Source organism: Manihot esculenta, chromosome 2 (assembly GCF_001659605.2).
Source record: "Manihot esculenta cultivar AM560-2 chromosome 2, M.esculenta_v8, whole genome shotgun sequence".
Lineage (NCBI taxonomy): Eukaryota > Viridiplantae > Streptophyta > Magnoliopsida > Malpighiales > Euphorbiaceae > Manihot > Manihot esculenta.
The window spans coordinates 7,309,762-7,573,700 of NC_035162.2; the positions used below are offsets into that span (position 1 = coordinate 7,309,762).

General features: G+C 34.5%; 31 protein-coding genes and 4 long non-coding RNA genes across 80 annotated transcripts; 21 read left to right on the forward strand and 14 right to left on the reverse strand.

The window, feature by feature from the left end:
- Positions 1-4,608: 4,608 nt before the first annotated feature.
- On the forward strand, positions 4,609-7,132 carry LOC110609357 (SCARECROW-LIKE protein 7). Its single transcript, XM_021748883.2, has 2 exons — positions 4,609-4,767; positions 4,877-7,132. Exon 2 carries the CDS (start codon positions 4,905-4,907, stop codon positions 6,720-6,722), a length of 1,818 nt encoding a protein of 605 aa, XP_021604575.1. The 5' UTR covers positions 4,609-4,767; positions 4,877-4,904; the 3' UTR covers positions 6,723-7,132.
- A 10,097-nt stretch (positions 7,133-17,229) lies between these two features.
- Positions 17,230-19,690, forward strand: LOC110609461. The gene is made up of 2 exons (XR_002487046.2): positions 17,230-17,597; positions 17,841-19,690. It is a non-coding gene; the product is annotated as an uncharacterized LOC110609461 (long non-coding RNA).
- Positions 19,691-22,991: 3,301 nt separating this feature from the next.
- LOC110609938 (protein AE7-like 1) lies at positions 22,992-25,730 on the reverse strand. Its single transcript, XM_021749780.2, has 5 exons — positions 25,459-25,730; positions 25,197-25,302; positions 24,902-25,001; positions 23,586-23,631; positions 22,992-23,248 (listed from the first exon to the last, which is right to left on the reverse strand). The coding sequence occupies exons 1-5, from the start codon at positions 25,568-25,570 to the stop codon at positions 23,148-23,150; spliced, it is 465 nt and encodes a 154-aa protein (XP_021605472.1). The 5' UTR covers positions 25,571-25,730; the 3' UTR covers positions 22,992-23,147.
- Positions 25,731-27,147: 1,417 nt separating this feature from the next.
- Positions 27,148-35,870, forward strand: LOC110609023 (vacuolar sorting protein 39). Of its 2 annotated transcripts, none has more exons than XM_021748330.2 (12): positions 27,148-27,830; positions 28,129-28,340; positions 29,396-29,527; positions 29,626-29,769; positions 30,088-30,200; positions 30,774-31,209; positions 31,824-32,153; positions 32,314-32,535; positions 32,700-32,942; positions 33,235-33,687; positions 34,156-34,254; positions 34,349-35,378. In XM_021748330.2, exons 1-12 carry the CDS (start codon positions 27,392-27,394, stop codon positions 34,355-34,357), a joined length of 2,832 nt encoding a protein of 943 aa, XP_021604022.1. In that variant the 5' UTR covers positions 27,148-27,391; the 3' UTR covers positions 34,358-35,378. The 2 variants fall into 2 exon arrangements, with proteins under 2 accessions (XP_021604022.1, XP_021604021.1); XM_021748329.2 differs by having other exon boundaries at positions 27,149-27,830; positions 35,305-35,870.
- Positions 35,871-36,904: 1,034 nt separating this feature from the next.
- LOC110602657 lies at positions 36,905-38,761 on the forward strand. The gene is made up of 2 exons (XR_002486001.2): positions 36,905-37,402; positions 37,984-38,761. It is a non-coding gene; the product is annotated as an uncharacterized LOC110602657 (long non-coding RNA).
- A 1,610-nt stretch (positions 38,762-40,371) lies between these two features.
- LOC110605295 (zinc-finger homeodomain protein 6) lies at positions 40,372-42,916 on the reverse strand. Of its 3 annotated transcripts, none has more exons than XM_021743754.2 (2): positions 42,655-42,916; positions 40,372-42,528 (listed from the first exon to the last, which is right to left on the reverse strand). In XM_021743754.2, the coding sequence occupies exon 2, from the start codon at positions 41,541-41,543 to the stop codon at positions 40,524-40,526; it is 1,020 nt and encodes a 339-aa protein (XP_021599446.1). In that variant the 5' UTR covers positions 41,544-42,528; positions 42,655-42,916; the 3' UTR covers positions 40,372-40,523. The 3 variants fall into 3 exon arrangements, with proteins under 3 accessions (XP_021599446.1, XP_021599456.1, XP_021599438.1); XM_021743764.2 differs by having other exon boundaries at positions 40,372-41,796; positions 42,046-42,916; XM_021743746.2 differs by having other exon boundaries at positions 40,372-41,927; positions 42,046-42,916.
- A 5,415-nt stretch (positions 42,917-48,331) lies between these two features.
- LOC110609469 (alkylbase DNA glycosidase-like protein mag2) lies at positions 48,332-55,380 on the reverse strand. Of its 4 annotated transcripts, none has more exons than XR_006349985.1 (3): positions 54,369-55,380; positions 53,416-53,484; positions 48,332-48,594 (listed from the first exon to the last, which is right to left on the reverse strand). XR_006349985.1 is itself a non-coding variant. In XM_021749054.2 (2 exons), exon 1 carries the CDS (start codon positions 55,255-55,257, stop codon positions 54,400-54,402), a length of 858 nt encoding a protein of 285 aa, XP_021604746.1. In that variant the 5' UTR covers positions 55,258-55,378; the 3' UTR covers positions 53,578-53,998; positions 54,369-54,399. The 4 variants fall into 4 exon arrangements, 1 of the variants encoding a protein (XP_021604746.1); XR_002487047.2 differs by lacking the exon at positions 48,332-48,594 and adding an exon at positions 53,876-53,998 and having other exon boundaries at positions 53,410-53,484; positions 54,369-55,378; XR_002487048.2 differs by lacking the exons at positions 48,332-48,594; positions 53,416-53,484 and adding exons at positions 53,578-53,767; positions 53,876-53,998 and having other exon boundaries at positions 54,369-55,378.
- A 333-nt stretch (positions 55,381-55,713) lies between these two features.
- On the forward strand, positions 55,714-60,741 carry LOC110609467 (sugar transporter ERD6-like 6). Its single transcript, XM_021749050.2, has 18 exons — positions 55,714-56,225; positions 56,337-56,399; positions 56,490-56,579; positions 56,782-56,841; positions 56,928-56,993; positions 57,080-57,145; positions 57,227-57,302; positions 57,577-57,641; positions 57,742-57,834; positions 58,034-58,114; positions 58,207-58,291; positions 59,024-59,070; positions 59,249-59,311; positions 59,446-59,505; positions 59,639-59,704; positions 59,789-59,848; positions 60,196-60,310; positions 60,451-60,741. The coding sequence occupies exons 1-18, from the start codon at positions 56,037-56,039 to the stop codon at positions 60,561-60,563; spliced, it is 1,458 nt and encodes a 485-aa protein (XP_021604742.1). The 5' UTR covers positions 55,714-56,036; the 3' UTR covers positions 60,564-60,741.
- LOC110609468 (putative aminoacrylate hydrolase RutD) lies at positions 60,703-63,358 on the reverse strand. 2 transcript variants are annotated; one of them, XM_021749051.2, is made up of 4 exons: positions 62,637-63,358; positions 61,832-61,921; positions 61,681-61,748; positions 60,703-60,990 (listed from the first exon to the last, which is right to left on the reverse strand). In XM_021749051.2, the coding sequence occupies exons 1-4, from the start codon at positions 63,309-63,311 to the stop codon at positions 60,855-60,857; spliced, it is 969 nt and encodes a 322-aa protein (XP_021604743.1). In that variant the 5' UTR covers positions 63,312-63,358; the 3' UTR covers positions 60,703-60,854. The 2 variants fall into 2 exon arrangements, with proteins under 2 accessions (XP_021604743.1, XP_021604745.1); XM_021749053.2 differs by having other exon boundaries at positions 60,903-61,038.
- A 2,765-nt stretch (positions 63,359-66,123) lies between these two features.
- Positions 66,124-68,039, reverse strand: LOC110608738 (GATA transcription factor 18-like). The gene is given in 3 exon segments (XM_043953758.1): positions 66,124-66,684; positions 66,687-66,767; positions 66,989-68,039. Coding segments are annotated over 3 exon segments (750 nt in total). The 5' UTR covers positions 67,445-68,039; the 3' UTR covers positions 66,124-66,471.
- Positions 68,040-73,491: 5,452 nt separating this feature from the next.
- LOC110609591 (nucleolar protein 6) lies at positions 73,492-84,157 on the forward strand. 4 transcript variants are annotated; one of them, XM_021749278.2, is made up of 26 exons: positions 73,492-73,775; positions 73,949-74,110; positions 75,440-75,605; positions 75,748-75,864; positions 75,958-76,094; positions 76,217-76,367; positions 76,888-76,955; positions 77,355-77,453; positions 77,575-77,690; positions 78,200-78,374; positions 78,957-79,067; positions 79,143-79,221; positions 79,305-79,448; positions 79,548-79,661; positions 80,048-80,169; positions 80,248-80,330; positions 80,411-80,535; positions 80,617-80,737; positions 80,822-80,959; positions 82,061-82,157; positions 82,266-82,391; positions 82,872-82,964; positions 83,069-83,174; positions 83,276-83,427; positions 83,515-83,589; positions 83,701-84,157. In XM_021749278.2, exons 1-26 carry the CDS (start codon positions 73,620-73,622, stop codon positions 83,824-83,826), a joined length of 3,159 nt encoding a protein of 1,052 aa, XP_021604970.1. In that variant the 5' UTR covers positions 73,492-73,619; the 3' UTR covers positions 83,827-84,157. The 4 variants fall into 4 exon arrangements, with proteins under 4 accessions (XP_021604970.1, XP_021604972.1, XP_021604971.1 ...); XM_021749280.2 differs by having other exon boundaries at positions 83,285-83,427; XM_021749279.2 differs by having other exon boundaries at positions 75,961-76,094.
- A 488-nt stretch (positions 84,158-84,645) lies between these two features.
- On the forward strand, positions 84,646-88,201 carry LOC110607298. Of its 3 annotated transcripts, none has more exons than XR_002486702.2 (2): positions 84,646-85,963; positions 86,965-88,201. It is a non-coding gene; the product is annotated as an uncharacterized LOC110607298 (long non-coding RNA). The 3 variants fall into 3 exon arrangements; XR_002486706.2 differs by having other exon boundaries at positions 87,703-88,201; XR_002486704.2 differs by lacking the exon at positions 86,965-88,201 and adding an exon at positions 86,055-86,382.
- An 826-nt stretch (positions 88,202-89,027) lies between these two features.
- LOC110609690 (pyridine nucleotide-disulfide oxidoreductase domain-containing protein 2) lies at positions 89,028-96,976 on the forward strand. Of its 3 annotated transcripts, XR_002487075.2 has the most exons (17): positions 89,028-89,487; positions 89,593-89,754; positions 90,314-90,493; positions 90,665-90,722; positions 92,489-92,539; positions 92,783-92,865; positions 93,475-93,562; positions 93,812-93,853; positions 93,933-94,007; positions 94,133-94,201; positions 94,304-94,419; positions 94,949-95,061; positions 95,358-95,437; positions 95,563-95,638; positions 95,764-95,884; positions 96,597-96,663; positions 96,754-96,892. XR_002487075.2 is itself a non-coding variant. In XM_021749457.2 (16 exons), exons 1-16 carry the CDS (start codon positions 89,234-89,236, stop codon positions 96,881-96,883), a joined length of 1,689 nt encoding a protein of 562 aa, XP_021605149.1. In that variant the 5' UTR covers positions 89,029-89,233; the 3' UTR covers positions 96,884-96,976. The 3 variants fall into 3 exon arrangements, 2 of the variants coding, with proteins under 2 accessions (XP_021605150.1, XP_021605149.1); XM_021749457.2 differs by lacking the exon at positions 95,563-95,638 and having other exon boundaries at positions 89,029-89,487; positions 96,754-96,976; XM_021749458.2 differs by lacking the exons at positions 95,563-95,638; positions 96,597-96,663; positions 96,754-96,892 and having other exon boundaries at positions 95,639-95,780.
- Positions 96,977-98,314: 1,338 nt separating this feature from the next.
- LOC110609166 (ATPase family AAA domain-containing protein 3C) lies at positions 98,315-104,156 on the reverse strand. Its single transcript, XM_021748550.2, has 8 exons — positions 103,711-104,156; positions 103,354-103,449; positions 102,967-103,077; positions 102,287-102,596; positions 101,709-101,799; positions 99,632-99,974; positions 99,298-99,446; positions 98,315-98,967 (listed from the first exon to the last, which is right to left on the reverse strand). The coding sequence occupies exons 1-8, from the start codon at positions 104,008-104,010 to the stop codon at positions 98,457-98,459; spliced, it is 1,911 nt and encodes a 636-aa protein (XP_021604242.1). The 5' UTR covers positions 104,011-104,156; the 3' UTR covers positions 98,315-98,456.
- Positions 104,157-104,980: 824 nt separating this feature from the next.
- On the reverse strand, positions 104,981-105,623 carry LOC110609167 (protein RADIALIS-like 3). The gene has a single exon (XM_021748551.2). It carries the CDS (start codon positions 105,575-105,577, stop codon positions 105,155-105,157), a length of 423 nt encoding a protein of 140 aa, XP_021604243.1. The 5' UTR covers positions 105,578-105,623; the 3' UTR covers positions 104,981-105,154.
- A 4,080-nt stretch (positions 105,624-109,703) lies between these two features.
- LOC122722278 lies at positions 109,704-113,715 on the reverse strand. 2 transcript variants are annotated; one of them, XR_006349228.1, is made up of 5 exons: positions 113,038-113,715; positions 111,335-111,566; positions 111,136-111,202; positions 110,575-110,626; positions 109,704-110,026 (listed from the first exon to the last, which is right to left on the reverse strand). It is a non-coding gene; the product is annotated as an uncharacterized LOC122722278 (long non-coding RNA). The 2 variants fall into 2 exon arrangements; XR_006349226.1 differs by having other exon boundaries at positions 111,412-111,566; positions 113,038-113,708.
- Positions 113,716-119,982: 6,267 nt separating this feature from the next.
- On the forward strand, positions 119,983-126,393 carry LOC110609826 (U-box domain-containing protein 5). 4 transcript variants are annotated; one of them, XM_043954077.1, is made up of 6 exons: positions 119,983-121,351; positions 121,518-121,574; positions 122,182-122,303; positions 122,615-122,722; positions 123,359-124,530; positions 125,255-126,393. In XM_043954077.1, the coding sequence occupies exons 4-6, from the start codon at positions 122,696-122,698 to the stop codon at positions 125,871-125,873; spliced, it is 1,818 nt and encodes a 605-aa protein (XP_043810012.1). In that variant the 5' UTR covers positions 119,983-121,351; positions 121,518-121,574; positions 122,182-122,303; positions 122,615-122,695; the 3' UTR covers positions 125,874-126,393. The 4 variants fall into 4 exon arrangements, with proteins under 4 accessions (XP_043810012.1, XP_021605335.1, XP_021605338.1 ...); XM_021749643.2 differs by having other exon boundaries at positions 119,983-120,556; positions 122,118-122,303; XM_021749646.2 differs by having other exon boundaries at positions 119,983-120,556.
- LOC110609820 (transcription factor HBI1) lies at positions 126,075-130,651 on the forward strand. 3 transcript variants are annotated; one of them, XM_021749641.2, is made up of 8 exons: positions 126,091-126,210; positions 128,361-128,572; positions 128,689-129,145; positions 129,302-129,490; positions 129,617-129,751; positions 129,839-129,910; positions 130,005-130,184; positions 130,315-130,651. In XM_021749641.2, the coding sequence occupies exons 3-8, from the start codon at positions 128,732-128,734 to the stop codon at positions 130,378-130,380; spliced, it is 1,056 nt and encodes a 351-aa protein (XP_021605333.1). In that variant the 5' UTR covers positions 126,091-126,210; positions 128,361-128,572; positions 128,689-128,731; the 3' UTR covers positions 130,381-130,651. The 3 variants fall into 3 exon arrangements, with proteins under 3 accessions (XP_043810014.1, XP_021605333.1, XP_043810013.1); XM_043954078.1 differs by having other exon boundaries at positions 130,005-130,651; XM_043954079.1 differs by lacking the exon at positions 128,361-128,572 and having other exon boundaries at positions 126,075-126,210; positions 130,005-130,651.
- Positions 130,652-131,118: 467 nt separating this feature from the next.
- LOC110607452 (anaphase-promoting complex subunit 10) lies at positions 131,119-134,719 on the forward strand. 13 transcript variants are annotated; one of them, XM_021746613.1, is made up of 8 exons: positions 131,119-131,512; positions 131,617-131,723; positions 132,349-132,651; positions 132,766-132,826; positions 132,962-133,054; positions 133,171-133,241; positions 134,172-134,276; positions 134,374-134,719. In XM_021746613.1, exons 3-8 carry the CDS (start codon positions 132,473-132,475, stop codon positions 134,441-134,443), a joined length of 579 nt encoding a protein of 192 aa, XP_021602305.1. In that variant the 5' UTR covers positions 131,119-131,512; positions 131,617-131,723; positions 132,349-132,472; the 3' UTR covers positions 134,444-134,719. The 13 variants fall into 13 exon arrangements, with proteins under 13 accessions (XP_021602305.1, XP_021602264.1, XP_021602277.1 ...); XM_021746572.2 differs by having other exon boundaries at positions 131,192-131,521; XM_021746585.2 differs by having other exon boundaries at positions 131,192-131,521; positions 132,460-132,651.
- Positions 134,720-136,258: 1,539 nt separating this feature from the next.
- Positions 136,259-139,374, reverse strand: LOC110609662 (tubby-like F-box protein 5). Its single transcript, XM_021749415.2, has 5 exons — positions 139,061-139,374; positions 138,098-138,481; positions 137,913-138,000; positions 137,330-137,459; positions 136,259-137,243 (listed from the first exon to the last, which is right to left on the reverse strand). The coding sequence occupies exons 2-5, from the start codon at positions 138,449-138,451 to the stop codon at positions 136,571-136,573; spliced, it is 1,245 nt and encodes a 414-aa protein (XP_021605107.1). The 5' UTR covers positions 138,452-138,481; positions 139,061-139,374; the 3' UTR covers positions 136,259-136,570.
- Positions 139,375-145,260: 5,886 nt separating this feature from the next.
- On the forward strand, positions 145,261-147,791 carry LOC110608672 (laccase-11). Its single transcript, XM_021747952.2, has 6 exons — positions 145,261-145,395; positions 145,489-145,640; positions 145,781-146,025; positions 146,139-146,267; positions 146,447-147,376; positions 147,460-147,791. The coding sequence occupies exons 1-6, from the start codon at positions 145,282-145,284 to the stop codon at positions 147,588-147,590; spliced, it is 1,701 nt and encodes a 566-aa protein (XP_021603644.1). The 5' UTR covers positions 145,261-145,281; the 3' UTR covers positions 147,591-147,791.
- A 349-nt stretch (positions 147,792-148,140) lies between these two features.
- On the forward strand, positions 148,141-151,417 carry LOC110606241 (putative glucose-6-phosphate 1-epimerase). Its single transcript, XM_021744996.2, has 10 exons — positions 148,141-148,397; positions 148,616-148,729; positions 148,808-148,921; positions 149,031-149,082; positions 149,380-149,517; positions 149,726-149,824; positions 150,028-150,125; positions 150,552-150,659; positions 150,761-150,842; positions 151,149-151,417. Exons 1-10 carry the CDS (start codon positions 148,336-148,338, stop codon positions 151,212-151,214), a joined length of 933 nt encoding a protein of 310 aa, XP_021600688.1. The 5' UTR covers positions 148,141-148,335; the 3' UTR covers positions 151,215-151,417.
- Positions 151,418-151,688: 271 nt separating this feature from the next.
- On the reverse strand, positions 151,689-154,344 carry LOC110606260 (phosphopantetheine adenylyltransferase). Of its 4 annotated transcripts, none has more exons than XM_021745021.2 (7): positions 154,196-154,344; positions 153,885-153,991; positions 153,693-153,764; positions 153,443-153,502; positions 152,936-153,030; positions 152,167-152,236; positions 151,689-152,069 (listed from the first exon to the last, which is right to left on the reverse strand). In XM_021745021.2, exons 2-7 carry the CDS (start codon positions 153,981-153,983, stop codon positions 151,956-151,958), a joined length of 510 nt encoding a protein of 169 aa, XP_021600713.1. In that variant the 5' UTR covers positions 153,984-153,991; positions 154,196-154,344; the 3' UTR covers positions 151,689-151,955. The 4 variants fall into 4 exon arrangements, with proteins under 4 accessions (XP_021600713.1, XP_021600711.1, XP_021600708.1 ...); XM_021745019.2 differs by having other exon boundaries at positions 153,885-154,021; XM_021745016.2 differs by having other exon boundaries at positions 153,885-154,063.
- Positions 154,345-156,855: 2,511 nt separating this feature from the next.
- On the forward strand, positions 156,856-160,710 carry LOC110606235 (pheophytinase, chloroplastic). Its single transcript, XM_021744990.2, has 7 exons — positions 156,856-157,107; positions 157,229-157,330; positions 157,505-157,643; positions 157,986-158,156; positions 159,072-159,312; positions 159,725-159,816; positions 160,051-160,710. Exons 1-7 carry the CDS (start codon positions 157,011-157,013, stop codon positions 160,322-160,324), a joined length of 1,116 nt encoding a protein of 371 aa, XP_021600682.1. The 5' UTR covers positions 156,856-157,010; the 3' UTR covers positions 160,325-160,710.
- Positions 160,711-161,313: 603 nt separating this feature from the next.
- Positions 161,314-163,130, reverse strand: LOC110606248 (protein RER1B). 3 transcript variants are annotated; one of them, XM_021745008.2, is made up of 4 exons: positions 162,976-163,130; positions 162,393-162,737; positions 161,938-162,118; positions 161,314-161,787 (listed from the first exon to the last, which is right to left on the reverse strand). In XM_021745008.2, exons 2-4 carry the CDS (start codon positions 162,731-162,733, stop codon positions 161,737-161,739), a joined length of 573 nt encoding a protein of 190 aa, XP_021600700.1. In that variant the 5' UTR covers positions 162,734-162,737; positions 162,976-163,130; the 3' UTR covers positions 161,314-161,736. The 3 variants fall into 3 exon arrangements, with proteins under 3 accessions (XP_021600700.1, XP_021600698.1, XP_021600693.1); XM_021745006.2 differs by having other exon boundaries at positions 162,393-162,748; positions 162,976-163,114; XM_021745001.2 differs by having other exon boundaries at positions 162,393-162,785; positions 162,976-163,111.
- A 1,565-nt stretch (positions 163,131-164,695) lies between these two features.
- LOC110602778 (soluble inorganic pyrophosphatase) lies at positions 164,696-169,082 on the forward strand. Of its 3 annotated transcripts, none has more exons than XM_021740360.2 (9): positions 164,696-164,852; positions 165,472-165,619; positions 165,746-165,774; positions 166,302-166,367; positions 167,673-167,780; positions 167,878-167,943; positions 168,358-168,478; positions 168,659-168,740; positions 168,824-169,082. In XM_021740360.2, the coding sequence occupies exons 2-9, from the start codon at positions 165,490-165,492 to the stop codon at positions 168,864-168,866; spliced, it is 645 nt and encodes a 214-aa protein (XP_021596052.1). In that variant the 5' UTR covers positions 164,696-164,852; positions 165,472-165,489; the 3' UTR covers positions 168,867-169,082. The 3 variants fall into 3 exon arrangements, with proteins under 3 accessions (XP_021596052.1, XP_021596053.1, XP_021596054.1); XM_021740361.2 differs by having other exon boundaries at positions 164,711-164,852; positions 165,478-165,619; XM_021740362.2 differs by lacking the exons at positions 164,696-164,852; positions 165,472-165,619; positions 165,746-165,774 and adding an exon at positions 165,794-166,079.
- A 14,341-nt stretch (positions 169,083-183,423) lies between these two features.
- LOC110609305 (trichohyalin) lies at positions 183,424-188,709 on the forward strand. The gene is made up of 4 exons (XM_021748786.2): positions 183,424-183,979; positions 184,691-188,321; positions 188,397-188,472; positions 188,621-188,709. Exons 1-4 carry the CDS (start codon positions 183,600-183,602, stop codon positions 188,707-188,709), a joined length of 4,176 nt encoding a protein of 1,391 aa, XP_021604478.2. The 5' UTR covers positions 183,424-183,599.
- Positions 188,710-189,528: 819 nt separating this feature from the next.
- On the forward strand, positions 189,529-191,458 carry LOC110609306. 2 transcript variants are annotated; one of them, XM_043954081.1, is made up of 4 exons: positions 189,529-189,705; positions 190,135-190,195; positions 190,439-190,532; positions 191,011-191,458. In XM_043954081.1, the coding sequence occupies exons 2-4, from the start codon at positions 190,176-190,178 to the stop codon at positions 191,401-191,403; spliced, it is 507 nt and encodes a 168-aa protein (XP_043810016.1). In that variant the 5' UTR covers positions 189,529-189,705; positions 190,135-190,175; the 3' UTR covers positions 191,404-191,458. The 2 variants fall into 2 exon arrangements, with proteins under 2 accessions (XP_043810016.1, XP_043810017.1); XM_043954082.1 differs by having other exon boundaries at positions 189,632-189,705; positions 190,434-190,532.
- A 3,874-nt stretch (positions 191,459-195,332) lies between these two features.
- On the forward strand, positions 195,333-200,494 carry LOC110609414. Of its 2 annotated transcripts, none has more exons than XM_021748972.2 (4): positions 195,333-195,476; positions 197,777-198,591; positions 198,990-199,427; positions 199,833-200,494. In XM_021748972.2, exons 2-4 carry the CDS (start codon positions 197,781-197,783, stop codon positions 200,009-200,011), a joined length of 1,428 nt encoding a protein of 475 aa, XP_021604664.1. In that variant the 5' UTR covers positions 195,333-195,476; positions 197,777-197,780; the 3' UTR covers positions 200,012-200,494. The 2 variants fall into 2 exon arrangements, with proteins under 2 accessions (XP_021604664.1, XP_021604663.1); XM_021748971.2 differs by having other exon boundaries at positions 195,367-195,703.
- A 1,323-nt stretch (positions 200,495-201,817) lies between these two features.
- LOC110609298 lies at positions 201,818-203,571 on the reverse strand. The gene has a single exon (XM_021748774.2). The coding sequence runs from the start codon at positions 203,286-203,288 to the stop codon at positions 202,125-202,127; it is 1,164 nt and encodes a 387-aa protein (XP_021604466.1). The 5' UTR covers positions 203,289-203,571; the 3' UTR covers positions 201,818-202,124.
- A 169-nt stretch (positions 203,572-203,740) lies between these two features.
- Positions 203,741-209,376, forward strand: LOC110609296 (GTPase ERA-like, chloroplastic). The gene is made up of 10 exons (XM_043954083.1): positions 203,741-204,173; positions 204,248-204,393; positions 205,006-205,146; positions 205,217-205,330; positions 205,956-206,081; positions 208,076-208,174; positions 208,274-208,375; positions 208,589-208,669; positions 208,816-208,903; positions 208,998-209,376. Exons 1-9 carry the CDS (start codon positions 203,816-203,818, stop codon positions 208,900-208,902), a joined length of 1,254 nt encoding a protein of 417 aa, XP_043810018.1. The 5' UTR covers positions 203,741-203,815; the 3' UTR covers position 208,903; positions 208,998-209,376.
- A 2,431-nt stretch (positions 209,377-211,807) lies between these two features.
- On the reverse strand, positions 211,808-215,670 carry LOC110609666 (lipid phosphate phosphatase epsilon 2, chloroplastic). Of its 5 annotated transcripts, XR_002487071.2 has the most exons (5): positions 215,235-215,664; positions 214,696-214,921; positions 213,601-213,674; positions 212,610-212,921; positions 212,484-212,560 (listed from the first exon to the last, which is right to left on the reverse strand). XR_002487071.2 is itself a non-coding variant. In XM_021749418.2 (4 exons), the coding sequence occupies exons 1-4, from the start codon at positions 215,547-215,549 to the stop codon at positions 212,694-212,696; spliced, it is 843 nt and encodes a 280-aa protein (XP_021605110.1). In that variant the 5' UTR covers positions 215,550-215,665; the 3' UTR covers positions 212,484-212,693. The 5 variants fall into 5 exon arrangements, 3 of the variants coding, with proteins under 3 accessions (XP_043810284.1, XP_021605110.1, XP_021605112.1); XR_002487072.2 differs by lacking the exon at positions 213,601-213,674 and having other exon boundaries at positions 215,235-215,666; XM_021749418.2 differs by having other exon boundaries at positions 212,484-212,921; positions 215,235-215,665.
- Positions 215,671-219,111: 3,441 nt separating this feature from the next.
- LOC110605088 lies at positions 219,112-219,945 on the forward strand. Its single transcript, XM_021743397.1, has one exon. The coding sequence runs from the start codon at positions 219,112-219,114 to the stop codon at positions 219,943-219,945; it is 834 nt and encodes a 277-aa protein (XP_021599089.1).
- A 5,416-nt stretch (positions 219,946-225,361) lies between these two features.
- Positions 225,362-226,726, forward strand: LOC110605094 (spermidine hydroxycinnamoyl transferase). The gene has a single exon (XM_021743408.1). It carries the CDS (start codon positions 225,362-225,364, stop codon positions 226,724-226,726), a length of 1,365 nt encoding a protein of 454 aa, XP_021599100.1.
- A 16,868-nt stretch (positions 226,727-243,594) lies between these two features.
- Positions 243,595-245,401, reverse strand: LOC110607126 (S-adenosyl-L-methionine:benzoic acid/salicylic acid carboxyl methyltransferase 2). Its single transcript, XM_021746200.2, has 4 exons — positions 245,241-245,401; positions 244,513-244,917; positions 244,169-244,423; positions 243,595-244,031 (listed from the first exon to the last, which is right to left on the reverse strand). The coding sequence occupies exons 1-4, from the start codon at positions 245,313-245,315 to the stop codon at positions 243,666-243,668; spliced, it is 1,101 nt and encodes a 366-aa protein (XP_021601892.1). The 5' UTR covers positions 245,316-245,401; the 3' UTR covers positions 243,595-243,665.
- Positions 245,402-263,939: the final 18,538 nt, after the last annotated feature.

Sequence of the window (263,939 nt, forward strand, 5' to 3'; positions counted from 1 at the left end):
TGGTGCCCTTCTGCATGGCTTTCAAGGCTCTTGCTTCATTAAGCTCGGGTATTTGCAAAGCTTTTGAGTTCAACCTGCCCACATACTCCCTTAAAGACTCATTCCTCCTCTGCCAAACCGTCTCCAAGTATCTTATTTTTCTTTCAGCTAGGACTCCAACAATGAAACTACTGATGAACACACTGGCCAGGTTTATGAAGCTCTTAATACTCCTCGCCTCTAAGCTATTGAACCATGCCCCGACTGATCCAGTTAAGGTGGTGAAAAAAACCTTGCACATCAAGGCATCTGAATAGGTTTGTAGCTCTATGAACGTCTTATAGTTCAAGATGTGCTCCTGGGGGTTTTTCGTCCCATCATAGGTGGTCATTGTCCGCATCATGAACTTCTTAGAGATGGTCTTCTACTGTACCCATCTCACAAATGGGAATGAGGTTGGTAGCAGGGGACTGCTGTTGTCTCATACCCCTAATCTGCCAATAGTTACTCTTTCAGTCTTTCTAGCTTTTTATCTACATTTGTCTCCTCTCTCCTGGGCCTCTTCTCTAGCTGATAGTTTCTTTCTAGCTCCGCATTCTCTGACCTCTCTGCTGGTTTGGAAAAATAGCTTTCAGCCTTGTCATTCTTAATAAGCTCCCTTACTACCCAATCTCTTTCTTTGGCCAGGGGCTCGTTCCTTCTGTTGGCTTCTTCAACTCCATCACCCGTCCTCCTGCTGCTCTGTTGAGGGGTTTGATGGTTTAAGGTGGGTTGGGGTTCATTGACGTTGAACTCTTTGGTTACGGATAGTACATCCAATGGAGTGCTGAGTCCCCTCAGCTACAACATCTAGCCTAGCCGGTGAGCAGTATTTTGCAGCTGAAAAGTCATGTTCTGTTAGTTTATTTGCCCTATGCCATTATCTTAGAACTTTTTGTATGTCATTTTGGTTATTAATTAAAAGAGGTTTTATTATTATTATTATTATTTGTTTGCATGTTATATAATAATGATTAATATCCCTGATTACTTATTATTATATTGATAATAATAAAATATAATTAGTATGATTATTGATTGATAATCATGAGATGATTATGTATATGTTGATATAATTCAATAATCATAGATAATTGTTAGAGAATAAAATATTGGATGGACCTGCATTGAGATCACTACATGGGTTATCGTCATAAGTGAAAATCAAAGTAGTTATGTCTTAATCCTTTGACTTGAGATTGTCATAGTTTTCAACATAAGGACTGTTATGTTTTGACATAATCAAACATTGTCTTTAATCGGACAATCATAAAGGTTATGATTGGGCATGATAAAAATTATGTAGAGGATATTAAACAATCAAGATAGAATTTGTCCCTCTTTGAGAGAGATATCTTCTGGACCCCTCGATAAGGGAGACTGAAAAATGCATGGCCGTGCTCAAATGAATTGATAGTGTGATCAATGTCATTTGATTTTATCAGTCTACTTAGAGATCGGGAAATCACAAGTTTGAACATTATAAGTTTGACATTGACCATGACTTATGTTCAAACTAGATATCGTGTGACAAAGGGATTAATACATGTTCTATTTATTAGGTTTTATCGGACTATCGATTCTCATATTAGTTAGATAGTCATAATATATTGCTAGAAGCCGCTTATGATTTATAAGTTTTGTGGGACTGGGCCTATTGCCAATTAATATGAGCCTATTGGGTCACACACAAAAGAACGTTGTTGATGTGTTATGTCATATTAATGGGCTAAAAGCCCATTAGTATAATTAATAATAATAAAAATGTTACTATTATTAATATTAATTATTGTTATAAGACAATAATATTTAAAAGATCTGCAGTTTATCTGCAACTATTACAAATAAAAGATTGTTCGGTTTCCTTATCAAAACAAACTATCACGTAAGATATTTGAGTATCTGCGATATTGTGATAGTTGGTTATGAACACAACTCTTTTGTGAAAAGAGGTGTGGAAAAACAAAAAGACTTAAAATGTATAAAACTCCTTCTGCGATTGTGGGAGTAACATTTTTAGAAAAATCATTTAGAGTTGCAGATCGGGAGTACATATCTTATCCATATTTGAGAGAGTTAGCACTCTAGAAGGATAAAAGACGTTCGTGTGGATACCATTAAGGGTGTTCGTTTCAAAAGCAGCACCATCAGTCTGGAACCATATCTTATCGTCGAGTCTAATAGGTTAGTCTCGTATCCTTTTTTTGAAATAAACGAAACACTTGGATCCTGTGAAGGAAATTAGAGATTTTTATTTTTTGCTGCGCATTTTGGGTTGCAGTAATCTCTGGATTTCCTAACATGTTCTGTAGCTCCTGGTCAAATAGGGTTGTTCGGAGTATGGTCCTTGCCGAGTTCAGTGAAGGGTTAAGCAACACGGATGGTTGATTCAATGTGGCGTTAGGGTTAGAAAATGAGAACTGTAGTCCCTCTTAAGATGAGCTCAGGTCAATTGGGGTGTTTCTGATATGTTTATTGCCGTAATTGGCCATGTGGATCTCAGTAGGTGTGATGAGGATGATAAATCTAGTGACGAAAACATCTTATCTGTTCCCACAGGCTGCGCCAATTGATGTCCTGAAATCCAATAGAGGGTAGACTCAAGGTGTATTTTGGTAAGTTTGGTCTGGTTGGTTCATGCCTTCCTTCTTTTATTCTTTTTCTTCTTGTCCTCTAATGACGTGTAACCGTCGTCTTATACCTGTACATCCTATCATTGTCACGCGGGATCGTTCGTATAAACGTGCTGTATCCTTTCCATCGTCAGACAGCCATTTAATTCCCTCCAGCGCCATGTGAACACGATTTTAAATATCTAGGGGCCTGTTGCCCTGCGAATCCATCAAGTCGATTGGGTTGGACTTTCTTCACTTGAACCTGAGACTTGCCCGTCCAGTCTATCTAAACAAAGTCTGGACTGCGTATTGGAGGATAGACCTGTGTATTAAATTTTAATAGAGTTACAGTATGACTTTCCAACGTCTGCTTAATCATAATTTTGGTATCCAAGACCATTAGTCATCACAAATTAATTATATAACTTTACAATACAAGATAAATACTCAATTTATTTTACAAAGGAAATTTTAATTTTATTATCCATTCATGCTAAATTAATACTTCTTTTACTACTGAATTTTTATTGATTTATTTATATATTCTTAATATATATCATAAATTTATTTATTTTTAAATGTAAATATGTAATTTGATAATTTAAATTATTTATTTTTAATTGCGCGTTATAATATAAAAATATAAAGTAAACTTTATTATTTTAATTATGTTAATTATATTTTTTTAATTTATGTTAAAAAAATAAAATTTCATTTCATGAAAAAACATAAAAGCATTTGTTGTGCTTTGGCGGTGCTGGTGTGCTTGATCTTGGCAGTGTATGGCTGCTTCATTGGTTTGATTTGACTTTTCAAGTGCCTGGTTTGATTCTGTGAATTTGGTCGGTTTGTTCTCAAATGGTTTGGATTTTGGTTTTAATAGTCTTGCCCATGTTTTATGTGGGCTATAAAATGCATCTCTTGGCATGTAAATATAAACATATATATTTATCAAGAAAAAAAAAAAAAAAAGAAAACGAGCGATCACGGGAAGAAAGAAAGGTTGTAAAAGGAGATTAAAGGAAAAGTTTTGAAATTTGTGGTTTTATAATTTTGTTGATGCTTTTCTCTGCTGGACATGGGAAGGGAGTTTTGAATATATAGTTTTGATCGTTTTCTCGAGGATGTCTTTTTTTATTATTTCTCGTTGTCGATTTCAGTGCATTTATTTTTTTATTTAATTTTATTTTTAAATTGCTGTTTGTGAAAGAGAGGATTTCTTTTTCGATCTAGCAATGATGGATTTAATGGAGTTATTAGAATCATCTTTCTATTTTGTTGGGGACTCTACATATTGTTGACGATAAAATTTTAGAGAGTTGCCGCCACTTTTGATAATTCAACTCTCCTAGACCGGTGTTGGTTGCATGCTCTTCTCATTTTCTCTTGGTGATATTTTTTCTATGCTTTGCTCGACTTTGATATATGGACATCAATGGATGTTTGGTGATTTATAGCTTCCAAGAGGCTTTTGTCTAATCCGACGGTTAGTGCACAATTTCAGTAGAGCTCCAATCGGTTAATTGTGCTGGGTTAGTTAGATGGGTTGTAATTTAATTTCTTTCACTGATTTAACCTATTTTGACTTGGATTGATTTAAATCTTATTTTAGTTAGATTTTACGGTGGTTCTCTTTTACCGCTGTGATAATCTGTTAACTGGACATTGATAAGTGCAATAAACTCCGTATTGTTTAGAAAAAACAAGACATTGTATTATTTACTTAACAATTAATGAAATGTAGATAAATGATATTTTTTAACAATAAATGAAAATCATTTGGGAATAAAAATCATTTATTAAAATCTATAATTTTTTAAGCTTAAAAAATAACTGCTGTATGACACAAGTTCCCATCATTTGTTGTTTTCGCTAATTTCTCTCTCTCTTCTTCTTATTATTTATATTTTTAATTTGGTAAATGACGAAGCAGGTGGGGCCCACTATTCATTTAGATGTATTTCAATCGAGCATTCGTTCTCGCATGGTCTCGACCTTTGTTCTTTAAAGATCTATACTTGCTCACTCTCTCTCTCCCCTACCTACTGCTACTTGCCGCCTGCTACTTCAGGCTCAAAGCTAAGCTAACCAAAATCGTGACCCGTGATCCCGTTGTTTCTGGGTCTACAGCAGTGTATGTACTCTCCTTCATCTCTTTAAATTCCTGTACCATTTCAGTACTTCAATTCCTCACTCTGTTAGTCACCAATGTTGTTTTTCTTTTGGCCCTGATGTGACTGCAGCTAATTTCCGGCGAGATTTGGCTGGAGGATGGCATATATGTGCGCTGACAGTGGAAATCTAATGGCAATTGCCCAACAAGTTATCAAGCAAAAACAGCAGCAAGAGCAACAGCACCAGGATCACCACCAACAGCAACAGCAACTAGGCCTTAATTCGTTCCCTCTAAATCCCTGGCCTCCTACAATGTCTGCTAATCCTAATATCGGTTATTCTGGGATGGCCGCTTCCGGTTTCACTGACCCCTTTCAGGTTCCCTCCGGCGGAGATACCGGAGAACCCGGTTTTCAGTTCCCCCAGATGGAGCACCCCTCTACTGGATTTCGGTTTTCGGATTTCAGCGCTGGAGCAGCTGCTGAGTTCGACTCGGACGAGTGGATGGATAGTTTGATGGGTGGTGGAGACTCAACGGATAGTTCCAATCTACCCTCTAGTTGCGACGCCTGGCAAAACAATGCCGATTTTGGTCTATACGGTCCTGATCCATTTGCCACCTGCCCAACTCGTCTCAGCGTGGCTTGCCCTTCGCCGTCCGATCTTAACAGAGTCATCTTCACGGAAACCCAGAAAAGCCCTAATGCACTTCAAGTCCCAGCCTGGGGTCCCTCTCCACCACCACCTCCTCCGCAAGCGGTGGTGAAAGACGCTAAACCAGCCAATCCTCCTCCACCATCGACACTCAAAAACGAAGTAGTCGGCACCTCTTCCAGTTCACCAGATATCGAATCAGCACCAGCGCTCTTGAAAGCACTACTCGAGTGTGCTCGACTCGCTGAATCAGAACCAGATAAAGCAGTGAAATCGCTGGTTAAGGTGAGGGAATCGGTGTCTGAACAAGGAGATCCCACTGAAAGAGTGGCCTTCTACTTCACCGAAGCTTTATATTCCAGAGTTTCTCAACAAACAGAGAGAAGCTTGACTATGTATGAGACTACCAGCGAGGACTTCACTCTCTCTTACAAAGCGTTAAACGATGCTTGTCCTTATTCCAAGTTCGCTCATTTAACAGCCAACCAGGCAATACTCGAGGCCACGGAGAGAGCGACCAAGATTCACATAGTCGATTTCGGGATCGTTCAAGGGGTTCAGTGGGCTGCTCTTTTACAAGCTCTGGCTACTCGCTCCGCTGGAAAACCTGCAAGAATTCGGATCTCGGGTATACCTGCTACAGTTTTGGGGAAATCTCCGGCGGCTTCTCTGTTTGCTACTGGTAATAGGCTTCGTGATTTTTCAAAGCTTCTTGATTTGAACTTCGAATTCGAGCCGATTCTGACTCCAATTAACGAGTTGAACGAATCCTGTTTCCGGATTGATCCTGATGAGGTTTTAGCTGTAAATTTCATGCTTCAGCTGTATAATCTACTGGACGAGACTCCAGTTGCTGTAGAGACTGCTCTAAGGATGGCCAAATCGTTGAACGCAACGATTGTTACTTTGGGCGAGTATGAAGCGAGTTTGAATCGGATTGGATTCGTAAACCGATTCAAAAACGCTCTGAGATACTACTCGGCTGTGTTTGAATCTCTTGAGCCGAACTTGAGCAGAGACTCTCCACAGAGACTTCAAGTTGAGAAATTCTTACTGGGTCGCAGAATTGCTGGTATTATTGGGCCAGAGGAAGCGGGAACTAGAAGAGAATGTATCGAAGATAAAGAGCAGTGGAGGATTTTGATGGAAAGTTGTGGTTTTGAATCAGTTGCACTTAGCAATTATGCCATGAGTCAGGCTAAGATACTTTTATGGAACTACAATTACAGTTCTTTGTATTCTTTGATAGAATCTCAACCTGGGTTTTTGTCTCTAGCCTGGAAAGAGGTGCCACTGCTCACTGTTTCTTCATGGCGTTGATGGATCATGGATTTGCTTTGCTTTGGTATTAGTTTGCACCTGGTATTTTTTCTCAGGTGCGGAACAAATTAGTGTCTATACGCCATTGATGGTTGCTTCATTACCAGATTTGAAACCAGTCTTGCTTAGTTACAGTTTGTCACTTTGTTTATTTTTAATTGCGATTATGCATTTAGAAACTCTTTCAAGCTTTCTGGGACAAATTAATCACTTGGTTTTTGAGTTTGTTCTTTAGATATAAGGTGTTCTTTGCTTTTATTGGGTTATTTTTTTGAAACATGGGAGTCAACAAATTGTAAAAATAGAAAAAGGGAAATGAGAATTGAAGGAGACAAGAAAGATTTCCTCTCCCTTAAATGTTTGTAACTCTGTACATATTTTAATCTCTGATACGATCTTTTAGTTTTCCATGCTCTGTCCACACTACACAGTATTAGACTGCAATAGAAAGAGACAACTGATTCATGGTTCAGCAACTGTACTAATGACATAAGATTTTTCTTTCTTTTCTTTTCTATTTGTGGTCTTTCTGTGACTTGCCTGGAGAAATGGTGAAACAAGAACAGTGGCAGCAGTAAAGGGTGTCATAAGGTACCAGAATCCGCCAGGTTCTGTAATTGGTGTTTTATAATAGAGACCTATCTCTATAAGCTATAGTCTATAGAAGTCTGTGGTTACTGTAAATCAGTATTTGATGAAGACCAAATACAGTTTCTGATGCAGACCTCTACACAAAAGCTGACTCTATGAGTAAATGCTCCAGTAGATGGGTCCTTTTATCTATTTGTCCAACTTCCTCTTTATCTCTGGTAGCTGCTAATTGCTTTCCTCAGAGATAGTTGTGAATAAATTTGAAAGAGACTGGAATTCTTACATGTCACCCTTCTGCTGGCCTCTCTGCCAATTGCATGATCTGAGACAGGTCTTCTAATGCTTGTCCCTTTCATCCACCAATTAGACTCTCACTCACTCTTCTTTTTACACTACCAGTAGTAGAGATTAATATGTTATCTGGTGACATAATTGGAGGAAACAAAGGAGGGAAAATCAGACTCTTTCCAGCTTTCCTTCAATCAATGCATGGGCCAGACAAGACAAAGATGGGCATGATTATCACAGTATTTGGTTTAAAGTCAAAAAATTAATGGAATCGAGATAATTTAGCACTTTAATTTAATTTTTTAAAATTTTAATTTAATTTAATTTTTATAACTTTTAATTATATTGATTCGATTTAATTTTAAAAAATAAATATCGGTGAAATGTAACGGTTCAAAGAACTTATTAATAGGTTTTTTACTTGGTTTAGTGGTAACCACATTGAACATAGAATATTAGGTTCTCGGTTTGAGCTTTCCGGACTTTTTATAAAATTAGGGGTTAAAGATTTTTTATTTGTGGATTTGAAAATTAGGGGTTAGAGATTTTTTATTTGTAAATTTGAGGTTGAGATAAAATTATTTGTGAATTTAAAATTTAACTGTAAAGTGGCAGTCGGACCTCGCGCCACTTAAAGTGGCGCCAGACATTGCTCTTTTTTTAAAAAAATAAAATAAATTGTGGTCTTGCGCTATTTAAGTGGCGCCAAGCCATGATTTTTTTTTATTTTTTAATTATTAATATATTATAATAAAATATTTATATTATATTAATTTAATATATTATTATAATATATTTTTATAATAATAAATATATTTTATAATTTTAATATGATAATATTTAATAAATTTTATTAATAATAACAATTAAGTGATTGTGAATAATATTTAATTGTGGGATAATTTTATTTTACAATTTTAAATATTTATATATTTATATATTAATATTTATTAATAATAAAATATATTAATATTTAATATATTTTGTTATTAATATTTAAATTAAAAATATTACTCACTCTATATAATTTCAGTGTTATAAAATTAATATTATTTTACGATTATATACGATGATACAATAATAATTTAATAAAATTAATAAAATAAATTATAAAAAAATTATTATTAAAAAATATAATATAAATAAAATTATTAAATTAATATAATATAAAATTAATATATTAATTAATTTATATTATTATAACATTTTAATAATTAAAAAATAAAAAAAGTAAATTATAGGCTGACGCTAGTGAATAATGCCATGTTATTCTTAAAAAAACAATAATAATTTCATGCCATTCTAATATAGTAATTTTACAATTAAATAGTACCAATAATTTTGTACACGTTAATATTATTTCATCACTCTACAAAGTACTAAAATCAATTATTATAAATAATTATTATATTTTATAAAAATATTTTTAATATATAAGATATATTATAAAAATTAATAGTAAAAGGGCCGCATACAAAAATACTATTAGATATTATATGAAAACACTGAGTTATTTATAATTTATTAAAAAAAATAAATTAATTAATTAATTAAATTTAGTCTTTAATAAATTATAAACAATAAGGTGATCGCATATAATATTTAATTACAACATAATTTTATTATGTAATAAATAGCAATTCAATAAAATATAAATTTAATTTTTATAATTTTAAATATTTATATTAATTAATTAATTAATTTATTTATTATTAATTATTTAAATTACAGCACAATAAAAAATAAATTTAATTTTTATAATTTTAAATATTCATATTAATTAATTAATTATTAATTAAAATTAATAAAATATATTATAATAATATATTAAATTATTATAATATAAATATTTTATTATAATATATTAATAATTAAAAAATAAAAAAATTCATCGCTTGGTGCCACGTAAATAGTGCCAGACCTCAATTTTTTTATTTTTTTTCAAGGATAATAATGTGGAGCCAGAACCTAGCCCTTTTCAAATAGGCGTCAAGTCATCTTTTTAACTTCCACCTAACAGTTAAATCCTAAATTTACAAATAATTCTATTCTAACTTCAAATTCACCGAGCTTTCCACATCTCATTTTACCTTTTCTCTCCTTTTTTTTTTGTTTTTTAATATTAACCATCCATCTATAATAAATCTCAATCGTTAATTTCTAAACTATATATTCATTCTTTCTAATTACAAACCTAGCCACACCTTTACTTCGCCGCCTCTCTTCTTCCCTCCTCCTCTCTTTATCGCGCCTAACACAGCAAGGCAAACATGGTGCCGTTGTACTCATTTCATTCAGCCGCCTCTCTTCTTTCCTCCTCTTCTTTCATCGCGCCTAACACAGCAGCAAGGCAAATATGGTGCCGTTGCACAACACCACCATCACGCCGTTACACAGCACCACCATCGCGCAGCACCCTCACGTTGTCGCACAACAGCATCGTCGCGCCGTCGCACAACCGCATTGTCGCACCGTTGAACAACAGCATCCTCGCGCCATCACGTAGCAGCTCTGTCTCGCAGCACCATATCTCAACGATTCCTTCCCGTAGCGTTTTATTTTGTTATTTGAATTTGAAACATTGTTTTTTTTTTTCAATTTGTAATATAAATTTTTATTGTTGAGATTTGATATTGAATTGGTGTTAATGTGTTTGATCAGTGTGGCGAATATAGGAGGAGGTGGAAGAAAGAAAGGGAAAGGACTTTGTTTCCCTTTCATAAAAATCTGCGATCCAAATGAGTTTTGTAGTGTTGCATATGTCATAAGTAAACAAGTTGTTAAAGGGCTTTGCACTCCTAAGTCCTTGGACATCAACCATGTAATGTGAGATGATGAGGGAGAAGTGGACCAGTAGGCCTTGGTTCTTTTTATTTTTTTTTTTTCAAACAATTGATTTTGACAGGTTCGAAATTGAAATTGAAATTGAAATCACTTTTAAAATAACTTCTGGTATCTATGAATTAAAGTCTATTGGTCTTGTCTTTTATTACACATGTTTTTTATTTGGGTTATTTTGTATTTATGTTTAGAAATAAAAATAAAAATCAAAGTCATGGATTATGAGATTTTATATTTGATGTGTTTGTATATCGGCCTCTTTTTTCTCCCTGAAAATTATTATTAATCATTTATTTTTATAAAATTACTGCTTTAATCAAATTTTCAAAGAGATAGTTAAAAAAAAAAAAAGAAATTCTACACAACATAAAAATTGAATACGGTTATTTTAAGCAGGTTTGACGAGTCTTATGATGATAATTTATTTATTTAATTAATATAAAATTATGAAAGTGACTTGATGGGTATGGTTTTTTTTTTTTTTTTTTGCTGATATAAAAAAATACACAAACATTTTAATCCAGAAATTGACTCAATTTTGATTATTAAAAATATATAAATTTATTCTTTTTATTTTGAGAATAAATTTATTCTTATTTTAATGTTTGATTATTAATTTTAAGTATGAAAATAAATTTAAAGCTTAAAAACTACAATATGATTTAATTTTAAATATAGTAAAAATTCATAATTTAATATACACTATAATAAAATTATTGGGTAAAAATATTGGAAGTGTTTGGTATGCACGTTAAAATATAATTGAGTATTTAGCATGTAAATGTGCAGTTTCATTGAAATAATATTATATATATTTTATTTTTGACAATTCAAACATAAATTGTATTTTTCATAAGTGGATTTATTTCTCAACCTACTAATATATTTTATAATTTTGATATAGTAATTTAATTAATTTTGAACTTTTTAAATGAGTGTAGAAAATTATATTTAGGTTTCAACAATATTTTATCTACTGATAGTTATTTATTATTATAAAATAAGAATTATTAAACTGAAGAATTATCACTCGGTGAGAATGAGGAAAAAAAAAAGACTTTTTTTTAAAAAAAATACTACGATAACTGCAAGGATGGGTTGGGCCCAACCAACCATGTGACGTCGTATGGACAGCAGTACACAAACGAGTAGAGCTGGGCTTCTTGGGCTCAATTTGCAACTCACAAATCACAGCAAGTATTTATTGATTTGCTTACAGAAGTTTTAATACTGTTTTTTTTTAACTAATCTATTCCGTAGCTCAGAGTCTTATTCTGAGCTTTTGAACTTTTAATATATATATTCAATATTATTTTTTTATCCTATAAATAAATATATACTGATAATAAATAATAATGATAATAATAATAATAAAATTTATGTAGCACCGAAAATATCAGAAATATAATTTTGTACTCATATAAACATCATATTAATGGATTTACTTCTCATTTCAAAAAAGAAAAATTCTCAAATTGCAAAGCAATCTAGGGAAGATAAAATAACTAAACAATACATTAATGAAAATGTATGCTGTTTGAAAATAATAAAATAATTTATTATGCCTTCTTGCATCCAAGGACTACTTTAAAATTAATTCAGTAAATATTTATAGTAATTATTTAAGTATATATATATATATAAAGGAGAGATAAATATCTAATGTTATTAATTTTAAATTTAACATATTTTAATTATTTATTATTATAATAATAATTTATTGAATATATACACATATATAATATTATAAAAATGAGATAAATATTTAATGTTATTAATTTTAAAATTAAAAGATTTTAATTATTTGTTATTATAATAATAATTTATTAAATTTATAAATTTTAACGTTTGAAAAGTTTATTTATGAAAAAATTCTTTACTAATCTTTTTGTAACTCAATACTCTGACTTTTTCCTCTTTTTTAAATTTAATTTTTTTTTCCTTCTCTATGTAAACGATTTACGTCAATTAATTATCGATGAACAAAAAGATGTTATTGTCCCTATTAAGAGTTCCAAAGATATTCCGATAGTCACTTATGATTTCTGTATAATGGGGATATTTTTCACATAAAATTCAATAAATTTTCAGAATATATAGATCTCTTTGACAGATTTACGGCAGCAATCCTCGGACAGTTAATATATTGAAGGATTTAGTTTCTAATTACAAGCCCGACATTTTATTTTTGATAGAAATAAAAGCTCTTAATTCTAGTATGAAATTTTTTCGTAATTTTTTACATTTTGATAGTTGTTTATCAATCAATAGACAAGTATTGGGAGAAGGTCTTTCGTTAATGGGGAAGAGTTATGGGTCTATTTCTGTGGTTGGTTTTTTTTTAAATTTTATTGATTTAGTTGTTTCGAAATTTAATGTTCAATAACTTGGGTTTCTGGAAGATTAACGACGACGTTAATTTTGAAACCTTATTCGAGTTTTATCTCGTATAAACTCTCTTCCGTAGATTTGTTCGGATGATTTTAATGTTTTATGCTCGAAATATGAAAAAAAAAAGGAGTATATTTGTCAAATTATCTTATGCAGGGGTTTAGACAAGCACTTGAAGAGTATTTTTGCCAAATTATCTTATGTAGGGATTTAATTTTGAATGAGTATAAATTTTTGTTAGAATTTAAAACTGATATTTTTATTAGATGGGTTCATCATAATACTATTTTAACTGCTTATACTTTGACTAGAGAATTTATTAAATATGATAGTCTTTATTTAGGATAATATCTTTTTTTATTTAATAAATTTTATTAATACAATCAATAGTTTTGCTTTAAAAATAAAATTTAATTATAGATTCATAATCTATATATATATAATAATAGAATTTTCTAATATATTTTTACATCATTTAGGAGAATATAGAGATTATTTAATATATTTTTTATTTTAAATTTTAAAATAGATGATAATTTTATTATTTAAATTAATTTAAAATAAAAATTATTTAAATTTTGATATATATATATATATACTAAAAAATAATTTTTTAACATGATGGTAATAAAATAATATATTTAAATATTAAAAAAATAATTTTGATAATATAAATTACGAGATAATAAGAATTATATTTTAAATTAAATATTTAAGAAATATTATAAAAATATTATAAAACTATTAGATAATATATTATATATATAATTTTTATAATTATATAACTATTTATCTAGAATTTAAAGTTAGTAGATAAATATTTGTATTTTCATTTATATAAATAGTAAAGAATTAAAATTTTAGATAATTTATTAAAATAAATTTTAATTTTAATAATATTAAATTATTAAATAATAATTTTTATTTAAAAAAATAAAATAAACTTTGTGTAGAAAAAAATAAATTTTATTATATTTGATCACGTGATTTATTGTATTTTTAATTAATTTTAAAAATTTTAAATAAAATTTAAAAGGATGATTATATTTATTAAAGATAATTAAGAATATCATTAAATTCATTAAAAGATGTTTATAAAATATTAAATAATTTTAATAATAAATTTAATTTATTTAATTTATACAAAAGACATTAAATATTAAAATATTATATATATAGATTTTTATTTTATTATATTAATAATTTATAACGTTAAAAGGCACGTTTGAAAAAAATTAGTAAACTATAAAATCAAATATTCAGATATAATATAAATATTTATCACTTTCTAAAAAAATTGTGATTTATTAAAAAAAAACATGAATTGTTAGGTCACAAAAAATCCATTAATTCGAATACGTAGGCAGCAAGTGTCGAATACTAGGGCTTTATACAGTTATTCCTCATTACGTTTCTCTGATAAATGCTATGTGCCGTAACATGAAATAAGTGATTTGTGGTTATGGTCAGGCCACTAGACTGTGTTCGGTTCTCCTGAATCAGACAAATTTGCTGACTATCAAACTCTTCCCAAAGCCCTTGCCTAGGTGCTTCCCGGTTTGGACAACCTTTATATTCATATAAGAACCTATCCCCCAGGAAAATGCCAAAAATTCAAAAATATGAATCCTTCGATCAGATCAATAAGAAGTTATCATTATCCGCCTGCCATTTTCATTTATCCTAATTCAAACCAACTAGGTTGTAGGACTGCCGCCTCAATGATCAGTTCGAGGCAAGCCACTACTGTTGAGACGAGCGCACCAGAGAATCCACACAATATGGACAAGACTAAGAGTCAAAACGAGAAAATTGGATTAGATTCTTATAATAATGAATTGAATGTCTTAATTTGTAGTTGTATTTTATGCATATAAATTGATTTTAATTTGGACGTGGAGTCCAAATATTATAATAATACTATTTGTAATTGATCTGATTGAGTTGTGTTTTTGTTTTCGGCCATGTGGGATTGCACGAAGCTTATGACAAGAAGCAGGGAAGTGAAGTGGAGGAGGAGAAAGCCAGGCGCCAGGCACCAGACCAGTGCACACTCTTAACTCACTGCTGTTTCTTTTCTTTTTCTTTTTTTTTTCCCGTAATTTAGGTCGAGAAATCTAACCTATATGGGTGCAGACTCTAATTTTTAGTTTTTCAAAAAAAAAAAATTAAGGGTTAAATTAATTGATAATATAGTTCTAATTTAAAATTAATTTTTTTTAATTAGTAAATTGTTTTAACATATGAATAATGAATGGAACTAATATGCCTTCACAAAAAAAAAAGACTAATATGCTTTAGGCTTTTTAAATAACCAGGACTTTTTGTGAGAACGTAATACTCTAATATAAATTACAAAAATAATTCTGTATTTATCTAATTGAAAATAAGAGATATTGGGTATATATATACATATATAATAATAATAATTTTAATCTATAAAACTAATTATTTGCAAATTTTAAATGTAAGCAATAATTTTTTTCTCATTTGAAATGTAATATAATAGACCCAAAAAGAGAGTATAGGAATGAAATATAATTGTTTATCTTAATTGTAAAAGAGAGAGAATATAATTTATTTTTTTTAATAACGTTCGCTTTATTTATTTTATGAATCGTTGTATTTATTTGGATGATATAAAGAAGTAATAGAAAGAAAATATTTACATTTAAATTTGGAAGTTAATAATAATTTTATATATTTTATTTTCTCTATTTTTTATCATGCAAGTAATAATCAATCCTGTATTATTTAAATTAATTAAATAAAAAAGTAATTTAATTTATTAAATAACTCAATTCAAAATTAAATTAATATATTAAATTCACAAGACTTTTTATTACTTTATTTAATTTAATTAAATAATAAAATTCGATTCGAAATTAAATTAATTGAATTTATATATAAAATTCACGAGACTTTTTATTACTCTTATTAGTGGGCATCCTTAAAATCTGACCAAGGCTCGAATTCTGTGGTCTTCTGCTTTTTTTTTTTTTTTTTCTTGTAATATAGCATTAACTTTTTATCTGAGCCATTCATTTATACTGTAAGATCTCAACCATCAAAATCTATAATATATATTCATCTTTAATTTCTAACCATAGTTGCCTTCATTTTTTTCTCTTCAAACTTTAGAAGATTGAGTTGGTTGCCATTCCTCCACAAATCACCTCCCTCGCTGTCGTCGCTCTTCTGACTTGACATCTATTTATTTGTGTGTTTAATTTGAATTAGATTTAGTGTTTTAATTTTGCAGTTTCTGTTGTAATTTATATATAGTTTTGAGAATCTGTTAAATATTAATTGAAATATTTGTAGTAAGTTTGAAAATTTTAAATGAATTTAAGTATATTGAATTTGTGTTATAGGTTTTTTGTTCAATTTGTTTGTGAACTGATAGATTATAAATGAAATAATTTATTTTAATTTGATTCGACTGGATTGATTTTATATTTTGATTTGATTTAATTTTTAAAATAATTTAAATTTAATTTTTTAAATTTTATTCAATTTTAATTTAAACTGACAAACGACTCTAACAGCCAGCCATCATGCATATGAAGACAAAAAAACTGCATAACACGCATAATGATACACCGCTAAAAGCCAAATAAAAGCACTCCAAGGCTTAACCTGGTGAAAAGTACATCCTGTAGCCTTGAAAGGTCTAAGGTTCGACTCACCCAACCCCCTATTTCAAAGAAAAAAAAAACCAAATAAAAAGAGCTGCACTCTCCAAAGGCTAGAAAGGCAGAACATGAGAAAGAAAAGGAAGAAAAAATACTTAATCTGTATCCGCCTCAACAAAAATAACTTCACCGAAAGGTATTAAAAAAATTGTCATGATAATTTCAGTATTGGATAGAAGTGGAACAGTTTAAAGGAGACATCTTACATTTCAACGCCAAATAATCCATTAAAAGAGATATGCAATAAATCTCAATATTGATAATTACAAACCAAAACAAATGAATCAAAATAAACCACTATAAAATCATAACAATAATAATCACAAATAAACAAAAAAAAAAAAAAACCGCAAACAAACCACTATAAAACTATCAAACAGATTCGCAAAGACACAACCTCTCAAAACAATAAAGATAAAAAAACTATACAATTAAAAAATCAGTCACAGAAGTAAACCACATCCTCCACCAAAAAAATGCTTCTCTCCATTCTCTCCCTCTACTTTCTTTCTATTCAATGAGAAAAACATGATACTATCTTATTATATTTAATTTTTCCTCTTATTCTAAATAAATAAAAAATTAAGGGAGACATTTTAATTATTCTACATGGTTAATGTACCGAAAACAATATTATAAATTTTCTTATTTATAATATTTTCTCTACTTGACAAGGTCAACAGATATCCAATACGGGCGAAAGCAGCGAAAAGGATAGTGATCTGTTTCTGCCAGCTCATGCTATCCCGTTCATTTCGTTGTAATTACCTAATTCTTAAGCACGGCACCAGCTTAACCACGTATAGCACTTCTTGGCCATCGATCTTTCCGCCTAGTTAATCGTGTGCGTCCATTCTACACTAACCCCCCTATATAAGAACAGTTGGCGCCTTCTGTGTTTCTTGTTCCGTATTCTGCTCATTTCTTCGATCCAGATCTCTCTTCATGGCTTCTCTTCGAGGTTCATGGCTTCTTCTGCCCCTCAGATCGCTTTTTGACCTACGTGCTGATGGTAATTTCACGAGGCGATTCGAATTCCATCGTGCTCCTATGGATTGACAAGTAGCAGGTTTGTTGTATTCCGTTTCCATCTCTTTTTATCTAATTCCTTGGCCTCGTTTTACCTACAGTTTGAGTTATTTATCATATATGTACACTATTTTTATATATCTGTCATGGATCTGTTGCTTCCGTCCTTAGTTTTTCTCTGCAAGGATCCTTCACTTCAAGGTAATATTTTCTTGCTTTGATTCTTTATCAAAAAGCTTGACACTAATTTACTCCTATCATTTATCTTTGGTGCTTGCTGTAGGTTGTGTGGTGTTTGTCGAAGAACACTGTTGACCGTGGGATCCTTTCTGCCAGCAGTATATCTTCTCATAGCGGGTGTCGATTTCTTTGTTTGGGATTAATTTCGACCCCTGTGGATGATTTTTGCCGGGTGTAGCATGCGGTATGGTGCGATTTTACGACTCTAAGAGAATGTAATCGGCTGATTGATGTGGAAGGATGGAGATGGGTTGTGTGATATGTGGGATGTATAAGATATATCAGGACGGAAGCCCCAATGTTGTTTATTTTATGGGGCTGCAAGTCCTTGGTTGATATCTTTGTCATCCGACCTTTGCCATGACAGGTGCGCTTGCATGGCAGGTCCCCGAAATTCTTAATAAAATTATTGTTTTTGTGTTCTGAGGGGAGATCGCACGGGGATTGCCCGGGTTCTCCCCTCTCTCGTGTGTTGCTTCTCCTGCTTTCTTATTTTTACTCGCCTTCAATAATCCAATCCGTAACTGATACCAGAGCTTTCTCGAGGCGCATCAACAACTCTTTCAAGGTAATCTCCAACTGATTGACGTTCTAATTTATCTCAATTAGTTTAATACAAGGCCTTCCTGGATTGAATCTCTCAAATTTACATTTGCATGTGCATGCTAGCTAGCCATATGGGGCAATGGTTGTCCTTGCTTAGCTTCATTATTGAGATTAGAACTAAAGCTATGTTGGATGTTTGAAATTGGCAGTTTTCACGTAGGAGTTCATGGAAATCGAGTTACCAATTTGCAAGGTAAAAGAAATTGCATATAATTCAAGAATAATTCCTGATTCCGCAAATTAACAAATACAAATGATTCTTGAATTCTTCTGATTGTGCAAATGAATAAATAGAAATTATATATTGATCCTGGAAGTTAATGATGTGTGCTGTTGTTATTATCTTTTAACTTTCCTGCGGGGCAATGCAAACTATCCAAGTGTCCTCAGCTTGCAATTCTTTGAACTATATCTTTGATGTCTTGAGTATAAAATTATTTTTAGCCGGCAATAATCAAGATTTATCCTTCGATGGTCTTGCTGATTCAGGTAGTGATATGTTCCTTTAAATTGGATTTATATCTGTTGGAGGGATTTTTTATTTTATACATTTGGCATGATTTATTTCTGATGAAAAAATTCTAATGAAATCCTACATAGTTTTATTTTATTTAAAAATAAAAATTTTGTAAAATAAAAAAATGATTTTTTTATTTTAAATAAAAAATTATAAAAAAATAAATTGAATATGATTTTTTTTATTTTAAATAAAAAAATTATATAAAAAAAATAAATTTAATTAAATTTTTGTGGAAATTATTATTGTACCATTGCAGCAGCAGTGCTATTTAGAGTAGAACATGGAATGAAGGTGCTGTGCGTTGTACCGTTTCTCTTTATTGTATTTTACGTTATCGATGGTGTTGGGAACTAGTTTTACGATTGGAAATTATTCTGTTAATAACATATTTAGCAAATGTATTGATACTTTGTAATGAGAAAAGGAACATCGTTATGTATTGCAAACGTGGTGGGTCTCTGGTTTTTGGCATTTGGAGTGCTGCTTCAGAGGCGGTTTGCTTGATCCCGAGGAAGTTGCTGGTTGGCTTCACAATGATTTGCTTCGAGGATCAGTGGAGGACTCCAGCTCAACCACAAGCCTTTGAGGTGATGAATCAAAGTTAATATGTATAATCTGATGTTTGTCTTTTGATGTGGTCGAACCCTCGCGGCATTTTAAAATCTTGATTTCCCTTGGATGGTTAATTATCATGCTAAAATGCCTCATCTGTAGCTTTTATACTTGCCATAAAAGGGTTGAGTTGAATATGATGATATTTAATATAACGTTCATGACGCAAAATATAAAATGATTGTGAATGGATAGAAGTGGGATTGGCTTGGCAGGGCTTCCGATTCCTAATTTGAACATGGTTCGTGAAAATATCTAGGCTGTGTTTTCTAGGTAGGTGTATTTTCAAAGTTTTTGAGTCCCACTAACATGTGTAAATATGTATTTTTATTAAACTTAGAAGAAATAATTTTTGGGAGAATTATTATATTTATTGAGATTTAAAAAAAAAAGATTTCTTCGTTTTTATTTTAGAATTAAAATTAAAATATTTAATTTTATTATTAAAAAATCTGTTAATTTATTTTATTATCTAATAGATTAAATAATCTTTATATTTAAATTATAAAAATTAAATAATATATATAATTAAATTACACGAGTGAACATTTGGATTTTTTAATAAATTTGATTAAGATTTTGTTAATTTAGTTTTATAAAATATAATGATTTTGATATATAAATAAATTATAGTAATTTTTTTTACTTTTTGTTAGTAACGTAAAAAAGAAAGTAGTAAAATTTTTTTATTGCAATTGTATAAGAAAAATAAAAATTCTTAATCATTATAAATAGTTTCTAATGTAGATAATTATGTAGGAATAAAAGCTGATACACATGAAATTAACTTCAATCTTGTATGAATGTACACCACCATATCAAAAGAGAATTCTCCATAACATCGAATATTAATTTAGAGAATAAGAAAATGATTATTGACCTATTGCTCTTCATCATCGTCCACCGAAGTAAAGATTAAAGTTTAATGCCTTTGGGCAAAATATATATCCTTTGATCTTCCTGCATTTGAATCTTATAATAAATTTAAAAAAGTATTGAGGTTTAATGGAGGAAATGAAATAGATGTTCAATGGAGGGAAAAAAAAAGTTTAATGGAGAAAATGAAAGGTTTATGGCAAAAAAATTTAAGGTTATTGCTTTAGATTCATTTTCTTAAACTAACGGGAAGATCTGTGAGCTCAAAATGGTTGAGCGCTCGATTCCCTTGTCGGGGTTTTGAGAAGTTGGTGGTTCGACTCCACTCAGATCTAATTGATTATTAGTCTTATTGTTTGATTGCTCTGCAATGCATTTCCCAATGCAAAAGGTCTTTTAACTTATGAAACTGTGGCAAGTAAGTGAAAGTGAAGAGAGAGATTTTCCCACTACTCTCTTGGTTTTTTTTTTGCTCTAGAAGGTTGGCCTTTTCTTTGTTGTCGTACATTGATCAGGATAACTTCCTCCCTTGTTCGAGAAGTGGATTTTTCCTTTATTCATTTTTCGAGTTGTACATCTGGTGTTTGTAATTATGGTCTAGAAAGCTGAGGAGACTTGGTAGAGAGGCTGGGTTATTGATCTGCTGATTTTGTTTGGGATTGCATTTGAGTTGCATGCAGGAAGGCCGTTGTTCTTGTAGTGCTTCAACGGCTCTAGCGTTTTGAATTCCTACAGTTTGGGTGCTTCTCTAGTGCCCAGATGGTTCTATTCAGCTGTCCAACATAGAGTTTGGGCTATCTTGAGAAAAATTTAACGAGGACTGTTTTTGAGTTGCTTTGGTCCTCAAAGGCTAATGTGAAAATAAAAGCTTTGTCAAACACTGCATCTCTTCAGTGTGACCGTGATTTACTTGTGCTTTATTTTTGAGGCTTGTTAATAGTTTCTTTGGCATGCATGGTCTGGTTTTTTAACGGGAGAAACTGTCTTCCTTGTGCTTCATGTGTTCTTTGTCCTCTATTTGAGTTTCCAGCTTTGGTGGCTCTCTGGCGATAGAGGATTTTTCTCTCCTTTGTTCTGTTGGAGATCAGGATCAATGCCAGATAGGCTATGGTATGGTTGTTTGGGCTTTAGAGCTCTTCTCTAAGTGAGCTTGTACCGTTAATGCCTGCATAATTTTTTGTTCTCAGTGTGATATCACCCTCTAGCAATAGGCTATATCCTGCAATTTGCTATTTATCTGTAGCCTTTACCTGTCCTTCCAGAAAGAGGGAGGCTGAGAAATCTTACCTCTCCACCATTGGAAATGGTGCAGGTAGTTTTTTTCCATTGTTGTCTTTTGGTAACAGATTTGACCTTTGCTTGGAGAGAGTATCGCTAATGGAAGATCTATTTCTATTTGTTTCTTAAACATGTTCCTCCTTGTCGTCTAGATGTGCTTCATCAATTTTCTGATTTTTAAGAGATTCATCTTGAGTTTAAAACCCTGATTATCTCTCGGGTCTTTAAGTCGATATACATGCTTGAATGACCAATCTCTCAAGAGGCGAGTCTTCGCTTGGATTTTCTTCTCGTAGCTTTGATGATGATGGTTCGGTTATTACTCTGTTCTTTGACTTCTGTCGCACATTTAGCAACTTGGAAATGACGATTCAGTAATGGATCTATGTCTTCTTTGGAATGCTTTTAGCCATTCTTGGCACTAATAGGTAAAAGGATCCATTCTTCTTCCGGTCATGGCTTTTTGGTTTGTGCGTGTGAAGTTTGCATTTGGTCTTTGTTTTAGGGTAGATCCACTCGTTACTATGGCTCTCTTTCTAATGAACTCAAGCGGCGGGAGGCGGAAATTTTCTGGTTCAAGTTCATTTTTCCATCTTCTTGATCCAGGTTTCCTTGTTTCAGGTCATGAACCTTGGATAAAATTGTACATGGTCTTTAATAGCTTTCTTTTTTTAAAATTTATATATATATGTTTTATTTACAGGTTTGCAGTGTTCTTTGTAAAGGGAATCGAACCCAAACTTTTATGTTTAATAAAATCCAGTTTCTAACTTGGCAGAAAGATGTATACATATAAAGAGAAGAGCTGCCAGAGATAATTTCTTAGTTTTTATTCTTTATTGGCCACTCAAATAAAACGCGTATAACATCAAAATCGAATTGCATGATCTTACAAGTACTGGCTACCACATCTTCATTATAATTTTCACATCCAAAACTGTTCTGTTCTTGGAATCTCACACATTTACAATAAATACAAACAACATATTTCACAATCAAGGACATAATCCAAGTACGTGAAACACAGTTGTAGGAGAAAGTCTCACGCAGTAAGCCTGTGCCTGTGGTGTCAAATCCTTATTTTTACTGGAAAACGGCCTCTGAAGGAAAAACAGTTTCTTAAGAGTGAAAAATGGCAGATTAATATTGAATATCTGATACGTAGGCTTAATCTATTGCATGAGAGTCCAAGTTCTAATGAGTTGATACAAGCCACATATTACTCAAAAGTCCACAGCTCTAAAACTATATGATGAATCACTCGTATCCCACATTGCAATTAACTCTAAGCTTCCAAAAGCATTTGTGAGAATAAGCAAATACTCATACCAACAAAGGAGAAATTACATCAGCAAATCAATTTTATGTAGCACCTGTCATTTTTTAGCATACAATAACAACAAAAAAAACAGAAAAAGAAAATCCATGTACAGCTCTGCTGAAGGTAGAGCAACTTGATCAAAGTTCATTGGAGTAAAGGCACTCATCTACAAGCTGGCGTAGATTCGGATTCTCTAGGGCAGCAGCAACTCTTTCTTTATCATTTAACTGCTTATTCACTGCAAAAGGACAAATGGCAGAAACAGTATTAGCCAGGAGGTCCTCGAGAGAAAAGCAGAGGTCAACTAGATACATAGGAAATTGACAATTAGATTTTGCATAATAAAGCTCAAAGAACACAGATGAAAAGACCACAAGGAACACTCTTTTCATACTTCTCACATGTATATCAACGTTCAGCAAATGGGTATGAGCGCGTATGGCTCAAGAGAGATAACTGGACTAGTCAAGTTGAACAAATTAACACGTTACATGTGTGCCTTCTATCATGAATGCTACATAAATGGACAAGGTAGTAAAGCAAAAATCACCAAAATTAATGGCCAGTTCAACTACCTGATTCTTCATCAGCATGAGATCCAGGAGAAACTTTAATATCAACCTGTGAAAAAGTCCATCAAACTTATGTATCAGAAAACATGTTATAATTATGAATTATTTGGGATAGGACAAATACTATTTTCTTATCAGAATACACAATTATTACCAAGTTTTCCGCCAAATATGCGGAATGCATATGGTTAACAAGCAGAAAACAAATTCGTGGGGCCAAAAATGAACCCAAAAAATTTGAGAAAAAGATCGAATAATTGCCTAGACGAAAAATAAGCATCAGCTCAAATTATCCTCTGTGTTCCGGTGTCATTGGCCATAAATGGCACATAACTAACCACACTGTAAGCAAGTGGAAAAGTTGCAATAACTGGATCGATTTTGACATTGAAACACATGAACATTCTGCCTAATCTCAGATCAATTATTGACCACATGGGCTTATTATTTCCTTGGCATGCAATCTTTTAACTTTTTCTCCTGTGCCAAGCTGTTTGGGCCTATTGGATGACGCCACTTGTTTGCTGCAACTATCCCGCAATACCCTGTGAAAAAAAACAAAGGTCCCTACCTCTACTTGTAAAGTACACATCTATCTTGATCCAATTTATTGGTTGCCATAAATTTTGAAAGCAAGTGCATCTAAATGATCTATGAAGTGAATGGAGAAATCATTCAGCAACTTAAAAAGAAATATGTCAGCAGGTGAAGTACTCACAGCTGAAGTTGACAGAGGCAATGTCATTTATCATCAATGTAAAAGATGGCCAACTCAACCTCATTCTAAGATTCACTTCAGAAAACCGAAAGAATATTATAATACTGCAGACCATAATTTTTGTCCACTTTACTTTTTTTTTTTTTTTCAAATGATAGTTATTACAGTTAAATGACAAATGTTTTCTACTAACTTTCCATATTAAGCTTTATTGAAACAATAAAATTATTATTAATAATATATGATTTGAATTAAATGCTAAGTGACGGTTTGAATTCTCATTTGAAAAAATAAACAATTAATGAGAGATTATGTTGAAAATAAGATAAAATTAAATAGGGTTATAAAAGTGGACAATATTTTGGGGTTAAAAATGGAAAGATAGACAAAAATTATGGATCTAAGGAGTATCTCTTGAATAAGAAAGGGAAAAAGCTATAAACTTAAGTTAGTCATTTTAAAGATTTAGTACCAATTTATCATAATAAAAATTGGAGCACAGATGATAGCCAGTTTAGTTAAGCTGCGAAGTACAAACATATATATACACACAGAAAGATCGATAGATAAATGAAATTTAATAATCAACACCTAACCTGACCTTATAATGGGGAGGGAAACATTCTTGTAATTTTACTCTAAGGCAAAGACCAATAACTGTTGCCATGCTGCAATGTTGGATTGTTGGAGTAAAAGTAATCCTAAAACATACATAAACCAACAACAAAATTAGTGGGTTTCAGCCTACCGCACCCTGAATTCCCTTTATTATTATTATTATTTAGAAAAAAAGAGCTTCTGATTCAAATTTTCAGAAATGGAACTGATAAACTTCATTTGAGATGTACTGTGTATCAATACTAAAAGACAATAAAAAAAATACAATAACTACTCACAGAATACGGCCGAGCTTGTCATCAACGGTGATCGATTCCTCTGAGAGAACACTGAGCTGTTCCAGTGAATATGGATGCTCTGGATCTCTTATATCCCTCACAAAATTTGCAGTTACAGTCAAAGATCACTTTTTCCCCCCTTTAGATTCAGAATAAAAAAAAAACCAACAAAAATAAAAATCGGAAAAAATATTGATCACTGAACTGGGTCGACTATAATTAAAATCCACAAAAGAAAAACAGTAGCGTAGATAAAGGATATCATAGATTTCGAGGGGATCTACAGCATCATCGCAGTGAAGATCTTCGGTGCGGGCGATCCTTTCCTTCTTAGCGTGAACCACAGGGTTGGCATTGATGAGACCCAGAGTCATATCTCTCGCTTCAGTAGTTTTTCTCGGTTTCCCTGTCTTCCTCTGTTATTTTCTTTCCTTTTCTTTTCTTTTCTTTCCTTTTCTTTTCCTGCCACGAGTCACGGGCACAAAGGAAAGAAGAATAGCTTTTCTTTTTTCCTTTGTGGAAATAGAAGGCCATGGGAGTAATTAGGAGACTTGGGCTGAAACCCGCAGTCGCAGCTGATTCTTCTTTTCTACGTGTCGCACTGCAGGGACCTCTAGCACATGCACGTTGCCAAGTGTCATCCAATCATTTGTAATTTGGGTAAATTTGTTACACAGATTACTTTGTCCGTGTTTCTAAGTGCTGGATTAAAACCTCCCTCAATCTTAACTTTATAAAATTGCAATGGTAAGGAAAATTAATCATATGACAGGATAACTTTTAATTAGTATTTCGCTCGACTTTAAAATTAAAAAAAAAAAAGAAGAAAAAGACTTTGTTAGGGGTGATTTCTCTATGGTTTTCAGAGGGAGAATCTTTGATTTTTAGTTTTGCGTCTGTTTGGGAGCAAATTTTGTCACATCATTGGTTTTTTTCATGCCTCGTTCATTCTTTTATGTTCACATGATGGATTTTCTTTATATCTTCGAGTGGTATTTTGCATTTTGATTTTTCATTTCTTTGTTTTTTATTGTGTTTTTATTGGTAAAATCGTGGAAATGACAGAAGGTTTGTTTTCTATTTTCTATTGGAAGAGCTCTTTGAGTGAGAGGATTTTACGGGCTTATCTCTTATGTATTTTCTTTCTTGCGAATTTTGAGGTTTGGTAAAATATAATTTTTTTAATAATATAATTTTTAAAAAACAATATTAAAAAAAATATAGCATCATTAATTGAGTCGTTTTGCTTGATTTGATGTTGTTTCGGTGTTTTCTTTTCTTTTTTTTTTTTTTTTGTGTGGTTGCTTGAGCTTCATTAGTTTTCTTTTAGCTTTTGAGTGACCTCTTGGCTTCTCATCCAATGGCATGTGGCACTAGTGTCGACTTTCCAAATATAGTGTTTGGACGTAAGTTGTATTTTATTTTATTTAGCTTATATGTTGCTGGCTCTGAAGTCTTTTTCTACATGGATATAATACTAAACGCTAGAAATGAATGAAATTACATATAACCAGGATCTACAAATAGATTCATGAGCTTAGGAAGCCCTTAGCTAGGAAATAAAATAGGCCTAGGTCCGCAACAAAGCTAACAATCCAGCAGAAAAACGGATAAAGAAAACTGGTCACTCAACCCACAAGTCGAAGAGGACTATGCTGGTTTCATCTCTAGGGACACCACCACCAAAGAACCAGAGCCCACCACCAGTAGAGAATCAGAGCCCACCACCAAATTTCGAACAAAATGCTGTGGTGAATTCGGTAAACATGCAGCTCTTAGAAAACAATTTAGGTAATCTACGTGAAATTTTTTAGTATTGTTTGATCAAAACTCAAAACGGCAAAGTTTTGCTTTTACCCTATGGCATTAGATGGATGTTTGAGTTTGACGACAGGTCGTTTCAGTAAATACAGGATGATGATTTTTTTCCTTTTTATAAAGAAGAAAGTGGGTTTTATGAATGATTGAGAATTTGATCCTACAATTCTTCCATCTTAGATTTATTTACAGTTGAATGATTTTTCTCAAATAACATATTGTATCGTCTATTGGAATTTGAGAGAAAATTCCAAGGACAACAAGGATCGCCCATTTGGAAATGAGGATTAGATTCAGAATCAGCATCCAAGCAGTTGCCATTTGAGCCTCTTTCCGAGTTTGTTTTTGCTTCCAAGCTCGAAATCGAAACAACGACAATGGTGCACAGTGCCTATGATTCCTTTGAGCTCCTCAGAGGCTGCCCCATGAAAATTGATGCCATCGAATCCTGCGGCTCAAAGCTCCTTGTTGGCTGCTCCGATGGGGCCCTTCGAATATACGTACCGCAACCCTCCGCTGACCGATCTTCTCAGTCAGATTACCATGGCCAAGCTCACGAGCTGCGAAGGGAAACTTATGCACTGGAGAGAACTGTTACTGGGTTTTCAAAGAAGCCTCTCTTATCAATGGAGGTATTGGCATCGAGAGAGCTACTCTTGTCGCTTTCTGAATCAATTGCCTTTCATAGATTACCCAATTTGGAGACTTTAGCAGTGATCACCAAGGCAAAAGGCGCCAATGTGTATTCATGGGATGACAGAAGAGGATTTTTGTGCTTCGCTAGGCAAAAGCGAGTCAGCATCTTCAGGCACGATGGTAATAATCTTGATGAAAATTTTTGCTAATGTGGGTGTTAAATGATCGTTGAGATTGAAACTATTGTTGAATTATTACCAGTATGTGTGGAAAAGAAAATTAAAGTTAGAATAATAATGTTGTACAAAACTTGGTGGTTAATTCAATCACATTATCGTCCTTGAAGCTTTTTATTTATTTATTTATTTGCTTCCATTATGGATAAGTTTCGGTATCTATTGTATTCCTAGAAGTTTTTTTGCAAGCTTGATCTCGAGTTAGTAATTTTAACTGGAACTAAAATTTTGACTTTGTTTAGGGGGACGGGGATTTGTGGAGGTGAAGGAATTTGGTGTTCCAGATACTGTAAAGTCCATGTCTTGGTGTGGTGAAAATATTTGTTTAGGGATTAGAAAGGAATACGTGATACTGAATGCTTCTAATGGTGCATTGACTGAAGTATTTCCTTCTGGTAGAATGGCCCCTCCTCTAGTGGTCTCTCTGCCTTCTGGGGAGCTTCTTCTCGGAAAGGTATTTTTTCCCATTTTTTGGAATTTATTTTTCCATGGTTTCCTATTGAGCATTAGTTCAAGTCATTTCTGCCTTTTAGTTATGTTGTTCTAATTAAGTACTTTTGCTGATAACAAACTAGTAACTTACTCCATTGCTAAGATGTCCTTTTCTGTGTTGGTAAGGCATATTCATTTGGAATTGGTTGTTCCACTTTAAATCTGAAATGAGGCCTTTTTTTTTGTCTTTTCTTTTTTCTTGCTGTTTGGTTCCTTGTCTTACAATGCAATCAAGTTACACATCACATTATGTTTCGAATCAAAACAAGTAATCTATTTCATCTCCAAAATAATTCTTTTAAAAAATTCATTAATATACCCTTATGAATTCTACAGAATACCAATGAATTCTATAAGGAGTTCAGTTGTGAAATTTTATGATTGGTCCATACACTGGTTTCTAGAATGCAGTAATTTGTATTTTATATGGAGAGAGAGAGGGAGAGAGATTGAGAGAGAGAGAGAGATTGCACTATATAATGTCATTGATAGAAACATTCATATGTGAATTCCATCTTATAGAATTTGTTAATGATGTGTAAAAATTAAATGTTCAATTATAAATAACAAAGGAATTATTTTAGAGTTCACACACACAGTTTTTTCAGTTCAGCTGTGCAATTTTTTGATATCCCTTGTATACAGACTGTGAGGAGCTACCTAGCATCAGCAATAGCCTTTATGTATTACCTAGAAAAGGAATTACATTGTGTCTTTTTTCCTTCTTTAATTTTTTAAAATACCTTGTACACTAGTATGATAGAGTTTTCCTGCCAGTGTGAGTATTGTATCTTGCAAATGCCAATTTGAATCTTGGTGTGCATTTTAAGTTGCAGAACTTCTATGTTGCTTCCATTGCAGTGTTTCAAATGAACTGGATGCTGTTGCATAAAGCACTGTTAGTATTGTTCAGTGATAAACTATTAATGATAACCATTTGCATCTACAAATGGACAGTCCCTAATTTGTTTCTTGATATTCATGAGTAGAATGAATATTATGATTGTGCTGCCTTAGGAAAACATTGGGGTCTTTGTGGACCAAAATGGCAAGCTTCTTCAAGCAGAGAGGATTTGTTGGTCGGAGGCCCCTTCTATTGTTGTCATTCAGAAACCTTATGCAGTAGCTCTGCTTCCAAGACGTGTTGAGGTAGCTTAGTCATTTACTTTATAAAGTTGTCTGTGCATGTGTGTGTTTTCCTCGGTGAAAGGTTGTGTATTGTTCACTATCACTATTTGTTTTTGCAGATTCGGTCTCTCCGAGTTCCATATCCATTGATTCAGACCATTGTTCTTCAAAATGTCCGGCGTCTAATTCAAAGCAATAATGCAGTAATTGTTGCGTTAGACCATTCTGTATATGGGCTTTTCCCTGTTCCTCTTGGTGCACAGGTAGTGCTTATGCTATATATAAGTTGATATTTGTTCTATCTTATGCTATATATGAGTTGATATTTATTCTATCTACTGGTTGCTTGTAGTATAGGTGCAGATCTTCTACTTAAAGTGGACTAATGATTGTTCAAGTACTGTTCAATTTCAAACAAACCTCGGATTAAACTTTCTCAAACTATTCTATATTATCTTTTGTACTATGTTCTTCATTGTAAATCAGTTATACTTTTTAACTTAACCATCATATTTTGTCTTTAGAAGAGGAAAATGATAATTTACTTTAGATATAAATTAATGCTTGTTATTGCACTGCAGATTGTACAGTTAACAGCATCTGGGAATTTTGAGGAAGCCTTGGCCTTATGCAAGCTGCTTCCACCAGAAGATTCAAGCCTTCGAGCTGCAAAGGAGGGGTCAATTCATATAAGGTAAGATGTTTCATGTTTTCTTCTGAGATGATGGTTATATAACTGTTATTTATTTATTTATCTTTTGCCTTGCTAGTTTATATTATTGAGGTTTGTACATTCCATCTAAATATGAAGGATAGTCAGTTCAAGTTTATTATAAATGATCTCCATTATATCATGGATTAATTATTTTTCCTATAGAAATTAGTTGCCTAACTGGATGTGGGTTCTTAATCCCTCAGATGACAGTAGTGGATTTATGAAATTTTAAAGATATTTGAATATAGTGGTGATAGTGGAACAACATGCTGGCCTGAGGATCATGTTAGATTATTGACTATTTAAAGTGGCATGTTTTGTCTGATCATAAGTACTAACCTGATAACGTGAACACTAGAAAGATTATAGAAGTATAGCTTATGAGTTCTGGGAAAGAGGGGATATTTTTGTTGAACATCAGAGCATTTGGGGTGTTCTATTGACTATTTAACATGGCATTGCTTAATCTTTTTGGGTTTTCTTTTGGCAGTCACCTTTACATTTCTTAATAATACTCTTCTATTAAATGGATTTATGCCAATCCCATTGCAGATATGCCCATTATCTTTTTGAGAATGGAAGCTATGAGGAAGCTATGGAACACTTTTTAGCAGCCCAAGTGGATATCACCTATGTCCTTTCTATGTATCCATCTATTGTTCTTCCTAAGACATCTATGCTTCCCGAACCAGAAAAGCCGATGGACGCGTCTTCAGAGGCTCCATATCTCTCAAGAGGTTTGTCTGGAATGTCAGATGATATGGATTCCTCCCCTCTGCCGCAGTTAACTGAATTTGATGAGCATGCAGCGCTTGAATCTAAGAAAATGAGCCATAATACTCTCATGGCTCTCATTAAGTTCTTGCAGAAAAAGAGATATAGTATAATTGAAAAGGCCACTGCTGAGGGAACAGAAGAAGTTGTTTTTGATGCTGTTGGAGGGAATTTTGGAACATATGAGACTAGTAGGTTTAAGAAATCCAACAAGGTAGAAAACTCCTTTTCTTTTCCCTCTGTTTCAGGTGCTAAAAGATTTTGGATTTGGTGCTATTTTATAGATGTTGGAAGTTTGCAACTTACGGAATCATAACTTTTCCTTAATAAACTTTAGTATACAATCTGCCTTGTTCAGCAAAACACACTAATTAAGCTTCGTACAAGAAATAATGTTATTGGCATCCTTTGCCTGTGTATGTACCTTTTAGTGTATATTTGATGAGAAATAGAGAGAGAGGGGGGGGGGGGGGTGGGGAGGTAATATTACCATGTAGGAGAGAGAACCATAGCTTAAAGTTTGCTAATTAAAGTTTTAGACTGCTCAATTGTCCATATGACAAATTTTTGTGGTTTTAGGAGTTCTAAGAAGCATCCTGCAATCATATGCATGATATTTATCTTATGTGTTACATTATTGTTGTTGTACCCCGTGCCCACTGTCTAAACATTTTCTTTATCCAGATTAAAGCATGTTAAATATTTTGCAATTAACCAGCTGATGATTACTGTTTTGACCAATATGCTTATGGAGAAAAAAAAAAGAAACCTGTTCTGTGGCTATTTACTGACTTTGCTTAATTGCATTATGCTGTCTTTCGCACTTAGGCTCGTGGTACAGTTTCTATTAACTCAGGTGCCAGGGAAATGGCAGCACTACTTGACACAGCACTGCTCCAAGCTCTTCTTCTCACTGGACAATCTTCAGCAGCTTTAGAATTACTTAAAGGTCTTAACTACTGTGACATAAAGATATGTGAGGAGATCCTTCAAAAACAGAATCATTATACTGCTTTGTTGGAACTTTATAAGTGCAACTCCATGCACAGAGAAGCTCTTAACCTCTTGCATCAATTGGTTGAAGAGTCAAAATCGAGCCAAGCACAACCTGACCTTGCCTCAAAGTTCAAGCCTGAATCAATTATTGAATATCTTAAGGTAGGTTGTCAATTAATTTGGTGTCTTTTATTTGATTTCCAATTTATTATGATAATTGAGCATGCAATTTATTTTAACAAGGCTTCTTGGCTTAATGGATTTTGTCTTTACTAATGGGTTAGAATGTACAGCATCCATATTTATGGTTTTTCCTGTGCAGCCTCTCTGTGGAACAGAACCCATGCTTGTCCTGGAGTTCTCAATGCTTGTGCTTGAAAGCTGTCCAACACAAACTATTGAACTCTTCTTGTCTGGAAATATTCCTGCAGACTTGGTCAACTCTTATCTGAAGCAGCATGCTCCGAGCATGCAGGGCAGATATTTAGAACTTATGCTCGCAATGAATGAAAATGGTATCTCTGGAAACCTGCAGAATGAAATGGTAAATAACTCTTTCTTTCAGCAGTTCCATTGGCATTTTTTTTCATTATTTTAGTTAGCTTTGCAGAACAGATGGTGCTGCTAGACTGGTACTACTACTGTTGCTGCTGCTGCTGCTGCCAATTTCCGTACATGATAAGATTAATTATTTATTCCGTGTGGCAGGTACAAATTTATCTCTCTGAAGTACTTGAATGGCACACTGAACTGAGTGCACAGCAGAAATGGGATGAGAAGGTTTATTCCCCAACAAGGAAAAAATTATTGTCTGCTTTGGAGAGTATCTCAGGGTATAACCCAGACGCTTTGCTGAAACGGCTACCAGCAGATGCATTATATGAAGAACGTGCAATTTTATTGGGGAAAATGAACCAACATGAGCTTGCCTTATCTCTTTATGTTCATAAGGTACTTTCTGGTGTAAATTAATCTGTTTTAATGAAATAATTAACAAGGGATATTACTCACAAGGGAACATCATGTAAGGTTTGCCTTCAATATGGAAATTTGGGATCTCCTGTGGCCACCAAGAATGGCAAGGTGGAGATAGAAAGGCCTTAAGTTTCAGCTTAGTTTAAGTGTTTGTTCAAGTGTTTTCATCAGTAGGTTTATTCTATATTGCAATTAATCTTGTCTTCATTATCTTTGTGTTCCTTTTTAAATATCTGTGAGTTGAGAAAAGCTTGTTTGACCCTTACAGCTTCTTGTTCCTGAACTTGCGCTATCGTATTGTGATCGGGTTTATGAGTCTGCATCTCATCAACCATCTGCAAAATCTTCTGGCAATATATACCTTACTCTTCTGCAAATTTATCTGAATCCGCGAAAGACAATTAATAACTTTGAGAAACGAATTACCAATATAGTATCGTCTCAGAATACAAGTATTCCAAAGGTTGGTTCTGGTTCTTCAGTTAAAGCAAAGGGAGGTCGTGGGGCTAAGAAAATTGCAGCAATAGAGGGTGCAGAGGACATGCGTTTCAGTCTTAGTAGCACTGACAGTAGTAGAAGTGATGGTGATGCAGATGACTTTACTGAGGAAGGAGGTTCAACGATCATGCTTGATGAGGTCCTTGACCTTTTGAGCAGAAGGTGGGACAGAATCAATGGAGCTCAGGCACTTAAACTTTTACCAAAGGAAACGAAATTGCAGGTAATTAGATATTATTTTACATCTGCCATCTATTTTAATCAGATCCAATGAGGAACCTTTTGGGGCAAAGTTATATCATGGTTGTCATGCCTTTCCTTCTATACCAATCATTTTCTGATGTTTGAAGTCAAACTCTTATTACTTCTGCTTTGTATTTTTTCAAGTTGATGGTAAAAAGCTCCTATTCATGCCTCTATTTTAATCAGATCCAATGAGGAACCTTTTGGGGCAAAGTTATATCATGGTTGTCATGACTTTCCTTCTATACCAATCATTTTCTGATGTTTGAAGTCAAACTCTTATTACTTCTGCTTTGTATTTTTTCAAGTTGATGGTAAAAAGCTCCTATTCATGCCTCCCCTCCCCAGTTGTGCAATGCAGTATATGTTTTAAATAAACTTTTTTTCTGGCATCAGAATATTAGCTATATGCTCCATGCTGATGGTCTGTTTCATCTTTCCTATGTAGAATTTGCTTCCTTTCCTTGGACCGCTTATGAGAAAATCCAGCGAAGCATACCGGAATCTCTCGGTTATCAAGAGTTTGAGGCAGAGTGAGAACTTACAGGTATCCTGTTCATAATGTATTTAAATTTGATTGAAATACATTATACAAAAATGTTTACAGAGCATCCTAAGACATCATACAATGATTCATGAAGGTACCTTAATTACCAGAATAATTTGAAATGGAGACACTAGAATTGCCTGGACCAGAAAAGCATATAGATGTATAAATCAAGCTGATTGAAGATGAGCTGAATTTTGCTTTATTCGAGCTCAGCATGCTGTATTGATGTCAGCTTGAACTCTGCAAAATATTGAACAAGCTTTAGAGTCTAGCCTACCTTGTTTGAACTTGGGTTGGTTGGGTTTATTCAGATGAAGCTTGAGCTTGGCTTGATAAGGGGAAAAAACTCTTCATAGAACTTTACAAGATTAAGTAAATCAACATCAAACAACCTTAAAAGACTAGCCTGTTTATGGAGAAAATGAAGCTGTGCTCATCTATTTTTATGTTCATTAATTTACTAAATGAACTTAATATTTGTGTTTGAACATGTTTATTCTTATTAGTAAACAAATGCAGATGAGTTTTTATCAAGCCTGTTAATATCTGTTTGCTGAGCATGTTGGTTAATATGCAGCCTGGATACTAAGCATAATTTAGCCCAATTGCACTAATTCTTAGATTCTCAATCCACATTTTTCTGTCTAAGATATTTATTACTTCAACCACATCTATGATTGACATTGTTGTATAGTTGTGTGTGTGCTTCCATGCGTTCCATTACTTGCAAAGTCCCTTCTCTTAAGCTTTGCTTAATGACTGTTCAATACAAGAGCTGTATTATATTCAAATCAAAGCAAAATGTACAGGAAACAATCCAATCTCAAGTCATATGGTAGTCTTTACATTCAAAAGCTTGGTTGTGTATTCTAAACGTTTTGCATTTCCATTGTCCATGACACGTATGCATTTGCTTATTTAACAAGATTGTTGCTCGTACAAATAATTTTGTTTCATGCAAGGCTGTCACTTGTATCATGTTTCTACTATTGCATACGTGCAACATTCTATAATTTCTGCCTTCCTAAAAATGATTATGCGAAACAGGTGAAAAATGAACTCTACAACCAAAGGAAAACAGTAGTAAAGATCACTAGTGACAGTATGTGTTCCCTTTGCAACAAGAAAATTGGAACAAGTGTTTTTGCAGTCTATCCCAATGGGAAAACACTTGTGCACTTTGTATGCTTCAGGGACTCGCAGAGCATGAAAGCTGTGGCTAAAGGCACACCACTAAGGAAGCGATGAGATTGTGCATTCACATACAGTTGAGATTGGCAATTTTTCTTTTAACAGGGTATAAACTGCAAGATGCTTCTCCTGTGCACGGAAAGTGCTGCTAGTAAAAAACTGTAATGTGTGAATGCAGATCAGTGACTTCTCATTCAGAAGACCTTTCTATTAATTTGTAGATAGCTTTAAGATGTGTGGCTTGAATTCTGAAGAGGCTGGGGATTCATTTTGTGTCTAATATAATGAGGGTGTTCTAAGGTTCCATGGTCAGATGAACATGGCTTCTGTTGTAAAAACAGTTTGATTTCTAGTTGAGTGCCCATTGCATCATTGTGAAAAAAAAATTCCTTGAGAATGATGACATTCTGAAATTGCTCTTACACTAATGATTCAAATTTCAAGGGCAACGTTACTTCATTCAATAGTTAAAGACTTTCACATCACCGCATTGATGCTTCAGCTTTTCTAACTGCCCGGCCTGAAATTTTTGACCTTTGCACCCAAAACTGCATGCTATTCCAATTGGACCCCTCGCACGGACTTCCACGTGAATAATCCTCAACATCGAACCATTTCTTATTTTCTTTGCCCTCTCGAAGAACAAACAATTCCTTCTCCAACCTCCTCAAATGACCCATAACAAAACACTATCTTCTTCTTCTTATCCTCCTTGCTCATGCCCATCAGCATACGCAGCGCAGAAAGCAGAGGTTCATAAAAATCATCATAGTAAATCATGGCGCCTGCTGTGATTGCGACAAGGCCAGTGCCAAACCTGAGCTTGAAAACATTGAGCATTGGATGATAAGATAGCGGAATAATTAACCTAATAAGTACGGCGAGTCGATTGAATAGATACAATGCTGCAGCAGAAGTTGTTTGGCTGCGGCATCTGGCAGCATATTGAATCTGTATTGATAGCCGGAATGAAGCCGATAATCTGGTATAAAAATGATGGTGATGTTTCTATGTATTCTTGCTCCCAAGGAGGTGCCATGCAGAGTCAACGGCCGCGGCTTTTCGCTTGGTTAGCGATTGAAGTCCTAGCCAGCCTAAGAAATGGTTCATATATAAGTAATTATAAATACACTCAATGATTTTCAAACATATTAATTTTAAAATACATTTTTATTAAATTAACTTATATATATAATTTCTATTAGTTTTAATAGAATACATATTTATTTCTTATTTACTTATTAAAAATAAATTTTATAAAATTAATAAATTAATAGTTACAATTAATAATTTTAATATTAAATTATGAAATACTTTTTTTAGAAAAAATAATATTTATATCTAAATTTTGTAATTGTCTTATTATTTTCTTAATGAAAAATAGAGAATATAAAATTTTAATTTTAATTTATAGCAATATATTTTTAAGCACTCAATCAACTAATTTTGTTACTTAAGAGGCCTAATACAAAATAATCGCTTCTCTATACATTTTCTCGCTTGCGAGTGCGCACGTGGCGTTAAACTGGTGAGAATCATCCCCTACCATCGCCACGTACCATTCCTCTGCCATCACCTTTCTCCTTCTCTCTTTGCACTCCCTCCACATCTTCTCTTTAAAAAACCAGGCAACTCTTTCCCAATCTTCCCTCCAATCCATATCATTTCTTTCTCTTTCTGTTGCAAGATTCCAAGTTAGGATCAACAACACTTGCACGCTTATTAATTCATTAGAGATTGTGGAGATCAAATTCAAGAGGATGGCTGCAGCGGACAGGTGGTGCCGTGCTGGTGTAGTGAGGATGCGATGGAAAATGCGAAAGACAGAGTGAATGTGGCGGCAGGAAACGTGGAGGTTCGGCGTAAGAGACGAAGCAGAGCGCAGCGAGGCCATGCAGGATGCCAAGGAAAAAGCCGAATCCTGATTTGACTGAGCTTCTGGAAAGCTCTCAGAGTAATCATCCTCTCCTTCAAAATTTGCTATTTTACATTTATGTTATAGGAAAATTATTGCTTGCACCAAGGTTTATAGACACAGGTTTGGATAAGTGTATGTTAATTTTTCCTATGTTTTATTATTTATCTGATACTTACAGTTAGATCTATACTCCCAATCAATATATTATATATGAATGCCGCTCCTACAAAAGCTTGGTCTCAAACCTATTTTTCCATGAGAAAATAAGTTTGTGTGAAATCAATTTTGCCAGGTGAATTGAGTGTTCATCTTGTGCAAGCAGAAAGTTCCCTCTCATTTTGCAAAGAAAGGGATGAAGTTCAACTTTTCGGATGCTGTTGCTTGTATCATTTAGGTTGAAGTCTATGTTTTCTATTGTTTCTCTAAAAACAAGGGAAAGTGTTGTTAAACACCAATGAGAGGAAATCTGAGAAAAAAAAATCATTTAATTTCAAGACATTAAGCTGATGTTTGAGTTTGTGGTTCTATCCTTCTTTTTAGGAAAGCACCATTTTAAATGCTCTCCAAAAACAGCTTGAAAAATTGTAATGATCGACTTTGTAATGCTTGTGATTCAGCCTTACAAAAATGAGATATGGCTTCAAATTAAATATGGCTACAAAGAAGGAGGTGATGCCGAAGAGGCAATGACATGGAGGACGGAAAAGAGAAAGTTGATCATGTTCATGATGAAGCTAAGCCGCAATTTAATACGGATTCAGACATGGCCTTAAATAATTAAGACTAGCAAGGCTCAGGAAGCAATAGGGTAAGAAAGATGGGTGGATGTGTTTGATGAAGCTTTAATTTAGACAAGTTCAGTGAGGTAAAAGGACGCCAAGAAACAATTTGTTTTCTGGGAAAGCCCATGTATGAAGCTGCCAAGGAGAGGATGTCAATGGCAAATGGTGATCAAATGAGAAAGCCACTTACATCCATGACGAAGCTAAGCAGAAAATTACCTGGCTTCAGGCATAGCATGAGGCTAGTAAGGCGAAGGAGGCAATGCAAGGAGCTATGAGGTATTGTATGGAAAGAGATGGATGCCTGAAGCTGTAAATAATGCAGGTGAGGCATACAGCAGGTCAGCCATTGTGGACGCAACTTTTCAAGGGAAGTCTTAAGTGTGAAGCTGCCAGGTTGAGTATGTCAAAGGCCACTAGTGATATTGGAGCCAAGATGCGAGAATATACTGCAGATTGTTCATGCTATCTTAAACTGTGAGTCATCGGAAGAAAATATTTTAAAGTTTCCTTCTAATTTAATTCTCGTAACATTTTCTCTAAAAAAGAATCTTGTCCAATTACTTTTATCTTGTGAAAATCAGGTTCAAATTCAAGATGATTTGGTTTTATGATTTTGTTTTTATCACTATGGGGATATGAAAGTAGTTCTGTCTCGGTGTTTATTTCAGTGCACATTAGAGTTTAGGCATTGAGTACAAATATGCATGCGGTGAAGGAAACTACATTTACCACCCTTTTGGAAACTAGATTTTTATAAGAATTCAATTTAATTTATGTTTTTTTTCAAAGCTCATGTTTGGAAACCTAATAGGTTATACATTAAAAGATCAATTGTTTTTAAATTTTGTTTTAAAAAAATAGATGTCGTGCTAAAATAATATGATTGTATGATAATTAATTTGTGAATTTTCTTTTTCCAAAATAATGTTGCAAACACTGGGTAATAGAAATGGAAAAGTATTTGAATGAACTCTCAGTTAGGATAAATATTTTGTTGGTAAATAATTGATACTCTTTTCTTTTCTTTTTTTATAAAAAGGGCAGTTTCCGGATTGCTTGCATTTGCTCACAGCTTGCCCTTTTCATTTTTCTTCCACAAAGGCCCTTCTATTACTCGTTTTCTTTTGCATGCTGTATAGTGCAAATTTTTTGTCAGTATTTATAGTAGTTAACAGTGTGACATCTTCCAGCCCTCCCCTCTCACCAAACACACGAAAAATCGATGCTGATATTCTTTTTTTTTTTTCCTTTTGTAAATTAATTTCCATGGATCCTGTTTGAAGTGAAGGATAGTGAGATTCTCTCCCCTAAAAGTACCATTTCCATGAAGGCAGTAAATATGACTCAATTGAAACTTAAGACGATTCTCATTTTTATCATTCTTATGAATGCATTAGTACAGAGTTTATTGCTTCAGCTTGTTCTTGTCGTCTCTGGGGAATGCGTCTTTCTTCGATAACCATTGCATTTACTGCATGGTTGTAATCTAATAAACTCGGGAAAGGTCAAAATTCAAACAGATCAAGTGCATGCAAAGAAATGTGTCCATCTGAAATCTCTATATGCAATTTGATCAAGATCATAGTCATAGCGACAACAATCACTTTCAAACAGTGAATAGTTATGACCCAAAGTAGAAGGAAATTTTGGGTGCTCTTAATTACCTGGAACACAAATCCAGGTAATAAATTGGGCATGCATTATTAGGATTAATCAATTTTATTATTGAGTTGTAAAATATCCCGTTTGATCCGGCTTTAAATCTTTGAAGATGAGTAGATGACCAAAGTTAATGAGGTAAGGTTCAAGGTATCCAAGCTTCCATTATGGTAGAGCCTAGAGGGGGCCATCTTGGGGGATTGTGAAATTTCCACGCATGATATTTTCAATTAGAAAGGAAAAGAAAAAGGGAAAGGAGAAAAAAACAAAACACACACACATACATGGAAGTGTGAACATAACTTCCATGTTCATATGGCCTGACCAAAGCAGTTTCATTATCTAAAAGACGATCTCACTCCTTTCTTTTCAAAAAAACAAAAACACATGTATATATATATTTTTTCTCTTTACAAAGAAGAAAAATATTGGGCAGGTGATGAGAAAAGAAATTCTGAGAAATCCCATTACATATCACTCTAAAAGTTGACAGTAATTGTGATCACTGTTAGCTTTCATCTAATGAATGAAGTTTCATGTCAATAAACATTTCTTAGTATATGAAGGGGGAAAAAGATTAAGAGTGACTGGCAACCTTTGATTGATCATCACTTTTATTTGATCAGTTATGCACATTTGATCTATAATGGTAGACACAAATATATCATCTTTCAGTCACGATAATATATGTTCTACAAGGGTTTGAATTGCTCTTACATTTGCTTTTTCTTCATGGATTGTTTATTGTTGTGCATCCAAACCTTGAAAACTTTTCTCTTTACACCTACCCGCGAGCAAAATTGCTGCACTTCTTGCTCATCTTGTTTCTGGATCTTCCATCCCAATCTTTCTGCAAATTCCATCATCTTGTCCTTCTGTTCTTGGGTAAACTTTGTTCTAAATCTCTTATTCTTCAACGAAGATGGCCGCATAGATCTTGCGGCTTGTAAATTTGACTGGAAAATATTAAGATCTTCACTTGATGACTCCGCTCCAACACTGCCACCTCCGCCACCAAAGGTCATCATTATGGGTGCAGTTGGGATAGTGGGGGCGGTTATAGAAAACCCATGAGGGTATCTATGATGAAGAGAAGCTTGGGGTGGAGGAAGTGAAGTGGGGAGTTGTTGAGGAAGAGCTAATGTATTTCTTTGGTTATTGTTTTTGTAGAAACAATTGGGTGTACATTGTGGTGGTTCTCCATCAATCTCTTTCCTATGGAAATTCCTATGGCATTCGCAAGCTGCGCATTTCAAGGCTTCTGGGGTTCCCTCCTCGCCGCTTGGCATGAATTCTCCACATCCATCGACAACTAATCCTCCCATGCTTGCTGCGTGATTCCTCAGACATTCTCGATATCTAACTGATGATATTGATTCGGTAGTGATAATGGTTGATGCTGCTGCTGGTGGTGGTGGTGGTGGTGATCGGGAAATGGATGTACTGGGAGTTGGTGTTGAGCTGGTTGCACCTGTGGCAGCAATTGGAGCTGGATCTGGGATTACGTCAGATTCTCTAGTGGGCTCGAGACTTTGATGTTGTAGATTCAGTGGAAGAGGATGGTGTTCCAGGGTTTGAGGTGCAGCAGTTTGATGAAGATGATCTCTTTTTCTTTCTCCGAGGGCTGAAATTACAGAAGCAGGAGGAACTTTATGGGAGGAATCTATATGAGGTAGATTGTAACCCAGAGAGCTTGGCATCCCTGTTTCCTTATCCTGGCCTTTCAGTTCCATCGAACTGATCTGCAAGATAAAACTTCGAATCCAAGTCTTGATCTCTGGTAAACTCCACTTCTCAAATCAACATAATCATCATCATCATTATCTGCCTGAATATTTCTGTCAAAGCTATGGCGTCTTCCGGTGATCCTTTCAACCCTAGTTTAGCCCATCAAATCCCAGAACAAATTGAGCTGATCATCAAAGAAGTAATCACTAGATAACTCTGAAGATTATTCTCCTTTCTTCCTTATTCTGATTTTGAACTCTGTGAATAGAAATTCACCGACTCATTTCACTGATTTGAACCCTATTTTCTAAAGACGTAAGCAAGTGATTGAGCAGATATGGACTTATGATTAGATGCCTAGGAAGAGATTAATTTCTGCGAAACCCAATCTAAAAAGACACACAGGGAAACGGAAAAAGGAGGAGAAAATTTTATTAAAAAATAAATTAAACGGGAAAAATGAGACAATAGTGTGGCCCCTACTATCTAGAATAAAATAATACTTACCTTAATCAATTAAACTGTAGATTTGAAGTCATAAAGCTGTAATTGCACCATGAAGCTGATAGTTGTAGAAGGCGATTAAGGAACCTTAAATTATAAGAAAAAGAGAGATGAAAAATTATAGGAGAGAGATGCATAAGAGGGTTGTTTCCCAAAATCCCATCCAACCCCATAAAATCCATCCACCAAAGGAACAGCTGGGTTGGGGTTTGTGGCTTTTGTACTAAAAAACAGTGATGAGTACAAGAGACGGATGATGAAACACAGAAGAAGAGAAGTAGTCTTGCAGAACAACCGACAAGGTCATGTTAGTTCTCTCCCACAGCCTGCACACTGGTCCAGCTCCCAATTATTACCTCTCCCACCTTCTGTATTTCCTTTTGTTTTTATCTTCTTTCTGCAAGGCTGCAACCCTAAACCTGCCAAATGAACGTGTTCTGTGAGTCTGTGACCTTTGGTTTGGTTGCCTGGAATCTTCCTGCAAACCTAAATTCACAGCCTAAACCAGTCTCAGTTTTGGGTTATCAGAGTTAAAACGCAATTACAGAAGCTCTTAAGCAAGTGTTTAACCTAAAACAACGAGAGAAAGAGAGAGAGAGAGAACAAAAGGACCTTTTTTTTTTGTTTTGTTGGGTGGTGGTCTTGGGGGGGATGAATAGAAGTAAAGCGAGAAGAGTCTGGTCCACAGCCCCAGTTTTTGTCGTTTATGTGTGTCAGCCTTCTCTCTCTCTCTCTCTCTTCTCTCTCAGTGGCTGTGAGTTTGTGCGTCTTCTGCAGTTTCTGCAACTCCCACTACTCTCTCTTTCTCTATTAACCAATGACTTTGGCTCTCATCTTTTTCACATTGTTGGCATCTTCTTTCATTTTCACTATTATTTCTTGTGTGCTTTGCTTTGTATTTTGGTATATTTACAGCTTCATCTTCCTTCCAAAGTTCCTCACCCAATATCTACACGCTTTTAAACTGTATTTTTTCCCCTTTTGCCTTTCTCCTTCAACTTGTGATATTTATTCAAGCTAGGTCTAATTTCACCATCTCTCAGGCTTATAATGACCGATTTTACTGTATTTCTAAAATATAAGAGATTTTGAATTTAATATCTGTGAAAGAAATAGAAAAAGAAAATTTTCTTGCTTGACTTGACCTGAGCTTTGTGCAGGTCTCAGGTGATGTCAAGCGCAAAGCCCCTCACTTATTTATTACTTTTCAAAATGTTAGGTTTCATACATTTAAAGCGTTCAAAATCTTTATTTCTGATCAATTTACCTTATTTATTTATTATAATTTTGATATCTCAGTAGAACCGAGAAAATCTTTTTTCAACTTTCTAAATTTTCAAAGATAACAGCGATTAAGAACCGGTTGACATATTTTAATGTTACAAATGCAATTAAATTTTCTGTTAAATTTTTAACAGAAATTTTGATTACATAACTTAAAATCTTAGAAGTAATACCTTGCTTTATTTTTCGTTTTAATTAGGAATTATTATCAAAATTTTTCTTTTACATTTGTATTATGTAGTCATTTTTAAAATAAAATAAACAAATTTAATTTTTCATTATCATATTTTTAATTTGGGGGATGAAAATTTGTTTTCAAATGAGAACTCAAAAGATGAAAATCTTTAGTCAAAATAAAATTGTAAAACTAAAATAAATGACAGTTAACATAAGTCTAAAGTTTAACGAAATTTAAAAAAAAATGAACATTATTGTTTTCTAAAAGTGTGTTATTTTCACGTATATGATTTTTTTTTAAAAAAAAAATATAACGGAGTCATAATTAGCCAAGTAAATTATGTAAAGATAAATATTTTTTTTCATCATAAAAGTAAATAATTCCATGATAGATAAATGGAAAAGAAAGGAAAAGTTACAACTCACATATTAGGCGGAGGCAAAATAGATCTTTCTCTTTACTATTTATTTAACTAATTGTTGGGTTCCACTTTCATTTGTGGGATTTTTTTTATAAAACGGGATTCATGATAATATATAATTATACTCAATATTTATTTTATTAATTAAAATTTCACCTTTTAAAATTATTTTAATTATATTTTATCATTAATTATATCATTAAAAAATAACAAAATTGCTATGTCAATTATCACACCTAATTCATGTCATCAGTAAGTAAAATTTAAAATTAATTATAAAAAATTTTATTATAATTTCATTTTATACTTTTATTTTTTATCAATTAAATTCTATTCTTTTGATATCTTACCAAATGCATTACATACATAGTTGTATAATTTAAAATTTATAAAATTATAAAATTATTATTTTTCATTATTAATTATATTTAAAAATTAATATTATTATTATTTAATTATTTTAATTTTTATCAATAATTTTATAATAATAATAACTTACCTTGATCTTATTTTAAATAAAATCATTATCAATGAATTTTTTTTAAATAGATTTAATATACTTAATATTTACCATTACTTTTAAAACTATCATTAAAAAAATAATCTTATTAAATACATTAATTATATATTAAAAAAATAATTTAAAATAATATTTAACATGATTCAATTTGAAATTATTAAAAATAATAAATTAATTATTTTTTTAATTTTTAAGTATAATACTATCCACAATTTTTTAAAATTTATTTTAATATTTAAAATAAATTTAAATATTAAATTAATAAAATAAATAATTATTAAAAAAATTTTATATAACTAATAAAAGCAATCTTGTTGAGGGTTTTGGTTTTGCTGGTTGCAATCTTGCCTTGATTTAGAATAAGCAGGGACTCTTTTTATTTTTTATTTTTTATTTTTTATTCTTAAGGTGACAGAAGAAGCATGCAGTATAGTTTAATCTTATTTAAAATTATCATCTAACAAAAGAAAATATTATCTAATTCAATCTGATTGCTGTCTCTTCTGGCATTAGGTTGCTCAGTAACACAAATTAGGAAAAGCAACAATGTTTGATTTTTTTTTATATGGAATTATTGTATACAATAATATTAAAATCCTTTAAAAAATTAATAATTTAAATTATCTACTTAGCTAATTGGAATTTGGTGGGAATATATTTTGGTTTCCGATTAATTAATTAATTATTAAATTAGATGACTTATCAAACAAATAGGAAAAAAAAATGTTATTAATCTAATGGACAGTACCTGTCCAAATTGCCAGTTTAGTGATCAGTCTCTGTTTTCTTTCCTCTTTTGGTCAATTATTATTTGATTAATTTTACTAATCTCTTAAAAATTAAATATATTATAAACAAATTGAATTTGAGAAACACAATACACCTTCAGGGAAATTGATATATATTTAAATATATATTTAATCAGTTAAAAAAATATTTTTTTTCTCCTTTTTTTTTAAAAAAAAAAAAAAGAAAAAAGAGGTCACAATTTGTTCCACAATTGCATCAATCAAGATTTTTGTTTTTTGGATGCATCAACGCAGATTTTGAGTATTGCTTTTTTATTTATCACTTTAATGGTTAATTAACGATAGTATTTTATGATTATTTTATCTATAATAAAATAATTTTATGTAATGAAAATAATTAAAATATGAAATTTATGTATTTCATTGCACCTTCCTGAAAATTTCAGATTTTTTTTTTTTCAATTATAACTGAAAATTAGTGGCTCCTAATTTTAATTAAGTTAAATATAATCGATTAAAGTTGGGTAAAACTAAAATACACTTGTAAATATAAAAATAAAGAAAGAAAACAGTGAGAATTTTAACTTTGAATCTTTTTGTATTGAAGAGCTTAATCTTACATAAGTTTTATGAATAGATCTAATGACGTGATTAGTTAAAGTGCTTGGGTTTGAAGAAAACAAAAGAAGAATACGTATGCAAGCGTACGAGAGGGAGCATATAATCAAACACTACAAAAGCAAGTCTCCAATCTCCGCCCAAGAATGTGTGCGACGTCGACAATGAAATGGGTATGAGTCAGTCAACTTGCCTCTCAATTATACAAAAGGATTAAGAGCACTACCATCCATCATAGCTTTAACATTACACGAGCTGTCCATTGTTCAGTGAGGCATGAAAGCAAACAGTTGTGATGCGTCCATTCTATGTCTGGTGCGCTATTAGACAGTAATGGGAAATAGCTCAGTTTCTAATGCACTCATGAGGTTAGAACCAATCCCTATTCCCTCCAACACTTCTCATCACTTGATAGTTGGCTTCACTCAAAAAGGATGCCTTTGGTTGTACACTAGGATTCAGGACTCCTTTGGGTGAATGCATGTGTGTTTTTGTCTGTTCTTGCTATACCCTTAGAGGGATTTTTTTGGATAAATTTCAATTTGGTCTTAATAATTTAGTGAGACTTATATATTAGCCTTTATATTTTTCAAAACCCACCTATTTAATTCTTATAATTCTTAAAAAAAAAAATCAATAAATTAATTTATGCCGGGAGAAACGCAGAATTAGGATTTATTTATGTATAATATCTAAATTAATAATATAGGAATTAAATGGAATAAAGAAAACTTATATAAATAAACTCTTTAATTATATTTTTTATAACAAAAGCTGATAACATATCAAATATAAGACTCTCAACTATCAGATACGTATTCATGATCTAATTAGATTAATCTTGATAAGAACCGAGTAAGTTTAGCACAACTTGATTCGACCAAGAAATAAATACAAATTTTTAATACGATAATCGACTTGATTGATTCTTGTAAATCGGATCAATATGACGCGAATGAATAAACATGATATAGATTAATCGATTCTATGTTTATGAACAGTCCGATACATCTACTAAAAAACTTTCATATTCAATCTGATGGATGTGACGCAAGGACTAACAAGATCAGATACATATATTCTTAAACCAACCCTAATTAGACATTCTTGACTTTCCTCTAAAATTTCACACTTATTCTATTTTAGAAATTTTAACTTAAACTAAAAACTATCTATTAACTCTCCAACCACTACTCTCCAAACTATTAAACTCTTATCTAGATTTCCATATTTGACACACTCTTCGAATCACAATGTTTTTGAGTTTTATTTATTTTTAAAATTATAAAAAATTAAATTGGTGGTTTTAAAAATATAGAAAATATATAATAACTAAATTTCAATACATTTTCTTCAAAAAATTACAATTTAATTATGTAAAAATTTATTTTATCGATTTTAAAAAATATATTAAAATATTTTTAAAATTTTAAAAGAATTAAAAGTTAGTTCATGTTGATAGATTTTTAAAGTAACACCGTGATCTTTAATACTTCAAAAAGGAGAGAAAAAAAATCATTTTCAAAGATTACTCTTATTTTTTATAAGCGAATAACTAAAATAATTAAAGACATTTTAAATTTTTTTAATTTTTAATGATTAAAATTAATGAAAAAAATTAATAAATTTTTTAAATTATTTTAAACATTTTAATATTTTTTTGAAATTTAAAAAATTAATTAATAAATTTATTCATAGCACGTAAACTAAATAATTATCTTATTATTTTTTTAAAAGGATAGAAGTGTCATGTAATTTACAATAATAATAATAATAATAATAATAAAAACTATTCAACCTTTTATAGGTAGGCTAAATTTCCAGCATGGTACTTCACTGTATTGGATAAATTTAGTTTGTTAAACATCTATCAATTTCTTAACAATGATTCTAAGTAAAATAATTTCACCTTATTCCATTGGTGTCAGATATAAAAGATGATGCAGACTCCAATATGTCACACTTTAATGGTAAGACTTAAAGAGAGATGATGAAGAAAAGTGTAATAATTTTATGATTGCTTTCAAATCATATGTGCAGACGAAATACACTTCAAATCCCTCAAAGCTCATTCCATTTGCTTTTCTGAATAATCCTTTATGAATCATGCATCTTCCACTGATTTCAAACTTTTTATTATACATTTCACTAAATTTACTTTGTTTAATATTAAAATCATATATCTCAATCACTATTACTTTTTCTTTATAAAAAAAAATTCATTTTATTCGATTCTGATCCCTTTCAAGATAAAAAGTTACCAACTTAAATTATAAAGAAAAATCCAGCTACTAATAAGAATTGATGTTTGTACATATTTAATTTAATTCCACAGGGTAGCTAAGCTGTGTGTTGTCTTGTGTTAAATAAGCATCTAAGAGAATGAGGCATGTAATCTTGTTCTTAGCTTTGGAAGTATAGATAGGGTACAAATTCTGATGCTTGTTTTTCAACCATGCTATGCTCTTGAGTCATACTACTCTGTTGCCATTTTCTTTTTTCGTCTTTTAACTTGATTATGTTAAATTTGGCAATTTATTAAATATTTTCTTAAATAGACAGAAAAGATAAATCCAAAACAAGAAGACGAAGAAGGAGAAGAGGAGGCAGATAGTTGAAACTTCACCTTCAATCCCAAAGTAAAATGTCCCAAATTCTTCTAATTCATACATATCCTCTTCCTCCTAACTTGATTCAAGAAATAAGATATGCAGGCAATAAATTATAACACAAACTCGCTCTCTTCAGATAGTTACCCTTCCTTGGGCATGGCAGCAAACAATGTTAAAAGCTATTTCGTTTTATTGATTGTAGTTGTTATTTTATATTGTTTATCTAAACTGTGTCGTTTTGTTTAGATTGAGTTGTTTGTATGCACATGCTATGCGTGTGACTCAGTTTGGTATAAACAGGAAGCGATGCTTCCAGAACTGGACATAACGTCATTTTTCTGATTTTAAATAAAAGTTCTCATTTTCTTCCTCTCTCTCTTCTGTTTCTACACATGGTATCAGAGCGCGGTTCCTAACTCACGCCGGCGCGTCGCCGGTTGCATAGGAGAGATCCTTGGTTCTTTCGATAGATCTGGTCATGGCGAGCAATAGCAAGGAACAGAAAGGGACTGGAGCTCCAGAAAAATTGCAGATCGCGAATGCGGGGATGGGAGACCCACTGAGCCTTCAAACATCCGACCATCCAGGTATGAGTCTCGTTTCCGCACCTCTTGTAGGAACTAATTTCAGATCTTGGAGTAGGGCCATTAGAATAGCCTTAGGAGCCAAGATGAAATTAGGTTTTGTCGAAGGCACTACTTCGGCACCTAGCAAAGACAGTGAAGGTTATGAACAATGGAAAAGATGTGACTTCATGGTCACATCTTGGATTCTCAACTCCATATCTAAGGAGTTAGTCGATGGTTTCATATACACCGCCTCTGCCAGAGATCTCTGGCAAGAGATCTGTGAGAGATTTGGAGAGTGCAATGGTCCTATGATCTATGAGTTACACAGGAAAATGTCTCTCATCTCCCAAGAAAACCAGTCTGTATCTGTCTACTTCACTAAGCTGAAGAGGCTGTGGGATGAGCTTGGGTCAGTCGAACCTCTTCCAACCTGCACCTGTGGAGCCTCTAGGGACATAGCTGAAATAACAAACAGGAATAGGCTCATGCAATTCCTAATGGGCTTGAATGAGGCCTTTGGGTCTGTGAGAGATCAGGTATTGGGGATGGACCCTTTACCTACAGTAAACAAGGCATACTCCATGGTTGTAAAATTTGAGTCTCAAAGGGAGATTCTGGGGGCAATGAATGACAACTCAGAATCTCTTGCCTAATTAAATAAGGCTCAAGCTCAGAATTTGTCCAGACCAAGGAGGCCTGAGGTCAAGAAGGGCCACTGCACCTTCTGCAACATGGATGGTCACACTCGAGAAGGGTGTTTTAAGCTGATTGGGTACCCTGATTGGTTCAAGGGTAAGAACAAGGCAGGAACCCAATCTTTCAAAGGAAATAGAAGCACCAGAATTATGGCTGCTTTTGAGGGCAACAAGTCAGAAGAGGATAATCCTCTGGAATACCTGGACACATCAGGTAAAATACATGAATTGACATCCATGCTGAGCTCTTTAAAACAAGAAGTCTCCCAGCTTGTAAAAGGGAAAGGAACTCTTGCCCCAAGCACATCTCATGGATCTGAGGCACATTTCATGGACTTTGCAGGTAAGTCTACTGTCTATAACACTTGCAATGCACATATGCAAAATGTATCTAATTGGATCCTAGACACTGGAGCCACAAATCACATGTGTTCAGACAACAATCTGTTCACCACCTTACATCCACTACACAAGCACATATCTGGAAAGCTAAATCTCTTTGGAAAATTGATTTTAGATGATGTTCTTTACATTCCACACTTTCAATATAACTTGATTTCTGTTGGTCAATTAATGAATAGCCATGGCTACTGTATAGTAATGTGGAAAGATTATTTCCTTATACAGGACCCACTGAATAAGAAGGTGGTGGCCATAGGCAAGAAACAAAGAGGCCTCTTCAGGCTGAACCAAATGAGCTTTTCTCATTCTGATGTAAGGAATTGTTTGTTTGAAATCATGAACTCTAATGCTGATCTTCACAGCTTTGTAAATAGCACTTTCTCCCAAATGGATTTGAATAAAGAACATTCCATGCAACTTGAGCAGACACATAAGCATGTAGTGACCATGAATGACATGCATGATAGACTAGGGCATGCATCAGTAGGTAAGCTCAAACATGTTAAAGGCATGAACATCAGTAATGAGGCTATGAGATGCTGTCCTGTTTGCCCCTTAGCTAAACAAGCCAGATTACCTTTTCCCAGAAGCCACACCTTAGCCTCAAAACCTTTTGAATTGGTCCATATTGACATATGGGGCTATATAAGACTAGCTCTATCACTGGAGCTAAGTTCTTCCTCACCATTGTTGATGACTATAGTAGGGCTGTATGGACCTTCATGATGCACTTAAAAAGTCAGGCCTTTAGCTTGACTAGAAACTTTATACACATGGTAGAAAATCAGTTTAATACTACCATTAAAGTCATTAGAAGTGACAATGGAGGGGAGTTTCTAAGCCATAATTATAGTTCTCTGCTTATGAGCAAGGGAATTAAGCACCAAAGATCCTGCCCCTACACTCCACAACAGAATGGAGTTGTAGAGAGGAAACGCAGACACATACTTGACACTGCTAGAGCCTTGAAAATACAATCACAAGCCCCAATTCATTTTTGGTCAGAATGCATTTTAACTGCCACCTACCTCATTAACAGAATGCCTATGGAGCATTTTGGTTGGTCCACGCCTTATGAGAGGCTCTATGGGACCCCACCTGACTATTCTCACTTGAGAAAGTTTGGTTGCTTGTGTTTTGCTACTTCTGTGGGAATTCAGAAGGATAAATTTCAAGAAAGAGCCATTAAGGCTGTGATGATAGGGTATGGCAGCACACACAAAGCCTATAAGCTTTATAACATCAATGATAAAACCTTCTTTATTAGTAGGGATGTTATCTTTCATGAAAATATTTTTCCCTTCCAAGATAGCAATCGGATTGAAAATCATGTGCTTCCTATTCCTGTGATTGAGAATGATTGTCCTGTTGTTGAAACCTGTCCATCTGGTCACACCAGTGATGACCTACAGAAACATCCTTCAGTTAGAAGGACACAAAGGCATAGACAAGCCCCTATCTGGATGCAAGACTATGTTGATTCCCAGCAAATATCCTTTATGACCTTCCATCCTCTACATCAATTTTACATTTGCAATGTCAACAAGGCTTCTGAACCTTGTACTTACACTCAAGCATCTAAGGATGCACATTGGGTTGAAGCCATGAAGCAAGAGCTTCAGGCCCTGGAAAATAACAGCACTTGGGTGCTCACTAATTTACCTAAGGGAAAGAAAGCAATAGGCTGTAAATGGGTCTATAAAGTGAAATTTAAGTCAAATGGGGATATAGAAAGATATAAGGCCCGGCTGGTGGCCAAGGGCTACAACCAGATTGAGGGGTTGGATTATAAGGATAGATTTTCCCCCGTGGCCAAACTTACAACTGTAAGAGTTTTGATTGCTCTTGCTACCTCCAAACAGTGGCCTATTTTTCAATTGGATATAAACAATGCTTTTTTACATGGTAATCTTGATGAAGAGGTGTACATGACACCTCCCCAAGGCTATCACAAAGCTCAGCCAGGGCAAGTTTGCTTGCTTAAACGGTCCTTATATGGGCTTAAACAAGCCTCCAGACAGTGGAACATTGAATTTACCACTTTTCTGAAGGGTTTAGGCTTTGTGCAGTCCCCCCATGATCATTGTCTCTTTACACAGCACACTGATGTTTTAACTTTGATATTGCTTATATATGTTGATGATGTTATTTTGACTGGAAACTCCATTGATGCCATTACTGAATGCAAACTTGCTTTAGATTCAAAATTTACTATCAAAGATTTGGGACCCCTGAAATATTTTTTGGGACTGGAGGTTGCTAGATCCTCTCAAGCAACTTTACTCAGTCAAACTAAGTATATTTCGGACATATTGAAAGATGCAGGCATGTTTCATTGTAAACCTGCCTCTTGTCCTTTACCTCAAGGATTGCATTTATCTCCTGATTCAGGAGAGGTTTTTGATAAACCTGATTTATATAGGAGACTGATTGGGAGGCTCCTTTATGTTAATCTCACAAGGCTTGATATATGTTATGCTGTGCAACACTTGAGTCAATTTATGAGCATGCCCCGAAAGCCTCATTGGGAGGCTGCTTTACATGTGCTTCGCTATCTTAAGGGCTCTTTACATCAGGGGCTTTATTTTCCTGTAAGTACTGATTTATCTCTAAATGCCTACTGTGACTCTGATTGGGCAGCTTGCACTTATTCCAGAAAGTCACTATCTGGATATTGCATATACTTGGGCCCTTGCCTTGTCTCTTGGAAAACAAAGAAACAGCCTACTGTTTCTAAGTCCTCAGCTGAGGCTGAGTATCGTGCAATGGCTAACACTGTGTGTGAACTCCTCTGGATTAGCTATATTTTGCAGGATTTGCAGGTTCACATCCAATTGCCCATTCCACTGCACTGTGATAACAAAGCTGCCATCCACATTGCTGCCAATCCGGTTTTCCATGAGCGCACGAAGCATATCGAGATAAATTGCCACCTGGTGAGAGATCAACTTCAACGGGGATTTATATTACCTCACCATGTCACTACTGAAGAACAATTGGCTGACTTATTCACCAAGGCCCTACCAGCCTCCCGCCATAGCACATTAACCAGCAAGTTGAATCTTCTGCCTCTCCCAGCTTCAACTTGAGGAAGGGGTGTTAAAAGCTATGTCGTTTTATTGATTGTAGTTGTTATTTTATATTGTTTATCTAAACTGTGTCGTTTTGTTTAGATTGAGTTGTTTGTATGCACATGCTATGCGTGTGACTCAGTTTGGTATAAACAGGAAGCGATGCTTCCAGAACTGGACATAACGTCATTTTTCTGATTTTAAATAAAAGTTCTCATTTTCTTCCTCTCTCTCTTCTGTTTCTGCACAAACAAGGCACTGATACATCAGCATTGCCTAAACGGATCGTTATCAGTAAATATCAACTTCTTAACGTGATTCCACTGCATAAATGGAAGTGGTGAACAGTAAGCAATTCTACTTTCCAAGTAATTTATGACCTTATTACCCAACAATCATCAAAGAACATTTCACACTAGAACAACTGAATTCTTGAATACATGCTAACTTTGATAACAGAGTTTTGGCCTCAAAGAAGAAGATAAATCCACGCTGGTAAATTTACTTGCATATTCCTGTAAAACAATTAATATATCACTACTGATCCTAGCATTTCTTAAGGATTTCTCAGCTCCAAAGCTCTTACTTTCTGAGTTCCATCAATACCTACACACACCTTATATAATCCAATGACTAATGTAATATAATTCCAACAGTCTTGTACAAATGAAATTCAGATGGAAAATATGAATTCAAAACTGGACTAAAGCATACCATATAGTTGGAAAAGCAGATGCCACCAGCAGCCAATAACTGGTTTGCACACATAGATTGAACCGAAATTTTTGACACCATTAAACTCAAATTTGATCTTACATGCCATAGGAAAGACACCACCTACAAGGTTACAAACATCTTCCTTATAAGCAGTGTTTCAAAACTCACAATGTCAAGTATTATGCTTAAGGCATTGCTTCAGTGGGTACGGTTGCAACGTAGTGTGATACCCAGAAACAGAATTCATTTGTTTAGCCTAAAGACAGTTTGCACTACAAATAGCTGTAAATTTCATAATCCAAGTTGAGAACAAGTAACAATTGTAAGTAGAAGGATTTGCCATTCCATTTAAACAGACATAGAACAGTGAAGTAATTCCACATGTATCCAAGGAGAAAGTGAAGCTTGAAATATTAAATTTTACATTATACAGATGGTCATTACTAATCAGTTGCAAGAATCAGGCCTAATTTAAAGCTCGCATGAATACCTGATTTTTACAGCTTCACTTTTTTAAGGCATTAGGACTTTTTCGCCACTTTATTAGCCAATGACTTGGCTTCCATTAGCCTCCACATATACCAAGACCCAACAGACCTGTAAGGCCTCCATTTCTCACAAACTTGCTCCATTTGCAATGGCTGCGGCAACTCCTTAAGCCCATACAAATTCTGCACTCCTTTCCTCACACCAAGATCACCCACCGGCAAAACATCAGGCCTATGCAGCGAAAATATCATAAACATGTGCACAGACCAGACCCCAATTCCCTTAACCGCAGTCAGGCTAGTTAAAAGCGTATCATCATTCATTTCAAGAATTGATGAATCTGATAAAGACCCATTTCTGAAATTGTCTGCTAGGTCATGGAGGTAGCTCGCTTTTCGACCCGAAATTCCAATTTCTCGGAGCTGAAGGGCAGATAGCGATAAAACGTTCTCTGGCAGGACCCCAGTTTCGCCACCACATAGGGTGAGGAATCTAGTGTAGATTGATTTGGCGGCATTAGGGGCGAGTTGTTGATAAAGGATGCTTCTTGCTAGAGATAAAAATGGTGGACTTTGGGAGTCAAATGTGGGTGGCTTATTGGTGTCTATTAGAGTTGAGAGGAGAGGATCTGAGTTGCGCAAATGTTCAAGGGCGAGGTCGATCTCACCTTTGACCGATAATGATTTAACAGTATACAGGGGAAAGGAGCTGGCACCAGTAGTTGTGGTGGTTGAAAGCTTTCGGATTTTCCGTTGCCGGTATGGGATTTTGGAGGAAGAAGAACAGGGGATTAAAGAAACCTTTGCGGCGGCGGCGGCGGCAGCGGATTCTGGAGTGGAGGAAGGTTCTACTAGAGAACGAGAGTGGGATCGAGTTCTGGGCTTACCCATCAGAGAATGTGATGGTACTGTTGAGGTGATGGACAAATTGTAAAAGTGATCGATCGACCCTTTCAAAAACGGCTTTTCAGCTGGGTTCGTCGTTGACCGTTGTTGGACACACAGTTAGTTAAGGCATCGTTTGGTTATGTTTTTTTAAACAAATTTATTTTAATTTTGATATAAATAAAAATAAAAAAATACTACTGTATATAGCTTTATTTTCTTTTGATTCATTTTAAATTATAAATGAATAATTTATTTGTTCATATAAAATTAACTGTAGACAAATATTACCGTGAACATTGTACTTTTATTTATTTTTAATTCATTTGTCTACATAATTAAATATGGATTTTTTTTAAAAAAAAATTCACATGCATTGTGATGGAAATAACATTTTCTATAGTACTAATCTGCATATAAATCTCCACTCGGAGATTTCTTTATATATATAAAAATTAAATAATAGTAAGAGTTTAAACGGAGAGGGCTTGGAATGGCCGCCTTTTATGAAAACATGCATAAAGTGACAAAACTTTACTGTTTGTATTCGGATAATTATATGCAAAAACCCAAACAGAGCACAACTCACACGTCGACCGTCAACTGAACACAGATGTTTCTTCTACATTTGGTAAAATGCCAACTCATCATCAGCACCCACCGTTTGAAATCCAGAAGGAGACCAGTCTCCGAGAAATGCCTCTGTGTCAAAAACTTCGAAGTTGATTGCCTTGTCCTTACATCATTACTGTTTGATAATTTGCCTGAGAGAGTAAAACTGCACCATGAGTTCCAGGGAGGAGATCGATGATGGACTTAGGAAACCTTTTCTTCATACTGGTAGTTGGTATAAAATGAGCTCCAGACAGTCCAGCATGATGGGCTCCTCCACTCAGTTTATCCGCGATGGCGCTGTCTCCGTCGTCCTATGCGTCCTCATAGTGGCTTTGGGTCCTGTCCAATTCGGATTCACTGTAAAATATCCTTACTTTTTTTTTTCTTTCTATTTCACTTTTTTTTTAATCTGTATATGTAACAGTGCCAGTCAAGTACATTTGATTTGTTTGTTGCATCTCGTAATATAGTGTGGATATTCTTCGCCTACGCAAGCGGAAATCATCAGCGATCTTAAACTCTCAATTTCGGAGGTTTGACTTTCTGGGTTTTGAATCTCATTTCTTATCTTTCAGTTTTTTTCTTTTCTATTCCTAGTTTAAGTTTGACTTGATTGTGTGCAGTTCTCTGTGTTTGGATCTTTATCGAATGTTGGCGCTATGGTTGGAGCTATTGCTAGTGGTCAGATTGCAGAGTACATTGGCCGCAAAGGGGTAAAATATCATATCTGGATAGTTTCCATTTTAAGACATTATGGAAAGATTCTACTAATAGTGCTAGAAATATTAGTCCTTTTCATATTTGAAGTAATGATATAACAATTCGTTAACACAAGGAAATTCTTGCATATTTGTCAACAACGGCAGTTGTTTAACCAATGGATGATAATTGCTGCATTGTTATGTTAAATTGCAGTCGCTCATGATTGCCGCAATCCCTAATGTAATTGGATGGTTATGCATATCATTTGCAAAAGTAAGTGATCATTAGATTCTTTGAAACTTCTTGGTGATTTATCTGTTTCCCGTTTGAGCTTAGATTTTTTTTCGCTGCTTTTGCAGGATTCATCATTTTTATTCATGGGAAGGTTGTTGGAAGGATTTGGTGTTGGTATAATCTCATACACAGTAAGCCTAGATACTTTCGTCATTTTTTTCCTTTGGATCAGTATCCCACTATGGTCCACTCCACTGATAGCTCTGCCCTTGTCTAGGTGCCAGTGTATATTGCTGAGATATCACCTCAGAACTTGAGAGGAAGCCTTGGAGCTGTTAACCAGGTTGGTTGTGATTTCTGATTCATAATATCTGGGTTCTTCTTGATAATTTTGTTGATGATAATAAATTGCTTTATCTAACAGCTCTCAGTTACTCTTGGAATCATGCTGGCTTACCTATTAGGACTTTTTGTTAATTGGAGGCTGCTTGCAGTTTTAGGTGAGTCCCTAAAAAATCCCTCTTTGGGCTTGTACCAGTGCGTCAAGTCAGGAGGTATTAGGGCAACAATTGGAGACTTGGAGTACATTGTTGAAAAGGAATAATTAACAAACCATTATCATTTATAAAAGAGACAAGTTGCTTTCAATTTTTTGATGCAGTACATTTTACTAATCCAGTTTCTTTTACCTTTATTTACTTAGCTAAATGTTAGTTATGAGTTGATAATTTTATGAGTGAATGCTTTGATTTCTGCATCCCTTTTAATTTGCAGGAACTTTGCCTTGCATAATATTAATACCTGGCTTGTTTTTCATACCCGAGTCTCCTCGATGGCTGGTATGGTTCATGTAATGTTATTGCAATTTTGATATCTAGTAATTTTGTTCACTTTTCTCTTTATTTTCCTTGTTTCTTGATCTGGGAATATGGGTGCCAGGCCAAAATGGGGATGACAGAAGATTTTGAAGCCTCTTTGCAAGTCTTACGGGGATTTGATACAGATATCTCTGCTGAAGTGAGTGAAATTAAGGTATGGAACCAAACTTCTGTTACACCCACCCCCACCCCCCCATCCCCCCGGGCCCTATTTTCTTGGTTGTGTGAGCGTGCTTAGATCCACTTAGACATATAGCTCATCTTTGCAATCAAAGTCATTGAAAAAGATTTCAAATTATGAAGAAGGATGTGCTTATGTTCATCATTACTGCTTCATGGTGTATTTTGTGCAGATGTCTGTAGCATCATCAAGCAAAAGAACAACAATACATTTTTCAGATCTCAGGCGAAGAAGATATTGGTTCCCTTTGATGGTAGACTGGTTTGTTTTGGAATTCTGATTGGTTTTCTGATGTTATTTTTGGAGCTTTAAGACTCCAAAGGTTGATAGTAATTTATGCTGTAGGTAGGAATTGGATTACTCATGCTCCAACAGCTCAGCGGCATCAATGGGGTTTTATTCTATTCCAGTAATATCTTTGAAAGTGCTGGTATGACCTTTACACACACACACTCTCTCTCTCTAATCTTGCCTTTTAATTTTCTCTGTGGCTGCTTGCTAGGCTGGCTTATTAGCTGTGTATTAAAATTTTTAAGCCACCCATATTTGACTATGTAAAAGAAAAAGGTTTTTGAAATGAGTCAATAAATATGGGACTAATCTGCTGTTAGAGATTACCTAGGAAATAAGTGTAATTACACAACACAACAACTAAGTCTTAATCCCAAACTAGTTGGGGTTGGCCATATGGATCCTTTGCCTGCCATCACTATTCAACTCTGTTAGCACCATCTCTACATTAATATTCACTTGTATATCCTTTTATATTACTTCCCTCCATGTCATCTTAGGTCTAATTGTACATGATATAAATCTTTTAGTTTTAAGATTTTCTTCTTGTTGCTCTCAGTTATGATCTTTGTGTCGAAGCTGTTTCAAAATCTACATGTAGTTTAATACTTCTTTTGATATTCCATATAACCTATGATACTATGAAAAGATTGGATTGTTTATTTTAGGTTAACTACATCACACAATATTGCGACAGGGAAAGTTCCCAATATGCTTCGCTATTCAATATTCTCATCCCAAGTGAAATTATTGTTAAAATGTAAATATAAGAAAATATCCTGAACACTTTAATGAATATTGTAGTTTCTATATTTCCCTTGCGTTGTTCACAATAAATAATGATAGTTGATAAGTGGCTGTAAATTGGCAGGGGTTACCTCAAGTAATCTGGCTACAGTTGGAGTTGGGATTATTCAGGTAAGAATTCAGGTGATATACTCAATGTTATGGTTCTTTGCCAAAAGCTCAGCTTAAGAGTTGGTGTAGCCTCGTGGTCTGATAATACCAAGCAAAGAATTGTTAGATAGAGAGAGTGAAAAGGAAAAATTATGGAGCCTGCCTAAGCCATCAAATAAGATGTGATTATTTTGTCTAGGTTCTTGCCACTGGAATCACTACATGGTTGGTGGATAAAGCTGGACGCAGGATTCTTCTTATTGTAAGTACCCGTCAATTGATTTGGTGATTCAATGAAATGAAAACAGGACCTTTGGGTATGTGTGTGTGTGCGCGCACGTGCACGTGTGTGTATATATATATATGATGTTTAATTGAATCACTTAATAAGTGCAGATATCTACTTCTGGAATGACTATTAGCTTGCTTCTTGTTGCAGTTGCCTTTTATTTAGAGGTTCGTAAAGCCACAAAGGCTGTTATTTCCTAACATTATGTTTGTAAACATTTATTGATTGTCAACCATGCTGATGTATATGGAGCAACTTTGGATGCCTTCTTATCCGTTTTCTTTTTCTACATCTTAACAGGGCATTGTCTCAAAAAATTCCCATTTGTATAGCATTATGGGAATGATGTCACTTGTGGGGCTTGTGGTATGGTTTATATGCTTTGCATGCACATGCATGTGCCCGTGTTTATGCTCTTATCTATCTGATGAACTACTGCTTATTATGTAGGCCATGGTAATTTTCTTCTCCCTTGGACTTGGAGCTATTCCTTGGCTTATAATGTCCGAGGTATCAAAATTTTGCTCTTTCCCAATCATAATTTCATAACATGCAGAATACTCCTGAGGTGCATAAAATCTTTTCTTTAACACATAAGAGAGTGTTTTTTCTTTCTTGGTATCCTGTTGACTTTTTTTGTGTTAAAGAGACAACTACAAATGTCTTTAAAAACTTGTTTTGAATTGTGGTTGGTAAAATGATTAATTTATTATGGATGTAGTAGGAGGATAAATTATGCATGCAAATAATGCATACATTATCAAAATTTCATCTGATGGTGTTTGCCGACAAAATTCTACTAATATTGTGATATACTAGTTGCTAAGACCTCAAATTTTCTTAATCATGCATTTCAGATACTCCCGGTGAATATTAAGGGCCTTGCTGGCAGCGTGGCAACATTGGCAAATTGGCTGACATCCTGGGTGGTTACAATGACTGCAAACTTGCTGTTGAGTTGGAATAGTGGAGGTCTCTCTCTCTGCCTCTCTCTCTCTCTGGCCACCACAACAACCAATGCACACCAGAGCACATTTACTGTGTTTGTACATATGTTTCACATGTAAGGAGTGTTTATAATGCTAACTAACAGAACTGCTTCACTGACACAGGCACTTTTACCATATATGCGGTGGTGACTGCTTTCACTGTTGTTTTTGTGACTCTATGGGTACCTGAAACCAAAGGAAGAACCCTGGAAGAAATACAATCATCCTTCAGATAAAATGTTTGTGCAAGATTGCGTTGTCTGCTTTCAACTAAATCATTTATTGATGCAAATTAATTGGATTTATGTTTACCAACTTGCATTGTATGGTATGTTGTTCCATTCTTCAACTCTTGATTTGTAATACTCAAAAACGGAGAAACAGAAATAGAGGTATTCAATACATTTAATGGTATTGTTTCTCCCCACGGAGATGGGAAGTAATAAAAATTATGAATGAAATAGTAACATAATAAGGTGCAGACTGCAAATACAAGAAGGATAGGTTGAAAGATGAAGGCCGAGTTTTCAATTATGTACTTCAACGCCTTGCAGGGAAGCAAGGAATTGTTTAAGACGACGATTGTAGACACATGGTCGCTCTAGGTGAACCAGGTGACCTGCCTTCTTTATTCCCTGAAATGTTGCATTTTCTCCCAGTTGCCTGTAATCAATCTCATTTCAATAAAGCTGTTCGTCTACGGAGGAGATGCTATTAAATAATATCACGTAAGCCATGATAATTGTAAATATATATATATATATATATATATATATATATTTTAAATTTTTTTATAATTCTACTACATATTATAAAAATACTAATTAAAGTTTTAAATAATTATTAATTCTAATTCATCATGGAAAAACTATTATTTCATAACGAAAATAACATCAATCCTATCCCAATCAACCTTGAAACTTATTTCTTAACCGTCATTCTCTAAAATAATTTTTTAATCACTTTTAAGAGAACACCTAATATTACTTGTCAAATGAACTAAAGAGTGTAATCATGAACCCTAAAATAATTATTATATGGGATATAATTGAATTTTTTTTAAAAAAATATTAAATTCTGTTGGCAGTTATCTTGGCTTATGTGGCATTTTTACAAGGCCATAACTTGGCATCACCATTAGTAAATTAATGGTTTTGTTAATGTTAGTAATAGTTTAAAACTATATGGCTTAATAGAAAATATTTAAAATAGAAAGTGAATTGCAAAAATTTGTAAAGGATAATCTGAAAAACTCAGTGTTATATAATTTATCTCAAATGATAATCCAGTTTCAGTTAATGATCTATATTTGTGGGTGAATATAGGAAATGAGGAGTTAAAAGAGAAGCATACTCTTTCATGTTGTGTGCGAGTTGGAGCTTGAAGATTTGGTCATCCTCACCCCATAGGAGATGTATCTTCTGTAAGATTATACACCAAATGAATGATTAAAAGCCACAGAGATAGAGATGAACTGGAAGAGCAATGAAAAATTCTGCATTACTTGAGAAAATCTGGGGATGGTGGGGTCTTTGTTGCTGATTATTAATCCCTCGAGGAGTTCAGCTCTCTCTTCCCTGTTGGCGAACATCACCTGTAATTTTCCAATTACTTTATTTCTGAAGATATGACATAAAAGATTTGTGGGTTTCAATTGGATCCACAATTTAATACCACGTGCTTATTTAATGCTGTTTCCCCAGACTGAGCTCACCAGTGGGCAAATACCCAGCTTGTCAAGTGGCTCGTTGCCTGTGATCTTTATTTTAATAGAATCATTTAAAAAAAGAAAAGAAAATAAATTGTAGCTTATGGGTAATGATTTTAACACATTAAAAAAAGTGTAAATATAAAAAAATTATTAATAATTTTGATGGATATGAATAAAATTATATTTATAGAAAAAAGGGAAGTGTTGTAGCCACCTAGCATGCACAGTATTTATTTTCTTTGTGACTGTTCAACCGCCTTACGTAAGAGGAATCAGAATTTCTGTTTGGGATGCTTGACTTATTGTTCAACTACATTGGATAATTTGGAAGTATTTTTCTTATTTAGTGCTAATAATTAAATTTAATTAATTTCAATTTTGCCTTAAAAAAAAAATCCAATGTGAGAAGGAAAATCATAATAACAATTTTGTTTCGTTTTAAAATATTAAATTTTGTACTCATATTATTAACTCAATTATTAATGCTTAGATTATAAGATTATGTTAAGAAAAATTATAATAAAGCAATTAAAACGATTTAATTAATTGATTAACCTTTGGAAATAGTTTTCTTAAAAGAAAAGGAAAGAAAAGTAACCTCGAGGAAGTCCTTGTGAAGCCGATTTGGGAACCAAAGCTTCTTGTAAGTAGCAACCGAAAGAAGAGCTTTAAGACCCTTAACAGAAGTTGGCAACAAAAGCTCTGATGAAGATTTGAACCCAAGACTACTCAATGTAGCATTGCTGATTGAGTCGGTCATGGCCAAGATCGAGCCAGACACAACCATGGCTTGAACCAACTCAGGGTACAACTCAGCCATCTTAAATGCCACCATACCACCATAGCTAAACCCCACCGCTGTACACTTGTCCACTCCCAACTTCTTCAGACCCTTCACCAATGTTTCTGCTTGAAAAGTTGGTGAACGGTCGGTTTTATTGGTGATGGAGCCACCGAAGAAGAGAAGGTCAGGGATATAAACCGAGTATTTTTTGGTTAAGGCACCAACTTGGAACTGCCAAGTGACTATACCCTCTGCAGCAAAGCCATGGACTAGAACCACTACAGGTTTGGTTGGTTTATGCAAATGCAAGGAGGTTTGAGTGTTAATGGTTTTCTCACCTTTCCTGGGTTTCTGTTTCTTAACGGCCTCAACTGGAACCCAGAAGTTCATGACTGTGCCTGGCTCGATGTCCACCGCGTGAGGTTCCACTCCTGCCATTTTCATTAGCCAATTCAACATGGGCTTCTGAGCTGCTACGAGGTTCACCATCTCTTAGCACTGTGTTTGGTTCACGGGGGTATGCAGAAACTGAGAAATAATAATAAGAGACATTTGGTGTTGGGTTGTTATCTGTTGCCATTAAAGTCTGTTTTGATAATGATGGGTCCTTCCTTAATTGCTGAAATATTTAATTGATGCCAAATGAAGAGTTTAAGCAGAGTTTTCTTGCACGTAATGTTGGTATATGTTTCCATTAAACATTCATTTGTGCAAAAAGGTTGTTTGATTTTGATCAACGGCACTGCCTACCCGTCCCCTACATCTCATGTCGCCTGTTGACGTTCAATGTTTGCTGTCCTATTCAACGTCAATGGCTTTGTACTACATGTCTGACATTTCTATTATCACCATTATAAGTATTCTATTCAACATAATATTCTAAAATTTTTTAGAGTAAATTACTTTTTAATTTGTAAATGGAGCAAAGTCAAGAGCATTTTATATTAATAAAATTGAAACGTATATGATTCATTTTAAAAGCAGAAACAAATAAATATCAAGCTGGGGAAAAAATAAATGAAAGAAGAACAAATTAAGGGCATTTTTTTGTGATTTAATTTAGAAATCAAGTTTGGTAACACCTATTTGATTAATAGGTTTTGCAGAGATTGTTAGATGAAGAGTAAAGGAGAATAATTCAGGGATTAGAAAGTATTTTCTCACACTCTCTTCCATCAATCTTAAAATGCCATTGCAGCTGCAATTCAGCTTGGTGGCTGGCAAAAGTTGCGGTGCTGGTGTTTGGTTTCTTTTGGAGATGCATGGGAGCATTGGTGGTTCTTTCATGGGGAGAGGAGTGAAAGAATGGAGGACGATTGTAGTGGCGAGGTTCAGAGCGTTGATGATGGTATTTTTTAGGAATTTAATTGCTTTTCAATTTTAATTATTGATTTAATAGATTATATGAAATGGATAATGTTGAATTTGAGAGAAATAAAATATAAAGATGAAAAATGATATTTATTTTAAAAAATTCATTAAATCGTTATTAAATTTTTATTTCATTAAATTTCTTTTTTAAATAAAAATTGAAAATTGAAGAATAAAATATGATATCTCTCAAATTTATTTAAATGCACGGGTTATTAGACTACATACGTGAACGTTAAAATTTTTCGGCTTTATATAATTAATTATTAATAATTAAAAAACCTTATAAAAGATGATAGTAAAATTTAATTTATTTAAAATTTGACTAATAAAAAGCATTGCAGTATACTTTAAAAATTGATAAAATGAATAAAATATATAACAATATTTTAATAAATTTTCAAAGTATATGGATGGATTTATTAATAATAGCAACTATCCAAAAACGTTTATGTAAATGTGAAAAGAAATCAACAAGAGAAGTGTTTCCAGTTTGTGTTTTCCGCATTTTTTCCGTCGGCTTTTGGGATGACGAGGAAGTGACTAATAGCTTTATTACGATCACGCACTTAGCCTATGCTTTCTCTAGTCCTGGGCTTCAGCCTGTTATGTTGTTTCTTTTTGCGTAGGCCGAGCGTTGTTGGACTATATCACTTTTGGGCCTCACGACTTGTCAATCATTGCTTATCAATAACTTTATTTTGTTAAAATAATAACAAATCTAAATCACGCAAAGAACTTTTGTCTTCCTTTTTTTTTCAAAAAAAAAAAAAAAAGATAAAAAACGGGATGTTTATAATTTTATCACACTTAATTACTTTATTTGTTTTATATAGTTGTTATAATTATGCAAACTCCCTTTTTTTTATTTTATTGTATTAAGTAGATACTATGAATTTATAGATTTAATTTAAATAAAACTTGTCTATTTAAATTTTAGAAAGTGGAATTTAATATTTATTAATAAGAGAATATATGTATCAGAAGCATTCCATAGTTTATATTTATATAAAGCAGGTTGGATTTAATATAAGTATTTTTTGAGAATCTCCATAGTGTTTGATGTTAATCTTGACAAACAAGATTTAAATAGAATGAGGGCGGAGGGGGAGTTTTGTCTTAATAATGGTATAGTAATAGAAAAGTGGAAGCAAGCCTCGATCTAATGAGGTTTTTGGCAGTGTGAAGCACATCACATGCACGACAACAATTCATTCTCCTGCTCCTTGGTAAATGTTCAAATCTTATGTTTTTTACCATACACATTAATACTTTCACTGCTTCATCACGTGAATAATTATACTTTCACAATCATTTCAATTATTCTAATCCATACTCGCTAATTTATATTGCAAAATATATTAATTTATTCCTAAAAATTTCATTAAATTCAATTAAGAATAAATTTACGAATATTTATTTTTAATTTTATTATTATTACAAATTTATGATTTCAAATATTAAATTATAATTTTCAAAATGGGTTGACCGTTGTGTTATTGCCAATGGTGGTGGGAGAAAAAGGAGAATTCTTAAAAAAGAAAAAGACGAGCAAGAAAAACCAATGAGAAAATGCCAGGTAATGCATTAGAGGCCAAATTGACGGTCAAAAAATGAAGAGACAGCTGCAGGAGTAGCAGGACAAAACCCATTTCCGTGGTCCGAACACCACAGTAAATGATTCAGAAGGCGACACTGATCTCTCATCATCATCAACTTGGTCATTGGACGATCAGTTCAACATCTCTCAGTTGTGAAATCCATGAAAAACCTTCACATTCAGGTAAAATTTTCTGATCCTTACCATCCCATTAACCGATTCAACGGTTCAAACTGTAAGCTCAAGAAAGAAACTCAAGTAGCAGAAGAAAAGCTTTCTCCTTCAACGGAAACAGAATATATGTTTATATATTTAAATAATAATAATAAAGTTTAAGAAACCTGATTAAATAAAAAACAAACTAACAACATAGAATTATCCCGTTTTCACTCCATCCATGAACGATGGAGAAAAATAAAAGTAAGGAAACAAACCAAACAAAGAAGAAAATTTCAACAAGCAATAAAGATAAAAAGAAAATTGAATTTTACGAGACTAGACCATAAACATCAGGTCCATCACCATCAGGAACAGCTTCAACATCATCATCGTTTCAAGTTTTAGTCGTCACTACATTTTTCATGATCTTGACCGTTCTTTTCTCGTTTTTGTTCTTGCTTTTCTTTTGATTTCCTTTCACTTTTTTTTTTTTTGTTTTTTTTCCTTTCAATTCTTTTTTTATCTCGTAAAGTCATGGACAAGGCTTGGCCTGTCTGCGACGTTGAGTCTCCAAGAAACGAAAGGAATGCTCGTATCAGAATCTCGATCGCTGTCTTCTATGAACCTGAATTCATTGGCCGGAGAGTAGCATGGCATTTTCTGGGTTTGAACCCATGAATTGTTTTGATAAGCGTAGTGCTGGTCCATTGTTCCTGGTGATGATGCACTTGCATATTGTTGTTGCTGATTGCATTTGCAGCTGTGGCTCTTCTCTCTTCTTTCTTGAACCGAATTCCACATGCATTGCACAGTGACTGCAAGTGACATCAATTAATATGTGATTTGAACTTAGATTTTATTAAAAAAAGATTGCAGATCAACAAAGAAATAAAACCAGTTAATAACAGCTCTATTTTTTAGTGAAAATGCAGAAACTTGTCAATGCCAACTTCACTAATTAATATTAGAACTGGTATATATTATTCTTACAAGGTGAACCAAATGAAATTCTACAAATTGAGCTCAGTTAGCATACCTTGGGGCCTCTTGGGCCGTTTCTCCAAAGCGGAGTTGAAGTGGTGTCACAATTGGCGCAGCGGCGAGCGAGTAGAGGATCATTATTGGTGGAGTTACTGTTTGCACTAGAATTGCTTCCACGGCTACCTTTATGGGCATGGGAAGCATAAGGAGCAGTTTTATTGGTTTGCAGAATATCCCAGCAGAAGTTTGACATGCAAGAACTAGGGCGGCGTTCATGGCGGCTTCTTTTGTCATCATCTTCACTTAAACGAGTGGATGGGGTTCCTAAAGAGAGAGTACAATCAACTGAAGATGAAGAAGAGGCAAAAGGATACATGTCTGCTTCATCGAAAGAATTGTTGTGGTTTGGCATGGAAAAGAGCATGGTGAAAGAGTTGCTTTGGCTATGAAACAGACCACATGTACATTGACCCATCATATTCCCTTGAGAGCTACAGCACCTATGCATCATTTCTCAACTTCTTCTTCTTCTTCTCCTTCACTCAGTTTTCTGTTAATTGGGATTGCCTCTATAACGCCACAGATCGGATGACAAACTATATATGAAGACGAATGAGGGTAAATTTGGTTGGAGATGTAAGTGGGGACGGTGAATTTGTAGTTAAAAAGTGAGTAGCAGAGATAGATAAGAGTACGAACTCAATTAGTAAAGAAGAGATAGTTTGCAATAATATAGTTTTTGAACAAGAGATCACTGAGAAAAAGAGAGAGCTGATGAACGGTACGAGAGGGGTTGAGAAGAAGTGTTGTCTGTTAGTTTTATAGGCTAATAAAATGGCGAAATACCAGTCAGCACCTGCAGGCTGCAGTCACAACTTGTCGTGAAATACAGATGGTGAGAGATTTATATATATACACACACGTACATTGCAACTAAGAGACGACAGAGATGGACCCAGTTTGCATGTCAAGAGAGAGAAATTAAAAAAAAAAAAAAAAGCCCAAGATGAAAAATAGAAAGACAATATCGAGTCAGCCAAAGTCAGTTGAGGCGGTGATACGAGCAATGGGGTCTAGTAATAAGTACTTACTGTTTGTAACTTGTAGTGAAAAACTTAATTCTCGCAGTTCAATTTATAGCATTTTTCAAGAGAGAAGAAAATGTTGGTTTTGGTTATTGTTATGGGCGCTCCAAACAAGGATTAGAGGAAAGGGGGGGGCAGATGGGTTGGTCATTGGGTAGTCAAAAGAACCCACGTGACTAGCGGGAACAGTCTTCCATGGATCTGCCTTCTCCGATCACGAGGACACACACACCTCCCCTATTGGCATTAGAGAGAGAGAGAGAGAGAGAAAACCAATACATGAAAAACCTCTGTCCGTATCCGTATCTCTGCCCCTCTCTCTGCCCGGCCTCTGCTTCTGCCTCTGCCACTGCCAGCCTCCCAAGGAAAATGGAATAGTCCCCATTTAATTTTCTCTCATACGCGCCTTTTCACTGCTCTTCTGTCGACGCTCCTTTCACTATTACATGATCAACCTGACATGACAAAATACTTCTGATTTCACGATCCATTCTCTTCTCTCTTCCTAATCACTTTCTATATTATGGGGTTATTTCGTTTCAAACTGTGTCGTTTACAACGAGTACGCTAAAATTCAAAGGGAAAAAATGCATTTTGATAAAATCATGCGCTAGAGACAAGCAAATTTAATTTTATGATTAATTAAAAATGTTACAATTAAAATTAATTCAACCTACTGCATGGTTTTATACATAAATGTAAAAGAAATTTTGATAGATTGGTGCACATGGTACATGTGAATATCAAATCATTGGGTAGGTGCAAAAAGTAAACTTGGAGGGCATTGTTGTAATAATAAAATAGTATAGAAGACGCATCATAAATAAATCCTGCATATCCTAGTCACTTTAAACAAACATGGAATAATTTCTACATTTTTTTTAGCACTATAGGGATACTGTGGTAAATTATCAATACAATTTTTTTAAAATATAATTAATCTATATTTTGAATTTAATATATAAATATATGGATTTTTTTATATAAAAATTATATGAATTTTACACAATTTTATTGAATTTAAAATGAATCAGATTTAGGTAAATTTTTTACTCCACTTTCTAAGTCAGATTGGACCGTGAAAGGAAGTGCATGAATCTTAAGCCCGATCTGGCCTCAGCCTACAAAAATAAAGAGGTCTAATCCTCATGTCACTAGAACTCAAAGTGATCCGATAGGAGTGAGTTCTCTCATTTTTCTCTTTGTTTTTTTTGATGATGTTATTCAACAAGACAATCATAATATTCGTGGTCTACAAGGTAGTCTTCCAAGGCGTCCATTCTCATTTAGAGTCCAAAATTATGGATGTAGATATACAACCAAGCTTCGAAGACTTGAGCTATAGCTGCATGCCACCAAATGAAAATTTTCAGTAGCCCGTACCCAAGCAGTGGAATCACGTGAACACGTATATATTCATCTTCATAATTATATCACCCTCATGCAAAAGCAGCTAGCTTCCACTTCACAATCACACCAACCCAAAAAGCTAATCTTGCTTACCACTCTATACATATACATGCTTTGTTAATTACTCGTATGTTTCATTCTTCAAATTTTTTTATTATATATGAAAATAAAGCAGTGTTTTGACTGAATCTCTAAAAGAGTGTCTGCCAATATATACTAGTAGATACCAGTAGCAGTGGTAGTGGTAGTATAATAATAATAATAATAAGAAGAAGACTAGAAGAGATTTTGATGGGAGATAAAGAAGGGGTTAAAGAGAGGAGAAAAAAGGTCATTCCATTAGATACTCTGCAATGATCAAAGCAACCAACAACTCTTCTCATTGGCATAGTACAAGAAAGCAAGAGAGAGATGGACAGATCTGGAGTCAAAGATGGAAACTCAAAAAAGAAGAAGGTAAAAAAAAAAACAAAGAGAAAAATAATAATAATAATAAAAATGAGGAGAGGAAACAGTGGAAAAAAGAGAGACCCCACAAGGGTAAGTATGATGGACAAAGGCGAACAAATTCCTCATAAACATCGACCCCAAAAGATTCAAAAATTAAAACATCAAAGAAAGAGAGAGAGAATCAGATCGTCTAGAAATTGGTGACTTAGAGAAGCAAGTTTGGACAAAGAAGACGACCACCGCTTTCCAAAAGATGCTCTTCTCTCTACTCTCTATTCGCTTTGTAACCCACGAAACCACCAAAATCTGCGATTACTTCAAGGCTTTAATTTTACTCTTATTATGCCTAATCCATTTATTCTTTTATTTACTTCTTCTTCCTTTTTCCACCCAACTCGGCCTGTGCTTTCAAATCTACAATGCAAAAATTTGCAAAATCTTTTTTTTATATACATATATTTTCTTGTTTTAAGATTAAAAAAAAAAGTTTGGTGTGTGGTTGACACGAGGGGTGGAAGAGAGTGATGCTTGGTATGGCCCAATGGGTATAATTAAATTGCAGTAATTAATGAAGATCTATGCTTATACCCTTTTTAATGAAACTCTGGGATTTGCCTAATCATCCAACCCAAAGCAAATAATTAAGGATTCACACACACACACATCAAAAATTATTTACGTACACAGTGTTACATGCTGATTAATCATGATGTTTTGTGGCTCGTTGGATTTGGTGGGTCCCCCTTGCTTTTTCTTCCTTTTCCAAGGCAAGACCACTAGGTGCATTAAGCATTAAGCAAGCAGGTGATCGATCGTATCTGATTATAAACCAATAAACCATAGCAATAATAATAATTAATTATAATAAATTAATACCCATTATCAGTAATCAAGGTGCCACGTGTGATTTGCATGCATGTAATAGTAATATGGTATGTGGTTATGGAAGAGATGAACTTTGGAAGGAACAGTGCTTTTTGAGCACATAAAAATAACACAGCTATTCCTCAAAAGAAGCAAGATACAACTGGAATGTCTCTCTTTCTCTGATCTTAATTAGGGTTTTTATTTTTATTTTTTTTGTGGGTGTGGGAAAAGGGATTTAGGATTGGTCTAGTGATCTTGTTGTTGACGATATCTTGTTTGACAGGAGAAGGGTAAAGAAGTAATATTTAAGTGAGTTTCAGAAAAGAAAAAGAAAGTAACAAAACCCATTAGACCAAGGTTCAATAAAAGCAGAGTTTGAAGCTGGATGAGAAACCCTAATAACCCGTCCTAAATTTAAATTAAAAAAAAAAAAAAAAAAAAAACTTCTTGTCAGTATCATCGCATCCTGAGGGTCATTCGTAACCTCTAATTGTCTCCCCTAAGGAGGTCTAATCCACTACAGACTAAACACACTTTTAACTTTCCGCTTTTTTTTCCTCATTCAAATAAAAATTTTAAATATTATATTCGATTTTTAATTATATAATTGTGTAAATTTAAATGATTTTTTTAATAATTTAAAATGGGTTTATATTTAACTAAATATTATATTTAATTTAATTGTGTGAAACTTACCTTGTAATAGTATTGGATTCCTGAGCATCTAATTTACAATTCTTTATAAGCAACTAAGCATTACAATTCAGTCAAAAAGACAACAACTATATCTTGTAAGCTCTTAGGAACCAATCAATTAGCCGCAATCAGTTTCTTTCCAACTAAAAAGGGAAAAGAAATAAAAAGTCATTTAGTTACTTGAATTTAATTTTAGTAATTATTTTATTATTGTGAATGAGTATTTAATTTCTCAATTTGTTTGAGACCTACGGTGGATTTCAAATAATACCCTTTTTTTATAGATTGATTAACATAATTTAAATTCATTACTATAGTCAAAAAAAGAAAATATAAAATTAATTTTTTAATTTTGTTATCATATATATAAAATTACATTTTTAATAATCATTTTTTTATAAAAAACAGTGCATCATACGATTCACTCGACACTTGTTGATTAATATTAAGAATGCCTCAAATTTGGGAGAGGTATCAAATGTTTGATCAGTCATAGCCTCACCCTTTACGTAAACCATTCTCTTTTTTTTTTTTTATAAAAAAAAAATCATATATTTATTCTTTATACTTTGAATCTCTTTCATTCTGAACTTTTGCAGGAGGAGAATGTACAGTGAGTAATGGCAAAAGCTCTCTAAAATTCTTATATAATATTGATATTTTGGAATCTGAATTCTGAGCCTTACATCACGAAACCATTACTACTGATGAGGAACAGTAGAATAACAAAAGCAGTAGAGTTTGGACGAACCTTGATCAGGTGGCAGAAAGCATCGTAAATTTAAACCCAAGCACTGCCTCTGCCTTGTCGTGTAAGATTTGGCATCTCAAAATCATATGTATAGAATCATCACCCCTTTCTTAAATCTCATAATATCTCTCTCTATTTAGCTTACCTTTCGTTTCCAACTGCCAATTTTGCAGATTCGGATTGGATTTTGCCAGGATATGCCTCTCTATATAAATATAAATTTTTTAATTGAGGTTCAAACTCTACACTTGGTAAATTTTAGTACACAACTCACCAAATATTATCCATTCTCACCATAAAATCAAAATAATATTTCAAAAGAATTAAATAAAGTGAATAGATAAAAAAATTAAAATTCGAAAGATAGTAATTTTATTTTATGTGATATTCTTTTTTATATTTTCAAAATCATTTGATAAATATCATGGTTAATTATATTTTTCAAAATAAGTTGATTAGTGGATTAATTTTTCTATTATTTTTATAATAATCTAACTAAGAAGTGCACATATCAGGTGGCGATTTTGAATTATTATTTTTAAAATTTTAAATGTTAAATGTAAGAAACAATTTTTAAACATAAATTTGTAAATTTCATAAATAACGTTTTTCAAGAAAGATATTTATAAATATATGTTACATTTATAATGAATAATAGAAAATTAAAAAATCTTAGAGTAATTTAACTTTTTAATTTAACCGAAAATAATGACAAAATGTCTTAAAATTATAAATTTACAGATTTTAAATTCTTAATTCATGCATTACATATGCTTTTAAATAACTATTTTTTTTTATACGAGGTAAAATTTTAGTAAATGAAATTTGCTGATATTTAGATAAAAAATTAATATTTATTATGATAAGTAGATTTTACATGAAAAAATAAGAATAAAAAGAGGACAATATTTCAAGATTTTTATTTTTTGAATTGTAAAAAATAATTTATATTTAAAAAATATTTTCTAATTAAATAACTTACTTTTCATTATTTAATTATAATTTAAAATATAAAAAATTAATATATTTATATATAATAGTCTAAATAAGACTTTTAAAATACAGAAAATGAATTTTCTTTCAATTAACAAAATATTTTTCGTTTATAATACTTTAAAAATAGAAAAAGCTGAGGAACCCATTACAAAGACATTTTTAAGTTTAAGAGAATCAGAGTGAAAAGACGGCGCTGCCCGTTTATTTTTGACGTGGGCTTTCTATTATAGTCTTGTTTTGGGCCTTAAGAGCCAGAAAATTTATGGGCCTTGTTCATCTGAAAAACCCCGCTTCTTAATTTTTCTTTCTTCATCGGTTTCTCTCCCGCCACCTTTGTGCTGTTAAACCCTAGCAACGGATTCATTCGCCGGCTGAACCAAACCTTCCCCTTTCTGTTTCAGCATCAGCATCGTTAAAAAAGAAGCGACACGATGGACGTTGATACATTGATGGAACCAATGGACTTAAAAGTCTCAGAGCTGTTAAAGGAAGTCCAGGTCGACTACACACCTGCTTTCACTGAGCTCGTTGACGGCACCGTTTCAGCCATTAAAGAAGCCATCAACCGAATTCCTGATGGCCTTGAGGTTCTTTCCTTTTTTACTTCAATTTTTTTTTATTTGTTTCTTTTGCTCAGTCGGTTTCCAGTTTGATACTGAAGTCGTTGTATAAACAGAAGGCATGCTTAGTTATTTTATTTGTCTATGAAAATTGATAATACGACATTTGTTTTTGTATTTTGATGATGGAATTTGAGCAGGTTACAATTGAAGAAGCTCCCGGTTTTGTTAAGGATATTGGTGCAGATAAAGTGGATTTTAAGTTTAAGAGGCCAAAATCCATTGAAATTGGAGGCAGTTATTCTATAAAATGCATTGTCAAGCCTGATATCAATGTGGACCTCTTTATTCAGTTGCCGAAGGTACTTGTTGAACTTACTGTCCGTCTTTTCTTGGGTGTGAACATTTGTTAATATCCCCGAGAGTTCATATTTTTCATTTTAAAGTGCTCTTAGATATTTTTATATCAACTTATTCTTTGGAGCTCTAGTTCCGGACTTCTAGGATTGGATTGTGAAGGGAATTGGAATGTTTTGAGATGCTTAGAATGTTTGAAAAGTAGCCGAGCCTATTTTCTTTTCAAGCTATAGGGTATTGTCAACTAAGTTTTTCTGTGCCTTTTACCCGTGTATATTGATAAACATGCTATCAGTGGTTCTTCTTAATATCAACATAATTATGCTATATAAGCTTCTGGCATAAAGCACTAGGAATGAATACAAATACTAGAAATTTGAGAATAATTGGGTGCTAGGAAATATATATGAGAATTAATGGCCCTTTGTCTATCTAGATACATGATTGGTAGAGTGGTATTGATATATTATGGGTTACATATTTATCAAGTAAATGCCCGAGTGATTTATTGGGAAGGAATAATGACTCTAACAGCATAGTAAAGTGCTATTCATATTTTTATTTTAAAGTGCTCTTAGATAATTTTTGTGTCTAGTTCCAGACTTCCAGTATTGGATTGTGAGGGGAATTGGAATGCTTTGAAGATACTTAGGAAGTTTGAAGAGTAGCTGAGCCTATTTTCTTTTCAAGCTATAGGCTATTGTTAACTAAGTTTTTCTGTCCCTTATACCCATCTATATTGATAAACGTGCTATCAGTGGTTCTTCTTGACATCAACTTAATTATGCTATACAAGCTTCTGGCATAAAGCACTAGGAATGGATACAAATGCTAGAAATTTGAGAATAATTAGGTGCTTGGAACTATAAATGAGAATTCATGGCCCTCTGTCGGTCTAGATACATGATTGGTCGAGGGGTATTGATAAATTATGGGTTACATATTTATGAATTAAATGCCTGAGCGATTTATTGGGAAGGAATTATGACTTTAAAAGCAGAGTAATTGCTAATGGGAAGGAGTGTGAAGAACTTTGTAAATGTCTTTCCTTCTTTCAGATAAATTTGAATATGTTGTCTTTCCTTCTTTCAGATAAATTTGAATATGTTCTTAGTCTATAAGCAATTGATTATTCTAGGTGAATATGGTGTTTAAAAGGGCATTGTATTGTAACCACCATAATAGTTGGGTTGATCCAGGTTTTTTCATATGCTAAAAGCTGCTTGACATAGATCTAAAAGTTATGTAAACAATTGGATACTTCTTATATTATATAATTTCTGACTTTGAATTTCAAATATTCACTTTCTCTAATTATTTCATCTTTCTGTCAGGAGTGTTTCCATGAGAAGGATTATTTAAATTACCGGTATCATGCTAAAAGGTGCCTTTATCTCTGCATAATCAAGAAGTATTTGAAGTCTTCTACATCAGTTCGCAAGGTTGAATGGTCCTCCTTTCACAATGAGGCTCGAAAACCTGCATTGCTTGTTTATCCAGGTTCATTATCTCTTCTCTGAAATCGTTTTGAATGATGATTTTGTCAAATTGTATTGAATTTGTGATGTCTATTTCAATACTTAACTTTCGCATGAACATCTGAATTCTAACTCTCTATTTTGTGGTGGATTGGGGGGGATAGCCAGGAAGCTTGATGAGGTCCCTGGGTTCTTTGTGAGGGTAATTCCGACAGCAAAATTCTTATTTAATGCTGCAAAGTTGGACTTGAAGCGGAACAATATCCGTGCCTTAAACCAAGGTAGCATAAAGTCTTTAATTCAGGAGTGTCATTGTTATTGAGATATGTTGCAATGTCTTTACCGAACTGTTGTTCTCCTTTGGAATCAATTAGAAGGGAATCTTCTGCTGCCTACACCAAGATATAATAGCAGTATTTTGGAAGACATGTTTTTAGAGGATAACACAGAATTTATTAAGAAAACTTTTCTTGGCTGGAGGGAATTGAGAGAGGCTCTAATTTTGCTTAAGGTAAGTATTGCATAGTTTTGCTGCTCTAGTTATAAATGTGATGTTATGTTTATGATGGAGTAAGTGCTGTAAGTATTATGGTTGCGGATATAAGATTCTTATTTATTTTCTTATTACTGTAGGTGTGGGCTCGACAGAGAAGTTCTATATATGCCCATGATTGCTTAAATGGGTTTATAATAGCTTTCATACTGTCATACCTGGCAACGTATGGGAAGATTAATAATTCTATGAAGCCATTGCAAATATTTCGTGTTGCAATGGATTTTATAGGTATGTTCAATTCTTCTTTTTGCCATATGTGCATGTGTAGTTGTCGTCAGGATCATAGAAGAACTGAATCAATTTTTACTATTGAATTTCTGGGATTTCCGAAGTCTAAATTACTGTATTTCCCTTAAATTCTATTCTTCATGATTATGTAAATTTCATTATATTCTATTCTTTGATTACAATTGGTAATGTTCAGCAGTTGAAATGTGAGGGTACAGTACATCACATGTAGATCTAAGATCCTGTTTGCAAATTGAGATGAGGTTATCAAATGATATTGGTTTATGGGCTTAGGTTGTTAACATTATTAGCTTCCTGGTACAATGTTCAAGAGTAATCTAATGGGCTTAATGGAAGAAAATGGCATAGATAAAAGATATGAAGATATTTGAGAGAGAAATTCTTACTAGATACCATTTGAAGTGAAATTTGGCTATATGAGCTTTCAGAAACTGATAATGTTGATGTAAACAACACTTGACATAACCACATTAATGCTGCTATCTTCATTGTTTTGCAGCCAGTTCAAAATCATGGAGCCAAGGGCTTTACTTTGGTCAGCAACGCGAAGTCAAGGTCTCCAAGGAGGTCAGCTGTTTTAATTACATATTGTTTGCTTTTTTATTAAAAAAAAGGAGATAGGCTGCACATTCAGAGCAGAATAGGTGATCAAAGATCTTGTAGGTTTGCCTATGTATTTTACTTTCAACTTAAAAGTTACATTGGAAGGGCCTATGTTTTGCAGGTAAGGTAGGTAGCATGGGAACATAGATTTATAAATTTACTCCTATGATATTGTCATAAAAATAGGCTGTCGTTAGAGAGATGGTATATGAATGACTCAAAAATGTGTCAAAAACTATCATATTGTTTTATAATTTCTTGGACTCTTCTGAGTTCATCTGTTGGTCTTTTGTCTTGAGGTCTTGATTTCACTGTGAAATGTGTTGCCTCGTCTCTCATTACAACCCTATTATGGAGTTACAGGAAAGGATGCTATATAAAGAAGCATTTCCAGTAGTGATTTGTGATTCATGCGGACATGTCAATTTGGCTTTCCGGATGAACAGTAATGGTTTCTTAGAGGTACCATTTACTGGCATTTTACTGATGTTTCATGTTCAGGAGAGTTCATATCTTTTTTGCATTTTCTTAGGTACTGCAATAATCCCTGTTGAATAATTTTATTGTTTTCTCCAACTTTCAGCTCCAAGATGAAGCTGCTTTGGCGCTTAAATGCTTAGAGAAGTCTGGAGATGTTGCTTTTGAGGATATCTTTATGACCAAGATTGACTTCTCTTCTAAATTTGATTATTACATAAGGTTCAAGTTTCTAATTTATAACTTGTGGATTACTTTTTCTTATAGAGATTCAAGCTAGCATCATCTTCTTGAGACAAGCTTACAAAATCTGCTGACCATTGTTAGTTTTTGGTATTGCTGTGGGTTGAATATTGATGATAGATTTGATTTTTATTATCACTGTCTCTGAGATAATCAATTTAGCAATTTGTCTTAGAATTCGCTTTAGAAGTTTCCAATTGATTTATGGTGGTGTAAATTTGGGAGTGTAGCAGTTAGTGTCTCTGGTAGTAAGGAAGAAATAAAACAGTTGATGGAAAATATAGGAAATACAAGGGTATGATTTGAAAAGATGAAGTTTGACAAAATTTTATGGTTATTGGTTACCATGACAAGTATTTATTGTGTATTGCACCAGCTACCAGCAACCAGCCAAGTCAAGTGATTGCACCCGCTGTATTGTCTTATTGACCACTTCAAAATAGCTGTTCTTTATTTCCTTTAATGTCATATATGTTTTGGTTTTCTAGATTGAACTTGAAAGGAAATAGAGAGGTCTGTGCATCAGGGTTTTGTTTGGATGATGAATGTTGGAGATTGTATGAGCAGAAGGTACTCAGTATTCTGTCTCAAGGACTGAGTGACAGGGCGAAGTTCATTCGTGTCATTTGGAGAAACTTCCAGTCAGATTGTGACATAGAAAATGTAAGCTTTAATATACCATGTCATTTATATTCATGTTTTGGTTCATGTGGACAGCTGTTACAGATACCCCATCCGACTGGGATGATAAAAACTGAACTGTAATTCCCCATTTTTCTTGCTTCTTTTTTATAAAAAAACTTATATATATCTTACAATACCAAATATTCAAATTGATTGTGTCTGCCAACTACCAAGTGATAAAACCTAGCTCAGAGGACCACATTCAAGCCCTTCTATTTTTGTGCCCCCCCAACCCAACCCCCCCCCCCCCCCCCCTTTTTACTAGGCGTTTGCTTTGAACTTAATTGAGATTAGAGATAATAGAGAATGCAAATTATGCCTAGGATAGTTTTATATTGTGAACTTCCTATGCACAAATTAGTTGTATTTATCAAATTTCAGTAAAAGATTGCATGTCCTATGTGTTTGATGCTATATATAATTCTTGAAACAAATTTCTAGCTCAATGGTGCAGCTTTTACCTGATTTTCATGATGGTCCCATTTCCATGACTTCTGAGCCTTCTCAAGATTTAAGACTAGGCTATTAGATTGGTTCTAATTGTTCCTTTTTTTTTTTCAGGGTTTGTCAACACTGGATACGGAACCAATGCTCATTGGAATTTCAGTGAGCTCTTTAGAGAAAGCATTTAGGGTTGTTGATATTGGTCCAGATGCTGAAAATAAAGAGGAGGTATTTGTGTTATTTATTTGAAATTATGGTTCACGTGTTTCCATCATCAGTTAATTTTCTTATTTTTTGCACTAGGCTCTCAAGTTTCGGAAGTTTTGGGGAGAAAAGGCAGAGCTCCGGAGATTTAGAGATGGTAAAATTGCTGAAAGCACAGGTGAGACTCTGTTTGTCTTAGTTTTCTAAAATAAATTAGTTGTATCAAGTGGATTAACATGGCTTTGTTTCGCTAATGTCTAGTATGGGAATGTGAGCAGTGGGCAAAACATCTCATTCTGAAAAGAATAATTGAATTCGTACTTCTTCGTCATTTTTCTCTATCAAAAGCAGACATTCTTCCAGTTGTGGATCAACTTGATTTCTCCCTTCTTCATGGTGTTGAAGGTATAGCAATTAACCATTGACTGGTTTTTCCCCTGATATTTGCTCTTTTTCTTTCTTGGAAGTCTACGATCTATTGCAAAATTAATACCATTTTTTCAGATCCTATGTCATGTTCTGCAAATTTGCTTGCGGTGTTTGAAGTTCTGTCAAAGCGCTTACGTCAAATTGAAGACATTCCATTGAAGGTGTCTAGTGTGCAGCCTTTAGACCCAGGTATATATTGGATCACCAGATATCAATCTTAATTTGCCAAGAGGTGTCAAGTGATTTTTAGGCAAAGTTCGCATCCTTCATTTTCCTTTCAAATATGAACCATTAAGTTGTTTGGACCATTTTCTGCTCTGAAATGTTTTAGCATCACAAGTTTGGTGCTTAGTCTTACTTTAACATCTTTTCTCTCTATATGGGGATTGTGGCATTGCATGCTTGATTTTGTTCCTTAACAAGCAGATAAGATAATTATATGGTTCTGGATTCGAGTAGTTGTCATTTATATTTCTAGGTAAAGCAGATTTTCTTTTGCATTATTTCTAGTTTTTTTCCCTTCACCCCTCATACTTATTTGCTGAGAAAGTGCTGTCTGATTTTGGTGTTTCCAGCTTTCAGGTTCACATCCGTCTTCCCTCCAAGACCGCATCCACTAGCAACTGAAAAGGGTCACCTTCCAAAGTTACAGAAGCACATTTCTTCTTGCATCCAGCCATTGGAAGTTATGATTCAGGCATGGGGCACCATCAACTAGAAATAGTTTATATTAGATATGGAAGTAATGTCTTAATGGTGGTTTCCTTGTTTTCAGTTGGAAGGTTCTGGGAACTGGCCAATGGATGAGGTGGCAATTGAGAAAACTAAATCTGCTTTCCTGCTTAAAATTGGAGAGAGGTGAGTGAGCTGAGAAAACTCTTTGCACAAAATTTACTTATTTCCTTTTACTGTTTCATCTGATGATAGTGTTATGGCAGTCTTCAAAATAGTTGGGGGATGACTTGTACTGTTACTGAGGATGATGTGGATGTTTTTCTTTCTGGATTTGCCTTTCGTCTTATAATTTTGCATGAGAGAGGCCTAAGCTTGGTGAAAAGGGAAAGTAAGAAACTTGACATTGATTTATCATTATTTTTATGTTATTCAGACTTGTCTTCAGGTGCTAACTTAATTTAACTTGTAGTTGGAAGTGATATAGTGAAGAGGGTTCCTTCTGCAGACAAGAAACTTTTTATTCGTGGTCAACATTCCAGCATGATTAATGGTTTACAGGGAATTTACCAAATGTATGGGCCGGTTGTTAGGTGAGTGCCAGACCTCATTTGGTTCTCTACTCATTCAAGTTTACAAGGATATTACCTCAATTATCTTACTTGGCTTTTGTCTAGGCTTGCAAATCGATGGGTCACTTCCCATCTGTTTTCCGCTTGCTTGGTTGAGGAGGCAGTTGAATTATTGGTTGCACATCTCTTTGTGAAGCCTTTGCCATTTACTGCTCCTTGTTCTCGCATTACTGGATTTTTAAGGTTGAAATCTTCACTCGTTTTATGTGGCATGACAAATTTGTTAACTTTTCTTTAGCTGAGAAATACATTTTATTCATGCTTACCATGTTCAGTTTATTAATATGATAAGATTGCCATACTGAGAGAGATGCCAATATAACCATGATGGATTGTTTGATAGAAATCCTTGCAGTACTTGAATAGTCTTCTGAGTTGTTGACTTGGTCAGGAATGAATAAACAGTCATGATTTTTGCTTAAATATCAAAATTTTCTAAACTTCATGTCATAGATTTAAATTGCCTTTGTGGCTGTATTCCATTTGCTGTTTTGTGGAGTGGGAGTGGGTTGTTGCAGACATTATATGACTACAATTTTTTGTCAAGATTGTAAAATGCATCAAATGAATATATATCAAGGAGCTGCAAAAATTAATTGGCATGATACGTCAAATACTGTGTTGAATTCATGATTGGAATTCATTAGTATCAATCCATGCTTTAGCTTAGCTGTGCATTAAATTATACATTTCTGGATTGTGAATATTAGTCAAGCTCAAGTTTTGATCATTGTTAAGGTTCAGTTTCATATGTAACTGAATAGAAGTAATTAAGAACATGGGTTAAAAACTTTCAAGAAAAATTGTACTAACTGATGTGTGACATTAGTAAATCCATTATAGATATAAATTAAACCAGGCATTTCCAATAAATTTGCAAAAGCAAGAAGAAAAGCCAATACTAGCTTACCTTTGACTTATTGTCTTATAACTAAGTTCAGTCAATTTGAAAAATCGTGTAATAAGAGTTTAGAAGATTTTAAGTTGGAGAAATTGTAAAATGGTAGCTAAAGAAGTTGGGGGATTGGGGGAAACACAACCCGGAACTTGGAGTAAAAAATTCTGGCCTTCCTACATGAATAATCTTTACTGATGCCAAAAAAAGAGTGGTTTTTTAGGCAGTAAAGGTAATGGATCCTTGAAAAACCATTAAATAATGGTAATTATTTGGAAACATGGGAGATCAAACGAGCTTTTCTCATTATTATTTGCATGGGATATCATTTTTAACTGGAATATTCTTGGTTTGTCCATATTGTCTTTTGATAAAAATTTTCTTGATAGGTTCTTGAGACTACTAGCCGACTATGATTGGACCTTTTCTCCTTTGATTGTTGACATAAATAATGATTTGACGCCAAATGATAAGAAAGAGATATATGTAAGTTCTGTTGTTGATAGAAATCATTTGTTTTGTTGGGTCTCTTTATTCTATAAAATTTCATTATACCCTCTTTTTGATGGCCATCTACTGGATATGATTTTTCAGGATAACTTTACATTAAGTAGAAAAGGTCATGAAGTAAACACACAGAACATAAGCCCGTCAATGTTCCTGGCAACATCCTATGACAAGGCTTCTGAAGCTTGGACCAGATTTGCACCAAACTCGCTGGTTAGTGGTTCTTCCCAATAAATTTGGTTGGGTAAACATACTCATTTGTTCAGGATTTCAAGTTTTCCAAAGGTTTTTGCTTTTATTTTCCACTTCTCCTGAGCTGTGCTTGACTATTTTGATTATTTTTGTCTGCTTCTTAATCTCTATCCCTTCTCTGTTATCTTGTGTTATTGGATCTTTCTCTGGTATGCTAAAAAAATACGAATCTTGATAGTGTTGGGGGTCTATTGAAAAAGTCAGCATCATCACAGAGGAAATTCTTTTGTTTCAGCTGTGATAGATAAATGTCTTATGAGGATAATGAACTTATATATAAATATTGCACAGATTCACTGAAAGATACCCAAACTGTATGTGCTTACTATTCTTGCTCACGTCTCTTCAATAAGTAATAATCAGTGACGAATAAATGTTATATTACCTTCAATAGTGCCCTTGTTGATATTTTTATTTGACGTGGATTTGTGGATGAAAAAGGAGCTTAAAAGGCTGGTGGCTTATGCTCGTAGCAGTGCAAGCCTGCTGACAAGACTTGTATTGGAGGATCAGACTGATTCTTGCAGATGGGAGGTGAGTATCATGCTTATCAGTTTCAGGAGTTAGCATTTTTTATTCCTGAATCGCATATGCTTTAATTCCTGCAAATAGTAATGGCATAATTCTTGGTTTTGTAGTGCCTTTTCCGAACTCCTCTGAACAACTATGATGCTGTAATTCTTCTCCATGCAGACAGATTACCTTATCCTCAGCGTCTTCTCTTCCCATCCAATTCAAACCAAGGTGTATATCTAGAATGTTGCCAAAGATTGAATAGCTACTGTGCAATAAATGTGTTGCATTTTTCACTAAAATTTTTTTACCCAGTCTCTAATGTTAAATAGTTCGGGTAGGGACACTTGTGGTTCATGGAAACGCAAGCAAAGCTTTTCGGCCATTCATGTTGCCTGGAGATTTGAGGGGTAGTCCGGAGGATCTCAAACATAAGCTGATGGTGAACTTTGATCCTTTGAGGAGCTACATTGCAGATTTACAGGCAAGAATTGAAGAATGCTTTGATGTTGGGATTGTTCTTGGCAATCTTGCTCCTTTTTCTTCTTAATTTATCTTGTAATGTCTGCAGGGAAAGTTCAACACATTGAAGTTGTGGTATGATTCACTGGGAGGTGATGCTATTGGCCTGACTTGGGAGACAAAGGTATAATTGAATGTTATCCAAATATCTATCGTGCTAATCATTTATTGTGCAGTAGTTTATAAGTCTTTTCAAATGGAATCCCATGATTGATAATTTATCAAATTGTTCCAGAAACGAGGACGAGAAGAAGCAGGTGAAGGAGAAGATCCAGTTGATGTGTTAAGGGCTGTAGGTGAAGTTGGGAAAGGATTTGTAAGGAGTGTATATTTTCTGAAGGCTCCAAGGCTCATAAAATGAGTCTCATTCCACAAGGCCTATTATTTGGTTGATCAGAAATTCCAGATGGTTTGCTACTTTATTAGAGAAGGCAAAATCTTATCTGGCAACAACTTGTCCATTAATGTAACTCCCACCCACAGTTTTGAAGAAATATAGTCAAAATCTTAGCACATTCTGTATTTAGGTTTTGATCTATGGAGTGTAGAACAGAAGAGAGGAAGTAGGCAATTTTGATGTGCCAATTGTATAGAAGATTATGGAAGTGTATTTAACTTCTTTATTTGATAAATGAGTGAGGATTATGGAAGACTTGATAATTGAAGTTAAGTGAGATTTTGTTATGATTGTATTCATCGAGTAAAACTTGTTTCAGAATAAGCACTCAACAGATTTTTCGAAAACTATATGATTTTCCTGGTAACCAACTTTTTGTACTGCGTATGTAGCTTAGTCTTGTAATTTTAAACCTAGTCTTAACTCATTTTATCATCGGTATTTAGTAAGATAATAATCTGAATTGCCTGGAAATTAAGTGATAATATTAAATTATTTCAAATATTAATTTTAAATAAATTTGGTTAAAAATTTATTGAATAAACATCTATTTATTTTTCCAATATGTCATGCAAATTATTTAATATTATTATAAAAGTCATTTATTTTTATTATTTAATCGTCATATTAAAATTTAAATATTATGAAAATTTAATAATATTAATAAATCATATCATTTAAATTTTTAAAAAAATTAGTAATAATTTAATTTTTCTATACAAATTATTTTTTTATTACTAAAATGATTATAAATGCCTTTTATTAGAAAATATGAAAACTGTATTCATGCAAAAATGTAGGCAGCCTAAATTTGTGCCGTCGTTATTTATTTACTTATTTTTCATTCTTTGTTGCCGTTTTTCATTTCCTTTCTCTCGACTCTCCTTCCTGTCAGGCGCTTTTACTACCGTTCGCGTTGTCATCCGCCACCATCACGGCGCTTCATTCAGCTGATCATTAACGCCTCCGTCCACACTCCACCACCGGTACTCCTATCTCTCTCTCTCTCTCGGTATCTCTTTCTCTTTTCACAAACGAGAAAAAGGTTTATTTGGAGCGGAAGAAAATGGAATACCCATAAGGTTTGTTAAATGGTAGGTTGTTATTGTTGTTGCTGCTTCACTGGGCACGCTTGTGGGTTCCTTTTGCACATATTTTAAAAGGTAGATTCCTCTCTGTGGTTTAGTTTGGTTCTGCTTATTCCTCTCTCCTCTTTCTTTCTACGTTCTTATCATTTTGGTCCAAGTGAAGCAACTGCAAATCTTGGTAGAAACTAGGTGTTTAAAATCTAGTTTTGGTAGCGTGTGTTGCTTTTCCAAAAGATATTTCAGGTGCTATTTGTTGCAATGTGCATATGCTATTTTGAATAGATTACGAAATGAATTTAAGCTAAAGATTTAATATTCTTAATCATAAGCTATAGGTGTTGAGTGTTAAAAGGTTTTAAAAGAAGCCAGCCAAAAGTCCATTTGTTAATTACCTAAAGGACCAGTTAATGCTGTAGCCGAGAAATATTCTACTCATCATTTCCTTTTATTTACAAATCAAATACTTAACTTTAAACATTATCAAATGACATATTAGTTACCATGACGCATGATCGGATTAGATAGACATTGTTGTTGGTTGGAATAGATGAATAGTGCTGCTGGCTGGCTACCATGATGCATGCAAATAAGGGATTTTATGTGATAGAGGATTTGGGTATTTTATAACTCTTAAGAATGTGAAAGGGCAACAAATGAAAGAGAAAGTTCGACTCAATTATGTTATTTCCATAATTGTTTACCTCTTTGTAATGTCTCTCAGCTATTTATGTTTTCTTATTTCTTTTTATGTTATCAATCTTCTACAGTTCTGCTCTTGTAATTAACGACGGACAGATTGAATTGCGCAGATTAATTTATTTATTTATTCTACTCCAGTTTTATAGTTTGGAGATTCAACCGGTTATCTCCTGTTTGCAGTTAAAAGAAAGATGCCACACAGAACACGGCCTATGACAGCTCTCTTGTCGTTTACTGGACTTAATGTCGCCTTGGTGTCGAGTATCACTCCAGTCTATGATTTTGTGTGCTTCCATCCTTACTGGGAAAGAAGGGTATGCTCTCTTTTTTTAACCTGGTCTAGCAAGAAGAACTTTTCTCCACCACAAATCAGAAAGTTATTCATGTTAAATCAATCATTTTTAGGTCAAGTTGAAATGAAGGCATGCCAGGAAAATGCTTAATAACTATATGATTTAATTAAAAAAAAATGCTGATTATGCATCAGTACATATAATTCAATACAGCATTCATAAACAGGGGATTAATTTCCTTTCGGTCAGTCTGTGGCATCTTTTCAGAATTCAGAGTGACTGCTTTGTGCAATTCATATTTCTTGGTAGCTTGTATAGTGGAAGAAGGCATATCATATATCTTTGGTTTTGTAATCATTACGAGTATGTTTAGTTTAACTATTTATCTACTTGAAGTATTAAGTTGATGAAAATAACATTAGTTAAATGTTCTTTTCAAACATTACTTTTGTCGATGTGTATTTCTTGGAACTGCCATTGTTATTGGATAGAAATAAGTAAGATTACTCACAAGTCATGATAAGATCGATACTCCCTGAAGGTTAAAATTTTCATTTTACTGTGTAACATATCTAATCAGGGAATTTTATATGTTGAGTTGGTTTTTCCTGGAAAATAGGTTATGTGATCAAGTTGATATACATAATTGCTCTGATCAGTTGAAGGGTTTAATTATGACCTGGGTTGAAAGAGCGAGAATTGTGGAAAAGATGGATATAAGTTTCTCATAAAAGAAGCATTGCCTTTTAAACGCTGCACTGCGCTGGCAATTGCCAATATTAAAGAACATGGGTCCTCCACCCTACAAAAAGTCATAGCTCTAGTTTTGTGCTTGCATGGATTGTGCTCCATTCTAGTAATTGATTGTACATGCATCATGCAACCACTTTGATGCCATGAGATCCAGAAAAATAGGGTTTTACAATGGTCGAGTAAGCTTGTCCCTGGAGGAAGGCGTGCCTCCTCCTTTATGCCCTTTCCCCCTTATCCGCTAGTGACGTGTAACGGCCTCTCTGCTATAGGACCACTTTTTCTGTTGCACTGGTCCGTACTTACGGATACCACAGAGACTCTATCCATGTCAGGAGGTCATTTAATTTCCCTCGGCGCAAGTGGGTGGGGCTGCGAAGTGACTGGGGCTGCGAAGTGACTGGGCCTACTGTTTTTCTCTTGTCAAATCACATAGCCAAATTTCGGCTTTCCTGATTTGGGTTTTTTGACAACTCGGCCTGTTGCTTGTACTGGAATCCGGGCTGAAGTAGTTGGTCAGACCTGCCGAGGGGCGCTCCGGGCTTGAGGCCTGTTTCGAGGTCCGTTCTGTCTCTGTGGGCCTCTACCCGGCCCAGAGGGGAGCGAACCCTGACGGTTATCACACTTGATTCCGATACACGACTTCTCCTCTTGGATATTATTTTTCAATGGAATAGATGCATTTTACTTGTTATTATGCAGTAAAAGATATAGCAGGACCCATTTATTAGGCAAGTGACACGCAAAATTGATCATGAACTAGAAAGGAACTAGCTCTACATATAGACTAAGCAGACATGGATTGCATCTTGCTGAGGTTTTGAATATCGAAGGAATGTGGAGAGATATGTTCGTACGCCTTATTTAACTGAATACCTATGTGCACCAAGTAGTGTTGATATCTGTAGCTTGTTGAGGTTGATATCAGATGAACAATTGACAAATATGTCTCCATATGGTAGACTATTTAATAGATCTTCTTGTTATTCATTGTCCTGGATTTGCTTCAGAGAGAACACGAGAGGCAGGAAGGTGAAGCTGCTTTAACAAAGGCTTCTCCATGAACCCAGAAGGATCTTCGATGTTACAGATGATTGGACTTCATCAATAGAATAATGTATGATAATGTGATTCTCTTGCACTATTTTTTCTTGGGCATTTGTGGGAGAGGAAAAGAAGACCCGAGAAGTTTCATGGTGTCATTTATATATGAAGCTTCTTCATCATAGCAGATCCTTGGGCAATGCAAAACGATTTTTCCCTGAAAAATTCCCAATTTTAGAGGACCTACGGCTTGGAAAATACTGATTTTTTTTATGAAGACATGCAAATAAGGAATTCATATGTTTCATTTTATTTTTTTTGTTAGAGCGATCATTAATGAGAGTTCTTTTCTTTGATACCGCGGTAACAGACTCACTTTGATGGATGTGGTGGTCAAATCTCTTCAGACGGGTTCTGTGGAGACTGTGTAAGGAACTCATTAAATAGAATGTGCTTGTATCTTTCGCATCTTGATCTACATTTTATTAAAAATTGTAAAAGATATTTTATTAAAGTTGATCAAAATTTTGTGAAAGATATTTTATAGAAAAAAAAGGTTAAGCTATCTTTAAAAGATGGTTTTCGTCAAAATTTAATTATTTAAATTAAAAATTATAAGCCTACCGCTGCTTGGTTGTTTTCTTTTTAACCGAAGTACAAGTAGTTCTCATCCAAGAGGGAGAACAAATAAAATTACATTACACCAAAAGCTTGAAAAGTAAGGAATTATCCTGCAAATTTTTTCTAGTAAACAGTGAGCTGTAAAGTTTTCTAATCAAGGAGAAATTCTTGCTACTTAGTTCAAAAGGTGAGGAGAAATTCTTGCGCTTAGTTCTGAATCAGAAACCTCCATCCTCTTACCTAAGGAAAAGAGGGGAAAAAAAATCTAGTTTTATTATTGAGTTATGCAATTAATTTTTAAAATTTATTGATTCGTATAATTGATTCATGAAAAGTTTATTTTTATAATAGGTAAAAAATTTAATAATTAATTATATTATTAATTTTAATCATTATGTATTTTAATAATATTTAATTATTATAATATGAATTTTTTTTTTGAAGTGGGGAATGAGGGATTCGAATCTGATATCTATTAGGTTTAACCGGATGCACTTACCATCAGACTAAGCCTGAGAGTGCTATAATATGAAAATTTTATTAATTAATATTTTAATTTTATAAAATTATTTATTAATTAATTATTTTAAAATTTTTATAATATTAAAATTAACTGAAAAATTAATTACTAAACTTTTTAATACATATTTTTCAAAAACCGAGTTTCCCAAATGACAAACGACGATTTCCATAATTCACATTAAGAGCAGAGACAGACAAGTATCCGCCGTGGACTCCACTGTCGAGATTCTCCTGGTGTCTCACTCTCACCACTGCGGTTCATCTAATTTAACAATAAACGTCACCGTCTACATTATTCGCGTTTTAGAGGGCCGACACTATACACTCTGGGATACACTGTCAACTGGCAGAGAAATGTGGCGAAGGAATTTCACCACAGCAACCGCTACTCGCGCACTCAAGGAGAAGAAATGGGACGCGCTTGTTATCGGCGCCGGCCATAATGGCTTGACGGCCGCCGCCTACCTTGCTAAAGCTGGACTCTCTGTTGCTGTGCTCGAGCGCCGTCATGTCATCGGTGGCGCAGCCGTAACGGAGGAGCTTATTCCAGGCTTCAAGTTCTCTCGCTGTAGCTACCTCCAAAGTCTCCTCCGCCCCTCAGTAATCAAGTAAATGCCAAATTCTTCTCCATTCTTCCAAGAACAGCATTGGTTATTTATTTATTTATTTATTTTGATCATTATGCTCTTTCGTCTTGTTCTGGAATGGCGAAGAGAGTTGGAGTTGAAGAGACATGGACTTAAGTTGTTGAAGAGAAATCCGTCCTCATTTACACCCTGTTTAGACGGACGCTACCTTCTATTAGGACCTGATAAGAACCTTAATCATTCTGAGATTTCCAAGTTCTCCATTCGAGATGCTGATGCTTATCCCAGGTTTTCCGCTATTTCCTTATTCAGATCATAAACGATTTTGATCTTGATTGTTATGCTTGTGATCCTATTGAAGCGACAGTCTGGTTTGAGCTATTGGAGATTATTTTTGGGATTGATTAATATTTTGTAATATACGCAAGTGTGATTAGATGCAATTAGTTATACTTTTAAGATAGATATAATAGTAGCTATAATTTGAAGGACTAGTGGAATGATGCGGAGCTTAGCTTAAAAGAGTAGGGGACACGCAAATAAAAATCATGAACTATTTCTGAGGGCAAAAACTGGCCTGTATTTTATAGGCTTTATTTTTTCTGAAAATTTGAGGGTGATAGTGATATAGCAAACTTGTAATGTTTTTACTCTTGGTTCTGTCCTACTAGTTTGACATGGATGATAGTCTCTAATTTGCTGATTTCTTGATTCTTCGTAAAGTATTTCTTCTGTGGCTAGTATCCTTAGCTTTGGCCTTTATAGTAGTTGGTGTACTGTAATTATCTATATAAATTCATAACTCTTTGTATTCTGATTTATGGACTGAATAAATTCTCATATGCAGGTATGAAAATCAACTTGAGAACTTTTCGAAATTTATGGATCCACTTTTGGATTCACCTCCTCCAGAATCTTTGCAAGGTGTCTCATCTCTTAAGGATCGGTTCAAGGACAATATACAGAAATCAGCATTTTGGGCACGTTGCTTGCGGCGGGCTCTTTCCATTGGTCAGACAGATATGGTGTAAGAGCTCTTTTCATTAATATCAAGTGTACAGGTTTGTTGCTATACTAAGGAAGGAAACATGTGACAGGGTCTTTGAGTTAGCCAAACTCTTACTAATTTCTTAGCTCAAGTTAAGTAAATGTCCTAAATAAGAGTATTTTCTCATGATATGTGTTTTGATTTTGACAGGGACTTCATGAACCTTTTATTATCTCCAGCTTCAAAGGTTTTGAATAACTGGTTTGAGGTCATCATTTAACTTCTTGTCATAGTATTTTACAATTTGAAGGAATGCTTGAGGAAATTTTACTTTGTCTTTTCCAACAGATAGTTTGCTATCTTGATTCTTATATCATTGGAATTCATTGAACTTTACTGTGAAGCATTTGCTTAAAAAATCATTATATTACAATATTTGTTGAATGTCACTCTATTTTCTGTAATAACAAAAATGATTGCCCCTTATTAGATTATTGTATTCTGAGTACAACTCGGAACTGCAGTTATCTCCTAGTGATTGGCATAAAGTTCAATTTGGCCTCTGGACTTATAATTCATGTCCACTGTTGCATTAAACTTCGTGGCCAAATTAGCGCACAACTATCCGTATCAGCTCTTTTAAGCCCAAGTTCCTCTGTGTTACATGTCTCATGCACTAACAGGAAGGAAAAACCCACAAATGCAACTCCATTTCTCCCCCAGAATAATCCTTACCGCTTCTACCAACCATACCAGTCAGAGATACAAGTTCAATAGCCTCTTTACCTTCAAACTAAGATAGCCACACACTTAAGGGTTATGTAAAAAATTGGACATGCAGAAGCTGTTCTCATCATTATGAGTTGGTGGAGACTCCACGTCCATGCTACTACACGTTTCAATCGCCTCCACCCGTTGTTTTATATCGCTTCCTAACTGTGATACAAACTGCCAGTTAACCAGCATTGCTACATCCAATGGCTCTTGAATTCCCTCATTGCTACTCCCAATTTGGAGGCACATGTGTTTTTGCCTTTTTACCTCTCTTCTGGCTGTATGGCAAATATGTCATATGATTAATTGATTTTATTAGCTGCTTCAATTTTTGAAGTTTTCTTTGGTTGCTGGTGGTTGTTTGAATAGCTATTGTTGTTCTCTGATTCTTGGTGATTGTACTATGATTTTGCTTTAATTTCCTAGAATTAAAATATTAGCAAATATTTGATGGCCTTTTTTATGGAGTAATTTGACATTTGCTGAATATTTTGGTTTAACAAAAAAGATGCATCCCTAGAATTTTAAGTCTCTGCCTTATTTGCTAAAAGAATACACTCAACTTGAATATCTTTTGCTTGATGGTCATCTTGTCCCAGTTCAGTATTAAACTAGCTGGCCTCCAAAATTTCTTCTCCCTTGTAGGGCATATGATAGATTTTGAATACATCAAAATACTAGCTAGGATTGGGAGTAAAAGGAAGGTTTAAGAAAGGGAGTAGTAAAGCGATAGAGATGGAATTAATGGAAGATTGAGGCAGACAGAGAAGGGGGAAAGCTGAGGCGAGCAAACTTTTTTTTTTGGAAAAAAAAAAAACTTTTTCTTCTGTTTGTGCTTGTCACACAGTGATGTATTTACCAATATGGTTTAAATGAGCTTATTGGAATAGTTGTGTGCTAATTTGGTGAAATAGTTCAATTCGGGCAACATTGCACATAGGCTACGAGTCAAATTTAAACTTTATGGTCCTAGTGATTTGGAATGTTCTATATTCTGTAAGTGAGGGAGGAAGACAATATTCTTTAAGTTATTGTTGTATGGCAACACTATCTTAGGCTGTAGGAAGCTTATTCAGTACTTTTTCTGAAGTTTTTGTTTGCTAAATTTTCTTGGACAGTAGGAAGTTTATTCAGTACATTTTATTGAAGTTTTTGTTTGCTAAATTTTCTTAAAGGCTATAATAGTGTTTTAGAAATGCACTGACTTCAAATCTTTTAAAAATGTTACTAACGAGTGCTTCTCTGCTGCTGAATTTTCAGACAGACGTTCTGAAGGCAACCCTTGCAACAGATGCTGTAATAGGCACCACGGTAAGACTTGAAGTGGAGGTGTACTAGTTTTGGTTATTTCCTTCTGTTTGAAGCTCAGACAACAAATATACCATGGATGCCAACAAGTTGCATCATATTGTTCCGTGTGTGGTTTTTGATTGATGATGATATGAATACAGATGGTTTTACATTGAGGTTCAGAAGAATATATTGAAATTACTCTCTCTTTGCCTGTTCAAAAGCATTGATGGATCATTTGGTCTCTTCAACAATATATTTCAGGGTAGTGTCCACACACCAGGGAGTGGATATGTTCTGTTACATCATGTCATGGGAGAAACTGATGGGGATCGTGGAATTTGGTCGTATGTATTCTATTGGCTTGATGTATGATTATGCATCTGGGAAATAGTAATCTGTAAACTTTTCTAAGATTTGTTTCTTTTTCTATTGCTCAACTATGTCATGTACCAATAGTGCAGTCACCTATTATTTTGCGTGGCTGGGATCTTTTGGAAGAAGGTAGAATAGTTAGATTTGGTGATTCTATTTTTGCCAAACTGGGCTAGAATATCAATTGAAAACAAATTTCAAGGTAGAATTAGTTAACAGAATAGTCTCTTCAAACTGAGAAAGCTTCTGCTGGTCTGCTTCATTCCATCATTTTAACTAGTAACAGTACAAACTTTTCTAGTATGAGGCTGCTGGTGCCTCCAATACAGTTTCATTTTTGCCTCTGCAGCACGGAATTTGTTTTATAGATAATAAATAACTTATAGATGTTTTATAGCTTATAAGTAACTTCTAGAAGATTCTTTCTCAACTAATCAACATTTTCGTTTTCAACAAACTTCCAAATTAATTATTTTAATCTATATTCATTTGCTGTTACAACTATAGTTATTGCTCTTCAATGCAGTGGTTAACCTCTTTCATTGGCGGCCCTGATGCTTCAAAGTTTGTACAATCTGTAGGTATGTTGAAGGTGGGATGGGCTCAGTATCTTGTGCCATTGGTAATGCTGCTAGGGAAGCTGGGGCTCATATTATAACAAGTGCCGAGGTATGTTTGCTTGAAAGCTGAATTTGAGTTCTTTGTCATAATACCATTCCCAGGATGCCATAATAGCATGAATGGTGAACTTGGTATGCACTGCTGTTCAAGTTGTCTTTGGTTTGTGTCATCTTCAATAAGCTAAGTGCTGTCAAGCTTTTGTTTTTTTCTTTCATGTTTTATTGTTGACTGTCTTGTACGTTGCCTTCCATTTTTTTTCTCCTGCACGATCTTTGACAATTGCTTTGGTTTGTTTAGGTTTCAGAAGTGATAATTAATGGTTCTGGGGAAGTGAACGGGGTTAGTTTCAGTTTTAATTCCCTCAAACAAGTTGATTTATGTGCTCAAAACAAACTAACAAGGGATATCATGGTTTTAGGTATTACTGGCTGATGATACAGAGGTGCTTTCTTCAGTGGTGCTGTCAAATGCCACTCCTTACAGAACTTTCATGGTAAGGTTTTACTAAATGTCAAAGTCATTGATAATTTCCTAAGAGGCATAGATGATTAGTGTTGTGAAACATACTGTCATAAACAGATCTTAATTCTGATTATATGTTATGCGTTTCTGATACAGGAATTAGTGCCCAACAATGTTCTTCCTGAAGATTTTATTCGTGCTGTGAAATACTCTGACTATAGCTCTGTATGCTTCATTGCCTTAGAGTTGAGATATTTGCCACACTTGTGTGTTTTGATTTTTAATCAGAGTTACCTCATTACTATGTGGTTTCACTCGCTGAAACAGGCTACTACAAAGATAAACATAGCTGTTGATAAGCTGCCTCAATTTCAGTGTTGCAAGATGAGTCACCCAGATGCAGGCCCTCAGCATATGGGCACCATTCATATTGGTTCAGAGAAGTATCCTTTCATTTCAATGTTACTCGTGTCCTAAAATTATTTTCTTAAGTGGATGAACCAATCAGTTGATGACCTCTAGGCTTCTAACCACAAGCCTGAACAGAGGAATCATAATTTGTTATGGGTGAAAAATTGTTAGCTTTTTGTTCTTACTAGTCAAACACCAGCATGTTATGCAGAAAAATTACACTATAAAATTTTGTTTTTTAAAAATAAGTTAAAAATATTAATCTAGTAACTTTGATATTGTCTCATATCCTCATACTTTCCAGAATGATAAAACCAAGTTAGAATGAAATACTCACAAAATCAGTCTTAGCTATGATGTAGAAGTGGTGGTGGTATTTGTGATAGGCAGTTGTATTAAAATTTACATGGTAATCACTGGAACAGAAACTTGAATTGTAAAATGCTTCTTAAATATTATGTTCCTGCATTATGACATTTATTATATTTGGTTTTATTACCAATGAAACAATTGAGACAATCTTGTACAGCCTTACATCTCTTCTGCCTCTGTTTTAACTAGTATGGAGGAGATTCACTTGGCCTGTGAAGATGCCATCAATGGGTTACCATCAAGACGACCTGTTATCGAAATGACAATTCCTTCTGTATTGGACAAGACTATTTCTCCACCTGGTACATAAAAATTTGCGTTTTATCTATGATCGCTGTTTCATCTCTAACCTTTTTGCTGTTTGTTACTTGTTGATGTTGATCCTAAGGGAAAGGGGAACTAAAAAATTTAGTTATGATTAAAAAAAATTGGCCATAACCCATAATTGGAAGTTGATCCGAGGTTTTTTTCTTTTAAACATTTTTTCATTGAATTAGCCAATATCTTTTGTTTAGCATTATTATAAGTTGACTGACCATTGCATAGATGAGATTTAGTTTCATATAACACTTCATGGAATCTTCTTGTCTAATTGTAGGTAAGCATGTGATAAATCTGTTTGTTCAGTACACACCCTACAGTCCGTCAGATGGAAGCTGGGGAGATCCTTCCTATAGAGTAAGTTCAATTATAGGAATTTTATCTTCTATTTTAAAGCTTGGATATTTTGGTGAACGCTGAGAATTTTGACTATTGGTTCTTCCTCTGTCGTCTTTTTATGTCTTAACTGTTCTCTGCCGCAGCCAAACACCCCTCTCACTCTCCGCTCTTTGCTTCTTTGTTGATCGACAGCTATTTATCCTTTTGTCCCTTTCACAGGTCATATACAAGGACCTTGTACTTTGTAATCAATAGGGCTAACACACAGAGTTTCACTTTCACGGAATTGTGTGTGCTAATGTCATTCTATGCTCATGAACCATAGCAAATGATCCGATTTGCAGGAATCGTTTTCAAAAAGATGTTTTAATTTGATCGAGGAATATGCCCCTGGCTTCAGCTCATCAATCATTGGTTACGACATGTTGACCCCACCAGACCTTGAAAGGGAAATTGGTCTGACAGGTACTTGATAACTACAAATATCTGTTTTGGTAATTTAGGCACAAAGATTAATCGGGAATTAAAATTAACAATGAATAAGATAAGGATTCTGGATATGTAATCACAACAATTGAATAGATAGTTTCTATAGTTAATATGTCTAAAACGAAGTATTTTTACTTCGTTTTATGAAAAAAGCTTTAAAACATACAAAATTTATGTATTTAATCATGTAAATTTTATGTCATTGATACATTTTTTGGTGAAGTAATAAAAGATTTATTAGATTAACAAAAAACAGTGACTCTTCATAAAAACGTATGCATTTCTTATAAATAATTTAACAGAATATTATTTTAAATCAGTGACAATGGTATTATATTTTTTATTATTAAAAGTAAATACTTCAGTTCATAATATTACGTCTTACTATATCAATTTACAAAAAGATATTATACTTGCGAATAGTTATGAAGTAAACCTTGACTTTCTTTTTTTTTTTTGGTTATTCCAAAATATTCCCTGTAAAATTATTGTTTTATAAAAATTGGATACAACTTGTAAAATTTGAGACTTTCCACTTTTTTGATGTAGAGTAATTCTACTTCATTCAAAACAAATAACCCTAAATTTGAAAGCTTTGTTCTTGTTGCTCATGCACTTTTGCTTCTCATGTTTAAATTATTAAATTTGAACAAGTTCCTGAATCTTGAGCTTGAATGATATATCGCAGGTGGTAACATATTTCACGGTGCCATGGGATTGGATTCCCTCTTCCTTATGCGACCTGTTAAAGGATGGTAATGTGAAAAAATGCATAGCTTCCAGCTTTTTGTAAATTTCCATCGTGCATAAAACAAATTTATTTATAATTAAAAAATTGTATACAGGTCAAACTATAGAACACCCCTTCGAGGACTGTACCTGTGCGGAAGTGGAAGCCATCCGGGTGGCGGTGTGATGGGTGCGCCTGGACGTAATGCTGCACATGTAGTTCTCCAGGATGTTAAAACCCAATAAATTCAACTGCACAATCTTACAGGTCTGAATTTATTTGTACTTGCTGCATCAACATTTTATTTGTCAGATTAAGAGAAGAATTCTTCCTAGTCAGCTATTTGTTCTTATATTTAACTGTCGTCTTCCAGAGAAATATGACGTAAAATGGCTAAATTAATAAGAATATATATATATACATATATGCAATTTGCCCTTCGTATGATAGGATGAATTATTGAACATGGTTGAAACCTAAAACTTCCCATTGTCGCCTTGTGAGATTAAGTGACCCATTCTTTACAGAATTTCTTGGAAGATTAAAAGTTTCAATATCTCAATCCAATTTTTTCTTATAATTTGGACTTGTATGAAAATTTTATGGGTTAAATTAGAAAAAAAAAGGTTAAAATTTAGCTTATTTAAATCTTTTGATCAAAAGTTTAAGGAGCTATTTGAACTGCTATGATACTTTAATTGTTTAACTGCTACTCGATCGGCAAATTGCAATCATTTTAACATCTCTACATCAATGTGCCATCGGCTGCAACCAGAAACAGTTTTGTGACCAGTGTGATGGAATTTGAGGATGCTTATAGGTCATCATTATTTTAAAATTACGTTGGAAAAGTTCTTTTAATCCTTTTATTTATTAAAATATTAGTAATCAATTTATTTTAATATTTATTAAAGATAGTATAAATATTTAAAATTATAAAAATTAAATAATATATATAATTAAAATTATAAGGATTAATATTAGTTGAAAAATAAAATTATAAAGTTAAATTTTACAAATTGAGTGATTTTTAAGAAATAATTTATTCATGTTTGCGGAAGAGGGAGTCACTATGATATTTCTTCAACCGCCTTCATAACTCCAATACAACTTGTTTCAAGAACCTGACATCCAAAAACTCTCATCTAAAACTGTACACAACTGCAAAAGAATTAAGTAAAGGTTAGTATAATGGAAATATTGCATACGCGTTAAATAGTAAATATAAGAACATTTTCACGTCCAATCATCAAATGAAAATTAAAAAAGTGCAACAAAATTGACTAAGAATTAAAGGTTTTCACAGTAATTTTTAGGTTGAGTTCGTCAAAACTAATGTTTCCTCTATCCAATCTAGAGAAAAAAAAACCTATTGCAACTAAGTATTCGTTTGTAATTCCATAATAGCATTTTCATGACAAACATTTTGTCGGTACTCCAAAAATTTAAACAATAAAAAATATTTTTTTAATAAAAAGAAAATTAAACTTTTTTTTAGAAAAATAACTCCTTTTATAAAAAGATAATTATTTTCAACATTCAAAAATCTTATTAGCACCATTCACAAGCAAGATTGCGGAAAAGGACTTTTCCTGTGAGAACATTGCTCCCAGAGCATGGGAATAAAATGTTCTTGGCTACTGAGGAGTGAGAGGGTCGAAGGAAAGGTGTTGAGATAACCAGGGAACTAAGGTGGCCTCTTATCTCTTTCATGAATAGAAATAAACACGTCCAATATTCAAAAATATGGAAGAACAAAATTCCAACTTTGATTAGGAACAGATCTTGTATGTAAATCCTCAAGAACATATCCCCCAGCTAAGCAGTTTGACTTCCTTCTGCCGCCAGTTTTATTCGCTGATGGTGCTCTGCAACCTTAAAATCTACAATCTCCCTGAATAGCTGAGAATCTAATACACAGTCAGGCCGCCCATAGACAGCGGCTTGGACGCTGGCCATGAGTTTTGCTATCTCACGGCCAGAGAATCCTTCCGTCTTCCTAGCAGCCTCTCGAACCACATCTTCAGTTATATCTTTAATGGTTATCTTTTGTGGCTGCTTCTTGAAAAAAGAGCCCCAACTCGACTCATTTTCACCTTCATGAGAGAGGTACTTGCTCAAGTAAAGATTCAACAATTTGAAGCGTTCCTCCTCTCCAGGGAGTGGGAACTCAATCACTTCATCAATACGGTCGGTGACGGCACTGTCCAGGTCACCTGGTCTGTTTGTGGCAAGGACAAGAACTATGTCTCTTGATTGATCCCCAGTTCGAAAGAGCAAAGCATTTAAAGCACTTCGTTGAGCTTCACTCATATGTGTACTATTCCGCCTGCATTGAATCAACAACAGAACTGTCATCACAGTTGCCTATACTCCTAGCAATGATCCTAAGCCAAAAATTTGGGATTTTCACAGCCTACAAAAGAACACATGTTTTTCCAAACTGTTCCAGAAATGCCATATATTCCAACAGAACTTGCCATATCTTTAGGTTCGGTTCAAATAGGAAAAAAATGGACCACATTTCGAAGTCAAAATTGGGACCATGATGAACTTACAATTTCATATGTGAAAAATTATCAATTATCATAAACAGTAATATCTTTTTAATACCAAGAAGGAAGATGACTGATGACATACAAGGCTGTAATGAACTTACTCGCTCAGGAATGCATCGGCCTCATCAATAAAAAGCAGCAGGCCCTTCCGAGACTTCTTAGCCCAATCAAAAATTTCATGTATCTTTGTTACAGCCTGTGCACCTAATGGGGCAACATCACCTCCTGTCATCATAGCATAATCTAAACCCTGCAAGGGAATATCCAAGGGTTAAAGAGACAAAAGAAAGAAAAAAAAAAAAAGAAAAAAACTCTTCGGAAATTTTGCTTCTGCTCCCTTGACACAAACAAGTGCAAGAACCGACAGTCAGCAGACCATATTAAAAACGAATAAAATGAAAAAAGAAAAAGAATCGACGATTTAAAATGGCATACCGATTTTCGAGCTATCTCCCTTGCAACCATGGTTTTACCGGTACCAGGAGGTCCATAAAACATCATGTTGCGAAATGGAGCCTGGTGAGTTTTAGTGTTGGCTGTAGCCCTAGCAAGGTGCTCTATTCTCCTTTGCAAGGAAGGATGAAGAACAATATTTTTGAAACCACCCTTACTTTCCGAAGGCACTGCTGTCCCTGCTGTTGTGCTATATTTGGAAGCACTGTTCCTTGCAAACGATAAGACCCCAGAAAATGGAAATCTAGCAATTGATGATTCTCGGATCAGTGATGGTTGCCCCAGTATACGGTTGATATAACCCCATGTAACTCTGGCACCTTCTCTGTGAACATGACAAATTATACCACAGAGAGAGAGAGAGAGAGAGAGAGAGAGAGAGAGAGAGAGAGAGAGAGAGAGAGAGAGAGAGAGAGAGAGAGAGGGAGGGAGACAAAACAATCCAATTAGCAATGGCCATATCATTAACTATGTTTTGAAGGGGCAACAAATTCAAGAGCTTAATATCAATCTAATTGTGCACTCAGCAGACATATGTAACAAGATATAGAAGGTTTGTATATAAAGTATGCATGTGTTATTGAAGAACTCCTTAAAGGACAATATCTGACTGCCTAAAACAAAGCAAAAACTGAAAAGTTATATAGACGTGTTGCAGAGCAGTAATAGCGGTCAGTATGGTAGTAATGATGGCAGAGTAGTGTTGAAAAAGGGAGCCAGGGCATGGTGGTGTTGGTCGCATAGTTGTAAAAGGCACACCTGAGATGCAATGCAAGGTGCAAGAGGTGTGCAGCCTCTAGTGCCTCAAAGCCTAATAGAGGCAGGTGACAATCATGAGGCACACGGTGCACGTCTAGGCAGGCCTCAATGATATTCAAATCTGCTGCTTTTTTTTTTAATTCTTTATGTTAATTTAAAATCTCAAGAATGATCCCAGTTTTTAAGCAACTTTACCATGAGATTCTTCGCACGCTATCAAATTAAAACAGCAAAGAAAACGAAACAAGAACGCTGCTTTACTTACAGTCAGAAAACAGCCATTACCAAAGTAGAAGAAGTGAGTTTAAGGGTTTCTGCAGAAATAAACCAGGTGTTATCCCCCTTTATCTATCATCCTTCATCTCTATTCTTTTAACTCCATGTTTTTTATTCTTTTCTTTTTCCCTTTTCTATTCCATTTTTCTCCTTTCATCCATTCTACTCCACATTAATCAAAAATATAATTCCCAGGACTCCTTACCTTTATTCTACCTCGGCTGCTTGAACCCCATCCCCCCTCCTTTTTTATCTCTCTTCTCCCCTCCCCCCCCCCAAAAAAAAACGCTTCTATTACTTCTTTGCTTAATTGTTTGTAGAAGAATCTGCTGCCTGTTACTCCTAAAATACTTAGAGATGAAAAGAGAAGGAAAGATTACTTTTGAAAGTTGGAAGTCATGAATTTGAATTTGATAATGATGATGAAGGCAACAATAGGTTGCTTCAAGGAATATTGCCTTTCAGTGAAAATACAGGATTATGGTTTAAGACTTTTTCACATTGTCAGCTCTATTTTATATGGAGTGCAAAAAATGGGAGGTAGAATTTAAATATTTATGTTCATTAATTTGAAAATCTGTCTTATATAAACATTAAGTGTCTTATTTTATCAAGCGTGCACCACACCTCTCTCAGGTATGTGCCTGTGCCTAACAGTTGTGCTGTTAATCAGTATCCATGGTTGGCTGGAAGATTATTTTGGTGACAATGCCAGTCTCTCACTTTTGAAACTTCAAATTGTATTTTTTTCCAACCAAGCCTACAGCTTGATGATGAATTACAATAAGTTAGCAACAGCCCATTCTCAAAACACAAAGACTACTTCCTAAAGTACTTCAATATTTGCATAAAAAGTTTGTGCATAACAAGTAGTAGTACCACAGCCTTCACATGAAAAAAAAAAAGGAGGACCAATGGAATAGATGAACAGAATCTACAAATATGATTACCAAACCAAACAAATACATGGTGTATAAGTCAGACTAAAACGGAGTAAAATCGATGAAGAAGGCATTGTGCAGACCTGGTTGTGTAAACTCCAGCAGCTAGTGCAGTAGCTCCTCCAACAGTCATAATCAACTTATTTCTATCAGTTAGTAAAGTCCTAAACCCACCTGTAAAGCAATTTACAACGAAGACAATACACATTGTACAAAGCATGTTATGAGTCATAAAATTGCTGGAAATGTAAGAAGTTTAGGGTGAGAGTGTTATGAGATATGACATTCATTTCAACAATTGTCAAGAAAACAGCACATTTTATAAACTCATGAGGCTTCTTTTTGTTGCTTTGCTCAGGAGGAGAATTGACAAATCAAGTTAAGTGTCCATCGCTTCCATAGAATAGCACACAACTTAGTTACATGATAAAATCAAAATACAATACATGTGGATAATTAGAATTATGTCCTGTGTAAGGTATCATGGTATATTGAACTGCACACATTGTGAAAGGCGCCATGTTAATCTGAGGAGTGGATTGACTTAGCAGGTTTTGACTCTGCTATGCAACCATTTTCATCCAACATATCACTTAGTTGTACCAGCAGATAAGCCCTGTCAGTGAGACAACTATGAATTGAGTAACAAGTAGTTCTTTACCTTCAATGTGACTAAAAGTAGTATTAATAGCTGCAAGCCATTTTTCTCTTTCACCATTTATCCGTTCAACTAACATTCTCCTTTTATGATCCTCGGTCAATTTTGCCTCATGGGCCCGGCCTTCAGCCTCAGCCATGGCTTTAACTCTTATTGTTTCCCTTTCTATTTCAGCTCTCTCTTTCTCAGTCTGGCGCTGTTGAGCTTGGATCTGCTCCTCAGTAGCCCGTCTTGCCTGCTCCTTTCGTATGGAAGACTCCTCTTGCATCTTAACCAATTCAACATTATGTCGCCTCTGAGCTTCATGATCTGTCTGAAAATAAATATGAGACAACAAAATATAACTTTTGAAGGCAAAAGATATCTACTTAGTTTGCATTATAAATTTTATGGAAGAAAATAGATGGAATTTAACCTAAGGGCTAACTAGTCGATTTGTTTGTGTCACCTAATGCTAATAACAAACAATGCAACACATACACTGATCGAACTGTGAAACCAGTCGCTTCAACATGCTTAGAAATATGCTAAAAAAACATTTGCAGGCCCTATCGCAGAAATTCAGCAATCTTTTCTTCAACAGTGGGAAACTATTTGTATATAAAGAGGATAATGTAAAGAAGCACTTTGTGAACTGCATCCCAATTATTCTTTTAGCATGGTTGGAACGTGAGGTTTCAAACCTGCATCCTTTTTCTAGCCAGTTCGTCTTCATACCGCAGCATTTGAGCCTTTGCCTGTGCTTGTTGTTGCACTAGGTTTCGTTGTTCTTCAGCCAATTTACGTTGCCTGTCCTGTCAATACATGTTGAAAGAGTATGTTAAAATAGATAGAAGATCGAAAGGAAATAGAGAAGCATCTTAGAGTAATAATGCAAAGCAGATGCTGAAAAGTTAAAGATGAAAACTATGAGGGGAAAAAATCATTTGACTTGGAAAGAACAGTAATACTAAGAAATACTTTGATTAACTCATAATTTGCAGTGTAGCCACAAATTTACACACACAACCACATGAAAAATTGGAATAAATATGAAAAAGCACTATGAACAGCCATAGGTTATCACTCACGATATCAATTTGAGCTTGAATAGCTTCGTGATGAGCTTTCTCAGCATCCAATTCTGCTAGGCGAGTTTGTTCCTGCTTCCTCATTACATCAAAAACCTGAAAACAGCATTTCCCATAAAAAAAATTGAAAACATTTCCATTACTCCATAAGCACACAATAAACAAAATTAAATTACACGCACGGGTTTCTCGAGTCGGAGACATTTTGTTCAACATGGTCAATCCAAGTGAAGTATGCATATGCTTGACATGAAATAACAAAAAATCTAATAAAAAAAATTCAGGATTATTCCCGTTTCTGCGATTTTCTGAGCAATTAAAAATTGCAGAAAGAAAAACCAGAATTAAAAGCAAAACCTGTTTGGCATAAGGAGAGCTGTTGATTTCGCGAAGAGCTTTAGCGCCTCTTTCCAACGCTTCGGGATCGAAACCCGCCCCCCTAGGCTCGTCGGCTTCGGCTTTCTCATTTGATGAGTGGTCCGCTTGCCTCTGCGAAGAAGAATGAGAAGAACTTGAAGACGAAGATGAGGAAGAGAAGGGATTGAAACGAAAAGACCCGTCTGCGTAGGTCCGGTCGGAAAACGAGGACAAGGAAGCAACAGCCGCAGCCGCAGCCGCAGCAACTGCTACGGTGGAAGATAATTTAGATGCAGCCATGTATAAGATGTCTGAATGGATTTGAAATGAATTCAGATGATGGAAATTGAAGTCATGGGTTAATCGGGGAATGGAAGCCTCTGGCGCGAGAGCATAAACCCTGGTTCCTACTTCCTAGGGTTTAAACGGAACTTTTTGTCCAAGAGGAGGTAAGGGCTTTGCTTGGAAAATAATCTAAATTCTATTGGGCCCAAACAGTTGAATGGATATCTTGTTACGGGCCCTCTTTGGATTGGGATTTGCGGCTGCAGATGTTAGCTATCCTTTCCAAGTTTGAATTATTTTTATTAAATATATATCATTCGATTAATTAAGATTTACATTCGATCTCTTAAATTTTAAACTCAAAAATTTTAGTTAATAAAAAAAATTGGTTCTTTTTTTTTTAAGTGTAGCTGTTGACACAAGTTGAGCCTGCATGGAACCATTAACTTTGCATATTTCAAGTCAAGCTATTGATCAACATTGACGGCTTTTTAGGAAAAAGAATGGTCAATTAATTGTCTCCGGGCATCATTAAGTAGGCATGTTATCCAAAAATGAGTAAGCTTGGCTGGCAGATAGAGACAGAATAACAAGTAGAATATTTGATCAATAGCTTGAAACGTATTTCAGGGATAGTTTTTTCCTTTAAATATATATGTTGAGTTGCTTTTTCTTTTTTTGTTTGCTTTATTATCAGTAGGCAAATCGATGACCCACATAAATGATAAAACTGCCAGTTTTAGAGTTCTCCATCCCTACTTTCTTGGATTTTTCCATGGTCCCCATCTCAATAATTTTCTCAAATCAGGTGTGTATGGTCAGGTCATCACTTATTGCTCAATTTTAATCCGTAATTGTCTATCTACGTACATGAAATGATAATCATTTAGTCATTGACACAAACATTTCATCTTCAATCAAATTTAAATTTCAACTTAATTCCGTAATTAAATATTAACTTCAGAGTTAAAGCCAGTCCACGCTCTTCAACTAACAAAACACGATGACATTAAAAGGAAATGAGGAATACATATATACTTGCAATATTGGTTACAGGAACGAAGTAGTTCTCATGAAAGACCTGAAATACAATGAAGCTAAGAGGCTTTGCTGTTGTATGTATGCACAGCGTTGCCTCTGCGCTCGAAAGCCAATGCGATTAGTTGGTGTTTTCACCGGACCTGTAATTAGGAAACGGAACTCGGCCGGACTCAATTTCCCTGACATCATTGATGAGAATTTCGTAGTGTCTCTTGACTTCCTCCGGAGATTTCCCACCTACAGCTTTTGCTACATTCTGCCAGCGATCAGGTGTGTCCTTATCGTACAACGCCAGAGCCTTTTCGAACTGTTTGTTCTGCTTAGGCGTCCAAGAAGAGGCAGAGTTTCTCGAGGAAGAAAGGGAATTGGATGCCATTAAAGAAATGTGATTGAATGGGTGGATATGGGAGCAAGAGATTGCCACGGGGAGCTCCTTATAAGCAGGAAGAAAAAGGGTGGTGCTAGGGTTAAGGGCCAGTTGTGGGAATATATCCACCAAAAGGGTAGAACAAAGAGTGACTCGTCCCTTCGAGAACCACATGATGGTGGACGACAAACAACCGCAAGTGAAAGGGAAGAATCTGTACCGAAAGGACACCCTCTTTTTAATTTCTGAACGAAAACCATCTTTGATTTAAAAAAAAAAAAAAAAAAATTAGTCGCAAGTAGGATTTGATTTCGCTTCGGATGGTTACAGGTCAGAGGATAATAATATGAAATGATGAAGTACGGCATTAGCTGGAGGAAACCTACACCATGTGGCAATGTTGTGGAGACAACACCAGCCTCTTGCTCCATTTCTTAATTTGGCAACACAAGTTACGATCTTAATTCAAAAGATTTGTCGTCTTTATCTGTTATATAACTTCATAATCTTTTGCAGAATGTATCGGAGCTGCAGCGGGTAGCTTTGGTACGTTTACGGTTCAACCTGTCGGTTTTTTTTTATCTTTTTGTCCTGTTAAAGAAAATAATTTAAAAAAAAAAAGCTGCTTGTAATTTGTGAGGTGCGTTCACCTTTGAAGATAATATCTAGGCAGATCCTGAGAAACCTCATTTGTCTGCAGAGCAAATTGGCTGCATCTGCATGGACTGGCCTTTCGCAAGTGGCTTCAATCATATTTCTTATTCCACTGCAATATCTAGAAGCTGCTTTTTGGGACCAAATCAAATCAGCTACACAGAGAAAGTGATATTTCTACTTCTCCATGCTCTTTAATTTTATATGATAGCTAATTCCCATGATAATTAAGTTGTTCAAGGTTACCGGTCTCATTATGGACCGCTGATTTAAGTGAGATGATCGGATATACCCCAGTGTTTTTACGACCAGAAACCCAAGCCATCAAAGCTAGACGCCCATAAATGAAACTAGTAGGCCATGAATTATTTGGTTTCAAATGATTTGTCAAATCAAATCAATGAATTGGTTTCACAATTTTTTTTTTAATTCAATTTAATTTAATTATAAACTTTAAATAATTACACTCACGGATTAAATCTAATAAAAAATGAATCTGAATAGATATGAAAGATCTCATATTTTACCTCACAATCTCTCATCTTCATTTAAATAAAAAATAAATAAATTTTAAATAATTTTATTATTTATTTTTAATCAAAATAAATGAATCAAAATAATATACATTATATTATTTCATCGCACTTATTAATTTATTGTTTTTATTTTGAATTAATTAATATTTTTTTTTACAATTATTATAGATCTACCTGATAAGAGAAGTTTGAGGCTTCTTTTCGCTTCAAATGGACAAAATCATAATTTTTTTTATTTACAATTCACTCCAACAAGGTTCAAATTTGAGGAACAACTATCATACCAATAAGTTAAAATTTTTCAAAAATAGATAATATCTAAAAATTTACTCCCTCACTCTCATTATTTTTATCTACTTTATTTTTTTATATATATTAATAAAATGATTTTTTTATTAATTTTTCAATTATACATATCTTAAAAATATTAAGAAATATTTTTAAAAATTTTTAAAATAAAATAAAATTATCAATTTATATATTAATAAAGTGTAAAAGAAAATGAATAATAACTTTCAGATAATAAAAAAAGATTAATAAAAATTACAGGATAAATGAAATATTTATAGGAACAATCTGGTGAGTGTATATAAGATATGGTGCAATTATTTGGTGGGAGATGACGGACGTGGACTTTCAAGTTTCGACCACGTATGGGTTCAATCCAATGGATCTAGTTGGACCTTTGGGTCTCCATTCATTCTTTGTGCGGTCTTAGGCCATTGCCCATTTCAATATTTCTATTGATCACAGATATTTCAGCTTTTTGTTTATGCATTCTTCTCCGTGTATTAAACTTTAAACATCTGAAAATAATTAAATTATATATTAATTAACTATTCTAATTATAAAAATATAACAATTATTTCTATAATTTTCTAAAATTTAATTTATTATTTTTTAATGATAAATTAATAGAGAGAGTTATATAAAATAAAAATTAATTTAATAGAGTATTTATATTACGCATTAAATTATATGATTTGGTTTAGTTTTTAATTTAGTTTATTCATTTTGTAAAAGAAAAAAGTCAGGTATATAATATTCATCATTTAAACCTAAATTTAAAATATGACTTTCTTTCATATAAAGAAAATAATTATATGTATAAAAAAAAAAAAAAAAAAAAAAAACTCATCCATCAACATAAATTTTAAATAATGCCCCACCAGACCAGCATAGACAATTGGCTGCAAACTTCGTCTCAGAAAAATTATATCAAATAAAACAATCAATAATTTGGCATTCCCGATATGATGAGTTGTAGAAAATTAGATGCTTGATTTTTTCTTTTTCTTTTTTTTGCTTTGTTATTAAAAAAATAAAAATCTTTTTTATATTTGAACGTTCCATCAAATATAAATAATTATAATTATCCAAACTATTGAACTTGCAACTTAATATTAAATTTTAAACAAATTAAATATTTATTTAATACTGAATTGTCCTCTGTGTTTGGGCTTCTGTAATGTAATAGTCTATAAAATAATTTAAACAAGCAATAGCATTTTTTTTTATAAAAATATAAATTTTATTAAAATTTAACAACGATTAACTCAAAAATATAATCAGAAAGTAAAAAAAAAAAATTCAACCAAATTCAAAATATTATAACTAGCTCAAGTAAGCACATGAATTACACCATTAGCAGACTTACTAATAAAGTTAATAGAAATAAAAATTATCTCCAAAATAAGAGATTTATAATAAAAAATATGACTATCAAATAATGACAAATCCTAGTAATTAGAATCAGGTATAGTTCGATTTAGAAGTTAAGCGTCTGATTCCACAATAACCGATAATAAGGCGCGTATGTTTTTATTGAGAATAAATATTTTTTTTTTGTTTGCAATTGTATTGCATGACTGCAATTCACACTAATAAATGTCTTCCCTAAATAATAGTATTTATTTGATAGGAATTCACTTGAATAAAATATATAGGATGTGAAAATAAATATTAAAAATATATGTAATTGAAGTTAAAATTTTTCCATCCATAACAAAGTATAAAAAACATTATATATATACTAATTGAATTCATTTCATATTATATACACTGAAAGTTCATATCGTAAACTAAGCGAATCGCTGTCAATATAGTATGTGCTTTCCCACTAAAACTAAAGAATGATAAATTCTCATAGCAATACTATACATAGTCTTATCTAAATTATTTAAAATTACTACAATAAAAATTGATCATTTCATGCTACATTATAATTACATTTAATATATTTCACGGTCAAAAGACACCAAACCGCATGTGAACAAGGTTTAGATGGATGAGAGAGAGGATCAACAAAAATATTATTATGTTGAAATACGACATGATGAAGCGACTTTATCAACGGTATAAGCTCAAAAACTCTCATGTTACTTTCCTTTCAAATATACTATAAAGTAAATATAATTAAAGTGATCCATTTAATACCCTCCTTGTCCAACTGAAATTTTATCAATAATGTATTCTACCATATATAATTACAAGATCGACAAATAGAACATACAAAGTTATATAAAATAGAGCATGTGGATTTTTTATTCAAGTAAATGAATATCTTTATCTTTAAATCTAAGTATACTATTTTGATAAAAAATATTTAAATAATAAAATAATTTTATATTTAATATCTTAAACTTTTAAGAATATAAATAAAAAATACAGCCTTTTACACTACAAGAAAATCTTAAATTACCAACGGACATTTCCGTTGGTAAATACAGAGATTCCGTTGGTGAAACGGATCACCAACGGATCTGTGACGGACTAAGTCCGTCGGGAAAATCCTCGTTGGTAATTTTAATCACTAACGGAATTGGTGTCCGTTGGTGTCACCAACGGATCACCAACGGAAATTGCCGTTGGTGACACCAACGGATCACCAACGGAAATTCCGTTGGTGACACCAACGGATCACCAACGGAAATTCCGTTGGTGACACCAACTGATCACCATTAGGTGTCACCAACGGAAATTCCGTTGGTGATCTGTACCCCTGTTCATCCAATTCCCTTGGTAAATCATAAATATTTTCATACTTGTTCTCCTGTGCATTCATCCATCATCATCCATTCATATCCATCCATCATCATGTACATTAATAATACTACGTAAAAAACCAAATTACTCATTCAAATATATGTGAAACTTAAAGAATTTGTACTACAATTTTAATTTGAAATAAAAATTATGGGCAGCACCATTATGTGCTTCAGCTTGTTTATAACCATAAGGTCCTCTCTTCAAAGTTCTATTGGAAACTATATTAGGGCTCTTGGAGATTCTCCTTGTTCACTTTAGGAAAGCAATCATTCTTTACACGTTCATTTAACCTTGTCTTTGCCATTCGAACGTTGTTCATGGATTTTCTCTCGCACTTTGTAGTTGAATTTTTGTCATGTTTTGCACCTTCACAGCTGCCAGGACCCTGGACACAAAATCAAAATACATAAATATATATGTATTAAATATGTAAAATCAACTAAAAAAGTTAATTTCATGGAGATGTCATTTTCAAAGCAGTATAATTGAAGATGTGTAGTTAAGAGTGAAAAATGAACAATGTAACTCCAATCTCAAACTTATAAAGGACTGCCTGCACTTTGGATATAAAAATTTTAGAATGACCAATTTATAGAAATTCCTGTCCATTCTTTTTAATATCAGAAAGAAAAGAAAAAGATCCTATATTCACAAAACCAAAAGATGCTAACTTAGCAGAACATAAAAATTTCACTTGAAACAAATTGAATACAAGGTTTCATGTGGATACAACTGTGCATTTTGGAGGCAAGTTCAGATTTCAGAGTGATTTTGATTTTACAAGCAAACGATTTAGGGATTTCATTTAGGAATTTGTATTTGGCTTCCAGTGTTCTACATGCCTGAAATGTTTGCATAGCTAAATGAATTAAGACTGAAACAATAATATTGAAAAGATAGAATGAAGTCTTCTCATAATCCCACTATCATTACCTGCATACTCTTCCAGATTGTGCGTCAAAATAGTACTCTGTATACCCAGTAGCTGCAATATAGCTTCACAGAGTCAGATCTAATCAGCTAAGCATCTGGAGCTATATTATCAAATTGTATACAAAAGCCTTGAAGCTGTGGTTCTATAGACAGTAGAAGTTTTAGAAGAAATCCATCCATAGTAAACACCATTTCTCTTGTGATATATTTTTCTACAGAATTTTGCTTTTGTTTTGATGCTACCACACTTTCAACTCACAGATTCTTGAGCTGAATCGCTTGTTTAGCATAATTCATTTTGCAATAAAAGAATTCAAAAGAATTATTGCAAAATCATACAAGATTTTCTCCTTTTCAAATAAAAGGCTTTTGAGCTAAAAAGAATTGAATTCTTTCATTCCAAACAAGAGAATCATTAGAAAATAAATCAATTGAATTGAATTTTTACGAAAGTCTTATTCCAAATGGACAGAATACAGTGAAAATTCTAAGGAAATACCAGTTATCTACAGCAATAACATGTCTTTTATGATGAGTTTAATGTGAGATCCTGGAGCATACCAGAGAGAATAGGCCTCCAAGAAAATGACATGATACAGCTAAAACGCCAATGCCCAATTCCCTTGTCCTGTAACCAAACAAAGTTTTTGGTGTCAAGAGTTCTCTAAGGAAAATCATTAACCAAAGCAAAAATAAGACACTCTATGACTGTTAAGTTAGTTCAGCGTTTTGACTGATACTTAGATGTTGAGGAGCTAACCACTAGTGTTGGCAAAATCCATGAATGAAACTTCCTCAGCTCTGTTGAACATAATGCCTAAAACACAATGATCTCACCTCAAAATCTTCCCACTTTGTAAGATTCATATTCGACTTCTCAATAAGTAATCCGAAATTTGTACAGTTTCTCTTGAAACGTGCAAGTCCTCTAAATGAACCAGCTGGATCGGCAAATTCACAATCCTCCTCGTATGCATTGAGTGTGAGATTTCCTAGTCATTGGAAAAGAATGATTATGACAATAATTTCTTCCAAAACCCATAAAGCACAAAATTAAAGCTTTTCGTTCAAATTGTAATTAACCAATTATTATCAGGTAGATTACTATACAGTATAATCGCCTTGATAATTATTTTGATCATTATCATCTGATTAAAGACGAAGCAGAAACCAAAAATCAAAAATAATTAGTTATGAAATGTAAATGTAAATGTGCACTTGTCCAAGTGCACCAGCTGGTGCACAAGTGCACCAGCAAGTGCACTTGTCCAAGTGCACCTGCTGGTGCACTTGAAATGTGCACCTGCTGGTGCACTTGGCAAGTGCACCAGCAGGTGCACAAGGCAAGTGCACCAGCAGGTGCACAAGTGCACCAGCAGGTGCACAAGTGCACCAGCTGGTGCACAAGTGCACCAGCAAGTGCACTTGTGCACCAGCTGGTGCACTTGTGCTGGTGCACAAGTGCACCAGCAAGTGCACTTGTCCAAGTGCACCTGCTGGTGCACTTGAAATGTGCACCTGCTAGTGCACTTGGCAAGTGCACCAGCAGGTGCATTTTCCCATTGCACCTGCTGGTGCACTTGCCAAGTGCACCAGCTGGTGCACAATTGTAAATGCACCTGCTAGTGCACTTGGCAAGTGCACCAGCAGGTGCAATGTGAAAATGCACCTGCCGGTGCACATTTGAAGTGCACCAGCATGTGCATTCTATATCACTACTCAATAGTGATGAATCAAAGAAAAACTCCCTTTCACATGACTATCATGCTCATATTTTATACAAGAAAAATGCAGCATTTTCTTAAGGAAATGATTATAAACTTCATTCTCCACTCATTTTTCTATGTACAAAAGCCAAAAATTAAGGATGGAGAATATAATCTAGATCCAAATTAAATAATTTCTTTCATCTTTGCAAAGCATTGATCAAATGGCCTTAGATTAGTCTCTCTATGCAAAGAATATATAAACATAAAGTGACCTAGCTAGTAGCTAGGCCAAATGTGCTGGTGCAATGTGAAAATGCACCTGCTGGTGCACTTGCGAAGTGCACCAGCAGGTGCATTTCCAATTGTGCACCTGCTGGTGCACTTGGCAAGTGCACCAGCAGGTGCAATTTAAATTGTGCACCTGCTGGTGCACTTGGAAGTGCACCAGCAGGTGCATTTCCAATTGTGCACCTGCTGGTGCACTTGGCAAGTGCACCAGCAGGTGCAATGTGAAAATGCACCTGCTGGTGCACTTGCCAAGTGCACCAGCAGGTGCAATGTCAAAATGCAAGGAAACTGTGACGGTCTTGAAAAAAAAATCTATGATGGGAACGGGTTGAGCAAAGAAATAAAACAAGCATAAATGTATCATAAAATTAACAAGCAAAAAATTAACAAGCAAAAAATTAAACAAGCAAAAAATTAAACAAGCAAAAAAATACAAAAAATTAAACAAGCATAAATGGCGGCGAACCTTTTGATGGCGGTGGACGTTGGATGAACAGGGCAGTGAACGGCCGAGAGGTTGGACCCAAGTTCCGATTTCAGTGAGCCCGTGGATATTGATGCTGAGAATAAGCTCCGTTGTCGACTGTCGATGGCGGCGAACCGTTGATGGCGGCGAACCTTTTGATGGCGGTGGACGTTGGATGAACAGGGCAGTGAACAGCCGATAGGTTGGAACCAAGTTCCGATTTCAGTGAGCCCGTGGATATTGATGTTGAGAATAAGCTTCGTTGTCGACGGTTGATGGCGGCGAACCGTTGATGGCGGCGAACCGTTGATGGCGGCGAACCGTTGATGGCGGCGAACCGTTGATGGCGGCGGACGATGCACTTGGCAGTGAACGACGGCAAGGTTGGAGACAACTTCAGATTTCAGTGATTTTGATTTTAAGGAATTAGGTCTTTCATTTAAGACTGGGATTTTGGCTCCAAAATTTTCACCCACGGATTACTGACGGATGGCTTCATCCGTAAGTAGTCCGTTAGAGTGATTCCGTGAATCCGTTAGAATCACTGACGGATTTCAAGCCGTTGGTGAATCCGTTACTATCATTAACGGATTGCAAACCGTTGGTGAATCCGTTAGTGATACTAACGGATTTACCATCCGTTAGTGAAATCCATTAGTGAAATTGTGAATTCTTGTAGTGTTAGGTTGTTATAGGTCCAAATCAAGTAAAAAACTCTTTATTCCCTTTCACTAATACCAGCATGTTAAATTAATTATACCATCTCAATCTTCTTCTAATATATTCCAATTTATACGAGAGAGGTGTGAGATTTAAAAAAAAAAAATGAATCTATGCCTTAGAGAAAAGAGGCGAGAAAAGGAAAGAATACGAGTGAAAGGAAAAAAGCTTAGATTTTTTATTTGTGAAAATTATGGAGTGTATATATGAGAACGAGTTTGTGATGAATGTTATTGTTGTTTATTATTTATTATGAATATAAATAATTTTAGTATTTCATAATTAAAATAATATTATATTGTTAAAATATTTTCATTATAATTGGTTTACATTTAAATAAAAATTATTAATTTTGCAATAAAAATAAAATAAAATTATTTCATTCGGATGAAAACTACAAACCAATTTAAACTCTCGTTCCGTAAGATTTGACCTTAAATTCCACATTAAAGTGATGGGTCCTTAAATTCCACATTAAAGTGATGGGTCTTTAAGGATGGCTGAGGGTGAACAACACCTTTAAAAGTTTAATTATGATGGAGACTTCTTAAATATTGAGTGCGACTGACTTTTAGAGAAAAATACAGACTCAAAACTCATTAAGTTATTTTTTAACAGATCAGTCTAACATCGCAGACTTTAGTCTAATAACGTGAAACAAATTGAATTAATTATATTCACGGATCTAATAGAAAATAGTTTAATCCAGTAACATGATACGGTATAGAAAAGCAAATCCAATCACTTTATAATTTTATCAACATTGACATTTTTATATGTACGAATTTGAGTGATAAAAGCGGTTACGTATCACTAACAGATAAAAAATAAATAAATAAAAAGAAAGATGGGTGATCTTTCCTAGCTAAACTTACATATAAATCGTAAATCCTAATTTCCTTAATTTCATCATATCAAATTATATTTTCAATATTTAAATTATTTTAAATTTAATGAAAATTTATCATAAATCAGTTTATCATTACTATATCCGTTTAATTTTATATTTTTAATTCATAGTGTATAATATATATAATGTATTTTCATTCATAATTTTTATACTAAAGTTTAATACACTTGTTACTTTAATTTAAAATTAGAATACTTAAAATTTATAAATATTATCATAAAAATATTTTTTTTATTTTTACAAATTAATTTATATGAGCACGTTGATAATGAAGATCAACTTCTACAAATTTAAATTTGAATATATTATAATATTTTTTTACCTCAAAACTATTAGTAACTCGATTAATAAATTAATACTCTAAAAAATTATAGTAATAATTTTTTTATATGAAATATATATAAAAATTGAGTATATATAATGGATTACTTAATGAAAAGTAATTTTTTTATATACAATAAATATTTGAGGAGATTCAAATTTAAAACAGAAAAACCAAATAAAATTGCAATGGCCGAGTTTCTTGTAAACTTACTCGAGAATATTCTATCAATTGTAATCTACAGTGATCCTAATTCATGCAAGTTGAATAAAAACAAAAAGCAAGTGGGTGGGTCCTGAACTCCATTTGCAATATTTTTCTCTTTTGGCGGTCGCGACTGCAATTATTAATTTTTATTAATTTTATTTTTTTATATATATATATTAAAAAATATAAATTTTTATTAATTTTTTAATAATATTTATTTTAAAACATTAAATTTTATTGAATATTAAAAGATATTTAAAAAAATTAAAAATAATACGAAATTAAATATAATTATAATAATTAATTTATATATTATTATAACATAAAAATAATAATAATTTAATATAATAAAAAAATATAAATAAAAATTATGATAAAAAGAGAGTATTATTTAAAAAAAAATGCATATAGTAATACTTTATTTTTTTTTCTCTTCTTTATAATCATACTGATAATTTATATTATCATAATCGAGTAGTCAATATGAAATTTTTGTTGGGGTCATATCCAATTGAGGAATGTCCACTGAACAAGATAAAATCCGCACAATCCAGTCTATATGTTTTATATCGTTATACTTTTTTTCTTTTTATAAGATTCAATTGGTGGAATTAAATGTGACTAGAGATAGCAATTTCTATTTTGTCTTTGATCATGAAGCTAAAAATTTCTATTAATAAAAAAATATAAATTAAACAGTCGCGATTTGTAAATTAAATTGATATGAAATAAAAAAAATACATTATTTTTAGTTAGTTTTATTATTTTTAACCATAAAATATTATATTTTATTGAATTTTAGTTGTTTCCTTTTCATATATGTTATATATTTTAAATTAATGAATTTTTGAAGGTAAAATATTTATCAATTATATTATATTTCTAATAGTAAATAAAAATTAATTTTACATATTCAAACAATCCAAAATTATAGCATAAAAAGCCACTCGGATAATCCAACCCAACACAAATCACACTGATCATGATAACTTTCATTAGGGAGATTTATAATTTAATTCATAAGTATTATCATTATTAACAAGTCAATCCATGTATTTTAAAAAATTTATTAAAAAGTTTTTTTTTTCGTAAACGAAATAGTTATTTTATTATTTTTTCCGTTAAAATTAAATAAAGGAGGGGAGAGAAAAATTTTAAAATCTAATTTTACCCTGAAATAAAACTCTTTATTTAGTATTTGAATATTACTATTATTAACAAGTTAGTCCTTACATTTTCAAAAATTTATTAAAATATTTTTATCTTTTTCCATATTTATTAAAACGTATTTATCGTTTCTTTTTGTTAATAAAATAGTCACTATCTTTTTTCATATCTATTAAAACGTCCTTATCATTTATTTTCATTAACGAAATAGTCCCTCCTTATCATTTTTTTCTGTCAACAAAATTGTCCCTCCCTAATTTTTAGAAATATATTAAAACGTTCTTATCGTTTATTTTTGTCAACGAAATAATTCCTATATTTTATCACATCTATTAAAACGCCATTAGCATTTCTTTTTATCAACGAAATAGTCTCTATATTTTATTTCCTCCTCCTCCAAAGAAGAAGAAGAAGAAGAAGAAGAAGAAGAAGAAGAAACAAAAGAAAAAGAAGCAGAAGTAAAAGAAGGAGGAAGAATTGATGAAGGAGGAGGAGGAAAAGAATTGAATAATTTAGTTTTTTACTGTATTTTTAACAGTAAAAATAGATGGAAAGACTATTTCATTTACGGAGAGAAAAGATAATGATATTTTAATAGATTTTTAAAAATATAAAGATTGATTTATTAATAATGACAATATTCAGAATCTAAATTATAAATTTTTTTAATAATTAATTCACCGGCAAGATTGACCAAAGCCCTGAAATTCTGATAGGAACTTTTGTATTTTTTTTTTTCTAAAAAAAAAAAAAAAAATTTCAAGCACCGGGGCCGTCAAGGCTGTGAGTGTACCCTGCCATTTCCTTGAATCAGTGAAAACCCTACGGTATTTCCCTTTTCCTTAAACTTTTTAATAAACAAGTATTTTATTAAATATTATAGCTTTAGAATAAATCTCATTTTTTCCTATAAATTTTAGGCATTTTTAATTTATTTTTAAGAATTAAATTTCTTATTAAATTATTGATCTGTGATCGAATAAGTCATTTTTGCAAAAAATAATAATCAATCTCAAAATTGTGATGTAAAATATTAATTTTATATTCACAATATTAAAATTTTAGTTATTATTATAATTAAAACAAATAAAAAAGAATATTTGTTGTTAAATAATTTTATAGCATCAAACAACAAAATAATATTTCTTATTGAAAAATATTGTTATTTTGTTTGTATATTTCTAGATTAATTAATGGAGAGACGATACTTAATATTAAAATAAATAAATAAAATTTAAAAAGATAATTTAATTAAGTTAAGTAGTATTTTATTACAGTAATCCGATTAATCCGGTGAAATAATGTTTGATTATTGTAAATCATGATAATTTTTTTAATAACTGAAGAAATGCACGCACAAGCACAGGTATAACTTTTAAATTTATATAAAATATTTTTATTTAAAAAGTTCAATGAAGTATTAAATGCTACTAGTAGTACAGTCTGCATTTCATTACTTCAACGGGAACAAAAAAAATTGGAGAGAAGCAGCGGGTAATCGGTCCGTTCAATTAAAAATTAAATTAAATTAAAAATTAAAATTTTAAAAGTATAAAAATTGATATAATATAATTAAAAAAATTAAATTGAATTAATTTTTTTGATTTCCAACTTCTCCAAGAATTCTTTGGGTTTCTCTTAAACCAAATAAATTTCACTTCAGCCAAACAAGATGGATTTCTTTTTCTTTATTTTCTTACATTTTTATGTCAAACACCAATTTAAATAAAAATAAAAAAGATTTATACCGTAAACATACACATCAATATAATACTTATATTATAAATTCATTTTAGAAATAAATAAAGAATAATACAAGAAACATAAACAACAACCCAAAGATTAATGCTGCTTATGTGATGCTGGAGAAACGTGGAGGCACGATGCTGACGACGGTGGAGGCACGATGCTGACGACGGTGGAGACTGCATGCTGACGACGCTAGAGCTGCAATGCCGACGAAGATGGAGGTCGCTCGCTACGATGCTGGGAAGCAGTCTAGAGCTATGTCGCTCTTGTGATGTTACACTAGAGCCACAACATTGGAGGCTGGAGCTGTAATGCTAATAAAGCTGGGGACTCTGAAAATTGAATTTTAAAAGAATATAGAAAAATATAGTTTAAAACGAATATACAGATGAAGAAAAAAAATATTATTTTAGATATTTCATTAAATTTAAAATAATTTTCTCATTCTGATAAATAACTTATACAACCGTTTGAGATTCGAATTTAAAATGATAAAATTTCATTCTATCAACAAAATAAATATTTTTTTTTTAAAAAAAGCCAACTTGCCAGCTATAATGCTAATAAAGCTAGAGGCCTCTGAAAGGAGATTTGGAGCTACGTTGTTATTGCAATATTGGAGATGTACTGATTGTTGATCTTTGGATGAGAGAGGTATAGAGCAGATGGAAAATTGAAGAAGGAAGATATAAAGAAAAAGGGGATGATCTTTAGGATTTTTTTTTAAAAATAATAAATATATATGTAGAATCAACTATTGAGATTTATTAAGAATGAATAGGTAAATTTAAAGATAGAAAAAAAAAAAACGATATTTGAGGATGCTTATATTTTAACTTAATTAGTTAGCTGACAAGATATAATGAAAATGATGTTTAATAAAAAATTTAAATATATTTATACGATTCTATTTCATTTTATAAATTTTTTTATTTAAAATTAAATTAAATTGATTCAATTAAAATTTTTAAAAAATTAAATTAAATAAATTTATTATATAAATAAAATAAAATTATTAAATTAAATCAATTCAATCGGTATACCTGTTTAAACTGAATAGTGTAGGTATGTTAACTTTAATAATAATTTAAAAATAAATAAATAAATAGTAAGTGTGTGCGCGTGGAAATGCGTAAGTCAAACCTTTGTTCGTCAATCCCGTCAGCGTCAGGAGCTTCTTCTCAACCACAAGACCCCATTCTTGATTCAACCCCTTTTCCTATTTCATTAACGGTCCTCATTCAACACGGCCACAGAAGCCGTCGGAGACCGCACATAACAATAATTCTTCCACCAGAGCTTCATTAAATTGATAAAAGAGAGCTTCATTTAAAAAAAAAAAAAAAAAAATTCCATTGGCCTTTCTATAACACTTGTTTAATTCTTCTCTTAAAACCTCTTATAAATCATTATTGATTTAGAACTTCATGTTCAGTTTATTTCGTATAAAGTATTTGTTAACCCATTCGTTATATTCATTTAAAAAAATTAAATAAAAATTTAAAAATTATATATAAATTCCTTTTCATTAGATTAACATTTTTCATTTTGAATTAAATTCAAACTGAATTAAATAAAATAAAAATAAAAATTTAAAAATATATAAAAATCAAATTGAATAAAAAAAAATTGAGTTAATCAGATTGATTTAATTGATTCAATTACAATTTAAATTTTTAATGAAATTTTTATTTTTTATATTTTAAAATTTAATTAAAATATTATCTCCATATATTATTAAAATTTAATTAAAGTATTATCTCCGTATATTACTATTGCCATATTAAAAATTCACTTAATAATTTTCAAATAAACTATTTAATTTTTTTCAACGCTCCAAATATGATTTCTGTCTTTGCTTAATTATTTAGATGAACTTTCTCTGTTGGCTTTACTTTTCCTTCTGCGAAGACTCTTTCCTTTTCGTTTTCAGGCTGTTGACTTTTGTGCTCGTTGAATTCTACTACTTCTTGTTCTTACGACAGAAAATTATTTCTGGGTTTTTGGTTTGTGTTATGTACGGGAAGATATCTATGGGATGTTAGTTTTATTGGCGGGTTTTTTGGAGGTTGGCTTTTGATGATAAGGAAGATTTATGGGCACAGAGTCAGAGTTTTGTTCTCATCATCATCATCTACAAAGATTTTCCTAATTTATTGTTTTGGCAACTGGAATTTTGCTCGTAGTTGAGTTGGCTTTGTCTGGTGTTCTTTTTGTTTTAGAGCTAAGCTGTCTGCTAGCTTCAACGATAACGAAATTGTAAGAATTTTGCATTGGTTGACACGCAGTAGGAGAAAAAAAAATTGTGATCCAAGAACTGGGTTTTGGTTAGCTTGGAGGTTCAAGCGCCAACTACTTTAAGAAAGGAAGAGTTTGTATTTTTGTGATTCCTTATCTGCAGTGAAAGGAGCTTCTGCTTATTGTTGTTGTTTCCACGTTAGTAGGTGAGCCCTTTTCATTCTTCTTCTTCTTCTTCTTCTTCTTCTCTCCTCTGTTTCTTGTGCTTTTTTAGTCTGAACTTATGGTAGCTACTAGTCGGTAAGACTCGAAGAAGACTTCATTTTCTGCCGAATGTTATGCCTAGGACAAAATCACAAAGGTTTGCTCCCAGCAAAATCCAAAGATCCTCACCTTTTTATTTCTGAGTACGCTAGTTGGCTAATTGGTGTTTTCTTTTCATTATTATTATTATTATAATGCTGAAAAGGATCTTAAAGTATGCCCAATACCTCATGAAGATTGAATTTAACACTGTGTGTGTATATTGGTTATTCAAATGCTTGGGGATTCCCCGGACTGGCTATCGAGAAGCAAACCCGCCGCCTTAACTAACCATTTCCTTGACTCAATCTAACTTCGAAAGGGCATAGAATTGAGAAGTGTATGAAGATGATGAACCTGGTTGGATGGTACTGTTACAGTTAGAATTTTATTAGAGCATGCAGTTCTGTTGCGTGTACTTGAATCTGACACCCAGACATAGTTTGGAATGTAATGGTGGTTCCTTGAAAGTTGGTAGAATAAAAGCTTGGGAACTATCTTGAGATAGCGTCCTGCCGCTTTGTTTTCTGCAGATCTTTGGCCATCTGTCTTATCATGATTTCATTCCCTAGAAGTTAACATAAACAGTTCTTATCCACTTCATGTCAGAGATTCTGAATCAACTGATCTGAACTCTTCACAGTGTAGTTGATGTATCAAGTGGCAATTGGGTTATCCTAATCCTTGCTATTCTACAGGTCTGTTTAGATAATTGATCAGTCTTGGTTGTCACCACTTCTAAAGCCATTACATTTTGATGTTATATTATGTGTTTTTTCCTTTCTTCTAGTAAATATCTTATTTGTTAGGTCTACGACTTTTAAGTAGGTATTACTGACATTTGTATTACTAATTAATATGCAGACCCTGCGCTGTTCTTCCCTTTGAATGGGGACACTGCTCTATCCTTATTCCTTTAAGGTATTGTCTCAAGTCAATCTGTGTTCAATTGAATTGTGTGCATTAGTATAATCTTGATGGAGTATGTTCAGCTACAACTTTTTTTGTTTTCCTATTGGCATCTAGTTTAACTACTTGCATGAATGAATTGGAATAGTTTTAGAATAAAATGTGTGCATTTGTTACAGAGATGAAATTACACATGCATTTGATATTCATATTCCATGTAACATGTTTCTCTTATTGTGCTGTGGATATCTTACTCTTTAATGTGAACTTAGGAGTATGGAAAAACTCAAGCTATGTCATGGCTTTTTGCTGTTTCACATGCCCCCTTCACTGGCACTTGAGTAGGTTAGAGTGCCTTCCAGTTAAATAAATAGGTACATAGGAAAGGATATAATTTGTAGAATGAAAAAAATTGAAATATTCCCTGCAAAGTTTAATTGCCGTTTGTCTAATAAAGTTCATCTACAGCATATTTTTGTACTTAGGTATTTTTGAGCTTTTATCTGATTCAATATTATTGTTTTCAAGATAACTTATATGTAATTCTTTTTTTAGGCCCATCGTTCAATGTGCTCAGAGTTAATGAAATTAGTTGATAGAATTGCACGTATATTTCCAGAAATAGAAGCAGCTCGGCCACGATGCTCATCAGGAATACAGGCACTATGCTTGTTAAATGGCACAATTGAGAAAGCAAGGAAAATTCTCCGATACTGCTGCGATTCTAGCAAGCTATATTTGGTAGGTATCCTTCATTAATTTGTGATAAGGAAAACGGATGGAATAAGAAACTCATCACTGATATATAGATGTACATTTTTAATCTTATCAGTGGGAGATGATACATACACTTTTTGATTGGTCCTCTCCTTGTTTTCTTCTATCCTTAAGAGTTGTAATCTCTACCTAAATGTCACAAAATATATGTTTTGAGACAGATTTCCTGCATTTTAGTGTTACTGGGATATTTATTTTCTGCCTTTCACTCTCCAGTAATGGTAGTATGAAAGACATTAATCTTTGGTTGATACTTGTTCTTGCATTACTTTCAGGTATTAACTGGGGATGTACTAGTCTCAAGATGTCAAGGATCAAGGAACAATTTTGAACAAAGTTTAGGCCAAATTCAAACTATGGTTCCAGCTATGTTGGCTGCTGAGGTATGTCAAATAACATGGTTTCTTGAGTTTTCTTTTGTTCTCTTTTTCCCTTTTCTGTTTCTCCACTGGATGCAACAGTGGATCTTTTTCAATGAGAAGTTGTGAAACTTGTGAGTTCATGTATGTAGCAATTGCTTATCTTTCTTGGTTCAACACATAATTTATTTTTGTTCCTTCATGCTAATATTTACATTAAACTTGTTCAATGCAGTGTTCTATGGCAATGCAATGCTAATTATGATTTCTGTCTCTATCGCTTGCTCTCTATTTGTTACTTTTTTCTCCTGAAATGGGTGTCCATAGACCTTGACAGTTATATGGAATGATCTAGTGACTGCTCAAATTCCTGGACTGAAAGTGTACAAAAAAGAATTTTATTCCTTGTTCCAGACTTCATCTGTGTTCAATCTTGATGTTAATCATAAGCTTACCATGAATCCTGCTTATCCATATTCCATTTTGCATTGTTCCTTTGTCTTTGTTAACTTTAGATTAATTGTTATAGGGGTATCTAGTTTACAGAAAGCAATATCTGTCTTATTCTTTTTAGATCAGCTCGGCTCCACTTTGTAATTTCTCTATGATACTTTCTTTTATTGATTGTCAGTAATATTGATAGGCAACTTCCCTTTGCAGATCTCTCAAATTATTGATGATCTAAATGCAGCCACATTTATGCTGGACTCTTCTGATGAGGAGGCTGGTAAGGCTGTGCGTAAACTAATTCAGCAGGGCACTTTTATATCTGATTCAGTGGAATATTCTGAACTGGGAGCTCTTCAAATTGCTGCTTCAAGGCTTCATATTACATCTCCAAAGGCTATATTAATAGAGAAAAGATCCATTAAGAAGCTGTTAGATAAAATTGGTGATAATGACCCTACCAAAAAGAAGATCTTAAAATATTTTTTGTATCTGCTGAGGAAGTATGGAAACTTGATTATGGATGAGCAAATAGAGAATCCCAGCGCTGAATTTGAAGGATCAGTTGCACCGACAAATTCCATCAATACTTCTGTACATAGCCAATCTGTTGAAGTAGACTCGGACATCGGAATTCCACAGTATGAGGTGCAAACTGATGTTCCAAGTGGAGGTACACCCCCTGAGGAATTTAAGTGCCCCATATCCATGAGATTGATGTATGATCCTGTTGTTATTGCTTCTGGACAATCATTTGAAAGGATGTGGATACAAAAGTGGTTTGATGATGGTAACGACACATGTCCAAAAACAAAAGTGAAACTGCCCCGCTGTTCACTAACTCCAAACACAGCCATGAAAGACCTGATATCGAAATGGTGTGAAAAGTATGGGATCACCATTCCTGATCCAAGTACACAATTGCAAGCGTTTCACTCGTTGGACATATCTTCTACATCCATTGCTAGCTTAGGCAGCTCTATGAATGATCTACACCTTCCACTGGATGTCAGCAATATATCACTTGGGTCTTTAGATGCTAGTTACAGTTCAGACTCTTCACGCACTAGGTTTGCAGATGGATCTAGTTTTACGTTGACTCAGAAAACTGATGATTGCCATCGATTTCAATCTCATGCATGCATACATGAGACAGATTCAGAGTTTTTAATGAGACTTTCTGAGCTTAATTGGGACTTCCAGTGCAAAATGGTTGAAGATGTCAAAAACCATTTGCAATCTAATCTTCAATCTTATCAGTCTATGTCATCTGAGAATTTTGTTGATCCTCTCATTCAATTTCTGAAAGATGCATGTGGGCAATGTGATGCAAGAGCTCAGAGAGCTGGATGTCAATTGTTACTTGTATTTGTGAGCAAAAACAGGTAATATATTCTTTTTACATGATAGTAGTCATACTGGAATACTTTAGATGCTTTAGTGATAGTGATTCGGGATCACAAGTTCTTATCATTACTATTATTGTTTGTTTCACTTATTTAATTGTTATGAATCCTATACTGGCAGTCGATGGTCTTAATATAGAAGACCTATGATAAAGATAAGTTGCTACTGTAGAACTAGTAAATAACGCACATTGTTGCTGAACTTTGTTTTTCTGCTCTATGTTATTGTAAATGACTTGCTAATAGACTTATGAATAAGACCAGGTAACGACCCACTTTGACCTGCTAAAAGCTTTTTGCCCCTCTCAGACCAGTTGAATGTGGGCCAGGCTTGGGATTTCTGTTTATTAAGGGTTAGCCTGCATGATTAATGAAAGAATAATATTTGGATATTTATATAGTCTTTATCTTGTTAGGGCTTGGTTGAATATATGGGGCAGGCTGGGATCAGGCCAAGGTTATAATTCTTGACATGCAGTTTGAACAATTCAACTTGCTAGTACATGGTGATCTAATATTGTCTTTTTTCCTCTGCTTATGCTCAAGAAGTCTATTTTTTTTGCCATAGAAATTGTATGGCATTTGGGAGTTCATAGTATATAATGGGAGGTGAATTCTCTGAATTGACTTTAAGTTCCACTCGAGCTTATATTCTGCATGGATCTGTATCTAATATTTCAAATAATTGTGCTGCTCCATGCAGAAGTGGATTATCGTACTTACATGAAGATACATTTAGTCTGCTGGTGTCTTTCCTCGACTCTGAAGTATCTGAAGAGACTCTTGCAATACTTGAAGTGTTGTCCGGCCATCCACATTGTAGAACTAAAATCTCGGCAGCTGGTGCTCTTTTTCCCTTATTGAAGATCCTTGAGTCACAGAGCAAAGAATTCCAGGAACAAGCCATTAAAATTCTGCATAACCTGTCCTCAGATAGCGACATTTGTTCCCAAATTATACGGTTGGAGTGCATCCCAAAGCTAGTTCCATTCATAAGTGAAGGCAGAATTGCAAGACATTGTATGGTTCTGTTGAAAAGATTATGTGATACTGAAGAGGCTAGGGTTGCTGTTGCTGAAACAAATGGATGCATTTCTTCCATTGCTGAACTACTTGAGAGAGGCAGTCCTGAAGAACAGGAGCATGCGGTGGCTGTTCTTCTTTCTTTATGTTCTCAGCGTGTCCAATATTGTCAGTTGGTCATGGATGAAGGGGTTATTCCGTCCCTTGTTGATATATCCCTCAACGGAAATGATAGAGCAAAAGCAACTGCTTTGGAATTGCTTCGGCAATTGAGAGATATTGAGTATGGCCATGAATAAGAATGCTCTCAATCTGATCTTGATACCAGTAGAGATGGAAGCCAACCCACTAAAAAATTGTCTAAGACATCTGGACTTTTCAAGATGAATGTATTTTCGAAACATAGTTCTCTTGCATCAAAGAAGAAGAGCTGACACTCGGATCTTCATTTTATTAGTTGACTTTGTGGCGACTCAAAATCTCTTCTCATGGTAAAATAAATTAAAAAAAGCACCAGAACAAAAAAAAAAAACTGAATCGGCCTGGTGGAATTCTGTTTCTCCCTTTTTGTTGGGTTACTTCTTACCTGGAATGGAGCAGCAACATCATCATATTATACCTAAATGAAGATTGGTTGTAAGTGATCTTTTTTTCCCCCAACACTAATTACATGACAAGTAGAATTTTGGTAGCTTTCATTATTATTTTTCTGGTGATTTATGTGCTGCCATGTTCCAGCTCTGTATTTAATAACATTGTATCCACTGGTTTGATTTGTTATTGGCATCCTAAGTTGATGGCCTGAAATTTGGGCATTTATCAATGTGCATGACCACTTAAATTTTTGCTATTTGTCAAAACACATTATTACACTTACATCTGCCATTGGCATATACATTCTTCTCTTTCAATTCTATATTTTTGGAGTTCTCTTTCAAGTTCAACTAACAAATGAACTTGCGTCCAAATTATCAAGTGTAGGTCAAGTTGAATCCCACTCGGTTTTTGCTATTACTTGGGTAGCCTTTGATTTTTAGGAAACTGTAGACTGATGTTCTATTCAGAGAAACTAAGAGTAGATTTATTTAACTGTTCTTTGATGGGATTACAAATATATATGGACCGTGCTATACTTATTTATTTCCCTTAGTTCTGAAAAATGCTACCCTTCCCACAGTTTTTGTACTACCTTAATCATCTTGCCAATGGGGTGTGATTCTATTTTTCATGCAAGCACTGCCAAATTGCTAGTGTTGGTGTACTTTGCCTTTTCATCATTTTATTTTTTGTATATATTTTGCTTTTCTGGTTTCCTCTCGTCTTTCATACAATATTATTTCATTCTAAGATGACCTCTAAATTCAATCTATTAGTTGATTGGTATTCAATTGGAAAATATTCTGCAGAATTTTACTGGCTCCAAATACAGATGACAGGATTTGCACAAAAAGCATAAATCAGTTGTAGTCTAGGTTCTGAATTTGCAGATATTGATTTGTTTTGCAAACTATCCAAGAATTTAAAATTGTTTGGTGAGTAGATGAATCATCAATGGGTTGGCAAATGGCAATGGACACCAGTCATTTGTAGGGTTGAACCTTGGGCTTATATTTGGCTTGAGCAAATGACAATAAGGAGGATTTCCATGATCAAAACCTTTGGCCTTGGGGACATGCTCATATGAAGTGGGTGGGTTTCCTCTAATGCTCCAAAAACTCCTCCAACCTTTTGTCTCCCACCTTCCCATCACATATCCTCACACCCATCATTTTAAAGGCGCCTCAAGTCTAGCTTATGCCTGTACTCTCCGGCCTACTTCTTGAGTAACTTGACTGAGTTAAGAGAATTAACTTGCTTCATCTATAATATAAAAAAAAATGAAAAGAATTTTTAGCAATTTTTGGAAATTTGAAGTTCTTAAGTTGATTTGCTCCGAAGAAATAAAGCCTATGTCTTATAAGTCAACACTTGTCTGAAAAATAAAGGGATGTGAACTCCATAACATCTTCTATTTGAAAATTCTCCAATATGAAAAGAAAGAATGGTACCATGGAGGAGGCAAGCCATATGGAGTGACTGATGGAGTTGCTGAGATGAGATTATTAACAAGTAGTTCAGCTGGTGTGATTGTTTCCTGCTACCCTAGTTTGGCACACATTGTCGGTGGGTTGCCCTGTAATCTTCATCAATCTATCAATGCATGATCCTGCTTGTGATCCATGCTTCTTCATTTATTCTTATCCTTTTTTATTAAGATGTTGAATATGTTACTTTGTTCCTATTTTTAAGGAATATTCACAATGATGAACATTTTAAACATACCTCTAATTTAAGTGATTATAAAACACAGGAAATTAAAGAATTTGATTTTTAATATAGAAAAATACATCTGTTAGTTATGTCCAAATTCGGAGGCTAAGTATAATTTAATCTTTTTATTATTTATATCCTTGAAAGTGACGTAGTTTTTTAAAAATATTTTCAATTTTTTCTAAACGATTTTTTTCCCTTCTGTGAATAAGTTTTTAACATATGTAATTTTTCTTCTGTTAAATAAATTTGTAGCATGTGTAAATAGAAGGGTTGTGGATTCAATAGTATACAATTGAAAAAAAAAATCAGAAAGAAAATTTCTCAAACTGGTATATCCCATAAAAATATAATCTTTGAAATTAAATAACAGCTTTAGAATTAATAATAATAATAATAAAATTATATAACCTCCAATAAGATGGATAATTCACTTGTTTTTTTTCTTTAACCAATTCAATCTTAATTTAAATTAGATTTTTCTACCATGCTAAAAACGATCGAAGGATTTCTTCCCATGGAGAAGTGCTCAAAAGCAACAGATATCCGGAGCAAGGCTTGGATTTGGATATGAAAGGCCGAAACTCTTAAAAACCCCGTTGAAGGCTCTCCATTTTTCTGTTCAGTGAACATTCTCACATGGCGATTATGTTTCTGGGGACCATTGCCCATTGCTTCTCTGTTTATGGTCTAAATTCCTATCATTTCCTTCATTTGCTCTCTTCTTTCTGCTTCCATCTCTATCTTTCTCTTATCTATAATCTATTCAATCTCTCTCTTTGTATATATATATATGTGTTTTAGGACCATTTGGTAGCATCACCTACCTTCTGCACGCGCCTTTTGCATGGATATGTCTACTGTGCTTGAGAAACAGCAAGCAAGGCTCAAATGGCTGCAGCACAGCTGTATGATGACGAACCCAAACGACTATTCTCTGCAATCTGATTCTATGCCTCACTTACATGGTTTCTTTGATAATGGAGATAACGTTCATTTGGAAAGACAGCCTGAAACGTTTCTGGGTAGTAGTGATTTTTCAATAGGTGGCTCAGGGCTTGTTGCTAATGATAAGATGGGTCTTGTGCGAACAGATGTGGCAGCGCATTCTACTGAGATTTATTACTGTCTCTCAAGGACTTCTAGTTGCCAAGTTGGTATTGAACTTGGAGAGGCAGCAAGGATGGAGGAAGATGTAGCCTTGATGGAGGGGACGCAATCTGACAATCAAAGAGATAGTTCAAATAAGAGAAAAGCAGAGGTGTGTATTATCTTTGTGCTTACTCCAAGTTCATTCAGTGGGGATTCTCAAATTTGCTGCAGGAATCTCTGAAAAAATTGGGAAACTAATTCGTTTTGTTTCCTCTTATAATTCTTCAATTCTCTGCAAGTTCTAATCGTCATTCATGTCTTTTAGTATTTTGCAGCAGAAGAATTTAAAGGACAAGTGGAAGTGCAGTCCAAAGTGAAGGAGAAAACCAGTACAGAAATTTCAGCAGATTCTTGTAAGAAAAACCACAAGACTTCAGAAGTTCGAAAGCCAGATTACATTCATGTACGGGCGCGTCGTGGCCAGGCAACCGACAGTCACAGCTTAGCAGAAAGAGTAAGCTGGATAATTTCCAATCCTCACAATTCATGTTAATCTTTTCGTTATTAGAAATAGAATAACGCACTTTGTGTTGGCCTTGTCTCTTGATTGATTCTGGTTATATATGTCAATGAAATTTAGGCCAGGAGGGAAAAAATAAGTAAGAAAATGAAATGTTTGCAAGAACTGGTTCCCGGGTGCAACAAAATTACAGGCAGGGCTGGGTTGCTTGATGAAATCATCAATTATATTCAATCTCTTCAAAGACAAGTTGAGGTAAAGATAAACTCTTTTCTTTTTTTTCTTCTGTCGCTGATTGTTGCTTTTGAGAACTCGTGTAATTAGGTTCTGATTTTCTTGCAGTTCTTATCAATGAAACTTGCAGCTTTTGCTCCAAGGCAAGAACTGAATGCTGACAACTTCTCTGGAAAAGAGGTTAGACTGTAGCTACTTAGAATCTTCTGAACAGGAAAAATTATCTTAGTTTCTTCAACAACTAACCTGTTCTCTGAATAATTATGCACTGAAGTACCTCGCAAGTTTTCCGACAGCCACAATATCACCAGGAGTTATCAATATGTCACAGCCTGAACATAATTTAGTACAAGAAGAAGCAGGAGCAAATAATCCTACAGAAGCTGCGCCTGAAAGAACTGCAAGCTCCTCAGGATTCATCCATGAACTATGCCTCGACTCATCTTGCTTCTCTGTAATTTCTCCTGCACCCACCGGACTCTGCCATTTTACTGCTCTTTTTTTCTTTTTTCAAATTTCGTTTACTTCTTTTTGAGCTTTATATCTCGCTATTGATTCTAAAAGTTGTCAAAATTGCATTGCAGCAAGTTCAACCTTTCTGGAAACCCGACTCCCAAGACCTGCATAATATGGGATTTCACAAAGGTTGATCAACTGCTTTTCTTCTCCAGCATTTTACAGCTACCCTGTCATTGATTATATATATATGGAGAAAATACATATTTACTTCGGATATGTTAAATCAAAGTGAAAAATCGATAAAATTAAAAGATAATTTTTGTATTTTTTCTTATATATAATTCAGATATCTCATCATGTTTAGGAGTGAAATGTATTTAGAACTCAACTAGCTAAAAGAGCTCAAGGCTCGAAATTCATTTCCAATTCCCAGCTCAATCAAGCTGTATTTTTTTCTACAAACTTGTCTTCATGTGGCGCTCAATATACTCATATTTAGTTTGATTATCAATAAGAATTTTAAATTATTTTTAATTAATCTCTGATTAAAACTTGAATAGAATTCAAATTTGTACTTGTTAGTAAAATGAGAAATAACGCAAAGTTAATATTTACATATAATATAAATAAATCAAATATTCATGCTAGCTTCAGTTGTTCAAATTGGAGCTTAACTTTATCAAAATTGAATTTTGTTCCTATGTTTTGCAAGTGAAACCGAATAAAATTGATTATTTATGCTTATCCGTCTTAAAATCAAAGCAACAATATAGTAATAACCGAAAATTCATGTAATAAAATTGATGTAATTTTTGATTAAAAATATAATCTGAAACTTATAAAATTTACTTAAATACACTTATTATAAAATTAAAATATGGTGCTTATTAGTATGTTATTCATAAAATTTTAATAATAAAAGAACTGCACAGGCAAGGAGCATTCCATCATTAAAAAACTAAAAAAACGTTTGGTATCAAATTTCATAAAGACAAAAAAGGTATCAAACGACAACGTTCTAATGTGTCATGACGCTCCTCCTCCTTCCAAAATCTTAAATTAAAACACAATTTCCCTCCCTTTCCCAGGCGAATCTCATCTTCGGTCGCCGGCGAAAGACCACCCTACCCCCCGACGCCGCTCACGCCCACTGTTTAGGTGCCTGTAACCATGATCCTCAAAGATTCTCTTACATAACAAACATCCTCAGTCTTTTCCTCCAGGCTCCACGAAACTACCACGTCCATACCTACCGAGAAATCAACCACCATTGCCGCCACATTTCCAACTCTTTTCGACAAAAACCTCCCACGATATCTACATGTAACGGCAGTACGGCTTCCCATACCATCTTGTGCTCTGTTGTTTCTCTTTTCTCCTGTCACTTGCTCACTTCATATCTTTATGTGTATTTTTTGTTTTGCCAGCGGCACTAGGTTCGTGCCTTCGCTTGAGAGGTCCAAGGCGAGACGCTTCTCTCACCAAATCGCTTAAACTCAGCGGAACACGTTCATCCATTCCCAACTGCTGGTGGGTACGAAAACTTGACCTTTCTCCTCCAATTGATTAGCCTTTTACGTGATCTGTGATTGTATTGATCGAATTGTTTTCCATCTACTTGATTTTGGAATGCATTTGTGTTGTCCCTGTCCGACGATTTATTTACGCAACAGCACTGGGGAGAGTAATTCATGTAACATTTGAAGTAGCATCGCTATCAAGCTTTTGTTTGAAAAGGAATTGAAGTAATTACCTATTTCTGCAGTAGAAGTTCGTTTGAAAATTCATGCCTTCGAGAAACTGGCTGTTTTAAATAATTCTTCATTTTTAAGAAGCCATTGAAAATAAGTTCGGTGGATGGTAGTATTAGTTCTGTTGTGTGATCCAGTTGTTCGATCAAATGCTTCAAAGAGATACTGCATTGTTTCTAAAATTCTTCTGTAACCTGCACCAAATTAATGGTTTTCTTTTATGAAAGTTGACTAATTTAATCTTTTGATGCTTTTGATTGTTACTGGGATGATAGTTCGCATGATCTGATGAAGATTGAAGGCTTCATATCTATATCTTCAGAATTGGGTTAGAGCATTTTTTTTTTGGTGGTGTGTGACTGTGTGTTGTATAGTCTCTAACCGGTGTGGATGGTCTTCCACTACTAGGATTCCATTGCTGGTCCCGTTCACAAAATCCAAATTTCAGAAAGATGCCGTAGTTGTTCCTCTAGTTAGCATTCTGTGCAAGTTGAAACAATTTGAGAGTTGCATTTGCAGAGTGTAATAGAAAATGGCAACAGAGTCATCAGAGGGAGAAGAAGAAGGGAAGATTACAGGAGGGAATCAGCACTTGATTGTAGATGATGACCTCAGAGAAATGGGCAAAAAGGCTGCTTGGAGTGTCAGCTCTTGCAAACCTGGCAATGGTGTCTCCTCTCTGCGAGATGACAACCTTGATTCCTTTTGGCAGTAACTAACCCAATGCAGATGCCATCTCCATTTCTCTTTTATATTTCTCCCTGACCTCTGAATTTTATTTATTTACTTTTCTTTTGTGTCTGTTTTTGTCTGTTCATGTGTTAGATCTGATGGTGCGCAGCCTCATTTGGTGAACATTCAATTTCAGAAGAAAGTAAAGTTGCAAGTATGAATCCAGTTTTCTGATACTTGACGTGTTGTGTTTTTGTGTTTGAGGAAAAACAAGATAAGTTATTCGTTCATTGGGCTTTGGAGGCTAGAACTAACTTTGAGAATATCTTTATTTTCTTTTGAATTGAAGTTGGTTGTACTTTATGTGGATTTCAAGCTTGATGAGAGCTATACCCCCAGTAAGATATCAATTTGTGCTGGCGATGGATTTCACAACTTGAAGGTGCCTTATTAAGTTTTATGGCATTCATGTCTGTACATGTGAATGTGTATGTCTCATATTGAATATTTTTATGGTTTCAATTTGGTTTGATGTTGCCTGTTCTAAACTGGCTTTAGGAGATCAAGACTGTGGAACTTGTCAAGCCTACTGGCTGGGTATATCTATCCTTATCTGGAACTGATCCTAGGTAACGACTAGTGTCTCCATGTGCTGATGCTCCCCTTCTCATGCCCCCTTTGCACAATTTTCTTCTCATGCTTTATCTTTTGTTTAAGGTATAAGTTGGTAGTGGGTATTTCCTGCATGCTCAAGTTTAATACTAGTCAGTTCTCTTGATATGCTTTTATAGGGTTACTAGAGATGAAATTTGAACATTCAAGAGTATGTCTGTTGTTTCCATTTGCTTTTGAGTTCATAGGTGCTGGTATATCAAGGCAGCAAGTGCTTGAGGAATATTGTTCTAATATAAGAGAGTTTTTTCTAGTCCAATTTTGTCTCGTAATTTCCTATTTAAGTGCTTAACTGCCTCCTATTCCATTTCGCCAGAGCTTGGGGTAAAACTATAATAGAATGTTTATTTAGGAAATTGTAGTATTCCTTGCTTTAATCGCTTAAAGATTCTGTTCATTTCTCTTTCAGAATGGCATCTAAGTCCCAACTTGGTTTGTGAACCTGGGCTTACTTTGAGTCTGGATAAATATATAAACTGCAAAAAGGATCAAAATGCCTTTTGGACTTGGTATAGGGAACTTATTTATTGTGGATGGTTGAATTTGGACATTACTTTTCCATACATTGATATATAGTTATGTAAAAGAAGTTACACACTTGACCAATTTAAGCATCTGCAATTTATGAAAGCTTGAGAATTGTAGTAGGCAACTTGAAATAAGAACACTGGAACTTCTACATTTCCCCCCCCCTCTCGATTTCTTTGAGATATGATTAGTAGAGAATGTACCTCCATGTTATTAAACCATGAGATTTTCTGATCTCTAGTTCACTGTATATGAAGGAAATACGTGGCTTAAGGAAACTGAGACTAATGGTGTTGAACTTGTCAGGCGACAAAATGACCAATAAGATTTAAGTATCCTTTTACTAATTTGTTTGGCAGGGAAACTTTTGTCAGTACATTTATGCTGCAAATAGCTGTTCTGTCAAATCATCTTAATGGAAGGGATACTCATATACGTCAGATCAAAGTTTATGGGCCTCGACCGTGAGTCATCTTCTGCACACGTGCTAATTTTGCTGATCAGAAACTGGTCACTAATTACTATTTGTGTTGAAGCTTTCTTTTAAATGCTCTGTTGCAGGAATCCTATACCCCATCAGCCTTTTCAGTTCACTTCGAGAGAGTTTATTACGTACTCATCTGTGAGATGAGAAATGTGATAGCAGGAAAACAGAGAAGCGGAACTATCGGTGAACTGTGTGACAAATGGAGCTGAAAGTAACCTACCATCCAGAAAGCATGCGTTTTGGACATCTGGAATCTATTACGTTCTGCAATTACCAATGAAAAAAGATACTCGGATTGAGTTGATGCTACTTATTATTGTATGGTACCTTTCTCTAGTTTTAATGGCTTTTATATCAGATACATTCTAATTGTGTACAACTTTAGTGTTTTCTCTACTCCAGTATCCTTTTTCCCCCTCTTTTACAATTGTTATGTTTTCTTTGGAAAAAATGCAAGTGCATTTGAAAGAATATGGTTTTGTTGTTACATCAGTAGGCCATCAAATTATTTTAATTCAAAAAAGAAAAAAAAATCCTCATATAACTTGTTCATTTCTTTTCTAATATTTACCGTAGTTGTTTACTTTTTTTTTTAATTGGTTAAAAATGATATAGAATTATTTCTTTATTGCTAATTTCATCAAATAGAGAAAAAATTTATAATAATAAAAGTAATTAGGATTCAGAACAAAGGAGTGTGAGGATGCATTAATTTATTCCTTAAAAAAAAAAGAATTGGATAAAGAATAATCCTTGACATGATGTGCCACTCGGTTGGTCTTGGACCCCCAGTATATTGGATACCCAATCCGTTTACCCTAAGATGCAGTACTTAACTGCATACAACAGAAAATAAAGCGAAAGCATATGCATAAACCACTCAGCAATTTGAGCCCGATGTTCCATCACCGTGGCCTCTCAAGAGACCAACCTTCTGCCAAAACAATATGACGGAGATTAGATGCTAAACCAGCCGAAGGGGTTAGAATTAGAATCAAATTGCCGAGTCTTTTGTGTCGTCTAATCCTATTAGACACTCAATTTAAAAAATAAAAAAAAAACAGTTTATCGAGCAAATGCATGCAATGGCGGTCTTTTAATCTCATTGTTAAAATTCTTGAGAGATGAATGAGCATTTTACTTGAAGCAAGCACAAGCAGCTTCCTTCGCTGAAATTCTCTCACCAGCATAACTCTTGACCACAAGGTAGACCCATTTCCAGGTTTCAAAATAGGCAAATGACATCCAAACTGATCAAAATGGGCATAATGCCTAAAGCACACAACGAAGCAAGCTGGTCAATCTAATAAATATAACAAGCTTGTTAAAGTGAGGGCACAACAATGACAACCATAAGCCAGCGAGATGATTACAACTAGTTTCATGCAAGAGCGAAAGCAAACACTTCCAGAAAATGCATTCAAGGCATTTAGTTCATCAATTAGGTAACATACAGCGCACCTTCAAATTGACAGGTATTTACCAGCATAAGTTGATGAAGGATTTACTATCAAGTCTATGTTTTTTTTAAAAATTCATTAGTTTATCTTTATTTTAAAATCACTCTACTAAAATGTTTCTATATCTTATAAAAATGAACTCTTATATTCTTATATTAATTTATCTTTATTTTAACTTTAATTAGAAGAATTAAATATTATAAATATTTAAAATTATAGACTAAATAAAATAATATGTATAATTAAAGTTATGAGTACGTATAATTAAAATTATGAAAACTAAACAAGCGACTAACAAACAGTTTTATTTTATAAAATATAAGACATTTTAATTAAGTAATTTTGAAATAAAAATAAATTAATAAATTTTTTAGAAATTTAATAGTAATTTATCCTAAATTAATACATCAAAAGCATTAACTCTATGTGCATGCCTGAAGTTTATTGCCACTTGAATCAGAGTGCCATAAAGAGCGTATACTCAAATCCTGACATCAGGTAGTGTTAAAATCAGTGCCTGTAAACAGTTAGAATTAAATATGGCTCCAGCCAATTTAACAATTCGTCAACTAGGAAGTACTGCTCAACTATACAAGATAACCATACACTGAACTTTTTAACTTACGTTTAGCACCAAGCCACGCAACAAAATACAAGTCAAATTTCATGATAAGAAAAGCGGCAGATTGTGCAGATAAGATCAGCTGCGAATGCTCATGCATGAAGAGCTGCACATAGACTGCGCTTGCATTTCAAAACCGGACGAAGCAATTCAGCAAACTATGGTAGCTATGTTCAAGCATTACACTTATCATTCACATGCTGGTTTGGTGTCAAAGCTGCTCAGGCAGATGGCAAAGGCTTGGAAGGCAGAAAGCGGGTAGCTATAATCCATGGTGAAGATGTCTTTTCCAATTTTTCCAAACTGTAAAATCACCTTCTCCTGCTCTTCAGCTGGAATATTGTGGGATGGCTCAGTCGCAGACACAAGTTGGAAATTCTTAACAGAGGCAACAGTAACACGCCCTCGGAAATTCAGGCACCAGCATTGCAGCTGTTCATGCCATCTAGGGGACTTGTTTTTAAGAACTAGGGGCTCTCCAGAGCCCTGGACTATTACTGGAGACTCTGAGGGGCTTCCAGAACTTATATCCAAAATTTGTTCCTTTCCCTTTGGACCTGCTGAGAGAGAGCATCGATCATCATAAGTCTCTGGGAAGGATGTTGGGGTTGGGGCAGAGCCCCCCTCCTCGATGGAAGAGATGGGAATTGAGTGCATGACGCACTGCATTCTCCTTGGCCCTCTCGTACGGAGAACATTGAGCTCATAGGTGATAGTGCCTATACTGTAATTACATGCAGGTAATTTTGGAGACACCTGCCTACAATGGAATCTGCGATGTGTCCGGCTAGCTGGTTGTGTTGGCAATTCACACGAAGATTGGCTATCAAACATGGTGAACTTGGTTCCTATAAAATTAGACCTGAAAAAAAAAATGAAAATAAGTTGTTTGGGACACAAAAAGAAAATTGAAAAGGTTAATTAACATTTACTGTGTTTAAGACTTGCCTCAATTTACCAACATATGTGTTGTTAGCTCGAGAAAAATCATTTGCAACCAAAGATATAATGAAGTCTGTGCATGTTGCTCTCCTGACCTTTTTGGCAGCTAATAGCAATTTGTCACTCTCATTCTCAGCTGTCAATCCATTAAAAATGATGAAAAATTAATTAACATATAAATATTCCCGTTATCTTGCATATCTTTCTCACCAACTGAAACTTCTATAACAAGAAGATGTGAAATAAGTAGTTAAACTCCAATATATCGACCATTTTCTTATATCTTTGGAAACTTCAATGCTTCTATTGAAAAAAATGGTAAATTGAGTTCCACAAATTTCCAACCCAAATGAATTATTGAAATGTCAAACAATACACGAGGTGAATATGGCATGAGGTATCTGAAAAATCACATGTAAATCACAGCAGCTATAGATATCTGAAAGTTCTAAGACAGACAAATAATTGCAGAAAAACATTCTTTAGCATTTCTTATTGGGATACAGATTTAACTTCTTTAAAAAAAAAATTAGCACTAATAGTCTAAATTGCCATCAATAAAAAGGACAGAGAGGATAGCATGACTTACAAGGCACCAGACCACAGTACAATCGATATGTAGGAGTTGCAGCATCTCTCCTAATAAAGCATTGTATGGGAGATTCACGAGGACCCGGCTAAAATTCAAGCACCATAGAAAAGTTACAACAAACAGCCATAAGTCAAGATAATAAACCAAGATAAACAATGGGAACGGGAAATGAAGAGAATTACCTGCTTCAATGAGATTGGAAATGTCAGCCTCCCACTTTGCTCAGGTGTTTTAACAATTTCCTTTGTGATTTCCCTCCACGACCTACAAACCAAAGCACAAGAAACAACAACAGCACGAGCAGGCCAAGAGGTCTCACTCTCTTCTACTCTCCTAATGATATCCAAGAGCAATTCTGGTGGCAGATTTGCCCACTGGCCCTGTTGAATTGGTTCAGATTCAGGTGGTGTTTCATCGGGTGCAATATGTGACCTTGCCCGGCCATGCCAATGCTTCCCTTCAACCCCTCTCCTGGATATACTTCCAATTCCACCTTTCATTTCCCTCAGCTCACGCACAATGCTTTTGAGGGACATCCTAATTCAAAGAAGGATTTCAATCCTTCCCTTCAATAGCCAACACACAGAGAGAAACATAGATAAAATCAGTTTTAAAAAATAAAAATAGGATTCAGCTCATTACTTTGAATAAAATCGGACCAAACTCATTAAATTTCCTTCATTACACCTTTTTCTGCTTGATGGGTAAGTAAATTGGGACTCTACTACAGTTTCACGGTTTAAATGTCATGATTTGAAATCCAGTTCAAAGGACAAGAATCAAACGAAAATACATAAAAGCCAAGAAAAGCCATTAACACCTGTAAAATCAGGGAAGATGCTAACAGGGAACAATATGACAAAAAAACGACCCAACCTAATTTTAAATAAACACCCCAAAAAAATCATACCTTTCACAGTTCTGTCATCAACCCCAACCAAAAACTTCCCCATTTGCAACAAAACACACAGATACACATATACCAACGTAAAATAGAGAACCATATCCTCCCCATATCACCATTAAACAAAAGCCATTATTAGATCCAACAGAATATCACGATTTCCTAAATAATGCATCCCATTGGATTAAAACTCTGATTCAAACAATAATAAAAAAATAAATGTTTTTGAAAAAAAAACCACCTGAACCAGATGATGGACCAGATAGCAAACCCAACCAGCTGAAATGCAAAATCTTCCAATCTCCGAAATCAATCAACGAGAAAAACCACGGAAAAGGAGATCAGAGAGAGGAGACAAAAGGAGATCAGATCGGGGAATGACGGCCATGGTTTTCACTTCGCCATGTGAACCGCCGTTGATGCACCGCATGGCCAACCCCAATGCCACCACGGCCACCGCCGAGCGAAGAGTAGGAACAGCAGCTTAGAGACCGCTGTTTCAATTAGATCCCGAAATTCGCTCCCTTAAAACGGATCCACCCCTTCTTCTCCGTGCGCTTTCTATTTATTTATTTTCTATTATTAATTTAAGGCCGTTAAAAAAGTGGGAGTTTCTATTTTTTCTGATAATATAAAATTCACTTATTAAATACTACAATTAATTAAAGAAAAGCTCTAATCGAATGTTTCAAATAATAATAATTATAATTATTATTGTTATATGGAATACCTTATAAAATATTCTATTTGCGGTGCATGGATTGCTACTGCATCTACTGTCCGATTCTCACGCTTACTCGCGTCGCATATTTTATTTTATTTTATTTTATTTTATTTTATTTTATTTTTTTATAAAATAAAATAAATTTTATATATATCATTAAATATTAAAAACTAATTTAATAATCCAGTAGTTCTAATATCATTAGAGAGTCACTGAGAGAGTGTATTCTATGATTAATTTAATGTTAATTTAGTCGGCGATATTCATAGTTTTGTTAGGAAAAAATGTATAACGCCCTTAAAATATATAAAAAGCTCTGTTCATTTCTTTTAGAAATTTAATTTCATATAAATCATAAGGAAGAGCCTATACATTTTGAAAACATTTGATTTGCATTTCATACAATAAAAAAAATTATTTGAAATAAATTAATAATAAATTTAAATTAAATTTATTCCTTCATTATTTTTATTATTTGTAGAGTAAATATAAACATTTATTCTTATAAATAATTATTTTTATCCTGTTGAAAATATTTTTTAAAACTATTATTAATGTTTTTCACAAAATTTAAACTTGGCATATTTTTTCCCATAAAAAATATAAATAAGATGGACTCTCTTTTTTTTTTTTTAATTAACAAAATAATTTAATACATTCCTTAATATTAGTTATAAATGCCTTAAATATTAATATTTAATATTAAGTTCTAAAAAGACAGATATTAATTAAAAGTAAAAGTAAATTTGAAATTAAAATAAACATAAAAATAAATATAATAAAAAAAGAATTTTCAAGAACTAATTAACTAATTTTTGATATAAATAATTTTAAGTGACAATTATTTCTTAAAAATTTTGATAATTTTAAAAATATTTATTTTTATTTTAAAAATTGAATTTTTATATTATTAAATTTTTTCAAACACAAAAATAAAAAAAAAAATCTTTTAAATTATTTTAACATTAGTGATTTCAAAAAAGGGGTAAGTAAATCTCTTATTCATATCTGGAATTCGCTTTTCTCAATTTAACAAAATGGTTATTTTAGATATTCAAACTAATACACAATTACCCTTTTTTTTTCTATTTTCTTGCAACTTTTGTTAATTTATTGTTCAAATAACAGCAAATATGTTAGGAATAAAATTTAGTTCTCTTCAAAAGGTCACGCTTTCTTCGTTTCTTTTGTTTGTGAGTCTTATTTTATCTGTTTAGTGAGTTTTATTGCATCCAATTTGAGGAATTGGATACGTCCCGATATTATGAGTATTTTTAAAAAGCGTCTATCATTAAAGATAGAGAAAATTATTATGTAATTTTTGAATTTTAATGAAATTAATTATTTAATATTTATAATTATAGAAATCAATTAAAATATTTCTTATAATTTTAAAATATAACTACTAGATCTTTCTGTTAAAAACCGTTAAGTGCTTCCCTTAAGTTTTTTATGAAATGTCTAAAATGATACAATCTTCAATTAACTTCAGCCTTATTCAATTTCTCTATTCCTTTCTATGAATTTTTATTTCATCATCTCATAATCATTTTTTTTTCAAGTTTTATAGGCAATTAAACACAACATCCCATCTAATAAAATTTTTTTAAAACCAATAAAACTTACAAATAATCAGTGATATTCTAATTTGCAAAATACAATCATCAACATAATTTAAAATTAAAAAATCTATTTGCTCGTATTTGTTTCTCAATACAAATACAGAAAACTAATTTAAAATAAAAAAACAATCACTGCATTTATTTGGAACCTCACACATCACCGACTGTTGTTCACTGTGATGCGATAATAAATATCGACCAACTGACTCTTATGCTACCAAGATTTACTGATGGTTACAAAGGTGTTAGGTGTGTGATTGGTGAGGGCTTATAGCTACCAATTGAATTGAGAATTGATGGAAGCAATTTTGTGATGATCGATGAAGACCAGTAAAAACAGTGATTGCCGATCAAGAATGAGAAGGGAGGGAGACCATTTATTGACTGAGAATGAGAAATGAGGAAGATAATTTATCGACTGAGAGTGAGAAGTGAGAAGAAACCCAGGATAATAAGGAAAGAGACGATTCATAGAGGACAGAAGAGAGGAAATGGCATATCAATAGTAGAAAGTATGGCCAAAGAAATGATAATTGGTTGCGGAGTTTGATGGCAAGATAAAACTTTAATAATATGTTAGGATTCAAGGTGGTGGATGGCATGGTGGAGGCCTTTAGTTGAGGAGGTGGGTAGCATTGGACGGCAAAAGGACTGAACTAGCAGTAGCAGCAATGAGAATCAAAGGAACCGGCAGAGAAGAGCAAAGAAGTAACTAGGACCAGCGGACGCAGCAACAATATGGATACCGTGAAAAACAGAGGGACGATCAGCGGGAGGAGAGAGGAGGGATGCACGCGGTTGTACCAAACAAAGAGGTAGAGAACTCAGAAGGAAAATGGGACGGGTCGGGCAGGGCAGCAGAGGTGGGTGAGCTTGAAGAGAGAGCAACCGAGAAAAATAAAAGAGGAAAGATGGGGAGAGGAAAGGGTTTTTAGTAAATGAATTTGACTTGGGTTAATTTTATTATTTCCTAATACTCTTTGTTTTGATTAATAATTTTACCAATAGACTAATAAAATATTTAACAGAAGAATCAAATTATCGTATTTTAAAAATATAAGAGGTATTTTAATTGGAATTTATAATTATAAAAATTAAATAGTTGATTTCACTAAAATTCAGATATTTTATAATAATTTTCCCTTAAAAATACAATTTTTAAAACCTCAAATAAACTCATTAATAAAAGACTAATACTAGATAAAGAGAGTATAACAAATAACATATTCACAATGGAAAGTGCCAATCTTTCAACAAAGCCATAAATTCCTTTCCTTTTCAAGCTCAAAAAGAAATACAAAACAAAGAGACCTGTCTCACTCGCGAAGCAAAAGAAATTTTTTGATAGCAAGAAATATTGTCCATACTAAAAAACCAAGCAAATGAAGGAAAACCTAGAGAATATTTTCTCTTACTAATTAATTATTTGATATTATTATTAAAATTATTGTTGATAAAAACTTTTATATATATATTATTTAAAATATTAAAAAATAATTTGAAATGATGCTTTTCTATAAAATATTTTTCTAACTTATAACCTCAATGTGGAAGAGGTTCTAAATTTGGAGAGAGATGTGGAGGAGATCTTAATTCCCTTCTATAGCGTTCAGGACAGAAATATATGCCACATCCTTGGCCACATGCCATATGCCACATCCTTGACCATCCCAACGTTGATAACTAATCATCTAATAAATTTTGTACATTAACAATGGAGGAGTTATCTCAGAAAAATTTTAAATGTATTAAATAGTAAAAGGTCTGCTTTTTGTTAAAAAAAATTAAAACTTTAAAAGAAGACATTATATATTTTATGAGAAAAGAAATATAAAATATCAGTTAACACATCGTACATGCTTTAAAAGGGAGAAGTCTTTAGGGAAAGGAGTTTATGGATGCAATTGAGGTTCATAATAAAAAGAAGTATGAAGGCTGGCTTGGTCTGCCCTGAGGACCCAAAAAACCTCAAAAGTGCCACTGACTTCTTTATAGATATAAAATTCTACTCTAAACTAGATATACATAAAATTAAAAGCCTAAATATATACCCTTAATTTGGAATAAAAAAATTTCATAAAAATTAAATTCAATCAATTTATTTTCTAACAATTTCTTATTTAAAATGAAATAAATTTAATTTTTTTCAATTTAAAGAATTTTAATTTAAAAAAGTGAAAATTTACATGATTTTATAAAAATTTATTTAAATTGCTTTTATTAAAAAATAATATCAAACGAAAATATAGAATTTTATAATTTTTATATAATTCTCACTATCATTTTATATCTTTAATTTATATAATTTCAATATGATAATATATGAAATATAAAACTCTTTATCATCAGAACATTTGTCCAAAATTCAATATGTCTTTAGTAATATAAGAGAATGAACTTAGTAATTAGGAAATAAAAACAAACCTTCATTCTCCAATACTTATCAAAGTCATAATGCACGGACAGATTGATGTGCCGCAAGTAAAAGAACAAGACCTGAATTAACCGATTCTGTATTTGTTAATCGATTATCCACTGGACTTACCAAAAAATATTCCTATTTAATCTAATAAAATGTAAATCAAAGAGTATTCGGACCATCATGATATATATACTCTTGAATCTATCCAAATTCAACATAACTTAACTTATCTTGAAAATCTCACAATTAAACTCCTTCAAAATTTTAATTTATCTGAATTAACAATCATCCAGCTCATTAATTTTCCTGAGACATCAAATCCTAATTCAAATGTCTTATTCTAGTGAACCGTCGAATTTCAATTCACCACGATGTAAACAAAATTTTCTGGGCATAGAATAATCCAATGTACAAGGAGTCTTTTCCCGGAGGGAAAGGCAAAAGCTAACGTAATTAGGCATTTGCAAATTTGCATGGTCCCTTCATTTCTTTACTTGAAGGTTGATATTCTCCAGTCCACCACTAGTTGTTTTTATGGGTTGGCCTAAAGCAAAAGGAAAGGCAAGTGTTGGACTAAATTAAGCATCTTTCGAGCCTATTAATAAGCAATCAATTATTAGCTCTGGAAATCATGTCTAATAGAAGTAGAGTAAACGCTTTAAAAAGAAATCAACCATATTTATTATGGTTTTAAAATTGAATATTTAAAATGGAATCAGACTAATTAAGTAAATTAAGCACTGGATTTATTCTTGATATAATCAGTATAACAAATCTATCAGCTTAAGGGATAATGTTAGGATATAGTGTAAGTTTCGATTTTAATGAAATAAATAGAAAATTAAAACTTAAATATTTATTAAATCAAATCAAATTAAATTAGAAGTAAAATTAATTTAAATTAAACTGATCTAATTCAATTCAATCGAGTTTTTTCTTAAATTTTTTATTTATTTTTTATATTTTATTTTAAGTATTCTCTAATTTAATTAAAATATTTCAATTAATTAGAATTTAATCTCATGAATATTTATAATTAGTCGGTTTGGTTAGACTTTATTAAATTTTTTTATGTTAAAACCGAATTAAACTAACTAAAATTTATGAAAATTAAAATCAAACTAAATTAAAAAAAATATAAAATCGAACTAAATTTTTAAATTAATTCAACTCAAGGAATGATTTCAGTTTGAACTGAATATTCCTCGTAATTACATAGAATAGAGCACTTTCATTTACAGAAAATAATCTTTGATATACATCTCAAGAACATCATCCCATCGATCAGATCCTTTCCATTTCTCCTAAAGCTGTTCCTTTCCCTTAACGATAAAGCTTAAGTGCATTTTTCGGGTTGGCATTGTGAATCTCTCACGCTGAAATTTTCATTTTCCCAAGTACAGACAAAACTGAAAAATTTATCAGCTCAAGAGTAGTATTAATCAATCTAATGCAATGATGCTTACAGTAAAATTAAAATTCTCTTCCATGGCATAAGAATCCCAGCCTCTACGTCAGTCAATGATGGCATTTCAAGTCTCCTTCAGCATTTTGCTTGCAAGAATCCATTCCTCAGTTTCTACCTACTCCTACTCATATAATAACATATTCCTCTTCTTTGCACACACACACATAAATAGATAAGATCAAAAGAGCATATCACCATTCACCAGAAAGAAAAAGGAAAATCCTATATGGCTAGTAACGGTATTTTCTATTCAAGTCTAACCTTTATTTTCATTGGAATCCTGGAGCTGGGATTCATTTCTTTCCCAGCAGAAGCTGCCATAAAGAAATATCAGTTTGATGTGAGTGCATCTGTTAGCTTAGCTATTATTGCATGAAAATTGACAGGATTCATTGGATGATGATTTTTCTTTCTCTTTTTGGCTTCTCCATAGATTCAAGTGAAGAATGTGAGTAGATTATGCCATGCAAAACCAATTGTCACTGTAAATGGGAGATTTCCAGGGCCAACAATTTATGTAAGAGAAGGAGATCGAGTTCTTGTCAATGTCACCAATTATGCCCAGTACAACATGTCAATTCACTGGTACTCTATCCGTTAAACTATCTTTCAAATTTAAAGATCTTCTGATCAGTGTAAAAATGACTGAAATCTCATATTTCTCAAGCTAAGCCGTGGATTGTTGTGAATGAAATGGGACTTTGTTATGATGTATTGTGTGGCAGGCATGGACTGAAGCAATATCGCAATGGGTGGGCAGATGGACCAGCTTATATAACGCAGTGTCCAATTCAGAAAGGAAGTAGCTACACTTATGACTTCAATGTGACAGGGCAGAGAGGGACCTTATGGTGGCATGCTCATATTTTTTGGCTAAGGGCTACAGTTTATGGTGCAATTGTCATTATGCCTAAACAAGGAACTCCATATCCTTTCCCACGCCCAAATATGGAAGTCAATATTCTCTTAGGTGGGTGCCTGCTTTCTAAATAGATAAATTTAATTATTTAATTAATTCTGGTAAGGCTGACTACCTATGTTGAACTCAAAATCCAGAATTCACACCTTAATTTGGTGCTGTAGGAGAATGGTGGAACACTGATGTGGAGGAGGTTGTAAGGCAAGGAACGAAAATGGGGTTGCCTCCGAACATGTCTGATGCACACACAATCAACGGGAAGCCAGGGCCTCTTTTTCCTTGTTCTGAGAAACGTAAGCGAAATTTCCTACCTCCTAGAGAATGCTTCAAGCATTGGAATCCAATAGTAGTTCCATTAATTTCTGTAATACTAAAATAATCGGGGCAAATCAGGTCGATTAATTAATTTAAATGGAAAACGAAGGTTTCAAGCTCGAGTCTCCCTATCTAAGATGTTAATTGCTTGTTTTAGATACTTTTGCAATGGAGGTTGAACCAGGGAAGACGTACCTCCTCAGAATTGTGAATGCAGCCCTCAATGATGAGCTTTTCTTTGGCGTTTCTGGCCATAAGATGACAGTGGTGGAAGTTGATGCAGTTTATACAAAGCCATTCATCACTGAAACTATACTAATTGCACCTGGACAGACCACAAATGTTCTAGTGCAGGCCAACCAACCTCCAGGCAGATATTTCATGGCTACTAGGCCTTTCATGGATGTTCCTATTCCTGTTGACAACAAAACAGCCACAGCGATTCTCCAATACAAAGGCATTCCAAACACTGTCCTCCCATCTCTTCCTCAATTGCCTGCTCCAAACGACACAGAATTTGCTTTAAGCTACAATAGAAAACTTAGAAGCTTGAACTCTCCACAGTTTCCAGCGAATTTACCCATCAAAATCGATCGAAAACTCTTCTACACTATTGGTTTTGGAAAAGATTCTTGCCCAACTTGCATTAATGGAACACGACTCCTAGCTTCTTTGAACAATATCTCCTTTGTTATGCCTCAAACTGCTCTTCTTCAAGCTCATTACTTGAACCTCACAGGAGTTTTCAGGACTGATTTCCCTGACAAACCTCCTACTCCTTTCAACTACACTGGTGCACCACTCACAGCTAGCCTTGGAACTGTCCATGGAACCAAGCCCAGCCTCAGCAAGCTTGCATTTAATTCTACGGTTGAGCTGGTTCTACAGGACACCAACTTGCTAACAGTTGAGTCTCATCCATTCCATCTTCATGGCTATAATTTCTTTGTTGTTGGCACGGGAATTGGAAACTTCGATCCTGTCAAAGACCCTGCTAAATATGACCTGGTTGATCCCATTGAGAGAAACACAGTTGGAGTTCCAACTGGGGGATGGACTGCCATTCGTTTTAGAGCTGACAATCCAGGTGATTTACCAATAAATACCAATCAGTAGAGATTAATTATCATATTATTGTAATTTTTTATGGTTCCGTGTTTGATTGTGTAGGTGTTTGGTTTATGCATTGTCATTTGGAACTCCATACTGGCTGGGGATTGAAAACAGCATTTGTGGTGGAAGATGGAGCTGGGCCCGATCAATCTATTCTTCCTCCACCTAAGGATCTTCCAGCTTGTTAGACATTTTGAGGCTTGTTCATCACTGTAATTGTACATTTTAAGAATATTACTAATTCGTGCTTCCTGCAAAAGTTGTAGGAGGTTTCTTAACAGATTGGATGATTGTTCATCGTTTGAGACCCACAACTGTAATAAGCTACAGCAAATGTGATATAATGATTAATGCATATGTTTGTTGATTTGATTGTGGTGCTTGTTGAATTTCAACCCTGGATTTGCTTAATTTAGCCTTTTTTTAAATCCAAATTAGTCTTCAAATTTTTAATTCAAATTCAATTTTTATCCATCAGAATAACGAAGTTAATCATATAAGAATACCAATAGGTTTATCAAATTAAACAATTCTTAGCTTATTAAAAAAAAAATCAAACAATTCTTACAAAAACAAGATATTGGATCCATCCCGTTACATGAAAAAAAATATATTTTCTTAAATCCGTAAACATTTTTTAAAATTTTTTTATATTTTTGTCATTATTTAGTAATTTTTCTATTCTTAGGGAATCAAAATTTATTTAAAAGAAAAAAGTAATTTTCCATAAGATTTTATTTTCCCCAGCGAGAACAGGTCTCGAAACGAATATCCGAATATAGAGAGGAGCAAGGCTATGCAATGGCATGGAGGATAACTAATATAACGGACACAAATCATTAAATGGCTCGTCTTCGGTCTAATCCCATTGCTCTTTGAAGGGGCAGCATTGTATTCAGCTCCACCTCTGACCTTTTCTTTTCGTCACTGGCTATGGCGATGCTTTCTGTGCCTTTTTCTTCTCTTCCTACTCTCAATCTCCGCCGAGTCAACCGGTGAGTTTCTTCAATGTCTTTTTTTTCTCCAATCTCCTTCAGATTCCTGGAAATTGATGCGTATTTTTGCCTTTTCTTGTCCATTTTCGGGTTTAAGTGGTAGTTTGATTTTAGATTTCTTGATTCTGTATGATTTATTGCTATAAATTTTCAGCAATTTTTAGGTAATGGGTTTTGCAAATCCAATTTGCTAATTTTGTTGGATTTATGTGATGTAGATCCTCCGGCATGGCATTTGCAAGTGCAAACAAAGAAACTGGGACTGTAGGAGTAAGAGTCACTGAAGGTGAAGGTAGCCTACCAAAGGTTGTCCTCACTTCCCCTCATGGTAGGTAAGTACATAGCTCCAGCCATTTTGCTTTAATGGCTGCATTTTTTTTTTGTTATAATGTACTTTTTCTTCAAAACAGTGAGGCAGAGATATATTTATTTGGAGGTTGCATCACCTCTTGGAAAGTTCCCAGTGGCAGGGATCTCCTTTTTGTTAGACCAGATGCTGTATTTAACAAGAAAAAACCAATCAGGTTCTTCAACTTCTAAATTCTTTCCTTTTTTTTCGTTTATCTGTAAAATTCATTTTTCTTCCCATTTCACATACTGATGAAATACTGACTATGTCTTTATTGGAATTAGTGGAGGCATTCCACATTGTTTCCCGCAGTTTGGACCTGGTACTATTCAGCAGGTGTTCCCCTTTTTCACTGGTCTAATTCTTATTTCTAGCATCCCTATTTCTTCTTCTTGTCCAACCTAATCTGTTCTACGCCAGCGTGAGTTCTTTGCTGCTATTTTGTTATGCAATTGGTAGATTTCTAGTTTTCTTGGTAGGAGTAAATGGGGATCAATTACGTTTTCTTTTTCTAAAATAGTGCAAGCTTGTAATTATATCTCATGTCAGAGTTACTAATTTTTTCATCCATCTTTATTTCTATATTCTATTTGTCATTTTGTTAAACTTGGGGACTGTATTTGTACGTAACAGCATGGATTTGCAAGGAATATGGATTGGTCCATTGTTGATTCTGAAAATGTAGAGGGTAATCCTGTTGTGACTCTCATACTTAAGGATGGTCCTTACAGTCGTGCTATGTGGGACTTTGGATTCCAGGCTTTGTACAAGGTAGTCAGTTACTTCTCTTCAGGGAAACACTATTCAACTTGGCTATAAATTGCAATGGCCTTGATCTTTACTGCAGAAATAACTTTTATCTTCTATTCAGTATAAGTGGGCTTGTATCTTTGATGTACCACCCAGTTATTTGAGTAAAATTCTTTTTCATATTCTCTCATCACTCTTCGAGTTTATAGTTTTTTCAATCTTTTTGCAGGTCATTCTTAATGCAAAGAGTATTTCCACAGAACTAAAGATTACAAATACGGATACCAAGCCTTTTTCATTTACTACTGCTCTACATACATATTTCAGTGTAAGTATTGTTGTTCCATGCTCACAAAATGGATTATTTTGAGATCTGATCAAACTAAGATTTCCCAGACTTAATCATAGATACATGTTTTTAATTTGGTCAGAATGACAAATATGGGACTTGAATTATTTTCCTTGAAAATTTAAATGGCTTAAGGAATACATGATGCATTGTCAAAAATGATTGAAGACAACACTATGCAGGCTTCTGTGACTGGGGCATCTGTGAGAGGTTTGAAAGGTTGCAAAACACTCAATAAAGATCCAGATCCCACCAATCCAATAGAAGGCAAAGAGGAAAGGTCAGCATCATTTTATATGGACATCTTATACTGAAAATGGTAAAAGAAACTATTTTTTGTTTCTCTGTTCTATTGTGCATCAAAGTAGGTTTATTAGTTCTCAGCCGAAACCCTTTTTCCAGCATGTTAATGGTTGCAAGTTAACTTGAAAATATTACTATTCCTTTATCGTCTTATTGATTTTCTTAGTAAGAACAGATCAAAATTTTTCAGTGTTAATCTATCATCACAACTGCTCCATGTCGCAGATGTTTTCCTTTAGGCTAATGACATTTTATCCAATTCTTTGGAAATTAAAAAAGAAGGAATAGCAATTAATGTTATGCAAAGGTATTATCAAGTAGGAAGTAGCATGAGTTCAAAATAGTTTGTGTTCATTTATTAAAGATATTTATTCACTTACTAGCTGTTGTGCCAATTAATCAGGGATGTGGTCACTTTCCCTGGATTTGTAGACTGCATTTACCTTGATGCCTCTGATGAGCTGTACCTTGATAATGGCTTGGGTGATGTAATAACCATCAAGAATACAAAGTATGTTAGAGTTGGGACCATTTAATACTTTGTTTTGCTGTATTCAGATTTCTATCAATATTCTCATTTCTGTCCCTCCCATGGTTTTTTCACCATTGCAGTTGGTCAGATACTGTACTATGGAATCCACATCTACAGATGGAAGCATGTTACAAAGATTTTGTTTGCGTTGAAAATGCCAAGGTAATAACTAGATATTCACTTTATTCTAAAGTACCTTCATAGCTTTATGAAGCTGAGATTATTTCTTGAGTTCTTGTACTGGGCTTGCTAATAATAGTTCAATCAGTGAACTGCTCAGCAAAGTAATTCTATGAAAAATTGTTTTTGCGAAATGTTCTTCTTATTGACTGGATATGGGGCGGGCAGCTTAGCCAACTCACAATTCCTGATGCTTTGTGTGATTCTAGTATGTTTATGCTTTTTTGTTTTTTTTTTCTCTTTTTTCTTTTTAACAAGATAATCATATTTTTTGTATGACCTCTGCAGATTGGAAATGTCAAGCTAGAACCTGAGCAGTCCTGGACAGGCCAGCAGCATGTTAGTGTTGGTTGAAGGGTAGCTGCTATGTACGTTGTTTATAGAACAGTACCATCTCTTTATTTTTCATTTGATTCCCCTTCCAGTTTTGCTAAAGCTTTCCATTATTAGCAATAAATCAGGATGGTTCAATCTCCTTTGTAATGTCATTTCAAGTTTATGTTAATTTCAAATGACAATTCTATACATTGATTTTACAGTTTACATAATGTTGTTACTATTGTCGTGCTGCCTCTTGCTCTCTTCTCCAGTAATCTCTCTCTGTCCACTGGAAGATTTCCTGTCACTGTAGCAGAAACAAATTCTACCCCACATGATAATTTTCCTAATCCCTATGATAAATTTGGGAAATGAGTGCCATTACCATGTGGCAGTCCTCAAAACTCATGGATTCTAAACAATCCATAATGCTATTCTTCGTGTTGTCTTGATTTAGTCCAAATGCAATAACCAGCTTCTTGACATGCTATGGCAATTTCTATATCACACTTGAGATAACGTAAATAGATTACTATTGCAGGTTTGCGTTCTTCTTGTCTTAGTCGCAAACGATGGGAGTATGTTTTAACATGCGAAAGATTTACACAACCATGACACTCATTTCTTAATATTCCGGTAAAGACATTAATCAATTACAACAATGTTACAAAGACAACATCTTCATTATCCTGTTCCGTGTTTTATCTTGTGATTCAATTGCTGTTTCCGGATCACCTTGGGATAAAATTTCCTAAATAATTGATAGAGATTTGCGTTTCATTTTAAAGCCACTGGCTGTTCTTTTGCCTTCTCAGCCTCAAGGCTCCTTAATGTAGTAGAACTAATCTTATCTCCACTAGATTCTTCAGAAAGTAGATCTACAACTTCAATCTGCACGACATCAGTATTGTAAGATTACGAATCTAACCCTCCAATATTATCCAAAGACTTAGCTATATGCCAACATACATGAACTGGAAACTCAAACCTTTAGAAGTGGAAGGCCCTTGTCAGCCCTCCTCTTATTGACTGACAGCCCACCTGGTACTGTCTCCTTGCTGCCCCAAAATCAATGATTAGTCAAATTTCAAAAATAATTGTCCCCTGCTATAAAGGTCGAGAGCATAAAGAACATCAAAATAGCAATCCAAAAATAATTTAACCATATTTTAAAGGTGGACTATAAAGAATACAACATGCGTGGAAGAGAAAGTTAGCACTGTTATTGCTTTCTTTCCTTTATTTTACAGTACTAAGTTAAATGGTCCCAAAGCCCAACAGATGAAATTTCAAGCAACTAAGCAGGCATGACCTATATCAACGCCTAAGCAGCACAATTTTATATATATTTTGAGCTGCTAAATCCCCAAAACTAACCAAAGAAATCAACAAACTTCAGGAGCATTCCCAGCCATGTCATAACCTCGTCAAAAGTGGTTCTAGGCCAGCTACAGAAAAGCCAGCAAATAGATCTCAGTTACTCACGTCCCTCCTTGATTCTTGTTCTCACCTTCTCATTTTCTCCCTAATTGTTGTTATTCTTTTTGTTATTTTCTTCATCTAAAATTCATGTTTTTCGCTGTTAGTATTTTTTTCATTGAAAGAACATTTTCACAATATCAGTTCTCTGCTCTTAAAACAGGAGTCAATAAAAGCAAGTTAATAAGGACTCAATACTCAATAGCACACAGAAAAAGGAAATGAAGTTGAGGAAGATGATGAAAACTAAGAAACATAACACATGCAAGAAAACTCACCTTACAACTATAGCCTCCAAACTTTCATCAACAATTGAGGGTCCATAAGGGTCAATAATAGGTTCAACTTGCACTACAAGTTCTGGCTTAATAGACTGCACAAAGAAAACAAATTATCATTCGCCAATCATAGGAAGGGGGCTAAAAGGCTTTTAGGATATACAACAATGTCAAAGGATCCACCTTGACCATTGGCAGTATCTTTATGTTATAGATCAACTAGAAGAAGTATGTATAAAAGTCTTTGCCCCAAGGAAGAATCCTAGAATTCAGTTTGTTTTCTGGATTATATTATTTTACATTCCATGGTCGAATGCTAACATCTTTTGCAAATTTGCCTCCTGGTTTGGAGCCAGTTTCAGGTGAGAAATGTGAAACTTTGGCAATCAAGTTTTGTCTAGTTTAGAAAACCTAGCCCCAAATTCCAAAAAAAAAAGGAGAACAAAGCACAGTTTTCTAATTGATAATTTTAAAAGGGAAGAGAACAGCCTTCATCTCACTAAATACCTTGATGTAGTTTTCAACATTTCCCATCCTTTCCTTGATTGGCCGTATCAAGCAAACAAACTGCAGAGAAGCATGAATTTCTAATCACTAAATCTCTTCCACATGACAAAGATAAATAAAAAGATTGCTAAAATGTTCTGCAGCACCATAAAATATCAGTAGCTAAAAACGAAGAGGAAGAATAAAAAGAAAAAGAAAAAAACTGATCATCAATAACACAGAAGAAATTGAAATATCAACTTCAAGTAACCTGCTTGTTAGTTAACATAGGGCCGTCACAAACTCCAATAACAATCCGATCCCTTGCCAGCTCCGCCGACGCCTACAGTTTCCCTCATCGTCAAAACAAAATATTCCAAATAAAATAAACATTTTACAGTTGAATTTCAATTCCACAAGCGAGTCTGGAAACTTAGGAAGAGAGGGAGAGAAAGAGAGGTACCTTGAGGAAAAGGCGATGCCCATCGTGTAACCGATCGAAGGTGCCGCCGAGAACTACCGCCCCATATGTATTTGAAGGTGATATCTTGGGATTGACCATGCAATCGTCTAGCGACGCCATTTAATTAGATGTAGAAGCTGCGATTAGTAGCAGAAGCAAACGGCAATAGAAAGAAACTTCTTTGGATTCGAAGAACAAAAAAGCCACAAAAAAGTTGTTTTAAAAAAAGTGTCGTTCTTTTTTGCTAGAATTGAAATATTTGGTTTACTCATATGGAACTATGATATCACAGATGATTAGGTACAACGAACCTGGACATCCTCTGATGGAGCCTTCCTAACTGCTCAGAATGAGACCGAGTTTATCAGAAAAATAAAATGAACTACTGTCTTTTCATTTTCTTAACACAGACAGCACATTGTGAGATAATGAGAACGCAAACTCCAAAGCCGACAGTACACTACTGCCTTTTTACGTTCAAATAAAATTAAACTTTTTCATAAATTACATTTGTATGATATTTTTACATGAATTATATAAATAAAATTATATAATTATAGCTTCGTATCCTATTCTTTTATGACTTAGATACTCTCACCTTCTTTTTAAAATTTATTTTATTTTTTTCTCACAAAAGCATCTGATTATAATAATAAAAAAAATATTATTATCTCTATTGAAAGTTTTAATTATATTTCGATCGTCGCTTATAATTTTTATATATAATTTAATTAATTTTCAAAATATATAAGTTTTTTTTATAAATTTATAGCATTTAGAGAGAGTATTTATTATAGAATTAGAAGTAAAAAAAAATATTTGTTTTAGTTTTTTAATAATGTTGATTTTGAACATACATGGAAAGGAACTCTTGATTGGATCCTATGAGAGTTAAAACTTATTTGGACGTTCGGCAACATTTGAAACGGCGAAAAAAGTTTGTTGGAGATGATAGTATTGTGTTTACCGTGAATTTTCAATTCGAAAAATTGACTATTTTTGCTATTTATGTAAAAAATTAGGTTATGTAGAGACTTTCTGTGACATGCGGCTGAGGTCGAAGAAAGAATATATCAAGTTTAGTTGGGTGATTTCCTCATAGCACCTATTCGTCGGAACTAGAGATCGACAAGTCTGTGACTGCATGATTTCGGCAATTTTGCTCCGCTGGAATTTGTATTAAGTTTTAACAATTTCAGTTGGTTTTGTCAAGTTAATGGGGTTTGTTTCAAATTTAAGATTTTATTAGCTACTTGTGAAAAACTCTGAAAGTATATTTTAACGTAGTGTATTTTAACGTGGTGCTTTTGGTTTCTCGAAAAGTAATGGTATGCCGGTAATTACTTAAACTTTAACTCTTCGTCACTTTTTTCTCTTTACGATGAAATTTTTGCCTTTTAATGATTGCATTTTTACGAATTATTTGTAAGTAGTTCAAGTTTTTCAGTGTCCATGTTTAAACATTTCTGAATTGGATTTGATTTTAAATAATTGTAAATTTTTGTTAAACTCTAGAACTGACAATTATTAGATGGATTTGTAAATTTGTCATCATACCACTCTAACTGCTCATACTTTGGTTAGAGAATTTATTAATTATGATCGTCTCTCTATTTTGAATGACATCCTTTTTATTTAATGAATTTTTATTAATACAACCAATAGTTTTGCCTTCAAAAAAAATATAAATAAAATTATATAGCAAATGCTTCTTTTTACTTTAAAATTATTATTTATTAATATATAAATTAATTATTATAATTTTATTTTGTTTTATTTTAAAAAATATTTTAAAATATCCCTTAATGTTTATAAAATTTAATATATTTAATATGAATATAATTAAAAATAATAATAAAAAATTATATTTTTAATATATATAAAAATAAAATAAATAAAAATTATAAAATAAATAAATAAAATATAGTTTAAATTAAATGCTAAAAAATGGTTTGAATTTTTATTTTAAAAAATAATTAATTAATGAAAAATTATATAAAAAATAATATAAAGTTAAATAGATTATAATATTTAATTTATATGTTAAGTAAAAAAATAAAATAAATAATATTTTAAAACAGTTAAAAATTAAAAAAACAATTGATTCAAAAAAAATTTAAAAAAACAAAAGATAAAATTGATGAGACATATGAAATAACTGATTTAGCTCATTGTTCGTTTTTATAAATACAGTGTGGATTAACCTTTATGTTTAGACCAATAAATCAAAAGCCTTTTAATCCATTGAAATTAAATTCTAAAGCTGCATTTAACAATGAGATCTTATGTTTATCATCTTGATGTGAATGAGTAATAATTTTTTCTATTTCGATTTATTAGTGATAATTGCTGAATTTTCTCTATTCTAAGTGAGGTCGGACTAAAAAAAAATATTGATTCGAAATCCATCAAATTCTTCTTAAACTGATCGATTTGATATTTTAATTTTTAATTCGAACACCCGGAACGACGTAAATTTAAATCCAATCGAAAGTAATTCTATAAGAAAATAACCGGTCTAAAATAAAAATAACTTGTCCAAAATAATCGCGGCCTGACATGAATAAAAACAGACAGAAAAAAGATATAAACGAAAATCTATACAATCACCGTAAAACTTTTTTAAATATCACAACATCTATCTATCTATCCGTACACTATTTCTTCAAAATTTATAAAAGATATTTTTATGAGAAATATTCATATCATTGCTTCAAACTTATATTTTATTTTGTAGATTGATGGCGAATCACTGTAGGGGATAAAAACACAATCTTTTGATTCAAATGGAAAAAAGCAGGAGTCTTTCTCTGGTTTTTGGAAGCAACAGCTTTTGGGTTTCTTCTAATTCAACTGTTTTAATCAGTGCTTTAATTAAATAATAATAATTTGCTATTAAAAATAATAATATCGAAAATTTGGCGGCAAATGGAATAAAAATATCATCTCGAGTGGGTTTCTGGCTTGGAGGGAGCCACAACTCCAAACGCACGCCGACCACATAAGCTCAGAAATCCTTCAAGTTTTATACAAAAAGCAGGAATCCTCTTTGCTTTTGCTGCAATTCATATTTCTCGTCTACAGTCTTTGGCTTCAAGGGTTAGTTTAGGTTTTTAGGTGGATTCAATGTCTCCTTATTGTGCATTGTCGCCTTCGCCTAAGTCGCATCCCTTCAGTTCAACCGATACCAGGTTTATTGCTCCTACCAGACTAGCTCAGTACAGTAAGCCTTAAGTTCCTTTTTTTTTTTTTCTTTTTTGGTTCCTAACCAATCTTTGAATTGAATTGGGAAGGTTTTCTCATTTATTTCCGTTCGCTTTGCCCTTTTTTTTTTTGGCTTGAAGGAAGCAAATGCTTAATGAACAGGAGAGGTTTTGCTTTCAAAGGAATTGTGGCGTCTGGGGTTTCGGTCATGGGTTCTTCTGTGATCACTGAACCTGTTGAAGGTCAGTTTTTTGCCATTAGCTACTCTTTTTTTACCCTTTTCTTTTGGGTCAAATACAGAAATTTTGATACCATTATATTTAGCTCTGTCATTGTCACTAATGGTTTTAACTCCTGCATCTCTGCATATCATGTGCTTACTTAAGTGCAATTTGATTAAGCTGGATTTTTTTTAGGGCTTGAGAGGTTGCCTTACAAGCCAGAAGGCTACAATTATTGGACATGGCGGGGTCACAAAATACATTATGTAGTGCAAGGAGAAGGTCTTCCTATTGTTCTCATTCATGGTTTTGGTGCTTCTGCATTTCATTGGAGGTAATTTGATTTTCTCTCAAGTTTGGTTTAGTGACTGCAAGTGTGTCCATACTTTTTTGAATCTTTAGCCAGGTCATTTGATGAAGCTTAGGAAATATCAATGCTGTACTGAATATAAACTCTTAAGCATGGTGAATTATATATATGCTTGAAATAAATTGCAGTAGAACAATGTATTTAATGATTGAGCATGTTCAAGTGCAAGTAATTAAGAATCTGAGATCCAGAGAAAAGAAACAATAAAATAAAAGTTCTGACAAGAGTTCCTGAGAAATTTTTGTAGGTTGAAACGAAATGTCCTTTGTAGTCTTAAACTTTGGTGAACTTTTTTGCTCTTCACAGATACAACATACCTGAGTTGGCCAAAAGATACAAGGTTTATGCCTTGGACTTGCTAGGTTTTGGATGGAGTGAGAAAGCAATTATTGAGTATGATGCCATGGTATGGAGGGATCAAGTGGTGGATTTCTTGAAGGAAATTGTGAAAGAGCCAGCAGTTATAGTGGGAAACAGGTACACATTCAAGAATAAACTGTGGTAATTTGTTGCATTTTTGTTTGGTTATTTGTGATAATTCAATAATCCTGCACTACGCCTGGTGTATTAGGAATCTAATTTGACATGCCGATAAAGAGAAATGCAATTGAGATCCTTGTAATTTTAGTATTTAATCTGATCTCTCATTTGTTTTACTATGATGAAATTCTAGTGATTTTTATTTTTTTTTTCTGCTCTAGAATTCATGTTTTCATTTTGGGTGCTGATAACTTTAACCCTGTAACAGTAACCAAGAAAATTATTAAGATTACTCAATTTTGCACTCTCCTCTAAGTCAATTTAAGGCTTTCTGAGATTGTCTTATTACTCAGTTTTGCACTCTCCTCTAAGTCAATTTAAGGCTTTCTGAAATTGTCTTCTGCTTATTTTACTTTATTAAAGTATGAAGCTTGTGCTTCTTTTACTTTAGTAAGATATAAGCATTACAGTTCTTTCCCCCTATTCAGAGGCAGGCATTCAAATCATGCCATATGTTAGTTCCATGTTCTTCTGTGGTCACACCGTTGTTTCATCAATTCTTGCAGTACGGTTCATGAGGCTTTCTCCTCATGGTTTGTTAATGCATTGTTTGAAATGCTCAAAGGAAGGATCCTAAACAGGCAGTCTATGCAAATATAAAAAAAGAATATTTGTACATTGAGAATTTGCATTGTGTACTTAAGAGTATAAACTTCATCCAATATGTTCTAGTTTGCTTTAAATTCTAAAGTATGAAAATTTGCTTATAAAATTTTGTTTGCCTTGTAATATTCCATTGGCAAGAAAAGAACCCATCGACATGAAACCATGAATGTATGTTATAATGATGAAAGAACATGTGACAGATAATCCTTTCCGTATTTCCACTATATTAACTCATAATAATTTCAGCCTTGGAGGCTTTACGGCTTTGGTTGCTGCGGTGGGGTTGCGTGAACAAGTTGTTGGAGTTGCATTGCTAAATTCTGCTGGACAGTTTGGAAATCCAAATGCAGAAACCAACAAGTCTGAAGAATCAATCTTACAGAAATTAGTCCTGAAGCCGCTGAAGGAAATTTTCCAGAGAGTAGTTCTTGGATTTTTGTTTTGGCAAGCAAAGCAACCAGCTCGCATTGAATCTGTATTAAAGAGTGTGAGTCATTTGATCCTGAATTTAACTAGGGCTCCTTTTAAGCATGAATTATTTATCTGAGCAAGGAGTTTGTTTTATATCCAAAGATTGGCGTTCATTCGTTTGCCATGTGAAAATAAGGAATAGTATTCTTCAACTGATATTATTTATGTCTCAAAATTGATAGATAAATGAATGACTTCAGTTAATTTATATGTTGAAATATATTTATTAGTATTAATAATAATGTAATTCTTGATAATTTTCAGGATACTAAACCAGCATCAAATCCAATTGTCATATACTAACATCATGTTTTTTTTAATTTTTTCTTATAATATTTTCAATTGTTTATCATATAGACTCTAGAATTTTTTTTCCTGGATCCTGAACTAATTTTATATCTAAAAACAAATCTTACTTTGATTTGCAGGTGTATATAAATACTTCCAATGTGGATGACTATCTTGTAGAATCAATTACAAGGCCAGCAGCTGACCCCAATGCTGGAGAAGTTTATTACAGGTATATGCGCGACTACAATCATCTCATTCAGAAAAGAGATTCACATTGACTTCTCTACTCATCTAGTTTATGCATTTAAACTTTTTAAGGGGCTACATGTCCCATTTTCCGGTTCATTATGAGTAGTTTGTATAAGGGGAATGCTGAAATTGGTGGGTCAAAATCCAAAAATTAGTAATACAGTCACTGTTCAGGCAATCTTGCTAATGATGCCCATTTCGTCTTTTCCTGCAGATTAATGACTCGGTTTATGTTGAATCAGAGCAAATACACTTTAGACAGTGCCTTAAGCCAACTGACATGCCCATTGTTATTGCTGTGGGGCGACTTAGATCCATGGGTTGGTCCAGCCAAGGCTAATAGAATCAAGGAGTTTTATCCAAGGACAACTCTTGTGAACTTACAGGCTGGTCACTGCCCACATGATGAAGTTCCAGACCTTGTTAATAAAGCGTTAATGGATTGGTTGTCGTCTCTAACACCAGAATCCTCTAGCCAGACACTGTAGAAATACTCAAATTTTACAGCATTACTGCCAACAAACCTCTGCTTTGAGGTATTGCTTGCAAATTAATTCTATGTTTATTGATAAAATATGAAGCTTTTTGCAAGTATAGCTGTAAGATGTGGTCGTCATGGATCTCTTGAGGCAGAAGATAAAGTTTAAGAGAGTCGGGCATTGTTTCACGGCGATTGCAGCTACGCCTTGTCAATATGATATATCGCTTGAATGAGCAACTAATTTAAAGTTGCTTTGTGTATTCTTTTGTATTACATTAGAAATATATGCTTCTAGCAAAATTTGATATTTCAAATTATGCTCAAGTGCTGTAGCCTGCAGGAACATTTTACAAAGGGGACTACAAAATCTAGGAACATTAGACTTTTGGCTAATCACACAAATGACAGACCACACCTCTTCTGTATTGTATCTCTGTTGTGAATGATTGTTTGGACTTATCTTGAAATGCATTTGTATTGTCAAAGATCAGTTCACCTTGGGGAAGCTGCACCGGGAGTCATCAACTTTACCTTTTTTTACCAGATCGTCAACTTTATCTGAATTCCTATTAATAAGTTCATTTTCTTTCCTTTGATTCTATCAATCTAGTAATTGAATTTCTTAACTCTAATAATATAGTACGATGTTAAACTTTGTCTTATATTCTCTCATATTGACAAATTGACATTGGAATAATTTAATACAAGAAAGCACATATGTGGAATGAGCTTTGGTACCATCATTAGGATTTCCCATCTTATGCAATCTTATTCACTAATGATACAGATCACATTTCGTTCGCATTCTGCTCACTCCGAAAGTCATGTCGACATGCTAGGCCTTCCGATTCAACGCTATTCAGCCATGGATTTGCTCCTACGAGTGAAACCAAGCAGATATAATGTTTGATGAGGTTCAGATTTCATTTCTTCAAAGCAATACTTTGCAACTTGTACATTAACGTTAAACTTCCTAGGAAAAGAGTAGACAATTTGTGCAAGATCACATCTAACGGAAGACACATTGTTCACTATATAACTGTGATATATCAAATACAGAATGTTCGTCCAACAACCATGCACAGTGAACATTAACATCTACAAGGGTTATATTTTGCTAGCTGTACACAATAGAAGTCTCGGCCAAAAGTGAGTCACTTGTCCCAAAAGTTCCACAAATTCGATTACACTGTCAAGGTTATTTTGTTAGCTGTATACAATAGAAGTCTCGGCCCAACGTGAGTCACTCGTCCCAAAAGTTCCACAAATTTGATAACACTGTCAAGGTTGTGTCTACTAGCATAAAGTTTCTAAAGTGGCAAGTGTTGACGTTGCAGATTCGCATTATCTCATCTTTTTGAAATGTCTCACGGTTGGATCTGCAACTGCCTTCGGTCTTCTTTAGAAGTTTAACAGCTTTCAGTCTGTGGCTGTACTGCTAGTCGCAGATGATTTCTTACCAGCATACTTCTGTTAAAATCAAAGGTATAATTACTTCTTCCAAGCTTATATAAGAGACAAATCAATGAAACTATAGGAACAACATTACAAGAGCCAAATAACATAGACAAATGAACAAGTAAAATACTGCAATTCCAACCATATCTTTAACCAACTCACCTGCTTTCCAGTACTGAAAGGAACATATTTATACTTGATCATATGTAGGATTTGGCGTTTCATTGTAAGGAAAAATAGAACAATCCAGTAACATAACAATATTGGCCAGAAAACGGGTACATCCAAGACAGAGAAGAAGGTCAAAAGAAAAGCCACAAGAAAAGCTTTTGTGAGGGCATACCTGAAACCATGATGAAAAACAAAGTTCAGAAGCTTGCTACAGAACAGTAACATATGCCAAAGGGCCATTTGAGATAAGTCGGCCTATCAATAGCTAAATTATGCAAATGCCGAAAAGCTTGGGTGATGCCACCCCTGAAACGTGAAAACTATAACATGCTAGGTTGCACAGATATACGCATTTAGAAGCTTATTTTATAAAAAGGAAAAAGGAAAAGCTCCATCACTTTGAGGAGATGATAGCACGAATTGGTAGGCAAAAAGTAAGAAATTACCAGAATTTAAACTCGGGTAGGCGGCGAATAAAAGGCTTGAATTCATCAGAATCTTTGGTTGGCAAGGAAGCCCCATCCAAAGCTTCAAGCTCAGGATCATCCTTGGGAGACAGAAAACCAATCAAGAGATTCAAAATATAGATCCCCAGCCCATAAGAAACAACATAAAATCCTTCAAGGTAGTAAACTCGTAAAACATATATCATTGCCACGACCAATGTTCCAAGCCATCTCCGCAGTGTATGAGGGGTTGATCTATCAAGGTAATACTGAAATGCCCTCGAGAAATCACTCCTCCATTTAGCAAGAGGTGCCCCACTGTCATCTCCCACTCCCTCCATGAAACTAAAGAATTTCTGTTCAGATTCTTACATTACCAACCCTATTCAGAAACTTCAAAGAACAAGGCAAGTATAAAAATGAAATTAGGCATTATGTAAAAACACGTTATGCTACAAATTCTCGCGAACCAAAAAGAGAGTTGAACAATAATTATTTCCCATGGTTATTCAAGTGACAGGCGATTGCATTGCGAGCTAATTAGGGTTGTAGAATCTAAGTGAACGATTGTAAGAAAATGTACCAGAAAATGGTCGAACGGTCTAGGGTTTTCTACAGCAAGTCAGACGATGAAGAAAGTGAATTTACGATTCATTTGATGCACTGAATTTGTCAAAAAAAAGAAAAAAGAAGAAAAAAAGAGAGAGAGGGGTGGGGGGGAGACGTTTTAACAAGGGGCTAAAAAATTTGGCAGAACGTCGTCGTTTCTTGCGCTAATTCATTGGAGTGACAAAGCGTGCTTTTTTGTGGTATTTCCAGCAACACTAGCGTTACCGTAACATTGCCTATTTTGTCTGCTTATTTATTCATATAGATTTTTAAATTACACAATTTCATTTAGATTAATCGTGAATTTCATTATTTAAATTTTATTTTGATTATAATGAAATCCAATATAACTAATTTAGCATTATAACATTTAATTTGAGAAGTTCAAAAATATTTTTATGTATTTTGCTTCAAAATGATAACGACTATTAGAATTATCTTAATAATAATTTGTATTTTACTGGAATAAATTATGAGTGAAATAAGTATATAATTTAGATATCACATTATATTTTAAAAATAAAATAAAATAAAATAAAGGTAGTATGCATATTTTGAATATTTTTTCATATTATACATATTTTCGGATTCTGTATGTAAAATGAATGTGTTCATCAGTTATACTGTCGAACAAGCGTGTTCGGCACCATAATTGTCGAACAAAGAGTAGTTCGACATTCATAATATCGAACTACCATGAAGTCTCGTTGTTCAATACTAATAGTATCGAACAACGATCTCACTCTCGCCACGGAGCAGCTTTGAGCTGCTCTCATGGCTGGTGTCGCATGTTCGGTACCTTAAGTGCCAAAAACGTTTATGATATGCATGCAGGAAAAACATGCATCCGCGTGGTGCTGTGCATGCACAACCCCACAGACCTGCATGCACAGAAAAATAACACTTAAAGTCTCCTTTCTCCTCCATCGTCCCATTTTCCTTCTTCTCCTTCTCCATCTTCTCTCTCAAATCTTCTCATCATTTTCTTCTTCAAATTTCCTCAGCAGCTCTCCCTTGCCGGCTCCTTCCTCAGCAGATCTCCTTCATCTCTTCTCGTCATCTTCACCATCATCCATGGATCCTTAAAATAATTGATCTATTATTTTTTTTAAATTATTCAATGCATATAATTAAATTTAATAATTTTAAAATAGATATTTATTTAAAGATTCAGACAAAATGAACATGTTTTTATATTTTTCAACCAAATCTTAATTTGTTAAGTTGATTTATTTTTCTATTTTAATAGTTTAAACTTTTTATTTCATTTATTTTTAAATTAATATTATTTTAAAATATATTATTAAATTAACACTTTAACTTTATCATATGATTAAAAAATTAATGAAGAAATCAGCAAATCCTTAAAAAAATGAACGTGACATTTACTATAAATAAATACAATACAAATTTTTATTATTTAAATAAAAAATTAATATTGTTAATTTATTTTTAATTTATTGGTCAAGTATTTGTGTGTTCAGTAAGCCCATCCGCACCAAATTGCTGCTCATCTCCTACAGCTTCTCCTGAAAAGGTTCCTACTTCCGAGAGAAAATCAGGCCCTGATTGATAGCGACATCGGATATCCACATCCGTATGATTCAACATTTCCATCCAACGGTCCATATTCACCGAATCACCGTAGACTCACCATTGAAACTTGGCCCAATTAGATACAGTAACATCTTCGTTTACTTTCCAACAATGACAGGCAATAGCTCTTTCTCTTTTTTGTGTCCACTCTACACACACACACACACATATATAAATACATATATGCACACACACGCGGATGCTTTAGCACATAGAAGCAATTGTAAGCTTTCATTTCAAGTCCAGCGATTCTCTGTAAGTTCTTTTTTTATCTTCTTTCAGTGGCTCTGAGCTTTTGGATTCGGTTTTATTTTCTTTTTTTTTTTGGTCTCTGATGGTAGTTGTTTTTGTTTTATTATTCTTCTTGTTGCTTGCTTAAAAGACCAAATTTACTTTCTAGATGCCGATTTTTTTTGGATTCTGCATCTGGTCTTGAAGTTACCCTCAAAAGAAAGGGGAAAAAAACTTGTGGGTGTTTGTTAAATTTTCAAATGGATTTGATTTATGTAATTGATTGTATTCGTTTTGCTTCTTGTCGGTTTTCCCTAGTGGACTAGTTTGAATTGCATAATCTCCGTGAGCCTCTGCAGTATATCTTTCTTTTTCGCCTTATTCTTGTATGCTTATCTATGTTAATTTTTAATTTGATTTTAGATTTGTTTTAGAATCAGCTATATGTACATATGTGTGTGTATACCTTTCTTTTTACAGGAATATTGAATATTGCTCTCGTTTTTTTTTTTTTTCTTTTTCTTTTTGGCACTTGTATATGCTTGTTAGCTCCTCACTGTAGCTTGAGTTTGAGTGATGTATAATCTTATTGGAAGTATTCTGTTTTACTCGGGACGATTGATATTGTTTTTATGTGATTAAGTTATAGTGAAAAGTTAACATGGCTGACAATGGTGGAGAAGCAAGCGGAAACAACTCTGGGTTTCCTCGCGTAGCCCTCAATAAAAGGATTCTTTCTTCAATGTCACGGAGATCTGTTGCTGCTCATCCCTGGCATGACTTGGAGATTGGTAAACTTTTCCTAGTGCTCATTCATGTGTGTGTACATGTGATTCTTTTTTCTGTGTTCCAATGCTTGCAAATCTTTGTCTGAATTTGTTAAATTCTCTACTAATTACATTCAAATGTTACAACAGGACCAGGTGCTCCAGCTGTTTTCAACTGTGTAAGTTTTTTTTGCCCTAGTATTTTGTGACCTCTTGCTCTGGTATATATTATCCAATTGCCCAGCGTCAAATAATTCTCTTGTCATCTAAACTAGCTGAACTGGTCAGATTTGAGCGTTATTGTGAACCTTATGGGTGAATTTGATGGTGGTATAAATCTATGGCTGTATATCAAACTAAATAACAAAATAAATCACTTGGGTCCTGTGGCACCCCCTCACTCCCCCTCCCCATTCTTAAATGCATGTGCCTTAGGGATGGAGCCTGGAGACTGATGCTGCTAGAGATGTGTGACTTTGGACTGGTGAGCTTGGAGCCTAGGCATTACAAACTATCATGGCAATTTATAAATGGTGTTGCAAGTTTGAATTTTGATTGTTGTTCCTCAATTCTGTCCTAAAATGGATCCTATAAGTTAAAGTCTGAAATTATATATCATTGTTGCTTTTGGTAGATTGCAATGCAAGTTCCGTTTTAAAAGGTGCTCACAGGTTTATTTTATTTTAATGTGGGTCTGTAATGGCAGGTGGTTGAAATTAGCAAAGGTGGCAAGGTTAAGTATGAGCTTGACAAGATAAGCGGTCTTATAAAGGTATGGACTTTTTCTTCCTTTCCCATAATTCCTACTGCATTTCACTTTCCTTTGCTGATAGGTTACATTACCACTCAAATGCCTTTTGTTTTTTTATAACAGTTTTTTTTTTAATCTCTTGGTTTACAATAATGAGTTGGATCATAATTGTCAAATGGAGAATCGAAACCTTCATTTCGTGAATCAAGAATGGAGAATCGAATCGAATTATAAGATTCAATAAAAATTCCAAAAATCAATTAAAAATGATATATGTTCTAAAAAATAAGTAAAAAATATATCATGATGACATATTTTGATAAATATAAAATTATCATTTATCTAATTAGAAATATTTTTCAAAATAGAATAATATATATGTATTATGTTATAAATTATGAACTTTGGAATTGTAGATAACAATTATCATTATCTATATACTGAAGTTCTCATTTAAATTTGATCAAATAATTAAATAGTAAAAAAAGATAGAATATTAGAATATTATTAATATAAAGTGTCATAACTTGAAAACTATAATTAATTAAGTAAATTAGCTAAAAAGAAAAAAAAAAAAGAAGAGGGAGAGGGAAAAGAATGGTTGGCGGAAGAAAAATAGTTAATGAAAGGTTTTATATACACTTTTTTATAGCAAAAATAAATAAAATCTTAAATTTTGAAAATATAAGATCTAACAAATTCTTTATAAAAATTTGGTCGATTTTTGATTCACTATCATTTTTTGTTATTTAGTCGTAATTCATGTACATGTAAATTTGAGTCGCTAGGATGTGGAATGAAATCGAGAATCATAAGACTCGAATCAAGAATCATAAAATTCAAGTACATTTAAAATTCACCTTATAGATTTTTGAATCGATTTATTGGAAAATAATTTCAGATCGTAAGATTTGAATCGAGAATCGAAAGATTCTAACAACGGTGAGTTGGATGCATTCATAAACTGATAATTATGCTTGTTATGTTGTGGGCTCAGATGATTGTGATGCTTTCTCCTCTTCTTCTTTTTCTTCTTTTTAAGTTTGTATCATCTGATATTCATATTTACAAACAAATTACATTGAGTTATTTAATTAGGGTATAAAACCCTATACCCATGCATAGAGATCAGACCATGATGAATTTCTGATCCTTGTAGTATACCGAGTGAAGCTGTAACTTGAGTTCTTATGCCCCTTGAATGTCAATGTGTGTTCTGAATAACAATTTCCAGATCACCATGTGGCTGGGGGTGTTGCCATGCATGTTAATTTGTTGTGTTATGTTACAATGAACAAGACAATGATTAACATTTTCTATGATTAGGTTGATCGTGTTCTCTACTCATCTGTTGTTTACCCACACAACTATGGTTTCATCCCCCGAACTATCTGTGAGGACAGTGATCCTATGGATGTCCTGGTACTGATGCAGGTAACACATATGGCTTAAAAACTTTTAAAATGAGGAAAATTAATTTTTCATTTAAGCTGTACAATTTTATTGAGTTCTTGAGTTTCTCCAAAATTAGGAGCCTGTGCTACCTGGTACTTTCCTTCGCGCTCGTGCCATTGGTTTAATGCCCATGATTGACCAGGTAACTAGTTAATTTTCATGCTGAGTTCGTATTTTTAAAACCCATATTCTTATTTGATTAGATAGTTATGTTAATTTTCGAAGCAGAGAATGGCCGCCTGGGCTGCAATCAAATGAAGGAAAAATTTTGCATTAGGTTATTGTAAATCTAGATCATTTCATGAATTCTTCTGTCTAAATGTATTGGGTCATAATTCTGAATTATGGATCCTGGCATACTGTTAGATATATTTTTAGTAAATTGTAGCAGTCAGTACAAAATAAACCCTGGGACCATCCGTTATTTTCTCCATGTCATCCTCATTCCTCCATAAGGTCTCAAATCTTCAGTTTACCTATATATTTCCTACTATTGCCTAGTGTGACTCAAATCTGGAAGAGAACTCACCAATCAGTGACAAAAATTTCTTTGCAGGGTGAAAAGGATGACAAGATTATAGCAGTATGTGCTGATGATCCAGAGTTCCGCCATATCACAGACATCAAAGATCTTCCTCCGCATCGTCTGGCTGAGATCCGCCGCTTTTTTGAGGACTGTATCCATCAGAGGCACTCTGTAGTTTGCGTTGTTTTTGGTCATTGTATTTCTCATGAATAATTATTTCCATACATCAAATTAATCGACTGACCTGTTTACTTTTATAATAGGTAAGAATCTGATTATCCATTTACTATCTAAACTATATGTACTGTAGATCCTTTACCATGAATAATAGATAAAAAGAACGAGAACAAGAAAGTCGATGTGGAAGACTTCTTGCCTTCTGAGGCTGCCATAGATGCCATCAAGTATTCCATGTGAGTTCTTCTGAACTTTTAGAATCATGATCTAGATTAATGCATATTGCTAGATCAATAATCATTTACTGTTGCTTTTGCAGGGATCTGTATGCATCTTACATCGTTGAAAGCTTGAGGCGATGACTCCATTTGGATTTAAGTTGGTGAAATATTTGATGGCTTTGACCATTTAATGTTATAGTGCTGAGGCTCGATTTCTTGCTACATGCCCATTTGCAGAACTTCTAATACTAATACTTGCATGTCCAATAAGCATGTGCTTTAGCCATGCTCATGTTCAACATATACTTTCATATGCTTGTTCCAATTTCTTTGAAGAAACTTCATTTCAACTGGAAACATGGATTATTGATAGGCGGTTGTCGAAGCCGTCAAAAATAAACCTATTAAACGATCAACAAATAAATTTGCAGATAGTGGCAATAGGGTCGAACCACAGGGAATTGACACTAAAGACCTTCCTAATAATGACCAAGGTAAAGTAAATAACAAGTAAATAAAAGAGGGGGGGTTTTTGAGTTGATGGATTAACACTAAATAGTAAAAGAAAGCAGTAATTTAAAGATGAATAAATCAATAAGAGAAAGATTCTAGCTGAAGTGTGAGTGTTATTCAGTTTGTTCAGAATTGATCATTGAGTTCTTAAAGACTCCTATTTGACTTCAATAAATTAGTTTTGGTTGTGGAAAACGCTTCTCACAATCCAAATTCCTCCTTAGTTCTAGTTTGATTAGGAAACGATCGCTAATCAAACACTAATCAACAAGTTGCCAAGGAACGTCCTTGGGGCATTGTAGCATCGAACAACTGTTGATTGCATTAAGACTTAGAGAAACCTAATTCTATCCTTGCCAACCGCGTGGTCAAGTTTAGATTATGCAACCTGATTAAATGTGTATTTGAACAACCTAAGCAATTACGGACCTAAACCATTCAAACAATATCACTTAGCAAATTAGAAGCAATGGGCCCTTATTGATTCTAAAAGCAAGTAATATTTATAGAAGAGATCAGATTGCATAAATATTGAAACAAACAAGAGTTCAACAATGGAGTATTAAACCTCCCAATTCATCACAATTCTGAATATTCACAACTTCAACTAGAAACAAGGAACTTAGCCACTCATGGTGGACTAAATACACAAAAAGATGAAAAGAAAATAAAGAAGAACAACTGCAGAGTTTCTGGCGAGGGAGAGATGCTGGATGAGGCTGATCAGAAGATAAGATTGCTGGCTTGGAGGCTCTCCTTTTATAGTTGCAGAATTTTATCCATCTAGGGTTTTGAAATCCCTCTTTGATTTGGTGTTGGACTCCTCTTTTGATGTTGAATTTAATTGCAATTGGATTTCCTTGGATGAGAAGCTCTTTCGTGGCTCTTGGACAAGTGCTGGAAGTGATTGGATTGGATTTGGACTTCTGAAAATTCGGATTTCTGTTTGCTGTCCATTTTCCCGCTCTGCTGTAATTTTCTGCTGTCAAAGTGATTTGCCCGGCGATTTGACCAGTTTCTTGGGCAAATCACTGGGCAAATCGCTTCTCTGTGAGTCAGTCCTCTATGCCTCTGCGAGTGATTTGGCCAGTGATCCTCGATTGTCTTGGTCAAATCGCTTGCCCATGTCACTGCTGTCTGTTGCCTCTGGGTATCTGTTTTAGCTTGATCTGGGCAGTGATTGGAGCAGATTTTTTGGGCAAATCACTGGGCAAATCATCCTTTTGCAAATTTTCTGCACTTTTTCTCCCATTTTCCAGATTCTTCCTTTTCTGTAAAAACAAGATAAAAACCATAAATTAAGCTAGAAAATGTGTAAATAAGCAATAAAAGGGATAATAAAAATGTGGCTAAATTGTGCTTGATCAAATACCCCCACACCTAGCTTTTTGCTTGTCCTCAAGCAACAAATAACTTAGCCAATCAAGTCCCTTTTTCCTTAGAACCTAAGCACCACTTAATCAGCCCCCCTAGACTCCTAATCTGAACTATCACAGTATAGAGTACATGCACTAAGGTCATCCTCTCCTTTCCTTGTTTCCTTTCACCTACCATGGTCAAGGGAAAGGTTTTTGATTCAATCATGCTTATTCTTTTATGTTAGGTTTAATGTAACCCCTAGGAGTGACTTGCCACCTTCTCTCTTTCTCTTTTTATTTATATTTTTATTTTCAGCAGCACTTATTCTTATCCTTGCCTGAAAAAGTCACTAACCTTTTTACACGATTGTGTACATGGGTGATACACCCCCGGTTACTCAGTTAGTCACTTGTTCAAGTGGCTACTAGCTCTGTTCATAGTCTAGACCATCGAAACTTATTTGCTTGAAAAAGTTACTGACCTTTTTACGCGATTGTGTACATGGGTGATACACCCCCGGTTACTCAGTCAGTTACTTCTCCAAGTGGCTATTAGGCTCAGTTCATAGTCTTAGACCATTGGAACAAGTTTGTGATTTGTGCTTTGTGCTGGTTTTTCATGATAATTTGGGCAAATCAGCTCATAGGGAGTTACACTAGCTTTGTGTTTGCATGTATTTGTATTTTTATTTCCCTTGACCTTAGCATATTTAAGGATTCAATTCAAGAGAAAAACTCCCTAAGTGAAGGTAACATACTGTGAATGATTCAATTTAGGCTTAAAGGGGTGGCAAATCAATGGGGTCATGAGATAAGGGCACTCTTTCAACCTTGTTATCTATGTTGAGTAAAGCAATTAGCTACAAAATTCTGTGTGTGTGTGCTAGGAGTGTGAAAAAAAAAAAATTTCTGGTGTGTGCAAAAAAAAGGGTAAAAATAATGCAAAAAGAAACAAAAAGAAATCAAAAGGATTGACAGATCAAAAGAATGGAATAAAGACTCTCCAGTACCCCCACACCTATCCCACATATTGTCCTCAATGTGTAAGTATATAAAAGAATGAAGAAGGAAAGGGAAAGATATTTCCTGGCCTGGGGGTGATTTGACCAGTGACTTGAGCAAGTACTGGGCAAATTACTGGGCAGATCGCTATCAGTGACGGTGCTGGGGCAGAAAGTGGTCCACCAGCAGGTTCAACAAGTGCTCCATCCTCTGCATTTGGTCCTCAATCCTACTGAGACGAGCCTCGACTGTCTGGTTGGGGGCTTCGTCTTCGCGTGGCTGAGGAGCATCCTGCTGAGGGGCTGCTGGTGGTGGCTCATTTGCTAGTCCCTGGCCTATTGCCTGGGTTGCCCCATTTACTGGTTCTGCTGTGGAGGCTGGCTGTTGTGTGCTGGTGCTTATGGTGACTTGCTTCCTTCTGAAAACACGCTCATGGCGTGGCGTTACTGGACCTGCAGGTGCAATAGAAAAAACGTCCCCCACCTTACAAAGCAACCCCATATCATCCAATGTGCGTAAGTCCAAGGGGGTTGTTTTGGGGGTGGGGGAGAGGTCAGTAAATGCGGGGTGCAATAGCTTGAGATTCACTGCAATGGCAGTGATCAAAGGACCAAAAATCAAGGGCCTATTATATTGTATAATGCTGGATAGTTGGGTGGCAACCCAATATCCAAGATGTATTTTCCTGCCCCTGTGCATGCACCAAAGGAAATACAACTCAGTTCTGGTCAGGATGTTGGAGGCATCCTTCCTCCCAGAGAACGTGTAGGCCAGGTATCTGTGAAGGTATTTCAGGCTGGGGTTGCTGAGGTATAGGTCCTTGGACCTAGTGGGTGAGTATGGTTCTGGTGGATTATCACTCAATTCCAAGTACACAGAGCTTGGATCAAACTCAGCAGGGAAGTCCCAGGTGGACTGTGGGCATTCACAGCCCATGGCTATGCCGAATTCCTGCAGGGATAAGCGAAATCGCTTTCCCAGTAACCTAAATCCGATAGTTCCTGGTGTGTGTATGTTGTGCATGGCAGGTTTATCAAAATAAAATGTAGTGAAGAACTCCTGTGTGAGTTCCAGGAAAGAGGGCATGCGCAGGAAAAAGAAGGAGTCCCAGCCAATAGCAGAAATTAGAGAACGTACCTGGGAATGGAGTCTCAGTGCTCCAAGGGTGGTATGATGGATATGCTTACCTGGGTGATATGGTAGGGATGAGATTTTAAGTAGCCTGGTGCTCTCAGAAAGTTTATTGAATGTCAGTGCTTTGACGATGTGATCTGGGTGTGCTGGCCTGGGCAAATCGCTGGGCTCATCACTGAGTGTGTCGCTGGGCACATCGCTAGGCTCATCACTTGGTAAGTCCGTGGGCGCATCAGTGGGCGTATCATTGGGCAAAGCGCTGGTGGAATCAGTGGGCAAATTACTGGGCACATCACTGGGCATAGCGCTTGGCAAGTCTGTGGACGTATCAGTGGGCAAATTATTGGGCAAAGCGCTGGTGGAATCAGTGGGCAAATTACTGGGCGCATCACTGGGCGCTCCGCCTTCCTCGTGAACTGTGGGATGTGTGGCAATGGCGGTTTGTGGTTCTGGCGCTGATCTCGGCGGTGGAGGTGGCGACTGAGTTCTTGGCCGTTTCTGGCCGTGGCTGGAGGAAGTGGTGGATTCAGGCAGTATTTCGCCGGCAGGGTTTGCCGTCGAGGCTGTTGTGGATGGTGGTGGCGGCGTTCTTTGCCGTTTCTTTTGCCGGCGATATATCTGGACGGCCGGTGAATCGGTGCGTCCTGTTCCTGTGCTTGTGGCCGGTGGTGTCTCGGTGTTGATGGTGGCCGGTGGAGGTGCGTCCCACGCTTCATCGTCACTGTCAGAGGGAGTGGGTGGTTTGGGTAGCCCTAATTTCTTCCACATGAATGGTCCGCCGGTGGCCCTCATCTTGATTCTTACCATTGTGGTCTTGAGTTTGCCGGTGGCTGAGTGGTGGTCGGAGAAGAGAAAACTCGAAGAAGAGGAAGAGGAAACAGTAGTTAGCGTAAAAAGTAAAAGAATAAAATATAAAAGAAAAGACTACTTAAAGTGATTTGGGTATGTGAATCTGCCCTGATCATTTAATGCTGGCCCTCTTGATTATTGACATGGTGGTTTGCCCAGTGATTTGGGCAAGCAGTGGGCAAATCACTGGGCCAAATCATTCTTCTTTTGCAATTGCTGTACTGGTACTGTTCACGCCTTTTGCTGATGGCGTGCTTGATCTTGCGATTGGACCGGTGATCTGGTCAGTTTATCTGGGCAATTGGGCAAATCACTGCCCCTATCACTTGTGATTATGGTACCTTCAGTCGATTTGCCCGGCGATTTGAGCAAAACGTGGGCAAATCACTGGGCAAATCACTGCCTCTGGGCTGCCTCCCAGTAGCGCCCTGTTTTCTGTCTTGGGCTGGACTTCAGTGTCTTGTTCAGCAATCTGGGGAAGGGGGATCCAAGGGGACCTCCTCCACAACATGGACAGTAAAACCTTCATAGAATCTCTTCAAACGATGCCCATTAACTTTGAAAACTTTGCTTGTTTGTGGGCTCCGAATGTCAACAGCTCCATGTGGATAGACATGTTCAACCAAGAATGGTCCAATCCACCTTGACCGAAGCTTTCCAGGGAATAGTTTGAACCTTGAATCAAAAAGCAAAACCTTATCACCAACCTGGAAGTGTTTTCTGGAGATGTTCTTGTCATGGAAGGCTTTGGTCCTTGCTTTATAATCCCATGAAGCTTCATATGCATCACGCCTGATCTCTTCAAGCTCTTGAATCTGCAGTTTTCTGTGAACTCCAGCCTCTTTTACATCAAGATTGCAGCTCTTCACAGCCCAATAGGCTTTGTGTTCAAGTTCCACAGGTAGGTGGCATGCTTTCCCATAAATCAGCCTATATGGAGACATCCCAATTGGAGTTTTATATGCTGTTCTATATGCCCATAAGGCATCATTGAGGCGTATACTCCAGTCCTTGCGATTTGGGCAGACTGTTTTCTCTAAGATTGACTTGATCTCCCTGTTTGATACTTCAGCCAGCCCATTTGTTTGAGGATGATAGGTGGTAGAGGTTCTATGGATGACATGGTGCTTCTTTAGGAGAGTTTCTACCACCTTGTTGCAAAAATGGGTGCCTCGGTCACTGATTATTGCCTTGGGCAGTCCAAATCTTGAGAAAATGTGGGACTTTACAAAATCACACACTGTTTTGGCATCATCAGCTCTTGTTGCTTTGGCCTCAATCCACTTGGACACATAATCCACAGCAAGAAGTATATAGGTATTGCCAAAGGAAGGTGGGAATGGTCCCATGAAGTCAATGCCCCATATGTCAAAGATTTCACATACCATGATGGGTGCTTGAGGCATTTCACTTCTTTTGCCAAGGTTTCCTGTTTGTTGGCATCTTGCACATGACCTACAAAATAAATAAGCATCTCTAAATATGTTAGGCCAAAATAATCCACTTTCAAGGACTTTCAAGGCTGTCTTTCGTGGCCCAAAGTGACCTCCACAGCTGTAGGAGTGGCAGAAAGTTAGGACAGAAGTGATCTCATGGTTTGGGATGCATCTCCTTATGACTTGGTCTGCACAATGCTTCCATAGGTAGGGCTCATCCCACACATAATACCTTGCCTCTTTCTTGATCTTGTCTCTTATGTGTTTGGGCAAATCAGTAGGCAAATCACCTATAGCAAGGAAATTGACAATATCAGCATACCATGGTTCCTCTTCTTGGACAGCAAAGAGGTGCTCATCAGGGAAGGTCTCATTGATGGGGCATGTCTCCATCTTAGTCAGAATTCTGCTGAGGTGATCAGCTACAAGGTTCTCCTTGCCTTTCTTGTCACGGATTTCCAAATCAAACTCTTGTAACAGCAGTATCCATCTCACCAGCCTAGGTTTGGACTCCTTTTTCTTGATTAAGTACCTTAGTGCAGCATGATCTGAGTATATAATCACCTTTGTCCCAAGTAGGTAGGGTCTAAACTTCTCCAATGCAAACACAACAGCCAGCAATTCTTTTTCTGTGGTGGAATAGTTGCATTGTGCAGCATCTAGGGTGCGTGAGGCATAGTGAATAACATGAGGAGAGTTACCTATACGCTGTCCCAATACTGCACCTACAGCAAAGTTGCTGGCATCACACATTATCTCAAATGGAAGGTTCCAATCAGGTGGCTGGATGACTGGGGCAGAAATTAGGAGTGATTTGATCAGATCAAAGGCTGATTTGCAGCTGTCATCAAAGTTGAAGGGTACATCCTGCTGTAACAATCTGCAAAGAGGCTGAGTTATTTTAGAAAAATCTTTGATAAACCTCCTGTAAAAACCAGCATGTCCAAGGAATGATCGAATCTCCCTAATGTTGGTTGGGTAGGGCAGATTTTTGATGGTGTCAACTTTGGCTTTGTCCACCTCAATCCCTTTTGCTGAAACAATATGGCCTAAGATTAAGCCATGGCTGACCATGAAGTGGCATTTCTCATAGTTGAGAACCAAGTTTGTCTCCAAACACCTTTGAAGTATCTTCTCCAAGTTGGCTAGGCATTCATGGAATGAGTTGCCATACACCGTAAAGTCATCCATGAAGACTTCAATGATCCTCTCCACATAGTCAGAAAAAATGCTCATCATGCACCTTTGGAAAGTGGCTGGTGCATTGCAAAGACCGAAGGGCATCCTCCTAAATGCGAATGTGCCAAATGGGCATGTGAAAGTGGTCTTCTCTTGATCTTCTGGTGCAACTGGGATTTGATAAAATCCAGAATATCCATCAAGGAGGCAGTAGTGGCTTTTTCCAGCAAGTCTCTCAAGCATTTGGTCCATGAAGGGCAAGGGAAAATGGTCCTTCCTTGTGGCTGTGTTGAGCTTCCTGTAGTCCATGCAAACTCTCCACCCATTTTGCACACGAGTGGGTACTAACTCTCCTTCAGAATTAGGGACAATGGTAATCCCGGTCTTCTTTGGTACCACATGGATGGGACTCACCCATTTACTGTCAGAAATGGGGTAGATTACCCCAATGTCTAGGAGCTTCACAATCTCCTTCTTTACAACCTCCATCATAGGTGGATTCAGCCTTCTTTGTGCCTCACGAACAGGTTTGCACTCATCCTCCATAAGTATCCGATGCATGCATGTTGAGGGTGAGATACCCTTTATGTCCTCCAATGTCCACCCAATTGCCTTCTTGTGTCTCCTCAACACATCCAGGAGCTTTTCCTCTTCTTCTTGGCTGAGCTGGTTGGAGATGATTACTGGAAGTGTATTTTCAGCTCCCAAGTAGGCATATTTGAGGTGGTTAGGCAAGGGTTTCAGTTCTGGTGCATTTTCTGTCTGCTGGTTTTCTGTCTGCCTGCTGTCTGATTTGAGCTGTGATTTGAGCAGATTTTCTGATGTACTGGGCAAATCACTGGGCAAATCACCCATACCCAGCAAGTTACAGCAGTCTGCTGTTTTGTCTGTTTCAAAGATGTTGCTGTCCACTTCTTCTCTCCTGCAAAGACCTTCATAAAGTAAGTTTTCCTGATCAAAATCAAAAACTTCTTGACTTAAATTATCAATAATATCAAGGCCATAAACATGAGAAACATCATTGGGGAATTTCATGGCATCATAAACATTAAATTTGATAACTTCCCCTTCAAACTCCATAGTCAATGTGCCATCATGCACATCAATTTTTGTTCTTGCTGTGCTCAAGAATGGTCTCCCAAGTAAGATATCAGAGGTGGTATTGCTCTTGTCTTCCTCCATGTCAATAACATAAAAATCTGCTGGAAAGACTAATTGGTCCACTTGCACCAACACATCTTCTAGCACTCCTTTGGGATAGACAATGGATCGGTCAGCTAATTGGATCACAATGCTGGTGCCCTTGAGTGTACCTGCATTCAACAAGTTAAAAATAGACAAAGGCATGACATTGATTGAAGCTCCAAGGTCACACATGGCCTTCTTTATTCCCACATTGCCTATCTTGCATGAAACCGCGAACATCCCTCTATCCTTGCATTTGGTTGGAAGTTTCCTTTGGATTACAGCTGAAACACACTCCCCCACACTTACCTTTTCACGTTCAGCAAGTTTCCTTCGGTTGGTGCATAGCTCTTTGAGAAATTTGGCATACCTTGGAATTTGCTTTACAGCATCAAGTAGGGGAATGTTGATTTCCACCTTGCGAAGTGTCTCCAATATCTCTTTTTCCTCTTTCTCCTTTTGGGACCTTGCAAATCTCTTTGGGAAGGGAGGAGGTACCTTGAATTTCTCCATAGGTTGCTGTTTCTGCCTTTGACTTGATTCTGCCTGGTCTGTTGATTTGGGCAAATCACTTTCTGCCTTCTCTGGAGAATTGGGCAAATCACTGCTGGACAGCTTAGTTTGCCCAGCGATCGGATCAGTTTCTACGAGTAAACTGGGCAAATCACTGCCCTGATCACTTTCTGGCAGAATTTCTTCCATGCCCTGTTTTTGCAATTTTTCAGCCCTACTGTCTTGCAACTCCTTTCCACTCCTCAATGTGATGGCACTAGCATTTTGTCTTGGATTTATCTCCGTTTGGGAAGGTAGCTTTCCTTGTGATTCAATTTTGTTCAAGGATGAAGCCATTTGCCCCATTTGTTTCTCAAGATTCTGCACAGTATTTGCCAAATTTTTCACAATCTCTTCAAGAGATGCATTGGAATTCTGAGGTGCAGCTTGAGCTTGGTTCCTTTGCTGGTAGCTTGGATATTGCTGTCCCCTTGCATAACTGAAATTTGGATGGTCCCTCCAACCTGGATTATAAGTATTTGCATAGGGATCATACCTTCTTTGCCCATTAAAACCTCCAACCGCATTGACTTGCTGGTCCTCCTCTTGAAGGGAAGGACATAGATCAGTTGGGTGGTTGTTGGCACATATTCCACATGTCTTGGGCTGCTGAATCTGCTGGACTTGTTGGGCTTGACTTACAACAAGGCTACGGACAGCATTGGTGAGTTCAGAAAGTTGGGATGATAAAGTGGAATTACTCACCTCGTTTACATTCCTTGTTGGTAGCTCTTGGTCTCCAAATTGTTGAGAAGCTGCAGCCATGGAGGAAATCAAGTCCCTCATCTCTCGAGGTGATTTTTTTTCAATCGTTCCTCCACAGGCTGCGTCAATAAATTTTCTCTCCGAGGGTAGCAAACCTCCATAGAAGTACTCAATGAGAGATTGGTCAGAAATATCATGCCGAGGGCAGCTTGTGCACAACTTTTTGAACCTCTCCCAATACTCATACAAGCCTTCAGAGTGCTTTTGCTTTATGCCACTTATTTCTCGACGGATGCCTATGGCTTTTGAGGTTGGAAAGAATTTTCTCAAGAATGCTCTTACCATATCAGCCCATGATGTGATGGATCCGGGTGGCAAGTAGAATAGCCATTCTTTGGCATAGTCTTCAAGGGAAAAAGGGAAGGCTCTAAGCTTGATATCATCTTCTGGAATGCCTTGAGGTCTCATGGTTGAGCACACAACGTGGAATGCCTTCAAATGCTTGTGAGGATCTTCATTTTCTAGGCCTCTGAATTTAGGAAGGAGATGAATCAGACCTGTCCTTAGCTCGAATGGTGCTGTCAATAGGGGATATTCAATGCATAAGGGTGCTTGATCTCCTGCTGGTTCAGCCAACTCTCCGAGAGTTCTTTCCCGTGGCTGAGGTGCTTGGATGGGCACGTTTCCAGCTTGAATTTTAGCTTCTACATGTGCAGCAGGTGGTGCTGCCATTGCTGGATTTTCTGCCATGACCAGAAATTCAGTTTCTGGTAAAAATTCTGCTGTAGCAGGTGCGGTGGTGGAAGTTTCTGCTGGTGCAGAAATTTCTTCAGCAGGGGCAGTAGGTGGTCTGTGAGGTGGAGTTGTTGATGAAGATGGTCTTGAGGCTTGGTTCCTCAAGTTTGCTTGCTTCCTTAAGCTCTTGGCAGTTTTTTCAATCTCCGGATCGTAAAGAAGAGTGTCTTTACGGCCAGACCTGGTCATAAAGGGAAAATACGTTAGTTTAAATCAATTCCCCGGCAACGGCGCCAATTTTTGATAGGCGGTTGTCGAAGCCGTCAAAAATAAACCTATTAAACGATCAACAAATAAATTTGCAGATAGTGGCAATAGGGTCGAACCACAGGGAATTGACACTAAAGACCTTCCTAATAATGACCAAGGTAAAGTAAATAACAAGTAAATAAAAGAGGGGGGGTTTTTGAGTTGATGGATTAACACTAAATAGTAAAAGAAAGCAGTAATTTAAAGATGAATAAATCAATAAGAGAAAGATTCTAGCTGAAGTGTGAGTGTTATTCAGTTTGTTCAGAATTGATCATTGAGTTCTTAAAGACTCCTATTTGACTTCAATAAATTAGTTTTGGTTGTGGAAAACGCTTCTCACAATCCAAATTCCTCCTTAGTTCTAGTTTGATTAGGAAACGATCGCTAATCAAACACTAATCAACAAGTTGCCAAGGAACGTCCTTGGGGCATTGTAGCATCGAACAACTGTTGATTGCATTAAGACTTAGAGAAACCTAATTCTATCCTTGCCAACCGCGTGGTCAAGTTTAGATTATGCAACCTGATTAAATGTGTATTTGAACAACCTAAGCAATTACGGACCTAAACCATTCAAACAATATCACTTAGCAAATTAGAAGCAATGGGCCCTTATTGATTCTAAAAGCAAGTAATATTTATAGAAGAGATCAGATTGCATAAATATTGAAACAAACAAGAGTTCAACAATGGAGTATTAAACCTCCCAATTCATCACAATTCTGAATATTCACAACTTCAACTAGAAACAAGGAACTTAGCCACTCATGGTGGACTAAATACACAAAAAGATGAAAAGAAAATAAAGAAGAACAACTGCAGAGTTTCTGGCGAGGGAGAGATGCTGGATGAGGCTGATCAGAAGATAAGATTGCTGGCTTGGAGGCTCTCCTTTTATAGTTGCAGAATTTTATCCATCTAGGGTTTTGAAATCCCTCTTTGATTTGGTGTTGGACTCCTCTTTTGATGTTGAATTTAATTGCAATTGGATTTCCTTGGATGAGAAGCTCTTTCGTGGCTCTTGGACAAGTGCTGGAAGTGATTGGATTGGATTTGGACTTCTGAAAATTCGGATTTCTGTTTGCTGTCCATTTTCCCGCTCTGCTGTAATTTTCTGCTGTCAAAGTGATTTGCCCGGCGATTTGACCAGTTTCTTGGGCAAATCACTGGGCAAATCGCTTCTCTGTGAGTCAGTCCTCTATGCCTCTGCGAGTGATTTGGCCAGTGATCCTCGATTGTCTTGGTCAAATCGCTTGCCCATGTCACTGCTGTCTGTTGCCTCTGGGTATCTGTTTTAGCTTGATCTGGGCAGTGATTGGAGTAGATTTTTTGAGCAAATCACTGGGCAAATCATCCTTTTGCAAATTTTCTGTACTTTTTCTCCCATTTTCCAGATTCTTCCTTTTCTGTAAAAACAAGATAAAAACCATAAATTAAGCTAGAAAATGTGTAAATAAGCAATAAAAGGGATAATAAAAATGTGGCTAAATTGTGCTTGATCAATTATGCTTTGTTGTCTTCAAACTTTGAGGTAGCATTAGTGATTGAAGATGCAAATCAGTGTGGAACATATGAGGTTTGTGATGACTGTTCTTAAAAAGAGTATTCAATGAATGTAATACAAGTGATAAGGGTTGAAATCCTAACATATTATCTGAGCTGTGGGAATGGCAAACGAGACAGAGACAAAGTGGCAAACACAAGGGCCCCACAGAAGGACCTGTTTTCTGCTGAGGTCGTCTTTGTTTAAAAAAAAAAAAAACATTGCTAATTGGTACCATTTCCTGCAAAGTTTAAGGGCCCATCATCACATTTGAATTTTTGTTTTTGAGTTTTAATTTTTTATTAAACTCTGAAAACACGCAAATTAATTGAATAAATGCCAAAATGAATTATTGGTTTAAAGATTTAATATGAAGATGGGACTTTGGGTTTGAATTTCAATTTTAAAATGTTACGCAAAAATTGTACGATTTTATTGGAATCTTTGAATCAGAGAAGGAATCAAACTTATAAAAAGAGAAATAAAATTCCCACACTGAGAAGTCAATACTTTATTGCAATTGGTAATGTGTTGTAGATCGGACAGGTTACAACGTTCCAAAAGTAATCAAAATAAGATACTGTCATTAAAAAAAAAATTAAATTAAATTCTGATTCCAAAATGCTTATCTTCACACTTTCCATTGTCTTGTCTCAATTTGTCACTTTAAGAGAGAAAGACAGGTATCCTAGGAACAGCAACCAACGATAAATAAACATTTGCATAATAATATTATTAAAAAAAATATGCTTAATTTAGTAAATTTTTTATAAATTTAAGAGATTAATTATTAAATTTTTATAAATAATATAAATTAAATAATAAAATATTTAACCGTTAATTTTAACGAATAAATTAAATAATAAATTATATAAATGTTATAAATATTTTAATATGTTTTTTAAAATAAAAAAATTAATTAATAAATTTATTTTTATCATAAAAATTAAATAATAATTTGTAGAGTCCGTTTCTCCCTCCTTCCTCCTAACAGCCTTGGATTATTATTGGATTTGGTATGTGTAATGCTTAGGCATGTGAATAATGATGGAAGAATACAAAATTCAAACGAAGATTTATCAAAATGATAACACATATTATACATTAAATCAAACCAATTTATTTAAAAAATTCCTTAAAATATCTCTTAATATTTAATAAAAATTTAAAATAAATATAATTAAAAAGTTAATAAAAAAAATTATATTTTTAATATGCATAAAAAATAAAATGAATAAAAATTATAGAATGAAAAAAATATATATATCAAAAATCAGTTGATATGAAAATGTATTGATTGGTCAAACATTATGTAATTGTGAAATTTCATTTATTGCTAGTCTGGATTTGCTAGGGATTCTTATATTTGGAGTTGTTATAACTAAAATATAATCATATTTAAGAAAATGAAGAGATTGAATTTAATAGTTGTCAGATGGGATGCATGACAATACTTTATAATTCAATTGGATTTTCTTAATGATTTAACAGAAAAAATAAATTACTATATAAATTTCTGTGCCAACCATACGAGTTAAATAATTAACTAAATTGGATTCTTAAGATTATATTTATATTAATTTTTTAAAATATTATGATAAAATAATAATAAGAACTCGTCAGCGTTCAATCAATTTTATTGAATTAGGTTAACCAAGTTAGAAAAAAAAGAATGTCACCGTTTGAAAATTGGGTTAGAAATGGAAGTTGAAAAAGAAAACAACCGCAATGGAGAATGAGGTCACTTTGTTCTTAACTCTGTGAGCAGTCTCTTTCAGGTTCTACTCCTGTAGGACAGTCTCTCTCTCTTCTCTTCGCTATTTTCAATGCTCCCCGATCCCAATCTCCTTGCCCAACTAGATCATCACCCTTTGTGTTCGTCTATTCCCCTAACCTGCGACACCTTTTTTTTTTATATAAAAAAAAATTCCTTTTATTAATGCTTTCATAATTCAAATTTGAAATACCAATAAATGGAATTTTTAATTTGAATAAAGCAAAGTTATTACAATAAATTATTCTAACAGGTTACAAAAGTCATTACAAGCAGTTTTCGAATAGGAGTTTAGGTTGCTTTATTTTGAAATATTGGAAATGTGGATTAAAAAAAAAAAACGGTACGCAATAAGTCTAGTCCTTTTCTGTCATTTTATAATTCTACCTTTTTATTTTTGGTGGGAATCCTTTGGCTAATGTCATTTTTTTGCCTTTTCTTTTTTTATCTTTGTGGTTGCTCTGTGCCAGACTCTGCAGAGACTCAGCAGATGAGTGGACTGTAGAGGATGAGAGAAAAAAGCACACAGCACAGAGCAAAGTAACAAAAGCAGGTAAAGCCACTCACTTCACTGTTCTGCCTATTTCCTTCGCTTTCATGGAAAAATTTCCGCATTCTCGGCAACCAAACATGCTTTCCAAAAAGAGCTGCAATGGCAGCACCACTAAGTCCATTTACGACGATGTGTTCGGCGGGCCGCCCAGGTTTGGAACTCCGACACTGTCGCCTCGGGTCGAGGATTATCGCGAGATATTCGGCGGATTCCACGCTTCACGCGCATCCTCGATTCCCGTGCTCGATCTCCCATTGGTCGATGAGGCGGCCGAGGTTTTCTTCGACGTGCGTAGCTCCGGCTTTGACTACGGGGAGGTCTTTGGAGGGTTCAATGACCATGATTTTGCAGTTTCTTACAATGAGCTGGCGATGAAGGAGCAATCCAACGGTCTTGGTGATGATTCCTCATCTGACGAGGCCTGGTATGATCACTGGTGTTAGCGATATGCATTTTTTTGCAATGCAGTTTATGCTCTTTGTCTTTAGTTGTCTTGTTTTTGTTTCAAGTTTACACTACTCTTTTAGCTTTTTCTAAAACATCGGAATACTGTAGATATTATTAGGATTATATTGGGAGCTTTACGGGTGCGGAAGAGAGAGATTGCCAAAGGAGCTGTTTATTGTAAGGTATCGAATTTTGACCGAAAATGTAACTTCACTGGTCACGAAAATTAAGTGATCTTGCGTCCAAGTGTGGTTTGTGAAGTTTAAGCTTAGTTGATAAGTGTTCTGTTGGCAAATTTGTGCAATTCTTGCAAAAATTGATGTTCTTTTTTGTTCTTCATTGAATTGATTGATTATGAATTTTTTTTCTTTGAATTTTAAGGGGTTATCTGTTGTTAGCTCTGTCCATTGATAAATTACTTGTGCCCCTATGAAGGGCTTATCTGTAGTTTTAGAAATGATTTATTTTGCCCGTAAAATATTGATACTTATATATTGCTATATGCTGCCGTCAGCTGGTTTATGGGGAATTGCAGGCAGTCTATTTTAGTACATCTTTTGGTTCTTCTTTTATGGTTTCTTTTTGTCTTTGCCTTCATCGAGTAGTAAAAGTAAGCATTTAATCTGTCTCCTCCAAGGATGTAGAGAATTGATGGTAGCATATGGTTTTTCTGTTTCCTCACTCATAGGGCTCCAGCAGAAGCTGAAAATCTATCAGATGAGTCAAATAATTCTGCAAAAGACCAATGCTTATTGAATGGAGATTCATACGACTCACCTGATGGCAACATGGGGTTCAACTTATCTTGTAATAAAGTTAGTCAAAGTAGCAACGGAAATTTGTCAAACGGGATTACACATATGACTGAGCTTCATTCTGTTTCTGGATATACTTTTGTGGTTGATAAAACCTCTTCCTTGCCAAATACAGACTATGAATACCACCATATGCAGGCAAGCAATGATGACCATCTCAATATTCACTATAGTGGGGAAATGTTGAGTAGAAGGCATCTCAGGAAAGTCATGTCTCACCCGGCTAATGGTACTAATACTGATGTACTGTTCTTTGGAAATGATGTTAGACCTCACAGGGAGTTTGTCAGGAACGGCTCTCTTCCTAATGAGATGTTTGTAACCATTTCTGATGTCAGCCTTAGAACTCACCCCTCTCATTTGCCGCCACCATCTAGACCACCACCTGCACTAGATGTTTTCAGGACAGGTTCTGGAAAAACAACAACTAACTATAGAAGTGTTGCCTCTGAAGGGACTGCTGGTGATAGTTCACCTCCTTACTTTGATGTAGAGGTAGATGCAAGTTCACCTGCTGCAGCCTCTGCTGCTGCTATGAAAGAGGCAATGGATAAAGCTCAAGCAAAGCTCAAAAGTGCAAAAGAAACAATGGAGAGGAAGAGGGATGGTTTTCAAAACCGTGTGAAATCAGGTTCAAAGACTGACAGAAAAGACAAGGAAGAAAAGTTGACTAATATTTTTAATGGCTCTTGTAGCAGAAAGGATGAGAAAGGACAGGGCATTATTAAAAAAGAACAAAGTGGAATGGAATTTTCTATCTTGGAGGACATGCAAAAGGTTAAAAAGACAATGCAGCCGATCTCAGATTCACTAGGAGGGAAAAAATATAATATGGCCAAAAAATCTGCAGAGGATAATCATGGAGCAGAATCCTCATCATCTCAGGGATCTGATGGTGATGGTGATGGTGAATGGAATGAAGCTACTCAATGTTTTGAATTGTTAACCAATAACTCTAGAAAGGCCTTTGACCAGGAAAACGATGAAAATGTTCTGGTGAATAATTCTACTTTTCATGAGCATGGAAAGAATGAAAAAGAGGGAGCTATGGAAGCATTGCAGCAGCCCCAGAGAAATGACAAGAAAGTGAAAGCAGTTAGAACAGATCATGGACTGGTGGATTATAAGAAGAAACTTGAAGAATCAAAGGAAGCTTTTGAATGGGACAAAAGCCGTGGGAGATCAGAAGTGGTTAACGGGCAGAAAGGACTTCATAAGAAGGTACAAGGGGCTCAAGAGGCTTTTAAACAGGAAGGGAATGAGAAGAAATTTAACATGGACTTGAATCCTGTAGAAACTGAAAAGCAACAACCTAGAGCTGATGACTTACAGGAACATGAGAACTATGTACAGGTTCAACGGATAGAAAGTAAGATTGCAGTTAGGCAGACTATGAAGCACAAGGAGAAAGGATCAAAGCTAAAAGAGGATACTAAAAGTATGGAGAATGTGAAAAAATTCACTTGCGAAAAGGATGGCAGTGAAAGGAGAGAAAGAAAGGCTTTTAAGCTTGAAGAAAATGAGAAAAAGCTTAATGCACCCGTTGAACAAGCAGATAATGGGAGAAGGCTAAATAAGGAACTTGAGGAAGAAAAAGAGAATATGATAGAAGCAGTTCATGAGCTGGAAGAAAATGAGAAGATACAGGGGGAGCCTTATGAAAGAGAAGAAAAGGAGAAGAGACTAAGAGACACTCTTAGGCAGGAAGAAAAAGGGAGGAGACTGAAAGAGGGCCTTGATCTGGAAGAGAAGGAGAGGAAATGGAAAGAAACTCATGAGAAGGAGAGACTGAGAAGACAAAGAAAGGCTGTTGAATGGGAAGAGAATGAGAAAAGACAAAGAGAGGTTCATGAAAGAGAAGAAAATGAGAAGAGATTAAGAGAGGCTCAGGAAAAGGAAAAGAGTGAGAGGAAACTGAAAGAGAATGTTGAGAAGGAAGAGAGGCAGAGAAGGCTGAGAGAGGCTGTTGAATGGGAAGAGAATGTGAAGAGGGAAAGAGAAGAAAATGAGAAGAGACTGAAAGAGATTCTTGAGGAAGAGAATGAGGGGAGAGTAAAAGCAGCTGTTGAATGTGAAGAGAGTGAGAGGAGACAAAGAAAGGCTCATGAAAGAAAAGAAACTAAGAAGAGAGAGGCTCAAGAAAAAGAGGAAAATGAGAAGAGATGCAAGGAGACTTCTGAAAAAGAAGAAATTGAACAAGAGGCTTCTGAAAGAGAAGATGGAAAGAGACTAGAAGAGGTATGTGAGAAACAAGAATGCACAACTTCAAGATGTGCCCACAAAGCAGAAGGAAGTGAAGCAGCATTAAAAGAGGTCTGTTGGGCAGAAGAGATTGGGACCTCATCTCAATCTGCACACAAGTGGGACGAGACAGAGGCAAAACATACAAGTCTTGGAGAGAGTGAAAAGCAAAAAGCATTAAAAATGGTGGAGGATCACAGTATATTGAATCAGGCATGTAAGCTGGATGATATTCTGAGTGTTGCATCTACTCAATTAGCTGGCGAAAATGAGGGGAACAGCAAAAAACTGGAAGTAACTAAGGAGATTGCTAATGAAGAAACTAGCAAGACAATGAATGAACTGAGAAATGGTGAGCAGGAAGTAGCATCTGGCATAGCCCAACCCAACTTAGAACATGAAAAGAGCCACTTTCTAATGGAAGATGCAACTGACATTGAATGGAAGACCATTGGAAAAATTAGGAGTGAGGAAGACCACTGGAAAAACTTTGGAGTGGACCCAGATATTGGAAATCAAGGAAAGAATTTTCCTTGTGATAAGAACGAGGGAAGAAAGAACATTGAGCAATACCAAGCTTCCTTAAATCCAGAAATCAACAAGGTCAATATCAAGTCAGCTAGAGCTGTGCAAGAATCAGTTGATACTGGAAGGAAAACGGAAGGATCTCAGCCAGCTATACTGGAAGTAAAACGAAGCACTTGCAGAACAGCTCAACAGGTTCATGCAACTCGGAGCAATGAAAGAAAAGTAAATAATTCTCATGAGACTATTTTATCGGAAGATAAAGATGCTGAAAGAATGAAGAGAGAAAGAGAGCTGGAAAAGGAGCATCTTAGAAAGATGGAAGAAGAGAGGGAAAGGGAAAGAGAGAAGGATAGGATGGCTGTTGACAGAGCAACACTTGATACTCGTGAAGGGGCAAATGCTGAAGCCCATGAGAGGGCAGACCGGGCTGCTATGGAAAGAGCAACTGCTGAAGCTCGACAAAGAGCACTGAATGAGGCCCGTGAAAGATTAGAGAAGGCATGTGCGGAGGCTAGGGAAAAATCCTTATCCAATAAGGCATCTATGGAGGCCAGATTCCAGGCAGAAGGTGCTGCAATAGAGAGAGCAACTGCAGAGGCACGAGAGCGTGCTTTTGAAAAAGCAATGGCTGACAGGGCTGCTTTTGAGGCAGGAGAAAGAGTAGATATATCTGTGTCAGATAAATTTTCTGCTTCTTCCAGGAATAATGGAATGAGAGCAAGCACCTCATCCTCTGTGAGTATATTCTTAAATGCTGTTATTATCAGATGCACAATCTGCAACAGAATTTAAATGGATGTCAAATGGCAGGATCTGCATGATCTTCAATCCCGAGGCTCAGGCTCATTTAGCAGTTCAAGATATCAATCTTCCTCCGTTTATAGTGGTACATGATTTCATAGGAACCATCCTTGCTTTTATGGACTCAATCCCCGAGTTATTTTTTTTCTGTAACTTCTACAAATACTGGTAGCTTTTTTCCATTGCTGCCGGTATAACATGTATCCCTGATGAAGAAGTTTTCTATCATATAGAAGGATTTGAAGGAGTTGAAGGTGAGTCGGCTCAGAGGTATAAAGCTAGATTAGAGAGACATCGAAGAACAGCTGAACGTGCGGTATGATTTTTTCTGCCTTAACAGAATGGTCAACATCTTTTTCTAATATCAGGGGAAGTAACCCTAACTTTTTGGCATTATTGCAGGCAAAAGCCCTGGCAGAGAAAAACATGCGTGATCTTCTTGTTCAAAGAGAGCAAGCAGAGAGAAATGTAATTAATTTACAAAGAAATTTCTCAAAGTACATTTTAAATAACATTTTTCACTTAATGTCTTGAGTTAATTTTTGTTTGTAGAGATTAGCAGAAACTCTGGATGCTGATGTCAAGAGGTGGTCAAGTGGGAAAGAAGGAAACTTGCGCGCATTGCTTTCAACCTTGCAATATGTAGGTTACAGTTTTCCCTCCATGATTTGTGATTCTGTCATGAATGTTGCTGGTCTTTCTTCAAGTGCATGTTGAAACTATGATGTAAATGCATGTCAAAACAATTAAATTTGTCCTGCACTTGGATGAAATATGGACATGTAATTTAAAATTTAAATTATGTGTGCTTCTTGTGATGTGAAGGTCTATGGATAGGGAATGGCTTGTGAAGGTGCAAAGATAGCTGTGATATCTGATGCATATGTCTGTTCGCTGAGTTTTTACTGTGGAGTTGTTCAATTCATGGATTTAGATTTTCTTAAAAATTTAATTTCCGCCTTGTTTGCTGATTTGCTGTTGGCTAGTTTACACAATTTTCCTGATCATCTAGTAGATAGTACCATTATTTAGATCGGGTTAGAAATATAAATGGCTAAATATCTGCATCTTATGTCTTTGTTTTTCGTAGTTGTGAATGCAATATTACTTTAACACATTCTTTTTGGTTTTCTTTTGGCAGATACTTGGTTCTGGTAGCGGTTGGCAGCCAATTCCACTAACAGAAGTTATAACTTCAGCTGCAGTAAAGAAAGCTTACAGGAAAGCCACTCTTTGTGTTCATCCTGACAAATTACAACAACGTGGTGCAAATATTCAGCAGAAGTACATCTGCGAGAAGGTCTTCGATCTTTTGAAGGTGTGTTTGTGGCATACCAGTTCCTTACAACTTTAGTTTTGAGAAATTTTTTCATATAAATATAATTTCCTCAATCAAGACAAATTACTCTTGCATGAAAATTGCTGGCAAAAAACCTTTTGTATGTGTTTGGTTTTAGAATGTTTGGTTTTAGAAATCGTAAAAGTGGCAATTATTTGTGCTCGCCTTAGATAGGTTTTGGTGCATTTTAATAAATTTTATGCATATTCATTCCGTCTCATGCAGCTATAAGGATTAAGGAGTCCTCTACATCATTGTTCTCACCTTTATTTAGAGGCAACGAATTATCTCTCACTTTTGGCCGAAGATGTTATACTGTTAAATAGCCATCCTTTTAGATTACGAGCCTGCAGAGTTTACACTTATGAGTTGGCTTCACATATTATTTGTTTGGTGGTTGATTTGCAGGAAGCTTGGAATAAATTCAATTCAGAAGAGCGGTGAAAATCATGGTGATTGATGTTTACAGGTAGATCACCATTATGTAAACCCCTGTAAATATCTTGTGTATGTAATTCCTTTTCTTGTAATTTTTGAATCATTGTATGTAAAAAAAAAAAGTCGAACAAATATTATTCAAGGAAATTTGCCAGTTTTGCTTCTACATGCTATTGGCAGTTCTCGTCTCTCTTTTGGGAAAAAAATATATTATACTGACAAGTAATTCTTTGTTAACGTCGGGTTTTTTTTTTCCTCTTCTAAATAAGAAAAGGAATATGTGGGACCCCTGTATTAGAGACTCAAGGTCACATATTCGCCAAGAGGAAAATGGTTGGTTGTGGACGCCTGTATTGCATGAGCCCAAGGTAGGTGCCCTCCCCCAAATTTCTAATCTAGGCCATAATCTAAACATGTGTTACTTGTTACTAGTTTTTCAAAAAAGAAAAATTAATTTTTTAAATCGTGCTTCTTTCAGTTTGAAATAGATAATTTAAAGTTATATCTTATTTAAGTATTGAAGAAAAAAAAAATTGAAGCCAAAGCTTGTGATAATACGGTATATGTTTGTCGAACTTGAAATTTTGAGATTGATTTTTGCTCTCATTGTTTGCTTTTAATAACGTTTTAATTATGGTAAGCATCTCTTTATATTTTGATTTCAAAGCCAGTTTATGAACCACAATTTGAACCGGCCATGCCTGGGCCTAAAAACAAATGGGTGTTTGTGGTGGGTGGAGGGTGGATAAAAAGTCAATAGAAAGTCTGAGATTTTCAAATAAAAAGACTCATCAAACAACACACTATTAAACACATGCATACCAACAAATCTCTCTCTCTTACTAGTCAAGTTTCCGAAAATTTCCTACCCTCGAAAAAACCATGTTAAGAGCATTCAGCACGAGGAGAAGCCGGCACGGCGACTACGAAAGGTTACTCGCCGACGAGTCCATTTATGCTTCGGAGCTTGCAATCTTGAAGAGGTCTAAAACCTTGCCTGCAGCTCCAGCACTCCGTTCCTCAATAACTAAACTTCCATCTCCAAATGATTCTCAATCTCATCAAGTTATGAAGCCTGCTGCTACGAAGGCTATCAAGACTCATCCACTTAGTCTCCTTGATGCTCGCCGGAAGAAGAAAACTACGGCCAATCCGGAATTTACAAGGTATTTAGAGTATGTGAAAGAGGGAGGAATTTGGGATGTCGATTCAAATACGCCTGTCATTTATTACAAATGAGAAGCTTGTGTATTTGCTATTTAGAACTTAATTAACTTCGCTTCGGGATCAGTTATATGAATTCCAGCTCTAATATTAACAAATTTGTGGAAAATCATATTAAAAAAACCAGTTAATAAGCATTCCATGTTCCCTTCCCAGTCATTTTCCTTTTTCTACCATTTGAAATAAAAAATTTTGCCAGAATTCAGTTTAATTAATTTATTTTTTAATAATTTTTTTGAAATAAAATTTTTTTTTAATTTATAAATTTTCATTTAAAAAAACAAAAGAAGTTGAATTTTTATATCACTTTACAAAAATTTATTGCCTTGCGGCCCAGAGTTGAATTGTTATCGATTTGCTGCGATGAATATTAATTTAGTATTGGTGGATAGATTGGACTTTGAAGATTTCTAATCTTATATTCTAATTCTGGTTGATGTATAGGAAATGTGGCAGGTACATGAGATGACATAAAATTAATCCATTATTTCACTAAAATTATTTGATTTGATTTGAAAACCATAACTCATTCTTAAATAAAAAATTTAACCAATTGTTTTTAGAAACCTTGCTTGCATTTCATACACTATATATGCCACATAAAAAAAAAAAATAAACATATCTCACGTAGATTAAAATAATGAATGGTAAATTACAATACCTTTGAACGTAGCATTCACTGATTGAATGCCCCCCGTATTAATTGAGTATTCATTATAATTCAACCATTTATATTATACCCTTGATTTCTCAGCACTTCTCCTCTAATACTCACAAGATTGGTGTTGCCTTTGAAAAATCTCTTCAGCTTTTCGAAAGAGGACTTGGCTCTCATGTTCTCTTTATTATGATTTTACAATCTCACAGAAGCATTGCATTGCTTCTCGATCTGTCCTTCTACCAAAATCTCCTGTGTACAAGTCGCCTTATGCCAGCTCAACCTTTCTACCAGCTTCTAAATACTTCTACGGCCTTTATTTTTTCTCGTTCGTGTCAGCTGTATAATTTAGACAATCCCACAACCAAACCCCAATTGCCATAAAAAAAAATAATTTAGACAATCCCTTACAGCAGGCTCAAACAGAGAAAAAAAAAAAAAAGACACAGGTAGAATATTAGGAAAGTGGATATCTGAAGTTAGGTCTGTGACATATTTAGATTTTAATTTTCATAATTATTAATGGGTGAAATTTTGTTATTAATTAATAGTGTATGACTATAGAGAGTATGTTTGCATATCTACAATTGTATTCATCATCAAATTTTGTTTCTTAATTAAACTATTAGTTTTATAAGATGTGTTTATATTTATATTTAGAATATTTTTTATTTTTATAATTCTAAATATTGAATTTCGATTAATTGAAAATTTTAAATCTTTTCCTTATGTTAATAAATGGTTAATATCTTTATAATTTTTAAATATTAAAAATATTGGGAAAATCCAACTCAGCTGAATATATATAAACATATTAGGAAAAATTTAAAAGGAAAAAATCAGAAAAGGAAACCTTATCAAATTTATTGCAAGTTTGCTTCTTTAGGTAATTTATATTAAAAAATCTGCAAAGTTGATATATATATCATCTATTGAAATTTCAAATATTTTAAAACAATAAACTTATTTTTATAAATAATAATAATGATAAAAATGCTACTAATGAAAACAATTAAAATTCAGTACTTAGAATTTTAAAAATCTAAAAAATGTATAGAAAAATATTTATTTTTTTACTAAAAGAATATAAGATATAAATATGAAAACATTTTGTAAAGCTAAGAATCTAATTACAAACAAAAGCTACTGCATTAAAAAAAAAAAAAATCACTTTGTCTCAAAAAGGCTTTCAATCCTAAATTTGGTAAAATAAATCATTTGTGGAAAATACAAAAATACTGTCAACGGGTTTTTCCTCCTATAGATTATGTTGTTTTTGGCCTTTTTAATCTTTCTAAATTTGATGAAATGAATCCAACGGTGGAGAATACAAACGTGCTCTCCACAAAATATCATACTACAAATTATATTATTAAATTTTACCCTCTTAAATTTATATATAATCGTATTTTTATTTTATTTACTTAAATAGTTTAGTACTGAATATAAATGGAAAATATCTGAAAAAAAAAGAAAAATTATATATATATATATATATTGATAAATTGTTATTAAGATAAATGTACCTCTTTACTTAAAAAAAATAAAGACATAAAAAAATTAAATTTATCTTAAAATTATATAATAAAAATTTAAAAATAAAATTTTATCTTTTCATATAAATTTATCCTCAATTATTATTAAAATATTAAATCAAATCAAAAAAATTTATACAACCTGATTTCCACTTTTAAGTGAGTCTTAATTGACTTTTAATAACAAATTAAAGATAAATTTAAATAAAAAATAAAAAAAATTTAATATTTTTATACATATGTAGTAAAATAAATAATTTGTTTATGAAAAATAAAATTCTTTATGGCGCGCATTTCAATGAGAAGGATTGGGTGCGGACCATTCTGTTGAAACCGTTTCCTTATGAGTCATGTTTTATAGATATACATAGGAATGGAAATCGATTGAATACTTATAAAAATTAAAAATTTGAATCTCATTTATATTAGAAATATTTGAATTCATTTTAAATTTAATTAAAAATTAATTTAAATTATTTAAATTTAATTATTATTATTTAAATAAAATATGAATTTGTTTAGTTTTATGTATTTTAATTAATAATTTATATAAAAATATTTTTCATTAAAAAATCTTATTTAAAAATTTTAATATTTTTTAAAAATATTTAAAATTTAATTTTTAAATGAAAATATATATAAATATTATTCTAAAGTATTTTTTATATTAATTTAATTATTTATATAAATAAATTTAGATAATTGATACATATAAATAAAATTCAAATTTAATTTGAATTAAAAACTATTATTATTTTTTAAATTCAAACCATTTTAAACTCAAATTATAACTATATAAATTTATTCTATTAAAACTCAATCAGATCAAATATTAAAAAATATTCAATTATTACTAAATTTTCATTTAAAATTATTCAATTTTTATTATATTTTTAATTTGGTTACTTCATTTTTTTTTAAATTCGCTCAATTTCAATTTTATTATTTTAAAATTTATTTTCATCTATTATTGCAAATTTTAAATCAATAAAATAAAAAATTATTTTTATTTTTTAATAAATTTATTTTTTTATTTTTTAATAAATTTATTTTTTTATTTTTTAATAAATTTATTTTTATTATTATTTTATAAAAAAATTGATGTTGCAGAGAGTACATTAATTAATATTTTTATTTTTATTTTTATTTTTATTTTTATTTTTATTTTTATTTTTATTTGAGTAATATATTTTTATTTACTATTTAAATTAATATAAATTAATATTAATTTTTAAACCAATATAAATTAATATTTTAAACCAATATAAATTTAAATTAATATAAATTAATATTTTTATTTTTATTTTTATTTGAGTAATATAAAGAAAAGATACGAGACAATAGTGAAAAATTGCTAAAAATTTGAGTAATATTAAAAAATAATATATTTTTATTTTTATTTTTATTTTTATTTTTATATATTTTTTTATATTTTAAGTAAACAGCGATAGATATAATATTTTTAAATAATTTAAAATTAATAGCCTTAAATTAAAAATATTAACCTTGCTTTTGAAACGACACCGCTGCCTTTTGAGTACAAAATCTCCAAAAACCTGGGAGTTTGGAATTAGGAGAAACATCAAGACATGGAGATATCACTTTCGAAATTGAAAAGACGAAAATGCCTTCCGTTATTTGCTAACGTGGCTTGAACAAACTTAGCACTGGGAAACAGAAGCGTGTGCGCATACGTGTGCCCTAGAAATATTCATTTTTCTTTCAAAAAATAAGAAAAAGAAAAAAAATGGTGGGGATATTTCTAACAATAGTGGGAAAAAGGTCATCAAATATTTGCGGAGGGAGGCGAGGCGAGGCGAGGCGAATGTGAGTGTACACGACTAGCCAGCCAGAGTCGGTCGTTGCGATAAAAGCTTGGCGCTCTTTCTCTTCCTGTAAATAACCTTATTCTTTTTATTGTTAATTTTTTCCTTTGCCTTGTTCTTCAAGCTCAAGGTCGTCGGGTCAGAAATAGGAAGAGTCGTGAACTCCAATCCAAAATCAAAATCAATTATCACATGTTATGATTCGCTCTTCTTTCACTTTGTTCATGTTCGCATCAACTCTTCTTCGCTGATTCTCTCTTTCAGTTAGGGTTTCTCTCATCCATCATCTGCTCCAGGTGACTATACCTTTATCTATATTCCATCTTATTGCTTCACCTTATTACTTCTTTCTTTAAAAATTTGTCCAAAATTTTATTATTATTATTTTGGCCTTTCTGTTTGGTTTCTGAGAAAAGAAAAACCTTCGTGGCGGTTATATAGCTACGAGGAGTTGGGAGCTTTAGAATTATAGGTTGCTGTGGATGGTTGTATATTTTACAACCTGTTTTGCCAGCTATCTTAAGAGTACAGTTTCATTCAATTAGGTAATCCAGGGTTTCTTTGCTTTCATAGGTTTAGTTTAGCTTCTTCTTTGTTTCTTTTAATTTTAGATAACATTTGTGAAGTTTTTTTTTTATTTAATTTTAAATTTATTTTAGCTCCCTTCCCACTTCCCAGTCGACGCCTCTCTCCCCCACTTCACTGCTGAGTGCCGAGCCTGCCGGCAGCCCAGTCGGAGGCAACGCTTCCCTCTCCCCAGTCGGCGTCGGCGACATCTCCTTTTCTCTCCTCAGTCGACGACAACTCTTCCCTCTCCCATTCAGCGACATCTCCTTTTCTCTCCCCAGTCGGCGACATCTCTTTTCCTCTCTCCAGTCGGCGACAACTCCTTTGCCTCTCTCCAGTCGCCGACAAGTCCTTTCCCTCTCTCCCCAGTCGGCGTTTCTTTCTTTCATTGAATCGGTTATTCTACTAATCAAGATTTGACTGGAACTCTGAAGTTTGTAATCAGATTTGTTAATCAAGATTTTTTAAGCGCATGTTTTTATAGATTTTTTAGTTGCTATTAAAGGTCTTTAGGATTTATGGACTATTAATCTGATTATTTAGTTACTGTTAAAAAATTTTTAGTTGCTATTAAAGATTTTTTAATTAATCATCAAGATTTTTTTGTTTTGTCGAATGAAATATTTTCATTGTAAATTTGCCATTTATCATAGAATTTCTATTACCTTCTGTGATAAATTTTGGTGACCAGACTTCAGTCCCATCGGGTTCTGTCTCTATCACCTCACTAGAAGCACCAGAATATTCATCTGAATCATCAAATTTTGTATCTGATGCCTTATTCATAGATGGAGGCATCTCTTCCATGGGTGGATCAATGATTTCATCTGTTTTACCAATAACCAAGATTAGGCACCAATTATATTGTTTAATAGCACAACCTTACAAGAACAGAAAAGAATAGTGCCATGCACCCTCTAGTTAGGAAATGCTGCTATAGATTAGGCTGCATTGAAAAATTTTTTTTATGTCTTTCCACGTGCTCTAGTTCATATTTATTAGTTCTTTGATAAAACTTTTATCCTTTTCTTTTAATGCTGGTTGAATTATAATTTTTAGCATGTTTAGAATTAACTAGGTGAACTTGTGTGATTATTTTACTTTGTGGTTATGTATTGACTTAAATAAATTTATTTATCGATTAAGTTACTATATGTTATTTGTTCTTGTGGTTATATATTGTTTGCTAATATATGTTATTGTTCTTCATATTTAGCATATTTAAAATGTCAACGTTTAATAGTTTCGAATCTGTAGCGAGTTGTAAAGCTACTACTATTTCTCAACCTTCTTCAACCACTTTGCCCGCTAGTAGTTCCACTTATTCGTCGGGTTCGGGTATTATGCGAGAATTGTTAAACAGATTTGGAATGGGTACAGGTAGTAAAATTAAAATACTAAATGGATTTGTTACGGGTTTGGAAATTTTACATGTAATCGGGTTCGGATTTTAGTACCCTTAATTTCGCGGGTACCCTATCCGTTTACATCCCTAGGTGTATAGTACAGTGGTAGACTGAGTGGTGGTCTTTTGTTTCTTATTTTCATTTAACTTGATTTATTTTACATTCTGAAAATTATTGGTTATTTTGCATTCACTATATTGGTGCTCAATCTCGGGTCTTATGTGTGGATCGGATAATGATATAGAAGGTTCGGTGCTTGTCTAATTCCCAAGCGGAAAGTAGCTTTCTGAAATTGGTTCAGCCCGTGCATGTTTTAATTTATATGGTTAGATTTGCGCATTCTCTTTTGTGGCTCTGCTATTTTGATTAATATGGTTTTGCTGGTGGATAATGCAGAACCATGCCTACCTTTACTGCAATTGCTCTTGATAGGTTGTTAGAACCTGGAGCTTCTAAAACTGTTGACAAGACTGTTCCTAGTTCAAACCCTGTTCCGAAACCAAAGTTTCCTCCGAAACCAAGACGAGTGCCCAATTCAGCCCTGGAGAGAAGAAATAGTACATCAGTGACAGAAAGGAAAGTTGGTCGTCCTCAGATATCACCAGCACTCTATGCCACTCCTGAAGCAACCCCACTCCCTGATTCACCATCTTCATTCCCTCCTTCACCATATATCATTAACCATAAGCGGCGTGGGCCTCGCCTTTTAAAGAGCTTTTCTGAGGATGATGTTGCTTCTCGCAGGAAAACTTTGGATGAGGATGAGGTTAATGGGAATGTAAAGAATTCAGAGAATAGTGTTGTTGATTCAACTAAAGATCATACTTCTACTTCTTCTGTTTCTGATTCTGTTGAAGAAAAGGATGTAAATTGTGTCCAGGATAGTCCCATTAAGGGAGATATTGCAAATGGTGACCATGAGATCCCTAGTGTAGGGGAACATATGAATGGTGTTCATGATGGTGAAAGAGGAAGCATTGATGGAGATCTTAAAAGCAGAAATGCTAGGAACGGGTTGGCCATGGAAAAGGATGTGCTGAAGCTTGTTGCATTAGATTCAGAAAGAGATGGTGGTTCTGAGGATTTCTTTGATCCTCAGGAATCAATGAGTTACAGTAGTAACACTGATGGTGAGGACAATTCTGTGGTGGAAAGTTCTGTAAAATTTGCTGCAACTCCATCAACAGGAGAATTCTATGATGCTTGGGAAGGTAATTGAGTTTTATTGCCATAAATTATTGTGTTATTTTTAGTTTATTTTGCCCTTCTGTAGTTACTGGAGTATATAGCTGTTGGACAAGTAGTGCAGAATGCCTTTTCTTTTTCTTAATTGTTTGTTCCATGTTTTGTATTGCTTTCTTGCTTTTAATGCTATATATCTTCTATATGTATCTCACTTTTATTGAGAAGATACGTAAACCTTATTTTCTATATATACTGAACTGCTGATTTTTTGCATGTGTGCACACCTTCTGTTGAGATACAGGACAAAGTTGTTATCTCCATTAGCCATGTAGTATATTTAAGCATTGTGAGCAGTGTAACAACCTCATTGTTGACTTTGAAGCAGCATTAGTAAGCTTACTTGTGTTATTTGCTGTCTCTGTAGAGCTTTCCTCTGAGAGTGGGAATCAGACTTCTATCCATGACAATGAAGCAGAATTGCGTAAAATGAGATTAAGTTTATTGATGGAATTAGAGAAGCAAAAGCAAATAGAGGAAACTCTGTATAATATGCAAAATCAGTGGCAGAGAATCAGGGAGCAATTAGCCCTTGTAGGATTGACTCTCCCTGCATTTCCCACTTTTGTTCCAGAGGATGAGCTGTCTGCAGGAACTGATCCTGCAGAGGAGCTGTGCCAGCAGCTGCATGTTGCTCGGTTTGTCTCATATTCCATTGGGAGGGGCATTGCAAAAGCTGAGGTGGAGATGGAAAAAGAAGCTCAGATTGAAGCCAAGAACTTTGAGATTGCTCGTTTGTGGGATCGGCTTCATTACTATGAGGCTGTGAATCGAGAAATGTCTCAGAGGAACCAAGAAGCTGTAGGTGAGATTTCTGTAACTTGAATATCTTATTGTTTGGTTAATTTGCTTATCCATTTTGATCTGTGGTTTCTGGTAATATTGTCCCCCCCCCCCCCCCCCCATCTCTTTGTTGATCTTTCAACCTAATATCCCTTAGAGATGGTATACATATTTGCATGAATGCAATCAACAGTCCAAAATGAATGAATAGATATCTGCCAAATATTTTGCTCATGTCATGAATGATATCTTACATCAGAACTAAACTTTGTTAGTAGCGAATGAAGGGGAAGATTTATTGTCTTCGATTGTTCAGTTTTTACATTTGCTAAAATTATTTAATATCTGGCAGGTGGCAAAAATTTAGAATGATTTGTATTACTGCTGGCGGTTTGCTCTTTTAATATTTAGCTTATTGGTTTTGCAGAGATGGCTCGGCGTAATAGGCAGGTCAGGAAAAGAAGGTGGCGATGGGTTTGGGGATCAATTGCTGCAGTAGTTACCCTTGGCACCGCAGCTTTGGCATGGTCGTACCTTCCACCAGATGTAGGATCATCTTCCAGTAATGATTCTATTGTGCCCAGACATGATGATGCAACCAAGTGATGGGTATTCAGTTAACTAGAAGACTGATGTCGTAGAAGAAAAGAATAAAGGGTTGTATATGCCACCATGTTGATAGCAAATTGCATGTTTCCTGTCTGAAGAGCATGGTTTAAAATAATTATGATATAACATACTGATTGCTAGCAATCTTGGAGGCACTGAATTTTGATTTTGACCAATCATAATTTGAAATTATTTCCCAACCCTTTTGCGGGTTAAAGGCTATAGATGTGCATATGTAATGCATGAGAGCTTTAGGTTCTGTTGAAGTAGTTTTATTATCAATAACTAAAACCAGGATAATGGAATTGACAGTCGCAGATTGGAACATGTTTATGCCCATTTTAAGGGTGATTTCAACTTGGGAAGTACTTGCAATGATATTTTGCAGAATAGTGATAGCATCTTGTAATTCCATGTGATTGCAATCGACAATTGTGATCTTTGTATGATGTATTGTTTGGGATTCATTGCCCAATATTTCAACTTCCTGTTTATTTGGCTTGTGCTTGTTAGTAACTTGTGGACATGATTGTTAGAAGGCATTCCTGAGCGCAGGTCTGTGCCTTTCTTCTAGTGATCGCGTTCTTTTAAGCGAAAATGAATGCCCCCAGAAGAATAATCTCCAAATGTACTCATCTGGTGAGCAGTACTGCCACTAGATGGATAAATTTTATCAGTACCTGGGGTATATATATTCAACGAAGTCATATTATTTTATCTGCTTAGAATCGTAATTGATCACTTTAACATTGTAATATATTAATTTTCTACTACTTATGTTTATATAACTGCATCTCTACAAAAATTTCTCCTGGACTGAAATAATAATAGCACTAATTATTTAATTAATATTTGATTTATAAAATAAAAATGAGATATCCATTTGAAACTTTTAAATTAGAGTTTAATATTATTTTAAATTTAAAGAAAATGCAAATTATATTAAATATTAATTTATTTTATATACACTTATATAAGTAATTGAGCTACTTCATATATTAAAATAATTAATTAATTTAATATTACAACTCAATTATTTATATTTCACCTTCTCATTTTGAATTGAATGTGGGATTACCGAAGCCTTCAGCTGTGGGGATTGATTGAATAATCACAATAGGTCTTTTCCGCCTCCATCTTTCCTACTCAGCTCTGCCTTAAGATGAATTTTAAGGAGAGAAGTGAACGGTAGCGATGGTTTTGAACTATGTGAGCTTGGATTTCCAGAGGCATCGGTGAGATTGTTGGTTTGACACGTCTTTTCGTTGTTCGTACCCATGTTTTTATCTTCTGGGTCTCTACAAAAACATCCATTTCCTCTGAAGAAAATGCACCAGTAGCTCAATGTTGATGGTCGTGGAGATTTAACATATTGTGAAATTGTCACACAAACCCCGATTTTGAGTGCAATGCCAACACAAAATTAGATACAAGTATAGAAGCTGAACTATGAATTCCTGATTTCCTGTCAGCATTGGGAACAACATATACACTGCTGAACTCAACAAACTTCTCACATTAGTTTCATATTAAATATAAAAGCTGCAAACTTTTTTGGAGTAAAATTAGATTCAATCCATTTACTTTGATACAATATCAGAGCCTCTCACTATCTCAATATTGAGTCACCGCAGAATTTTATGCCTACAAATTTTATACTCCAAACTGGCGTGAAAGGTTAGTGCGGGACAGGACACCACCCTCAATATTGTAATTTGTCAAGATTCTGGCTTAAAATTTTAGATGAAAGGTTTCGTATTCGGTCCCAGAAGCTTACCGACCAGTCTCCTGAGATTGGCAACGTGAAGAGACCAAACAATCAGCATTCACACGCCAGTTCAGAGTAGTAGTGTTCATTGCTCAGAATTACAAAAAGTAACTTAAGAAAACCTCAAAAATCAAGAGTAGATATCTAATCAAATGACTTAATGGTTGATCAGTTTAAGAAGCAAGATGCAAAAATAACATTAGTATACCACCCTGATAAAAATATTAACAGCTCTAACATGGTTATGTTCTCAGATATTCTGCTTGTAGAACTTCATAAAAATAATGGTGATTTTCACCAAGTTGTATGACTGATGCTTTAGCCAAACTATCATTAGCTTCATTAGAAACTAGCCCCAGGATCCGAGTTCAACTCCCACCAAGCACATGCAGTATCCTTTTCCACACAATCAGCCTCATCATCATCACTGATACCTTCAAAGTCTCCACCCTCATTTTCATCATCATCAGAATTACTGTCACTCTCATAATTATCAAATCCAGCAACTCTGCCACACAATGTTTTCTCTTCCTCTGGATTGTATGTCCATTCTAGTTTCTTCAAAATGTCTTGGTCCTTCCAACGCCCAACAACTGACACTGCCTCCTTCTTAGCCTTCCCCATCAAAATCTCTTGCCAAGAAAACCCTGCATCGGCAGCTCTTTTCAGTGCCCCATCATTAACATCCCCAACCACAACTGTCTTCAAACATCTCAATTTAGCCTCCTTCAGAACACCAACAAAATCTGAATCATCTGATACAAGCACTAAACACTCAGCTCTCCTCTTATCCATCAGATCCACCATGTGATCTCTCAATGCCACATCTGCAGCCTGCGGCCTATCTGACACCCTCCTAACCCAAAACCCTGCTCTTTTCAATTCATCCGCCAGACCATACCCTACCTTTGGGTTCAAAACGCCCCTCACTGCATTCTTGTACTTCTGCAGCTTCATGGCATACCTAGCTACTAACTTCACTCTCCTCTTCCCTCTTGCTGATTCTATCTGATTCAACCTCTTCTGATGTTCACGCTCGTGAATTTGCTTAAAGTGATTCGTTAATTTCTCATTGTTATAAAACTTTCGTCCACAAACTCGACATAGATATGGCTCAATCGGTTTAATCACACCCTTGTTTTCTAACTGATTCAATAATGCTCTTTCTTTTCTTTTCTCTTTGACAGCTTGCGGCACATAACTAAAAGCATGCCGATTGGCATATGCCACCATGTATCTAACTACCCCAAATGAAGATGCTGCCATTTTGAGCCTAAAGGCAGCCTCAAATGGAGGGAATGAATTTGGTGGCTTGTTATCCAAATCCCAGAAAATTGCAACATTGGTTTGGGGTTTTATTGGTGCTGGATTTGATGTCTGGTTTATGGAATTAAAAACCAGTTTTGAGTCGAAGTGACAGTATCTAAACAATCTGGGATATGGGTTTAGGGTTTTTAGCTGTGAGGACTGTATTGACTGAAAAATGGCACCAAATTTAAGAAACATAGGTATGGGCAGAGACCGAAATATGAATATAGACAATATGTATATCAAACAAATAGAAAATCAATTCTGAAATAGTTAACAATAATTAAACGAGCATATGGGAGAAAGTAGAGCAAGAAGGAGAAGGTATCAATTAGTACAAGAAAAATTACTTTGATTTGGAGATGAATGGGGAGGTGAGTGAAGGTCAAGCAATTTTCCCTCTTAACTTCTCTTTTATGGACGTCGGACGGCAGTGTAGATATGAGAAATGCTGTAGAGGAAGGTGGCAGAGGATAAAATAGAGCAAGGCAGGGGGTTTTTATATGTATATATATAATGGTCTACGACATCGTTTTAATGATGTAAAGAGAAAGTAGAAAGAAGTTGCGTTCCAACAAATTAAAACGACATCGTTGGATGAAGTTGGGGGAAGATTATCCAGTAGCCTGTCGCTAGCCAGTGCAAGCTAGTATATTTGAAAGATATGACAGAAAGGAATTGGAATGGAGCCATAGGCAACAACACTGAAGAAGCAAGCTACTATAATGGAGCTAGCTTTCCACTTCTCTCCGGTTCTTCCCCGATACTCCATGCAATCTTATACAATTTCACCCTTCCGCCATTGTTATTCTAGATACCAGTTCATAACAAGTGGTCAATTTCTATTTCAAGCCAACACTAGTAATAGTAACAGGGATGCCCACCTTATCTTCTCCTTCTCAAAGAAGCAGCAGCAGCTATGGATTAGCGACGATGAGGACGATTACTACGACGGGGAGGAGGAGGAGGAAGAAGAGTCGAATATTTTATCACTGAGTGAAAAGCCAGAGAGGAACATGACGCTGCTTGACGACTACGAGTTGGAAGAGCTTGACTACGCTTCTGACCCTAATCATCGAAGCGGTGAGCTTTGTTGTCTTCGTTTTTGTGATTTTGGAAGATTTTGATCCTCAATTTAAAATAGAATAGAATTGCAGGGTATGTGGCTGTACTTGGCAAGCCAAATGTTGGAAAGAGTACGCTTTCCAACCAAATGATAGGCCAAAAGTTGTCAATTGTTACTGATAAACCTCAGACTACCAGGCATCGGATTCTTGGTATATGTTCTGGTCCTCAGTACCAGGTATGTCTTTTTATTTATTAATTTTCCTTCTTTTTCTTCTCTTCTATATTGATATGCTTTGTTTACTATGATTCAATTCTCATATCGGGGGAAAAAAAAATTGAATTCCCTTTCAGGGCTCAATTATGAAAGCAGGAAATGAAGGAAGACTGAGAGATTATTTCTTATTTGATATATTTTTTGAGGATTCCTACCACTGGAAAAGAAAAAAAAAAAATCCAAATCTTTACATTTCAATCCATTTGGATAAAAGAGGTTTTGAAATGGGAGGTTATTTGATTCACATATGTTGGTCTTTTATGATATTTTACTTGAAACACAATTTTAAAATTCCAGTTGCACCTGCATTTAAATGCACGCATATCCAAATGCGCTCATAGATAATTTTTCCACTAACAAGTGTTTATAGCATCAAAAGCTGGTTATGTTATATCCAAAGTCCAGCGTGGCTCCTCAAAGCAGCAACTTGCAGATAAGAGATTTAGCTCATGATCATGATTCTATCGGTTCTTTTTTAACTATGGAATGCAATATGCAAGTAGGATAAGTGTGATAACGTTTCTTCAATACGTGGCTTAACTCCATTCATCTGACTTACATGTTTGCTTGTAGATGATACTTTATGATACACCTGGTGTTATTCAAAAGCAAATGCATAAGTTGGATTCTATGATGATGAAGAATGTCCGCAGTGCTGCCATCAATGCAGACTGTGTACTAGTGATCGTTGATGCAAGTAAAGCTCCTGAAAAGGTATGCTTTATTGTTTGCGGAATTGTTTGCTTCTCTCCAATTTTTCATTAAATCCTGTTTCTTGTGCTAGATTGATGAAGTGTGGGAAGAAGGTGCTGGAAGCCTTAAACATAAGCCACCTACATTGCTAGTATTGAATAAGAAAGACTTGATTAAACCTGGTGAAATTGCAAAGAAACTTCAGGTCAGAACTCATCCATGGTTGATTTTTGATGCCTTTTACCCTTGTATTGATTACTGTAAATAATATTGTTGCTCATAACTTGGGTGGTTAGAGATTTTTTTTTTTAAAGTTAAACAAAAAGTAAAACACACTTGTCTGCAAGCTGCTACATGATCAACTCTTCTCCCTTTTCCAACATTTCACTGAACTGTACTTGGGTTCACATGACACTGATTGAAGTATCCCATCCATTAAATTCGAGCCCCTGATTTGGGTGGAATTATGAATCAGAACTTCCTATCTTATTTCAGTTGTTCCTTTGACAAAATAACTGGAATGCTTTTGCTAAATGCAAACAGTGTCCAGCATTACGGACTGGTCATTGGTTGAATTTTGTGTAGGAAAAACATAATTGTTGGTATGCATTCTATCTCAATATCCATGTTGTCAAAATTACTATAATATTTAATAATGCAACCTAAGCCATCTGTTTGAGAATGTTATGGTCATTTCTTGAGGTTACTTTTGTGCTGTTAAATGAGAATATTTGATTTAGAGATCAATATTTTGAAGTTATGGATTGTGCCTCAGATTTTCTGTTTCTTTCAACGACTTCAAGATCTAAACAAGATCACACTTACTGCAGTGGTATGAGAAATTCACTGATGTTGATGAGGTCATTCCTGTGAGTGCAAAATATGGACATGGAGTGGAAGACGTCAAGGATTGGATACTGTCAAAACTTCCAACTGGACCAGCTTATTATCCAAAGGTATTTAGGAAAGAGGCTATTCCTGTTTCTATTTTCTCAGTAATTTTGCAAGAACTTACATTCATAATTTGTAGTAGTAACCGTCCATCATTATTGATATTACACACCATCTGAACCTGGTCAAGTTCCTTCTTACAGTCTAGTATTGGATATTCTACTCCTCTCTCTCTCTCTCCAAAAAAAAAAAAAAACAAGGACAAGGACAAAACCTATGTGAACAACACATAATATTGTGTTGAAACTTGTCTCTGCAGTGGGGTTGTCACTCTATTTGACCCAATCTTAATTACAAACTCATGGAAATTATTTGGATCCTATTCTGCTCATGGAAATCATTTTTATCCCTCCAATTCACACTATTAAAAGCCATCTTGGGAACTCTCTTGAACTTGTTACCCAATTGGTTCCACCTTCCTTTTTTAAAACAAATGTAATCATTCCTTTCAAAGTTAGGTCCTTTTACATATTTTTACACATTCATCTTAACATGCTTATCTGTACTGGGGATATATATGTCCCTAGACTTTTGTTTGACTTTCTATGATAAGGCTATATACGGAGATCAATATTCTTAAGCAAGCTGTCTATTGAATGTTGATGATGTTATGCATTAAAGAAAAGTTCTTTTCAGCTAATGGATATCTGAATCTCAAAGGGGTTTGCATCAGATGTGCCGTTACAAAATTTTAATATTGATAATTAAGCTAAACTGGAGTCCATCAAGTGGATTTAAATTGAATTTTAAGCTCTTTCTTTTTTTCCTTTTAACTTTGAGACTGTATGAATATTATATTTTTTTGGTTTTCTCCCCTTGAAACAAGACTATACCAGTTAATTTATTAGAAATTCTGAAAACTTGGTAATACTACTTTCCATGAGTTATGGGGTCCTTTGGGTGGCAATTTTCATTGTCATGTCATAAATGGATGTTAAAAAATTATGCTAGCAGCTAACCTGAACAGTGAACATAAAGCACTCCTGTCCCTCTAACGTGACTTGTTAATTGAGCAGGTTACCCAAAAGACATAAGTACCCATTTCATATGCATATTTTATCGGATTTTGGCAAAATGCAATGACAACAAATAAATTTGCTTTTAGAAAATATACACCGACACATTATACTGATTCACCTAGTCTGTTTAAGACAAATGAAATAAGCACATAGCAATTGTATAATTATATTTTTCACAATTACTGCTTCCTCACATTATAAATGTCAAATGTTAGCAACTGCTGTTCAAAAAGCACTCAACCCAACTTAAAAAAAAATCACTCCACAAGAAACATCTGTAAATATATTCTTTTTGTTTTATGGGTTAAAAAGAATCCTTTGAATGATATTTCATATGCTTTCCCTGCAAACTTCTTCCTTAAATTGGTCATTGCAAGCCAATTCAGCTTATGTGTATCAACACATTTTAGTGATATGTTTTTCATGTTATGAGCTAATCAACTCATCGTGACATGAATCCAACTACGCCAAAGACAACTAAAAACAGTGTTGTAAAATTTGCCTGCCTTGAATATTGACATCGTAAAACTGTTGGGCATGTTTTCCTTTCATTTTTGCTTTATGGAATTGGCAACTCAAGATGTAGCTATAACATTGTGAGCAAGACATTAAAAGTTTGTTCTTTTTTATTTAAAATTTGACTCTGCAAGCAGAATTTGGAAAGAAAAGGGGAAAATGGAAATCATAGCTAGGGAATTGTTTTGTTATATATCTGACTTGATTTCCACCCAGTTTCTTGTTATTATCGAGGAACATCTCATGATCAATAGAAGGTTAAAGTTTATGCTGACTTTGGGGAGTGGTTTAACTTCATCCAGGCCATTTTATTTTTACCAACTAATTTTCTGACGTAACTTATATCCAAATGCCAACAAGTATTTCATATTGATATGATGCATCAGTTTCTTTCAGTGTTCTGATTTAAGGAACTGAAGTGCTTTTTGTATATTAACTTTTCACTCTGATGGTTTTACTCCCAGGACATCGTTAGCGAACACCCAGAGAGATTTTTTATAGCTGAAATTATAAGAGAAAAGGTCTTTATGCAATTTCGCAATGAAGTTCCTTATGCATGTCAGGTATGTAATGGTTTCTTTCCACATCAGCACACGCCAAATACTGCTTTTATTTGGTGTCTAAACTGGAAACCTTACTTTTTTCCTTCATGAATCCTATAGGTCAATGTGGTGAGTTACAAAAGTAGGCCCACAGCAAAAGATTTCATACAAGTGGAGATAGTTGTTGAGAAAAATTCCCAGAAGATCATCATCATTGGAAAAGTAAGGCCCTTAATTTAATGAAATATTTGCAATTGCAGGTTGGAGTTTTCACATTTTAAAAATGCCAATTCAGTTTCGAATTTAAAATAAGATATTAAAGTCAATATTTCGTTCTGCTTTGAGTGTAAATGCTAGGTTCATGTGTCTATATGTGCTCATGTGCACTGTCTTTAGTGTGGTTCGTCTCGATCAATGTACCCTTGATCTCTGCAGGAAGGAAGGGCTCTGAAATTACTTGCAACAGCTGCTCGGCTTGACATTGAAGATTTCTTGCAAAAGAAAGTTTATCTCGAGGTGCAAGATTTTTCACTAATATTTGAGAAGATATGTTACAATGATTATCTTGTATTTTCAGTTGAATTTGCATTTTCAAGCAGTATAGTCTTTCTTTTGGATGTGAAATGGACGATTCACCTTGCTGCAACTCACTGTTCAAATAGATTGAAGTGAAAGTGAAAGAAAATTGGCGGCAAGACGAAGGACTTCTGAACTACTATGGCTATGGAGGGAAAATTCGAGCATTATAATGTGAGTTATATCAAATTCAGAAGCGTTCCACTGGTGGATGCAAGTGAATTTGCGCTATCAATATATCCATAAAACTGTCTTTTTGCTTTTCCAGTTAGTGTGGAAGCCTTCCGTCAGGTATCTTGGTCTTGCTAGCTAGGGCTTAGAAGCATGAACCACTTTGGCCTCCGGTGACACCACTACATCACGTCTTCTAGGGTTGATTGAGGAGCCCAAGTCGATGTAGCCTTGAATGTTCTAGTTGTGAAACATGGCCATATGATTGGATCATAGTGGGTTGCTCACCTTTGAACGAGTCCCATTTTTCAGCCGATCTTCAAGGTGCACCTTCATTAGATTTGCATAGATAAACAAATGGAATCAAATGCAGATTTTTTCCGTCTTTGCAAGTTTGTAAGTTTCATTGTGAAAATTTTTAACATACCGGAATATATAATTTTTATATGACATGAATAGAATTTAATTATTTTCAATTGTACAAGCGATTTCTAGTCCACAAATGAAAAATCACACCCACTGTGGACGTGGGCTTAAAGTTTAAATGGGTAGCATGATTGTACCTAAGTGGGTTTACCAGCTTAAAGTTGAGGCCCATTATGCAGCTGTAGCGCAATGCAAGCGCCGTTACGCAGCTTACAATTTAATTATGGAAAATCTATAATTTAATTTCTAACGATTATCATTATTAACAAATGAATCTTTTATTTCTCAAAAATCTATTAAAATATTTTTTATCTTTTCTCTCCATCAACGAGAAAATAATTTCATTCTCTTTTTCATTAAAAATAAATAAATAATAAAAAAAAAATTTTAAATTTAATTTTACTTTCAAATAAAATCTCTTATTTAGTAATTAAATATTACTATTATTGACAAGTTAATCTCTATTTTTTAAAAATTATATTAAAACGTCTCAATTATTTTTTATATTTATTAAAATGTCTTTGTTATTTCTTTCAGTCAACGAAATAATTTTTCTTTTCTTTTCTTCCTTCTCCTCCTCTCCTAAAAAAATAAAAAAATGATGACGAAGGAGAAAAAGAAGAAAAACGAAAAAAAAAAGAAGAATAAGAAGATGACGAAGGATAAGAAGAAAAATATCCTCCTTAAAAAAGAAGACTAAAAAAAGAATTGATGAAAAATTAAAGAAAAATAAAAAGAAGAATTGATGAAGAATTAAAGAAGAAAAAAAACAGAATGAAAGAAGAAAAAGAATTAATAAATAAGAAAAAAAAGAGGATAATTACGATTTTGTTATATTTTAAACGGTAGAAATAAATGAAAAAATTATTTCGTTGATAAAAAGAAAAGATAAACACATTTTAATAGATTTCTGAAAATGTAGAAACTGATATAATGACAATATTCAGATACTAAATTATAAATCTTTCTTTAATTAATATATGATTATAATCTTTTTCTGTTGCTTAAGAAGGTTTTTAGCTATAACAATCAATATAAACTTTTTCTTTATCAATTGACACAAATAAAATAAAAATAAAAATTAAAAGTCATAATATTATGGGCTTTTTGACGATTTAAGGGCTGAGGATTTTAAGTTTGTGAATTAGAGTTTGGAAAAAAGATATTTGTGAATTTAGAATTGGAATATGTTGTGGTAAATTTGTGAATTAGAGTTTGAAAAAATAGATATTTGTGAATTTAGAATTGGAATATTCTGTGGCAACGGAAAAATGTGTTTGATGTTGTTACAGTAGTGGTTTTTTTTTATTTTTTAATTATTAATATATTATAATAAAATATTTATATTATATTAATTTAAAAATAAAAGTATTTTTTATTTTTAATATTATTTTTTAGTTATTAATAATAATAAAATTCATATTATTCTGTAATTATGTATAGTATCATAAAATTAATATTATTCTATAATTATATACGACTGCATAATTATAGTCTAATAAAATTAATAAAATATATTATAAAAAATTTATAATTAAAAAAATATAATATAAATAAAAGTATTAAATTAATAATATATTTATATTATATTAATTTAAAATATTATTTTTATTATATTTTTATAATAATAAATATTTTTTTATAATTTTAATATATTAATATTTAATAAATTTTATTATTAATATTTAAATAAAAAATTACTGAAATTATATTTCGAATTATAAAATTGATATTATAATGTGATTAGATGTATAAAATAAAATAATTCAATCATATTGTATACATATGTCCAGTGATAAATTTTTTTATTATTTTAATAAATTAATACAGTAATTCTATAATTAAATAATATCAATATTTTTGTACACGTTTAATGTTATTTTACGTAAAAATAATTATTATAAAAATATTTTTAATATATAAAAATACTATAAAAATTAATAGTAAAAAGACTCCACATAAAAATATTTAGAATTATAATATTATACTGCTATTAAACTTATATAAAATCACTTCACTGAATTAATTACTTTAATTATTTTTTATTTTTAATAAATTATAAATAATTCCCATAAAATATTTAAAATTATTATATTATTTTACTATTAGATATTATATGAAATCTGAGTTATTTATAATTTATCAAGAAAAAATAAATTAATTAATTAATCTAATTATAAAATTAATTAATTAAATCTATTATTTTTGATAAATTATAAACAATCAGGTGATTGCATATAACATTTAATCACAACATAATTTTATTTTATAATTCTAAATATTTATATTAATTAATTAACTTATTTATTAATTTTTTTATTAATTATTTAATTCAGTACTCTTATACATATATTTAATAATAGTAAATAAATTTATAATTAGTATTATTTTATTATAATATTATTATTATAATAAAATATTAAAATTAATAAAATATATTATATTAATATAATATAAATATTTTATTATAATATATTAATAATTAAAAATAAAAAATTAAATTATAGTCTGATGCCGTTTTAAGTAGTGCCTGACCACAATTTAAAAAAAAAATACCTAGTAAAAAAAAAATATCTAAATACCTAGTGCCAAGACTGGCCCTATTAATCATGGCGGCACTTAACAAATATCTTTTTCACAACTCCTAATTCACAAATTTAAAATCCTCCTCCCCTAAATTGACAAAAAGCCCTAACATTATAGTATAGCCAACCCTCGTTAAGCGTTTTTGGAAAATCTTGGAAGAACCTGGTTTCAGCACATACCAGAGAGACCTCGTGTTTAACACAGTTCACTACAAGATATATTCCCCCGCTAAAAGATGCGGTGCAGTTGCTGCAGTCGTGTTTTGGCAACTCCTAACTAGGATAATAGATAATTTTGAGATGATGATGAGATAATCTTGAGTGAGCGATCCTCAACTGTGAATGTTACTGCTCAACAGCCACAAGCTTTGTCAAATTCATGGTATTTACTAGAATTAGAAATGTGAAGAGGTGAAGGGCAAAAGACACCAGGCGACTTATGAATATCTTGAAATATGGTTCCTCTTTTGGAGATGATTGTTTTTCTTCCAGGAGGTAAAAGTTTGGTCATCATATGATGCAAATTTCTCTTAATCTGTAATTCTAAATACATGTGTTGTGAGTTAGTCTCGTAAGAAAATCAAAGCTTCCATTTCCATCATATTTGTATACATACTGAATCATTCTCTTCTATATCATCCTTAGTAAACTCTTTACTCTCAAGTCAACAACTAGAGAAAGGAACATTTTACTGAAGCCCTATTCCAGGTAAAACTATAAATGTAAAATAACTCCAAAAAGGCATTCAATCAGCTTGCTACGTTTGTCACTGTAAAATAATTTCATTCGTCATCTTTAAGCCAATGGCGGAGCACATATAAGGCAAAGCCTAGACAGAATGCTGAAGCTGCCAGAATGATGATTACTCGAACTGTAAAGGAGGAAACAAATGCTTCCAGCACAATGGAATGCCATGACCAATACCATAAGAACGAGAATAGGGACCCAACAATAGCACCAACTGCCACTTGGCTGGCTGTATGATATCGTTGTGATACCCGTAGCCATGACTACAAGAAACAGATAATAGAAATGAACATCAGCAACCTGTCCATTCTCACTTAGCACACGAAGGATACATTTTGTAAACCAACATCAACTACAAGGAAAATCAATTCAGGAGTCTTATATTGTCATAAGCTCAGTTAGTTAACCAATTGTCTTTACTGTTCTGAAGAATGTAGAATCTCTTAAGACTAGTTCACAGGCTCAGGATACACAAAATTTTCTTCTGTTTCAGTAACTTGTAAGCCATTATTATATTCGGTTATAATTATTTGTTAAATTTGAACCAGATCTAATTCATCTCAAAATCTAAATCAAGAGTAAATCAAGAGGAAGGAGTGCCTAAGTTAAGCACATTACACCTATCTCAAACCGATGTGGAATTCAACACACTCCTTCACGCTCAGAATGAAGAATTATACTCGAGCGTGACATATTTACGAAAGACCCAATATCAATGGGAGACTCTGATACCATATTAAATTTGGATTAGGTCTAACTCAGCCCAAAAGTTAGCTCAAGAGAAAGAGTGTCTAAGTCCCTTATAAGAGTTACCCCTATAAGAGTTACCCTATCTCAAACCGATGTGAGATTCAACATTATTCCTCTTACAAAGAACAAAAAATTAGTTATGCCCACAAGCTATAAGGTATGCTATAGTATGAGTGACAATGTGATACTTACAAAATATGAGCCCAATGCTAAGGTGAAAGAATTTATGATTAATGTATACTCATTTACTCCAAACCATTCTGTAACTGCAACAGCATAAATAGCAGCAAGAAGTATGTATCAGTAATAGAATCATTACAGTTAAACTATTTACTATTTATTGATGAAGAAGTAAATCTGGTTCTTTCCTAAATCTAACTGAATACAGACAAGCGGAAATATGTGTACCAGCAAGCAGTTACTGAACAAGAAGAAACAAAGATTACCTTGTCTATTAACCCTTGTTGTGTTCAAATGTTAAAACTAAATGCCTTTTCCATTTTCTTTTCACGAACTATATGAAAAAACATGTATTCTTCCAAGATTTTAAATGCCACTATTAGCACATATGATATTGACGAAATGAGACATCACTCTAGCAAACCATACTATCTGACTTAATTATTCTAGTGCAATATGACAGAATCTATCTGTCTATTACCCGTTTATCAACCTTGATTCTTATGCAATCACAAGGTGAACACTGTCTGCTAATCCATTCTGTCAAATTATCAATTTAGATTGATGCTTGTTCCCAAAAAGAGGGGGAAAAAAAGAAAAGACAAAGAAGAAGAAGAAGAAGAAGAAGAAGAAGAAGATACTGCAAGTCTGCAAGGCTGCATTGACTACTCAAGTTCTCATGGAATTTCTGTTATGAACTGAAAAATTCAGGCCAAACATTATTGTTTGGTTTGAAGAAAATAAGATTAGCTAAGAAAGAAGAGAAAGCTAAGAGCAGGGTTAAGGCAGAGAAGAGAGAAAACAAATGGGTAGAGAGATAAAAGACTCTAGAAAGAGAAATTCTTTAATTTTGTAGATCCTACACAATTCTACTGCCTCTATTCATATGGCCAACCTATTAAACAAGAGTACTAACTTAATTAGTTATAACAAGAGTGGTGATCTTTTATCTTCCTCTATAGCAATGACAATAACAATATAATTCCTAATAGTTTCTTGATTAAAATTAAACAACTACCAAGCTAAAGCAGCCACAGGGTAAAATATAATAGAATACATATAATCTCAGTTCATGGCAATGTCAAACGAAACGGGAAGCAGAATTACCTGAAAGAATGGAAAACACAACAGTGTAGAAGATGGATTGTGCATGTGAAGATGGCATTCCAGGTTCAGAATTTGCTGACGGAAAAGGCCTCTCTTGGTTGAATATCCGTTTGAGAGTTACTGAAAGGAGAGCATTTAATACAGACCCCATAGCAATCCACATCGACTCAGCATCATGCCTCCAAAGAATCACAGCACCAAACAAGAAAGATACAAACCACTTGCTCTGCACCAACATCAAAAAAGATATAATTTCATGCGAAAATTATTTGGTGTGAATGTTGAGAGAGAATTCTTAGTTTAATGCTGAGAGAAATTTAAGAACATAATTGTACCAAATCAAATTGGAAAATTGGGATCAAAATTTGGTCCCAAAGTTATTGAAATACTAAATAACTTTCTACAATTGAAGCTGACATAAATAAACCAAGAGAACACAACTAGTACCTGAAATTAATGAACAAATGCAAAAACAAAAAAGTTTCACTACAAAGTTCAGAGTGATTAAAAAAAAAAGAAAGGGGGAAAAAATAACGAACCAGACGATTGAGAGTGCGTTCCAATCCCTCAGGCGTGAATTGAGAAGGAAAACCGGAGGGTTCCTTCACTAAAGCTTCTTGTTGAAGCATTTTGACACTTTTCTCACCATCACCATCCCTAAACGCGTAAGTCTTGACCAGCTCAGTCATGGAGGTCTTTGAAACGCGTTTCTTGGAAACAACCCCACCAAAGAAACCAAAGCTTGAAGCAGGAAGCCGGAGAAGCAAAGTGGGGGTGAAGGTGCGGGGGTTAGAAGGATAAGAGAGGGAGGGTGTGAAGGTAGGTTTGTGGAGAAGAGCCGTAGCTGCTACCATTTTGTGGAGGAGTCTTGGTATTGGGTCAAGCCAAGCGTGTTAGAAGAAAAAGAAAGAAACATTTTTTTTTTTCAAATCGGCGTGGCAAAAGAGGCGAATGGTTTTTGATTGGCGTGTGTGTGCTGTGCTTTTTCTTTTAAGCGATTATTGGATGCTGGTTAGTGGAAGAAAATGCAAATTCGTGGCCTCCTTATCACAATTACAAATAAATTGCTCCCTCCAATTTTTTTTTTTTTTCTTTTCAGATTTTTATACGAAATTAAAAAGAATAATAATAAATATATTAAATTTTAATAAAAATCTAATTGAATCAACAAGTTATCGTGTACACGTGATCAACCAAGGACAATATTGACAGAGCTGGAATATGCCATTAAGATTAGACTGCGAATTTACTTAAAAATTTTAATTTTTTTAAAAAAATTATTTTCTAAAAAATATGTATAATTCATTTAATTATTCTAAACTGTATCATCTTCCATGAAAAGAGGTCAAATCAATGTTATCTTTTTTAAATATAATTCATGTTCTGCGAGGCAAAATCCAAGTTTTAAACCATATCTCTAACAACCTTTACACATATTCTCCAACACCTTTACAGCCAAGAAAAAGTCTCATTATGTTTGCTCAGAATCAAAATTTCATTTTTTTTCCATTCAAACTTTAACTTCCTGCAGATTCCGTGGAAGCAATTTTCCACCACTGGAGTATCCTTTTTTTTTTCTTTTAATATTTTCTTTCATGCTTTAATTAGGGATAATTGAAATTAAAAAATACCAAGAAAGGGCAAAGAGAATAAAGCCGAATATGTGGAATAATATGGAGCCCATTTAGCTTTTGTGCTTGAAATTAAGACCTTAGTGGAGACAAATTAACTATAGACTCTTGCATTTGATCTGCTCAAACTACGGGTGGGTGAGGCATCCTTTAAGTCGGGTTAGAGATTTTTCTTTTATTTTACAAAAATTAAAAATAAAAAAATCAATGAATATGAGTACTCAATAATTTCATCCTACATATTTTTGGGTCTTAGTTAGATTTTTAAAATTCCAAATATTTTTTGAATTTTTTTGGCATTATTAATATATATTGTATTTGTACCTTTGAAACTTATATTAGCTCTCTTATCCATTTAGACATTTGATATCTGATATTCTAATATTTAGAAAATAGTGTTCAGAGTATGTATGTATGCTTGGCCGAAAAAGATTACATTTTTCTTTTTTTTTTTATTTCTTTTTCTTTTGTTTGTCAGTGACATCTAACCTCCTTTTTGCTATAGTATCATTTGTTTTTATCACTTAAATCTGTATGGATGTGTCATAACACCCCTCCATGCTAGGAGACCTTTTAATTCATCCGGCGCGCGTGCTATTAAGACTGCGAAGTGACGGGACTAACTATTTTTCCTTATGTCATATTATCGGATTGTGTTATTTTCTGTTAACTCGTGCTCATGAACCGTTCGGTCTGCCCTATATATCCAGTATGACTCGATGGATTTTAGACTTATATTTTTTTTTAGAACTCGGCCTCAATTTAAATGCAGAAAGTCCAACTATTATCGATATATTTTTTTTCCAATGAAATCTATTTATCTGAAAGAAAAAATCCATGTAGAAGAGAGAAAGACAAGTGAGGGAACAGGGAGTATGGAGGAGTAGAGATTCAGCAAAGAAAAGAAACAGTGTTGGGTATTTGGGAACTGGGAGAAAGAAACGCTAAAAAGAATTGTCCATCAAACACACTGTCAATAGTACAAATGCTACAATCACCTACTTCTATTTTAGCAACTTCATTCATAATTTTTTTTTTTTTTTTTTTGAAATTCATCTGGTAGACAGACATATTTACCTACCCAAACATGTATTAATTACATTAACTTCAACCAACAACTAAAATTTTACTAAAATTGTGTTTATATATATTTAATTTAATTAAAAGTATTAATATTAGTAGATACTGTCCTACCAAAATAGGAAGGGAGGTGTTAAATTGGCTATACTGAGGCCTGCCATCCCATCCAATCCCAGAACCATGCATGGAAAATAAAACTGCAATTCTAGTTTTCTGGGATTGCTTAAACCAGACTGCCTCCTCAAAACTTGGTCGTACAGTGAGTTTCAGAGCCACGTGATTACACATTTGCCAAAAACCTTCTGCTGCTTCCGTCTATGAATTCAACCCTTTCATCTTTCTAAATTCATCATCTTCAATTAGTTTTGTAAATTTTTAAACTTGTACAAGCAATCCTTTTTCCAGTTTATCATGGTAATTAAGCTAAATTATAGTATTATCTATTAATTTGTATTTAACATTTGATACATTTAAAATAGTATTGAAGAAGAAATTTATAATAATTTGTCTTTTTTATTAGACTAAATAATTACTTAGTATGTGCTCCACTACAAAGAAAAAGAGGAATAATATTCCCCTCTAAAATTTTGCCATAATAATAATAACAATAATAATAATAATTGTTTTCTTGAACTATTAAATCCTTATGCTTATAAATAATTATTTAAGATCTTGGAAATTAAGGGAATGACTAAGTTATATTTATTTAAATGTCAAAACAGACAACCCTTTCAACCAATTACTTTTACTTTAGATGTTTAAATTTTAATTAAATAAATAGAATAACATATTGATAAAATATTTTCAGAAATAAATAAATAAATAATCAATAATGATAATAAGGCGTATTAATTAAGCTGACAAAAGGCTGAACTTGTTTCTTTTTGAAAATGTCTTATATCGGTAGAGGTAAAAATATTTTAATTTCAGAGGTAAAAAGCAGTTGAGGTAAAAAAGAAAAAGCACTAATTTATTATGAATTTGGTGTTCCTTGCAAAACTGAAGGAAAAGGTGTAGTGTAATGGCAACACACAGCCGGTGTGTGTGGGAATCAAAATTCAAAAATAAAATAGAAATACAAGGACAAAGGAACGGACCAGAATGCGCTAAGCAGACCCACGGACGCCACCCACCTCACGTGAAAACCCTTCACGCATCTCATCGAATCACGCACACGCTATTCTATTTAACTTACTCAGGTGCCCCCTCTCCTTCCCAACCAAACCTAAACATTTTTTAAATAAATAAATCAATAATTATACACTATTCCACGTGGCAGGTCAATTTTTGACCCCACTTAATCGGCAATAATCCACGCCTGTCTCAACTCTGAACAGTGGTCCCGCCTCATTAGGACTCTTTAAATCTCGATTTTATTAAAGATTTTTAAGTAATTTCCCAAGGCTAATCACTCTCTGTGTTTTCGAGGTGGCTATAAAAGGCAAAGCCGCGTCTGCAGAGAGGGTTCACTTCTCTTCAGTTCCTAGTCCAAACGCTCATTTTCATTAGTAGGAGAAAAGAGCAAGGCGAAGCAAAGGCACCCCCCTTCCTCAGCTTTCACTCTTCCGAGAAAATTTTTGCTGGATTTTCTTTCCTTTTCTTTCTGTTTTCTTCACATGAAAGCGGGTACTTAAACGGGCGCATCTTCCTGAATATATACTATTCTGTTCTCTTCCTCTTTCAAATCGCTTTCCCATTCTCTGCCATGGATTTGTTTAATTTTGATCACGTCAAAGCTGAGAAAACAGGCGCTATAATATGGTACAATCACCTTCCGAACTTAAGAAAGCTGTTTCGATTAATTGAGTTTTGCCTTGCTCTTGTGTTTCTCTTTTGGATTTTCAATCGCCTTCCATTTGCTATTAGAATCTCTGGCGAGTTCTTTATGAGAACAGCTGGAGTAATCGCCAGTCCAATCTTCGTTTTCTTCCTCTGCAATGCTATCATCGCTACTCTCATCGCCAAATCTGGCAGATTCTCTGGCGAGAATCCCGCCACGGACAATGCTGAGACTGAATTTTACGAGGAGTTGTTAAAAAACAACGAAAATCGTTGTTCCAAGCCATTGTCAGAGAATCCTTCCTCTCCTCCGCGTCTTCCATCTCACGCAACCAAGGAGATGGAGTACCAGGACAAAGAAATAATCTCCCAAGTTAATAATACCACTCAAACAGACAAAAATGGTGATGGTGCTGTTGACATGGAGTTGTACTCATCTTCGGATTCAGACTCCGACACAGATTCTCACAATCCGAGAGTTTACCGGAGGTCGAAGTCGGAGAAGTTAGAGAGGAAGCCAGCGGAGAAGGTGAAAGCGAAGAAGCTGCGGCGATCGGAGACAGAGAAGTGCATGAATGCTGTGAAGTCCACCGGCGGCGAGGGTTTATGTCCAGAGGATGAATTGAGTGATGAGGAGTTTCAGCGGGCCATAGACGAGTTCATTGCCAAGCATTTGCGGTTTCGTCGCCAAGAGTCTTTGGCCGTTGTTCTTCAGAACCATAGCTCAATCCCCGAAACTGAGAAAAATTTGAAAAATTAAAATTAAAACCCGCGATTTATTTTTCTTTTTTTCTTTTCATCTTTTTGTACAGGTAATTTCTCAATCGGAGAACAGGGGGTGAGGGGGGTGTATTGTTGAAACTGTGCTTCTGTTTATTCCTGTTCTGATGAAAATGAAGTGGGACCCATGTCATATTAAACGTGGAAGATCTGAGCCGTGTGTTTTTGTGATAAATCATGTGCTAGCTTTGCTTGTGATTTACTTTTAGTGAAGAGATAAAAAGATTCTGAAATTCCGGGAGCAATGCTTCTCTGGTTGGCTGTGACATGGTGGAAATTGATAATCTAGGATTTCGACAAAAAACAAAAAAAAGAAATGGCAATCTAGGATTGGAATTTCTGATAGCTCCAATAATCCTATCTTTTTTTGTTTTTCTAAGAAAAAAATAATCTTATAGTAGGGATGAAGGAACGAAATAATTTACTCCAAAAACAATTTTCTTTCGTATTACAGCTCCAACAAATTAAAACAGAGTAATTCGGCGGATAATGAATTCCACCACTATCAGCCAAAGTATTAGGTCCAAAATTAATAAATTTGTTAAGAATTTGCTTTTTTGAAAACATGTTTCAAACACAATAATATCTTGGAGAATAGACATCACACTTGCAAGACGATATTGACGACTGTAAAAGGTGACACTGGGGTTTTGCTTTAATTCAGAAATATAGTAGAATTAACGAATGAATTGGTAGGTGGAGGTTTAAATTGCAGTTTAAAATTATTTTATTTGGAATTTTTTAATATTAATGCTTTGACAGTTTTATACTTAAAATTAAAAGGTTTATAAAATATTTTCAAGATAATATATATTTTAGAGAATAATCTAAATAATATTATCAAATGTAGCTTGATTCAATGATGCATCCAATCACAAGAACACTTCTAAGAGGGCATGCAAGGGAAAAATGGGGCGGACGAGTGATTATAATGATAAATGAAGTATTTATATTTAGAGAATTAAAATATACATATCTTTAATAAATTTAAATTTACATTTTAATAAAAATATAATTATAACATTAGTTACATAAATAATTTTTTAAAATTTTATTAAAAATTAAAATTTGAGAAGAGGTGCTTAAATCTATTATTGAAGGAGGATTGCAATGATAGAGTCTAAAAAGAGGAGAGCATGCATTTATATAGGGTATATAGGGCATAGGTTGTTAAACAGCCAATTCCACCATAATTCAATCATCAAGAAATGACAAAGTTAGAAGGAAGACAAAATGGCTTTACAAGTTCAAAAACTAGCCTTTATTAAATTACCTTTTTATCTTAAATATTTTCTGTCCCCACTCACTGTAATAATACTTCTCTGCTTTCTGTTAAAAGGGAGACAATTAATTTCTACTGGGTTTTATCCCCAATCATCATTTAATTATATGATAATCATCTCCCCCCCTATACTTTCACTATCGTAATCTCTCAATCAAAAAATAAAATCTCTCCTTTTTTTTTGTCTGAAAATTTTAAATACCTAAACAGCTAGCATGATTTGCAGAAGTATTTTTTTTAATAAATTAATATTTATTTTGGTGTGGTTTTTTGTTAGGACAGTCATGATTACTTCCACCTGCGCTGCAATTCTCTTTTGGAGTGGTTGAATTAGTAATCTTCTTAAATCAGATTATTATTATTATAAAATATATTTAATTTTAAATTAATTACCCAATAACTTTTGCTTTCACTAATGTTTAATGCCCTCCATGAGGACATCTCCCTCTTCCCATTGTTAAATGTTATTAGTGGAGAATTGTGTATTTTGTAATTTTATATGTACAAGCTTTCTAATCTAGCTGCTTGCTGTTACCCATTGGTTTGGGCTTTTTGATTTTTTTTTTTTTCACAAAAGAAGATATTTGTTGGATAAACCTATCAATCATTCTATCAAACTCTAATGGTGGCCTATATTGATCAACACATAGCATTTTCTATCTAAAAATATTATAATATTATTAAATTAAAGTTTAATATTATTATTTATATTAATTGATAAAGATGATAATCTGAAATATAGCCTTTTGGCCACTACGCAGTCAAAATTAATTAATGTTTCAGCGCAGGTGGTATTTTCCCTTCTGCGGCAGAATAGCATTTTTATGCAAATTATTGAGGTCCCACTTATGTAACAAATAATATATTAAGTTTTTTTTTTTAAAATTTGAATAAAAAATAAATAAAAAACTCTAAAAATTGAATTTTAATTGTCATAATTTGCTATTTCAAAAAAAAAAAAATTGTCATAATTTGAAATTATAGGTTACGTAAATCTTGTTCTACTCTACCCATATATAGAAGTATTTCTAAATTTTGGCCAAGTATAGTAAAAGTATCTTAGGTGATGTGAGTAATATTCTTTATTGATAATGCAAAATAGTTAGCCTACTTTTCATTTCATTTAAAAATAAAAGATAATTGGAAGTTAGAAAAAAATTTTCATTCGCTTTTTACAGTATAAAAATAAAAAAAAAACAAATTACTTAATTTGGTAAGAAAAAAGATATTTTATAATTAAGTTTAATCTAAAATAAAATTAAAGTTAAAAACGTAGGGCAAAAGCCATGCTAATTTGAGAAGATTTAATCATTTCGGAGCTTATGAAGATTAAGAAAAAAAAATTGAAGAGTTGAGAAATTATTCCAATAAGATAACAAAATATTATAAAGGAAACTCAGAGTTTGTTGTGATATTGGCGAGAATACAAAGAGGGAACTGATTCCTTAGAGACTCATCATAATACGCAATTACTTGGAATTCAAAACAATTATAAATCTGCTTTTCTTTTCAACCATAAATTACAATAAATCTGTTTTAGATGAAAATAGGTTGATAGTTATCCACACACACTGAATCTATACCTTGTGAAATATTTTAATGTAGAAATTATCATAAATACTTTAATAAAATGAATATATTTTTTTTCAAATAAGAGAATTTTCATCTATCGTAAGTTGTAAATAATAATTTTTCCAAAACTTCAAAAAGAAAACCCACAGACTTGTAAGTTGAAAATAATCGGGTGCTAAAATTGAAATATAGTACATGTCTCTCTTATTCTTAGGCCCAGTAGGTCTAAATCTAATAGATATTAATGCATTCGAACCTGTAGCTTCTCCTACTTCCTATGCCAAATCTACTGATGGGGTTGTCAACTTCTGACTCGGACTCTGAGCCCACCTTGCCATAGCTTTGATTTGAGCCCTTGTGCTTGAGATGATAAATTTAATACCACTATTTTCGCTCTAGTTTTGTAGCTTTCATATAATAGATTATTTTTTTACCCATTATTCTAAAGTAGAAGATTTCTACATAGTTTTTTTTTTTAACAAACCGAATATTTTATTAGCTCGTGACGGAACTATCATTGTACAACAAAGCCAACCAAAGATCAGGGCTTAGAACACCGCTCCACAGACTCAACCTGACATGCTTAGCAAGCCAATTAGCACAAGAGTTGGCCGATCTGTTAACATTAGACACAAAAATTGAAGGAAATAGAGCTAACAAGGATTTAATATCAAGGCTAACAGCTTGGATTTTTCAAGGAATAGCAAACGACGAACCATCCACAGCCACAATCAATTGGAAGGAGTTAAGACTCCACCATGACTGGAAGGAATTTCTACTTATAGCAAAAAGAATGGCCTGACATAAAGCAAAGCCCCAGAAGGCAGCTCCAAAACGGGAAGACTGAAAATCAAAAGAAGCATCCACATTAATCTTATAAGACCCGGCCTCCAAAGGTGAAAATGATCCACATCCTGAGGCGGAATAGGCAGAGAATGTTGTTGCGGAAGAGCAAGAGCTTGCACTTCATCAAGATCATCCTAGTTTGCTTCCCATAAATACAACTCTCGCATAATTTAATTGAATCAGTTTTTGGTAGTCTAGAACCCATACCTTTATCACTGAGCAATTTCATGCAGTTTATGTTGAGATGGCCGTATCTCAAAGCGTTGATTCATCAATTTCACTTGTAGTAAGAGCAAATTGCTCCATCTTGGGAACATCCAATGGAAACATTTTGTTTGAAGTCATTACAAATAAAAAATCAGGTCGAAAAACTCATAGGCAGCTTTTGCATTTCTCTATATGTTTGTTTTAGACTCGGTGAGATTCTTGAGTCTATAAGCTATATAAATAACAATTTACCATCAAATTAGGAATATTGTAGTAATGTTTATGCTATAATATAAATAAATTTAAATAAATTGTTACTTTATATGCATAAATTGAAGTTACAAATTAATAGTAATGATTCCTAAATAATTGTATTTGCTTCCGCAGTTGTATGATAGGGTGACAGTCTATTTTTTTATAATAAATAAAAAATATGTTTAAAATTATAATTTTATTAATTATAAAATAAATTATTTATTAAAATATATTATTATATATAATAAAAAAATTAATTTCTTGTAAATAATTTTAAATTATTGTGAAATTATATTGATTAATAATATTAAAATAATAATTTTATAATCAATTAATAATAGTAATTGTATTGATTACTTTATATTTAGCATATAAAGTAAAAATTTGCCTTAAATTCATTAATATTACAGCATAAAAATTACTACAATATTCCGTAAATATTTATTTATACAGCCTAAGACTGAGGAATCTCACCGAATTTAAAACAAACATATAAACAAAACGCAAAAGCTGTTTAATTGAAGGTATGAGCTACAACTAAGCAAATCCAAATGAGAATATATCGAACAAGACAATCTAACTATTGATTACAGACAAAATGGGTATTTGAATTTAAATTGTACACGGCTGGGATAAGATTTACTTAGCATACTCAAGAAACCAAGATTGGACCGCCGTCTACTGTATTTCAATAATAATTTATCTTTTTTTTCCTCTTCCTGTAGACTGACTTATTACTGATATTTGAATTCTGGCGTTCGTTTCTATATAATTAAAAAAAAAAAAAAACTCTTAAATAAGCTGATCAATTTTATGAATGAGAGTGGAGAGTTTCTGGAAAGAAAATGATGTAATTTTATTTTTGGAATACAAATATTTTATGGGAGGTTAAGAGAAATATACTGCAAAGGAGAAACTCTACTACTTTGAATTACTATTATATTCATAATTTGATAGTAAAATTTTTATTTTATATAATTTATAGACTCGGAAATTTCAGGAGTCTAAAACGAACATATAGAGAAACGCATGTGCTACAGCTGCCATTAATTACGTACAAAATGGGTATTTGGATTTATATTGATAAGCAATTATTACCAAGTTTCGAAAAATACATATAATTTCATTTCTTATGAATAAAGTAGTTTTATATTTCAACTATAAAATGGCCTTATTATAAACATATGAAATATCGCTGTTTCATTCTCTTTTTTATTTTGATTCAAACATCTTAATGTCGTGGGTGATCATCAAGAGCTCCTGCAACCTTAAACCAAATGCTCAAACTAAGACCGGCCGTCTTTCCCTTTCCGAATTGGACCAAATTGGAATCATAACTCATGCGCCTGCTATTTTCTTCTATAAACCATCTCTCTCAAATGGGCATCAGGAGGCTTTCACTTCCATTATCACTACCCTCAAAGACTCCTTGAGCCGAGTGCTGGTGCCGTTTTATCCACTTGCTGGTCGTGTACACTGGATTGGCCATGGCCGCCTTGAGCTTCATTGCAATGCCATGGGTATCCAGTTTCTTGAAGCCGAATCTCAATCAAAACTAGAGGATTTTGGTGATTTTTCAGAATTTTCAAAGTTCAAAAATCTCATCCCACATGTAGACTACACTATTCCAATGCATGAAATACCTTTATTGTTTGTGCAAGTTACTAAGTTCCAATGTGGTGGTTTTAGCATTTGCTTCCATGTGTCTCATGTTGTTATTGATGGCCAAAGTGCACTTCATTTCATCGCTGAGTGGGCTCGAATTGCACGTGGTGAGCCATTAGGCGTACGACCAGTTTTTGATCGAAAGCTCTTGCGAGCTGGGGATCCTCCAATTTCTCAAAAGCTATTTCATCATAAGGAGTTCGATGAACTACCACTCTTGCTTGGTCAATCAAATAATTATGAGGAAAGAAGAAAGAAAACAACTGCTTTGAGTCTGAAGCTAACCAAAGCCCAAGTTGAGATGCTAAAAAACAAGGCCAATGAGAGGAAAAGCATGGACAATGGTGGAGGTTACACCAGATATGAGACCTTGGCTGCACATGTATGGAGATCAGCCTGCAAAGCTCGAGAGCACAAACCTGAACAACCAACAGCAATGGGTATTTTGATCGATGCAAGAAAACGCATGGAACCACAGTTGCCTGATAGTTACTTTGGCAATGCTATTCATGAGGTAATTGCAGTGAGCACCTCCGGTGAGCTTGTATCAAAACCCTTGGGGTTCGCTTGTGGCAAAATAAGAGATGCAATTCAGAATTCGACCAGTGATTACATGAACTCTGCAATCGACTTCTGCAAGAATCAGCAAGATCTGACTAAGTTTCAAGACATATATACTCTTCGAGGTACTGATGAAGGGCCTTCTTATGGAAACCCTAATCTATCTCTGGTTAGCTGGTTAACCTTGCCCATTTACGGTGTTGATTTTGGGTGCGGAAAGGAAATTTATATGGGGCCAGGAAGTCTTGATTGTGATGGGGATGCGTACCTTATGCAGAGTCATGATTCAGATGGATCCTTGGTTCTGGCTATATGTTTGCAGGTAGCTCATATCAAAGCTTTTCAAAGGTATTTCTATGAAGATATCATGTAGACAATTGTCATGAAATAGATCAAAAGACAATCTTAACAATGTCTAAATTTGCGTATGTGTTTCTAAATTAGATCTGTAATTTTGTGTTGGACCATAATTATTTAGTTAAGTTTTCTTAATTCAAATACTTAGAGATTAATAAGTGTCCAAAATCAACTCCACGGCGAATGTAATTATTGGAGTCACATGTGTAAACAAAATCAAAACTCAGAATAAATGCATAAACCTGTCGGAGGATAATTAATTCATCTCTTTGCATTTTAAAATGTTAAATTAATTTATTTTTATTTTCCATTATATTAAATTAGGTATATTAAAAAGAGAAGAACCTCATTTCTTAAATTCAACTATGAACATCTTCTACTTTAGAATAATGAGTAATGAAATAATCTATTATATTATTAATTTATAAAAAGAAGAGCAAATATTTTTTAATAAAAAACTTAAATTATTTTTAAAAAATAATTTCTTTTCTTTTAAAAAGCGTAAATAATTTTTTACGCTTTTATAATTTTATTTGTATATTTATATATAAATTTATTAATATATTTTATTTTTTAAATTAAAATCAAATAATAATAAAATTATATTTTAAAAAATATTTTTGCTTAAAAAAATATTCTTCAAATATAATTTTTTTTAAATAAATGAAATTTTTTAAATTTCTTTAATTTTCAGTTTTTTATAGGTTAAGAAGGCATCGTTAGCCTAACATAATGGTTGCAACCATCAAAAGGTATTCAAGTGGCGTATATTATCATTCAAATCTAATAATTAATTTTTATTTATTATAATAATTATTCAAAACTTTCTCATTTTTTATATTTTTAGAATATATTTCATAATTATTTTAAATTTAAATAACAATTATTTTTTTGAACTTTCTTAATTATTTAAAATTACTGCTAATGTAATTATTTAATTCATTTTGTAAATAATTTTAATTTTTATACTAAATAATTTAAAATTTTTATTAAATATAGTAGTGTATAAATATAAATTAAAAATTGAGTAATTTTAGAAATATGTTCACTCTTTCTAATTTTCTAGAAAAAAATCATTAACATATTAATAAATCATTTTTTAAAATTATCTATTAAAAAGAATTATAAAATTATAAATTTTTAAATTTTTAAATTTATTGTCATTATTTTTATGTCACTAAGAAGTAATTATGAAAGCATAATAATTTTATAAATATACCTTTTCTAATTAATCATCTAAAATTAACTAGTAGTACTAATAATTTGTGATGTTGCTACAATTAGAATTATGATATGGCCAAATTGGAACTGTGCTGTAATTGACTATACCTATAGCAATCACTCTAAATCTAAAGTCAATAAACTAAAGAATAAGACAGGAGTAAGGAATTACTTAGAATTCAGAGTATTGGTGTGAGAGAATCGCATACCTTTATTTATGTGATTGTTCTCTTTTTATACTGTAAAAAGGTAAAAGATAAATATAATATTTTCTAATAATCCAGAGATGATGTGGCCGGTCTGTTGGCAAGCGATCTTCATCGACTAATTGATTGAGAATCTCGTGATCGCAGGCGTAAAGAGGATCTACTAGATTGTAACTGTTTAACATAACTTTCTTATTGAGACTCGCTCTGACGTTTGAGAGGGCGAGTTTGTCCAAGCATAATGATCGTCTGAGTCTTGATTAGAAGCTGGTCGTCCGAGTCTTTCTATTTATGGGTGGTATCGCTTATCAGTTTATCTAACCTTGTCATATGGTTCTATCTTATGGTGATAGTTCACGACTTATTTTGAAAAATTTTTATGTAGTATCAGAGGTCCCCCCCACTGGTTTTCGATTCTTTAAATTCGAAAGTGACAGTTGTCTTCATAATCTAGGTCATATGGCTCATTTATCCGGGCTGAGAGCACGATATCCTTGCTTGCTTTTTACTTGGCCTGCCGATCAGTCAGGTCCAATTCCTTATCCGGTAAAAATTGATCCGAGTGATATAATAATGTCTTGATAAGTTTTCGGGCATTTTTTAGCTCTTGCGAGCTCCCGGGCCTTTTGCAGCCTTATCATGCTGCCGGACATTTTTCAGCTCTGGCGTGGCTTTCTCTAGCCCTAACGTGTTTTCTGGCATCAAATGCCTTTGCGAGTTTCCATGTATTTTTCACACCCTTACGAGTTCCTTAGCCTTTTCTAGACTTTATGGGCATTTTTCTAGCTCTGACGTGCCTCCAAGCTTTCTGGCATCAAATGCCTTGATGAGCTTTCAGGCATTTTCTAACTCTTATAATTTCCTTAGCTTTTTCTAGCCTTCACAAGCTTCTGGGCATTTTTCTAGACTTTACGAGCTCATGCTTGAACCTCCTATCTCTTCTACTCTTTCTAATGAACTTTCAAAGTGTGTCAGTCCTTATTAACCTTTCGATCTCGTCTTTCGGATGCCAGCACTCCTCCATTGCATGTTTGTGGTTTTCATGAAAATGACAATACTTGATCTTATCACGCCTTCTAACTTTCTTAGGATTGAGTTTAGGAGGTCATTTAACTTCCTTGTCATTTTTCCTAATCTACACTAAAATATTTGTCCGTGAGTCATTCAGTAGAGTATAATTCTTATACTTATCTTGGTCATTCCTTCCTCGAAAGATTGGATAACTTTTGTATTTCCCACATATTCTTACTTCTCCGATTTTTTGTCTTGCTTTTGGCTTGTTCTTTTGTCCTCTTCCTGTCCTTCCAGGTACTTTGGAGCAACCTGTATTAGCTTCCAGCCGACATCATTCGAAGCATCGTCTGATGACTCCTCTTACTCGATCTTGTCCTTCGCTTTGGACCACGTGTGAATTGCCCCTACGAGGCCTTGGGATATCAATGGAGACGTCCTCCCTTCCTTTGGCAGCCATAAGATACGCCTCCTCCTAAGCTTTACATTGCTTGAAAGTAACTTGCAATCTTCTGATGCACTGGAGAATCTGCTCAATATTCAGATTATTGAGCTCTACGTCATTGACCATTGAGGGGGTATTTTATCCACTGTCAGGGGTGAAAGAAATGATGGCGTCCTCATTGGTAACACTCTTAGCAGTAGCCTGCGAAATTTTAGCCATGTCAAGAGAGAAAGGTGAGATTTCTTTTTAAGAGAAAAGGGATCAGAGACCAGTTTTAATCCAAGTGAATAGAGAAAATTCAATGAATTTTTCGGCAACGGAACCAATGATATTGCTGGAACTAGAATTATGACATGTCGTGTCCGGACCAGACCTGTGCTGTGATTGGCTAGACCTGCAAGAAGAGGTGATTGGTGTCTATGGCAGGCACTCCGACGCTCAAGTCAGTAAACTGAAGAATAAGACGGGAGTAAGAAATTGTTTAGAATTCAGAGTATTGGTGTGAGAGAATCACGTATCTTTGCTTCTGTGATAGTTCCCCTTTTATACTGTAAAAAGGTGGAAATATATATAGCATTTCCTAATATTCCGACGATGATGTGGTTAGCTTGTTGGTAAGGATTTTCACCGGCTAATTGATCGGAAATTCCATATTCACAGGCATAAAGGAGATCTGCTGGATTGTTATTGTTTAACGGTAACTTTCTCATGGAGACTCGTCTTGACATTTGAGATGGCAAGTCTGTTCGACTTGAAGCTGTAACGCCCCGGAAACCGGACCGCTACCGGCGCTAGGATCCAGGTCGGCTTAAGGCCGCCGGAACCCGTAGCAAGCCAAACATACATCCTGTGAACCTGTTTAATCCCATACATGATCAACATCATACATAAAAATTAAAACTTTTCTTTCCAAGCCTAACCTGTGCATACACAACATATCATAAACCCCTCATTGGAGTCCTCATCAAATACCCCAATGGGTAACATAACATATGTTAGGCTTAGATAACATAAACATTATAAAAACATTTTTTTGATCATATACACAAGGGATTAAAACAAACTCCAGTCAAGCACATTCTAAACTTTCATTACATTACATAAAATACTTTTACATTACCAATAAACCATGTCCACCACTAGGCTATTACATAAACTTCTCTTACTCTTCTTGACTTCTCTATCTACTCTGTACCTGCAAGACTGGGGTTAGGGGAGAGGGGTGAGCTAAAAAGCCCAGCGAGCAAAAAGTAAAAACATGATATTAATTCCTCCATTTTTAGGTATTTTATTCTCCATTTTATTATTAACATTTGCTTTAATTCCACACTTTTTAGGTATATTATTATTCATTTTATTATTAACATTAAATAACATAACTTTTACTTTACATGCTTTCATGAAATGCAACACATCACATTTAATCACATAAAGGATGGTATTGTCACCATTAGTCCTCAACATCTCCAAATTCCAGGGGCGTAGAATGGGCCTCACTGAACTTTCTCTTACATAACATAACATAACATTCCAAAGTGCCAGGGGCGTAGAATGGGCCTCACTGGACTTTCTCTTACATAGTACCAGGGGCGTAGAATGGGCCTCGCTGGTCATCCATAACATATCATCATAACATAACATCAGAGGACTATGGATCATCCAACAACCATCCACATCAACATCAAATTATGCAATGCAACGTATTCGTGAATTTCTAATGCAAACATCCTGAAACATCGCATGGCATTAATGATGCATGAGTATGCTATCAGATTCATTCATTTGTTCATTTATTCATTACTTAAAAACTTAGGGAATAATCCCACTCACCTGGTGACCGAAGCTTCAACAACGGACTCTGAACAACTATCTCACAACCGGGGGTCTCGGGTCCTCGGGTCCGAACCTACACAGGTGGACACAAATGAGGCACCAAAACACAAGAACATAACTCTAAACATACCCCCAAAAATCTCCTAGAAACACCTCAAAACAATCCTAGAGAACATGCAAGAAAAGGCTGGGAAGGGCACTTTCGGCGGCACCTTCGGCGGCACCTTCGGCGGCCGAAAGTCCCTCCAGAGCCGAAAGTCAGGCAGGTTCGGCGGCACCTTCGGCGGCCGAAACTCCCAGAGAGAGACGAAACTCATGCATGTTCGGCGGCACCTTCGGCGGCCGAAAGTCTCGGACAGAGCCGAAACTCCAACTTTCGGGGGCAAGCTTCGGCAGCCTAAAGCTGCCTCACAAGCCATGTTCGGCGGCCGAAACTCCCTTCGGCTGCCGAACCTGGTTTCTGCCAAGGGCAGAAACTTGGCTCCTCTTGCCTCCAAATTCCCCAAACTTCCTAGTCATGCATAAAACTCTTCTACAACACTCATACACAAGCATGCAAGCTCCTAGGGGTCTCCAACAAGCTTAAACCCCAACTACAACACACAAGCAAGCCACATTGCATATAAACACACATTAAAACCATGGATTTTTCATAAAAACCCATCAAGCCTACTCATGCATTTCTACCCCAAAACCTTGCATAAAACTTACTTAAAACACATATAAAACTAGAGATCGGCTCTTACCTCTTGAAGATCGAGAGAGAAACGATCGTAGCTCGAAGGTGGGGAGATTCGAGTTCTTGAACCTCAAAGCTCCAAAACTTGCTTAAACTTTAAAACTCTTCAAAAACAAGATGTAACTTGTTAAGATCTAAAGGATTTGAGGGAAAACACTTAAAATGACCATAGGAGGGCTAAAGCTTACCGTCGGTCGAAATGGGAGAGAAAACCTCGCCTGTTTCGGTCACGGGGTCCTTTATAGGGCTGGTTCTGCCACCTTTCGGCGGCCTAACGTGCCCCCACATCTCATGCATGTTCGGCGGCCGAACATGAGGTTCGGCGGCCGAACCTTGAGTCTTTCAAACAAGGCTTTCGGAGGCCTAAAGCGCTCCCAAAACCCCACCAAGTTCGGCGGCCGAACTTAACTTTCGGCGGCCGAACCTGGCAAAGCCCCTTTTGGTCTTTTTCATTAAAAACTCAATTCCTTTTCACTTAAAAGCATAAAATACATTAAAAACATTTCATAAAACATGGTTTTCCCCTTCTAGAGACTTCCGGCATCCGAGATTCCACCGGACGGTAGGAATTCCGATACCAGAGTCTAGCTGGGTATTACAGAAGCCGACTTGTCCTGAGATTGAGTCTTTTCTCTTGGTTCCGAGCATAATGGTCGTCCGAATCTTCTTTTTCACGGGTGGTGTAACGACCCGGAAACCGATACCCTACCGTAACGGCCCGAACCGCCATCGGCGCTAGGATCCAGATCGGCTTAAGGCCGCCGGGACCCGTAGCAAGCCAAACATACCTCCTATCACCTGGTCAAATCCCATACATGATCAAAACTTTAACATAAAAACTGAAACATCTGATGTAAATACCGAACTTGACCTGTATGCAACATAACTGAAAACATAAAGAAACCCCCTTTTCTAGAGCCCTCAAAACTCTAGCCGGGTCAACATAACATACATCAAGCTGGGATACATCCAAAGAACTAGAACCTAACCTGTGCATGCATCAAACCACAAACATAAGACCTCTACTAGGGTCCTCATCCATAACATAACGTGGTAAACAACACATGCCACAAGATTAGTTCAACACAACTCAACATCTAAAACATTACATACATCATGTATTGAACAGGGACTAACCAAGTCTTAGGGCCAAGCACAGTTCTAATCCATAAACATAACTCTACTTAACTTTACATTACATTCTCTTACAAATCATTATACCAATATAATACATTACATGTCCACACTAAAACACTAATCTAATACTATTACATAAACTTAACCTTTGCTCTGAGACTTCCCGATCAACCTCAAACCTGCAACACTGGGGTTAGGGGAGAGGGGTGAGCTAAAAAGCCCAGTGAGTAGAAACAAGGAAAACAGTTCATTAATTACATGCTCTCATGAAATGCGTCATAACGCAAAGAAATCACATAACTGCATCTTGTCCGTCTCGGGGTTCATGCAAATAAATATTCCCCACGGATTGTTTTTGAGAGTTCCTTTTTGCTAGCATCCTTTACTCTCAAGGATCGGACATGACCTCAAAATTCCCTCTGTCGGTGCCCAGCTCCCCCAAAGGAGCTCACACAGGACTTTCACATACATGACAGGGTACCTAGTCCACAGAGAGCGCACAGGGACTTTCCTATATGTACTTGTCCGGCTCTCAAAGGACTTACCCAAGACTCAATGACAGAAGTGGGCTATTGAAGTCGCCTTGGTCCAAACCTCCTGAATCAACATCAAATAATGCAATGCGCCATATTCGTGAAACTAGTGCAATCAACCCTATTACATATAAACATGATGCATGAACATGCTTTAGGCATTTGATTTCTTTAAAATAAAAGATTAAGTTTAGTTCTACTCACCTCTGTAGCCGACGCTGACTGACTCGGCAACAACTACCACTGATGGCCTCCTCGGTCCCCCGGGTCCGATCCTACACAGGTGGACTCGAATGAGGTGCCAACACACTCTAAACAACTCATAAACAACTTCCCAAAAACCCCCTAGAACATCACTTAAACATGCATAGAAAACAACCTTGAAAAGGCTGGACAGGGCACTTTCGGCGGCACCTTCGGCGGCCGAACCCTCCCTCCAGAGACGAAACTCGGGCACTTTCGGCGGCACCTTCGGCGGTCGAAAGTCCCACTCCAGAGACGAAAGTCAGGCACTTTCGGCGGCCGAATCCTTCCTTCGGCGGCCGAAAGTCTGCTTTCAAGCCAAAACTCAACTTTCGGGGGCAAGGTTAGGCGGCCAATCCATGCATCCAAAGGCAGGTTCGGCGGCCGAAACCACCTTCGGCGGCCGAACCTGAGTTCTTCCCAGAAGGGCAGAACTCAGCTTCGCATGCATTGAAGCCTCCCAAACCTTCCAACACCCCAAAACAAACACCCAACCTTACCAAAACATGCATAAACCCTAACCATGCACAAAGGAGCTTAATAGCTTGATTAAACTCCAAAAACAACATCAAAACATACATGGATAGCTTATGACCCACATAGGCCAAAACCATCAAAACAACCCATAATCTCACATACTCTCTCCCCATCATGCATACTCACTCCCACAAGTATAAAGGAGCATAAACTAACAACATATCATCACATAAACACATATAATCATACATTGGGCATAAAACTCACATAAAGCCTAACATGCATATCTACCCATATTCTACCATTAAAACCTTCATAAAACTTTATAAAAACACTAGGGAAGCAAAGATCTACACTTACCTCTTGAAGATCGAGGGTTGCGTGATCTCTAACTCGGAGGTGTGGAGAATCCAAGCTCCAAAAGCTCCAAGCTCCCAAAACTTCGATCTAAGCTTGAAAACTCTTCAAAACCAAGAATAAAACTCATGAAAACGTGAAGGATTGAAGAAAAAGCATGAAAACGACTTAAGGAGGGCATGAACACACCTGAGCACGAGAATGGGGAGAAAACTCGCCCATTTTCGGTCTGAGAGCCTTTTATAGGCGGCCAGCTAAACCTCCTTCGGCGGCCTAACGTGCCCCCTAAACTCATGCAAGTTCGGCGGCCGAACTTGAATTTCGGCGGCCGAACCTGGTTTGTTCAAACAAGACTTTCGGAGGCCAAAGGCGCTCCCGAAGCCTTTCCATGTTCGGCGGCCGAACTTCACTTTCGGCGGCCGAACCTGGCAAACGCCTCCTTGGTCTTTTCTCTTAAAAACTCAATTTTCTTTCAATTAAAACCCTTAAAATCATTTGAAAATATTTTTAGAAAACACATTTTACCCTTCTAGAGAGATCCAACACCCTAGATTCCGCCGGAAGGCAGGAATCCCGATGCCGGAATCTAGCCGGGTATTACATTCTTCCCCCCTTTAAGAACATTCGTCCCCGAATGTTCCACAAACAAACAGGCATAGCATAAAACATAACATCAATCATACATAAACATGCAAGCAAACAAGCAAGCAAAACCTAAAACCTCTCTCCTAGAAAGAGAGACACACGGGCACTGCTGGAGTAAAACTCCCGGGTCCTCCAAACATACCTTAGCAATACCCAACCTTCTCCTGAAACTCGACACGCTTCCACTGCGCTACTCTGATCCTTACTCTTCTCTTCATCTTAACCAACTGGCTTCTTCTCACTGCTAACCCAAAACTAACTCTAACTCTCACAGGTAGTACCCGGATTTCAGACCTATCTTGGAAAACAAACAGCTCCTACTAGCTGTCCCAATAGATCATCCATCCTGCATGGGAATACCTGCCCTTGGTAGTGACCTTGGTCAACTGCTTACAGTTATTACAAAGTCTCAAGGATTCGTCCTTCTTTTCCCACCACCACGCTGGGGTAATCCAGGGTGAGGTACTAGGTCGGATGAAACCCCTTGCCTACCAAGACTCGCCCCTACTCTGACTACTACCTCTCTCTAAACAACTAGCCTGGGAAGACATCTAAGAACTCACTAACTATAACCACCGAGGCTGGTTCCCTGACCTGACTGCTAAACTCTCAAACAAGAGCTAGAACCCTCTGACAACCCCTCCTACGCACCCTACGAACCTGACAAGCCGACATCAAACCTCTAGGCATCCCTACTGTGTTCCCTCAGAAGACTACCTCTGACCCATCCTGTCCTCTGAACTTGACTACCTTGTCTCTACAGACCAAGATAGCATCACGAGCAGAAACCAATCCAGTCCAACCCTAAACTGACGTCCAGATAGTCAAGTCTAGGACCTCAAAGTAAGGTGGAAGGCATCTACCCTCAACTGTCACAGAACTGAACCGGCAGACTGACTCTGCCACAGATGGATCACACTCGAGTCCACTGACCCAAAGAGAACACTCTAGCCCAAAAGCTATCAACTCAACCTCTCGACGGCTCCTAGAGCAACTAAAGAAAGAGAAAAACACTAGGGTTCACAAAAACATACACATCAGAACTTTCCAAAGTGAGCATACCTGGCACCACTGTGTTCGATGTGTCTGCCTCCTGCTGAGCTTGGGTGAAGATCCGAGCTGGAGCTGACGGACCTTCTCCACGGGAACCTTCAGAAGAAAAGGCTGACCCTCTTCCTCTGCATCGACCACTGACCTGAAACACGGCTGGAGCCACTGGCTGAGCTGCTCTACTTGGAGCTGCTTGCTGGGACGGAGCCAACCTGGGCGCAGTGGGACACTCACGTGCTATGTGCCCCTCCTGACCGCACCTGTAACATAGATTAGTCCCATAACGGCAGACTCCCTTGTGCGGCCTTCCGCACCTCATGCATTTCGAACTGCCTGAGCCAGAGCTCGAACCACCAAAACCCAAACTAGCCTTCAAACGATTCCACAACTTACTCTTCTTTGACCTTCTCAGGCCTCTGTTCCCCTTTTTAGTGGTGTTTCCCCACCTTTTATCTCTTGAGGCAGCTGTACTCATAGTGGAGGGATCAATCCCTCCTGAACCTGAGATCCTGGAATCCTGAGTCTGAGCTTCCTCCTGAGAATCTCCCATGCCTTCCTCTGGCACTCTCATTCCCAAACTGACATCCCTTCTCTGAACATCCGACTCTACTTCCCTCATACTAGCTGACATCCTTCTTGGAGCCATTCCTTCTCTGCTTACATCAAAAGACCTTCCAGGGTCCCTTGATATTCCCCATCTGCTAACTCCCCACGACTGCGCTCTTGGCAGAGCAGGGGGAAAGGTGTCCATACCTTCCCTCTCAGATGGAACTCCAGTCGATTCCACAGATCGACGAGCACCTCGCATTCTGGCTCCTCTGAAGAACAACACACAAGCATACAAACAATCATTAGCATCATACGGTTCATATGAAAACACATGAACCCACATACATATCATACATACATAACATTAATGCACATGCATAAAATCATGGCATTTCACATCATCATACAAGACAGGACTCAAAATCCTATCCTAGTGGACATGATTCTACTCTTGATCTTTCTTATTGTGCTTGCCCTTCTATGACCTCTAAGCCAACCTCTTTCCGATGTGTAACACACCGTACTCTCGAGGCCCAAAGCTTTGATACCACTCTGTAACGACCCGAAAACCGATACCCTACCGTAATGGCCCGAACCGCCACCGGCGCTAGGATCCAGATCGGCTTAAGGCCGCCGGGACCCGTAGCAAGCCAAACATACCTCCTATCACCTGGTCAAATCCCATACATGATCAAAACTTTAACATAAAAACTGAAACATCTGATGTAAATACCGAACTTGACCTGTATGCAACATAACTGAAAACATAAAGAAACCCCCTTTTCTAGAGCCCTCAAAACTCTAGCCGGGTCAACATAACATACATCAAGCTGGGATACATCCAAAGAACTAGAACCTAACCTGTGCATGCATCAAACCAAAAACATAAGACCTCTACTAGGGTCCTCATCCATAACATAACGTGGTAAACAACACATGCCACAAGATTAGTTCAACACAACTCAACATCGAAAACATTACATACATCATGTATTGAACAGGGACTAACCAAGTCTTAGGGCCAAGCACAGTTCTAATCCATAAACATAACTCTACTTAACTTTACATTACATTCTCTTACAAATCATTATACCAATATAATACATTACATGTCCACACTAAAACACTAATCTAATACTATTACATAAACTTAACCTTTGCTCTGAGACTTCCCGATCAACCTCAAACCTGCAACACTGGGGTTAGGGGAGAGGGGTGAGCTAAAAAGCCCAGTGAGTAGAAACAAGGAAAACAGTTCATTAATTACATGCTCTCATGAAATGCGTCATAACACAAAGAAATCACATAACTGCATCTTGTCCGTCTCGGGGTTCATGCAAATAAATATTCCCCACGGATTGTTTTTGAGAGTTCCTTTTTGCTAGCATCCTTTACTCTCAAGGATCGGACATGACCTCAAAATTCCCTCTGTCGGTGCCCGGCTCCCCCAAAGGAGGTCACACAGGACTTTCACATACATGACAGGGTACCTAGTCCACAGAGAGCGCACAGGGACTTTCCTATATGTACTTGTCCGGCTCTCAAAGGACTTACCCAAGACTCAATGACAGAAGTGGGCTATTGAAGTCGCCTTGGTCCAAACCTCCTGAATCAACATCAAATAATGCAATGCGCCATATTCGTGAAACTAGTGCAATCAACCCTATTACATATAAACATGATGCATGAACATGCTTTAGGCATTTGATTTCTTTAAAATAAAAGATTAAGTTTAGTTCTACTCACCTCTGTAGCCGACGCTGACTGACTCGGCAACAGCTACCACTGATGGCCTCCTCGGTCCCCCGGGTCCGATCCTACACAGGTGGACTCGAATGAGGTGCCAACACACTCTAAACAACTCATAAACAACTCCCCAAAAACCCCCTAGAACATCACTTAAACATGCATAGAAAACAACCTTGAAAAGGCTGGACAGGGCACTTTCGGCGGCACCTTCGGCGGCCGAACCCTCCCTCCAGAGACGAAACTCGGGCACTTTCGGCGGCCGAAAGTCCCACTCCAGAGACGAAAGTCAGGCACCTTCGGTGGCCGAATCCTTCCTTCGGCGGCCGAAAGTCTGCTTTCAAGCCAAAACTCAACTTTCGGGGGCAAGGTTAGGCGGCCAATCCATGCATCCAAAGGCAGGTTCGGCGGCCGAAACCACCTTCGGCGGCCGAACCTGAGTTCTTCTCAGAAGGGCAGAACTCAGCTTCGCATGCATTGAAGCCTCCCAAACCTTCCAACACCCCAAAACAAACACCCAACCTTACCAAAACATGCATAAACCCTAACCATGCACAAAGGAGCTTAATAGCTTGATTAAACTCCAAAAACAACATCAAAACATACATGGATAGCTTATGACCCACATAGGCCAAAACCATCAAAACAACCCATAATCTCACATACTCTCTCCCCATCATGCATACTCACTCCCACAAGTATAAAGGAGCATAAACTAACAACATATCATCACATAAACACATATAATCATACATTGGGCATAAAACCCACATAAAGCCTAACATGCATATCTACCCATATTCTACCATTAAAACCTTCATAAAACTTTATAAAAACACTAGGGAAGCAAAGATCTACACTTACCTCTTGAAGATCGAGGGTTGCGTGATCTCTAACTCGGAGGTGTGGAGAATCCAAGCTCCAAAAGCTCCAAGCTCCCAAAACTTCGATCTAAGCTTGAAAACTCTTCAAAACCAAGAATAAAACTCATGAAAACTTGAAGGATTGAAGAAAAAGCATGAAAACGACTTAAGGAGGGCATGAACACACCTGAGCACGAGAATGGGGAGAAAACTCGCCCATTTTCGGTCTGAGAGCCTTTTATAGGCAGCCAGCTAAACCTCCTTCGGCGGCCTAACGTGCCCCCTAAACTCATGCAAGTTCGGCGGCCGAACTTGACTTTCAGCGGCCGAACCTGGTTTGTTCAAACAAGACTTTCGGAGGCCAAAGGCGCTCCCGAAGCCTTTCCATGTTCGGCGGCCGAACTTCACTTTCGGCGGCCGAACCTGGCAAACGCCTCCTTGGTCTTTTCTCTTAAAAACTCAATTTTCTTTCAATTAAAACCCTTAAAATCATTTGAAAATATTTTTAGAAAACACATTTTACCCTTCTAGAGAGATCCAACACCCTAGATTCCGCCGGAAGGCAGGAATCCCGATGCCGGAATCTAACCGGGTATTACAGGTGGGACTGCTTATCAACTTATATAACTTTGCTATGTAGCCCTATTTTATAGTAATAGCTCATGACTTATTTTAAAAAAATTTTATGTAACATTAATTTAATTTAACACTAATTAAAATTAATAAATTATACATAAAAAATAATAAATCATAATTAAAGACTTTCAATTATCAAAATATTAAGTTACACCCTTTAAATATGTCATTTTCTTAAAAAATAAAATATCACAGGTGAACCTCTCTAATACTGTATGTTGACTTATTGAAAAAAATGGATATATTATATATATATATCTAAATATATAAATTTATAAAGATTATATTATATTTAGCAATAATTAAAATTGCTATTATTTTATAAACTATATATTTTAATTAATTTTAAATATCAAGAAAAAATTAATAAAGAAATAAGAAATTAATTTTTAGATAATTTAATTTAAGATTTTAGAGTTAAGGGTTAAATTGTGTGCAAAAGTTAAATGTAAGTTTTAAGAGTATAAGTGTGTGGAGATATATTTTTAATTAACTAATGTTTAAAATAATAATTTGTAATTGATTGACCGCTGGATTTCACTACACCGATACAAGACCAGACCCATGATGACAACTCTATCTATGGATTAAAAACCCCCTCAATGAGCCGGCCTAGACTATCCGACCTTGAGGTCGGGCCTCCATTGGATCTCAGTCTTCTCAAGCTCAGATCAGTTCTGAGACTTATCAGGAGATGGGATAACCGGCCCATCTGTCCAGCAGATCTGCTTACACGCGTGCCAGGGGAAATTAAATTGTCGTTACGCATGGAGTAGACGTTTGATATTTTTGTACGTCTGTATCCGTATGACAGAGACAAGTGGCCCAATAGTAGTAAGACCGTTGGACGTCACTAGTAGATAAAGGAAAAGAATAAAAGGAGAGGGGATCTTCCTCTCAGACTAAACTTACCCAACTATTGTAAACTCTATTTTTTTTGGATTCCAGAGCATTAATAATTATTTATAATAAAAACTTATTAAAATTTTGATTTTATAGTGATAAAATAAACAAAGATTAAATAAATTTGTATGCTAAAATACTATATTTCTCCTTCAATATTTAACCTATTTCATAATTGGGAGTACAATTAATGTTTAAAACTAAATTTGGTAACATTATTATTCCCAAATTTATAAAAAAAATTATAAATAAATGATTAATTACTAAAGCAGACATCAATACGCAATAGTATTACTTAATTGGATCATTGCTTGGGAAAAATCTGCCATAGAATGAACCAGGAACCCAGTGAAAAATAACCCACTTCGAGCTTCTAGTTATTCCTTCATTTTTTCTTAAAACCCTGGCAAGACTTGAAAATGGTATTGTATTCATTCTTTGGGAGGTCATTTAATAGCACATGATATTTCTGGTGATTGACAATCCAACTTACCCGTAAAGCTTGTCCATTAGTTTAATGAGTTCAGACAATACGAATAAAATTATTTATTATTTTAATTTGTTAAATTAATAATTTTTATAAATTCAAAATTTTTAATTTTTTAAATTTTAAATAAAAAAATAAATTAAATTTGCAAAATTTTTTATTTTAAACCTGTGATTAAGTGATTTACACACGAGAATTTTCTGAAAAATATAAATTTATGGCAAATTTTGAACTGGTCGAAATTCTTGAATTTAAGTCGGTTACCATTGACTTAAGTTGTGGATGACAATTTTCTAACCAAAAACAAAAACCTTAAAGATAACAGGCTGTTAACCAATAACTTCAGTACTTTGTCTGCTGTCACTAATATACAGTAACATGTCATTGTCTGCTTCTTTACAAGTAAATTAATAATATATTTCAAAAAATATTCATTATAAATTAATTTTAATTAAAATAATTCATTAATATTGCATCATGAATTACATGCAAATTGATATTATAACTATATTGTGAATTATTAGGACCACAATTGCTTTCTTTTGTTTTGTATCAGGAGCTTGGGAAGAAGTAATTTAGTTTTTAAATTATTTAGGTATATATATTTAAATAATATTTTCTACAATAACATAAACCGACATTAGATCTGTGTGTTTAGAAATTTTTAATTTATTACTATTTTAAAATTATTCAATTAAAATTTTTTATATAAATATCATCATCAGTAATATTCAAATTTTATATATATATAAAGATCGAGTGTGTACACAGAATATCATATTCCAGAAAAAAAAAAAGCATCTAGTTGTTGAGGAAATATCGTATGAACAAAATCCAAAAGCACTGGATTATTGACCATATATTAATTTAGTGAATAGACATTGACGCAATTAAATAAAAAAATCATTTTCACACCATATGATATTTTTCTTACAACAGTTTTCGTGCCCCGATTTAATAAGGTCCTGATTATTTTTCTTCTGATTTTGTCAGCAATAGCGTATTCTCTTACTTCATGTTGCTGACATCACTAAAATTATATGTTTTTGTCCTAATGAAAACGTCTACATAATGATAAGATTAAACAAAATTTAATATAATGTAGTTATTAAACTGATACTAATGTGAATGGCTGGTAAACAAATTAATAGAATTATAAATAATTAAAGAAATTGCTGAGTCATTGGGCGGCATTTAGATAATATTAAAATTAATTAATAAATAAATAATTACACTCATAAATTTAATTTAATAATAAATACATTTAAATAAATTAAAAAAATTTCAAATTCTACTAACACAATTCCATTTCAAAAAAATTAATAAACAAGTGGCTTAGGTGGTTTGCAATGACATCGATCTGCCTCTATTTACAGGCGTAGGCGTGAACACGTAGAGTTTGGTCCGTGTTTACTGCAATTGTACGAGGTCTGGCTTCAATTATTGAGATAAGGACTATTTATTTATATAAAAATATATATATTTTTTGGAATTGGTGTAATTTGATTATGTTAAATTTTCAATTTTTCAATTTTTTTCAATTTAATTAAATATTAATGTTTTATAAGTTTGATTTGAAAAAAATAAAATAAATTTTGATTTCATGAAATTAATTAAAATTTGGAAATAAACTCCATTGTTATATTTAATAGAATTTGAAATAAATTTTACAAAATTAATATACCAACTCTTTTCGAAATAAAATAAAATTATTTATTTATTACTATCAAATTTTTGGAAATAATCCAAATTCCGGAACAATTATTTTTGCAAACCATCACATAGGAAGTTTGCGGCTAGATCAAGAAAAAAAAAAAAAAAACAAAAGAGAAGCTAAATATATTGCACATGACCAAGTTAATTTAGACAAGAATTTATCCTCTTTTAGTCATGGCCACAACTACATTGACAAATTCAGTTTTCTCTTTCGCCATGCGATCAGCTAGGATTGCTTTGTATCGGCGAAAAATATCGTCAATGATTTCTTTCCGAAAGCTGAAATGTCCAATAAGCAAAGGCTCAGACACAGCTCTCATGCACCTAGCAACATTATAACCTCCATCCTTAAATGCATCAGAGAGGTTAAATTCATTGTGATAAGCATCCCAGTTGACTTCAGAGACCTCCAACCGATCAATGCTAAAAGACCCTTTCTTTTCAATCTCGGATTGTACTTCAAATGGGGATGGTGTATACTGAGGGATGTTGAAGGAATTAAATTTCTCCTCCTCAATGATTCCCTGCATCGTTAACATATAATTTCAATCACAGTAAGATGATTTTACTGAGAATATATAATTTTAGATTCTTTTGGTATGACTGACCCTTGATTACATATTAGTGTATAACTTTACATTGTTGAAGTTAGCAAGATTACCTCAAGGACCATTTCTTTGAGAGCCATAGCCAAAAGCTCCCAAATGTAGCAGCACTCTTTGCTAGAAGGATCTTCACTTCTCCTACCCAAAAATGTCAAAACCATGCGACCTCCTGTTACCAATTCCTTCGAGCGACAATTCAAAAAAAATGAAAAATCTTTTTGAAATTGGTCATAATATGCCTTGAGAACGCTTAGTGGGCTGTTACTAGCCATGTAAATATTTCCTTCGTTACCCTCCAGACCGTCAGGAACCTAGAGAAAAAGCAATATATATCAGTACATGATGAAATTACAGTATTGATATTAGAGGAGAAAAAGAATTTAATTAATTAATGTTCCACCTTAGACAACCACTGGAGACTATAAGATGAATGAACAAAATGCAAGCTATTGGTTGGGAAAAGCCTGCCATAGAAAGAACCAGGAACACCAGTGAAAAACAATGGTCCGCTTTCAGCTTTTAATTGTTTCTTCATTCTGTTTTGGAACTCTGGCAAGGACTTGAATATGGTGTTGAAATCATTCCCTGGAAGGTCATTCAATAACACCTGATATTCTGGTGATTGACAGCCCAAATTTCCACAAAGCTCATCCACTACTTTGATGAGTTCAGACACTGCAAATAGAGTGTTTGGTCCTGATGAACATCCCAGATCTGCAATAGCTAGATGTTTCGGCTGGATGCTACAGTAGAGATTGATCATTGCTTCCTGTATTATAGGCTTGGTCATGGATATCACCTTTTGCTGCAGTTAATTTGAGCTGATTAATATCTTGAATTATGCAGTCAAATATTTATGACAACTTTTGAATTTATCGATATCTTGAATTTAAGTCGTTTTACCATTGACTCAACTTGTGGATGACAATTTTCTATCGGTTAACCAACAATTTTCAGTATTTCGATTGGCTGGTTTCACTAGTATACAGTTATATGAGAATATATATATATTTAGAGAATAAATTTTTTGAAGAAAAACAAAAAACAAAAATAAAACCAAATATTAATTATATGGATTGAATTATTACCAATAAAAGTAAGCCACAAGTATAAGCAGAAATTAATTACCTGAACCGATGAGTTCAGAGCGTAGCTTGTGTCTCCCATTCCTCCATTCATGCGAAGAACTTGAGCAACTTCCATATCTATATATATGTGTCTCTTTAATTAAGCTTGATTATTGGGTGAGCTCGTGGTTTGCGATGAGATGAATCTGCCTCTATTTATAGGCGTTGGCGTGAATACGTTGAGATTGGTAGCTTCAATTATTGAGATACAAATTATTTATTTATATATCAAAAATATATATATCTATTTTGGGTAGACTTCGTCTATTGTATCATAAATGAAACTGACATTAACGTAGCAATGACACCGTTCACACATGTCACCTCTGCTTACGTCACCTTTTTGGTTTCTGTCCCTTTCTTCGATTCCTTCGTGTTCCTCTTGCTTTTCACCGCTCGACATGGTGGTTACACACAGGTAAATTTGTATATATTTTGAATTTTTTTTTTTTTTGAAATGCACGCTAATTTGATTATGTTAAATTCAATTTTGTAATTTTGTTGAATTTAATTAAAAGTTATGTTTTATAAGTTTGATTTGAAAACAAATAAAATTTAATTCCATGAATTATTTATATAAAAGTTAGAACTAAAGTCCATTTTTATATTTTATGAAATTTGAAACCAATTTTTAAAAATTAAAATAAACAACTATTTTTAATTAAAAATACCCACATAAAAAATAATAAATTCCCTCAAACAACTACTTTCTATTTGTTTCACATTCTTATTGTTTTTTCATATATCCTTTGACTTGCTATATTTTATTAATGCATGTTAATATTTATTTATAAGTTTATCAATTGATACAACTTATAAGGTATAATATTTTTTAATGGAGTAAAAAAATTATAATTTTTAATTTTATTATCTATGTATTTTAAAAAATGAAAACAAAAAATAAATAATTATAAAATTGGAGAAACAATAACGAAGTGATCCAGATACTGACTGAAAACTCTGTTCATGAGGTCCATGAATGCTGCAGGGGCATTGGTTAACCCGAACGGTATCACAAGGAACTCATAGTGCCCATATCTGGTTCTGAACGCCGTCTTCGGCACATCCTCTTCTCTTATTCTCAGCTGATGGTACCCGGATCTTAGATCTATCTTGAAGAAACAACCTGCTCCTGCTAGCTGGTCGAATAGATCGTCGATCCGAGGCAACGGGTACTTATTCTTGGTAATGACCTTGTTCAACTGCCTGTAGTCGATACAAAGTCTAAGGGATCCATCCTTCTTTTTCACAAACAGCACTGGAGCACCCCAATGCGAGGTACTCGGTCGGATGAAACCCTTATCTACCAGCTCTTGCAACTGCTCCTTAAGCTCTTTTAATTCAGCTGGTGCCATCCTGTAGGGAGGGATAGAGATCGGTCTGATTCCAGGCATCAATTCGATTTCAAACTCTATCTCCCTAGCAAGTGGTAAATCTGGCAGCTCGTCTAGGAAAACATCTAAAAACTCTCTGACCACGGGCACTGAGGCGGGCTCTCTAACATGACTATCCAGCTCTCTCACATGAGCTAGAAAATCCTGACAATCCCTCCTGAGAAACCTACGAGCCTGTAGAGCTGATATCAAACCTCTAGGTGTACCCCTCCTGTCTCCCCTGAAGACAACTTCTGACCCATCCTGACCTCTGAACCTGACTATCTTGTCTCTGCAGTCCAAGGTAGCACCATGGATAGATAGCCAATCCATCCCTAGAATGACGTCAAAATCTGTCAAATCTGGAACCACAAGGTCGGCTGAAAGGCATCTCCCATGGGAGGACATGGACTCACCTCTGGCCGGAAATGGGGAACAAACTCGCCCATTTTCGGCCATAGGGCTTCTTATAGGGGCTGGCCAGGCCACCTTCGGAAGCCTAAAGTGCCTCCAAAACTCATGCAAGTTCGGCGGCCAAACATGAGGTTCGGCGGCCAAACCTGGATTTCCCTCCATGGTCTTTTTCATTCAAAACTCAATTTTCTTCTTACTTAAAACCACAAAATACATGAAAACATTTTATAAAAACATGGTTTTACCCTCCTAGAGGTTTTCGATATCCGAGATTCCACCGGACGGTAGGAATTCCGATACCGGAGTCTAGCCGGGTATTATAAATACCCTCCTCTCTGGCCAAGTTTACACCCTCACCATAAACCCCTTTATTTTGGATCTCAGAACATTACATATAAACTGTGTTATAAATTAATTTATTTACTGAAAAATGATGCTATATAATAACAGTCTAAAGTAATTGTGAGCTGTCATCACAAGATAGGTCCATGTGCCAAGGATCAAATGAGTAGAAAATACAATCTATTCCGAGGGAAGCCTTAATTCGAACACTATAACTCCCAGTGCATCATCAAAACTTGTTCCTCCTTTGAATGGGCTAGTCTTGGCATAAAATTACTGTTAATAGGCATAATCCAACTTATACTATGATCGCAGGATTTCCATCTGTTAACTGGCGATGTCTCTTATCAAGCAGATGGCCACATCACCGCTAAATTATCGAAAAATACCTTATTCATCTCTACCTCTCATACTATAAAAAGAAAAGACTCACAGAGACAAAAGTATGTTATTCTCTAACACTAAAACTCTAAATAATTTCTTATATTCTCTAGTCTTGTCGATACTGACTTTAGCATCGGAGTGGCTGTCATAGACATCCACCACCACCTCGCGTTTTCTTACTTATAGGATCTAACTAATCACAGTGCAGCTCCCTTTTGGCTATATCATCAATCTAATCTCAGCAATATCATTTGGTTTCATTGTCAGGAATCCTTTGAATACTATTCATTTGGATTACAATCGGTCTCATACTCATTTTCTCAAAAATAAATATCTCTCTTTTCACTTTTAAGATAGCCGGTAGTTCACGAGCTGTTGCTAATATTGCTACCAATGAGGGAGTCATCGTTTTTTATGCCCCTGACAATAGAGAAAACATGTCTCCAGTGGTCAACGAAGCAGACTTTGATAACTTAAACAATGAACAAATACTCCAGTACATTCAAAGGCTGTAAGTTACCTTTGGCAGTATAAGGCTCAAGGAGAGGCATCAAAAATGGATCTCGGAAGAAGGAAGAAAGCATCTGTAGGCAAATCAAAGGTACAAACAAAAGCGGTTAAAATGCGACCCAAGAGAGGGCTGGATCCAAAAATGAATCAGATGAGGCTCCGAAAAGCATTGATTGGAAAGTAGTACGAGCCCTGCAATGATAACAGAATGTTATCACATGTATGACCCCTACGAGTTCTCAATCAGGGATAGTGAGCACATTGCAAACATAATTACTGGGTAGGTAGAAAACTTTTAAAAACCCCAGGAGTCATCCGCCTAGAAATCTCATGAGCTAGCCATCTAAGGGAATTGAGTGGTTCCCCCTTTAAGCGTGTTATTTGTAATAGAAAGATATTTTTTTTAAATAACAAAGCTAACAAGGTATTTTCACATGTTATATTTTTTAGTGATAAGGGACGATGGGATTACCTTCCTCCTAAAAAAGGAAAAAGATTAGGGAGACAAAAAGTGGCCAATGGGTGGACTCTGCCAGGTCAGGTCATAAGGCGGGTTCTGCCAAACCATCCGAGCATCAGTCCCACTAAACAAGGCTACAAGGCAGATTTTGCCAAATCAGATCACAAGGCGAGTTTCACTAGACCATCCGGGCGTTGGTCCCACTAAACAAAACTACAAGGCAGATTCTGCTATGCTAGATCACAAGATGAGTTTCGCCATATTACCTGGGAGTTGGTCCCAATAAACAATGCCACAAGGCGAATTCTGCTAAGCCAAGTTGCAAGGCAGATTCTGCTAGACTATCCGGGAGTTGGTCCCACTAAATAAGGCCACAAGGCGGATTCTGTCAGGTACAGGCACAAGGTAGGTTTCACCAGACCACCCGGGCATTGGCCATACTAAATAAGGCTACAAAGCGGATTCCACCAGGCCAGATCACAAGGTGGGTTTCTCTAAATCATCCGGGTGTTGGTCCTACTAAACAAGGTCACATGGTGGATTCCGTCAGGCTAAGGCACAAGGCAAATTTCACCAGACCATCCAGGCATTGGCCACACTAAACAAGGCCACAAGGCACATTCCACCAGGCCAAGAAGAGAAAAAGAAAGGAAGAAGTCCCCCACATCGGATTCACTTGTGCCATCCCCGCTCCTTCTCCTTAGCTTACTTTCTTCTTCTTATGCTTCTCTTCAAGCTGAAGCCGAAGGCGTAGGCTCTGAAAGAGTAGGATACTAGTAACGAATGATAAAGGTCTCAAGCAAGCGTTTTATAAGCCTTTCTTCCCCATGCCAAGAAATACATTGATGGAAGAATGACATTCCCGGTAGGCAAAGCAGATTGCTTCGCCGAATGAGGCAAAGCGCCTAATAAGCGGTGCGTCTAGCCGCTGGTACTCTGCAAAAGAAAGTTTTGCCAGACCATCCGAGCATTGGTCCCACTAAACAAGGCTACAAGGTAGATTCCAATAGGCCAGCTCATAAGGTGGATTCCACCAGACCATCCGGGCATTTACCACACTAAACAAGACTATAAGGCAGATTTTGCCAAGTTAGGTCACAAGACGGGTTCCGCCAGGCCATCTGGGCGTTGGTCCCACTAAATAAGCTATAAGGCGGATTCTAGAAGTTCAAGTGATAAGGCGGGTTCCGCCAAACCATCTGAGTATTGGTCCCACTAAAAGGCGGATTGCACCAGGCAAGTTCGACCAGGTCACCTAATCCGGGCATTAACCTCGCTAAACAAGACATTCGATGCTCAGGTCACAAGGTGGAAACCTGCCAAGTTCATGGTCGGGTGTTAGTCTTGATTAATAAAGAAATATTATAAGGCAGTTCATGCTCAGGCCATAGGGTGGGCATCCGCCATACCACATGTTCGGGTGTTAGTCCCATTCTGCAAATTTACTAAGTTATTTATTTTATGACTACTAGTCAGGCCAATAACTAAGCATGACGATCTAGTGTTAACCTCCTAAGCAATTTTTTAAAGAGATTATTTGTAGAGCATATAAATACTTAGAGGAAATAATGGCAAGATATTCTCATTAAAATCATGAAAGATTACACAGGAGAAGGATTTTCAGGTTATGTGCTTGAGTCTCCATTACATTGATATTTTCTACATCTATTACATTATCAGTAGAGACCCAATCGCCAGAAGTGTCTTCAGCACACTCCCCTTCAACCTCATCTTCCTCTTCGGGGAGGATGGCATCTATCCAGGAAAAATTCTCATGAGAAAAATGCTTTGCCAGCTCCTTTTTCACTGAATCCTGACCTTGAACAAACATCTCTCCACCCTAGGCCACTATCTCCTTAAGCTCCGCCTCGAGCTTAGCAACTCTGATAGAAGCAGCCCAAGCTCCCTCAGCTTGCGCCTGCAACTCCAAGACCTGGCGTTGTATTTGGGCCACCTGATCCTCAGCAGATTTAGCCTGATTATTAAGGCACAGGTTGGAAGCGAGGGCCTCGTTAAGATCAGCCTGAAGCTTGTCCACTGACTCCAGGGTCTCCTTCATGGTACCCTCAACTTCAGTGACCCGAGCCTTCAACCTTGAATATTACTCGGCTGAGAGCTTCCTATTCGTCTAGTTTGCATCGAACTCCCGCCTCAAGGTTTTATATCGCTCCTTGGCCACATAGGTGCAAAGGGCACCCTCTAGTGCAGAGTGTATAGCATTATATCAAGCATAATTTAGCCACATTTTTATCATAATTATTGTTGCTTATTTACACATTTTTTAGTTTAATTTATGATTTTTATCTTGTTTTTACAGAAAAGGAAGAAATTAGAAAATGGGAGAAAAAGTGCAGAAAAAGTACAGAAGGATGATTTGCCCAGTGATTTGCCCAAGATCACCAGCTAAACTGCTCTAATCACTGCCCAGATCAAGCTAAAGCAGAAACCCGGAGGCAACAGACAGCAGTGATATGGGCAGTGATTTGCCCAAGAAACTCGAAGATCACTGGCCAAATCACTCGCAGAGACATAGAGGACTGACTCACAGAGAAGCGATCTGGTCAGTGATTTGCCCAATCACTTGAAGAAACTGGTCAAATCACCGGGCAAATCACTTCGACAGCAGAAAATACAGCAGAGCGGGAAATTGTTCAGGAAACCGAATTTCAAGCTTTCAGAAGTCCAAATCCAACTCAATCACTACCAAAACAATTCCAAGAGCCACGAAAGAGTTTCTCACCTAAGGAATTCCAGTTGCAATTAAATTCAACATCAAAAGAGGAATCACAAGCCAAATTAAAGAGGGATTTCAAAACCCTAGAAGGATGAAACTCTTCAACTATAAAAGGGCAGCCTCCAAACCAGCAAAGGCATCTTCTGCTGAGGGATTGAACTCGCCAGAAACTCTCCAGCATCTTCCTTTTTCTTTTCTTTTCATCTTTTTGTGTATTTAGTCCACCATGAGTGGCTAAACTCCTTCTTTTCTAGTTGAAGTGGGTGAATTTCAGATTTTGTGATGAATTGGGAGATTTAAATCTCCATTGTTAAACTTCTATTTAATTTCAATATTTATGCAATTTGAGCTTTCCATAAATATTACTTTGCTTTTAGAATCAATAAGGGCCCATTGCTTTTAAATTGCTTAAGTAATATTGTTTGAATGATTTAGGTCCGTAATTGCTTAGGTTGTTCAAATACACATTTAATCAAATTGCATAATCTAAACTTGACCACGCGGTTGGCAAGGATAGAATTGGGTTTCTCTAAGTCTTAATGCAGTCAACAGTTGTTCGATGCTACAATGCCCCAAGGACGTTCCTTGGCAACTTGTTGATTAGTGTTTGATTAGCGAACGTTTCCTAATCAAACTAGAACTAAGGAGGAATTTGGATTGTGAGAAGCGTCTTCCACAACCAAAACTAATTTATTGAAATCAAAAAGGAGTCTTCAAATAATCAATGATCAATTCTGAACAAACTGAATTAGACTCATACTTCAACTAGAAGCCTTTCTCTTATTGATTTATTCATCTTTAAATTACTGCTTTCTTTTACTATTTAGTGTTAATCCATCAACTCAAAAACCCCCCTCTTTTATTTACTTGTTATTTACTTTACCTTGGTCATTATTAGGAAGGTCTTTAGTGTCAATTCCCTGTGGTTCGACCCTATTGCCACTATCTGCAAATTTATTTGTTGATCGTTTAATAGGTTTATTTTTGACGGCTTCGACAACCGCCTATCAAAAATTGGCGCCGTTGCCGGGGAATTGATTTAAACTAACGTATTTTCCTTTTATGATCAGGGCTGATCGTAAAGAAGCTCTTCTTTACGATCCTGAAATTGAACGCACTGCCAAGACCTTACAAGCATGGCTACGGTAAGTATGTCTTTTCTCTCTTCTCAAATTTCTGAACTAACCTCTATTGTGAGAAATTATAGTCAAGCTCGACAAGTTCAACAACTTCAACAAGCACATACATTTGAAGGATTCTATGGACAGCCAAGACATAATCCCTACCTTGACACATATAATTCAGGTTGGGGAGACAATATGAGCTATGGCTATACAAGGACAGACCATGACTACCAAAGAGATCTGCAATACAATCCATGTTGGGGGGACAATCCGAATTATGGCTATGCAAGGGCTGACTACTACCAAAATTATCAAGCCCAAGCAATACCTCAAAACTCCCATAAGGAACTTGAAGAGATGGTGAGAAAATTGGAAATTTCTGGAAAAATTCTCCAACAGCAAGTGGATCAAGCGGTCAACTCAATGAACGCGCACATATTAAGAAGAGAGGAAGAGCTTCAAGATCTATGGGACAATGACGAAGAAACAGACCAAGCTGCTGAATCTGCGGCACAAATCACCACTGCAGAACCTGCTGCTGTCCAAAAATCAGCACCAACCGAAGCTCCTGCTGCAAAAACAGCACCGGCTGTCCAAAAATCAGCAACCTCAGAAATTGCCCCAACTGAACCAGAAGTTGCTACACTTGCTGAAACTGCCAAAATTACACCAGAAATTACAGAATTTGCTGCTGTCCAAGTTGCTGAAAATAGAGACAGCAACTGCTGTCAAACTGCCACAACCACTGCTGCCCGCAAATCAGCACCAGCCGAAGTTCCTGGTACATCCCCTGCTGCTGTCCATAAACCAGCAACTGCTGGAAGTGCCCCAACTGAACCAAAATCTGCTGAAATTTCTGAAACAAACCAGCCCCCTGGACAATCCAGCACAACCAGATTGCTAGCACAGGTAAATTGTTGTTTGCCCTCCCAAACTGAGATAAATCCAAGGCAAAATGCTAGTGCCATCACATTGAGGAGTGGAAAGGAGTTGCAAGACAATAGGGTTGAAAAATTGCAAAAACAGACCAGGGAAGAAATTCTGCCAGAAAGTGATCAGGGCAGTGATTTGCCCAATTCTGACCCGATCGCTGGGCAAACTAAGCTGTCCAGCAGTGATCTGCCCAAATCAACAGACCAGGCAGAATCCAGCCAAAGGCAGAAACAGCAACCTATGGAGAAATTCAAGGTACTTCCTCCCTTCCCAAAGAGATTTGCAAGGTCCCAAAAGGAGAAAGAGGAAAAAGAGATATTGGAGACACTTCGCAAGGTAGAAATCAACATACCTCTACTTGATGCTATCAAACAAATACCAAGGTATGCTAAATTTCTCAAAGAGCTATGCACCAATAGGAAAAAACTTACTGAACATAAAAAGGTAAGTGTGGGGGAGTGTGTCTCAGCTGTCATTCAAAGGAAACTTCCCACCAAATGCAAGGATAGAGGAATGTTTGCCATTTCATGCAAGATAGGCAATGTGGTGATAAAGAAAGCCATGTGTGACCTTGGAGCTTCAATTAATGTTATGCCCCTTTCTATTTTTAACTTGTTAAATGCAGGTACACTCAAGGGCACCAGCATTGTGATCCAATTGGCTGACCGATCCATTGTCCACCCCAAGGGAGTGCTTGAAGATGTGTTGGTGCAAGTGGACCAACTAGTCTTCCCAGCTGATTTTTATGTGATTGACATGGAGGAGGATAAGGGCAACATCACCTCTGATATCTTACTTGGGAGACCATTCTTGAGCACAGCAAGAACAAAAATTGATGTGCATGATGGCACATTGACCATGGAGTTTGAAGGGGAAATTATAAAATTTAATGTTTATGATGCCATGAAATTCCCCAATGATGTTTCTCCTGTTTATGGCCTTGATGTTATTGATGATTTAAGTCAAGAAATTTTTGATTTTGATCAAGAAAATTTACTTTATGATGGTCTTTGCAGGAGAGGAGAAGTGGACAGCAACATCATTGAAACAGAAAAAACAGCAGACTGCTGTAACTTGCTGGATGTGGGCGATTTGCCCAGTGATTTGCCCAGAACACCAGAAAATCTGCTCAAATCACAGCCCAAATCAGACAGCAAACAGCAGAAATCAGCACAGACATCAACTGCACCAGAACTGAAACCATTGCCTAGCCACCTCAAATATGACTACTTGGGAGCTGGAAATACACTTCCAGTAATTATTTCCAACCAGCTCAACCAAGAAGAAGAAGAAAAGCTCCTTGATGTGTTAAGGAAGCACAAAAAAGTAATTGGGTGGACCTTGGAGGACATAAAAGGCACCTCAAGACCATTCGGTGGAGGCTCAAGACAGGATGCAACACATGGAAAGCATGTTGCAGCTGCTGGTTCAACATTTTCTGCCTCAGCACCGTGACAGATAGCGATTTGCCCAGTGATTTGCCCAGTGCTTGCCCAAGTCACTGGTCAAATCACTCACAGGCCAGGAAGTCCCTTTCCCTTTTCTCCTTCATTTATCTATATATATATTCAAACATTGAGGACAATATTTGGGATAGGTGTGGGGGTACTGGAGAGTATTTATTCATTGATCACACCATCTTTTGATTTCTATTTGTTTCTTTTTGTTTCTTTTTGATTCTTTTTGTTTCTTTTTGTTTCTTTTTGCATTATTCTTACCCTTTTTGCACACACCATAATTTTTTTCACTTTTTGCACACACACACAGAATTTTGTCTTGGTTTTTGCTCTACTCAACATAGATAACAAGGTTAAAAGAGTCTCCTTATCTCATGACCCCATTGATTTGCCACCCCTTTAAGCCTAAATTGAATCATTCACAGTATGTTACCTTCACTTAGGGAGTTTTTCTCTTGAATTGAATCCTTAAATGTGCTAAGGTCAAGGAAAATAAAAATACAAATACATGCAAACACAAAGCTAGTGTAACTCCCTATGAGTTGATTTGCCCAAACTATCATGAAAAACCAGCACAAAGCACAAATCACAAACTTGTTCCAATGGTCTAAGACTATGAACTGAGCCTAATAGCCACTTGGATAAGTAACTGACTGAGTAACCGGGGGTGTATCACCCATGTACACAATCGCGTAAAAAGGTCAGTAACTTTTTCAAGCAAATAAGTTTCGATGGTCTAGACTATGAACAGAGCTAGTAGCCACTTGAACAAGTGACTAACTGAGTAACCGGGGGTGTATCACCCATGTACACAATCGCGTAAAAAGGTTAGTGACTTTTTCAGGCAAGGATAAGAATAAGTGCTGCTGAAAATAAAAATATAAATTAAATAAAAAGGAGAAAGAGAGAAGGTGGCAAGTCACTCCTAGGGGTTACATTAAACCTAACATAAAAGAATAAGTATGATTGAATCAAAAACCTTTCTCTTGACCATGGTAGGTGAAAGGAAACAAGGAAAGGAGAGGATGACCTTAGTGCATGTACTCTATACTATGATACTTCAGTTTAGGAGTCTAGGGGGAACTGATTAAGTGGAACTTAGGCTCTAAAGAAAAAGGGGGCTTGATTGGCTAAGTTATTTATTGCTTGAGGACAAGCAAAAAGCTAGGTGTGGGGGTATTTGATCAAGCATAATTTAGCCACATTTTTATCATAATTATTGTTGCTTATTTACACATTTTTTAGTTTAATTTATGATTTTTATCTTGTTTTTACAGAAAAGGAAGAAATTAGAAAATGGGAGAAAAAGTGCAGAAAAAGTACAGAAGGATGATTTGCCCAGTGATTTGCCCAAGATCACCAGCTAAACTGCTCCAATCACTGCCCAGATCAAGCTAAAGCAGAAACCCGGAGGCAACAGACAGCAGTGATATGGGCAGTGATTTGCCCAAGAAACTCGAAGATCACTGGCCAAATCACTCGCAGAGACATAGAGGACTGACTCACAGAGAAGCGATCTGGTCAGTGATTTGCCCAATCACTTGAAGAAACTGGTCAAATCACCGGGCAAATCACTTCGACAGCAGAAAATACAGCAGAGCGGGAAATTGTTCAGGAAACCGAATTTCAAGCTTTCAGAAGTCCAAATCCAACTCAATCACTACCAAAACAATTCCAAGAGCCACGAAAGAGTTTCTCACCTAAGGAATTCCAGTTGCAATTAAATTCAACATCAAAAGAGGAATCACAAGCCAAATTAAAGAGGGATTTCAAAACCCTAGAAGGATGAAACTCTTCAACTATAAAAGGGCAGCCTCCAAACCAGCAAAGGCATCTTCTGCTGAGGGATTGAACTCGCCAGAAACTCTCCAGCATCTTCCTTTTTCTTTTCTTTTCATCTTTTTGTGTATTTAGTCCACCATGAGTGGCTAAACTCCTTCTTTTCTAGTTGAAGTGGGTGAATTTCAGATTTTGTGATGAATTGGGAGATTTAAATCTCCATTGTTAAACTTCTATTTAATTTCAATATTTATGCAATTTGAGCTTTCCATAAATATTACTTTGCTTTTAGAATCAATAAGGGCCCATTGCTTTTAAATTGCTTAAGTAATATTGTTTGAATGATTTAGGTCCGTAATTGCTTAGGTTGTTCAAATACACATTTAATCAAATTGCATAATCTAAACTTGACCACGCGGTTGGCAAGGATAGAATTGGGTTTCTCTAAGTCTTAATGCAGTCAACAGTTGTTCGATGCTACAATGCCCCAAGGACGTTCCTTGGCAACTTGTTGATTAGTGTTTGATTAGCGAACGTTTCCTAATCAAACTAGAACTAAGGAGGAATTTGGATTGTGAGAAGCGTCTTCCACATCCAAAACTAATTTATTGGAATAAATAGGAGAGTTAAAGAATCAATGATCAATTCTAAACAATCTGAAATAGATCCATACTTCAACTAGAAGTTTCTCTCTTATTGATTTACTCATCTTTAAATTATTGCTTTCTTTTGTTATTTAGTGTTAATCCATCAACTCAAAACCCCCCTCTTTTAATTATTTGTTATTTACTTATCTTGGTTATTATTAGGAAGATCTTTAGTGTCAATTCCCTGTGGTTCGACCCTATTGCCACTATCTACAAGTTTATTGTTGATTGTTTAATAGGTTTATTTTTGACGGCTTCGACAACCGCTTATCAATAGCATTATCAAACAGCTCATTCGTCTCGACCTCATTCAGGTGGCGATAATCTGCGGGTTCCAAGGCTCTTTTAATTAGCAGGAGACCAAGAGAAGGATTATCAAGGAGTGAGGGCGCCCGATTTAGCACCAAGGCCAAGCACTGGATACTCAGAGGCCAGGAAGATTCAACCGCCATTCTCGCAGGAGCGGATATAGAGGGGGAAGGGATATCAGTAAGGAGCTCAGAAGCTGGGGCAGAAGCAAAAGCACCTAGGGGTGAGCATTTGGTCAGTTCGGTTCAAAATCGAACCGAACCGAATAAATTGAAAACCAAAATTTTAGTATTTATAAAAATCGAACCGAACCAATTTTGATCAGAAATCGAATCGAACCGAACCGGTCTGATTCAGTTCGATTCGGTTTGGTTTGATCGGTTTCGATTTTTAATAAATTTTTTATTTTTTACACTTTATTTTTAATATTTTAAAATTTAATTAAAATATTTTAATCTTAATATAATTTAATTTATCTATATTATTGAAAATAACATATTATTATCATTAATCGGTTCGGTTCGGTTTTTTCGATTTTTTTCTGATCAAAACCGAATCGAATCGAAATAACCGAAATTTTTGAAATTAAAAATCGAATTGAATAAAAAACCGAACCGAATTTTGAAATTAATTCGATTCAGTCGGTTTTTTCGGTTTGAATCGAATACTGCTCACCCCTAGAAGTACCCATGGCTGAAGATTCAGGCTGAAGGGGGGTCGACCCTCTACCACAGGCAGGGGCGGAGGAGGAGGAAGCATGATCACCTCTTTTACGAGGCAAGCGCACTTAGCAGGGGGGCTAGTAATCCCGGCAACTGCCTTACCTTTGCAAACAGCACATGCCGCCTCAGCAAATTTGCTTGACACATATCTGCAAACAAAAGAAAAATTAAGTAAGAAAGGTAGTCCAAAAAATGAAAAAGATGGAAAGAGAAGTACCATGATCCCGAGCCAGGGAAGTGCCTTCGCAAAGGCTGGAAAAGTTGGGCGAGTGAGGACCCCGGGTCTGGTTTGCTTGCAGATGACTCTAACAAGACAAAATGATGTTCCTTACCGCCTAAGTGATGTCAATTTTCTTTACGGATTTAGCCATCATTAGGAGAAAGGCCAAAACTTTGTCCTTCTCTCTCCTCGGACGGACCCCATCCTTCTTCAACTTCACCCGATAATGTTAACTTGTTTGAAGACACCCAAAACTCTCCGGCGTCCGATGATGGAGGATAAAAAAATTTATCCTTCTACCACTTTAAGGAGGATCTTAAGTACTAAAACTACTCATTTTTATGGGTACTCAGCTGGTATAACGGGGAGAAAAGTGCTACACTTGGTTCAATGTGATTATTAAGGCACACGAATCGAAAAGTCACCAGGATTCTCTAGCTATTAGGATGAATTTGGGCAACCAAAAGTTTGTGAAACTGAACGACCTCCATGAAAAAAGGGTCAAGGGAGAATCGGAGGCCGGCCTTCAAGTGCTCTTCAAAGACAATGATAATATCCTCAGTAGGGATCAAGTCATTAGCACGGACGTGGGGAGAAGGGGCCAAGACTCCGAAAGACTCTCGAGGAATGTGATAAGCACCATATAAACGGTCTACATCACGCTCCGAGAAGATAGATAAGGTATCACTAATTAAGCCACCCTCATTTTCTAGAGCCTCCCTCAACGAAACGATAGAGTTTGGTGCTCGGATGGGGGCCACTAGAGGAGGAGTTAGAGGAAGAACCCCCGCTAGGGAAAAGGGAAGAAGAAGTATTCCTGTTCATATTGAAGAAAAAGGAAAATAAAATTACCGTAAGAAAAAATAAGAGCAAGTTTTTCTAAAAGGTTGCAGAAGGGAGCAAAAATAGTACATTGGGAAGACAAAGGACCTTTATAGGATAGTTTTGACAGCAGACTTTAAATACGATACGATAAGTATTGTAATCATCATTGAAAGACTAGTTAGGCAAAACAGCGTAAGCAGTAAGAAATCAATCTCAAGGGGACACGTATCCCAGACCTCGATGAGATATATTTTCTTCGAATCTGAAGAATAAAAAACTAATAGATGGACCTCTGATGCTATATAATAATCGTCCAAGGTAAACCGCGAGCTATCATCACAAGATAGGTCAACGTGACGAGGATCAAGTGAGTAGGAAATGCAGTCTATCCCGAGGAAAGAAAGATCCAGACATCATAATACCTAGTGCATTATCAAGACTTGCTCCTCTCTTGAATAGGCGAGTCTTGGCACGAAGTTACGGTTAACAGACACAGTCCAACATATACCCATTATACCTATGATCACAGAATTTTTACCCATTAGCTGGCGATATCTCTTATCAAGTAGACGGCCACATCACCGTTGGATTATCAGAAAACATCTTATTCATCTTTATCTTTTACAGTATAAAAGAAGAATAATCACAGAGATAAAAATATAATATTTTTTAACACTAAAATTCTAAGCAATTCTTTACATTTTCTAATATGTCGATATTAACTTAAAACTCTCGAAATGACTATTATATGTACTCATCACCATCTCACATTTTATTTGTTACAGATTTTAACTAATCACAATACAGTTATCTTTCAGTCACGTTATCAATTTAACCTTTGCAATAAAAAAGTAATGGAAAATTTTCTTCGTCTTATCTGTTATTTAATATTAATAAATGAAACTTTTTAGCAACTTGTTTCATAGCCGGGAGAGGTGGGATTTTGCTTTTAAAACTAGAAAAAATATTAAGTATTTATAAAAATAATAATTTGTAATTATTTTTAATTGCAATACAAGTTCTTATAAATAATTTAATAATATAATTATATTGGGTTAAATAAGAATAATTAGCAGAGGGAAAAAATCCTGCATGTTACACATGCATGATCAATTACATATATAATCAAGCAATCAATCTTAATTGAAATAACATGCAAATTGATTTTATAAATATATTGCGAATTATTAGAACCACAATTGCTTTTTTTTTTTGTGCGTCGGCGGGTTGAAAAAAATTTATTCCAATACCCTTTAGGAGAACAGAGTTCGGCTGGGACAACGGGTCACGAATCCTGAATTTTAAAATTGTTTAGGGTATTTATGTAATTTTCTAAAAATAAAAAACTACCATTAAATTTTTATATATTTAAAAAATTTATTATCTTGTTATTATTTCAAAATTGTTCGGTTAAAATATTTTTTATTTTATAAAATTAAACTTCTCAATCTTTTATCAAATAAATTCTTAACATTATTTTATATTTTTTTATTTAATTTTATGTATTATTTTTATTCTTAAAAAATAATAATTTTTTATTTAACTCATTTAGTTGCTAATTAATTTATATGTTAAATTATGTAAATTTAAAAAAAATAAAATTTAAACTTTTTTTTTAAAATGAAAGAAATATTATTAACTCAAAGCGACTATATGAGGAGTTTGGGACATGAACCCAAACTCCTTGACCTAACTCAGAATGAGTCGATGTTGTTAGAATATAAGTGACATTATTCGCAGATCTGTGAATAAAAACACATCTTACTTTCTCATAACTGTATAGAAGCAATTTACAATCTTAAACCAAAAGATCAAGAGGTGATAAATCATCTAATGAAACATTGTTAATGGACACAATAAGAACCTGAGCATCCGATTCGAAAAGAACTCGATCCCATCTGCACTCTTTAATCCAGCTCAATGCCTCTCAAAAAGCCACTGTCTCAGCACACTTAACCTCCATCTAACTGCAAAAACAGCTTGTTTTAGCTGCTATAAATCTACCATTAGCATCTCGGACTACACAGCCGAAACCTAGCGAACTTCGTTGCGAGTTTAAAGAGGCGTCAATATTAAATTTAATCCAACCCTGCAGTGGAGGAAACCAAACAGTCAAAGCCAACACAACATTGGTGCAGTAATTTACTAACAATATTATTTAATAGGTTTTATGAATTATTTAAATTTAAAAAAATAAAATATAAATCAAAAATTATTTTTGTGGATAATAAATTATTCAATTTAAATTATTATTATTATTATTATTATTTTGAATCTGTCATTACCTCTTATATTGATATTTTGGTCACTTGAAGCGATCGGTCATCAGAAAATCGCATGGACCTTTCATCACTTGTTGTCGTCAGCGGTTGCGATTCCTTAATGTCTCAAGTGTGCAGGTTGTTGTGATATATTTAGTTAATTTTCATTCGTCATCTCTCAATTAAAAGAGTATTTTTCTTCTTTTTTTTAATTTTAATTTATATATTATTAAATTCACCCTTACCTACTATAATAAATTTCTAGTTAATATAAATAAAATATTATTTATCTCTTTTTACAATTCTCTTGTAAATTCATAAATTGTAAATATTTACGCTAAGTATATTACATATAATTTTTTTATTATTATTTTTAATTATCAGAAACTAAATTTCATCTCTTTTAAAAAATCCTAAGCTTTTTTGCTCTTCTTATCCATTAATGTTTGCGAAATTAAATATTAAAAAAAAGGAAATAATATTTAATATTAGCTAAAATATAATAATTTTAAAATATTACTACAAATAGTATAAGATACCATTATTAAAAATAATATAAATGTTGTATCTAATTAAAATATTATATGGTGATTGTATTTAATAAAAATAAATAAACTTACGTAATTTATAAAATAAAGATAAAAGGAGCAAATAATAAATTATTTTCTGCATGATACAATTACAAGTTTATCTCTAAATGTAAAAAGTATTTGTAATTTTAAAAAATTTTTCTCTGACTTTTTCACAATTTAGAGAGGAAGTGAGAGTGGAATATAATATTATTTTCTGCTTAAAATTTTTTTCTCTATTTTCCTTTTAATTAAATAAAAAATAATTAAAAATAATTTATTTACCTATCTGATTTTCGTTCTTCACTTATTTTCAATTGAAACATCAGCTTACCTATCAGCTTACCTACCACACTTTTAAATTATTATTTTTGTATGAAAATGACCAAAGGGCTCTTGAATACAATAAATTTTTTACCCCTTCTCTTGTTCTATTCATCTATATTAGTTAGGTGGCTATTCAATCAGCTGGATAATATTGAATTAAATTAAATAAATTAAAAATTAAATTTTAATTTTTATATGAATTAAATTTAATTAATTTTAAACAAAAATTAAATTAAATTCAACCTATTTAATTTGATTCAATTTGATCGATCAAGATTTTTAATAAATTTTTTATTTTTTATTTTTTATTTTTAATATTTTAATTTTAATTATAATCTAATATTTTTATATTATAAAAAATAATATATTATTACCATTAATTAGTTCGATTTAAATTTTTAATTTTTTTCATCAAAATCAAATTGAATTAAAATAATTAAAATTTTTAAAATTAAAATTAAATCAAATTAAAATAAATAAAATATTAAATTAAAATTTTAAATTAATTCGATTCAGTAAACTTTTTTATTTGAATTGAATATATTAATCTTTAATATTAGTGATTATAATAATTATTATATGTTATAACAATGAAAAACGTTATAATGAGTATTTTTTTCATAAATCATCCTCACAATTACTATTTTAAAAATAATTGCTGGACGGAGTTTAAACCTATAAAATATATCGAGGAGTGAGATTAAAGGGCAAATTCCACTTTAAAATTTTAAATATAAAACTTGATCTTAATTTCTATTTTCATAATTTAATTTTATTTCATATCAGTATTAATGGTTAAAAAATAAAAATATATTTATTATACATGCAATAATTATATAAATAATATAACTTACAAGATTTTAGAAGAAATAATTGAGGAGTAGATTTTTATATAAACCTCATCATTATTAAGGATTTGGTGGTGAATATCGATGGGAGCTTGCTTGCATGCATGTAGAGGTAGCAGCTCCAAGAACGATTTTGTCAAATTGTCGGCATGGTAGTTTGATTTTATTGCCCTGTTTGATATTTTTTAGAAGTTTGTGATTACTTATTCTCTACTTAATTATACTAATACGAATGAATCATCTTCACATGATCGATATAAAATCATTTTCACATAATAATGTTATTTTCCTAATCGTTTTCATGCCCCGATTTAATAAGGTCTGAGATTATTTTTGTGCTGATTTTGTCAGCAATAGCGATCCCTATGACTTCATGTTGCTGACATCTCTAACGTATATCTTTCTCCTATTGAAAATGTCTCTCCTTTGATTGTGCCTATTTAATGACTTTTTTTTTTTTAA

Coding starts and splice junctions, on each gene's coding strand:
- LOC110609305 (XM_021748786.2), top strand. CDS start 183,600: ATGGAAAAATTTCCGCATTCTCGGCAACCAAACATGCTTTCCAAAAAG. Junction 183,980..184,690: donor TCCTCATCTGACGAGGCCTG/GTATGATCACTG, acceptor CCTCACTCATAG/GGCTCCAGCAGAAGCTGAAA. Junction 188,322..188,396: donor GAGCAAGCACCTCATCCTCT/GTGAGTATATTC, acceptor GTCAAATGGCAG/GATCTGCATGATCTTCAATC.
- LOC110606235 (XM_021744990.2), top strand. CDS start 157,011: ATGTCTCCTTATTGTGCATTGTCGCCTTCGCCTAAGTCGCATCCCTTC. Junction 159,313..159,724: donor TTGAATCTGTATTAAAGAGT/GTGAGTCATTTG, acceptor TTTGATTTGCAG/GTGTATATAAATACTTCCAA. Junction 159,817..160,050: donor GCTGGAGAAGTTTATTACAG/GTATATGCGCGA, acceptor CTTTTCCTGCAG/ATTAATGACTCGGTTTATGT.
- LOC110606241 (XM_021744996.2), top strand. CDS start 148,336: ATGGCGATGCTTTCTGTGCCTTTTTCTTCTCTTCCTACTCTCAATCTC. Junction 149,083..149,379: donor GACCTGGTACTATTCAGCAG/GTGTTCCCCTTT, acceptor TGTACGTAACAG/CATGGATTTGCAAGGAATAT. Junction 149,825..150,027: donor CTCTACATACATATTTCAGT/GTAAGTATTGTT, acceptor AACACTATGCAG/GCTTCTGTGACTGGGGCATC.
- LOC110606260 (XM_021745019.2), bottom strand. CDS start 154,004: ATGGCGTCGCTAGACGATTGCATGGTCAATCCCAAGATATCACCTTCA. Junction 152,237..152,935: donor TTGGAGGCTATAGTTGTAAG/GTGAGTTTTCTT, acceptor ATTTTGGGGCAG/CAAGGAGACAGTACCAGGTG. Junction 152,070..152,166: donor AGGGCCTTCCACTTCTAAAG/GTTTGAGTTTCC, acceptor GATGTCGTGCAG/ATTGAAGTTGTAGATCTACT.
- LOC110609938 (XM_021749780.2), bottom strand. CDS start 25,570: ATGACTCTGGGTCTCATCAATGCCAACCCTGTGGTTCACGCTAAGAAG. Junction 25,303..25,458: donor AGATCCCCTCGAAATCTATG/ATATCCTTTATC, acceptor CTGTAACTGCAA/ATTTTGTGAGGGATATAAGA. Junction 23,249..23,585: donor TCATGCTGATGAAGAATCAG/GTAGTTGAACTG, acceptor GTCCTTTTGCAG/TGAATAAGCAGTTAAATGAT.
- LOC110609591 (XM_021749278.2), top strand. CDS start 73,620: ATGGACGTTGATACATTGATGGAACCAATGGACTTAAAAGTCTCAGAG. Junction 73,776..73,948: donor GAATTCCTGATGGCCTTGAG/GTTCTTTCCTTT, acceptor GAATTTGAGCAG/GTTACAATTGAAGAAGCTCC. Junction 80,536..80,616: donor AAGCTTGGTGAAAAGGGAAA/GTAAGAAACTTG, acceptor TTTAACTTGTAG/TTGGAAGTGATATAGTGAAG.
- LOC110609357 (XM_021748883.2), top strand. CDS start 4,905: ATGGCATATATGTGCGCTGACAGTGGAAATCTAATGGCAATTGCCCAA.
- LOC110609167 (XM_021748551.2), bottom strand. CDS start 105,577: ATGTGGTTCTCGAAGGGACGAGTCACTCTTTGTTCTACCCTTTTGGTG.
- LOC110609414 (XM_021748972.2), top strand. CDS start 197,781: ATGCCTACCTTTACTGCAATTGCTCTTGATAGGTTGTTAGAACCTGGA. Junction 198,592..198,989: donor ATTCTATGATGCTTGGGAAG/GTAATTGAGTTT, acceptor CTGTCTCTGTAG/AGCTTTCCTCTGAGAGTGGG. Junction 199,428..199,832: donor GAGGAACCAAGAAGCTGTAG/GTGAGATTTCTG, acceptor TTGGTTTTGCAG/AGATGGCTCGGCGTAATAGG.
- LOC110609468 (XM_021749051.2), bottom strand. CDS start 63,311: ATGGTGAACCTCGTAGCAGCTCAGAAGCCCATGTTGAATTGGCTAATG. Junction 61,922..62,636: donor TTCACAAGGACTTCCTCGAG/GTTACTTTTCTT, acceptor GGAAAATTACAG/GTGATGTTCGCCAACAGGGA. Junction 60,991..61,680: donor CTCGCACACAACATGAAAGA/GTATGCTTCTCT, acceptor GATTGATTACAG/GCAACTGGGAGAAAATGCAA.
- LOC110609826 (XM_021749643.2), top strand. CDS start 121,542: ATGGGGACACTGCTCTATCCTTATTCCTTTAAG. Junction 122,304..122,614: donor ATTCTAGCAAGCTATATTTG/GTAGGTATCCTT, acceptor CATTACTTTCAG/GTATTAACTGGGGATGTACT. Junction 124,531..125,254: donor GTATTTGTGAGCAAAAACAG/GTAATATATTCT, acceptor TGCTCCATGCAG/AAGTGGATTATCGTACTTAC.
- LOC110609296 (XM_043954083.1), top strand. CDS start 203,816: ATGGAGCTAGCTTTCCACTTCTCTCCGGTTCTTCCCCGATACTCCATG. Junction 205,147..205,216: donor CAAGTAAAGCTCCTGAAAAG/GTATGCTTTATT, acceptor TTCTTGTGCTAG/ATTGATGAAGTGTGGGAAGA. Junction 208,670..208,815: donor AAAAGAAAGTTTATCTCGAG/GTGCAAGATTTT, acceptor CTGTTCAAATAG/ATTGAAGTGAAAGTGAAAGA.
- LOC110609023 (XM_021748329.2), top strand. CDS start 27,392: ATGGTGCACAGTGCCTATGATTCCTTTGAGCTCCTCAGAGGCTGCCCC. Junction 29,528..29,625: donor TGCTTCCAAGACGTGTTGAG/GTAGCTTAGTCA, acceptor TTGTTTTTGCAG/ATTCGGTCTCTCCGAGTTCC. Junction 33,688..34,155: donor CAAAGGAAACGAAATTGCAG/GTAATTAGATAT, acceptor TTTCCTATGTAG/AATTTGCTTCCTTTCCTTGG.
- LOC110609298 (XM_021748774.2), bottom strand. CDS start 203,288: ATGTTTCTTAAATTTGGTGCCATTTTTCAGTCAATACAGTCCTCACAG.
- LOC110609820 (XM_043954079.1), top strand. CDS start 128,732: ATGGATATGTCTACTGTGCTTGAGAAACAGCAAGCAAGGCTCAAATGG. Junction 129,491..129,616: donor GTCACAGCTTAGCAGAAAGA/GTAAGCTGGATA, acceptor AATGAAATTTAG/GCCAGGAGGGAAAAAATAAG. Junction 129,752..129,838: donor CTCTTCAAAGACAAGTTGAG/GTAAAGATAAAC, acceptor ATTTTCTTGCAG/TTCTTATCAATGAAACTTGC.
- LOC110602778 (XM_021740360.2), top strand. CDS start 165,490: ATGGCTGACAATGGTGGAGAAGCAAGCGGAAACAACTCTGGGTTTCCT. Junction 167,781..167,877: donor ATGTCCTGGTACTGATGCAG/GTAACACATATG, acceptor CTCCAAAATTAG/GAGCCTGTGCTACCTGGTAC. Junction 168,479..168,658: donor CCGCCGCTTTTTTGAGGACT/GTATCCATCAGA, acceptor CATGAATAATAG/ATAAAAAGAACGAGAACAAG.
- LOC110609469 (XM_021749054.2), bottom strand. CDS start 55,257: ATGGGTAAGCCCAGAACTCGATCCCACTCTCGTTCTCTAGTAGAACCT.
- LOC110609306 (XM_043954081.1), top strand. CDS start 190,176: ATGGTGATTGATGTTTACAG. Junction 190,196..190,438: donor ATGGTGATTGATGTTTACAG/GTAGATCACCAT, acceptor AAATAAGAAAAG/GAATATGTGGGACCCCTGTA. Junction 190,533..191,010: donor CTGTATTGCATGAGCCCAAG/GTAGGTGCCCTC, acceptor CTCTCTTACTAG/TCAAGTTTCCGAAAATTTCC.
- LOC110605088 (XM_021743397.1), top strand. CDS start 219,112: ATGGATTTGTTTAATTTTGATCACGTCAAAGCTGAGAAAACAGGCGCT.
- LOC110609662 (XM_021749415.2), bottom strand. CDS start 138,451: ATGTCCCTCAAAAGCATTGTGCGTGAGCTGAGGGAAATGAAAGGTGGA. Junction 138,001..138,097: donor TTCCAATCTCATTGAAGCAG/GTAATTCTCTTC, acceptor CTTGAATTTTAG/CCGGGTCCTCGTGAATCTCC. Junction 137,244..137,329: donor ACATATGTTGGTAAATTGAG/GCAAGTCTTAAA, acceptor TTTTTTTTTCAG/GTCTAATTTTATAGGAACCA.
- LOC110609166 (XM_021748550.2), bottom strand. CDS start 104,010: ATGGCTGCATCTAAATTATCTTCCACCGTAGCAGTTGCTGCGGCTGCG. Junction 101,800..102,286: donor TACTTTTAGTCACATTGAAG/GTAAAGAACTAC, acceptor ATTGCTTTACAG/GTGGGTTTAGGACTTTACTA. Junction 98,968..99,297: donor GCCGATGCATTCCTGAGCGA/GTAAGTTCATTA, acceptor GATTCAATGCAG/GCGGAATAGTACACATATGA.
- LOC110608672 (XM_021747952.2), top strand. CDS start 145,282: ATGGCTAGTAACGGTATTTTCTATTCAAGTCTAACCTTTATTTTCATT. Junction 145,641..145,780: donor TACAACATGTCAATTCACTG/GTACTCTATCCG, acceptor ATTGTGTGGCAG/GCATGGACTGAAGCAATATC. Junction 146,026..146,138: donor GGAAGTCAATATTCTCTTAG/GTGGGTGCCTGC, acceptor TTGGTGCTGTAG/GAGAATGGTGGAACACTGAT.
- LOC110607452 (XM_021746613.1), top strand. CDS start 132,473: ATGGCAACAGAGTCATCAGAGGGAGAAGAAGAAGGGAAGATTACAGGA. Junction 132,652..132,765: donor AACCTTGATTCCTTTTGGCA/GTAACTAACCCA, acceptor TTCATGTGTTAG/ATCTGATGGTGCGCAGCCTC. Junction 133,055..133,170: donor ATGGATTTCACAACTTGAAG/GTGCCTTATTAA, acceptor AACTGGCTTTAG/GAGATCAAGACTGTGGAACT.
- LOC110606248 (XM_021745008.2), bottom strand. CDS start 162,733: ATGGAGGGAGTGGGAGATGACAGTGGGGCACCTCTTGCTAAATGGAGG. Junction 162,119..162,392: donor CTACCCGAGTTTAAATTCTG/GTAATTTCTTAC, acceptor TCATGGTTTCAG/GTATGCCCTCACAAAAGCTT. Junction 161,788..161,937: donor CTTTCAGTACTGGAAAGCAG/GTGAGTTGGTTA, acceptor TGATTTTAACAG/AAGTATGCTGGTAAGAAATC.
- LOC110605295 (XM_021743754.2), bottom strand. CDS start 41,543: ATGGAACTGAAAGGCCAGGATAAGGAAACAGGGATGCCAAGCTCTCTG.
- LOC110607126 (XM_021746200.2), bottom strand. CDS start 245,315: ATGGAAGTTGCTCAAGTTCTTCGCATGAATGGAGGAATGGGAGACACA. Junction 244,424..244,512: donor GTCTCCAGTGGTTGTCTAAG/GTGGAACATTAA, acceptor CTTTTTCTCTAG/GTTCCTGACGGTCTGGAGGG. Junction 244,032..244,168: donor TCAAAGAAATGGTCCTTGAG/GTAATCTTGCTA, acceptor TTAACGATGCAG/GGAATCATTGAGGAGGAGAA.
- LOC110609666 (XM_021749418.2), bottom strand. CDS start 215,549: ATGGTAGCAGCTACGGCTCTTCTCCACAAACCTACCTTCACACCCTCC. Junction 214,922..215,234: donor AACGCACTCTCAATCGTCTG/GTTCGTTATTTT, acceptor ATGTTGGTGCAG/AGCAAGTGGTTTGTATCTTT. Junction 213,675..214,695: donor TGTGTTTTCCATTCTTTCAG/GTAATTCTGCTT, acceptor ATGCTGTTGCAG/TTACAGAATGGTTTGGAGTA.
- LOC110609467 (XM_021749050.2), top strand. CDS start 56,037: ATGAGTTCCAGGGAGGAGATCGATGATGGACTTAGGAAACCTTTTCTT. Junction 59,705..59,788: donor TGTCACTTGTGGGGCTTGTG/GTATGGTTTATA, acceptor CTTATTATGTAG/GCCATGGTAATTTTCTTCTC. Junction 59,849..60,195: donor CTTGGCTTATAATGTCCGAG/GTATCAAAATTT, acceptor CATGCATTTCAG/ATACTCCCGGTGAATATTAA.
- LOC110609690 (XM_021749457.2), top strand. CDS start 89,234: ATGTGGCGAAGGAATTTCACCACAGCAACCGCTACTCGCGCACTCAAG. Junction 89,755..90,313: donor GATGCTGATGCTTATCCCAG/GTTTTCCGCTAT, acceptor TCTCATATGCAG/GTATGAAAATCAACTTGAGA. Junction 95,062..95,357: donor CAAGACTATTTCTCCACCTG/GTACATAAAAAT, acceptor GTCTAATTGTAG/GTAAGCATGTGATAAATCTG.
- LOC110605094 (XM_021743408.1), top strand. CDS start 225,362: ATGTCGTGGGTGATCATCAAGAGCTCCTGCAACCTTAAACCAAATGCT.